This window comes from Narcine bancroftii, chromosome 1 (assembly GCF_036971445.1).
Source record: "Narcine bancroftii isolate sNarBan1 chromosome 1, sNarBan1.hap1, whole genome shotgun sequence".
Taxonomy (NCBI): Eukaryota; Metazoa; Chordata; class Chondrichthyes; order Torpediniformes; family Narcinidae; genus Narcine; species Narcine bancroftii.
Genome location: NC_091469.1, coordinates 478,621,499 through 478,831,376, shown reverse-complemented (window position 1 = coordinate 478,831,376; position 209,878 = coordinate 478,621,499). Strand labels below are relative to the sequence as shown.

General features: G+C 43.8%; 3 protein-coding genes across 7 annotated transcripts; 2 read left to right on the top strand and 1 right to left on the bottom strand.

The window, feature by feature from the left end:
* Positions 1–927: 927 nt before the first annotated feature.
* LOC138751901 (NEDD8 ultimate buster 1-like) lies at positions 928–68,762 on the top strand. Of its 5 annotated transcripts, none has more exons than XM_069914833.1 (16): positions 928–1,117; positions 13,671–13,803; positions 15,135–15,293; positions 18,032–18,096; positions 18,551–18,621; positions 23,070–23,252; positions 24,602–24,681; positions 25,876–25,982; positions 31,849–32,035; positions 35,766–35,873; positions 42,909–43,061; positions 43,838–43,987; positions 51,550–51,639; positions 57,540–57,708; positions 66,991–67,161; positions 67,701–68,762. In XM_069914833.1, the coding sequence occupies exons 1-15, from the start codon at positions 951–953 to the stop codon at positions 67,152–67,154; spliced, it is 1,986 nt and encodes a 661-aa protein (XP_069770934.1). In that variant the 5' UTR covers positions 928–950; the 3' UTR covers positions 67,155–67,161; positions 67,701–68,762. The 5 variants fall into 5 exon arrangements, with proteins under 5 accessions (XP_069770934.1, XP_069770933.1, XP_069770932.1 ...); XM_069914832.1 differs by having other exon boundaries at positions 67,378–68,762; XM_069914831.1 differs by having other exon boundaries at positions 66,991–68,762.
* Positions 68,763–77,579: 8,817 nt separating this feature from the next.
* LOC138751898 (NEDD8 ultimate buster 1-like) lies at positions 77,580–148,598 on the top strand. Its single transcript, XM_069914809.1, has 13 exons — positions 77,580–77,632; positions 82,426–82,524; positions 90,461–90,525; positions 91,349–91,422; positions 99,461–99,592; positions 111,517–111,596; positions 113,845–113,951; positions 116,809–116,995; positions 128,268–128,375; positions 129,971–130,123; positions 135,828–135,941; positions 141,579–141,711; positions 147,681–148,598. The coding sequence occupies exons 1-13, from the start codon at positions 77,612–77,614 to the stop codon at positions 147,896–147,898; spliced, it is 1,491 nt and encodes a 496-aa protein (XP_069770910.1). The 5' UTR covers positions 77,580–77,611; the 3' UTR covers positions 147,899–148,598.
* Positions 148,599–160,651: 12,053 nt separating this feature from the next.
* On the bottom strand, positions 160,652–168,718 carry LOC138761422 (gamma-crystallin N-like). The gene is made up of 5 exons (XM_069933562.1): positions 168,678–168,718; positions 167,549–167,699; positions 167,156–167,404; positions 164,521–164,666; positions 160,652–160,820 (listed from the first exon to the last, which is right to left on the bottom strand). The coding sequence occupies exons 1-5, from the start codon at positions 168,716–168,718 to the stop codon at positions 160,685–160,687; spliced, it is 723 nt and encodes a 240-aa protein (XP_069789663.1). The 3' UTR covers positions 160,652–160,684.
* Positions 168,719–209,878: the final 41,160 nt, after the last annotated feature.

The window sequence follows — 209,878 nt, the reverse complement described above, 5'->3', positions numbered from 1 at the left end:
TCCAATGAATGTTGAGGATGGAGCGGAGACAACTCTGGTGGAAGCGTTCTAGGAGCCATAGGTGATGCTGCTAAAGGACCCATGATTCGGAGCCGAAAAGGAGTATGGGTATGACAACGGCTCTGTATACGCTAATCTTTGTGAGGTTTTTCAGTTGGTTGTTTTTCCAGACTCTTTTGTGTAGTCTTCCAAAGGCACTATTTGCCTTGGCGAGTCTGTTGTCTATCTCGTTGTCGATCCTTGCATCCGATGAAATGATGCAGCCTAGATAGGTAAACTGGTTGACCGTTTTGAGTTTTGTGTGCCCGATGGAGATGTCGAGGGGCTGGTAGTCATGGTGGGGAGCTGGCTGATAGAGGACCTCAGTTTTCTTAACTGTGGTGAGATGTAATTCCACCACCTGGCCACCAGGAGGAACCCCAGTGACCTTGTCCAGAGCTACAGTCTAGCCTTCCAGGTTGGTCTTGAAGAGAGACAAGGCCTCTTAGTGTACATATTAGTTTATTAAAGCTGCTTTTTCTCACACTGCTGGTGTGGTTATTGTCAGTACAGTTACATTGGTGACCAAGACAAACCCTGGGCTCCTCCCATTTGTTGTGCAACATGTGCAGTCAACCTGAGAGTTTGGTTCAGAGCTACATTATGTCATGAAACATGTTAAATTCAATAAAAGTTCATTTAATGTTTCTCCAATTTCCCACGTGATACAGAAAATCTTTGTATTCACTTTCAATTTTGTCCCTCCTGTTTGTTGCCCATTTTATTTTCAGGAAGCAAACCTTTTGAGTGAAGGATGGTGTTGGAACCGGCCGACAGGGGGCGCCCTCGTCCTCCGACCGCGGACTTTCCGAGCTTTCAGCCTTGAAGCGTCCGGACATCTGGCGGGCTCGTGACGCAATGACGTCACTGTCACCCGCCCGACGTTCCGAAGCTGTGGTGGTGGTCACGTCATGACATCATACGACGATTGGTCGGATTACGCTCTTGCGTCAGGTGGACGGTCAAAACAACGGCCAGGGAGCTCGTTACGGCTGCCCCACTGCGCTGGAGGTTGCGTGGGGAGTGTGACAGGGCGTTGTCCGCGCCTAAAGCCCCGAGCTGGCCGAGGAGAAGATGGGTAAGGGGCAGTGGGGGCTTGCCCGAGGGGCAGGTCCCAGGGAGCGGGGGGGTGGAACCAGGGCCCCGGGGGCCGGTCCCGAGTGGGGGGCCGGGGGCCGGTCCCGAGTGGGGGGCCGGTCCCGGGTGGGGGGCCGGTCCCGGGTGGGGGGCCGGTCCCGGGTGGGGGGCCGGTCCCGGGTGGGGGGCCGGTCCCGGGTGGGGGGCCGGTCCCGGGTGGGGGGGCCGGTCCCGGGTGGGGGGGCCGGTCCCGGGTGGGGGGGCCGGTCCCGGGTGGGGGGGCCGGTCCCGAGTGGGGGGCCGGTCCCGAGTGGGGGGCCGGTCCCGAGTGGGGGGCCGGTCCCGAGGGGGGGGCCGGTCCCGAGGGGGGGGCCGGTCCCGAGGGGGGGGCCGGTCCCGAGGGGGGGGCCGGTCCCGAGGGGGGGGCCGGTCCCGAGGGGGGGGGCCGGTCCCGAGGGGGGGGCGGTCCCGAGGGGGGGGCGGTCCCGAGGGGGGGGGCCGGTCCCGAGGGGGGGGGGCCGGTCCCGAGGGGGGGGCCGGTCCCGAGGGGGGGGCCGGTCCCGAGGGGGGGGCCGGTCCCGAGGGGGGGCCGGTCCCGAGGGGGGGGCCGGTCCCGAGGGGGGGGCCGGTCCCGAGGGGGGGGCCGGTCCCGAGGGGGGGGCCGGTCCCGGGTGGGGGGCCGGTCCCGGGTGGGGGGCCGGTCCCGGGTGGGGGGCCGGTCCCGGGTGGGGGGGCCGGTCCCGGGTGGGGGGGCCGGTCCCGGGTGGGGGGGCCGGTCCCGGGTGGGGGGGCCGGTCCCGAGTGGGGGGCCGGTCCCGAGTGGGGGGCCGGTCCCGAGGGGGGGGCCGGTCCCGAGGGGGGGGCCGGTCCCGAGGGGGGGGCCGGTCCCGAGGGGGGGGCCGGTCCCGAGGGGGGGGCCGGTCCCGAGGGGGGGGGCCGGTCCCGAGGGGGGGGCGGTCCCGAGGGGGGGGGCCGGTCCCGAGGGGGGGGGCCGGTCCCGAGGGGGGGGCCGGTCCCGAGGGGGGGGCCGGTCCCGAGGGGGGGGCCGGTCCCGAGGGGGGGCCGGTCCCGAGGGGGGGGCCGGTCCCGAGGGGGGGGCCGGTCCCGAGGGGGGGGGCCGGTCCCGAGGGGGGGGCCGGTCCCGAGGGGGGGGCCGGTCCCGGGGGGGGGGGCCGGTCCCGGGGGGGGGCCGGGGGCCGGTCCCGGGGGGGGGGGGCCGGGGGCCGGTCCCGGGGGGGGGCCGGGGGCCGGTCCCGGGGGGGGGGCCGGGGGCCGGTCCCGGGGGGGGGCCGGGGGCCGGTCCCGGGGGGTGCCGGGGGCCGGTCCCGGGGGGGGGGGCCGGGGGCCGGTCCCGGGGGGGGGGCCGGGGGCCGGTCCCGGGGGGGGGGCCGGGGGCCGGTCCCGGGGGGGGGGGCCGGGGGCCGGTCCCGGGGGGGGGGGCCGGGGGCCGGTCCCGGGGGGGGGGCCGGGGGCCGGTCCCGGGGGGGGGGCCGGGGCCGGTCCCGGGGGGGGGGCGGGGGCCGGTCCCGGGGGGGGGGGCCGGGGGCCGGTCCCGGGGGGGGGGCCGGGGGCCGGTCCCGAGGGGGGGGCCGGGGGCCGGTCCCGAGGGGGGGGCCGGGGGCCGGTCCCGAGGGGGGGGGCCGGGGGCCGGTCCCGAGGGGGGGGCCGGGGGCCGGTCCCGAGGGGGGGGGCCGGGGGCCGGTCCCGAGGGGGGGGCCGGGGGCCGGTCCCGAGGGGGGGGCCGGGGGCCGGTCCCGAGGGGGGGGCCGGGGGCCGGTCCCGAGGGGGGGGCCGGGGGCCGGTCCCGAGGGGGGGGCCGGGGGCCGGTCCCGAGGGGGGGGCCGGGGGCCGGTCCCGAGGGGGGGGCCGGGGGCCGGTCCCGAGGGGGGGGCCGGGGGCCGGTCCCGAGGGGGGGGCCGGGGGCCGGTCCCGAGGGGGGGGCCGGGGGCCGGTCCCGAGGGGGGGGCCGGGGGCCGGTCCCGAGGGGGGGGGCCGGGGGCCGGTCCCGAGGGGGGGGCCGGGGGCCGGTCCCGAGGGGGGGGCCGGGGGCCGGTCCCGAGGGGGGGGCCGGGGGCCGGTCCCGAGGGGGGGGCCGGGGGCCGGTCCCGAGGGGGGGGCCGGGGGCCGGTCCCGAGGGGGGGGCCGGGGGCCGGTCCCGAGGGGGGGGCCGGGGGCCGGTCCCGAGGGGGGGGCCGGGGGCCGGTCCCGAGGGGGGGGGCCGGGGGCCGGTCCCGAGGGGGGGGGCCGGGGGCCGGTCCCGAGGGGGGGGCCGGGGGCCGGTCCCGAGGGGGGGGCCGGGGGCCGGTCCCGAGGGGGGGGCCGGGGGCCGGTCCCGAGGGGGGGGCCGGGGGCCGGTCCCGAGGGGGGGGCCGGGGGCCGGTCCCGAGGGGGGGGCCGGGGGCCGGTCCCGAGGGGGGGGCCGGGGGCCGGTCCCGAGGGGGGGGCCGGGGGCCGGTCCCGAGGGGGGGGCCGGGGGCCGGTCCCGAGGGGGGGGGCCGGGGGCCGGTCCCGAGGGGGGGGCCGGGGGCCGGTCCCGAGGGGGGGGCCGGGGGCCGGTCCCGAGGGGGGGGGCCGGGGGCCAAGGTGGGACCATGACAGTGCCATGTTCTCTTGGTTTCTATTGGAGGGAAAGAGAAATGGAACCTCAATGCTGGTTTATGACCCCTCATCAAGAGTCTACCTGAAGTGATTTGGCGATGAAGTGGATGGATGTCACAGCTCAATAGTATATTTGAAGAACTGATCAGTGTGTCCTGTGTTGGAAAATTCTGTATTCTCTTTGATTATAAATAGTTGCTTTATGACATTTCCTGTCTTGTTTTATCTTGCCTGAGAAACACATGTCAGTTTTATTGCACATTGGGAATAAAACTGATTCGAAGGGGTCTTGAAATTGAGGACTATAATGTATTTGGAGTTGTGATTAATTTAAGATGGTACAGCCTGTCTGGTTTGATTTACCCAAATGCAACATGACGCCCTTCAAGTTGAACTGTATCTGCCATCCCCTAGCCTGGTTTCCCATCTGGTCTAGATCTCATTGCAAACTCGGTAACCGATGTCTGCCGTAGTACTTATTTCCGTCATCTTCAAACTTACAAAGATAGCACCAATAGGATTCAATCTGGATTTTGGGAGTTATGTGCTTCGGTACTTGCTATTTCCCTATGTGGAAGGCACAGGAAACAATTAAGAAGAGTCAAATATCTTTTTTAAAAATTATAACATGATAGAAGGTGATCCCAGCCATTTAAACTCGTACTGCAAAATTACACCCAATTAACCAACGTTTCGGAGGGTGGGAGGAAACCAGAGTACCCAAGGAAAACACACACTGACACGGGAAGCATGTACATCTCCTTACAGACTGCACCAGATTAGAAACCCACCCCTGCACCCTGCCTCACTGACACTGTAATAGCATTGCGCTAACTGTGATGTGATCTTTATTTCCAGGCATTTTGAGTAAAGGAGTAAAGAAATTGCACAGGGACTCTGACCACATGTAGAAAATGGTGTTGCGAGTTTATCTCCTTCTGAACAAATAGATATTTGTGAACAAGAGATACAGTAAAGATTCACTGATTGATTCATAGGATGTGGTGTTTTGGGATGGGTTTTGAAAGGGAAGTTGAAACAAGTTGATTCTATGCCTTGATGAGAATAGAAATATAATGTGATCTTTTAAAACTGAAATTCATGCAGGGCTTGACAGCAGATGTTTCCCATGCCTGGCTATCTAAAACCAGCAATCACATTTGTAAATAAGGTGCCAGCTATTTAGGATGCATGGGTATAAATTCACCAAAGAAAATAGATTTTTAGATATGAATGAAATTGGGAAATATGCTGTGTCTGCAAGGAAATGGTATTGAGATAAAAGATCAGCCATCAACATTGAATGATAGAAAAATGTGAAGGGCCAAAAAATCCTCTGCAGCTATTTCTTTCATGTTCTTAAATTTACAAGCAGAGGCTAGGTTATTATCTCTTCAGTCGAGAACATTGAGTGTTTTTTAATTGTTGTGAAATATTAAGAGAAACCATTTCCACTGATGGGGGGACAGGGAGATTTTTGTTCTGAATCATGGGAAAGGTAGCTACAATAAAACTCAAATAATTCATTGATCATCTATTAGGATGCCCAGTCCAACTGCCAACAGTTCCATACAGACTTTAAATGTCCTGTAAATGGATAAGATGGAGGTTTTATTTCAAAATTCTGCGACTGCATGGTCTGAGCTCAAGATAGTGGCACCTATGGTCAGCACCAGCCACGAAGGGTAACAGGCTCCAGGAAGCAGAGGACTGTCGCAGGGCACCAGAACATGGGAAAACCACCTCCCCTCTCAGAAGGAAAAGCAGAGGAGACGACCCGCAGGGACGGTAACCAAGCCAGTGGACCTATGAGGGGTTCTGCAAGTTCCAAAACACACGGGGTGGGCTATTGATGACTTGAGGTGAGGAACCCACACAATCTGCAGGCTGCTGGCGACTGCAGTCGAGGGACTGCTGGAGACTGGCAGAAGGGGTACCAGGTATCGGAACTGGGATGCAAGAGGGTGACAGGGGTTCCCGATTATGTCAGCGTTTTGGATCTGATGGTTTGGACTGGATTCTGAGTGGCTGCAGGAATTGCAGCAGTGCTGGGGGCGAATCCACAGACGCTTGGTAACTCTGAGGTTGCACTCTTTTTTTCGACTTTTGGAGACACTTCAGGCAATTTCTGCTGACGGCAAATCTGTCGTTCTTATGGCAGACAAAAACAAATTCCTTGTAATATTGCACTGTCTTTATTACATGACAATAAAGGAATCTTGAATTGGAAATCCCAATGATTTGACATCTGGCTCACCAGGTGAAGTTCCCTATTCTCCCTTTTGAAACACTGGCAGCTCTTTTAAAAAAAATACAGTGTAATATCTCAAAGTAATTGCAAGTGTGTGGGGGCGTTGAGAGACACTGCAACCAATAGTCCAGAAGATCTGATAGTCCAACACCATTAACGTCCTGAGCATGCTGGATTATCAAAGTTTTATGGAATGAATTTATGGGTCAATTCTGACCTTATTGAATAGTGGAACAAGCAGTAGGGGTTAAAAAGATCAATTAGAAATTGGGAATTTGGATTTCACTTTTAATTTTAAACTTGCAGATAAGTTTTACTTTTAGTTTCATTTTAACGCTTTAATGGTTGAAAAAGATTTGTTTGTTTTAAAAGCATAAATAAATGATAGCCATAATCCAATTATAGCTTTATGAAATATGTAATAATCCTGTAACAGTAATTACAGGATTTAAATTTACTGTAATCGAACTGTGCCTTTTCTGATTAGAATCAACTTTGTAGCAACAATGATCTAGAAAGTGGAAAGTACCTTGAGTGTTGAAATGTTCTGGAACTTGTCACTTGGGGAAAAAGATAATGCTTTAAGCATTTGGGAAAACCTCAGCCTCCAATTTAGATATGCAGCAAACTAAACTTGATCATTTCCAAAAGTTGTTTGCCCAACTCCTTTGACATGGTCTCACTGATCTATTGGGTTTGCTGTTAAGCTATATTTGAGTTTATTTTAAATTCTCCTGGTTTTCATATAGTTTTACCCCTTCTCACTGTGTAATCTCTTCATTCCTCCAATTCTAGCTTCCTGCTCATCCCAGAATTTAAACTCCCCATCACTGGCAGTTATATCTTGCAGTTTTAAGATATATTAATGCCAAAGTAAAAACACAATGCTGGAGAAAACTCAGCAGGCCAAACAGTCTCCGATGTAGAGAAGACTAGATGCAAACCCTGAGATTACTTTGAAGAGCACCTCCCGGTTGCCAATCATTTCAATTCTGTGTCACTCCCATACTCACATGTCTGTTCATGGCCTGGTGGACTATCCCACCGAGACCCATGTAAATTGGAGGAACAACACCTAATTTTGTTTTTTTCCGTCGGGGCACTTGCCAACCAGATGGCATTAACATCGACTTTTCTGGTTTCTGCTCATCTGCTCTCCTCTCCCCTCCCCAACCCCCTTCTAGCTCTCCTTTCCCCTCCCCTCTATTCATCCAGCCATCCCTCCTCTGCTTGCTTGTTGCTGTCCCCTCTCTCAGAAGATCAGAATATTTAAGTGGTGTATGGAGCACAGAGTTACTGGGGTCTGTGGGGGCTTGCAAGGCTTCTTTTGAAGGAATTGAACTTGTCCAGAAGGGATTTATCACAATTGATGATATTGCCTTGTTTCGCATTGTAGGATGTGGTGGTATCAAGCCCTGCCACAGCTGTGTGAGGCTCTATCTTGGTCTGGAAATCTACTGGCTTTGCAGAGGAGGTTCGCCAGTTGATTCCAGAGATGAGGACATTAGCCTACAAGGAGAGATTGAGTTGCCTGGGACTAAACTTACTGGAATTCGGGAACCTTACAGGAACATACAAAATTATGAAAGGGATAGATAAGAGGAAATTTGTTTCCACTGCTCAATCAGAATTTGATGTCATGAAAATGTCACAAAATTTGTTGTTTTGTGACAGCACTAAAGTGCAAACATTTATATAAACCACCTTATAAAATAAATTTTAAAAATTGTGCAAGAAAAAGTCAAAGTGAGGCAGAGTCTGGTTTATTGTTCATTCTGGGATCTGATGGCAGAGGGGAAGAAGTTGTCCTTGTGCTGCTGAGTGCTCGTCTTCAGGCTCCTGCACCTCCTTCCCGATGATAGAGTGAAGAGGGCACGGCCTGAATGGTGGGTTTCCTTGAGGATAGTGACTGCTTTCTTAAGACACTGCCTCTTGTAGATGTCCTCGATGGAGTGAAGAATGGTGCCCGTGATGTCGGAGGCCAAGTTAACAACCTTCTGGAGTTTTTTTTCTTCCTGGCTGTTGGCCCCTCCATACCAGACCAGTCAGAATGCTTTCCATGGTACACCTGTAGAAGTTTTCAAGAGTCTTTGGTGACATACCGAATTTCTTATGATGCATTGACATGGAGGCTCCCAGAGAGATCATCAGAGATGTTGGCACACAGGAATTTGAGGTCCTCCACGACTGAGCCCTTGATGAGGACTGTTCTCCTGACTTCTTCCTGGTCCATAATCATCTCCTTGGTTTTGTTAGCGTTGAGTTCAGCTGTGGTCTGAGCAGAGCAGGCACGATGACCAACACCTGCTTCTTTTTCTTTCTTATGAAAGTCATTATGTAGGTGTCGCGCGATCAATGACCACTTGCAGATATGAAGCAAGTAGTCAAAGGCTTCATTAATCAGAAAACCAAGGCATACCTCTGCATGCTGCTGGTTCACATCCAAGGCAGATATGAGACAAGGGCTCTCAGCCTTTATTAGGGGATCTTATGGGGAAGGGCTACACGTACAGAAGGCATGCCAGCCTGCCTCGCCCAGTGAGGACATGGCCAGACATGACAGCAGTATCGTGTTCCACCACATTAGGTAAGCATTCTAACTCATTGAACTTCAAAATAAATGAATCAGCAGCATTTATTCATATGTTTCTTTCTTCTTCTCTTTGGCTTGTCTTGCGGACGAAGATTTATGGAGGGGTAATGTCCACATCAGCTGCAGGCTCGTTTGTGGCTGACAAGTCCGAGGCGGGACAGGCAGACGCGGTTGCAGGAGAAAATTGGTGGGTTGGGGTTGGGTGTTGGGTTTTTCCTCCTTTGTCTTTTGTCAGTGAGGCGCCTGCAAGCTCACACCAAGACACGAGAGCAACTATTCATATGTTTACATTATTAGAAACTGTACATTTTCTCCTTTCTGAAAACTGATTAATTGCGCTGGGTAGGTCATGTCTCCAGAATGGAGGACCATCGCCTTCCCAAGATCGTGTTATATGGCAAGCTCTCCACTGGCCACCGTGACAGAGGTGCACCAAAGAAGAGGTACGAGGACTGCCTAAAGAAATCTCTTGGTGCCTGCCACATTGACCACCGCCAGTAGGCTGATATCGCCTCAAACCGTGCATCTTGGCGCCTCACAGTTTGGTGGGCAGCAACCTCCTTTGAAGAAGACTGCAGAGCCCACCTCACTGACAAAAGACAAAGGAGGAAAAACCCAACACCCATCCCAACCAACCAATTTTCCCCTGCAACCGCAGCAATCGTGTCTGTCTGTCCCACATCGGACTTGTCAGCCACAAACGAGCCTGCAGCTGATGTGGACATTTACCCCTCCATAAATCCAAGCCAAATAAAAGACATCCACATGTACTGGTTTCTGAGGAGCTGAGTTTTAACAAAATCAGCAAAAATGTTTGTGTTAAACAAGAAAATCTTCAGATGAAGCTTTCCAAGGCAGTATACAAATGTTAATTGTCTTTTACTTCCTATGGATGTTGCATGACCTGCTGAGTTTCTCCACTATTTTTGTGTGCTGCATATTCATGTATGACAACTGCAGATTTTCACTATTATGGGCCAAGAGGACCCCAAAACCCAGCAGCAATAGAAATTCACCAAGACAATTGGTTACTTAAAAGTTGCTTTTAATCATCTTTAAACATGAAAACAGGATCAAACTCTAACTTATTACAATTAACTTAACCCCCTTCTAATTCTTAAATTCAGAAAAGTTATTTGATTCACAGTCCAATCTCACTTCTCATTCCTCCAAGTTCACCGGTATCAGGCAATTCATGTACTGTGCACAGAATTTAACATTTATGAATCTTCACCAGACTTTGGTGCTTAAATGGTTAATGGTTCTTGTCAATTTCTCAGAGACAAATTTGTTGCTTATTGGACACCTCCAACTGATTCCTTCTGATCAGCCACTTCAGTGTCCTACTGAAGAAACCTGCCCCATCAGGGTTTTCCAGATGATAACCTCTTTCCTCCAGGTCACCACAGAGTTCATTTTTTTATTTCAAGTGAAACATTATACAGCTAGCTATCTCCTCTTGTATAGACCACAAGGGCTTTGACCAGGCTGAACTAAGAACTTACAACCCGTCTTCAAAATGGGGTTTTTCCACAAGCTTGCCAGCTTGTCCTGTTCCAGTCCCAGCTGCTGCTGCCGAACTGTAGAACTCAATTCTCTCTCTCTCTCTCTCTCTTTCTCTCACTCAGACAGACTATGGCACTGGACCTAATCTTCGAGTCCATTCATCTTTTGCGTTCCAAAACAATAATCCATTACTCCACAGTATGCCCAATTAACGCCTACTTGTGAAGTCTCTATAGGCATTCTTCAAAGTTTTTGCAAAGGCACTTGGAGCCTGGACTGTCTGGCTTGAGCAGAGCTCTGGCATTTTAAATGAGATCTCTTGTTAAGTGTTTATTTATGACCTACACTAAAAAACCTACACTCAAAAACCTGCCATGATTTATTTTCTTTAAAACATGTCTCTTTTTTTAAACTTTATTTAAGACTTTATAACATGAATAACATATAGGATTAGATTAAAAAAAATTAAGAATAAAATAATAAAATTACAATACAATATCAGTAATCTAAATAAACTATACCCTCCCCAATAATTATTACACATTAATAACCCAACTCAAATTAGTCCAACCCCCCCTTTCCCCCCCAAAATAAAGAGTGAAGAATTAATAAAGTTAATAATATATGTGAGAAAAAAACCCACTTACAAAAAAAAACAAAAACATAACCGATTAAAATACTAACAAAAAGAAAAGTAATTAATACTAAAATATCAGACTTAAAAAACATATTTAAATCAAACTTAAATGCATATATTTAACAAACGGAGTTAAGATGAAACATATTTAACTCAAACTTAATATTAAAAAAATTAGTAAAGTTAGTAACATTATGTATCAAAAATTCTTAAACAATAATCAATTCTTAAAAAAAAATTGTAGCATGAAAAAAAGATGAAAAAAAAACTTTCTCTATAGAGATAAACCTTCACCAAATATCAACTAACTTCACATCTATCATCATATTAGTCACATAAACCACCATCTTAAAACAAAATTCAAACCTCATTAAGCATTGTACAATTCAATTTTAGTACTCTTCCACCACTTTTCCCTTTTACTCTTAAACAGTTATTCAATAAAAGCTCCAATACCACATTTAAATATCCCCAATCATTACGTTAAAATTCAGATATCCGAATAATAAAAACACATCTACAACGAAATCTATATCTTCAACAAATGGAGCATAAACCACAAACAAAATTCAAGCCTCATTAAAAATTGAACAATTCAGTTTATAACTTTCACCATTATTCCCTTCGTTCTATAACTAAAATAGCAAAATAATATACACCAGAATTACCACTCCTTTCACCTTAAAGTTAAAGAAAAAATATATTAAAAAAAAATTTATCCATCCGGTTCACATTTAAATTTCAGATATTCCTTATCTACTGAATAAACTTTACAAAAAAACCACATCAATTTTTAGTTTTTTAAACAATCAAATACTTTCTTATGCTTTTTTTTTTATTTAAACAAAAAAAAACCCCTTCACTCTTTAATCTAATAATACAAAAAAAAAGGAAAAAAAAACGGGTAGGAGGTTAAAAATACCCCCTCCCGTCTAAACCGCGCAATGCAGTAACTCCCAAAAAAAAATGGGTGTGAGATAACTCACACGTAGCAGATGACTTTCAGGAAATAGTGCCTATCCAGTTCTCTCCCCCAACTCTCACTTCATCTTAAACTAACATCATCATTATTTAATATCCCTTTTTTTAAAAAAAAACATTAGAAAAAAAAAGGACAATTCTTCATTTAATCAGCTCCAACTGCCGAGTCACCATTACAACCATTCCTTCTTGGAGCACAGCTCTTTTCTTCCATCTCTTGTCTCCTTAGAGATCGCGGCGGACTATGTCTCTGTTGAAACTGAGTAATTGGCAGCTCTTGAGCAAATGCTATAGCTTCCTTTGGAGAATCAAAGAACTTTAGTTGGTAACCATCTTGAAAAACCTTCAAAACAGCTGGATATCTAAAGGTTGCCTTATAACCTTTCTTCCACAACAACTCTTTTGCAGGATTGAATTCCCGTCATTGGAACATAACTTCTTGACTCAAATCCGCATAGAAGAAAACTCGATTATTTTGAATCATCAAGGGTGATTTTCTCTGTTGTGCATTTCTAATAGCCACTCGTAAAATTATTTCTCTGTCATAATAATTCAAGCAACGAACCAAAATAGATCTTGGACTTTGACCTGAAATAGGTCTTCTACGCAAGGCTCTGTGAGCACGTTCCAGTATTATACCTTCTGGGAAATGTTCTTGACCCAACACCTGCAGAATCCATTCAGTAAAAAATTTTCTTGAGTCTGGTCCCTCCATACCTTCCGGCAAACCAATAATCTTTATATTGTTCCGTCTGGATTGGTTTTCCAAATAATCAATCTTTTTCACCAAATTTTTATTTTGAGTTTGCAAGTCTTCGACCATTTTGGTCACATCAAAAACTTGATCCCGTATTTCGTCTATATCTTCTTTACACGAATTAAATTTATCTCTCACTTCAAGCTTAAAAGCTCCAAACTCAGCCATCTGTTGAGAATGTATTTTCACCAAAGTATTAAACCTAGTACCAAGTTCAGTCATAATCTTGAATAATACCTGCATTGTATAAGATAATTTAGATTCAAGATTCACAAAAATCTTTTCATTTGGAAGAGATTTTGGCTCAACAGATTCCTGCTTCTTCTCCAAAGGATCTTCTATTCCTTCCTTCATTCTGGTTGCCTTCCTTGTAGTATGACTGCGTGTGGAAACCCCAGCCACAGCCTCTCCAGCAATGACTGGAGGACGCTGGCCGGGGTTTTCCCCACTCCATAATGTATTAAATTCTCCCAATACATCAAGTTGTATAGGTTCTTGTATCTCAAGAGATGCAGTTTGCAGCGCCACCTCTACAGCTGACAAATGCCTTTGAGTAACTCTTTGTTCTAAAGGCTGTTTGGCGCCCTCTTTAGGGGGCTCTACTGATATAACATAGAGCTCTACATCCGAACACTGTACCTCTCTCCTGGGATCCATTTCACGCTGAGTCCCGGTGTCTTTCCTGTAGGTAGGCTCCAAAACTTGAACTTTTGGAAAATGTAGTTTTTTGATGATCTGTTGTCGTTTTTTTTTTGCTCTTTTCCACCAATTGTACCATCATAAGTTAAATTAACAGCACTGAAATTATCTAAACTTTTAAAGAATTTTAACGGGCATTTCTAGACAAAACAATAAGATAGAGTCAGGAGAGGACTGGAAGGCACGTCTGATCCTTACGCCATCTTGCCACGCCCCCCTCTTTAAAACATGTCTATATACAATATAAAATATAACATGTGGTTATATATGGTTATAATCTGTCACATCATTCGAGCTAAATGTTTTCAGGTGTTTAACTGTAATCGTGTCTGGAAGATTTTAATGATCTCAATTGCACTTAATTTGAAGCAACTTAATTTGGTTTTAAAGTTGTAGGATATTCCACCTTTGTTCTCTTTTTCTCTAACCTCTATTTTGGGTCTTTTACAAGCAAGTGTTGGTTAACAAATTGAGTTGCTTTATTTTCTTTTAGTTTGGGTATTTATTTTGAAACTTGCTCGTTCTCCTGCAGGAGCACAATGACTGACAGCCCCCCGGAGAATGTGGTCCACGACCAAGTCAGGTCCCTGCTGGAAACAGAAAAGATCAGGCTCTGGGAGCCCCCTTACACAATCGAAGATAAAGATGCTACACCAGAACTGAAAGTATGGTACAAGATAAATTATTGACATTTGAATTGATTTTTTTTTAAATGTATCCAGATCATGGCATCACTGCCAGCATTTAATGCACACCCCATTTGCCCTTGAAAGGGGTAGTGAGTCACCTTGACCCCCTGCAATCTTTCCTGATAAAGGTACTTCCACAGAGCTGTTGGGCAGGATGATACAGAATTTAGACTGAGCATTGATGCAGAATAGATGCATTTCCATATCAATGTGACTTGTTCCTTGGAAGGGAACCCATAGCTGGTGGCAAATCCATGATCCAGCTACACTCTTTGATGCGAAAGGTTGAAGGTTTGGGAAATACTGTTGGAGTAGGCAAGGTGAGTGACTGAAATATGCTTTATAGTCACTGAAGTATCTCTGCAGTCTCTGTTGTTGTTGGAGGGACTATTACTGTTTGAGGTTGGAATGTTAATCAAGTGATTTGTTCTGGATAGTTTGAACTTACAATGTGGTCATTGCAAGTCTGGGTACTTTTTTTATTGAATTAATAGACTCCATAACATGAATAGGAAAGGTGACCTCTGAGTCTAAGCTGCTGTTCAATATGTCAGGTCTGTGCTTGAAGTCCACTTTCTGCTTACTCTATACATCATCTGATCATCACCTAGTACCATTTTTAAAAAAAAGTTTTAAAATAATGTGTATTAAATAGATGCTATTATTTTATGCAATGAATAAATGGATCAAGAGTGCACTGACTGAAAGGTAGTTCATGAGTCTTCAAGAAGTAGCATTCAGTTTAATAACTTGATGGTGAAAGGGAAAAGGCAAGGTCACAGGATTACTTGGGTCGTTTATCATTCGAAGGATGGACACAGCTGATGGGGAAATCTCGTGCGGTATGATTCTAAAATAGCAGGACATAAAACTTCATTGTTGGGGTCGTGTGCAATATGGAAATTTGATCGGATATCATTTTCATCAAACAGCATTGTATCATTTTTCTCTTGTACTTGTTTTCAGTAGGTTTGTTGAATGACGTGAAGCTGGGAGAATAGATGAAGAATGCTTTAAAAAGATCATTTAATGATGGATTTAATGACATTTTGTAATTTTAAAAGATTTTTAAGCCCATTTGTTATGCAAGTTACATTAATGATTTGTTTTTTAATTTGACAAGAATATAAAAAGCTGTTTTTGATGCATGCTGACCTATCACTTTAGAAATTGCTTCATCCTTAGTTGATATGACTACATCTTGGTATATTTATTAAGTATTGAAGTAAACAATAGAATTGTGCAGAGAGTTTAAAAACTTAGTTTTAAAATTACCCCTACATTTTCTCCCCCCCCCCCCCCACAAGATTTTGGCTGAGAAATATGCATCACATTTGTGCATCGACATGAAGAACGTGGAAAGTGTCCTTGAAAGTTTGAGATGTAATTCACTGCAAGGTCTGAGTGCTAAAAAGACCTTTGAAGACACAGGAATCGCAACAATTCGTATCAATTACACCCATGATGTAAGTTTTCTTTGAGCATTTTGTTAATGAAAATTAACTTGGAAAACATTTGCCTGTTTCGTTCAAACCATGCACTGAAGTCCAAAGTAAGTTTGTTTGACAAATTAGTGCCCTTTATAGTCATGGTCCTGCAGTACAGAAACAAGTCCACATACCCAGCATGTCCATGCTGAATGAACAACATGCCCTCCTGCTTCTGACCCACTTGGCCACCTGGGGCTGATTTCCCTTACTACCCTTATGTGGTATACCAGGTGTTTCTTTGAGGAAGCTAATGTACCTGCCTCCACCACCTTGTCTGGAAGATCATTCCATGTACCTACCTACCTCCAAGTGAAGACTTGTCGTCTTGTGTCCCTTCTAAATTCCACCCCCTCACCTTATTGTCTTGTCTTGGATTCTCTTGTGGAAGGAAACTCTGTCACTGTTCACCTTATCAATGTCCCTCATGATGTTAGACCCCCGTGTTACTCTTGATATGCCATTCTGTATTCCTTGTTGAACCAGGGTTGATCCCCTGTCTTGATTTTTAACAAAGTGAAAGAGATATCGAACCACAAATTTGTAAAGTTTTTTGCTGATAATTTTTTGTGTCTCACGAGTGCCCACTTTAGAACTTCCAAATCCATTCTACCTTATTTAGCAGAATTGCCACATGTGATGGAGGATGTCCTCAGTGTAAAAGTGGAACTTTGTCTCCATAGGAACATCTACTAATGCATCGGTCCACAATTACATTTGTGCCATTGGTAGATTGAGGGTGAGGTTATTTTGGTTTAACTCACCTGTTGTTCACATGTCATCTGCTGTAATTGGAGTAGAATAGACATCTTGACCCAAGTTGCAGAATAGGCTTAAAATGTTCTTGTTTTCTATTGTGAATTAGAGCTATCCAATGCAATATTGTTCACACCTCCACCACCCCCCCTTCCCCCACCTCCTTTCAAACAACTGCTTGTTGGATCATAAACCAAGAACATTAAAGAATAGGAACAGGCCCTTTGGCTTGTGTCTACACTGGATGTGATGTCTAAATTAAACTAAAACTCCAATGCTTGTACCTAATAGATATCCCTCCAACCCTTTCATATTCATCTGGAAGCCTCTTAAATGCTACTATTCTACCTGCTTCCACTGTTAATCCTGGGATCCTGTTCCAGACCCTTACCACTCTGTATAAAATATTTCTTCTGCACTTCTCCCTTAAACTTCCTTCCCTTCACCTTAAATACACTCTTACCCTGGTGGAAAGATTCTGACAGTTTATCCTATCCATTCCTTTCGTGACTTTATACACCCCTTTCAGGACAACTCCTCAACTTCCTACCCTCCTGAGAAAATAACCCAAGTTTGTCTATCTCTCTCCATAATCTCTACCCACCAAGCCAGGCAAAACATCATGATAAATCACTTTTGTACCCTTTCTAAAGCCTCCACATCCTTCCTGTTGCGGAGCAATCCGAGCTGCATGCGGTATTTAAAGTGCGGTTTCACCAAAGTTTTATTTAGCTACGTGCCTTTTTGACCAGACTATCTAATTGCATGGCCACTTTCAATGAGCTATGACACAGTCCCTCTGCACAGCAATACTTTTAAGATCCCTGCCATTTATTGTGTACATTTCCCCTTGCATTCGACTACCCAAGTGCAACACATCATAATTGTTTGGATTAACCTCCATTTGCCATTTCTCTGCTCATGTCTAACTGATCTGTTTTCTGTTTCATTCACAACTGCACCAATATTTGTATCATCTGCAAAATGTGGAGAATGCTCATATATTAGCTAATTTTGAGATCCAGAAAGAGATGATGTGCATCTTTTCAGTCCCCTGGCCTGATGGGCTGTATTACTGTTTATTGAAAGAGGCAAGTGAACAAATTGCTGGGGACTTGATAAATATTGTTGCATCTTCACTAGTGACAAGAGAGGACCCAGAGAACTGGAGAGTGGTTAATGGTGTACTTTCAGTTCAATGAAGGGAAATTATAGGCCAGTAAGCCCTCACGCCTGTTGGAAAGGAAACTTGGGGATAGGAATTGTGCACATTTTGAAAAGACATGATCAGATTAGGGTCAGTCAACATGGCTTTCTGAGGGGTAGGTTATGCCTTACCAATTTGATTTTGGTTTTTTAAAGGAGGTGGCTGATATGGGCAGGGCAGTGCATGTGGTCTACATGGACTTCAGTGAGGCATTTGACAAGGTCCCTCATGATGGGCTAATTCAGAAGGTATAACTGCTCTGGATCCACAAATCCAGCCAAGAAAAAGAAGCCTAGAGGTTGAACTGTCGGAATTGGTTTTTGGATAAGACTTTAGGCTGTTACCTCTAGATCTAAAACTCATGCAACACATTGAAGAAATTATCTATAGTAGCCTGCCATTTTCTGTCAATAAAATGATCTGGTCATTATCAAATTGCTGCAGGAGAAAACTCCTGAATCCAAATTGGTTGTAGATATGTTGGACCCTGCTCTTGATGGACACTATATGTAATCCTTTCACAGAAATATTTCATTTGTAATCCAGGGCAATTGGTAGATGTAATTTTCTTCCTGTCGGTCTCGACTGTCGGTCGGAAAGGTTTTGGAGAGGGGTCGGTGTGATGAGAAGAGATTGTCAGCCAAACTTGTAAATCTCTTTCAAAAATGTTTGAAGGGGCTGGCAGCTTCCTTCAAAATTAATTGTTGCCAAATTCATAGACCGAGAATAGTACTTGTAATTTTTAATATTGCAGGAAAAGAGAAAAAAAACAAAGATGACAACTAAACTGAACATTTCAGCTGGTGATCTCAGAGCTGAGTAAGTTTTGCGCTTTTGTGGAATTGCATTGAGAATGTTCATTTCAACCTTGATCCTAACAATTGAGTAAAATCATCTTGTGGCCATTGCTGACAAGGTTAATAACCTTTGCCGATTAGCTGTTACTGATGCTCCTGTGACATTTCACCATTCAGTAAATCAAGTTTAATCAGGGATTTTTTAAATCAACATTAAAAGGAAGTAACTTTATTTTGAATGAGGGAGATGAAACACACCCCAGAGTGGCATGTGATTGGAGCTTTTCAAATTCCGAGGTTGGCAGTGCAACTCATTATCTGCCCATTTTGCACACATCTGGTAATGCAGCCTATAATACCTCGCTCTGGGATTTGTTGGGGAGGACTATCTAACATTAGAGAAGACTATTATTTTGTAGTACGTCTAATGTTCATCAGAAACATCTTCATGCTTGCATTTTCTTTCCTCTGCACAGGATTGCAAAATTGACAGGCATGAATGAAAAGCATGTAAAGCTTATCATGAACTCTAAAGTTCTTAAAATGGGTAAGTTGATTACAGTAATAAATTACTGTTCTGAGTGAGTAGGAATGCTGGGGAATGGTCTATCCTATTCTGCCCTTGAAGCAACACATGATGACTGTTGTCTCTGTCTTTGGCTTGGCTTCGCGGACGAAGATTTATGGAGGGGGTAAAAGTCCACGTCAGCTGCAGGCTCGTTTGGGGCTGACAAGTCCGATGCGGGACTGTTGTATGGAAATGAGAAATAGCGAAACACTATCTCTCACTGCTGGCACTCATTCAGATTTGCATTCAAATTCATAGGATAATGGCATTGCCAGCAACATTAGTATTTAATGTCTGTACTTGCTTTTGAAAGCTGTGGTCGTGAGTTGCTTCAGTGAAATGTCTCAGCCCAGATAGTGAAGGTGCTCCCACATTCTTGCTGCATTAGGAGTTCCAGGATTTGGCCCAGCAACTGTCCACAAATTATATTTCCAAGTTGGGATGATGTTTTCTATTTAGATGATGGAATTTCCATTCCCCTGCTTTTCTTCTTGAGATGAGTTAGAGTTTGAGGGCATAACTTCATGATAAAAGAGTGTCAATTTAAAACGGAGATGTGGAAAAATATCTTTATTCAGAGGTTTGTGAGTTTGGGGAACCCGTTGACACCGGTGGCTGTGAAAGTGAGGTCACTGCGTGTATTTAAGGCAGAGATTGACAGATATTTGATTAGCCAGGGCATCAAGGATTAAGGAGAGAAAGCCATGGAGTGGGGCTGAGTGATTAGAATGGCGGAACAGACTCGATGAGCCATTGGGCCTCCTTCTGCTCCTTATATCTTGTGATCTGGCAGATTTAGACAAAGGTGTTGGAAGAATTGGTGAAATTCATTTTTAGATAGTACAGTATATACTGCAGCTACTTTATGTTAGGAAATGAATGCTTGGACTAGCAGAAAGGTTTCCTTGTTCTGAATTGTGTTAGGTTTGAATGATACGTGCATGCACGAAATGGTACAAGATGATGTCCCATTTTATCAATGAGTTTTGTTGGTGGTGTTACGAGCCCAGAGGACCCCAAAACCCAGCAGCAATAGATATTCACCAAGACAAATGGTTATTTAAACAAAAGTTGTTTTTAATTATCTTTAAACATGAAAACAGGATCACACTTTAACTTATCACTATTAACTTGAACCCCTTCTAATTCTAAGCACACATGTATGGAATGTGTGTGTAAATTCAGAAAAGTTCTTTGGTTCACAGTCCAATCTCACTTCTCACTCCTCCAAGCACTGGTTGCAGGCAACTCTTGTACTGTGCACAGAGTTTAACATTTATGAAGTTCACCAGGCTTTGGTGTTTGAAAGGTAAATGGTTACCGCTCAAGAAGGTTCTTGTCGGTTTTCAGAGAGAAATTTGTTGTTCGTTGGACACCCACAACTGATTCCTTTTAATCAGCCACTTCAGTGTCTTGCCAAAGAAAACTGCCCCATCAGGGTTTTCCAGCTGATGACCTCTTTCTTTCAAGTCACCACAGAGTTCCTTTTTGTTTCTCTTATTTCAAGTGAAACATCAAACAGCCAGCCATCTCCTCTTGTATGGACCACAAGGGCTTTGGCCAGGCTGAAATAAGAACTCACAACCCATCTTCCAAGTGGGGTTTTTCCACAAGCTTGCCAGCTTGTCCTGTTCCAGTCCCATCTGTTGCTGCTGACTGTAAAACTGCAGAACTTATCTCTCTCTCTCCCTCTCAGAAAAAAGCCTGTTTGACTCTCTCTGCTTGCAAAACCACATGACCCTCTTAGAACAGCAAGCAGCACTCCCAAGACAGCCTGCGGCTCTGAACCTACTCCTCTGAGTTCTTAGATCTGTTGCTTTTCAAAACAACAATCCATTAGTGAAGTCCCTTGGGCACTCTTCAGTTTTTTGCAATGGTTCTCGAAGCCGCCTGTCTGGCTTGAGCAGAGCTCCAGTATTTTAAATGGATCTGTTTTGAAATGTTTGTATGTGACCTACACTAAAAAACCTACCCCCAATTTATCATCTTTAAAACATATCTATAATCTGTCACAGTGGTTTAAAATCTTTGGAGAATTGGGAACTGAGTATTGCTTGCAGAATGTTGTAAGAAGTATTTTTCTTTGTTTTCCATTTTTACAAATCACAATATGGACCTAATGGAAATGGCAGTGGAAGTTTTTGTTAATTAATTCAGCATTGTAATCATAATGTTAAAATGGAATCAATTCCATGGATAAATTACAATTCAACCTCAGGATAGTTTTCATTTATCTAGCCTTGAACAGTTTTAAGTTCATTTGTCAGAAGATGCTTTATACAGTGAGAAGGGTTCTGTGAATAGACTAATAGGTTATCTCTAGCCTTGTATACAGCTATGTATAAAGCACAATATAGAGTATAGGATTGCAATGAAAACAAGGATCAATAAGCACCAAGCAAAGCCAGCATGACACAATGTTATGTGGTTCATTCAGGAGCCTGATGGTTGCAGGGCAGTAGTTGTCTTTAAGCCTGTTGGTACATGCTTTCACACTCTTAAACATGTGTTGGGTGTCTTTCCTAGGCAGAGGAATGTGTAGATGAAGATCATGAATGGGGAGGGAAATTTCCCTTGCACTCTGAGTTGCATTCACCACTTTCTGCAGAGCTGCATTTACCTTGAGCAGAGCAGCTCACTCTCCTCCCATGCTGTGATGCATCCAGCAAGTCCACTTTTGATGGTGTTAAACAAAGTCTGGAGAATAGCAAATGTGGTCCCCTTATTTTTTTCTTTAAAGAAAAGGTAATAGGAAGAATCCTGGGAATCCGTGGTGTGCAAACTATTGGAGAAGATTCTTAAAAGCAGGATTTATGAACATTTGAAGAAGCGCAGTCTTCTTGGGGATAGTCAGCATGACTTTGTGAGTTTTTTGAGGAAATAACAAAAGGAATTGATGAAGGTAGGAGCATAGATGTAGTATTTATGGATTTTAGTAGGGCATTTGACAAGATCCCCCATGATAGACTCATCCAGAAAGTCATGAGGCATAGGATACATGAACCTTGGCTGTGTGGATTAAACAGAGAGTAGTAGTGGGCAGAAAGTAGTCTACCTGGAGGTCAGTGACTAGTGGAGTTCTATAGGGATATGTTCTGGGACCCCTGCTCTTTTGTGATTTTTAATATATGACACAGATGAAGAAGTGGAAGGATTAAGTTTGCAGATGGGGAAAAAAGAGATTGGAGTTGTGGATGGAGCTGAAGGTTGTCATAGGTTACAAAAGGATATAGACCGGATGCAGAGTTGGGCGGATAAGTGGCAGATGGAGTTCAATCTGGATAAGTGGATGAGGCCCAACCTGAAAGCAGAATACAGGGTTATTGGTCAGATTTTTTTTACAGTGTGGAGGAACAAAGGGGCCATGGCAGATCTAATATTTCTCAACCATTTAATTATCTTCTTGGCTGAAAACAAAAAGCCAAAGAGATGGTTGCCAACTTCAAGAGGGTCCGGATGAGACCACGCTCTACTGACCATTGACAGCTCCACTGTTGAGGTTGTCAAGAGTATCAAGAGTACACCTCACATGGTGCCTAAACACAAGCTCCATAACTAAGAAAGCCCAGCAGTGCCTCTACTTCCTGTGAAGGCTGAGGCAAGTTCATCTCCCACCCTCCATCCTCACTACATTCTACAGAGGATGTATCGAGAGCATCCTGTGCAACTGCATCACCGTCTGGTTTGGAAGCTGTACCTCCTCGGACCGCAAGACCCTGCAGAGGAGAGTGAAATTAGCGGAAAAGATCATTGGGGGCCCTTTTCCTACCATGAAGGATGTTTACAACACTTGATGCAGGTGAAAGGCAATAAACATCGTGAAGGACTGCACACACCTCTCAAGTAAACAGTTTTCCCTTCTGCCATTTGGTAGGAGGTACTTTATGTCCAGATTGGGTAACAAGTTTTTTCCCCCAAGCCATCAGACTCCTAAACTCCCAGAACATTTAGGGATAGGGTACCGTTGACTGTTACTGTACAAGTCTTAATATTTTATTGTGTTGAACTTTTAACTTAGATTGATGTAAATATACTCTGGTCTTGGAGAAACATTGTCTTGTCCATACCGTGCGAGCACAGTATGAACGATAAATAAAGGTGACTTAACTTGATTCAAAGGGCAATTAATATTCCACCAGTCTGTCAGTCTGGAGTTTGACAAAGCAGAGCAGTAAGAATGGCAGCTATCGTTCACTGTGTAAACCATCTGTGTTTATGACACTTTAGTCGTTTCACATTTGCACTTTTTCTTGTGGCAGTTTTAATTACTTGAAATGGTGGAATTTAGGCTTTAGTATTCCAATTAGTAATGCAAGTCTTCAGATAATCATACAGCTTCCTGACTTGAAGGCTTATAAAACTGGCATCCCTTCCAGTCTCTGACACCGTTGACATGTAACCCTAAGAGCAAAGCACCTGTTTTTCAGATCGAACCCTTGCAGAACAGAATGTGAAAAATAATTCGCTAATTATGATTATGCAAATAACTGTCACTGAAGAAGAGGCAAAAGAGCAGGAGATGATTTGCCAAGATGAGATAAAGGAACAGGATGAAAGGAAAGCCAAAATATCCAGGACCAGGAAGGGTGCTGAACTTTTGGCACAGCATGGTGAGTTTACATGACAGGTATTGAAATGGTATTTGTGCTGATGGGATTTGCAAGAATATTAACCAGAAATAGAAGTGCCTTTCAACCCTATTTTTTTAATCCACCAACACCACCAATGCTGCCACCAGCCACATTCACCTGCTTTTCACAGGGATCAGTCTCTCTTCCCACTCGCCCTTCCAATCACTTCTTGCTGCAATGGCAGAAAGTGCACAACTTGTTCCTACATTTCCTTCCTCCCCTCCAGCCAGGGCCACAAATAGTTCTCCCAGGTGAGATGGAATTTTACATGCACATCATCTGACCTGATCTACCATATTCAGTGTATTCGATGTGGCTTCCTCTACATCAGTGAGACTAAATACAGACTGCTTCACCCAATACCTATGCTCTCTCGGTCTAAGCTAGAGCTCCTAGTAGCCAATCATTCGAGGTTGGAAGAGCTTGAACCACAATTGCTTAGCTCATAATTTTAAAGAATACCTTTAGTGATTTTTTTTAAATTGAGATACCCAATGGTTACAGGCCCTTCCAGCTCATAGGCCTTTGCTGCCAAATTACACCCACACGACCAATTAACCTAAAAACTCTATATCTTTGGAATGTGCGAGGAAACTGGAGCACGCAGAGGAAACCCACGCAGGTCACGGGAAGAACGTACAAACTCCTTACAGACAGTGGCGGATTTGAACCCATGCATAAACACAGTTGTTGTAGAAAGGTTATTTTCCCCCTGATGAGAGAGCTAAAGACAAGAGGACACAGCTTCTGCTTAGAACAGAGTTGCAGAGGTATTTTTTCCAGCCAGATGTGGGAAATCTGGAATTTGTTTCCACGGGGTTGTGGAGGTCAAGTCGTTGGGTGTATTTAAGGCAGAGATGATAGGTTCTTGATTTGCCAGGGTGTTAAAGATTATGGGGAGAAGGCCAGGCAGTGGAGATGTGGGGAAAATGGATCAGCTAGTGATTAAATTGCAGGGCAGACTCGATCAGCTGACAGCCTATTTCTGCCTGTATGATGAGTTGCTGGCACTGCAATAGTCTGCACTAACCGCTATGCTAACCGTACCACCCTTTAGAACGTTATGGAACATTTTACCGTGATGACCCTGGCTGGGGAAACTGATTACGATTCATTCCTCTCTGTGATCCTAGCTGCGCATTAATTAAGTTTGGTATGTGATCTTAATATCCAACCAGTAACCTCAGCTGGTTGCATTTGGATTCGGCTTTGTAAGGTCACTTTAATAGATTTCCAAGTGTTTGTTGCTTATCCAGACCCTTGCTATTTCTATACTGCTGTGATTAATTTATTTTGGACTAAATCAGCTTTAATGTTTTGTCTCCCAGGTGAGAACACTAATGTTCCGTATCTAGAAATTGCAGATCAGAAAGGACAGCCCATCCCTATTCCAGAAGTGGAGAGAAAGGTACATTGCTTGTACTGCTGGTTAAGTTTATAGCAAACTTACTAGAGCTTAATAGTCCTATATTAACATCTACACTTGAAGTAAATGATTAAATGTAAATATATAATCTATCCATAAACTGTTCAAATTGAGAGCATCGATAAAGAGATTGATCTTCGGTTGCACCTTTCCTGAGACGGGAGAGGTATTAAATACTTTTATTTTTGCTAATTAATGCTTCCCGAATGCGGTTGAGAGCTTGTTACTGTTATCTATTGTGCCTCCATGTGTGGAATAAATTTGGAGAAGAAATTGTGAATTCAGCACTGATCCGAGTTAATGTTTGACATAGTAAATTATAACAGTTTTGATTGTAATAACATAATTTTGTCTGCAAGGAAAAACCGAAATCACCTGAGGCGAAATAGCCCTAAAGAGCAACTCTGTATAATAGGATGAGCTTTCTTCTGGGAAAGCTCAGTTTTAATTAGTTAATTTAGTTAAATGATTAGTTTTCATTTATTTAATTCCACTACTGCTCCAGAAGTACTTGATAGAGTCATACGAGATCCATTATCCTACTATTAGCCCGGGGATTGGTTTCCTGTAGTTTTCTCCTGCGGTGGCGGAGTTAGCTTGGCGGTTAGCACAACACTTTTACAGTGCCACCAACCCGGGTTCACATCAGGCATCGTCTGTAAGGAGTTTGTACATTCTTCCGGTGTCTGTGGGTTTCCTCCCCAGTGCTCTAGTTTCCTCCAACCCTTCAGAAACGTGTGCCGATTGGTGTATTTGGGGGGGGCACAGGCTCATGGGCTGGAAGTACCTGTCACCTTGCTGCATGTCTAAATTTTCAAAATTAAATGAACTTTTCATTTGATAAAGAAAATAGTTGCACTTTGGAATATTTTTTACATTCTCAGAATTTAAAGGTAGTATTCTCCTTTAGAAATAGAGTCACTAATAGGATGCAAGGCAACTGATTTAATGCATAATAAACTCTTACAGAATAATATGATTTGGGCATCAACTTTAGCAATATTGATTTAATTAATTATTGGCGAGGCTTGCTCTTCATAATAATGTAATGGGAGCTTTTATATGGCCTAAAATTTCATTAGAAAGAATTTTGGTGGAAATTGGCTTCCAATTACAAAATGTCCTGAAATGCCACTTTTTACATTAAATATTTTGAAAACCATACTTTCTTGCTAGGCACTTTTGTTAGCGATGACATTGCATGAAAAAGGTCGAGCATTTATGAAGAAGAGAGATTACGCATCGGCGCTGTTATATCTGTTGGATGCCGATGAAGAATTTGGGTAACTATAGAGTTTTGTATTTGATACAAAAGAGCATTGTGGATTCATTAACAATGTTATCCAGAATTTTTGCCTGTATCGATGATTCAATGTTTAACTACTATTAGTTTTCATGCATTACAGGTTTTCCCTCTTTGATTTGTAAAACATGGTTTAAGCTTGTTTTTTTTTAGTTATTGTGACCATATGTACTTGTACGTGGCCCACCTCACTGACAAAAGGCAAAGGAGGAAAAACCCAACACCCAACCCCAACCAACCAATTTTCCCCTGCAACCGCTGCAACCGTGTCTGCCTGTCCCGCATCGGACTTGTCAGCCACAAACAAGCCTGCAGCTGACGTGGACTTTTTACCCCCTCCATAAATCTTCGTCCGTGAAGCCAAGCCAAAGAGAGAGACAACAGTACAAAAGGTTTTTTAGTGTAGGTCATAAACACTTCAAAATAGATCTCATTTAAAAATGCCAGAGCTCTGCTCAAGCAAGACAGTCCAAGCTCCGAGTACATTTGCAAAAACTTTGAAGAACACCTAAAAGGACTTCACAAGTAAGTTTTAATTGGACATGCTGTGGAATAACGGATTATTGTTTTGGAAAGCAACAGATGAACAGACTCGAAAATTAGGTCCTTTAAAACCTATCTATATACAATATACAAATTTATCTCCTTTAAAACCTATACACCAAGACACAAGAGAAACTTGTCCGTGAACTACTCTTTGCAGATGATGCCGCTTTAGTTGCCCATTCAGAGCCAGCTCTTCAGCGCTTGACGTCCTGCTTTGCGGAAACTGCCAAAATGTTTGGCCTGGAAGTCAGCCTGAAGAAAACTGAGGTCCTCCATCAGCCAGCTCCCCACCATGACTACCAGCCCCCCCACATCTCCATCGGGCACACAAAACTCAAAACGGTCAACCAGTTTACCTATCTCGGCTGCACCATTTCATCAGATGCAAGGATCGACAATGAGATAGACAACAGACTCGCCAAGGCAAATAGCGCCTTTGGAAGACTACACAAAAGAGTCTGGAAAAACAACCAACTGAAAAACCTCACAAAGATAAGCGTATACAGAGCCGTTGTCATACCCACACTCCTGTTCGGCTCAGAATCATGGGTCCTCTACCGGCACCACCTACGGCTCCTAGAACGCTTCCACCAGCGTTGTCTCCGCTCCATCCTCAACATCCATTGGAGCGCTCACACCCCTAACGTCGAGGTACTCGAGATGGCAGAGGTCGACAGCATCGAGTCCACGCTGCTGAAGATCCAGCTGCGCTGGATGGGTCACGTCTCCAGAATGGAGGACCATCGCCTTCCCAAGATCGTATTATATGGCGAGCTCTCCACTGGCCACCGTGACAGAGGTGCACCAAAGAAAAGGTACAAGGACTGCCTAAAGAAATCTCTTGGTGCCTGCCACATTGACCACCGCCAGTGGGCTGATAACGCCTCAAACCGTGCATCTTGGCGCCTCACAGTTTGGCGGGCAGCAGCCTCCTTTGAAGAAGACCGCAGAGCCCACCTCACTGACAAAAGGCAAAGGAGGAAAAACCCAACACCCAACCCCAACCAACCAATTTTCCCTTGCAACCGCTGCAATCGTGTCTGCCTGTCCCGCATCGGACTGGTCAGCCACAAACGAGCCTGCAGCTGACGTGGACTTTTTACCCCCTCCATAAATCTTCGTCCGCGAAGCCAAGCCAAAGAAAGAAGAAAGAAAGAAAGAAAGATATACAATATACAAATTTATCTCCTTTAAAACCTATCTATATACAATATAAAATATAACAAAATCTGTCATACTATTCTTAAATTTGGGAATTGGAGCAGTCTCTTTTGGGGAATTGTAGCAGTCCCTCATGGTTGTTCCCAACCTGTGGGCTATGGTGCTTTTCCATGTGGGTCTTTAAAAATGTTAAACAAAATACTTTAAATTCGATAAAGATGTGTTTCTTACAGAGCTACCTTTGACCTGAAAATATTGCCCATTAGTGGGCCATGGCATGTTGGGTCGGAAACCAGGTGGACATTAGACTGAAAAAGATTGAGAACTACTGGAGCTAGAGGTCAAATCCCGGACGAGTCCCCAAAATGTTACGGGCCCAGAGGATCCCAAAACCCAGCAGCAATAGAAATTTACCAAAACAAATGGTTGCTTTTAATTATCTTTAAACATGATAACAGGGTCAAACTTTATTAACTTAACCTAACTTAACCCCCTCCTAATTCTAAGCGCAGTTGTATGTAATGTATGTTTAGGTTCAGAAAAGTTCTTTGGTTCACAGTCCAATCTCACTTCTTATTCCTCCAAGTTCACTGGTTGCAGGCAATTCTTATACTGTGCACAGAATTTAACATTTATGAATCTTCATCAGGCTTTGGTGCTTGAAAGTTAAATGATTACTGCTCAGGAAGGTTCTTGTAGGTTTTCAGAGAGAGATTTCTTGCTCATTGGACACAAACTGATTCCTTCTAATCAGCAAGACCCTGATCAGTGTCTTACGGTAGAAACTTGCCCCATCAGGGTTTTCCAGATGATAACTTCTTTCTTTCAGGTCACCACAAAGTTCCTTTTCTGTTTCCCTTATCTCAGGCAAAACACCATACAGCCCACCATCTCCTCTTGTATGGACCACAGGGGCTTTGACCAGGCTGAACTAAGCACTCACAACCCATCTTCAGAATGGGGTTTTTCCACAAGCTTGCCAACCTGTCATGTTCCAGTCCCAACAGCTGCTGAACTGCTCTCTCACACACAGAGAAAAGCCTGTTTAACTCTCTCGGCTTGCAAAACCGCATGACCTTCCTAGAACAGCAAACTGCGGCACCGGACCTAATTTTCGAGTCTGTTCATCTGTTGCTTTCCAAAACAATAATCCGTTATTCCACAGCATGTCCAATTAAAACTTACTTGTGAAGTCCTTTTAGGTGTTCTTCAAAATTTTTGCAAATGTACTCGGAGCTTGGACTGTCTTGCTTGAGCAGAGCTCTGGCATTTTTAAATGAGATCTATTTTGAAGTGTTTATGACCTACACTAAAAAACCTGCCACAATTTATCTCCTTTAAAACCTATCTATATACAATATAAAATATAACAAAATCTGTCATACTATTCTTAAATCAAGAGGTTCAGTCTTCAGGTTTCTGTGCCTTCTACCCAAAGGTAACAGTGAGAAGAGGTTGTGCCCTGGTGATGGGAGTAATTTATGATTTTGTTGCTTTCTTGAGTAGAGCCTCACATAGGTGTCTTCAATGGATGGAAGGTCGAAGCCTGTGATGGGCCTGGCTATCTTTGTTGACCTCTGCATTCCTGGGAGCTTGAATAATCAAAAGCAGGCTGTGATTCGCCTGGTCAACTTTCCATAGTGAACCTGTAGAAGTTTTATGGATTATTTGATGATGTGCCAACTCCCCTCAGACCTCTAGAAAGTAGAGGCATTGGTGTGGCTTCATGTTTGCCTTGATGGATTTTGGAGAGTGGGGAGCAGAGACACAGTGTTGCTCTGCAGATACCTGTGCTGAGTAGTGTGCCACGGAGGTAGCAGGCTCTGGGAGAGCAGCAGACTGGTGGAGGGCACCAGAAATGGCAAATTGAGAAAGAAAATCAGGGGAGGCTTGTAAAAAAACTAAAATCTTCTCCCAAGGCTCCAAACCCAATCTTTGAAAGATCTTATCAGTACTTCTGAGTTTGAACTTTTTTGCCCATACACAATAGATCAGCCGCCTTCATGGCTTCTGTAAAGGCATCCGGAGCCGGAATGTCTAGCTTCAGCAAAGCTCTTGCATTTTAAATGAGATTTCTTTGTGAAGTGTAAATACCTGTGAAGTGACCTACACTAAACCCCCCCCCCCCCACAATCTATCTCTTTTAAAGACATTTATCCATAAGCGTTCTAATATCCCCCGTAACACATGCAACAATGAAAGGAACCTTTCTTCTAACTCCAGAAAAGATCTTCTGAAATGTGGAATTACAGTAACTTGAGTTCTAATCCTCTCCACCTCTGCCTCATCAATGCAGACAACACATGGTCCCTCTGCATCTCCTTAAAATCAACAATGTTGTTTTTGGTCTGAGTGACATTGAGAGCAAAATTGCTGTTCTGACACCACCCAATCAGATTTATGATCTTCATCCTTGATTCTAAATTTAAATTTAGACATACAACAGGGTAACAGGCCTTTTCAGCCCATGAGCCCGTATTGCAGAATTTACACACAATTAACCTACAACCTCAGCCCATTTCAAATGGTCGGAGGAAACAGGACCAATTGGCGAAATCCCACGCAGACACGGAGAATGTACAACTCTTTACAGACAGCATGGGATTATAACTCCAGTCCCAAATGCTGGTGCGTTAACAGCGGTGCGTTAACCACTACACTAAACGTTCTGCTCCATCATTTCCTTTTGTTCATCCAATAACATTGGTGTCACCAGCAAATTTATAAATTACATTGGAGCTTGCATTACAAGGCCATAGACTACAAGGGTTCCACTGTTGGCATAGCAGTTAGCGCACTGCTATTACAGTGCCAGCGACCTAGGTTCACAAACATTGTTGTCTATAATGTATTTGTACGTTCTCCCCGTGTCTGCATGGATTTCCCCCTGATGCCCTGGTTTCCTTCCACCCTTCGAAATATATGGGCATTGTAGGTTAATTGGGGAGTTTGAGCAGCACAGGTTCATAAACCGGAGGGCCTGTTACTATACTGTATGTCTAAATTTAAAATTTAAGTTTATCTTGGCTTTCCAGTCATCTATGCACAGGGAATAGAGTAGGTGATGAAGCACACAACCTTGTGATGCCCCTGTTGAAAGTCAGCAAGTTGGAAATGATGGCAATCCATGTTGCTTGAGGTCTGCTGCTGAAGAAGTTGAGGTTCCATCCCACTGAAAATCATACTTGGGGAAGGGATTTTAGGAATAGGATTAAAGCACAGTTGAAAAACCATGGTCAGATTAGGGACAGTAAACGTGGCTTTGTAAGGAGCAGGTCATGTATCAATTTGATTGCTATTTTTAAGGAGGTAACAAAGATGGTTGATGAGGGTAGGACAGTGAACGTTGTTTACGTGGACTTCAGTTAAGGATTTTGACAAGGTACCTCAGAAGATGTAGGGGCGTGAGATCTATGGACATGAAATCGGTTGGCTTATAGAAGACTGGCTGTTATTTAGGCTAAAAGCCTATGACTGGTGGAGTTCTGTAGGGATTGGTGTTAAGAACCTTGTTATTCGTGATGAATAGATGGATTGGATAGTAAGTCTGCAGATGATACAAGTTAGAGTTGTGTGCAGTGTAGGAGAGGCTATCAAAGAATACATCTGGATATGGATCAGTTGTAGATCAGTGCAGAGAAATGGCAGATAGGTTGAATCTGGACAAGAGTGAAGTGTTGCACTTTGGGAGATCAAATGCAAGGAGAATGAATACAGTTAATGGCATGGCTCTTCAAACCATTGATGTGCAAGTGAATCAGGATTTCCAAGTCCATAACTCATTGAAAATACACATGCAATTAGATAGGGTGATAAAGAGGTGTGTGGTAGCTTGGTTTCATTGCTACATAAAACTTTGGTTAGATTGCACTTAGACCTGTTTACCCCATAACTGGAAGGATGTGGAGGCTTGGAAAGGGTACAGAGGAGGTTTGCTATTATGTTGCCTGGTTTAGAGGGTACAAGAAAATTTGAGTTATTCTCTTTGGAACATCAGAGGCTGAGGGGTGGCCTGATAGTTTTTAAAATATGAAGTATTGATGGGGTGGACAGTCAGAATCTTTGCCCCAGGGCAAAGCATCATACCCTAGATAACATGCATGGAAAGTGACCATGCCTTGTTCTATGTTCTATCTTAGAAAGTGTGGGTCTAAGTTCCTGGACACCGTAGATAACCGTGCAGTTCTACAGCTGGAAATAGTGTGGTGTTTTCTTCAGCTGGAACAGCTTGATTGCCTTCGTGATGCAGAAGAGAGGCTAAGATGGGCCCAAACCCGGCTGAACAATTGCCATGGAGAAAATCTGGAGCGACTCTATAACTTGAAGGTTTTTGTTCATTTATTTTTATATCTTGTAGATAATTTTACTTTGGCCTAGTTAAATTGTTTATTGTCCTGTTTACCTTGATAGAATGGAACATAGAACAGTGCAGTTGACCCATGATGTTATGCCGACCTATATAAAGCTATTCCACCATCAATCTAATCCTTCCCAATCTCACAGCCTACCTAAGAGTCCTTTAAATTACCCTATTGTACCAGCCTCTGTCACCATTCCACACACCCACCACTCTGGGAGAAAAAATAAATTAACTTTGCACAGATGTCCTTTTATATTTGATATTGTCTATGCCTCTCATGGACTTGAACACCTCTATTGTCACCTCACATCCTCCATCACTTAAAAGAGAAAAGCCCCATATTGATCAGGCTTTCTTTATAAGACTTGTTCTCTAATCCGGGTAACATCCTGGTAAATCTTATCTCCACCCTCTCTAAAACTTCCACATTGCTCCTGCAATAAGGCCACCAGAATTGAACATGATACAAGTGAGTTCTAATCAAAGTTTTAAGGAGCTGCTACATTACCTTGTGGCTCTTGGAACTCACTCCCCTGACTAATGAACCTATACCCCTCTTAACCAGCCTATCAACTTGCAAAGCAACTGTGAGGGATCTGTGGTCTTAAAACCCAAGATCCCTCTGTTCCTCCATACCTTTTCGAACCCTGTCATTAACCACGTATTCTGCCTTCAGGTTCAACTTTCCAAAGTACAACATGTTATCAGATTGAATTTCATCTACTACTTCTCTGCCAAACTCTGCATCCTGTTTATATCCTCTTGTAACTTTCAACAACTTTCCATACTATCCATAATGCCACCAATCTTTGTGTCATATAACCATATAACAATTTACAGTACGGAAAAAGGCCATTTCGGCCCTTCTAGTCCACACCGATTTACGTGAAATTCCACTAGTTCCACCTACCCACTCCCTTGCCCATATCCCTCCAACCCCTCACATCCATGTACTCATCTAACCTCCTCTTAAATAACAGAATTGACCCTGCTGCAACTACCTCTTCCAGAAGATCATTGCACTCAGCCACCACTCTGAGTGAAGAAGCATCCTCTGATATTACTCCTAAAGTTTTGCCCCTTAACCCTTAACTTATGACCCCTTGTTCCAATCTCCTCTACCCTCAAGGGAAAGAGCCTATTCACATCTACTCTATCTATTCCCTTCATAATTTTAAATACCTCTATCAAATCCCCTCTCAACCTTCTATGCTCCAACGAATAAAGTTCCATTCTACTCAATCTTTCTCCGTATTCAAGATACTGCAATCCAGGCAACATTTTCATAAACTTTCTTTGCACCCTCTCAACCTTATTTATATCCTTCCTATAATCTGGAGACCAGAACTGCACACAATACTCCAAACTTGGCCTCACCAATGCCTTAAACAGTTTCAACATCACCCTCCAGCTCCTATATCCTATGCGATGATTTATAGAGGCCAGCATAACAAAAGCCTTCTTCACCACCCTATCTACATGGGAATCCACCTTCAAGGAATGCTGAACCATTATTCGAAAATCCCTCTGTTCCTCTGAATTCCTCAATGCCCTCCTCTTCACTGCATATGTCCTATTTTGGTTATTCCTCCAAAAATGAAGCACCTCACATTTATCTACATTGAACTCCACCTGCCACCTTTCAGCCCACCTTTCCAAACAGTCCAAATCCTCCTCGCTATCCACAACTCCCCCTAACTTTGTATAGTCTGCATATTTACTCACCCAATTTACCACCCCGTCATCGAAATCATTAATATAAATGATGAACAACAAAGGACCCAACACCGATCCCTGAGGCACAACGCTCATCACCTGCTTCCATCCTGACAGATAGTTGTCCACCATGACTCTCTGGTGCCTATCTTTCCAGCCACTGTTGAACCCATCTGACTATCTATATTAATCCCTAGAGACTGAACCTTTCTCACTAAGCTTTCATGTGGAACCTTATTGAAAGCCTTACTAAAATCCAAATAGACCACATCAACTGCTCTACCTTATTCAATCTTTCTGGCCACCTCAAAAAATTCATCAAGATTCATCAAACACTACTTTTCCCTCACAAACTCATGTTGGGTTTTCCTGATCAATCCTTGCCTTTCCAGATATTTATACATATTATTCCTAAGAATTCCTTCCATTAGTTTCCCCACCACCGATGTCAAACTTTGGCCGATAATTGCTTGGCCTACACTTTTCGTCGTTTTTAAACAACGGAACCATGTTTCGCAACCTGCCAATCCTGCAGAACCACACCCTCCTCCAGTGACAGTTGAAAAATCACTGTCAGATCCTCTGCTTTTTCCTCCCTGACCTCCTTTAAGGTCCCTGCAAATCCCTTCTCATTTCTTTGAATCTGGCTTTCCCCCACTCAAAGACCTTCATCTTCGGACCAGACCTATCCCTTTCCATAATTAAGCTGAAACTAATGGTGCTATGGTCACTGGATCTGAAGTGCTCCCCAGCGCACACCTCTGTCACCTGCCCTATTTCATTCCCCAACAGTAGATATAACACTGCCCCCTTTGTAGTGGGCCTCTAACATAGTGATGCAAAAAAACAATCCTGCACACATTTTACAATTTTATCACACCCAAAGCAGCGAAATTCCGGAATATTTAACTGCCAGTCACCACCCTCCTTCAACCACGTCTCACTAATTACCACTACATCATGCTGCCAATTGTCTATCCACACCTTCAGCTCATCCACCTCCCTTACAACACTCCTTGCATTGAAGTAAATGCATCTCAGAGGCTTACCGCATCTTCCCTTCTGCCTATCCCCCTCTCTGCCATCCATACTATTATTTGTCACCATCCTCCCTTCTCCAGCATAGCATCTATCCCTCTCCTCCTCAATCAATTGCTGTTCCACCCCCAAATTTTGTGAATAAGCCTTTCCCCTTTGCCTACAATATCTCTCTTCTGTCCTCCCTTACATGGCAGAATATGTTCCATCCATTGACACCCCTCTGCCAAGTTTCTATGAATCCCATGGCTCATGACTTTCTGGATGAGCCTACCATGGGGAACCTTGCCAAATGCCTTACTAAAATTCAAAACAATCCACTGTCCTACATTTAATAATTTATTCTGTTATCTCTTCAAAAAACTCAATTAGGCTTGTGAGGCAAAACCTGCCCCTCATAAATCCATCCCTAATAAGACTCAAAATGTTCATAAATTCTGTCCCAAAGAATCCTCTCCAACAGTTTGCTCACTACTGATGTAGGAAAAGCTGTTCATGCCATCCAGGCAAGTCAACCTGTCCACATCACCACTGGTAGTGCAAAAGTAAAATAATTGTGACCGTAGCGAAGACAGAAGTGCAGGATTTCGTGTTAAAGAGGGAAGAAGAGTTTATGGTGTCACCTTGTACAAATAGAAAGATCCATTCAAGAGTCTGAAAACAGAAGGAAATAAACTGTCCTTGAATTTCTAAACATGCATCACCTGCTCGTTGGGGGCAGCTGAGAGTATGACTATGGCTCCTTCCCTGAGGAAGATGGAGGTGAATATAGAGTTGATTCAATGGCAAGAAGGTTGGTTTACCCGATGGGTGGCATCTAGTTGCCTCGTTGCCTGCTGCAACATTGTGCTTAAGCAATAAGTCACAGTATAAAAATCATGGCACTGAGCCTGGATGAATCCTTCTCCTAGTTTGCTTACTTGCCCATTTTGCTTTTTGTAGGGCAGCACTGCCAATGAACAGGTGCTGTACTTGCGGCTCAAGGTTCTGCAGGGAGTGGTGTTGTATCACAAAGGAAATCTCTATCGGGCAAGGGAACATCTGAATGAGGTGTGGAATTTCTCTGACTTTGTTTATAATCAGTAACTTTCTGCAAAATTCCTTTGTTACTTGAGCTAAATGTATAATTCTGAAATGGATATCCATTGCCTTCATCCAGAGAAATCTTTCCCATTTCTGCTTGAATCAGAGTTAGTGGTGGGTTTTTTAAAAAAAAATTTAAACTTAGCTGAAATATTACAGTCATCCGCCATCACATTGTGTATTTAGCACAGACCCGTGGGATTGCATTTCTACCCATTGTCTTAAATTCTTACCTACAAATCAAAGACTAATTAATGGTGTGTAAACTGTGAAAGGTAGTGCTAGGATACTGCCTGTCAAAATTGTTCAGGATTTTTCAATGCTTCTGAATGAAGCATTCAGTGTGTTTCAAAAGGGGGTTTTAAGACTGCAGGCATGTAATGGCACAATCAAGGAATTTTGCCACTATATGAGCAGTCTCAAAAGGAACGTGCAGGAATTTTGAGTTGATTCCTGCACCACGATTTATCCTGCAGGACCCCTACCACCTTTTGGAGGAAGTCTGCAGTGTAAATTGTACTGAGAAAAATTCATAGTTGGTCATTCAGTCCACTGCACATCCATCCTCAGGTTGCCCTCAGGTACTTGCTGTCTAAAAAGGCGCCCAGTGTGAATGACCACATGGGCAGTAATTGTTAATTTTTTTCATAAAAAACACTAAAATCAATTATTTTAAACATATTAATATGAAATGCACTTTGAAACTGTAATCTTTTAAAAATATTTTTTTAAATTTTTTAAAAATGTAACTTGCCTTATTCATAGTTATAAAACTTCCATTGGTTAATGGTCTAGTTGTCCTGATGCGGGTGTCAAATACAGGTCTCCCAGTGTTATACATGAGGAATTCCAGCAAGTAGCTATTCCACATTGGATTTCCAGATGTTCTGGCAGACAGCTGCTGGAAAATAGATGGCAGAGCTCATTCTCTTCCAGACTTCCATTCTCGAGTGGAGTCCCTAACTTGCTCTTAATCACCTCAAAATACAAGCTGTTCTCTTTTTCTTTGGCATACAAATAAACTCTGATTATCAGTCATGTTTAGGATTATGGTGGTGGTGTCGGGCCTCCCAATTTGATTTGAGTTGAAATTGATTATTATTGCAGTGTGTACTGAGATGCAGTGTAAAACTATCTGAGCCATCCAGGCAAGCCAATTTATGCCAAAGTACAACAAGATGGTACAAAAGTGGAATGTGACATTGCTGGAAAGTGTAGATTTTAAAAAGTGCATTGCCACAATAAGGTGGATCATCCTTAACCTATGAGAGGATGGTTCAATAGTTTGATAACAACAAGGAGAAAGCTATCCTTGAATTTGGACTACAATTTCAATCTCTTGTACAGTAGAATCCCTGTTATCTGTTATCCAGTACCTTCAGGGATCGCAGATATCGAAAATGTGAATTTCTGATTGACTGAGACTTGTTCTTCCAATACCTAACTAATACACCTGCATTAAGAATATACCATTTAAAAGACAAAAGGCAATGCAAAATGTAAAGTAATTTGGAAAAAAATTTCAGTATACTTGTCTTTAATTATGTAAAGTTGACTTTAATCAAGTAATTCCCTTAACTTACAAAATTTAAATTTGAACTGGTTGCTGGCATTGTAACAGCATTGCACTATCCACTACACTAACTGGGCAGCCGTCACAATTTATGTATCTAATATAGATAAAGACTTACTAGGCAGGGATAGGAAGATACTTGGGGAGAGTCACTCCAGTGGAGAGCGTCATCATCCTGAGCGCTGCTGTTTTATTCAAACTTTATTCAAACAGCTGCTGCAGTTGGGGCACAACTGGTTTGCTTTCCTCTTCACTAAGGGATTGTGTGTTGCTTCAGAGAATAATTACTTTTACATGAGCATCTTCCTTGCGCTGACAAACCAACTTACTGGTCAGGCTCTCGGTGCATTTTTTTTGTGCTGAACCTGACTCGTCACCACATGTGGTGACAGCAAAAAAAAATGTGTGCACAGTGAGGGGCATTTCTCCTTCAGCGGGGTAAACCTGAGCATGTCCAACAAAGTCTGTGCTTCCCCCGCAAGGTCTATCCACCCTGTATTTATTTGAAAACCACTCATTTATTTCCTTGGGTTTTTTTAGTCAGTTCTTTGAGTTTCCGGTTGATTGAATTCTGGATAATGAGAATTTTACCCCTCCAGTGGAGGGGAGAAAAGATTATAACCAGGGAGTGATGGGTCCTTTAATAGGTTGACTGCTTTCCTGAGGCAGTGGGAAGTGTAGATAGTTGATAGAGGAAAGATTGGTCTGCGTGATAGTGTGGGCTCTGTTCACAAATCTTGCAAGTTCCACTTTCAATCTAATTGTTGTTAATACTGTTGAGCCCAGAGGACCCCAAAACCCAGCAGCAACAGATATTCACCAAGACAAATGGTTACTTAAACAAAAGTTGCATTTAATTATCTTTAAACATGAAAACAGAATCACACTTTAACTAACCTAACTTAACCCCCTTCTAATTCTAAGTGTACCTGTATGTAATATGTGTGTAAGTTCAAAAAAGTTATTTGCTTCACAGTCCAATCTCACTTCTCATTCCTCCAAGTTCACTGGTTGCAGGTAATTCTTATACTATGCACAGAATTTAACATTTATGAAATTCACCAGGCTTTGGAGTTTGAAAGGTAAATGGTTCTCACTCAGCAAGGTTCTTGTCGGTTTTCAGAGAGAGATTTGTTGTTCACTGGACACCCACACAACTGTCACTTCAGTGTCTTGCCGAAGAAACCTGCCCCATCGAGGTTCTCCAGATGATAACCTCTTTCTTTCAGGTCACCACAGAGTTCCTTCTTGTTTCACTTATTCCAAGTTAAACATTAGACAGCCAGTCCTCTCCTCTTGCATGAACCACAAGGGCTTTGACCAGGCTGAAATAAGAACCTGTCTTCCAAATGGGGTTTTCCACAAGTTTGTCCTGTTCCAGTCCCAGCTACTGTTACTGCTGGCTGTAACACTGTAGAAGTGATCTCTGTGTGTGTCTCTTTCTCTCTCTGAGAAAAAGCCTGTTTGACACTCTCTACTTGCAAAACCACATGAACCTCTTAGAACATGTGCAGATAATCTGTGGCTCCAACAAGATCTTTCATCTGTTGCCTTTTGTAAACAACAATCCATTAGTGAAGTCTCTTAAACACTCTCCAAAGCTCTTGCAAAAGCTGTGGAGCCAATATGTCTAGTATGGGGCAGAGCTCCAGTATTTAAAATAAGATCTGTTTAAAAGTGTTTGTAGGTGACCTACTCTAACAAACCTTTCCCAATTTATTTCCCAAAAACATATTTATATACTCTGTCACAATTCTCTAACAATTTTTTAATGCACTTTTTAAAATAAATAAATAAATAATGTGATTTTATGATCCAGTTATGAGGTGATTGGAGATGCTGAGGCCTAGATCTGAAGTTTAGGAATGAGGTTGCAGGGGACAAAGATACTGAAGGCAGAGTTGTAATCGACAAACAGGATCCTATTTACTATGCTCCCTTTATTGTAGTCCTGGGCAGAGCTCTTTCTGTACCAAGGTGTGATGCATCCAGATAGGATACTTTCTATGGTGTATCTATAAACATTAGTAAGAGCTATTGGGAACCTGCTGAATTACCTTAGTCTTCTGAGGAAGTAGTGTTAGGTAAAAACATCATGAGCTGGGAATGTAGAAGGAGTCACCCAGTGCTGGGCCGTAACAAGATGCAGTTGTGACCTTGTACTCTCAAGATAAGAGTGGGGATGACAAATTGATGTGCAGGAAACTAGCAGAGAAGGATAGCAACAGTTTATTCATTGGACAATGTCATGGTATGATAATTTACTAAGTACATATCCTAAGGTATATAAAAAACACCACTTGCTGATAACGGCAGAATGCGCCTTCTCCAACTAACACTGTTAGTTGCAAGTGTTACAATCCGGCAATAAAGAACAAAGAACCTTGATTTTGACTCAGTCTGGTGTTTGACTCACTCATTCATGAACAAAGCAGACCTAACAATTGAGGGATTGGTGCACTTTCTTGGCCAAAGCTTCAATGGTTGGACTGAGGAAGTAGAGGGATTAGTGCACTTTCTTGGCCAAAGCTTCAATGGTTGGACCAGAACTGATTATCAGTGATACTTGTGGCTAGGAACTCAAAGCACCCCACCATTTCCACCTTAGTACAGTTTATACAAACAGTGTCTACTTCACTCTGCATCTTGAAACTCCTTTGTTTTGCTGACGTTGAGGGAGAAGTTACTGTTCTGATATCATACCATTAAATTCTATCACCTTTCTGTACTGTGTCTTGTTGTTTGAGTTCAGGCCTACTGCAGTGATGTCACCTGTGATCGTAAATGGTGTAGGAGCAGAATAGGACACACAATCATGGGTGCACATATCTAATAAGGAACTGAGTAGGCACCCTTGTAGGGGCACAATTGTGGGGGATTCTCCGAGATTGTAGGTGAGGAAGTCGAGGATCCAGTTGCAGAGGCGTTGTTGAGACCTAGTGCAGCTCAGAGATGAGGTTGGTGAACAATGGTATCCTATAGTTCTGCCTTCAATATAATTGTTGTTAATACCCCAACAATTTTAATATACTTTGATATAATAAATTTCCTAAGTGAACATAGGAAGCTTAAAGGGAGCACAGAAAATGGGACCTTTTTTATAAAGACTACAACTCTTCTTTCAATACCATTGTCCCCAGCAAACTCATTCCCAAACTTTGGGGTTGAGGCCTCAGTATCCACCCCCACCCCCACCAGCACTTCACCACTGGATCCTTGACTTCCTGCCTAATAGATAGCAATAAGTTTAGATGGCTAACAACCTCTCAGTCCCACTCCAGACCAGCACTTCTCAAGAATGTGCACACAGTCTCCTACTGTTCTGCCTCTGTACAGCTAAATTCTATTCTGATCTTATCTTCATACTTGCTGATGGCCCCACAGTAGTGGGCCAGATATCAAAATGTTGATGAGACTCCATACTGAGGAGAGAAAGTCTGGTGACATGGTGCAAAGGTAGCAACCTCTCAAAGTCGATCAGAGAGGACAGAGTTACAATCATGCTGCTGGAATTGAAAGAGTAGATCACTTCAAGTTCTCAGGAATAAATATCTCCAATGAACTGGCCTGGGACATGCACATTATGATGGTCAAGTGGGGAGGGGGGAAACAAGCTTTTTCAGTTCTGCACCCCATGTCTTTCTTGAAGATCAAGGAAGTCTGGCATGACCCCTTGTCCCCTTTCCTTAGTTTCGACAGGTTACAGGTGCACCATTAAAAACATGCATGCTGGACGCATCACAGTACGGTACAGGAGTTGCTCTGCTCAAGATCAAAAGAAGATAGTGAATGAAGCTCCAAACATAATAAACACCCCTTCCCTCCATGGACTCCATCTCCTGCTGTCAGGAAAAGCAGCCAATGTATCAAAAAAATCCATCACACCCCCTTCCAGTGGGAGTGGCTCGAGAGTGCAAAAGCTTGGAGTGCACTATACTTGACTGTTCATCATTAATCCTTTTAACACGAGATCTGTGAAGAAGTGTTTCTTTGCAGCCATCGGATTCCCGAATGAACCCCACCACAGTGCTCTCATGTTCCCTCTGGTGCTAATTGATCATCAGCCCAGTTAGTGTGGTGGTCAGCACAATGCTGTTATAGCCACCAGCAACCCAGGTTTGAATCTAGCGCTCTCTGTAAGGAGTTTGTATGTTCTCCACGTAAAGTCCTCCCACATTCCAAAGACTTGTGGGGTTAGCAGATTTATTGGAAGAGCCCATTACTGTGCTGAATCATTAAAATTAAAATCTAAATTTTCATTATAATTGTATGCTTTGTAAATTACATCCTTTGCGTGGATCTACATTAGAGATAACTTGTTAGTCTATTTTCAGAAGTGCAGGTTGAACCTCTTTCATCTGGCGATATAGGAACCTGGCCATTGCCGGACCACACAAAATGCCAGAAAACAGAAATTGACCCTTAAGGGAACCCCCCTAATTTAAGCCTATCAAAGGTAGAACAAAGCTTGAAACAGGAAATAATACTGTGGGGCGGCACAGTTTGTATAGTGGTTAGCGCAACGCCTTTACAGCGCCAGGTGATCGGGACTGGGGTTTGAGTCCCGTGCTGTCTGTACAGAGTTTGTACTAACAGTGGCAGATTCAAAACATGCTAGACCACAGAGCACCAGATTAAATAGAGGTTCAACCTGTATTAGGTTTTTGTGACATAACTTAAACCAAAAACTTAGAGCATTGGATAAGGGACCTAGTAAGTTGAATGGAAATGTGGGAACCAGGCGATAGCAAGTTAGAAGGGAGCAGTCCACAATGAAATGAAAGGGAATGCGTGCATACATTATTTGATGAGCTAGAAGCTGAACCACAAGGATTTGAGAGTCAGTCAGCAGGTTTTTGGAGTGCACTATACTTGACTGTTCATCGTTAATCCTTTTAACATGAGATCTGTGAAGAAGTCTGTTCTATCAACCATAGTTCACAAACAGTGAACCAAAAACATGATCGGTTTAAAAGAGTCACCATGTAGACATTCTTGCTATGTGGTTAGTTAAGGATTACAATTGAATGCTTGTAGCACAAGCTACAATGAAGAAACACACCGCCAGCACGTTGGATATCCTCATCGACTGTTTTATTCAAATCCCGCGGCGCCCCTTCAAGGGCAGCATGAGCTCGGCCATTGCATGCACGGTGACATCATAACGGCTGCCCAAGGCACACACTGGGCTGCAAGCACGAGGCAGGGAGAACCCCTGATGGCGCCATCTTCTCATGGCTGTCCCACCACGCGGCAGTACAAGCGGGGCTGGTTTGCCACGAGAGAGTGCGCTGCCACATGCTAATGTTTTTATGATTGATCTGGTCATTTGTAAATTAGAACTGTCAGAGATTTCTATCATGGTATCAATTTCTTCCTGTTTTTAATATTAGTCATTCATAATTCTACTCGTGGTTTTCATTCTTCAGGCAGAAGTATTATTGAGAAACCTTTCTGTGGATGATATAAAGGTCGTGCAACTCATGAGCCTTGGATTCACAGCCCAGGAGGCACGGTTAGGTTTGCGAGCATGTGACAATGATGTTAATCTCGCTGCATCGCATATCTATCAGAGGAGAGAGGTAATTGTATTGAGTCTATTTGGTCTTTCCCAGTTATGTGCTTCATAAATATAACTGAGGTGACTTAAGTAGTCAATGGTTCAGTGGTTTTGATAACAGGATTTAAAATGATAAAGGGTACAGGAAACTACATGAGCAAAACTGTTCTTAAAGACCAGAAGTGACCGAAAGAAAAATCTATTTACATCGAGAGTGTTTATGGTGTGGAATAGCCAAATGAGAATCTTTGACTCTACAGAAGAAACAGCAGATGCTGGAATCTGGGGCAAGAAGCAATCTTCTGGAGGAACTCATCAGGTCAAGTAGCATGGGTGGGGGGGAAATAAATGGTGGACATCTTGTATCAAAACCCTTCATCAAGTTGGAACCTTTTGTTAAACACCATATCTGAAAATGCTGAACAACAGATACAGGAAAGATTAATTCCCTACTATTAATTCACTCAGTTTATCAACTGACATCAATAATATTAATGACTTGTCTGGAAAGTGGGCAACACACTGATAGATTAAAATTTTGCTGCAGGGCTACACCCAACACATTATATTTATTAGATCAGTATCCTTAATCCTTAGGTTGAACACCTCAGGCCAAACCCAACTTTCTAACCATTGTTCATGCCCTCCATGAGCATGTCTTCTTACAAATGCTCTCTTTTTAATATTCATGCTTTATTTTCTCCATTTTATAAAAAAAAGTGAATATTTTTATTCAATTTTTATTAGATTTAAAACTCTGTGGATGTTTGACAGATGAATATGTTGTGCACCTTGTAGAACAAAGCTGAAATAAGGAGAAAGGAGAGAGCAGAAAGGAAAAGGAAAAAGCAAGAATCCATAAATTCCTTGGTGGCTATGGGATTTTCGGAAAAGGCTGCTGCCAAAGCATTACGATCAACCAACAATATCTTGGAACGTGCAGTGGAGGTGAGTGAGTCTCAGAGCTCAGTTGAGTTCATACAGGGAGAGAGGGGGAAGGGGATTTACTCTCAAGTCAAACAGTGCCAAAGCAGGTGTCTCAGCCTATTGTGTCCATGCCATCCCAGTTAGGAGAACGAAGGGGGCTCTCACTGAAACATTTTGAATGTTGAAAGGTCTGGACAGAGTAGATGTAGAAAGGTTGTTTCCCATGCTGGGAGAGTCTAGGACAAGAGGACACAATTTCCGGATTGAAGAGCACCCGTTTAGAACAGAATTTTGTTTGAATTTTTTCAGCCAGAGACTGGTAAATCGGTGGAATTTGTTCCATAGAAAATAGGTGTAGGTGTAGGTCATTTCGCCTTCAAGCCTATTCATTATGATCATGGCTGATCATCTACTCAGTACCCAGTACTTGCCTTCACCCCATACCCCCGATCCCCTTTGCCCCAAGGGCCAAATCCAACTTCCTCTTAAATATGGATAAGGAACCAGCTTCAACTACTTCCTGTGGCAAAGAATTCCACAGATTCACCAATCTGAGATTTAAAAAAAATTCTCATCTGTCCTAAAAGACATCCCCCTTATCCTTAAATTGTGACTCTTGGTTCTGGTTTTCCCCAACATCTGGGACAACCTTCCTGCATCTAGCCCGTCCAATCCCTTAAGAATTTTGTACATTTCTATAAGATTCCCCCCCCCCCAGCTTCTAAATTCCAGCAAGTATAAGCCTAGTTGATCCAGACTATCTTCATATGTAAGTCCTGCCATCTCTGGTATCAATCTAGTGAACCTTCTCTGTACTCCCTCCATGGCAAAGATGTCTTTCCTCAGATAAGGAGACCAAAACTGCACTAAATACTCCAGGTGTGGTCCCACAAAGGTCCTGTACTGCTGCAGTAGAATGTCTCGAATCCTCTTGCTATGAATGCCAACATACCATTGGTTTCCTCACTGCTTACTGCCCACTTCAATGACTGGTGCACAGCGACACCCAAATCTCATTGCATCTCTCCTTTTCCTAAATGGATGCCTGTTCTTGTCTCCAAAGTGGATAACCTCACATTTATCCACATTATATTGCATCTGCTATGTCTTGGCCCACTCACCTAACTTGTCCAAGTCACCCTGCATCTCTATACAGCTAATCCTGCCACCCAGCTTCATGTCATCTATAAATTTGGAGATGTTGCTTTATATTCCCTCATCTAAATCGTTATATATTGTAAATAACTGGGGTCCTGGCATTGAGCCCCACTAGTCACAGCCTGCCATTCTGAAAATAACCTGTTTATTCTTACTCTTTGCTTCCTGTCTTTCAACCAATATCAACCTCAATACTGTCCCTCCTAAGTTTTAAGTTTGCTTTAAGTTTGTACACTAATATCCTGTGCAGGACCTTATCAAATTCCTTCTGAAAGTCTAGATTACCACATCCTCTGGTTCTCCCTTATTCACTCTAAAATCCTCAAAAATTCTATTAGATTTGTCAGGCTTGATTTTCCCTTCCCTTCCCATCTGACTCTATCCGATGATATCACTACTTTCCAAATGTATTGCAATTGCATCTTTAAGAACTCTCTCTCTCTCTCTCTCTCGTGAAGACAGAAGTAGTTATTCAATTGGTTTGCCATGTCCTTGATCCCCATGATCAATTCACCTTTTTTGTTTGTAAGGGACCCACATTTGTCTTAACTAACCTCTTGCTCTTTAAGTAATTATAAAAGCTTTCATAGTGTTTTTTTATGTTCCGTGCCAACTTTCTGTCATAATCCCTTTTACCTTTCCTAATTAATCCTTTTGTCCTCCTCTATTGAATCCTGAATTTCTCCCAGTCCTCAGGAATACTTTTTTTCTGGATAGTTTATATACTCCTTATTTAGATTTGATACTCTCCCTGATTTCCCTTGCACTACCTACCTTCCTTGATTTATTCTTATTCCAAACTGGGATGTACAATTGTTGTATTTCATCCAAGCTATCTATAAATGATTGCCTTTGCATTTCCACCGTTAGTCCTTTAAGTATTATTTCCAAATTTATCTTAGCCAATTCATGTCTCATATCATCAAAGTTACCCTTCTTTATGTTCAAATGTTTGTATTTGAATCAACTCTGTCACTCTCCATCTTAATGAAGAATTCCACCATATTGTGGTCACTGTTACAAGATCAAACCAGCAACCACAAAGAAGGCAGATCACACAAGGGTAAAGATGAACAATTACTTTATTAACAAAAATTCACCTTCAAACTTTAATTCAAAATCCCCCCTTTTATAACAATGCCCACTGGTTACTATGCAAATTTCTATAACAGTGTAAAACTAATAAATTCCCCAGCCTAAATATAACATACGTAATCAAAGTCTAAGTTGTATTTCCAACCAGCCCAAAGAAAAACTTAGACACAAAACAAACACAAAACACACAAGAATCACAAAACTTCAATCTCAACCGAAGCAAAGATCATAAACAAAATTCAGTTTGTTTGATAAACTGAAGCCAATAGATCTTTGAGAAAGGGAGAGAGAGAGCACAAAATTCGAAGTTGTCTTGTGTTGCTTGCAGAGAGAGGAACAACTGGCTTGGTCCGGATCCTTCTGGCTGCTTTTGGAATGTTCATCCCTTTTGAAATCCCAACATTCTAAACTGTCCTCCAGACCATGACTCATGCTCTGGGCCTCCTTCCACTCCATAGCACCACCCAGTGATGGCTTATCATTTAAGTCCTGAAAGTTTTCCATTTTATGCACATGCTCAGTCCATCTCCCACTCTCTCAGCAGTCCACCTTCACCTTGGCTCTCTAAGGCAAACTATCACTTTTTAACATAAAACCACACAACACATAGGCCAATACACAACACAGAACTCTGTAACATCACTCTTACCCAAGAAGTTTCTCACAAGATTACTAATTAACCCCTCCCTATTACTCATTACCCAGCCTAGAATGGCCTGTTCCCTCATTGGTTCCTCGACGTGCTGATTTAGAAAACAATCCCGCATATATTCTAAGAAATCCTCTTCATCATTACCCTTACCAATTTGGTTCACCCAATCTACATGTAGATTAAAGTCGTCCATTATAACTGCTGTATCTTTGTTGCACGCATTTCCAATTTTCTGTTTAATACCATCCCTAACCTCACTGCTACTGTTAGGTGGCCTGTACACAACTCCCACTAGCGTTTTCTGCCCCTTAGTGTTTCGCAGCTCTACCCATATCGATTCCACATCCTCCAAGCTAATGTCCTTCATTTCTATTGCATTCACCTCCTCGATAACCAACAATGCTACCCACCTCCTTTTCCTTCTATCCTTCTTGCATCGAGTATCCTTGAATGTTGAGCTCCCAGTCATGGTCCCCTTGAAACCATGTTTCTGTGATCCCGACTATATCATAGTTATTTCATTCATTTCATCCACCTTATTATGAATGCTCCTTGCATTGAGACACAAAGCCTTCAGGCTTGCTTTTACCGTACTCTAATCCCTTTTACCATTATGTTGAAAAGTGGCTCTTTGATTTTTGTCCCAGGTTTACCTGCCTGCCACTTTTGCTTTTCACCTTGCTACCTTTTGCTTCTACCCTCATATTACACCCTTCTGTCTCTCTGCACTCATTCCTACTCCCCTGCCACATTAATTTAAACCTTCCCCAACAGTGCTAGCAAACAAACTCCCTCGGACATTAGTCCCGGCCCTGATCAGATGTAGACTGTTCTGTTTGTACCGGTCCTATCTGCCCCAGAACTGATTCCAGTGTCCCAAGAATCTGAAACCTTCCCTCCTACACCAATATTCAAGCCACATATTCATTCTAACTCCTGTTATTTCTACTCTGGCTAGCTCGTGGCGCCAGTAACAATCCAGAAATTATTACCCTTGAGGTCCTACTCCTTAATTTATTTCCTACCTCCCTAAATTCATCTTGCAGGACCTCATCCCATTTTTGGGATCAGCTCAGGATTGTATGGTGGGGCAGACTCAATGGACTGAATAGCCTATTTTTGCTTTTGGGTCTTATTTCCAGCACTAGGCCCATAGCCTCTTGTCTTCAGATGTTCCTCTAGATCCTAAAATATTTTAGAGTGCTTGATTGCTTCACCCTCTCAGCCTCTGTCCAGATTCCAAATGCCCTGTGGATGAAATGACCCCTCTATACTTCTACGCCTTCTCCTAAAACCTACACCCTCTGGTTTTAGATTTTTCCAACCGCCTACTCTATCCATGCCCTTAATAATTTTAGTAACCTTGAGCAGGTCACTCCTCACCGATGAAAATGAACCCATCTATCCACCTTCCACAGCCCAGTGAAGCAGTACAAGCAGTCTCGTTAAATGCATTTGAGGAACAGACCTTTGAGAGCAGAGGAACTGGGAGTTAAGGGGAACAAGTGGATAAGTGGAGGTGAGTCTGCGGCCACATCAGCTATGATCTTAATGGTAGGGCAGGGGTGGTCTACTCTTCTGCTCCTATTTCTTGTTTGTTTCACGTTGCTTGAAACGGAATGTCCTGGTGAACCTCCTCTCTGCTCTGCCTACCACAATCATGTTCTGGTGACCAGAGCTGAACAAGTGCTCCAGCTGTGATCCAACCAAAGTTTTATGAAGTTGTTCCATAAGCTCCTTGCTGTTGTATTTAATTTTCTTCACCCCAGTGAAGGCAATATTTTATTTTCTTCTGAAGCACGCTATATCACCTTGTCTTGCTGTGCTGACATCTTGGGTTATTGGACATACAGCAAGTTTACTCAACTTCCCCAATAATCCCTAGGGCCCAACCATTCAATATGCATGTCCTACCTTTGGTCCTCGCACGTCAGTAACGGGCCTTCCTGGCTGTGAGCCCGTGCTACCCAAATACCCTAATTAAACTACAACCCCTGTACATCTTGAAGGGTAGGAGGAAACCAGAGCATCTGGAAGCCCATGCAGACATGGGGAGAACATACAAAGTCCTTACAGCGCCGGATTCAAAACCAGGTTACAGGTGCTATAACAGGGTTGTGATAACTGCTACACTAATCATGGCACCCTAAATGTCATTGCTCTACCTTTAATAATTCATAAATGTCATCCTTCAGCCTGAACTCCTTGTCATCAATGCTACCAACTTTCATGTCGTCTGTGAAATTGCATTCACACCCAAATCATTAATATGTCTGCTCAACAGTAAGGTTTCCCAGGCTTATAATCTCTTCTCCTTGTTCAAATTGGAGGAAAGCTCAAGAGTGTGAAAGGGCACACCAACGTGTTTCAGGGCAGTTTCATTCCCATACCCATCAGGCTCTTGAATGAGTCCCACAACAATGCTGCTTTTGTTTAGTATTAATGAATCTTTCTTTTCATTGTTGCTCTGTGCTCTATATATGGCTGTATGAATGGTAGAGATAATTTGTAACACTACTTTCAGAAGAGCCCTTCTTACTGTGTTAATGATTTTGTGACATCTTGTCATGGGCCTTGCTGATGTCCACAAAACCCCATAAACTGCATTTCTTTCAACAATACACGTTACCACTTCAAAACGGATCATTCTGGTTTGCTGGAATTTAGCTGTGACTATCCTTGATTAATTCCTGCTTTTTCCAAGGATAAATTAAATCACTGCCTCACAGCTGCATATAAGTATATTGGAATTCTTTGTTTTATTTTTGTAGGTAGGTTATAGGTTGGTGATGGCGGGTGAGGTCTGGGCCTGATGCCCCACTCACCAAGGGAAAGTACATGCATGACACATCCCCTCTCCTTTTTTGGTGTAGTGATCGCTGCGTGGCTGCTGTCTGGCTTGCCAGGCAGGAGGTCACTGCAAATGGCCTCTCCTACATTACTGCATCTGTAGCAACCCCTTCTTGTCGGTGTCCCCTGAGTTTACTATGTTATGGTGTGACTGAATGTCCAGTGGTGTAACTGGATGGTTAGACTGGGCTCATTAGCCTTGGTTGGCAGCCAGCCTAAGAGAAGGAAAACTAATTTCAAACCTGGGCAGAAGGGGCTCGTCAGCCTTCTTGAGTCATCCATCTAGGAGAAGGACACTCCTGACGTAACACCTATGACCCAAGGACCTGGCTGTCATCATCCCAGCTTGCTAGGCTTGAGGCTGATAAACGCTGGGTGTAAAGGCTGGGACCAGTACTGCATTCTGCCTTTATAAAAAAATATTTTTAAATCCATTGCACAGGCTTGAAGGACCTGCCCATGTCTATGATCCTAAATCTTCGTTCACCAAGCCATGAGATATAGATCAGCACATTATGGGCCGAAGAGCTTGCTCTTTGTTGTATAATTCTGCTCATAAGGATGTGTTCTAGCTGTCAGAAGAACAGAACGAGATGCACAGAATTTTCATTTACCTGTATCCTGATTTCGATTGTGGACTGAATGTTGCAATCTTAGGATTTCTGGTTGCCAGTTATCAATGAGGCAACAAATAGAATCTCCAGTCCAACCAGGTGACAGGTATGGGTCAACTGCTGTGGAAAGGGTCTTCAATTGCTTCAATGTAGAACACTAGGTGAAATAATCCTAAAATCAGGAGACATTGATGAAAGTAGAGCAGTGGATGTGGAGTAGATGGATTTTAAACAAGGTTCCTTGTATTTCTTACTGAACCTTAATACATTTGAACATATTTTAGACATCACAAATGCTCTTTTCCCCTCCTGATAGGGCAACAATCAGGCATACTGATCCTCCGGGACTCCCTTGTCCATTCATCCTTTCTCACTAATCACCCCCTTGATACCCATACAGTCTTCCAAGTAAAACAACACACGTGAATCTGCAGGGTTCATCCACTCCATCTGGTGCTCCTGTTGTGGCCTCTATATCTGAGACGAAACACAGACTGGAAGATCGCTTCATTGAGCACCTTCTCTCTGTCTGCTGCAATAATAGGGACCTCCCAGTGGCTAACCTTTTTCATTCCCACACCGATGTGTCTATCCATGGCTTCGTGCACTGCTAAACTGAAGCTACCAGCATATTGGAGGAAGAAAACTCAACATTCCATTTGGTTACTCTCCAACTAGATAGGACGAACATACACTTCTCTGGTTTCCGTTTAAACCCCTCATCCGAGTCTGTTTTTCCGATCCCTTTTTCTCCTTTCCTCTGGCACCTGATCACATTCCCTTCGTTCTCCATTCAGAGAGCTGGCCCTTCCTCATCACTTAGCTTTTTTTAAATCTTATACCCTCCCACCCAAGTCTCCCTATGGCCCCTTGCCTGTTAGCTTGTACTCCTCCCCCTTCCTCCCTCTTCTCTTCTCCATTCAGGCACTTGACAGCTTTTTGCTCGTACCTTGATAAAAGGCTCAGGCCCAAAATGTTCGTACCTTGCCTTTTGACATTGCAGGACTTGAGTTTCTCCAGCAGTTTTTATGTATTGCATCAGGAATACAATATAATTTCAATTTGTTGCTAATTACCAGATTTGTGATTATTATTTAGATTTACAGATAGATTTGTAAATAGTTGCATGCATTTTGAAAGTTTTGCCCATTCCTGTGGCGAACTGTGCTGTCAATTTAGTTAATGCCCTCACAATTGCTCTTGTATTTTCTTAGCTACTGAGGTGCAATCCTGAGCCTGTCTACCAAGAGGATGTGGCTGGACCAAGTAACCACGTTGAAATCTCTGATGAAACTATTAATCGGGTGTGTGTTACTGTTCCTCAATCTTGTATAATTTGCACAAACAACTTGAATTTCTGCTTTTTTGGTGAATCCTCGTTGGGTACTCACTGTTTCAACCACACCTTCTATCCTTGGTTCTGCTCTCACTTCCAGGGAACTTTCCCCTTTCTGAGGTTTAGTTGCTTCAGCTGTGAACCACCCTTGGGGGTTTTTCCCCTGGAACCATGTTTACCTTGATCTCAGCAATATGATATTCCAACACCCCTAACCCTTATTTCTGCACCATAATGATACCAAATTAGGGGGGATATGTTCTAATCCTTGGCATTCTGATTAAATGTGGCAAAATTCCAGTGGTTGGTGGACCATTACTCGCTCAAGTGTAGTTTCTCCTGTGAATGGATAAAGGGTTTATTGTGATATGCAGGTACAATGTACAACTACAGTGTAAGTTGTACTTGTTGCTGCTTCCCAGTTATGCAAGACACACTAACACAAATGCAATTAAGATGCCATGATAAGAAGGAAAAGTCACCTTTGACTTGTAGTGCGAGGAATGTGTTGTGTCAACAGTGTCTGGTTTTTTTAAAAGTGTGATGGTGCCATTTTATTGGTGATGAATGACCAACTTGATTATGGCATTTTTAAAAAATGTGATTTGAAGCTTGACTGCTGAAATGCAAATTACTGCTGTTGACATTAACATAACAATTACAGCACGGAAACAGGCCATTAGGCCCTTCTAGTCCGCACCGAACCAAACACCCCTTTCTAGTCCCACCTCCCTGCACAATGCCCATAACCCTCCATCTTCTTCTCATCCATATACCTGTCCAACCTTTTCTTAAATTATACAATTGACTCCGCCGCCACTATTTCTCCCGGAAGCTCATTCCACACGGCTACCACTCTCTGAGTAAAGAAGTTCCCCCTCATGTTACCTCTAAACCTCTGCCCCTTAATTCTTAACTCATGTCCTCTTGTTTTAATCTTTCCTCCTCTTAACGGAAATAGTCTATCCACATCCATTCTGTCTATCCCTTTCATAATCTTAAATACTTCTATCAAATCCCCTCTCAACCTTCTACGCTCCAAAGAATAAAGACCCAATCTGTCCAATCTCTCCCCATACTCCAGATGCTTAAACCCAGGCAACATTCTGGTCAACCTTCTCTGCACTCTCTCCACTCTGTTTATATCCTTCCTATAATTAGGCGACCAGAACTGCACACAGAACTCCAAATTAGGCCGCACCAACGTCTTATACAATCTCAACATCACCTCCCAACTCCTATATTCCATGCAATGATTGATAAAGGCCAGCATACTAAAAGCCTTCTTCACCACCCTATTCACGTGAGTTTCTACCTTCAGGGAACGATGTACCGTTACTCCTAAATCTTTCTGCTCTTCTGTATTCCTCAATGCTCTCCCATTTACCACGTATGTCCTATTCTGATTCTTCTTACCAAAATGAAGCACCTCACACTTATCAGCATTAAATTCCATCTGCCATTTTTCAGCCCACTTTTCTAAGCAGCCCAAATCCCTCTGCAACCCTTGAAAACCTTCTTCATTATCCACTATTCCACCTATCTTAGTATCGTCTGCATATTTACTAATCCAATTCACCACCCCATCATCTAGATCATTAATGTATATAACGAACAACAATGGGCCCAATACAGATCCTTGAGGCACACCACTGGTCACCGGCCTCCAACCTGACAGACAATTATCCACTAGCACTCTCTGGCCTCTCCCTTTCAGCCAATGTTCAATCCATTTGACTATCTTAAAATTTATACCTAAAGACTGCACCTTCCTAACTAACCTTCCATGTGGTACCTTATCGAAGGCCTTACTGAAGTCCATATAGACAACAACCAGTGAATAAGGGGAGGGCTGGAGTTTTTTAAATTTGGATAATGTTGGACAATGTTTTCATTTTAAATGAAAATGACAGTAAAGGTCTGAAATTTTGCAAAGAGGAAAACCATAAATGTAAAGTAGTAGAGGGTATGTGGGAAAACAATACAGACAGAATACTGAGCTACTAAGGCAGGTAACCTGTAAATTGGAGGACCAACCCCTAAAATTCCATCTGGGATCTCACCAATCGACTTCTCCAGTTTTCAGTAAACCCCTCTCCTGAGTGTCTCTCTTTCCCTAGCCATCTATCTCCTTTCCTTCAGCTCCCTACCCCTTCCTTCTCAATTTGGAGAGCTCCCTGTTCCCATTATTTCTCAGATTTTTCTTCTCTTCTACCCTCCCACCCATGTCCACCTATTAGCCTCTTGCTCTCCCCCTGCCCATTCCCCCACCTGCCTAATTTTTGCTCATACCCTGACAGAGGACCCAGGCTCAAAATGTTGGATTCTCTTTATTTCCTATAGATGCTGTGTGGCCTGCTGAGTTACTCCAGCACTTTTAAGTATTGCACTGAAGTGTTGAGGCAACTTTAAGACCTTATGTTCTCACGAAATGAAAAGAACAAATACTGAAGGATATCAAATCGTTATTTGAAGTGACTGCGGAGTATTTTTGGAAATTTTTATTTAATAATCACAATAAATCATACAATAAAGGAACAAACAAGTACTTAACATTTTATCCCTTACAGCCCCTCCCCACCACCCTCTAAACTACCCCGAAAAGAAGAAAGAGGAGATCACATAACATAAAACTCTCAATCAATTATTTGCCATGGTTCAGAGCAACACCATCAATGCGTGGGAAGAAGATTAATAATTCAACCCCATATATTCCAAATATAGTCTCCAAATTTTAACCAAAAAAAATTATAACGTAAATTGTTATCTTATCCAACAGAATACAAGATCTCATTTCCGAATGCCATCATTGAATACTCAAATTAGTCTAATTTTTCCAAGTAATTGCCAAATATTTTCTAGCCACAGCTAGAGCTAGTATCAAAAAAGCAATTTGAAACTTATTAAATTTTAACTCCAAGCTTAATTTCTTAATATAACCCAATAAAAATAATAAAGGATCAAGAGAAATTTTAAATTTAAAAATAGCTTCTAAAAGTTCCTTAATTCTATACCAAAAAGGCCTCACCGTCTCGCATAACCAGGTGGAATGTAAGAAAGAACCAACTTCCTTATGATATCTAAAACAGAAGAAATAAATATATTTCCTTAATTTCTCTGGAGTTGTGTATAACTGATGAAAAAAATTATAATGGACCAATCTATATATTACATTTACAATTTTAGTCACACTATCCTCACATAAAGTCATCCAATCATCTTGAAAAATAGATATGGACGTCTTTTTCCCATTTAAATTTAGATTTATAAACATCCAGCTTAAACACTTTATTCTGCAATAAAGCATACATCTCAGATATAAATCCTTTCTTACCACCATCAGGAAATAGAATTTCAAATTTAGACCGCCCGGGTAATCGTAACGTACGTCCAACATTATCCAATGATAATGTTTTATCTTGATAATAAGAGAAAAGAGGATTCAAAGGTATTTCATATTTCTCTTTCATTCTTTGAAACGAAATAAAATATCCTGCTTCATAACAATCTTCTACCAATTTAATTCCTTTCTGTTCCCACAATTTCAAAAATTGATTATTAAGTGTAAAAGAAAAGAGCTTGTATTGAAACAAAGGAGTTTTAGCTGAAAATTTACCTTGAGTATCTATAATTTCTTTCTTTTTAGTCCATAATTCCATTAAATGTTTAAACCCAGGCAAATTATAATTACTTAATAATTGAGAATTTCATCTATAAATAAACTGATCGATCTTCTTAATCTGAGATAATTCAATATTAGCCCATATCAAAGGTTTATCCACTTCAAACATCTTGTTAATAAATTTCAATTGTGCCAATTCATAATAATTCTGAAAATGAAGTTGCAAACCTCCTAATGCATCCTTCCAAGTTCATTTCTGTTATGACATCCTTACCATTTTAGATTTCTAAAAAAAAACTTTCTCACCAAACCATTCAAATCTTTAAAATTTTTTGAGGAATCTTGCAAGGAATAGATTGAAAAAAATATTGAATTCGGTGAAAGATATCCATTATGACACAATTACCATGTCCTATTTATGTCATGGGTAAATCTTTCCACCGATTCAAATCATATTTCATTTTAGACAATTAAATAGTTCAGTTCATATAAATGATTATTCTTCTTTCTTTGGCTTGGCTTTGCGGACGAAGATTTATGGAGGGGTAAATGATTATAATTACTATATTATGATACCTAAATATTTAATCCTGTCAGACCACTTACATTTCACTGTCTACAAAGTGAATAATCCATTTCAGCTAAAGGCATAATTTCACTCTTTTCCCAATTGATTTTGTATCCCAACACGTCACTGTACTGCTCCAATCTTTCATGCAGATTCCCCAAAGACAACAAAGGTTGTGTTAAATGTATCAAAAACATCTGCAAACAAATTTATTATACTCTTCAGCTTTCACCTCAATACCCTTAATATTACTATCTTGTTTCATCATCTGATACAAGGGTTCAATACCAATGCAAATAGAGCTGGTGACAAAGGATAGCCTTGTCTGGTCGATCGAGATAACATTTGTCCATTTGTCACAATCCTAGCAGTAGGATTTTTATACAAAGCCTTAATCCAACCAATAAAAAGAGGCCCAAAGTTGAACTTCTCTAAAACTTTAAAACAAAAAATTCCATTCCACCCTATCAAAGGCCTTTTCTGCATCATTGGTTGGTCAGACTGCTCCCGAGAAACATTAATTCAAGAAATCAATTTTACAATATCTGCTGAATATCAATTTTTAATAAAACCCGCCTGATCTACACGAATCAAATCTGGTAAGTATTTAGCTAATCTATTAGCCAAAACCTTGGCAACAATTTTATAATCTATATTCAATAAAGAAATAGGTCTATAAGATCCTGCTTTTAGTGGGTCTCTATCCTTCTTAAGAATAACTAATAATTGCTTGAGAAAAAGATTCCGGGAAAGAGCCAGTTTCGTCACGAGTTTCAATAAAGGAATTAATGTCCTGAAATTCTTTATAAAATTCACAAGTAAAACTATCGTCACCTGGAGACTTCCCACCAGGCATAGATCGAAGTGCTTCCATCACTTTAACAGTAAAAGAAGCATCTAGATCCTTAATATCCATATCCTTCAAAGAAGGTAAAATTAAATCAGACAAAAAATTATCATCTTCCAAATCTTCAGAGATATACAATTTCTCATAAAATGTACAAAACTCATCATTAATTTCCTGAGATTTATATGTAATCATTGAATCATGTCTAGAAGCTTGTTCTGTTTCTAACTGCCACACTAAAACTTTACGAGCGCTCTCAGTTCTCTGTAATTTCTCAAACTTATGTTTGTAACGAGTTATACTATAACTTCAAATTAACTAAACCTGCTTTCGTAACTTCGTAGAATTTCATTGCGAATCCTTTTCCAAAATCTCTATCTCCTTCTCCAATTTAAGGTGGTATGTGAGTGGGGGAAAATGGTTCAGAATTAGCGATTTCGTCACTCTGCCTGGACCCTCAGCTGAGCTGATAGCAAAGTGCTTGTGAATGGCACTGGTAGAGATGGATATTGAAGGTCATTGTAGACTGGAGGGCCAGTTTCTGTGTTGTATGACTGGCTCTGTGACTCTATGTGAAAATAAACTGGAGCAACCAGGGAAAAAAGTGCACACATCCCACAGGCATCACCTGAGGTCAGGATCATTTGTCTTTGAAAAGCTTGCAGATTCAGTGGATTGAACTCCGTTTTGACTCTAATGCAGTTTCTCTAAGATGATAACTATATCTGGAGATACAAATGCTAGGCGGGGGGAATATTTAAAGTTGTTTTCATCCCCGATGTTGCTGAAATTTATGATTATGACAAATATGATTTTAAAATATATGTACAGGTGGCCTACTTGGGTTTTGATCACTCTGCTGCAGAGGTTGCCCTGAGGAGGTTTAATGGCAACGTTGAACGTGCTGTTCAAGCATTGATCGATCACGGTGGCTACCTACCTGCAAGTCTACTGAATTCATACCCCTCGTCGTTGTCACCAGAGGAAGCGGAGGTTGAAGGTGATTAGAATGCATTGGTCGATAAAGCCGAACCATGTTTGGTAGAAGATGAATGTGTTTTTTTTTAATTGGAGTAAAGATCAATATCCATGGTGACGTTCATGATTCCAAAACTTTTCATGGCTATGGAATTATTTTTTCATTGTATCACATGCAGTATGGGTAACAAACAAACTACTCGTAACCTAAATGACTTGATGAGCTGCAGACAAAACTGCCATCTCATCATTATGGCGACCTAATCCCAGTTCTAATAATGTCCCACTGTCCTACCGCCTGCTGTTCAAACCCTGATCCATGCACATCCAAGTCTGTGTTCCAGCGTACAGCAATACCTCACATCAGTCCTGTGCTTTCCCATCCTTATTTTCAACCCATCATGACCTCTCCTACAATTGCTTTCCATTCTCTGCAGCTCTCCAGTTTTATCCTTGTAATCTCCTTACCACATCCCCTCCCAAACTTAATCTCAAATGACCACTTCAGTTCGTTGCCAGGGATGGTGGTAGAGTGTGAGACATTTAAGACTCTTAGACAGGTACATGGATAGAAGAAAAATATAGTGAAACCCCATGTATCAGACACCTATGGAGATTGGTCAATGCTGGATAAGTTAATTTTTCAAATGCTTGAGATGGCATGTTGTGTGATTGGCAAACTTATTTTAAACTTCCGTATTTTTTACCTATTTATTTTTTGCATGTTTTTTTGCCAATTGCTTGAATGCTGGATAATGGGTTTTACTCTAGTGGGTTATGGGTAGGGATGGTTTAGTTTGTTGAGCAGGTTTTTATTGGTCAGCACAACATTGTGGGCTGAAAGGCCTCTTCTGTGCTGTTACGTTCTATCAGTATTGGTATGGCAAAATATTGAGAATACGATGGATTTTGATTAAAAGGTAATCAACATGAAACTTCAGATTTTGATTTTTATAATGCCACAGAGTTATAGAAAAATACAACAGGGAAACCTTGACCATTCACATTAATCCTGTGGGTTCCTTTTTTAATGCTCCTTGTGTTCTCATTAACTTACCCCAGATTCAACCACTCAGTTACACACAGGCTCACTTTGCAGTGGGCCCCTTTTCATCCATGAGATAAAATTCAGATTGAACAACCGCTTCGAACACCTGCACTCTATCTATAGGTCCAAGCCAGAACTCCCATTTGTTAGCCATTTAAATTCCCCTCACAATTCCCACAGATATATTCCTGTCCTTGGCCTCATCCATTGCCAGGATTGGGCGAAATATAAACTTGGGAAACAACACATCATATTCTTCATGGACATCTGTATAAACATTAAATTTTCCAATTTTTGTAACTCCACTTTTATCTGGTTGCACTTTACCTACTTCTCTTCACATTATTCTCTCTAACCTTCTCCCTACTGTCTCTTCACCTCTCCCACCCTCTGTTCATACCTGATATCCTTAGCCCAGCCCCCTCTTTATTGCATACCTTGATATTACCGTTCTTGGTACGTCCCCTTCCTGCTTTATTCTCGATAAAGGGATGCAACACAAAATGTTGGCTGACAATTTCCCTCGATGCATGCTGCCTGACCTGCTGAGTCCATCCATCTTCTTTCTTTGCTCAAGAATCCAGCATGATACATAACAAATAGGAACAGGAGTCAGCCATCTGGCCCCGACAGCTCCACCTACCTGTCTTTTCCCTGTAGCCTTTAATGCCCCCCCTACTATGCAAATAAAAATTAATTGTCTTAAATATATTTCATGAGGCATCCTCTGCTGCTTCCTTGGACTGAGAATTCCACAGGTTTGCTACTCTCTGCAAAGCAGTAGCTCTTCACCTCTGTCCCCTAATCAACTCCACCTCTATTGCATCTGCAGTTTTCGTTTGAAATACAAAAGTCTGCAAACGCAGTGATTGTAGTAAAAAAACAAACCAAAATGCTGGAGGAACTCAGCCAGCCTTTCAGTGTCCATAGGAGACAAAGATATATTGTCAGTGTTTGGGGCCTGAGCCCTAAAGGTGTTAATTGGATACAATATGGGGAGATGTGGCGAATTGATTTTGGCTCTGTGAAAGGAGACAGGGAAAAGGGGGGGGAGATAGCTGGGGGAAGGCAACAGATAAAAGAAGGGGTGGGGGGTTAAACAAAAGTCGAAGAAGTCTATTTTAATGCCATCCAGTTGGAGGGTGCCCAATCGGAAGATGAGGTGTTGTTCTTCCAATTTTCAGGTGGTCTCAATCTAGTAGTGCTTGAGACCACGGGCAGTCCGGTCAGCACGGAAATGGGATAGGGAATTGAAATAGGTGGCCACTGGGAGATCCACGCAATTGCAGCGGACAGAGCCAAGGTGTTCAACAAAGTGATTTCCCAGTCTGCATCCAGTCTCTCCAATGTAGAGGAGACCACAACAGAAGCACCGAATGCCGTAGATGATCCCTGCAGATTCACGTGAAATGTTGCTTCACTTGGAAGGACTGTTTAGGGCTCTGAATGGCGGTGACAGAGTTAGCGTGGGCGCAGATGGAGCATCTCCTGTGGTCATGGGGGTAGGTACCCAGGGGACGGTTCGTGAGGAGGGAGGAGTGGATAAGGATAAGTTCAGAAGGCGGAGAGGGTCTAGTGATGGGATCACTTAGTAGATGCCAAAGGTTTGTTGAACAAGTAGGTACACCCTTTCAAGAATTTTTCATTTTTTAAAAATTTAGACATACAGCAAGGTAACAGGCCATTTCGACACAAGTCCGTGCCACCAAATTTACACCCAATTAACCTACAAACCAGTACATTTTGAATGGTTGGAGGAAACTTGAGCCCCTGGGGAAAATCCACACAGACATTGGGAGAGCGAACAAACTCCTTACAGACAGCACAGGATTTGAACCCAAGTCCTGTTCTCTGATGGTAACCATTATGCCAGCCATAGTGAGGTGTTTTTTTTTTAATCCTTTTGGTTTCATTTATCTCTCAGGTTTTCAAATTCTGTTATAGTTTAATTGGTAAAAGGATTTGCAGTGAATTATAGTTATGCAACATGGCAACAGTTATTTCAGCTCAATTTATCCGTGCCAAGTTACTACACGAGTTGGTCACATTTGCCTGCATTTGCCTCATATTCTCAACCTTCCCGATCCATTTACCTGTCTTTATGCCTTTTAACCATTGTAATTGTACCCACCTCCACAGCTTCCTCTACCACCTTACTCCATATATCCACTCTGGTCCTTTTCTCAAATCTGTGTAGAGGAACTGCCAGCCCTGTTGTACAGACAATTTAAAGCTGTATGGGATCTTTCAGGAAGTATGGCTGGGCAGTAGGACCTGACAGAGGAGCTCTGAAAGACTGTATCCCTGCATTCCTGGGTCCACAGCAGTGGTGGGCACTTACAGCAGTCCCAGTCAATATTGGGGAAGTTAAAATCATCCCCCATTACACCTATCTGAGATATCACTGCTTATTATTCTATCTTGTTATTAGGAGGGCCTGTAGTACAATTTCACCTGTGATCATCCTTTTTTTAATTTCTGACCTCATTGGATGATCTACCAGAAATATCCTAAGAACTGCTGTGATTTTCTTCGGAATCAAAATTGCAGTTTCCCTCCTCTCTTAACAACATGTCTGTAATGCCTGTAGAATCAGTATCCTGGATGCTAAGCTGCCAGTCCTGCCTATTAACATAACATAACATAACAATTACAGCACGGAAACAGGCCATTAGGCCCTTCTAGTCCGCACCGAACCAAACACCCCTTTCTAATCCCACCTCCCTGCACAATGCCCATAACCCTCCATCTTCTTCTCATCCATATACCTGTCCAACCTTTTCTTAAATAATACAATTGACTCCGCCGCCACTATCTCTCCCGGAAGCTCATTCCACACGGCTACCACTCTCTGAGTCAAGAAGTTCCCCCTCATGTTACCTCTAAACCTCTGCCCCTTAATTCTTAACTCATGTCCTCTTGTTTTAATCTTTCCTCCTCTTAACGGAAATAGTCTATCCACATCCACTCTGTCTATCCCTTTCATAAGATATCCACTTTGTCTATCCCTTTCATAAGATATAGGAGCAGAAATAGGCTATTCAGCCCAGAGTCTGCCCCACTGTTCAATTATGAGCTGATCCATTTTCCCATTCAGCCCCCTGCCCGGCCCTCATCCCATAACCTTTGATACCTTGACTAATCAAGAATCTTTCCATCTCCCACTATACATTGGCCTCCACAACCACCAGAGGCACAGATTCCACAGATTTATCATCATCTGGCTAAAAACATTCCTCTACTTCTCAGTTCCAAGTGGACGCCCTTCATTCCTGAAGTTGTCATCTTGTCCCAGATTCTCCCACCGTGGGAAATTACATCTACTCTGTCCATGCCTTTCAACTTTGAAAATGTTTCAATGAGATTTCCCCCTTAATGAGTACAGACCAAGAGCTATCTAACGCTCTTCATATGATAACTCTTTCACTCCAAGAATCCTCCTTGTGCACCTATTCTGAACCCTCTCCAATGTTAGCGCATCCTACCTTCATATCAAACTTGGCCACAAAGCCATTCATTCCATGATCAAAATCATGAATATACAACATAAAAGAAGTGCCCCAACACTGACCCCTGTGGAACACCTCTAGCAATCAGCAACCAACCAAAATATGATTCATGTATTCTGATTCTGCTTCCTGCTAACGCTCTACCCATGCTCGTATCTTTCCTGTTATCCTACAGACTCTTGTTAAGTAGCCAATGCTCTACCCATGCTCGTATCTTTCCTGTTATCCTACAGGCCCTTGTTAAGTAGCCAATGCTCTACCCATGCTCGTATCTTTCCTGTTATTCTACAGGCCCTTGTTAAGTAGCCAATGCTCTTCCCATGCTAGTATCTTTCCTGTTATTCTACAGGCCCTTGTTAAGTAGCCAATGCTCTACCCATGCTCGTATCTTTCCTGTTATTCTACAGGCCCTTGTTAAGTAGCCAATGCTCTTCCCATGCTAGTATCTTTCCTGTTATCCTACAGACTCTTGTTAAGTAGCCAATGCTCTACCCATGCTCGTATCTTTCCTGTTATTCTACAGGCCCTTGTTAAGTAGCCAATGCTCTACCCATGCTCGTATCTTTCCTGTTATCCTACAGACTCTTGTTAAGTAGCCAATGCTCTACCCATGCTCGTATCTTTCCTGTTATTCTACAGGCCCTTGTTAAGTAGCCAATGCTCTACCCATGCTCGTATCTTTCCTGTTATTCTACAGGCCCTTGTTAAGTAGCCAACGCTCTACCCATGCTAGTATCTTTCCTGTTATCCTACAGACTCTTGTTAAGTAGCCAATGCTCTACCCATGCTAGTATCTTTCCTGTTATTCTACAGGCCCTTGTTAAGTAGCCAATGCTCTTCCCATGCTAGTATCTTTCCTGTTATCCTACAGGCCCTTGTTAAGTAGCCAATGCTCTACCCATGCTCGTATCTTTCCTGTTATTCTACAGGCCCTTGTTAAGTAGCCAATGCTCTTCCCATGCTAGTATCTTTCCTGTTATCCTACAGGCCCTTGTTAAGTAGCCAATGCTCTACCCATGCTCGTATCTTTCCTGTTATTCTACAGGCCCTTGTTAAGTAGCCAATGCTCTTCCCATGCTAGTATCTTTCCTGTTATTCTACAGGCCCTTGTTAAGTAGCCAATGCTCTACCCATGCTCGTATCTTTCCTGTTATTCTACAGGCCCTTGTTAAGTAGCCAATGCTCTTCCCATGCTAGTATCTTTCCTGTTATCCTACAGACTCTTGTTAAGTAGCCAATGCTCTACCCATGCTCGTATCTTTCCTGTTATTCTACAGGCCCTTGTTAAGTAGCCAATGCTCTACCCATGCTAGTATCTTTCCTGTTATCCTACAGACTCTTGTTAAGTAGCCAATGCTCTACCCATGCTCGTATCTTTCCTGTTATTCTACAGGCCCTTGTTAAGTAGCCAATGCTCTACCCATGCTCGTATCTTTCCTGTTATTCTACAGGCCCTTGTTAAGTAGCCAACGCTCTACCCATGCTAGTATCTTTCCTGTTATCCTACAGACTCTTGTTAAGTAGCCAATGCTCTACCCATGCTAGTATCTTTCCTGTTATACTACAGGCCTTTGTTAAGTAGCCTCATGTGCAGCACCTTGTCAAAGGCCTTCTGAAAATCCAAATGCACAACTTTCACTGCATCTCCTTTCTCTAGCTTGCTTGTTATTTCCTCAAAGAATTCTAATAGGTTGGCCAAGCAACATTTTGACATGTGCCTCCAAAGCTCATCCTTGACAATCGACTCCAAAATCTTCCAAACCACTGAGTTCAGGCTAACGTGTCTATAATTTTCTTTCTGCTACATTCCTCCCTTCTTGAATACTGGGGTGACATTTGCAATTTTCCAGTCCTCCGGAACCATACCTGAATCTAAAGATTCCCAAAAGATCATTATCAATGGCTTCACAATCTCTACCGTTACTTCTCTCAGAACCCTTAGACCAGGGGTGTCAGACTCAAATTCACAGAGGGCCAAAATTAAAAACTTGGACTAAGTCGTGGGCCAAACTAAATATTTATTGAAAATTTTCAACATCTGCATGTTTTCTCTTCTTTCAACATATGTAATGTTAAACTTTTTCTTATTAAAATAAATGTTTAATAATAGTTTTGGTTAAACTCTTTCCAGAAGAAGCATTAACAAATGAGAAATAAAATATTCAATAAATAATATTTCTCTCTAGCCTTTAAGCTCCTTTTAAATGTTTTTTTTTTACAAGCCAACAAGACAAAAAATAACAACTTGCTTCAATGAAAATCCAATCTTTCAACTATGAACTGTCCAAAGTTAACCAAAGAAAATATGAATCCAAGCTTAGCTTGCTCCACTGTGATTTACTCTGATGCACCTGGGTCTAAACCAGATACTTGGCATCTCTTCTTAGATGCAAGTTCATCAAACTCTGGGGTCAGAGTCTGCCTCCCACCTGTCTTGAAAGGTCCTGTTTTCTGTCTTTCGTTTGGCCATTTTTCGTAAGGGGTTTATTACATGTGAGTTAGGCGACAGGTCGCAGATGCTAATGAAAGTAAAGAGAGGAGGTGGGGGCGATTAGCGGGCTGATGGGCCGGCGCCAACGCATTTGTAAAGCATTCTGGGATTTGTAGTATTAGCTGTGCATGCGCTATACTGGCGCAGTAGCCAGCGGGTCAGCTCTAATACATATTTGATATGATCTTGTGGGCCAAATATAATTATATCACGGGCCATATTTGGCCCGCAGGCCTGAGTTTGACATGTGTGCCTTAGACCATTCAGCTTTCTGAGGGCTTCTCTCTCACTTCCCTTCCTTGATACCCTTTGACATCTGGCACACTCCTAATGTGTTCCACAGTGAAGACTGATGTTTTTAAAAAAAATTCATTTAGTTCCTCTGCCATCTCTTTGTCTCCCATTATTATTTTTCCAGCATCATTTTCGAGTGCTCCTATATCTACTCTCACCTCTCTTTTACTTGTTACTATACTTGAAGCTTTTTGTATCCTCTTTGATATTATTAACAAGCTTGCTTTCATACTTTATTTTCCATTTGAGTTTTTTTTTAGTTACCTTCTGCAAGTTTTAAAAAACTTCCTAATCCTCTACCCACTAATTTTTTGCTTCCTTGTATGCCATCTCTCTTTGCTTTCACATTGACTTGGACTTCACTTGTCAGCCACAGTTGTGACATTTTTTCCATTTGAATATCTCCTTTTTCTTGCAGAAACTCCATCCACCCATTGCTGCTCTGCTGACTTGCCAACTAGTGCCTCCTTCCAATCTACTTTGGCCAGTTCTTCTCTCATGCCATTGCAATTCTCTTTACTCCACTGAAATATCACCACATTTGACTTTAGTTTCTTCTTGTTGAATCTCAAATTGAATTCCTTCCTCACCCATGTTAAGTATTAGCTGTAATATCCCAGTCCTGAGTTCATTTAACCTTGTCAGGCTTCTTGCATTAACGTAAATGCATTTAAGCCTATTGGATCTTCCTCACTCCCTGACTTGTTCCCGTCCATCCTGGTCCTGGACTTGCTCCCTAACTTCTGTTTTTTATGTCAGCTTTCTGATGTGCCACACTATTAATTTGGTTTTGCCTCCCTGCAAGTCCAGTTTAAACCCTCCTGAGTCACTTAAGTTCGTCTCTACAAAGATATTGATTTCCACAACAATATGAATGCAGCCCATCCCTCTTGTATAGGTCACCTCTACCCAGGAAGAGATCCCACTGGTCTAAGAATTGAATCCTCCCTCCACACATAGCTCCTCAGCTATGCATTCATCTTTCCTACCCTCCAATCCTAAACCTGACTGGTGCTTTTATATAATTCTATGATACTGAAATTGGAAACTCTAATCTGGAATCTTCATAGGCCACCCTGATCCTTTGCAAATTGTCCAGCTATTCTCAACAAGCAAGCCTTGTTTTCTTTTCACCTCATGGAACAATTATTTTTTCTGCTTTTCAAGTCAGTAAGAGAGAAATATGGAAGAAGCCAAAAGTTAAGTGCTTCACAGGGAGGGGGCCCAAACACTTTGAGCAGGGTCCTGAAAAAGATTGAGAAAGGAAATTGAATTTTAAACAAATTTTGATGAAAATTCCTAATTTTAAACCAGAAAGGATGAACTTTATCACAAAACCAAACAGAATGTACAAATGTTCCAACACATCATCCACACCTAAAACACAGATCTGAATTACTAAATCCATATTTTTTCAGGGGTTAAATATAACTGATGCAAAAAATTGTAATTAATCATACTACATCTTACATTAATTAATTTAGTCAATCCATCATAAAACATATTTTCCCAATCCACCTGACTAATCTCACAACTTAAATCACGCTTCCATTTAATCCTAGATGTATCTAAGAAAATTTAACCATTGTATCTTGTAATAATGCATACATTTCTGATATAAAACCTTTATCTGAAACCATAAATACAAATTTAGTTAACTTAAAAATTTTCATTTCTCTTTCAAAATTATCTTTCACTAATGCCCTAATTTGATAATAAACAAACAGAGAATTCTCTAAAATCCCAAATTTCTCTTTAAGCTGATTAAATGATAAAAATTTACCCTCTTCAAAACAATCCTGCAATCTTTTTATTCCTTTAATCCACCAATCTTCTAAAACTATTATTCAATGAAAAAGGAATCGTTTTCTAGTTAAATTGAGGAATTTTAAGTTTTGGCCTCAGAATGTTACAATGTTCTGTTTTATAATGGCTCTTGCTTTTCACTTGTATCTCTGGTAGAACCGTCGGAGGAAAAACAAAAGGAGCGTGAAATTGTAGAAGAGGTTATGGCTGATATCCCTGAACATGAAGAGGACTACCTTGACATGACCCTGGAGGAGGAAAGGGAGGTTATTATCAAGTACAAGACTTGGCTCCAAGGATCGCAACAATCTACCTCCTAGTTGGCAGGTATCAAACTCACCAATGCGGGAACTTGGTCCCTGAATTGTGCTTCATGCTGTTTATGAAATTAGGCAATATGTCAACTTTAGTTTATAACTTGGTCAGTGATTCGATTGCCAAGATCACTCTTGCATGAAACACTGAATCTTTTTGATTTCCTTTAATCCAATATGTTTGAGTCATGATTAGTTTTTTTTTAAATTGCTGTTTTTTCTTTTGCAGACGGAGCAAATGTGCAAAAACAGATGTTGATTTGGCTGCCTTTTGCAGTGGGTGATTTTTTTTTTTGCCATTCACTTGGTTTCTGGTTGCATGTGCACTGAACTGTAAAGATCAGCGACACAAGAGAAACCAATCGACATGATGCTTTGTCCACTTGGATTTTTTTTTGGTCTAATAGAGAATACTGCCTTTTGATAGCACACATGAATTGCAACCCCTGTCGGTATAAAATAAATGTGGATCAATATTAAAAGTTATTTTTGCTTGGCATGCAATCCTGCTCTGGGTTCATGGAGCAATTAGTGTTAAGCTTGTCTCTGCAGAGCATCATACAAATGGAGGATGATGTTTTCCAAATTGCGTATTCGCAATGAAGGCTATCCAAATTCGACATAATGGAGAAGAGAATCCAAGCGTATGTGCAAAGATGATCCAAACTTCCTACTGGACTTCATCTGTGGAGATTAACATTACTCACTCCCAGACAGCGTATGAATACGTGTATTTGTGAACATAGAGTTTTTCCGTGCACAAGGGCTGAGACCTACATGCACCATGTGCTTCTCCTTAGGAGCATGTGTGTGAAATGGTCTGCTATTGGCCTTGGCCTTCAAGGTGAAACTCCAGTGATTTGCTCCAGAGAGGCGAGTTGCATCTCTTCAAAGAAAACCTGCTATTGGCCTTGGCCTTCAAGGTGAAACTCCAGTGATTTGCTCCAGAGAGGCGAGTAGCATCTCTTCAAAGAAAACCTGCTGAGGACACTGACCACAGGGGTAGTTTGTCTTTGGGTGGCAAAACCGCGATTGATTGAACGTTAGCTTCAGAATCTGGAAGATCCTGCTCTTGGTTGGATGTTGAGACATGTAAAAGTCAAAATTTAAACTTGGGGGAAAAAAAATTTAAATAGAAATTTTATGCACTTATTTTTGAACCAAATGTATTTTGTAATTACTCCAATGCATTTTGTGCATAATGCCAAATTTTCAGCAATAACTAATGATTTTGTAATGCTTTTGGATTGAATAAAACCCAACTGACTTTTTTTAACCTACTTTCAATTCACTCTCTTGAGCTTATAATGCAGGTGGGCATTTTGAGAGTTCTTGGACATGAGAAATCATTTGTAAAATCAGTTACTGTTTTGCAAAAGGTTTGATTTTGCAATTGCCATCTTTTAATGTTTATTTTCTGTTCATTTATGTTTGCACATTTAAATATATGATTTGATCTGCCTCCACTTGCTTTTGCTTCTTTAAGTTTTGTTAGTGACAACAATCTTGTTTCTCAGATATGAAATAGAAACCTGTGGCCTTTTCTTAAAAGTCAAATTTCTTGAGCATTATTTTTGAGCTTAAAATTGTTAAATAAAGTACACTTGAGTGAAATTTTTGTGAATGGATAATTTGGAGTTGATGGGTGTCTGGGAAGGGCGGGGGATGGCACTTCTTTGAGTCCCAGGACATGGGTTTCTAAAATTTACCAGTTCCCCATTTAATTCACCAGTTGCCCATAGAATCCAATTAAGCATATTTTAAACTTTAACCTAATGGTGACGATCATTCCAAATGGTTTCCAAAAACTGTTATGACAGAGTTTCTCTCGCATAGCCATGCTGCATCTTCCTGTACAAACAGCACTATATACAAGCAATCCCTGCATTACGGGGTTGGGGGGGGGCGGGGTCTGTGTTCTCAGGACACCACATGTATCATAAATTTCCAGGTTGTGTTCACATTTACAAGAACTGAGAGTTCAAAAAGAAAATGAACACATTCTTTGAAAGCGAATTTTTGTTTGTATCTCACTTTTTTCTTTAAATTGCATTTTGTGAATTCCACTAATGCAAGGGTTCTGGTCCTCAGAAGTATGGAAAAGCCTGCCCCTAAAAGACCAGTGGAATCCTTTAGCAGTTCCTCATGGTTGTCTTCCACTCCCATGATTGTTTTAGAATGTCTACAATTGACTCATTCCAGCTTCTCTGGAATTTTAGCGTGATGGAATCTACTCCCTGGCATTGCTGCAGAAGCTGAGAATCCAAAATCAAACTGGAAAATGCTAGAAGAAGCAAGTTAAGCAACATCTGTAGAACGAGGGTGAACCTTTCAATCCAAAACGCAGCATCAGACCTGGAAAGTGTTAAAGGAAATGTTAAGGCAGCACAGTTTGTGTAGTGGTTAGCACTTTTTAATATTTTACGTTTGATTATCAACAAATAATACCAAATTATCATCACAGATAAGTAATTAAATGTGAATCATTAATACATGTAACAAATATGACCCCTATCCTCCCTCCCCAAACAAAACCCTAATGAAGAAAAAAGAAAAAGAAGGAAGCAGGAGAAAGAGAAGGTGTTATCTTGGTCTGAAATCCAATTCAACAAAGGAGAGGCCCAGTTATTTTTATCTAAATTTCAATAAAGGGAAGAAAAGTAAACAGAATACATAGCTTATTGATTAACTAATCAACCCTACATTTTGTAAGTAGGGTTCCCACACCTGCAAAAACATGTTATATTGATTCCTTAACTTGTAAGTAATTTTCTCCAGGGTAACGCAACTGTGCATTTCATTATTCCAACGAGCTATTTCCAAGAAAGAATCAGACTTCCAGGTAACTGCAATTCATTTCCTGGCCACTGCCAATGCAATTTTAAGAAACTCTAATTGATATCTGGACAGCCTCATTTTAGGTCTTACATCTGTAATATTTCCTAAAAGAAACAATTCTGGACTTAGAGGCAATTGTTTCCCAATCATTTAATTTAATAAAGTTTCCCCACAAGGGTTTCAATTTGGAACATGACCAGGTGGATGTTAAAAAAAAAATACTCCCCGCATCTAAAACGTATATCAGAAAAATATTTAATTTATGTATTTTTTGCGAGGCGAGATATAGCTGATGCAAAAAATTGTATTGTACCAGCCTACATCTAACATTAATTATGTTTCATTATATTATACCAGCCAATCTCTCCATATAAACCTTTGGTACATAATAAAGAGCTCAAATCCAATTTATGAATTTTTGACCTAGTCCAAATTTCTCCAGTACTTTAAATGCAAAGTCCCATTCCAATCTATCAAAGGTTTTTTCTCCATCTAAGGAAACTGCCACATTATGTTTATGGATTAGGCAAAGAAGTCTTGTTACATTATCTGCTGATTGTCTGTTCTTCACAAATCCTGTTTGGTCTTTGAATACATTTCTGCCTAAGTTGATAAACAATCTGTTTGCCAGAGCCTTAGCTAATATTTTATAATCAGTCTGTATGATGATGGTTTCAATGGATCCCTATTTTTCTTACAAATCACTGTAATTGCTGTTGAGAAAGATTCCAGTAAAGTATGTAATTCCATCGCTTGGTTCAGTCCCTCCACAAAAAGAGGCATTAGCAGATCTTTAAAATTCTGGTGGAAAACCATCTTAGCTGGGAGATCTATTAATAAATTCAGTGCTTCCTCTGTTTCCAATTGTGTAAAGGGTGCATTTAATTCATTCTGCTCAGTTAAATCTAAATTTGGCAAAACCAATCATGATGAATAATCATCTAATTTATTAGCATCTCCTTGTGATTCCAGTTTATATAATTTTGTATAAAATGATTTAAAAGCCTCATTAATTTCTAATAGGATCCCCTATTGATCTCTGTTTCAATTGCATTGATCGTATGAGAAACCGGTTCTATTTTTAATTGCCAAGATAGGCACTTTCCCCCAACTCATAATACCTTTGTTTAGTTTTCATTATTATTTTTTCTATCTTATATGTAAGGTATATTTGAGTTTTTTTTACTAATGAGTGTCCTTCGTTTTTGTTCTGAGCTCCTTAACTGTAATTCTTTCCCCAATAGTGTTATCTCTTTTTCTAATTTATCTACCTCTTTTGTATAATGTCTTTTAATTTTTGAAGTATTTGACCCTTTAAATAAGCGTTTAAAGAGTTCCATATAATAAATTTATTGGCAACAGAATGACAGTTGGTTTCACAGAAAATCCAAATATGTCTTCTAATAAAATCACGGAATTCTGATCTTCTCAACAGCTTTGGATTAAAGCACCACCTGTAGACCGTGTCTTGTTTATCAGCCATAACAATTGAAAACAATAGAGGTGAATGATCTGACAGAATCCTTGACTTATACTCAACACCTATGATTCTATCCTGTAAATGTGCCGAGAGCAAAATTAAATCTTTCCTGGAATATTAATCATGTCTGTTAGAATAAAAGAAATAGACTCTTTGTCTGGGATGCAGTTTCCTCCAAATACCCACTAAATTCAGATTCTTCATTGAAACTAGGGTCGCTTTAGCCATCCTAGTCCTGTCCACCGTTCCAATTGACTTGTCCAAAACCGGGTCCAAACATGAATTAAAATCTCCTGCTACTATAGTTTTATGATGAGCATCAGCCAATTGAAAAAAGGTTTCTTTAAATCTTTCATCGTCTTCGTTTAGGGCATATAAGTTTAACAGAGTCCAATATTCAGAATATATCTGACAGTGTACCTTAACATATCTGCCTGTCAGATCAGTTGTAGCATTTTGAATTGTAACTGGAAGATTCTTCATTATCAATATTACCACTCCTCTTGCTTTAGAATGAAAAGAAGATGCTATGACCTGGCCCGTCCAGTCACTTTTTAATTTCTGATGTTCATTCTCCATTAAATGTTTCCTTTATTTTAAGTTCTGAAATTTATATGTTTGTAATGAATTATACTGTAATTTCAAATAGATGTATTGTCTTCCATGCAGTTTTGTTGTAAATCTTTTACCAAAATCTCTATCTCCTTTTCCAATTTGCTAATCTCAGTCATTTGTCATTTCTTAATTTTAACAGTATAACTAATAATTTGTCCTCGTAAATATTAAGTGAGTTTCCTGAAGGAAGGCCAGGTCAATTCCCATTTGTTTTAATGTAAGAAAATATATTTTTTCCTTTTAATAGGATTATTTAAACCATTTAAATTAATACTAATAAACTTAACTATGTTTGCCATTACCACAGAATTCTGATAAAATCCAATTCTAATATCTCTTATTTCTTTCCAATATTTTTCTCCCTGAAATTCCAATATTATATTCCTCCAGTAATGGACCAAAATGTGTTGATAGCTCCAATAGAAAAAAGTGAGATAAGATTAAAAAGTATAAAGACAAAGAAAATAGATACCATTGTATCTACAGCACAAGATTAAACAAAAATATACACCCTCCCTCCCAATCGATGCTGAGAAAAAGAAACGAAACATCACCCAAAATGCAAAACATTATAATGGGCTGTGACTAATGCACAGAAGTACAATTAATGTAATGCAGATGAGCATCAATTCCACCCCCACCCTCCAGAATTAACTATAAATGCCCATATTTAATATTCCATATTTACAAGAGGAATAAATAATTTTACATCATAGAATTAAATGGACATGTATTATTAGATCATTGCAATCAACTTTTAGGTCCGGTAGCTAATTTACAAAGTCAGTGCACATTTTATATCCAGAAAAATCTGTTTTCAGCACGAGGAACCATAATTTTCAAAATAGCAGGGTGATGTAAAGCAAAGTTGTAGCCTTTTTTTCCACAATTGATTCTTTATGGGGTTAAATTCCCGTCTTCTCCTTTAAAGTGAGGCACTGATATCTGGGTAAAATAAAATATTTTCCCCTTCATATAAAAGTGGTGTTCCTCTTGTCTTTGTACCTTTGGCTACCGCTCTAAGTTTTTCACAATCTTGATATCATAAACATTTAATTAATATTGAGTGGGGCTTTTGACCTTGAGAAGATGGGGGCATAGATGTTCGATGTGCTCTTTCTATTTCTATATTAATTCCCACTTTGTCTTGCCCCAATATTCTTGGAATCCACTCTTGAAATAAGGTTATTGCACCGGAGGAGACAGCGACGTCGCAGTATTAGGCCCAGGAGGAGGTGATTCCAGCTGGGAGGTAAGTTGAACTTCTCCAGGTTCTTGAAGTGTAGCAGGCCTTGTCCCTGTTTAGTTTCTTCTGGTGTGGCCCAGAGGCTGCCAGTCAAATTCTATTTATTTTAGAACCTATCTTCTGGTAAATTTAAATTTCCAGTAACTGATTAAATAGGTTATAAAAATCCTTTTTTTTTAAACAATTCCGGGAGGGCTGAGGTTCCATGTCCTATCTCTCCGCACATCACATGACACCCCAAATCCGCCACTGTTGTAAGGAGTTTGTACATTTTCTCGGAGCCTGCGTGGAGAATGTACAAACTCCTTACAGGCAGACAAAACTTAATTTGTGGGTGTAATTGAACAGCATGGGCTTGTGGGCCGAGAAGGTCTGTTAATGGGCTGTAAGTCTAAATTTTAAAATGACATATTATGATGCAGGAAAGGAGAAGACCAAGGGAGAGATACAACAGAAAAGAGGCTCTTTGGCCCTAATCAGTCCACACTGACTATCAACCACCCATTTACATGAATCCAACATTGATGAATGTTTTTAATTAGAGGAATTCTGGGATGGAACATCTTGTAATAATGGTGAAAGAGTAGTGAAGCAAGCATAGAAAATAGGTCAAGAGGAGATGATAACACAAATAGCAGTATCATGGAGGATGTTGAGCTGCAGAGGGCTGTAATGTGCCTTATTAGGAATGACAGAGCACAAAAGAGGTTGGAGTGGGATGGTAGGCAATTAGAAGAGGTGACTGTGATGAAACCACTATTGTATATATTTGCATGCCATATGTAGATGTCATGACCTTTCCTGGTTGACCCTGCTCTCACTGGCCAGCTCGTGATTCCTCCCCCTTTCTTCCCATAAAGGGTGTCATGCCACAAGCCTGCCCCCAGTTCGAGTCCGGGTCAGTGTGAGCGACCAACACAGACAGGAATGCTGTCCTTTTGATTTTAACCCATCTTCTGCCAGGGGGAGACTGTGGTGAATGTCTGCCAAGCTGCCTGTCTCTTCCCCCCCCCCCACCTCTGCCGAGCCTTGCTGTACTAACATTGGCTGTGCATTATCTCTACTGTTAAGGACACTCCCCTTGGGTATAACTGTATATGCACCTATTGTCTTTCATTATTGTACCCTGAGTTTCTGCTAATAAAAGTCATGATTATTGTTTGACCACATTGTCTTTGTCTACTTCATCAACTGGCAAAAATTTAGTTACACATTATACAAGGTTTCTCCACCCCACACTGTTCCAATATCACTATTTATGTTATACCATATATTAAATGTGTTTTAACAAAGGGATTCCTCTCTCACTAGTTATTAATTTTGTATCCCATTTATATATAAAATCCTCTCCCATTCTCTCTCCTATTTTATCCAATTCTATTTTCACCCATGCAGGTTTTATCTCCTTACTCATAAAAGAAAGTAAGGAATCTCATCTGAGCCTCTTGATAATCAATTTTAAAATTAGAAATATGTAAACCTCCCAGTTAATATTTCCAGGTCAGTTTTTCTATGGAGACCCCCAACATCTTACCTTTCCAAAAATGTTTTCTGACCTATATATTTAACTCCTGAAAAATCCTCTGAGATAATGGTGATTGAAAGAGATATTGTACACTTGGAAATATATTCATCTTAATACAATTGACTCTTCTCACTAGTAAAGTTGATCATCTGCTTAGATCTTCAATCTTTTTTGAGTAATGGTAAGTAATTCAATTTGTATAATTAAGTTGTTATCTGTACATATTCCTAAATGTTTTATCCCATTTGCTGGCCATTTAAATGGGATATCTTTTTGACACCGAGTATAGTCTCCTCCCATAAGAGACATAATTTCACTCTTATCCCAATTTATTTTATAACCTGAAACTTTTCTATATTCTTCCAATTTCGAGTACAATATTTGTAGCGAAATTACTGGCTCTGCCAAATATATCAATATGTCATCAGCAAATAAATAAATTTTGTATACCTCCTGGTTCCAATGTCATACCAAAACCCCATCTACTTCCTCAGGAGTTTGCGGGGATTTGATGTGACATCGGAATCTGGCAAATTTCTACAGAGGTGCGGTGGAAAGTGTGCTGACCGGCTGCTTCACAGTCTGGTATGGGGACATCAATATCCTTGAGTGTGAAGCCCTACAAAAGGTAGTGGACACAGCCCAGGAAATCACTGGTAAAACCCTCCCCACCATCAATACTTGGAATACTACCATTGGTGAGCAGCGCAATTATCAAACATCGACACCACACAGCACACGCTCTGTTCTCGTTGCTGTAATCAGGGAAGAGGTACAGGTGCCACAAGACTCACACCACCAGGTTCAGGAACAGCTGCTTCCCCTCCACCACCAGACTCCTCAACGACAAACTCAATCAGGGACTCATTAAAAAATTCTTACTTTTGTACTTTATTGATTTTTTCTCTCTCTTTAGTTTGGTGCAGTCAGTTTGTTTACATGTCTTTATTTGTTTACATGTGCACATTGAGTACATTTTTTTTGCACTACCAATAAGTGGTGATTCTGCCTCGCCCACAGGAAAAGAAATCTCAGGGTTCTATGTGATGTCATGTATGTCCTCTGACATTGAATCTGGTCTAATGCTGACGACTCTGTACTGGCCTGTTAGAGGAGCCAACAGTGTTTTTAAACTTAAATCCAGAAACCATGAGGTCTGTCCCCAAGATGGCTGAGCCTGTGCTCAGCAGCAACCACAAGGGAGTTACAGACTCTGGGGGAGCAACGGACCAATGAAGGACAACAGAAATGGAGCAAACATCCTGTGACAGAGTACTTTGAGGTGGCTTGGAAGGAATTGCTGGAGGAGCTTGTACAGACACATTTTAAAACACAGACTTTTTACAGGACTTTTACAGAGTGCTTTTTGCAAATGAGCATGTAGATGCCTGGGAGCTTGCCTGGGAGAGCATGTAATTTTTGCAGGCAGGGGCAGAACAGTTTTGCTCTCAGAGGGTGTGAAAACATAAATCAGTTCCAGAAGGACAAAGCTGGCAAACTTTTGGAAGACTGTCTGGTCAAAGGAGAAGGCTGTCTGTCTGAAAGGTGAACTGAAAGAAAGAGAACCCTGAAGGGGGCAAGTTTCATCAGCAAGACCGATTGAGAAGGAATCAGTTGCGGATGTCCTGGAAAAGGAATCTCTCTCTGAAAACCAGCAAGAACCCTCCTGAGTGGTAACCATTTGCCTGTTAAGCACCAAAGTCTGGTGAACTTTGTTCATGCTAACTTCTGTGCACAGTACAAGAATTGCCTGCAACCCATGAGATTGGACTGTGATCCAAAGAACTTTCCTGATCTTAAATAGACATTACACACACACCTGTGCTTAGTATTAGAGGGGGGGGGGGGGGGGGGGGAATTAAGTAGGTTAAGTAATAAGTTAAAGTTCAATTCTGTTTTCTTGTTCAAATATAATTAAAAACTACTTTTGTTAAAGTAACCCCGTGTTGTGGTGCATATCTAATGCTGCTGGTTTTTGGGGTCCTCTGGACTCCATAACAACCCCCCTCCCCACCGCCCTTAAGGAGGAGAAGCAGAGGAGACAACCCTACAGAACAGTGACCATGGTGATGGACCAACGAGGGGCTCAGAATCTGAGGGACTCACACAGGCTGCGAGCAGCTTGCGGACCAAGTGCTGGGGGATGCTGGCTCCAGTTATCAGAACCAGGATTCAAGAGGGTGCTGAGAGCAAGAAAGGCCTGGAGTGCTAATCATGTGGGAGGAAATGAAGCTCGGGTTACTGCGGGATTGAGCAGGATTCTGTGTGGCTGCAGAAGCTACGGGAGCGCTGGAGGTGAATCCAGACACTCAGTGACTCTGAGGGGACTCTCTTGGTTCCCTTTCTCTCATACTATAAGGGGTGACACGAAGAGTGAGTCTTTGTCTGCCTTACGGCAGGTAGAAGGCAATTTCATGTAATATTACATGTTCTGTACTATTGCATGACAATAAAGGGATCTTTAACTGGAAGGTGGTCCATGAAAACATTGGTGAATCTCCCTTCTGGTTTGCCCAAGTTGCCAATAGACTAAGAAGATGCCAGGGAGTGGGTAACCAGCATCTTGCTATTCCTCGGGGTTGTAAACAGAAATAACAAGCGAAATATTAGCTTTTTAAGCAGATAAGTTTGAAACCTGCTTTGCATATCGTTTCAAGTAGTTTTTCATTTCAAAACAAAAAAACCAGTGTGTTAAAGACATTGCAAGTTACTTTCAGTTTCACTTTGACCTTTTACGGGACAAATCTGGCTGAGGAAGGATGGCAGAAAGGGATCAACAGGTACGCTGAAATGTGCTATAAAATACTGGATCTCAGACACCCAGGTAAGGAAGGCTCATTCTTTCCTCGCCAATTCTCACCCCATTTCCAGTCTGGATTCTTAAGTAATGTTGAATGTTATTCATTCATTGGGTTTGTGAATAGGTTTTGTTTTGAAACAGCAAATAGTTGTCTGGAGAGATTAAGAGAATTGTAATAAACAGGGAATTTCACTTTCTGTTGGGAAGAAGCAAAAGCTGCAAGTTTCTCAGTGAATCGACACTTGTTTTGAATGGTAAATTTGGTCAGACAAAACTGGAGCCTGTGGGTCTTAAAGTCCAGCTTTGTTTGCCACACTGCATTTCTTTTCTCTGTATCTCTCACTCTCTCCTCCTCCTCCCTCCTTCCAGGCTTTGTTTGCTGGGGTTTCCTGTTGGCATTCCCCTTGCTACACTGGTGAAAATGAAAGTGCTGCCGAAATGAGGTTTCTGTTTGCATAAACGATTGGACTTTGCTGTGCACGTCTTTCATGACCTGGGTTCCATCCTGACCTCTGGTGGAGTTTGCCCATTCTCCCTTGCAACTTTCCCTGGGTTCTTCAGTTTAGTTGAGGATTAGTTTAAATGAGCAGAGAAGTGGCAGATGGAGTTCCAACTGGTTAGTGTGAGGTGATGCACTTTGGAAAGTTGCCCTTGATGGTGGAATACGTGGTTAATGACAGGGTTCTTAACAGTGTGGAGGAACATAGAGAACTTGGGGTCCAGCTGCAAAGATCCTCTTGGTTGCCATGCAGGTTGACAGGGTGGTTAAGATGGCATATGGTGTATTGACCTTCCTTAGTTGGGGGATTGTGTTCAAGAGCAGTGAGATAATAGTGCACGTCTATAAAAATCTGGTTAGGAACATAGGAAGTAGGAACAGGAGTAGGCCAAAAATGGCCCATCGAGCCTGTTCCGCCATTCAAAACGATCATGGCTGATCTAATTTATGATCTAACTCCATCTACCTGCCTTCTCCCCATATCCCCTAATTCCTCTATCATGTAAAAATTTATCTAACCGAATTTTAAATATGTTTAATGAGGCAGCCTCAACCACTTCCCTGGTTAGAGAATTCCAAACATTCACTACTCTCTGGGAAAAACTATTTTTCCTCATCTCTGTCCTAAATCTACTCCCCCGAATCTTGAGACTGTGTCCTCTCGTTTTAGTTTACCCCGCCAGCTCAAAAAACCTCCCTATCCATACCCTTCATAATCCTATATGTTTCTATAAGATCTCCTGAACTCGAGCGAATACAATCCTAGATGATTTAATCTTTCATCACAAGTCAACCCCTTCATCCCAGGGATCAACCTAGTAAACCTCCTCTGGACCGTCTCCAAAGCCAGTATATCCTTCCTCAAATATGGAGACCAGAACTGGACACAGTACTCCAGGTGCGGTCTCACCAGTACCTTATACAGTTGCAACATTTCCTCCCTACTCCTGAATTCAATTCCTCTAGCGATGAAGGCCAACATTCCATTTGCCTTCTTAATAACCTGCTGCACCTGCAACCTAACTTTTTGCGATTCATGCACAAGCCCTCCCAAGTCCCTCTGCACAACAGCATGCTGTAGTTTTTCACCCTTTAAATAATATTCAGCTCTTTTATTTTTCTTGCCAAAGTGGATAACCTCACACTTACTAACATTGTACTCCATCTGCCAGACCTTTGCCCACTCATCCAGCTTAACTATATCCCTCTGCAGACTCTCCACATCCTCATTACAATTTGCTCTTCCACTCAATTTGGTGTCATCCGCAAACCTGGCTACACCACATTTTGTCCCCTCCTCCAAGTCATCAATGTAAATGATGAACAGTTGTGGGCCTAACATTGACCCCTGCGGCACCCCACTTACCACTCTCTGCCAACTTGAAAAACTCCCATTTATCCTGACTCTCTGCCTCCTGTCAGACAACCAATTTTCAATCCAGGCCAATAGACTTTCCTGGACTCCACTTTCCTGTAACTTACTGAGCAGTCTCTTGTGCGGCACCTTATCAAACGCTTTCTGGAAATCCAAATATACAACATCAACCTGTTCCCCTCTATCCACCGCACCCATTATATCCTCAAAGAATCCTAACAAGTTTGTCAAACAAGATCTTCCCTTTCTAAAACCATGCTGTGTCTGCCTGATTGAACCATTGCGTTCCAAAAGTTTCACTATTTCAACTTTAATGACGGCTTCAAGCATTTTTCCAAACACAGACGTCAAGCTAATTGGCCGATAATTTCCAGTCTTCTGCCTACATCCCTTCTTAAAAAGTGGCGTGACATTTGCTGCCTTCCAGTCTGCCAGGACCTGCCCAGAATCCAAGGAATTTTGGTCTATGACCACCAATGCATCAACTATAACTTCTGCCATTTCCTTCAGCACCCTTGGATGCATATCATCAGGACCAGGTGATTTGTCTGGCTTTAATCCCATTAGTTTCTCCATCACTACTTCCTTTGTAACAACTATTTTATCAAGGCCCTCCCCAACATTTGCATCCTTAACTCCACACTTGGGCATGCTGGACATGTCTTCCACCGTGAAGACTGACACAAAATATTTGTTTAATGCCTTGGCCATTTCCTCATTTTTTGCTACCAGTTTTCCTTTCTCATCCTCCAAGGGTCCTATGTTAACTCTGGCCACCCTCTTCTGTTTTATATATTTATAAATTTTTTTGCTTTCTGTTTTTATATTTTGTGCCAATTTACCTTCATAATCCTTTTTCCCATTTCTTATTACCCACTTTGTAACCCCTTGTTGTCTCTTAAAGTTTTCCCAATCTTCCAGTTTCCCACTGCTCTTTGCAGCTTTGTACACCTGCGCCTTCAATTTTATACTCTCCTTTATTTCCTTTGTTAACCACGGTTGATTTTTCCCTCCCTTGCTGCCCTTTTTCCTGACCGGAATATATTCTTGTTGAGCATTACAAAATATTTCTTTGAAAATCTTCCACTGTTCCTCAACTGAGGAACAGTGAGACTGTGCTCCCAGTCCACTCTGCCCAATTCCTCCCTCATCCTATGGTAGTCACCCCTGTTGAAACATAATATATTAGTTTTAGATCTAACTATTTCCCCTTCCATCTGAATGAAAAATTCAATCATACTATGATCGCTATTTCCCAGATGGTCTCTGACTATTACATAATTTACTCTACCTATCTCATTGCACAACACTAGATCCAGGAGAGCATTTTCTCTTGTGGGTTCCTTAACATGCTGCTCAAGAAAGCTATCGCGGATGCATTCTATGAAGTCCTCTTCCAGACTCCCACGTCCAAGTTGATTTTCCCAATCTATGTGGAAGTTAAAGTCCCCCATGACGACTGCCGTATCATTATTACATGCCTCACTTATTTATTTATTTCCTGTGCCACTAAACTATTGTTATATGGTGGGGGATAGATAACACCCACCAATAATTTTTTCCCTTTGTTATTCTTTATCTCTACCCAAATGGACTCAACATTATGCTCTTTAGATCTTATATCATCCCTCACTACTGCCTGGAGCTCATCTTTGATTAAGAGTGCAACTCCACCTCCCTTACCATCCTGTCTATCTCTTTGCACCACCTGATACCCTTGAAAGTTTAATTCCCATTTAGGGTCACCTTGTAGCCATGTTTCCGTGATGGCTACCAAATCATAGGCATGGGTACCGATTTGCACCTTAAGTTCACTAACCTTATTTCTAATACTGCAGGCATTCAGATAAAGTGCCCTTATGCTCTTTGTCCTTTTAATATCGAGTTAGATCACACCTGGAGTATTGAGTTCAGTTCTGGTCAGCTCATTACAGGAAGGATGTAGATGCTTTGGAGAGGATGCAGAGGAGAATTACCAGATCTTGCATGGAATGGAGAACATGTCATATGAAGCAAGGTTCGCAGGGCTTTACTCCTTGAAGTGATGAAGGATGAGAGGTGATGTAATAAAGATATATATGTTTCTGAGGGGTTGGATAGGGTGGACAGCCACCATCTTTCTCCTGGGTCGACAGTAGCAAATGCCAGAGGACATCAATTTAAGGTGTGTGAAGCAAAGCTTAAGGGAGATGTAATTTTTTTTTACACAGAGAGTGGTGGGTGCCTGGAATTCTTTGCCAGAGGTGGTGGTAGAGGTTGGTACAATAGGGACATTCAAAGATTTTTAGGCACATTGGTGTAAGAAAAATAGAGTTATGGGCATGAGGTCAGGGAAAAATGGATTGTTGTGGAGTAGGGTTATAGCCGAAGGGCCTGTGCTGTGCTGTAAGGCTCTATGGATGCTTGACGGTTGGAGAAGACCGGGCAGACTAAACAGCCAGTATCTAAGGCCGCTTTCAGGTGGCCAAAATACCCCAACGTAAAGCCACCTAAAATACCCGAATGCGGCTGTCGGGAGGCCACCTGAAAGCAGAGAACCCTGACCCGAGAAATACTTACCCAACCCTCCTCGGGTAGGTGTATTCTCCACTTCCGAGCACTCCCCCAAGGTACATTCAAGTGGGTGGGATGACTGCTGCAGTCGACGGGAGCCGGCATTTGCTCCGCGGCGCCTCTCCCTGCTGTGGACCTTTCAGGTGCCAGAACAGCACCTTCAGCGATGCCACCTGAATGCTGCTTTGCACACAGCCGCAGCTGGATCCGGAACCGCATTCTTCCAGCTGTTCCACCTGAAAGTGGCTTAAGCTTGTGTCTATGGCTGGTAATGAAGATTTAATTTGTTAATATTCACAAGAAAAATCAACTTGACAATAATAATGTTTGTGTTCTTCCATCACAGCCAGAGATGGAAGCTAAAAACATGATGAATTATGCGGAGAGTGTGGACACCAGCTCTGGAGATCTACTGCTTAGGATTCACCTACCACAGCAACTGTTGGTAAGACAGGTCCTCATCCTAAAGCTCTTGGCTTCTAGCCCAGGATTGCCAGAGGAATAACCAGGCAGATCACAGCCATGTGATAGAATATAGGTACAGGATTAGGACGCTCACTGCTCTAGCCTGCCCTGCCATACGATATAGCCATGGTAATCTATCCCAGGTGTTAACTCCTCCTGCACCAGTTCCCCAAAGCCCTCACTTTCCCAATCTTTCAAAAAATGATCGCCCTCCTCTTAATAACTCAAGTTATCCAACCTTCACCACCCTGTTGGGTGGTCCAGATTCGCCACCTTCCGTGGGAAGAAATGCCTACATGCCTCAGTTTTAAATGGCCATTTCTTTATCTTGTAACCATGTCTCCTTGTCTATGACTCCCACTTGAGGAAATATCTCAACATCCACGATATCAACTCCCCCTTCCAATCAACATGTTTCACAGGCACCCTCATTCTTCTAAACCCCAAAGAATACAACTTTTTAAGCAGTTTGTGATAGGATAACCCTTTCATCCCAAGAACCAGCCTCATGAATCTCTTCTGGAGGTCTTGGTGCTCATTTTGGAGTTGGGGTGTTATAGTCAAGTTGTATAAGACATTGGTGAGGCCAAATGTGGAGTATTGTGAGCAGTTTTGGTCACCTAACTACAGTAAATATATCAATAAGGTAGAAAGAGTGCGGAGAAGATTTACTAGCATGTTGCCCAGATCTCAAGAATTGAGTTACAGGGAAAGGTAGGATTTTATTCCCTGGAGCATAGAAGAATGAGGGGAGATTTGATAGGGGTATTTAAAATTATAAGGAGGACAGACAGAGTGAGGTGTGCTGTTAAACAGCAGCAAACACACAAAACCGAAGAGACTGTCCAACAGATTTTAATCGGCAAAGACATCCACAGAGCAGGGCTGGGTGTACTGCTGTAAACTCTGAGTGAGTCTTCAAAGGGCCGTCTCAGGCTTATATCCCGGAGGGTGATTAACACCCGACCAGGTGGTGCTTTATCCATTCAGGCCGACTGATTTTCAGCCGGCCAGGTGTTACCCTGTCCCCCATACTCTCCTGCAGGTACAGAGGTTTCCCCCTGCAGTAGGCCAGTGGTGTACCACCACACAGAGTAAATGTAGAGAGGCTTTTTCCACTGAGGGTAGGTGAGATGCAAACCAGAGGACATGGATTAAGGGTGAAAGGGGAAAAACTTTAGGGGGAACATGGGGGGGGGGGGGGAGGAATTTCTTCACACAGAGAGTGATGGGAGTGTGGAATGAGCTGCCAGGTGAAGGGGTGATGTGGTCTCAATTTTAACCTTTAAGAAGAATTTGGGCACCTCTACTTCCTCAGGAGTTGTCGGAGGTTTGGCAGGTTGTTGGGACCATGGCAAACTTCTGCAGACGTGGAGTGGAAAGTGTGCTTACCGGCTGCATCACGGCCTGGTATGCGGGCATCAATACTTCTGAACGAAAGGCCTGCAAAAGATAATGGATATACAGCCCAGTACATCACAGTCAAATCTCTCCCCACCATCGAGAAAATCTATGTGGAACGCTGCCATTGGAGAGCAGCAGCAATCATCAAGGACCCACACCACATAGAACATGTTCTATTCTCATTGCTGCCATCAGGAAAGAGGTGTAGATGCCACAAGACTCGAATCACCAGGTTCAGGAACAGCTACTACCCCTCCACCATCAGACTAACAAACGCAATCAGAGACTCATTTAAGGACTCTCACTTTGCTCATTATTTATTACTATGTGGCCACTAGAATTTCAGTGGACATGACGAAATAACTACACAAGGCGTTTATAGAGTGAATCAAACTGATTTACTCTTCATCACCCGCGCAACCTTTTAAAAGCCAGAATCATGTGCTCGACACACGCTGATGCCATCATGTACTGACATCACGTGGAAGGATCTCTGCCTCCTGAGAGTTGTAGTGCTGCCATAGCACTGCTACATGCCCCCCCACCACCAAAACCAGCAGAAAGGTTTGCTGTCTTTCAGGTTGTTGACCTCTGCGACAGATTGTTAGCTGGTGCAATGGAGAAGACTTGTCTAAATGAGCTAGTTTAAGCTTGTCAATAGTGAAAGACAGTGACTTTCCTTCAATGTCCAAAATACAGGTCGATCTAGTTTGTTTGAGTATCCTATAAGGTCCTTCATGGGGCATCTGGAAAGGGTGACCAACTGTTCTCCTTTGGACGAAGACATATTAGTAGTTTTTGAGGACTTCAGGCACAAGAGTGTTCTCCACGCGACGATGGTGCTAAAGGGATCAATTTTCGTACTGTCTCTCTTAGCCTGCTCAACAATTCCTAAGGATCATCACTGGAGTTGGAATGGTTGGGGACAAACTCCCCTGGGACCACCAATGGTGCCCCGCACATGAACTCCGTAGATGAAGCTTGGAGTTCCTCCTTTGGAGTTGTTCTAATGCCCAGTAATACCCAGGGTAGCTCATCATCCCAATTCGGGCCCTCAAACCAAGCTTTCAAGGCTGACTTAAGATGTCAATGAAACCTTTCCACCATTCCATTGGCCTGGGGTGATAGACATTTGTATAATGAATTGTTGTACCATGTAAGCGAGACAAGGCTGTCTACAGCAAGGAAGTCAATTGTGGTCCTCTATCCAAAGGAGCATGAACCGGTAAACCAAAACGAGACATCCAGGAACTGAGGAACGCCCAAGTACAAGTGTCTGCGGTAGCATCTCCCATAGGCACGGCCTCAGACCACTGTGTAAACCTGTCTATTACTGTAAAAAGATAACGGTATCCTCTTTAAACAGGAAGCAGAGCAACGATGTCCGTGTGGACATGAGCAAAATGCCGAGTAATTGCTGGGAAGGACTGCAGTGGTGCCTTAGTATGGCTGCTGAACTTTTGCTTTCTGGCAGGCAATGTCTAACATCGCCATTTATATAACATCTTTTTTAAGACCGCGCCACACGAACCTGTCTGAACCCATGGTCGATCTAATCGATGGAAGTGAGACACCATGCACAGAGTCGAATACTCAACTGCATTCATCTCGTGGTCATGTTTTTGGGCTGTGACCAAAGCTCCATAGTCAATACTTTGATCTACAGTGACGCAGAGCAGGAAAGTGCATCAACTACTACATTGTCTTTCCGGAAATATATTCTATTTTTGTGCAAAATTCTGAAATGAATGATAATTGCCGTTGTTGTTGAGTTGACCTTGGAAAATGCAAATGTTCAGGGCTTGTGGTCAGTGTACATAGTAAAACCTCTGCTGTCCAAAAAAAATGGAAGAGTTGAACAGACAAGTAAATGGCCAAAAGCACTGGATTTCTTCTCTGCTTCATGAAGATGGCGGCTGAAGAATGCTAACGGTTTCCATTGCCCATTGACATTTCCTACGGCCATACTAGAAGCGTCTGTAGAAAGGGTGGTGGCTACATTTAAAACTGGGGAGCTGAGCCTAGTGGCAGGAGTCAGCAAATCTTTCGTCTTCAAGAAGGCATTATTTTCCTCTTCAGTCCAACGGATGGTTCTGCCGTTTCTGGACAGTAAATCGAAAAGAGGCTTCATGATATGAACTGCTCCTGGTAAAAATGTACCATTCCCAAGAATTTCTGCAGGTTTTTAACCATCGCAGGCTTTGAGTACTTGGTAATGGCCTTAACTTTGGATGGCAGTGGAGTCGTGGCTTCCTGGGCAATCCTATTACCCAAGAAATCAATCATTCCTTGTCCAAAAAAGCATTTATTAGATTGATGGTCAGTCCAAACTTTTGAAGACGAATAAAAAGTTTACGAAAATGTTCCAAATGTTCTTCTTTAGTCCTACTGGCCACTAAAATGTTGTCAAAGTAAATGAAGACATTGGTCATACCACGTCCTAAAGTATCCATCTCCTGTTGAAATGACGGAGTGGCATTCTTTAATCTGAATGGCATTCGTAAAAATTTGAATAAACCAAACAGGGTAATTATTGTTGTTTTTGGAAATGTGCTCTGTCTCTTCTGGTACTTGGTGATAGCTATGCACCAAGTCTATCTTGGAGAAGAACTTCGCTCCATGCAAATTAGCTGAGAAATCCTGAATAACAGGGGTTGGATAACGATCCGGGATGGTGGCACCGTTGAGCTGCCCGTAATCTCCACATGGTCGCCAACCTCCATTGTGTTTCAGGACAATATGTAATGGAGATGCCCAGGGGCTGTCGGACCTATGAATTATGCCTAGTTCCTCCATCTCTTCCTTAGCTAAGCACAGCTTCTCTGGAGACAAGCGACCTGCTTTAGCATGGATAGGAGGGTCCTTTGTACAAATGCGGTGAGTAACACCGTGCTTTGCAGAGGAGGCAGAAAATTGTAGAGCAGTAATCTCTGGGAAATCTTCCAACAACTTGGAGAATTCACCTACTGGTTTACTCAATGTTTGGAGGCACAGAGCAGGGGTATGGTCTGAAAAGGCATCTGCCAGAGGAATGGTCTGAAAAGTAGCTCCATCTATTAGGCGACGCCTTTTTAAGTCGACGAAGAATGAATGAGGTCGAAATAAATCTGCACCAAGCCAAGGTCGGGATACTGCTGCTATAATGAATGGTCAAGTGTGGAGATGATTCTCGAACTTGACATTCATCTTCCTGGTGCAAAAGGTCGGAATGATGGAACTGTTAACTGCTCGTTGTTGCAGGTCTGGGGTAGGATGGCGCATGTCAAAACCAGTGGGTGGAAATACACTAACTTCTGAACCCGTGTCCATCAGAAATTTTCGCTGGGACAACTGGTCCCATTCGTATAGTAGGCTTGCAGTTTCTCGCCAACCGTCTCAGCCCTTACTGGAGATTGGCCTGAACGTTTCTTGCAAACAGGCAGAATGGAAGGCACTTGCGGGCATTTACTCCCCAACGCCTGTGATAATAGCAGAAAGTCGAGGTGTCCACAGGCTCCTGGCTTGTCTTGGGGCGTTGCCTGCTTGTAGGGAGTAATGTGCTAAGAGCACTGGAGTGTGACATGGGGTCAATATCGAAGGGGTGAGTGGTGCAGAATTGTCTTTGCTCACTGTGCTTTTTAGCCAGATATAGAATGCCAGCCTTCGTCAGTAAAGCCCTTGGGTCTTCAGATGAACACTTGGATAACAAGAGACTAATATCATCTGGCATTCACTCTAAAATGAGCTGCTCGAATAGCATATTGGGCCTTTCGCCATCATTTCATCCCAACCCATCGAGATGTAGTCGTTTGGCTGCCCTTTCCCCACAGGACATACCATAAACACATAATAAAAGTGCTTTCAAAGTGTCATACTTGCTGGAATGCGGTGGATCCCGTAGGAAGTCGCCGACCCTCTAGTGACGACCTGGTCCAGGGCACTGATGAGATGGTAATAACGGGTGGTGTCCTGTTCGACTTTGCGAAGGTGAAACTGCGCTTCAACCTGTTGGAACCACAGTTCAGGCTCAACTGTCCAGAAAGGTGGCAGCTTCACTGCAACAGCTGCAGAGTCCATGTTTCTCTAAAAATACATTTTTGGACTCGTCGGAGTCAACAATTATGGCCACTAGAATCACAGTGGATAACAATGAAATAACCACACAAAGGCGTTTCTTCATTGAATCAAACGGATTTTCTGCTCAGAACACGCACAACCTTTTAAAAGCCAGAATCATGCGCTTGACACGCGCTGATGTCATCGTGCACTGACGTCACTTGGCCGGTTCGATGCCTTCTGGGAGTTGAAGGCCGCCATAGCACTGCTACAGCTGAATATATATTTTCTGTATTTGCACAGTCAGTTTTTTGTTTAAACCTTCCTTTCTTTTGTTTACATTTCTTCCTTGCTGAGTGTAGTTTAGTTACCGATAGTTAAAAATTCTGCCTGGCCTGAACAAGAATCTCAGGGTTGTATGTGATGTCATGTATGTACATTGACAATGAACTTTGAACTAGAGCGTGACCACAGATGAACTTCCACCCAGAAAAGTACTCAGATCAACAAGTTTGTCTAAACCTTTAGACATCCAAAGTTCAGGCTCAGCTGAGCGGGAAGGTCTCAGAGCAGACGCGGAAGAGTGTGACTCCTGGAACGCTGAAATTGTGGTTATGCGGACAGGCCAATGCTTCTCCTGCTGAGGCTGGTTTATGTGGAGAAAGTCGGGAGAAGCTGGTTGTGGAGGGGATTAAGGAACAGCAGCCAAAGACAATGTTCTGAGGAACTCAGCAGCTTCAGTGGGAGAAAAAGAAAAGGAGGGATCATCTGCAGCCTCGTGGGAGTCTCCTGTTTAATCATATTAGCACCCAGTTTTGGGCGCAGAAGGGACATTTGCGGAAACCATCGCATAGATGAGTGTCAAGGTTCAAGGTTCATTTTATTGCCACGTAATATAATATCCTGTGTCAATGCTCAGCAAAAAGAAGGGCAAGGTGTAGCGCCTGTTTAGCCTCTTAGTCTGGGTGACGTGAAGCCACGGACTGCAGATAGTGGATGGTTTTTACAAGCAGATTCTGGAATTTATGGTTGTAAGACTAAAAACCCTGGGCAGATGAATCTGCTGATCGATGGCCAGGGTGACACGGCAACTGAAGGCAGCAAAGGGAAAGCACTTCAGTGTTTTTCCCTTATATAATCATGAACTCAGCATGAAATATGGTCTCAGCTCAAAGATGGAGCTTTCACCGAAGGAGAACAGGGAAGGAGGGTCAGAGATCGTGATGGATGGAGAATCATGATCGCCCACACCAAACGGCAAGGTGCCTGAATGAATGAATAATGCATTAAAATGTAACGTACATGATACACTTTAACATTTGTCTGCTGTAAGACAAACAAAGTTGCTGTGAGCATTGCCCAGCGTCCCCAACAATAGGAGAAAGAAAAGTAAAAGAGAATCCCTCCAGAGTCACTGAGTGTCCGTGGATTCACCTCCCGCGGCCTCTGCAGCCGCACGGACTCCTGTTCAATTCATTGGCAACTTGAGCGCCAGGTCCAAACTTCTGATCCGATCAGGAAGCCTTCAGTGCCCGTGGCCCTTTGGGAGCCCGTCTTGCCCATTCGAATCCCAGTTCCGATACCTGGTTTCCATGAGCCAGTCACTAGTGGTCCACAGGCCTTCAGCAGCTGAGCCCCCCGCTGGTCCGCTGCCATGGTCACCTTCCCTGATTCATTCTCTCCCATACTTCTCTTCAGTGGTGGTGGGGGGTTCTTCTCATTTCTGGTGCCCCTGTACCAACCGGTCTGCAGCTCTCCTGGAGTCTGCAACCCCTCATGGCACAGGCGCTACCATCATGGGTACAGACCTCAGTGTCCTCATGTGTCTAAAGATTTCTCTCTATGTCACTTCTGTACCTAAAGAAGACAAAGAAGTTCTAACTAACAACCGAGTCAATGACTTCAGGAAGACTTATCCACCTTCTTGCACTGTTTGAGCTGAGGTGGGGATCATAGACAGGTTTAAGTTCCTCGGCAGTCATGTCTCTAACACTCTGGGACTGAACATGTCAGCATGACAGCCAAGTAGACTTGCCATTGACTCTGCAGTACACATATGTGCTGGGGAAACTCAGCAGGCCATGCAGCATCCATGGGGATGTAAAAGACAGTCAATGTTTCTGGCCTGTGCTCTTAAACCTGGGGGGAGCAGATGGGCAGATGAAAGAGAGTGGGTTACAGAGAATGAGGTTGACCTGAAATTCAACATTGACTTTGTGGGCTCAGCGGCCTCCCATGTTGTCAGGAGATATGAGACTTGTACACAGAGAATGGTGGATGCCTGGAATGGTCAGTCAAGGGAAGCAGATGCAAGAGCAAAGCCTAAAGGTGTTTGCACAGAGGCAGGGAGCAGAGGGCCACATGCAGCCAGGTGGGTTATGTTTAATTGAATGTAATGGACGGCGTGGACATTGTGGGGTGAAGGGCTTGTTCTTGTGCTGTATGTTCTCTGAGCTAACGTCAAATTTACTTTCCAGGGGAAAGAAAAGAAAATGAAAATCACGATCTCTCGAGATGCAACAGTTCAGCTTCTGCGTGAAGAGTAAGTAAAGGGTCATTGCAGAAAACAAGTAGAGAAAATTATCAGCACCTCGACCTTCTCAGAGGTTGTTGGCCCGTGACAACTTCTACAGGTGCACCATTGAAGAAGACTTGCTGGATGCGGGATGGGAGCTGCTCTGCTCGAGATGGGAAGGTGGTGGTGAATGCAGCTCAGTTCGTAAGGAAATCTTCCCTCCCTTCCAAGGGCTACATCTACACCTCCCGCTGCTGAGGAAAGGCAGACGCCGCACTGAAGGACCATCACAACTCGGGCACACACTTTTCTTCCTCCTCCTTTCAGGAGAAGGCTCAAGAATGTGAAAGTGTGCACCAACAGGCGGAAAGACACGTTCTTCCCCATCGTCACCAGGCTCCTGAATGAACCCCACAACAGTCCTCTCCCGCTGCCTTAAATTAGCCCAAATTGATCTTTTTTTTCCATTGTAACTCTTCTACTCTTCTTCTCCTACTTTATACAGCTATATGAATGTTAGAGTTGTCCTGCTGGACTACTTGCAGAAGACCAGGTTAGGGCGCCACGATTAGAGTAGCAGTTAAAGCAACACTGTTACAGATCGGGGTTCAAACCAGACACAGTCTGTAAGGAGTTTGTACGCTCTGCTCATGTCTGTGTAGGCGACCTTCGGGCGCTCCAGTTTCCTCCCACCCTTCAAAACATACCAGGGTTGTAGGTCATTTGGGTTCAATAGGGTGGCACGGGTCCGTGGGCCGAAAGGGCCTGCTACAACGCTGCACGTCTAAATTCTACCAGGTGCAATGTAACAATGTAACAAATAAACTTCAACTTGAATTGCCTTTTACAGAATCGCAAACCGTTTACAGAATATCAAAATGGAGAATTTTGAATTGATATATAAAGGGAACTATCTGCATTTAAGTAAGTACAAATTCTACTCATATTATTAGAAACCTTTGCTTTATAATAGTTGCAAGCCTTCAGCATCACACTTCTGAAGGGATCTTCGTAGAATCTCAATGATGGATCCTTCCAAAGCGCATTCACATTCCACTCATAATGGGAATGTGTTTGGGGTGCAGCTGAAGATCATACTGACATTTGACAAGCAGAGAGTGATGTGTGACAGGTGTCCTTAAACCCTTAGTTTCCAAGCTGATCTCTTGACACATCACACAGAACAGGAAGGTGGCTGGTGTAGAGGTTGGCACAACGCCTTTACAGCGCCAGCCATCAGGACCAGTCAGGGGTTCGAATCCTATGTTGTCTGTAAGGAGCTTGTACGTTGTATGTGGGTTTCCTCCAGTGGCTCTGGTATCCTCCCACTCTTCGAAACATATCAGGAGGTGTAGGTTAATGGCTGTAAAATGGACGGCACAGGCTCATGGGCTGAAATGGGCTATTACCGTGCTGTATGTCTAAATTTAAAGTTAAATGTAAAATAAAGCAGAATCGGGCCACTCACCACCTCAATTCTTCTCCTGTTTAATAAAATCATGGCTAATCCCGCCCATCCACTTTCTCCCCTGACCCCAACATCCCTGGGTCCACAGCTCCATTATCATTGAATTCTAAGACCAATGGGGTGAGAGAAGTTGAATGAAGTATGGTCCAATTTCATAGTTTACAGTGGAGTTGAGTGTAAAGCCTGGGGCTAATGAGAACATGAAGATGATCAGAATGAGCACAAACTCCTGCAACCTACTTGTTACCCTTCGTTCCCCTACCACCACCCTGACTGTTCACTCCCTCGCACAGTGTCTGCACCGTGTACCATCTACTAGAAACATTGTTCCTGCTCCCCTGGATTACTTGGACAGCACTTCCCAAATGCATGCCCCTTTCAACAAAAAGGCTAGGGGTTACAGGAACACCAGCACCTGCAGCTTCTCCTTCAAGTCCCAGGATCTTTCCTGCAGTTATTGGACTCTTGAATGGCCTCACTCTCAATTAAGATGATGTCTTTGCATTGTTTAACTGTTCTCTTTAGCGCACAAGCTGTGCAGGGTGAACCTATCTTATCCAGCACTCTGTGGACTGGCAACTCCTGTGGTACACTCTCCTTTCAGACAGCGCAGGACACGATCCTCAGTCCCGATCGCTGGCGTTGTAAAGGCGTTGCACTAACCGCAATGCCAACCGTGCCACCCCATAGTATTATTTCCTGTTTTAAGCTTTGTACTACCTTTGATATATTTACACGGGGGTCCATTTCTATAGTCCTGCAATGTTTAGGTCCCAAAGTTGCCGGATTAAAGAGGTTCAACTGTACTTCAGTTTCATGTAACATTATTCCCTGAACTTTTGTTTAATTGTAGGCATGATAATTTTTTAAAATTCTGGCACAACCTGCTGTACTATGTAGAAGTTACCTTGCTTGGATGCAGACAAAACAATGTATTTCACTGTATCTCAGTGCACGACTATAAACTATTCAATTCATAATGTGACTTAGAACTACATCAAGAAACAAGCTGTTAATTTTCCCGAAAAGGTGCAGGTGTAAAATTAGATGCGCTCATTTGGATAATCAAACAGATTGTCCAACCTGCAGAATTCTTCATGAACCTTATGAATATTGAAGACAAAAATTCAAGCCATTAATCCAAGCTCTTTAAGATCCACTGCACAAATTATAAATTAAGTAAAATTTACATCTTCTCTGTGGCCGAGGAAGAAGTGTAGCCCATAGAAGTTTGACCATCCCCATCTTTGCTTCATTCTGTCATTTTCTGGCCCTTGTCTTGACAAATGTGGAAGTGAATTCATTAACTATGGGATCGAGTTCAAGACCTGCAATGAAATGTTGCAGCGATATAAGACCTTAATTAGACCCCACTTGGAAAATTGTGTTCAGTTCAAGATTCCTTTATTGTCATGTAATAGAAGAGTGTCATATTTTATGAAATTGCCTTTTGCCTACTGTAAGGCAGACAGATTCGCCATCGGTGGAAATTGCCTGAAGTGCCTCTTATAGTCAGAGAAGCAAAAGAAAAATTCTCCTGCCAGAGTCACTGACAATGGCGGATTACCCATTAGGTTGAATAGGCTAAAGTCTAGGGCCCAGAAGGTAAGGGGGCCCATCTGTGATTTGATTGATCACCCGACAGGCCAATGAAGTGCTGGCAAATGCCCAGAGGGCATGGTGTGTGGCCAATTAAAGTAGACGTTGGGGGGTGCAGGGGTGCTAACATCATGCAACCGATGACATGAATAGACATTGGTAGCAACTGTTGCCTGGCCCTTAAGAATAAACGCCATAGCCACGATAGCCGTAAAGACTGTTACCCATCAACAGCTTGGGCCCAGAGCAAGGTGAGTACCGGCCCGCTGTCTGAATCAAGCTGCAGCCTCATCCTGGAGTGGGCAGGGATAGCAGCAATCTCCGCAGTCCCTCGGGAACCATGGCTGCCCTGCTCTGTGTTTACCACATCCGCTCAGTGAGCGTGTGCAGTAGTAGGCCAAGGGGAGAGTTCGGAGTCGGTGTCGGGAGCTCCAGTATGCGCCTGTAAGCCAACTGCTGAGGGGAGAGTACAGAGTTAGAACCCTCCCCTCGGCCTACATCAGAGCTCCTGATGCCCGACTCCAAACCTTCCTCTCAACCTATACCAGAGCTCCCAACGCCTGACTCCAAATCCTATCCTCAGCCTACATCAGAGCTTCTGATGGCCGACTCTGAACTCTCCTCTCGGTCTACACCAGAGCTTCCGACACCAAAACTAAACCCTCTCCTGTCCTCTGATGGAGCCAGGGGTGAGGAGGGTGTGCACTGAAGGATGAGTTTGAGCATGGGCTTTGGCATCTTCCTGCTTCTCTCCCACAGGGTGCTCGGCACCAAGAGTCACCTTTCCGCCAAAGGTAAGAGACAGTGCCCGCGAGGATCGTGACAGCCACTCAGCACCTTTAACTTTGGCCACTCCGCTCCGAGAAACGCCACCCGCTGCTTTTATTCAGCAAATGCTGGGCTTTGAAGTAGGCAGAGGGTTTTTTTAAGTTGAAATGACTGTCATGTTTTTTAAGGTGTAGATTATTTTCCAGTATCTCGATATATCTAATGCCACGTTGGATATGACTATTTTATGCTTCTACTGCAGTGATGACAGGTTGGGAAGGAGAATTGAGGGCATGACAGTGGTGACAGATGGTTGTGGGGTGAAGGATTGAAGTAAGTTTTACCGGGGGGGGCAATTTCAGTGGATGCCATAGGCGCTATTTTCCCTAGATACGTCACTGCAGAGAGGGCCTTACTAAAGCACAGCCTAGGGCCCGATGGTAATTAATCCGCGACTGGTCACTGAGTGTCTGTGGATTCGCCTCCAGCGCTCCTGCAGCCTCCACAGCCACTTAGAATCCAGTCCAAAACATTGGACTCGAGTTCCAGATCTGAATTTCCAATCCGATTAGGAACCCTTCAGCACCCTCTGCTCCCCCTCGCATCCCGGTTATGAAACCTGGTACCCCTTCAGCTAGCTTCGAGCCAGTTTCTAGCAGTTTGGTGTGAATCCCTTGACTGCAGTCCCCAGCAGTCCTCAGCCTGCAAGGGTTCCTCGCCTCGAGTCACCTGTGTGGATCCTTCAGCCGCGGAACCCCTCACTGGTCCGCCACTGTGGTCATCATCCTGCGGGTTGTCCCCTTCTCAGATGGGGTGGTCTCCCTGTTTTCTGGTGCCCTACACCAGTCCTCTGCTTCCCAGGGGTCTGCAACCCCTCATGCTGATTATTGGTGCTGTCATCTTGAGTGCGGACCCTGCGGTTGTGGGATCTTAAATAAAACCACTGTTGGCTCCTTTAACAGGCCATTCAAAGCCTGTACAGAGCTGACAGCAGTTTGACTGGGCAATTGGACCCCACAGGAGCATTGTGACTCCACTCCCCACTCTCTGCAGCTCCACCAGTACCACCATTTTAGCCACCATTGACCTGATCAATGTAGGGAGATGGCCATTGTTCTGGTCACCTCATTACAGGAAGGATGTGGATGCTATGGAGAGGGTGCAGAGGAGATTTACAAGGATGTTGCCTGAATTGGAGAGCAGGCCTCATGAGAATAGGTTGACCTTGGAACTACGGAGGATGAAGGAGACCTGACTGAGGTGTATAAGATGATGAGAGGCTTTGATCGTGTGAATGGCCGGCGGCTTTACCCAAGGCTGAAATGGCTAATGTGAGTTTTAAGGTGCTTGGGAATAAGTACGGGGGGGGGTGAAAAGAGGTATGTTTTTCCACACAGTGAGTTGTGGGTGCATGGAAGGCGCTGTTGGCATCAATGGTGGTGCAGGTTCAATGGGATCTTCTAAGAGACTATTAGATCGGTACATGGTACTGAAAAGGAGGGTTATGCAGCTGGGAAATTCTAGGCAGGTAATTAGTTTGGCACGACACTGTGGGCTGTACTGTTCTGTAGATTCTATGTTCTAAATTCAACCAAAGGACAATGTGCTGGAAATGAGGCAAGTGGGACAAAGTAGGAAAAGGGAAAACTGTTTTGGGTGGGAGGTGCAAGAGAAATCTATTGGGTAGATCTGATTTTCAAAGTGAAGAAATGGTCGTGTTTTGTAAGGATAAGTCTTCATCCAGCTTTGTATATGCCAAAGTAAGTGATGGGGTCAAATTTGGAACCCATGACTCCCACAGATGGGGAGAGGTTGCTGATGGGACAGGGGGATGGGGTGGTGGGGTGCTCCTCAAGCCACATACGGAGAACACCTCGATTCTCTCGGTGCAGGGGTAGTGGTCTCAATGCTATCCTTCTCCACTTCAAGCAGAAGTCAACAGGGATGCTCAAGATTCATTTGTGCTGGTTCCATTTTTCTCCACGGAGGCTTTGAGCATTTTCTGGAACCGATTAATCTTGCCCCCTCATGGATTTGCTGTTCTGAGAGTCTGGTGGCAGGCATGAGAACAACACACCCCTCCCTTTACTGCTGACCGTGCAGACCTCAGTTTGAAGGACATTGTTGTGGGAGAGGTCGATAACGTTGCTTCACATCCTTCCTGGACAACACAGGGCACTGTCGGGGCTGGAATCTGGAGCAAAGCACCATCTGCTGCAGGAACACCACGGGTCAAGAGGCACCAGTGGGAGAAAAGGTATGGTCAATGTTTCGGGTTGGACCCCTTCATCGAGAATCTTCATCGCAGGGTCTGACACAAAGCGTCGATCACTCATTTTCTCCCACTGAATGCCTCTGTGTGGCTCCCTTCCTTTCAGTTTGGAGGTGTTCAGGGAGATTAGAGGGGAAAGGGACCACAGCTGCCAGCAAACCCCTCTAAGGATAAATGTTCGTGATGAGACCCAAGGAAATGACGGCCATTTCCCATGTGCTGAGCCAAGGCAAGGCTTTCACTTGCTTGAGTTTTCGGGAGAGGGTTGGAGAGGCCTGGTCTTTATTCTCTCATGAGGGGCATGGATAAAGTGAATGCTCACCGTCTTTTTCCCAGAGCAGACAAATCTAGAACGACAGGACATAGGTTTAAGTTGACAGGAGAGTTTTAAATTCAAATTCAAGTTTATTGACATGTACAGGAATACAATAATTTTTAATTTTTTAAATTTCAGTTTAGACATACAGCACAGTTACAGGGCATTTCGGTCCATGAGTCCATGTCACCCAATTTACACCTGTTACTGTTCTGTGTTGTGTATTGGCCTATGTGTTGTGTGGTTTTGTGTTGAAAAGTGACAGTATCTTAGAGAGCCAAGGTGAAGGTGGACTCCTGAGAGAGTGCGAGACGGACTGAGCATATGCAGAAAATGATCTAAAATTTCTGGACTTCGACGATAAACCACCACTGGGGGTGCTGTGAAGTGGAAGGAGCCCCAGAGCATGAGTCATGGTCTGGAGGACAGTTTAGAATGTTGGGATTTCAAAAAGGGATGACCATTCCAAAGGCAGTCAGAAGGATTCGGTCCAAACCAGTGGTTCCTCTCTCTGCAAGCAAGAAGACAACTTGGAATCTTCTTGGAGTACAAGAAGACAACTTTGAATTTTGTGCTCTCTCTCTCTCTCTCTCTCTCTCTCTCTCTCAAAGATCTTTTGGCTTCAGTTTACTGAACAAACTGAATTTTGTTTATGATCTTTGTTTCGGTTGAGATCAGAGTTTTGTGTGTTTTGTGTTTGTTTTATGTCTAAGTTTTTCTGTGGGCTGGTTGGAAATATAACTTAGACTTTAATTACATATGTTACATTTAGGCTGGGGAATTTATTAGTTTTACACTGTTATAGAGATTTGCATAATAACCAGTGGGCATTGTTATAAAAGGGGGGATTTTGAATTAAAGCTTGAAGGTGAATTTTTCTTAATAAAGTAATTATTCATCTTTACCCTTGTGTGATCTGCCTTCTTTGTGGTTGCTGGTTTGATCTTGTAACACACCCAATTGTATGATTTTGAATGCTGGGTTGAAACCGGAGACCCCGAGGAAAACCCACTCAGACAGGGGGAGAACCTACAAACTCCTTACAGACAGCGCGGGATTCGAATCCTGGTCCCAATCGCTGGCCCTGTAAAGGCATTGCTGTAACCACTACGCCAACCATGCTGCCCTTAGAGGGTACTTTGATAAAGGCTGCTTTATGGGCAAACCAGAAGACATCTCATACATCTCGACGTTTTCACTCAGGTGGGTCGTGTCTGCGATGAGCTGCCCAAGGAAACTAGAAGCAGGTGCAATGTTAAACATTCAAAAGACAGATATATGGATCAGAAGGATATGGAGAAAATGCAAATAAATGGGACTAGGCCCTTAATGCCACTTGGTCAGAATGGACAAGATGGGTTGAGGGGCCTGTCTGCCTTGTATGTCAGCCTTTGGTCAGTTGAGTAAAGGGTTCAGACGTCACAAAGCCCATGGCCTTCTTTCAACTTCACCAACCTGCACCAATAGATTATCTTGCCAATGTCATTGAGTAATGCTGCTTTGATAAAAGGACGTACACCAGGAAAATCAGTCCACAGCCATCCCTGACTGGTTTCACATCATCTTTCATGCATTAGTTCATACTTGGAAGGTGACTAAAACTAACAGAAGCTGAGAAACTGAGAGGAATCCAACCAGGTGGCTGGAGACTGGTGTCAGGGGACAGGGGATTAAAAGTGCCAGAGACTGGCAAGTTTGACTGGCCCTGAATCTGGGGGGAAAGGGGAGAAGGGGGAAGAGAGGAAAGGGAGGGGTGGATGGGAGGGCTGGAGGGGAGGATGGAGGGGAACAAGGGGTGGAGTGGAGGGGAGGTGTGGAGGTGAGTGTAACAAAGACCTAAAACATCTGAGAGCAGCTGAATGTAGAGGGTGGCTTAAATTGAGAAAAACAAGCAGATTACAACCGATGATGACACCCATGGGGTGGGTACAACGGGTGATGACATCCATGGGGTGGGTACGACGGGTGTTAACACCCATGGGATCGGTACAACCGGTGATGATACCCACGGGGTGGGTACGACTGGTGATAACACCCATGGAATGGGTACAACCGGTGATGATACCCACAGGGTGGGTACGACTGGTGGTAACACCCATTGGATGGGTACAACCGGTGATGATACCCACGGGGTGGGTACAACTGGTGGTAACACCCATTGGATGGGTACAACCGGTGATGATACCCACGGGGTGGGTACGACTGGTGGTAACACCCATTGGATGGGTACAACCGGTGATGATACCCACGGGGTGGGTACGACTGGTGATAACACCCATGGAATGGGTACAACCGGTGATGATACCCACAGGGTGGGTAGGACTGGTGGTAACACCCATTGGATGGGTACAACCGGTGATGATACCCACGGGGTGGGTACGACTGGTGATGACACCCATGAGGTGGGTATGACCGGTGATGACACCCACGGGGTGGTTACGACTGGTGATAACACCAGTTGGTGGTACATTTTAGTTGTAGCAACCAATGTTTCTATCCTTTGCATCCCTGAAAGAATATTTCCATTGACTCTCTGCAGACAAGACCCTGGGTGAACAAAATGTGATGAACAAGGGGGAAGTTCGTTTCACTCTAATTAATGAGGAAGAAAGAAGGCAGATGGTCTTTATCTCCAGGATCATGAAAGGGGCGGCATTATTGGCGAAGCGAGGTCAGTGTGACTGATTCATTCTCGTTCATCAGTGTCGTCAACTGTCAATAATGTTCCACTATTTGCAAAATACAAGTTTCTTGGTCCATCTCAGCAAGGCCCGACAAGGAATTATATCTTCCACTAATACAGATTGTCTCAAATTCATTTTAGTAGTTAGTATGTTGTTGCTTTTTCGTTGTTAGAACCATAAACACTAAAGCACAGAAATAGGCCTTTCTGAGTACCTAGTCTGGGCTAAATTATTTATTCTGCTGAGTCCCACTCACCTGCACCCGGACCACGGCCCTCATACTCCTCCCTTACATGGACCTATCCAAATTTCTCTTAAATGTTGAAATAGAACCTCACCACCACTTCCACTGCCAACACGTTCCACATTCTCACCACTTCTCTGAGGGAAGAGGTTCCCCTTTATGATCCCTTTATCATGTCACCTTTCACCCTTAACCCATGTCCTCTAGCTCTTGTCTCACCCACCCTCAGTGGAAAAAGCCTGATTGCATTTACCCTATCTATACTCTTCATCATTTTGTATACCTCTATCAAATCCCCCCTCACTCTCTGACACTCTGGGGAATTAAGTCCTAAACTATTCAACCTTGCCCTATACTCTGTTCCTCAAATCCCAGAACAGCTTTGTAGATTTTCTCTGCACTCTTTCAATCTTATTGATATCTTTTCTGTAGTTAGGTGACCAAACCTGCACACAATACTCCACATTTGGCCTCACCAACTCTTATACAACTTTTACCATAACATCCCAACTCTTGTACTCAATTCTTTGATTTAGGAAGGCCAATATACCAAAAGTTCTCTTTGTAACCCTATCTATCTGTGACACCATTTTCAGGGAATTATGTATCTGTATTCCCAGATCCCTCTGTTCTACCGCACTCCACAGTGCCCTACCATTTATTATGTATGCCCTTTCTTGGTTGCCCTTCTAAAATGCAATATCACACACTTGTCTGCATTAAATTCCACCTGCCATTTTTCAGCCCATTTTTCCAGTTGTGCAGATCCTTCTGCAAACTTTGAAAACCTTCTTCATTGTCCACAACCCACCCAATCTTAGTGTCATCTGCAAACTTGCTAATCCAATTTACCACATTATTGTCCAGCTCATTGATATAGATGACAAACAACAATGAACCCAGAACCGATCACTGAGGCACTCCACTAGTCACAGGCTTCCGATCTGAGAAGCATCGTCCACCACTACTCTCTGGCTTCTCCAAAATAACCAATGTCAAATCCTGTTCACTACTTCATGGATACTAAGTGACTGAACCTTTTCACCAGCCTTACTAAATTCCAAGTAGACAACGTCTGCAGCCTTTTCTTCATCAACTTTCCTGGCACCAGGAAATTTCTGCAGACTAAATGCAATTTTGTGTAAATATTACACTTAAAAAAACTTAAAAATTGGTTTGATATGACGTAACATGTTGTCTGTCTCTAATCAGTCCCTATCTATCCAAGTACTTATATCGTATATCCAGTCTCGTAGAATACCTACCACAACTTACCCACTGCTGACATCAGGCTCACCAGCCTATAATTATCTTCATTATTATTAGAGCCTTTCTTAAACAACGGAACAACATTTGCTATACTCCTCTAGCATTTCACCCATGACTAAGGATGTTTTAAGTACCTCTCCCATTTTAAATTGTCCCTTCAAGGTCCAAGGAAATATCTTGTCCTGCCTAATTCCTGCAGATTTATCTACCCTTAACTGCCTCAAAACACCTCCTCCTCTCTGTGGGTCCACGACTTCACTGCTGTGTTACCTCACTTCTGCAAACTCCATCTCCTGATGCAAAACAATATTTAAGATCTCCCCATCTCTTTTGGTTCCTTCCATCAAATCAGATCTTCAAGTGGACGAGTTTCCTCCCTTGCTTCCCTTTTGCTCTTAATATATCTGTTATGTCATGCCTTTTTTCAGCCTTCTTGATTTCTCTCTTGTTAGAAGTTATTTTTTTACAAATTACCTATTCGGTTACAGCAAGTAAGAATTTCAGTGCACAGGGACATTCCCCAATGTATATGACAACGAACCTGTCAATATCACTGTCCACAGCCCCTTTACAGTCAATGTCAGTTTGTACTGACACCCATTTTTACCCAGAGCAGCGTGTTAATCTGTATTTCTGTGGTGTTGAAGGAGGAATAAACATTAGCCTGGACAGTGGACCTGTAACAACACTAATTTGCCACAGCTTACAGACAGATACAGAATACACTCACTCATTTCTTCAGCTCACCATGAAGTCGACGAGACACAACACTGCATTCTTCAACTCTCCAAACACCACCCAGATAAACTCCTCTGACCTTCTCATTGGTTCACTGGGACATGGGGGATCCTGACATTCTAACTCTCCTCCTCCTGCATCTGAGATTCATCACCCATATACAGGTGTTTAACTCACCCGCGCATGCATGCTATTACCCCCGCAAATTACATCACTTACGTCATCAGCGGCAGCTGGCACCGCTCCTGTTTAAGTTAAAAACATGGCCACGACAGCACCCCCCCCCCCCCCCCACATTGCCTCCGAGCCATACAAGGAGGCCACTGATTGGGACAGTCCTGCTACGTAATGGGTCTGCAGGGCTAACAGTTTGGCCCAACCTCATATGATACTGCAAGACAGGTGATGCATGGTCCGACTGGCAAGGGTGCGACTGATGCAGAACATGGACCGTTGATACATGCCAACTTCAACCTGTCAATGGAAACCATGCCAGCTTTTCCATTCCTGTCGATCGCAAAAGTCTTCGGGTAGTGTCGTAAGACTTGAAAAGGACCATCGTAAACGGGCTGAAGTGGTTTGCAAACAGCATCATGCCAGAGTACAGCATTGTAAATCATTCGGCACATACACTGCAGGTGACACCTGCCGTGTAGGAGTAAGTTGGAGTAAGGTCATGTTTTCCTGAAGACGAATGACACAACTTGCAAAATCAAAGAGCGTTGTGTCACAAACTCACCTGGCAAAGTTAACATGGTGCCATATACTAGCTCTGCTGTGGAACATCCAAGATCTGCCTTAACAGCAGGACGCACTCCAAGGAGAACCACGGGCAAACGTTGGCTCCATGTTGATGTATCACCATCTGCTGTTAATACTGCCTTCAACTGTCAATGCAACTGCTCAGCAAGCAGAGCTGGATTAAGATATTGCAGGGCCTGTAGCATTTATTCTAAAGGGGCCCTAAATAGTGCCAGCTGACGCATGCGAGGTGAGGGGAAGTGTGACAGCGGCACCCCGCCCACTGGGAGAATTTCTGATGCTGACCCCGCATGTCTTAATTATTCCTGACAAAATGATACCAGCTTTCTCAAATCACTATATATTCAGCAATTACATCCTTGATGAAAGGTTATAATAATTTTCGCTACCACCCCTTTAAGCTTTCATATTTCCCACCTATTTCTACCCCCCCCCACCAATCCGAACAGCCAATATATAATACTGATGGTATTATCAATTTCAGATGTCAAGAGTATTCGCTCCAGAAGTGTGCCCAATACTTTTGTCCAGTCTCCATTTCTTTCACGTTGGGAATCGACAAATTGTGCAGTTGCCGTGTGACATCACACTCCCATTGTCTGTGTTAATAACCCCGATTAAAGGTGATAATTGGCTAAAATCACTAACCTTAAAGATTAAAATGTTTAAGTTAAACACCCAGTCAGTTGTTCACAATTCATAGAACATAAAGTAACAGAGCAAGTCAGCAAGCATTTAGCCCTTGAAGATGAGGGGCCTGTAACAGTTCCCTAAAAGTGGAATTTCAGATGGAGAGGGCCTTCGGAATGCTGGCCTTTATAAATCAGAGCATAGTGTATAAGAGATGGGAGGTAATGTTAAAATTGTACAAGACATTGGTGAGACCAAATGTGGAATCTTGTGTTCAGTTCTGGTCACCGAATTATAGGAAGAATGTGAACAAACCGAGAGAGAACAGAGAAGATTCACCAGAACGATACCTGGGTTTCAGCACCTAAGTTATTGGGATGCACGGCCGCAGCAGTAAACAGACACGAAACTCAAGAAAGACTGTTCAACAGGCTTTATTCAGTTAAAAGTCTCTGCTACAGTGGTAGCTGAAATGGTGACTCCTGAGTGACTGGCTCGGGAAGGGCTGGCTCAGGATTATATCCCAGATGGTTGATTGACAGCTGGACGGGTGGAGTTTGGTTTATTCAGGTCAGCTGATTGACAGTTGGCCAGGTGTGGTCTGTCCTCCGGTGATCTTCCTGCAGGTGCAGAGATCGCCCCCTGCAGTAGGCTAGTGGTGTATCACCACAGTTATCTTTTCTTTTTCTTTGGCTTGGCTTCGCGGACGAAGATTTATGGAGGGGGTAAAAAGTCCACGTCAGCTGCAGGCTCATTTGTGGCTGACCAGTCCGATGCGGGACAGGCAGACACGATTGCAGCGGTTGCAAGGGAAAATTGGTTGGTTGGGGTTGGGTGTTGGGTTTTTCCTCCTTTGCCTTTTGTCAGTGAGGTGGGCTCTGCGGTCTTCTTCAAAGGAGGCTGCTGCCCGCCAAACTGTGAGGCGCCAAGATGCACGGTTTGAGGCGTTATCAGCCCACTGGCGGTGGTCAATGTGGCAGGCACCAAGAGATTTCTTTAGGCAGTCCTTGTACCTTTTCTTTGGTGCACCTCTGTCACGGTGGCCAGTGGAGAGCTCGCCATATAATACGATCTTGGGAAGGCGATGGTCCTCCATTCTGGAGACGTGACCCATCCAGCGCAGCTGGATCTTCAGCAGCGTGGACCACAGTTATAGAGAAAGGTTAAACAAGTTAGGTCTTCATTCCTTGGAGCGTAGAAGGCTGAGGGAGGATTTGATAGAGCTTTTTAAAATTTTGAAGGGATAAATAGAGTAGATGTGGAGAGACTTTTTCCATTGAGGATAGGGGAGATTCAAACAAGAGGACACGATCTGAGGGTTAGGGGGCAAAAGTTTAGGTGCAACACAAGGGGAAGCTTCTTTACTCAGAGAGTGGTATCTTTGTGGAACGAGATTCCAGTGGAGGTGGTGAAGGCAGGTACAATGTTATATTTTAAGAAAAATTTGGATAGGTATATGGATGTAAAAGGAATGGAGGGTTATGGGTAGAATGCAGGACAGTGGGACTAGGAGAGTATAAGTGTTTCAGCACAGACAAGAGGGGCTGTGATGGCCTGTTTCCGTGCTGTAATTATTATATGGTTATATGCTACTTTTTCTACTACGTTAATCCAGGCCGTTGGCCTGCGGATAGTAAGTCGTAGTGCAAATATGGGTAGTTCCTAAAAGCAGGGAACAACACCGACTCGAACTGAGGCCCTCGATCCATTTTAATAGTGACTGGAACAACGTAAAATGGAATCCAATAATCCATGAAGGCCCTAGTGACCATCTCTGCAGAGATGTCAGTGATAGGAATGGCCTCCTGCCACCTGGTAGTCTGGTCTTCACACGCGAGCAGATAAGTATAACCCTGAGATGGCCTACCAAGTCGAGTGCACATGCTGGAAATGGAAATCCAGAACAACAAAATCCCCCAGCTTGGATTTCATGTGTCTGGAGACTTTAGTGTGTTGACATAGCAAATAGGTCCTTGCCCATAATCCAACATCCTGTTTAACACGAGGCCAGGTAAAACATTCTGTAACGAGTTTGATCGATGCTCTTCCACCAGGATGTGATAGATTGTGAAGTGTCTCAAAAATTTCCTGCCTCATAGCTGCTGGCACAGAAGGCCAAGGCCTTCCTGTAGAAAAATCACAGACCAACTTTTCTCCTGATTCATCCAGGGTCACATCTTGAAGATAGAGACCAGAGTTGATCTGGTGATACCGGATGAGATCAGAATCGGTATGCTGTACACGAGCCATGGCAGTGAAATTGATGGCAGTAGCTGTATTTAAGGCATCAATATCATATCTAGACAGGACATTATTGGCCACGGTGTTCACTTTTCCTCAGATATGACGTATGTCTGATAAAAATTGTAGGATTAGGTCGAAGTGCCGAATCTCTCTGGGGCAGTGGAGATGTGTCCTTTTACTCACAGTATGTGTGAGAGGCTGGAGGTCTCTATAAAGGGTGAAAGGACGACCTTCCAATAAAAAGTGGAAATGTTTCACTGTGAGATAAATGGCCGAGTTCTCGACCAAGCGTTCTATACTTTGCCTGAGCCAGTGACAGCTTGACTGATAAAAATGCCAGAGGTTCCCATTGCCCACAGACTCATTGTTTAATCGTGCTCCCACAGTACTAACAGATGCATCTATGGTAAGAGAGAGCAAGGCGTTGGGCTTTTGATGTACAAGCATCGTAGCATTCACAAGCGCAGTCGACACATCGTTGAAAGCACGCACGGCATCATCTCCCAAGGTTCATGGTCTTTTGGACACAGACTTATTGGATCCTTTTAGTAGTTCAGTAAGGGGGTAATTGAGACACTGCTGCGTTCAGAAGGAATCAGCGATTAAAAACTCATCATGCATAAAAAAACATCACAAACGTAATGGGTGTAGGAAATTCTCAAATCTCTCGCATTTTCGATTAACCGGGCAAACCACATGCTGCCTAACTCTGTCCCAAAACTAAAGATCAGCAACTTCAAAATTGTTCACAATGCGGAAACTCATCAAACCTCTGAAACAATGAGATAGGTGGCACTTGTACTCCTCCTCATCCACACTTGAGACCAGAATATCGTCGATGTAAACAACACAAAACCAAGGCTGGCGAGAACGTGGTCCATAAACCTCTGCATTCCGGACACTGAATGGCATTCACAGAAATACAAACGTGCTGAAGGGGGTAATTATTGCCGTCTTTGTGACATCAAAAGGCTCGACTGAAATCTAATAGTAAGCACGTACTAGATCTATTTTCGCAAATACGTTTCCCACGGAGGTTAGCTGAGAAATCTTGCAGATTGACAATGTTGTATCAGTCAGTCACGGTGAAATTGGTGAAATAATCACCACAAGGTCACCAATCCCCAGGAGATTTGTTTTGCGGACCATATGCAATGGTGAAGCCAAGCAGCTGTCAGATCTGCGGAATATGCCCAACTCTTGCATGTGGGCAAGAGCTCGTGATTTTAAGTCGGTCTAGAGGTAATCTATAAGCACGCGATACTACCAGAGGACCCCGAGTCTCTTTATGGTGGGTTACTGTATGGGATCACTAGGTGAGGGAAACACTTGAGCAAGACTCGGAAAGGGCAGGAACCACGTTGAAGGCTCGTCAGGGGGATGACGCCACTGGGGGGGTACGACAGATGCAACCATGAAATCTTGTTTCTTCCACCTGAATTTCAAGATTCCTTTATTGTCATGTAATGACAAGGGAATTGGGTGACTGTGAGGAAAGGAGGGAGAGTGCCAGTGCAGAGTACCCCCGTGGAAGTGCCCCTCAGCAACATGTATTCAGCATTGGATGCTGCTGGGGGGAACAGACTATCAGGGATGAGTCATGGGGGTCAGGTCTCTAGCACAGGGGCTGCCCCTGAGGCTCAGAAGGGAAGGAGGGATAAGAACAGGGTAATTGTGGTTGGGGAATCACTTGTCAGAGGGACAGATAGAAGGTTTGTGGGACGAGATTGGGGATCCAGGTTGGTCTGTTGCCTCCCTGGTGCTAGGGTCCAGGATGTCTCTGATCAAGTTCACAGAATTCTGCAAGGGGAAGGTGAGCAGCCAGAAGTCGTGGTCTATGTGGGGATCAATGACTTAGTTAGAAGTGGGGATGAAGTCCTGAAACAGAAATACATTGAATTGGGCAGGAAGTTAAAAAACAGGACCACTAAGGTAGTAATCTCTGGATTACTGACGGTGCCACGTGCTAGAGAGGTAGTAATAGGAGGATGTGGAGGATGAATCCGTGGCTAAAGAGCTGGTGCAGGGGGCAGGGGTTAAGATTTTTGGATCATCTCTTCTGGAGAAGGCCAAACCTGTACAAAAGGGATGGACTCCACTTGAACTGGAGGGGGACCAATATCCTGGCAAGCAGATTTACTAGAGCTGTGGGGGAGGGTTTAAACTAGTTTGGCAGGGGGGTGGGGAGCAGAGTTTGCGAGCAGTGTCTAGGGTGCATGGCCACCTATTTAAGAATGATAAAGATATCAAAGGAAGGATGGAGGTTAAGGTAAAAGGTAGAATAGGGAATATATGTGAGGGTCATTCTCTGAAATGTGTGTACTTTAATGCAAGAAGCATAGTGAACAAGATAGATGAGCTTAGAGCATGGATTGGCACTTGGAATCATGATGTTGTGGCAATTAGTGAGACCTGGTTACAGGAGGGACAGGACTGGCAACTAAATATTCCAGAATACAAATGTTTTAGATGTGATAGAACAGGGGGTAATAAAAGGGGGAGGAGTTTCTCTGCTTGTGAAGGAGGACATTACTGCAGTAAGGTGTCAGGATGGTTTGGAGGGATCGTCCAGTGAGGCTGTTTGGGTGGAATTGAGGGGTGGAGGAGGCATGAGGGCACTAATAGGAGTGTATTATAGACCACCAAATGGGCCAAGAAAATTGGAAGAACAAATTTGTAAGGAGATAGCATATATGTGTAATAAACATAAGGTAGTGATCATGGGAGATTTTAACTTCCCTCACATTGATTGGGATACCCATACAGTAAGAGGGCTGGATGGGCTAGAGTTTGTCAAATGTGTGCAAGATAGTTTTCTTAATCAATACGTAGAGGAACCAACTCGGGACGGTGTAATACTGGATCTCCTGTTAGGGAACAAGATAGGTCAGGTGTCTGAGGTTAATGTTGGAGAACAAATTGGGTCTAGTGATCACAACTCTATTAGTTTTAGGGTAGTTTTAGGGAAGAGCAAAGAAGGGCCTAAAGTTGAGGTTCTGGATTGGAGAAGAGCAAATTTCGAAGGAATAAGAATGGATTTGGGGAGTATTGAGTGGGACATGATTTTTTCAGGAAAGGATGTAAATGAAAAATGGAGAATATTCAAAGAAGAAATTTTGAGAGTACAGAGTAGATATGTCCCAGTGAGGATCAAAGGAAAAGCTGGAAGTCATAGGGAGACTTGGTTTTCAAGGAATATTAGAAATTTGGTTAGGAGAAAGAGGGAGGTGTACCAGAGGTATAAACAGCAGGGTGATGAGAAATTGAAAGAGAACTACAAGGAGTGTAGAAAAAATCTTAAGAAAGAAATTAGAAAGGCGAAAAAGAGGCTTGAAGAGGCTTTGGCAGGCAGAGTAAGAATAAATCCAAAGGGTTTCTATGGGTACATTAAAAGTAAAAGATTAGTGAGGGATAGAATTGGACCCCTTGTAGATAGGGAGGGTAGGCTGAGTGAGAAGTCAGAGGAGATGGGGGAAATTTTAAATGATTTCTTTTCCTCGGTATTCACTAGGGAAAAAAATATTGTACCAGTTGAAGTAAAGAAAAATAGTGGGGAGGTCATGAATCATATAAGGATAACTGAGGAGGTAGTGATGGCAGTGTTAAAAAAGATAAAGGTGGACAAATCTCCAGGTCCGGACAAAATATTCCCAAGGACACTCAGGGAGACTAGTGTACAGATAGTGGGGCCATTAACAGAGATATTTAGGATGTCACTGGTCACGGGGGTAGTGCCAGAGGATTGGAGGGTGGCTCATGTTGCTCTGCTGTTTAAGAAAGGGTCCAAATGTAAGCCTGGAAATTATAGACCTGTGATGGAGGGTTATGGGCATTGTGCAGGGAGGTGGGACTAGAAAGGGGTGTTTGGTTCGGTGCGGACTAGAAGGGCCTAATGGCCTGTTTCCGTGCTGTAATTGTTATGTTACGTTAATTCCTTGAAAGCGTCTGATGTCTGTGGTGGATAAGTTGATGGAAAGTGTTCTGAGGGATGGCATTTACAAATATTTGGATGAACAGGGATTGTTAGGTAGTCGTCAGCATGGTTTTGTCAGGGGTAGATCATGCTTAACAAATATTAGAGTTTTTCGAGGGGGTTACAAAAAAGATTGATGAAGGGAAGGCTGTGGATGTTGTCTATTTAGACTTTAGTAAAGCTTTTGACAAAGTTCCCCACAGGAGGTTAGGTAAAAAGGTAGAGGCATTAGGTATATATAAGGAAGTAGTGAAATGGATTCAGCAATGGTTGGATAGGAGGTGTCAGAGAGTAGTGGTAGAAAATTGTTTGTCAAATTGGAGGCCAGTGACTAGTGGAGTTCCTCAGGGATCGGTCCTGGGTCCACTATTGTTTGTTATATTTTTAACGATCTGGAAGAAGGGGTGGTGAATTGGATAAGTAAGTTTGCAGATGATACAAAGATTGGTGGTATTGTGGACAGCGAGGAAGATTACCGTAGCTGAAGAAGAGATATAGGAAAGCTAGAGGAGTGGGCTGAGAAATGGCTGATGGAATTTAATACGGATAAGTGTGAAGTGTTGCATTTTGGAAAGGCAAATCTAAATAGGTCATATACATTGAATGGTAGACAATTGAGGAGTGCAGAGCAACAAAGGGATTTAGGAGTTATGGTAAATAGTACCCCCAAAGTTGATACTCAGGTAGATAGAGTGGTGAAGAAGGCATTTGGAATGTTGGCCTTCATAAATCGGAGTATTGAATTCAAGAGTAGGGAGGTTATGATGAAATTGTACAAGGCATTGGTGAGGCCAAATTTGGAGTACTGTGTACAGTTTTGGTCACCAAATTATAGGAAAGATATAAACAAAATAGAGAGAGTGCAGGGAAGGTTCAGGAGAATGTTGACAGGATTGCAAGGTTTGAGTTACAGAGAAAGGTTGAGCACCCTGGGGCTTTTTTCTCTGGAGCGTAGAAGATTGAGGGGGAATTTGATGGAGGTGTTCAAGATTTTAAAAGGGACAGAGAGAGTCAACGTGGATAGGCTTTTTCAATTAAGAATGGGGGATATTCAAACCAGAGACCATGGTTTGAGATTGAAAGGGGAAAATTATAAGGGGAACATGAGGGGAAATTTCTTCATGCAAAGGGTGGTTGGGGTGTGGAATCAGCTTCCGGCGGAGGTGGTTGAAGCAGGAACGATATTTACATTTAAGGAAAGACTGGATAATCACATGGAGGGGAGAGGATTGGAGGGGTATGGACCAGGTGCTGGTCAGTGGGACTCGGAGGGTGGGGATTTGTTCCAGCATGGACTAGTAGGGCCAAACTGGCCTGTTCTGTGCTGTATATGGTTATATGGTTAATATTACATGAAATTTCCTTTAGTCTTCCATTAGTATTTCTCCAACAGGATCTCTCCTTCCCTCAGTCCCATCTGGTCCCATCTTTCCTCACCTCCCTCCTAGTAGCTGCCATGATATCACCATAATTGTATCAGATTCCAGCACTTGTTTCCATTGATCACCCTCCATCCACTGTCTCCAGTTTCATCCTGGATGGCTCATCTTCTTCCATCTAACCCCCTTTTAATCTTTGTCTCTTTCTCCCTTTGCCTGGTACCTGCCAATCAACTGCCGCCTCCTGCCCATCTGTCCGTCATCCTTCATCCTCCCTGGTTCATCAATCCCCTCTGTCTCCCCTTCAAAACCACGCCCTCCACATCCTCCCCCTGTTTAAAATGACCCGGGGGTTGTGAGTTGTAATAGGGACGGCACGGACTTGTGCCCCAAAAGGGCCTGTTTCCCTGCTGCATGTTTACATTTAAAATTTACATTTAAAACACTTAAAAAGAGGATGGACCAGGAGTGGGAGGGGGATAGATGGGGCGGTGTGGGAAAGGGGACCAAAATTGGAGGGGGAAAACAGTAATAGATTGTGATAATGAGAGCATGGATCAAGGAGAAAACTGGTGTTGTCATTATTGAGAGCACGACGGCAGATTCCTTGGCCACAGAAGTCTTGTGTTTGTGTGTGGCTACTCAGTGATTCATTTTTCATCTCGTTTTCAGATGAAGGTTTTGAAGAGATGTTCTTAAACACAACAAACCACAGAGGAGAAATGATCAATCTTCCTAAAGGTGAAAAAGCGGTGAGTATTTCAATAAACTCTAATTGACTTCTCAGAATCTGTTCGAAGAAAGTTTAGGGGAGTTATTTAGAGTGGTGGGTGGGTGCCTGCAATGCATTTCCAGGATGGTGGTAGAGGCTGGTGCAATAGGGACATTCTAAAGACTATTAGACAGGCACATGGATGAAAGAAAAAAATAGAGGGTTATGGTTGGTAGGTTGAAAAGGTTTATATTGTTGTTTATATTACTGTGTTGTAATGTTCCATGTAGAATATTGCAATGAAATAATCATAATGGGTTTATTGTCATACACATTGTACAATGTACAAATGCACTGAAATTCTTACTTGCTGCACTCAGGGGTAATGGAATGCTAGCGCAGGTTCTGGCGGCACACATTAGGACGCAGGCGAACTGGCTCCACATTGTTACAGTCAGGTGCCACTGGGTGCATCTTCTTCCATGCTCCAGCAGGCTGCGCTTGCGCACTCAGCTGATGCATGGACGGGACTTACAGCTGGTCTTATAAGGCCCAGCACGGGGCTTCTCAAAAATAAGCCATTGGAAGTGCAAGCGACTTACAGTGTGTGGTCTCCTCATTTCACTGCCCATAGTAGCTCCCGCTACAGACTTTCCTTTATTTCTTTAGTTAACCAAGGCTGACTATTCCCTCTCTTACTACCCTTATTTTTAAACAGGAATATATTTTTGTAGAGCACTGTGAAAAATCTCTTTGAAAGTCTTCCACTGTTCCTCAACTGTTCTGCCAACTAGCCTGTGTTCCCAGTCCATGCAGACCAATTCCTCCCTCATCCTGTTGTAGTCTCCCCATTCAAGCGCAATACACTAGTTTTAGATCTAACTATTGCACCCTCCATCTGTATGAGAAGTTCAATCAAACTATGATTGCTTTTTCCAAGAGGGACCCTAACTTCCAGATGGTTAATTTTACCTCTCTCATTGCACAATACTAGATCTAAAATAGCTTTCTCCCTTGTTGGTTCCTTAACATGCTGCTCAAGAAACCGATCACAGATGCATTCTATAAAGTTATCCTCGACCAACTTGATTTTCCCTATCGACGTGGAAGTTAAAGTCCCCCATGACAACTACCGTTTCATTCTTACGTGGCCTCAGCTCTCTCTCGGTTAATTGCCTGTGCTACTGTGCTATTGTTATTTGATGGGCGATAGACAAACCCACCAGTGATTTTTTTTTTCCCATTTACTATTCTTAATACCTACCCATATGAACTCAACATTCTGCTCCTTAGATTTTATATCATCTCTCCCTATTGCCCTGATCTTATCCTTGATTAAAAGCGCCACCCCACTACCTTTACCTTCCTGTCTATCTTTCCTTATTACCTGACACCCTTGAATATTTAATTCCCAATCATGCCCACCTTGCAACCATGTTTCTGTGATGGCCACAAAATCATATGCCTGAGTGTCTCAAATTCACTAACTTGGTTTCTAATATTGCCGGCATTCAGATAATGTGGCCTATGCTCTTTGTCCTTTTAGAATCTAGTGACCTCTGCATCCTTTGCTTTTAACTTTTCTGCCCTCTATTTTTCTTTTTTCTCTTTCCTAACTCTGTCTTTGGTCTCTGTACCACCATCCTCATTCTTTCTTTGTAGGTTCCCACCCCCCTGCGCCATTAGTTTAAACCTTCCCCAACATCACCTCTCACTCTTCTGAACTCCAGCAGATACAGACCTGGCCTGTCCACTCTACCCTCAGAAGACAACCCACCCTTTCTAGGTATCAGTCCAGTAAACCCTCCTCTGACCTGTTTCTAACTGGTGCCTGGATTAGAAAATGTTTCTGATGAAGTAAAGATGACTTTTCTCTTTGTAATGATGAAGGATGAGAGGTGATTTAATCCTGGTACAACCAGCAATGTTTTTCCAGGGGCGACACCAGAGAACATTGGTTTAAGGTGAAGGGAGGAAAGTTTAAGCAACCAACACAAATTTACTCCAACAAAAACAACCACAAATAATCAGCTCCAGAGCGCAGTTCATTATTGCCTTATAAAAATCACCACATTTTTCTGGAGAATTTCACCCTAAGGCCTGTTGAAGTCTTGATTTAAGTTCCCGTCTGTCTGTGCAGCACCAGCTCTGTTCTGGGAGGGAGCGATCAGCCTGTATGTTGTGTTCTGATATCTAGGACGCGACGTTAACCCAACAGAGAATGACTGACACTGCACAGGCTGACTTCCCGTGTCGTTAACTTGTCATCTGCATTTATTTGATGATAGGTTTTTCTGACAGCCTTGATTCTGCATGAGGTTGCTCGATGGAACATGAAGAGAAAGGATTATAAACAAGCCCTGGTGTTTCTAAAGCATGCAGAAAATGAATTCAGGTAACCATTTTTATTTTTAATGCGTTTTATCACACTAATGTACTGAAGTAATGAATTATAAAGGTGATAAATTATGGCATTGAATAGTGTTCTAAGTTATCTTGGTCACATATCTTAGGACTAGGACTAATTCTGATGTTCATCTAAATCAAAGAAAGATGGTTAAAATTATATTTGAATGCACAAAACATCCCTACCAAAGTAGATCAATTAATAGTGCAAATAGCAAAAAAATTGTCCTCATTTAAACTTGTAAAGTTCTCATGGACTTGAGAGAGTAAATGTAAAAAATGTGGTTGAACAGAAGAGTGTGCCCAGTATACTAATCAGTGTTGTTGCCCTGACAGTTCAGTCTGTATCAGTGGTTCCCAACCTTTTCTTTTCCACTCACATCCCGCTTTAAGTAATCCCTATGCCATCGGTGCTCTGTGATTTGTAAGGGATTGCTTCACGTGGGATGTGGGTGGGAAGAAAAAGTTTGAAAACCACTGTCTTCATCGTGCCTCATTAAGGGAAACATAAGGGGGAAATTTCTTCACGCAGAGGGTGATGGGAGTACGGAATGAACTTCCGGCCATGGTGGTAGAACCAAGATAGATGTAAATATTCAAGGAAAGGTTGGATAGGTGTATGGATAGGAGAGTTGTGGAGGGTTATGGGCCAAATGCAGGTCAATGGGACTAGGTGGGAGAAGATGTTCAGCACAGACTAATAGAGCCAAACTGGCCTGTTTCTGTGCTGTAAATGATTCTATGGTTAATTGACTCATTATGTGCACAGTTTCATAACTCCAAAGGAAATGGGCCAATGACATTTTTTTCTCAGGCAAAATATTTCAGTAACAATTGGGTCTGGAGCAGTGATTCTCAACCTTCCCTTCCCTCTCACGTACCACCTGAATCAATCCCTTACTAATCACAGAGCACCCGATGGTGTAGAGATTTCTTAAGGTGGAATGTGAGCTTATGGGGCAGTTTGAAAGCCACTGCTTTAGAACAAACATTCTCAGCCTTTTATTTTGGCTATGGCCCCCTTAAGACTCTGTTCAAACTTTATGGGCCCCCCCTTCCCTGTGAGCAGTCATGTTAAATTGGTTTCTTCCATACTTCTCTCCTACCGACCACATAAAAAACATTTTATGATTTAAGTCTGTGGCCCTAATTATTAGGAAGTTCACTTGAGAGGTGAAGAAATTTCTTTAGCCAAAGGGGGGTGAATCTATGGAATTTGTTGCCACAGGTGGTTGTGGAGGCCAAGTTATTGGGTATATTTATGGCAGAGATTGATAGGTTCCTGGTTCCTAGGCATCAAAGGTTATGGGGTGGGTCTGAGTGGGAAACTGGATCAGCTCATGATTAAATAATGTGTTACGAGCCCAAAGGACCCCAAAACCCAGCAGCAATAGATATTCTCCATGACGAGTAGTTACTTAAACAAAAGTTGCTTTTAATTATCTTTAAACTTGAAAACAGAATCAAACTTTAACTTATCACTATTAACTTAACTAACCCAGCTTAACCCCCTTCTAATTCTAACCCACGTGTATGTAATGTGTGTGTAAATTTAAGAAAAGTTCTTTGGTTCACAGTTCAATCTCACTTGTCCTTCTTACCAGTTCACTGGTTGCAGGCAATTCTTATACTGTGCACAGAATTTAACATGTACAAAGTTCACCAGGCTTTGGTGCTTGAGAGGTAAATGGTTCCTGCTCAGGAAGGTTCTTGTAGGTTTGCAGAGAGAGATTTGTTGTTCCAGGATTTCCACAACTGAGGTACCACCATTAGTCACCTCAATGTCTTGCTGATGAAACTTGCCCCATCAGGGTTCTCCAGATGATAACCTCTTTCTTTCAGGCTAGCACAGAGTTTGTTTCTGTTCCACTTATTCCAAGAAAAACATCAGACAGATAGCACTTCCAGCCATCCGCCGCTCTGGAGCTTCTATTTCAGTTCCAACAAGCTTCTCCTGGTTTGTTACAGCTTTCTGTCACGCAGTCAAAGACTCCCTTCGATCTCTCTCTTTCTATCTGAGATTCAAACTGCCAGCAGCATGTCCTTCTCTCTCTCTCACCTGCAAAAATCCCTGACCTTCTCCAGTAAACAATAGGAGTCATTCTTCTGGTCCATCTGTTATTTTAGGTAAACAAACCTCTCAATGACCTCCGAGTGAGCACTTTGCAGAGAGGTCAAAAGCCTTGCAAAAAGGTTCAAAACAGACAACCTGGCTCTAGTTGTTCTTCCAAGACAACAGTCCATTTATTTCATGACATCATTTCAATTAGCACCTACTTGTGAAATGTGCATAGCATTCTCCATAGTTTCTGTAAAGTCACTGAATATTAATTCTTCAGTATTTCAATTAAGAATTTAAAGTGTGTGTATGTATATAACCCTCTCTAATTTTACCAATTTATCTCCTAAAAACATTCCCAAATATTCCATCATAGGTGGGGCAGACCAGATGGGCTGAATAGCTTATTTCTGCTCCTATGTCTTATGGTCTTAAATGTGCTGCAGCCCCGAGTGGGGAGGGGGCACATGTTGACAATAGTTGCTATAGAACAGCAATGAGGAGGAATTTCTATACCCAAAAGGTGGTGAGTCTTTGGGATTTGTTGCTGTGGAGGCCAAGTCATTGGTCATATTTCAGACAGGTAGACAAGGTGGCTGAAGCATGGCAGCCAGTGCTGGCATATCCACCCAATGGAAGTGATGAGCGACCAGCAGGAAAATCAGCCTTCCATCATGAAAATTGTAGTTCAATGCAACTTAAAAGAACCTTACATGTGCTTCAGGAGATGAGCTTGAGCTGAGGTGCTGGAGTGATTCGAGTGATCCTCCTTGCCTTGATTTCACAGGTTATGTACCAAGGAGCTGATCAACTGTATTGACAATTATGGAGTGTTGCATCTAGATATAACCTGGTGCTACTTTCAGTTACAAGACCCCCAGTGCCTCAAGGAGGCCAAAGAAAGGTTGGAAATCACTGAGAATTGCTTCAGCAATTGCTTTGGAAGGGATGATCTGTGTCCTGAGGAAATGAAGGTGGGTTGTTTATATAGTTTTTTTCATTTTTTTAAAAATTATTTAATTGTTTGCAACATTACAGGAAAAAAAAATGAATAAAACATTAATCAAATATCCATAGCCAATAATACAAAAAAAAACTTTTATATATTTTCTCCCCATTTCCCCCCCTCCCACCCAAAAATAAAAAAAGGAAAGAAAAGAAACACACACCATGTAATATTCAATAATATTAGCATAAACATTCATTAATAGTTATTAAAGATTACTAATTAAGAGGAGTGGACAAGATAGAAGAGGTGGATTGAAAATTGTCCATAAAATCCATATATGGTTTCCAAATACTATAAGGTTGCTTATATTCTTGTAGATGTCTCAGTCTCAGTCTTTCTTTACTCATTGGTGGGAGATTGGCATGTGGTAAGGCAAGCATTTATTTCCAATTCCCAATGAGAACCACAGTCCATTAGAAACAGGCCCTAGATGGTCCTGGTCTATTATTCTTCCCAATCCCATAGACCTACTCCTGGACCATACCTTCTCCCATCCGAATTTTTCCTGAAATGTCGGAATCGAGGCTACATTCACCACTTCAGTTGGCAGCTTGTTCCACACTTGCACCATTCCCTGCCTGAAGAGGATCCTCCAGGTGTACCCCTTTAAATATTTCATCTTTCGCCCTTAACCCATGTCCTCCAGTTCTTGGTTGTTTAGTGGTTAGTTGACTCTCCCGCTCTTCCCCCTTTCTCTCTACTCTTTAATTAAGACACCTTGCCTGCTTTTTCAAGATTGTTGACTTCAGGAAGGGAAAGCCGGAGGTGTACAATCCAGTGATTATTGGGGGATCAGAGGTGGAGAGGGGGAGTAGATTCAAGTTCTTGTGAGTCACTATCTCAGAGGATCGTTCCTGGACCCAACACACCAATGGCATCATGAAGAAAGCACGTCAATGCCTCTACTTCCTCAGGAGTTTTCAGAGGTTTGGTATGACACCAGAAACCCTGGCAAATTTCTATAGAGGTGTGGTGGAAAGTGTGCTGACTTACTGCATCACGGTCTGGTCTGGGGACACCAATATCCCCAAGCATAAAGTCCCCTAAAAGATAGTGGTCACAGCCCAGGACATCACAGGAAAACCCCTCCCCACTAATGAGAACATCTTCAGGGAATGCTTCTGTCAGAGAGCAGCAGCAATCACCAAAGACCCTCACCTCCCAGCACACACTCTGTTCTTGTTGTTACCATCAAGAAAGAGGTGTAGGTGCCACAAGACTCAAACCACCACGTTCAGGAAAGCTGCAACCCTCCACGATCAGACTCCTCAATGACAAACTCAATCAGAGACTCGTTTAAGAACTCTTGCCTGTGCACTTTATTGATTTTTTTAAAAATCCCCCTGTATTGAACATAAGAAATAGGACTGGAGGTGGCCATCCAGCCCATCGAACCTGCTCCACTATTCAATAAGATCATGGCTGATCTGATCATCAACTCCACCTGCCTGCCCCATATCCCTTAATTCCTTTTTTTAATGTAAACATTTATCTAACTGAACCTTAAATATGTTTAATGAAGTCACATCAACCGCTTCCCTGGGCAGAGAATTCCATAGATTCACTATGCTCTTGGGAAAAACCATTTTTCCTCATCTCCGCCTTAAATCTACTCCCCTAATTCCTGAAGCTGTGTCCCCTAGTTCTGGTCTCATCTTTCAGTGAAAATAATTTTCCTGCCTCTACCTTATCTATCCCTTTCACAATTTTATGTTTCTATAAGATCTCCTCTCATTCTTTGGAATTGGAGTGAGTATGATCCAAGGTAATTTAGTCTCTTCTCATTGGTTAACTCTCTCATCTCTGGGATCAACCTGGTGAACCTCCTCTGGACTGCCTCCAAGGCCAGTATATCCTTCCTCAAGTATGGAGACTTACACAGTCAGTTTGTTTACATTCATTATCTGTTTACATTTCTTTATTTGTTTACATGTATACCCTGTGTACATTTTTTTTGCACTGCCAAATAGTGGTAATTCTGCCCACATGAAAAAGAATCTCAGGGTTGTATGTGATTTCACTGATTCTGACAATAAATCTGAAATCTGAAGAAGGGAGCAGGTCCGAAACTTCTTTGTGATATATCTTTACCTCCTATGGATGCTGCGGAACCAGCTGAGATCTTCCAACAATTCTCTGTTTTTGCTACAATCTCAGCATCCACAGACTTTTATGTTTCACTCCTCTGGTTCTTGTCTCACCCAACCTCCGTGGAAAAGGTCTGCCTTTGCATAGCTAGTGTGAACTGCCTTCTTCAACCAAGACAGTCCCTCCAGTGAAGGTACTCCCACTGTGTGGCTGGGTTGGGAACTTCAGGATGTGAACCTAATATACTTGTGTTATGACTTGGGGTTTGGGATGAACATGCTGCCTAGGTCCTTGGTGATACGAGGGGCTGAACTGGGAGGTGTTGAGGGCACCAGTTGGTGGAGGATTTGTAGGTTAAGGGGGTAGAGTCGTTGCTTCCTCCTGAATTGATCGTAAAACAGCATGACTTCCTATTTCTGACGAGAAGTTGGGCAGGGACCAGTCAGAACAGTCGTGGTGGAAACCTTTTGGAATTTGCGGTTCCTTTTTTTTTTCAGACTGTCGGGAGGTCCCAAACCAATAGGATATATATAAGAAATATGATCCAGCCCGTCGAACCAACTCCGCCATTCAATGTGATCATGGCTGATCTGAAGATAGGCTCACCTCCACCTATATCCACATATCCCATAATTCCCCTACTATGTAAAATTCTATCCAACATTATCTTAAATATATTTACTGAGGTCACCTCCACTGCTTTAATCGGCAGCAAATTCTACAGATTCACCACCCTCTGGGAAATGCAGTTGCTACTCATAGAACCATATAACTATGGACGATTACAGGACACAAACATGCCCTTCGGCCCTTCTAGTCTGTGGCGAACTATTTTCTGCATAGTCCCACTGACCTGCACCCAGTTCATGGCCGTCCATACCCTTATCATTCATGCACCTGTCCAAATTCTTCTTAAATGAGCCCCCATTCACCACCTCAGTTGACAGCTCGTTCCACACTCCCACCACTCTCCATGTGAAGAAGTTCCCCCTAAACTTTTCTCCTTCCACTCTTAACCCATGACCTCTGGTTTGTATCTCACTTCCACTCAGTGGAAAAAGCTTATTTACGTTTACTCTGTCCACACCACTCATAACATTTTGAATGTTGAAAGAGTAGATGTGAATAAGATGTTTCCCTTGGTGGGTGAATCCAGGACAAAAGGCCACAGTCTTAGAATTAGAAGGTACCCATTTAAAACAGAGATGAGGAGAAATTTCTTTAGCCAGAGGGTCATGGATTTGTGGAATTCGTTGGCAAATACAGCTTTGGAGGCCCAATCACTGGGGGAGTTTAAGGGGGTGATTGATCAGTATCTAATTAGTCAGGGTATCAAGGGATATGGGGAAAAGATTGGAATTTGGAACTAGATGTGAGAACAGTTTAGCTCAGGGTGGATTTACAGAGTAGACTCAATGGGCCAAATAGCCGACATCTATTGCTTTATCTTGTGAACTTGTGAATTTTAAATACCTCGATCAAATCTCCCCTCATTCTTCTAGCTCCAGGAAATAAAGTCCTAACCTGTTTAACCTTTGCCTGTAACTTAGTTCCTGAAGTCCAGGCAACATCCTAGTAAATCTTCTCTGCACTCTTTCTATCTTATTGATATTTTTCTGTAGTTCGGTGACCAAAACTACACACAATACTCCAAATTTATCCTCACCAATGTCTTCTACAACATGACCATAAAATCCCAACTCCTATACTCAATATTTTGATTTATTAAAGCCAATATGTCCAAAGGTCTTTTTACAACCCTTGTCATAGTTGTGTACTCCTCTGCGTTGGCAACATTGCCAATTACTGCTGATAATGTATCTGGGGTGGTGCGCAGGTGTAGTAGAATGCACGCGCAGGTTGGAATGAGAATGGGGTGCTGCGTATGCTGTGATGGATCTTGGACGCAGGAAAATGAGATTGAAAGCGGGGAGCCAATGAAAAGATCGGGGTGGGGGGGGGGGTTTGGCTGGGTGGTGTTTCATGCGCTGAGAAGTTATCGTTGTGCCTGAGAAGAATAAAGAAAGTCGACTCCATTTTGTACTGAAAAATGAGAGTATGCTCTTGATTGTGTGTGTATTGGGTAGATTACAACTGCTACAAGTGGTGTCCCCAAGGGTTCTCAGCATCTTTGAGGAAAAAATGGAAAGGGATGAGGATGAACTCCTGACAGGAGCAGTTGCGGAAGTCCAGCTGGAGGTTCCCCCTCCCCGCCTTTTTAGTAAAAATGTGCCACCGTAGTTCACAATCCTCGAGGCGCGTTTCTCCACGCTCATTGTGACAAGTCAGGAGACGAAATTCAGTTATCCTCCAGAGCGATTGTCTGTGAAGTGGAAGATATTCTAATTAATCCTGATGATCCCCCCCCCCGCCCCACCCGATACGACATCCTTAAGGCTGGTATTCTGGAATGTACTTGGGCATCTCGTACTGCCAAATTGCTAGCTGACGACAGCATAGGGGAAAGGAAGCCATCACAGATGTCGAGAAGGTGGCGCAAGACAGCTGGGACCCTATTGAAGGGGGTGTATGGAAGGAGAGATCCCTCCAATGTTTACCTCGTCAAGTTCCGGGGAACCTGGTGAGTGTCTTTCACACATCCACCCTCGATGAGATGTGCCGACTCCATGTGTCCATGACCTCTGCAGTAAAACTAGAAGCTTTGATCACTGCCTCCCAATCAGCAGGGGCAAACAGAGCTGGAGCAACTGTTTGCTGCACCTTGTCAACTGAAGATAACTGAACTGGATCAGCAAATGGCAGCACTGACTATGCAAGTCCAGGCTTTAACCACCCAGTGGAAATCCTTCTGTTGGCCTGGATAGAATCGTGCTGGCTGAGGCCATGGTACAGGTGGTGGGTGGCATATTTGTTCAAAGCACCAGAAATTGGGTGCTGCCGCCTGGTCCTGTCAGCCACCTTGTGACTTCTGCAGATGTTCCTCAAACACCATCTCTCGGGTGTTCAATTTCTCGTCTATTCCAGTGCAGAGATTTCAAGTGGTCCCTCCAACCCCTGAAGAGCGCAGACACCCCAATTTGGCCTGTGTTCTGTCGGCCGTGAATAATTCTCATATTCAAACATACGGCTGTACTGATGCTGGGTTTCAGTCACAGCAAACTGTTATGGCGGATTTTCATGGTTGCAAATGTGGCAAATTCTGTTTTGGGGGCAGATTTTCTTTCACAGTTTTCGCTGCTGGTGGATTTAAAGAATCACTGTGTTGTGGACCACATTTGTCACCCCTCCAGTGTCATCACCCACCTGACGGGTCTCCATCCTGGTTCCTATTCTGTTCCAAGCATTTCTCAAGCATTTCCCTTGTCCAGTGACCCCCATCGTATCGCTATGGAGACATTACCCACCATGTAGAGATCTGGGGTCCTCCGGTTGCAGCATGGGCTCGTGGATTACCCCCGTTTAGTCTCAATATCAAAAAAGTTGAATTTGACCACATGCAGGAGCTGGGTATAGTCCGCAGATCTGCCAGCTGCTGGGCTTTACCATCGCATATGGTGCCAAAAGAATCTCCTGGGGATTGGTGACCTTGTGGTTATTATTGTGCCTGGCCAGTTCAACATTCCCTATTTACCAGATTTCTCAGCAAACCTGGACAGCAAATGTGTATTTGTAAAAATAGACCTGGTGTGTGTTTACTATCAGATTCTGGAGGTGTCTTCTGATGTTTCCAAGACGGCAGTAATTACTCTTTTCGGCACGTTAGAGTCTCTGCGAATGCCATTCGGTTTGCTGAATGCAGCTCAGGTATTCCAGCAGCTTATGGACCACATGCTCTTCAGTCTCGATTTTGTATTTGCCTATATCGATGATGTATTCTTGTCGCAAGAATGGATGAAGAGGAACATTGGCACCATCTTCTATCACTGTTCCAGAGACCTGATGAATTTTTTGGCACTGCTGATCTCATATTTTAGGACATGGTACCTTTCCCATTGAAACTAAAGAGCAAGAAATTCAGGAATTTCCTACACCGATTACATTTGCCCTATTATGATGCTTTTAAGGGATGATGAATTTCTACAGCCATTTCCCGCCGAATACAGCAGTGTCGCTAGGCCACACACGTAGTGAACACCAAGGCTTCGACAACCAATGGAAAGGCAAGAGGACTCCCCCATCAACCAGTACTGTTTCTGTCATCAACGATGGGATACAGAGGCCAGTCGACGCCACCCCACCCCCCCCATTGCGGGTCTCAGGGAAATGCCATGGCCAACCACCGCTAATGACTTAGACGGTTGGGCAACGAGACAGCCTCCTCCACATCTGGGGCTCTCTCTCAGGATGGCATTTCCCAGTTGACACAGGTGCTGAAATCAGCGTCCTGCCCCCACCCGCACCCTCCCCCCCACCCCAGCCTATGACACCCAGAACAGGAAGCCAGGCCTGACCCTGAGGGCAGCAAACATTAACAGGACCTTTGGCACCCACACCAGCTCACTCTGCTTCACGTGGACTTTCACAATGGCGGCAGCAGTACAACCACTCCTGGGTGCAAACTTCCTCCAGGCCCACTGGCTGCTAGAGGGCCTCAAAGGCATTTGATGCATGCCAAGACTTTCCAGACTTTCTTCTTGGGAGAAGCTAAGTTACCGGCTGCCCCACCCCCCCCCCACCCCACCTCGACTCTGTCATGGTGTCTGACAATGAATTCACGCGCATCCTGGAGGAATTCCCTTCCATCGTGGTGCCACAGTTTACCTCAGCCAAGCCCAAGCACGGGGTACAGTGCCACATCCTGGCAACGGGACCTCCACTCCATGCCGGGGCGCGCTGCCTTCCTCTCAAAAAACTCAACCTCATGAAGGAGGAGTTTAAAAAGATGGAGGAGCAGGGGATCATGGGCGTTCCAATAGTCTCCCTGCACACAGTACTGAAGGCAGCAGGAGGGTGGAGGCCACGCGGAGACAACCGCTGCCTCAACAAAGCCACCACACCAGAAAGGTATCCTGTACCACATATACAAGATTTCATTGTGAACCTACAGGGGGTACAGATATTCTCGAAGGTGAATCCCATCTGGGCTATTATCAGATCCCAGTACACCCCGATGACATCCCTAAAACTGCTATCATCACTCCCTTTGGGCTGTTTGAGTTTCTAAGAGTGCCTTACATGCCTAAAAGTGCAGCCCAGACCTTCCAGAGGTTGATGGGTGTGGTGAGCTGGGACCTCGGGGTTGCATTCATTTACCTGGACAACATCCCGATAGCCAGCCACAATCGCAAGGAACACACGGCCCATCTAAGGGCACCCACCTGAGCAACTTTGGCCGAACAATCAATCCAGCCGATGCCAGTTTGGGCAAGAGACAATAGATTTCCTGGGCCACAGAATCAACGAGGTGACACCCTGCCCGAAAAAGTAGAGGTCATCAGGCACTTCCCCAAACTCCACATAGTGAAGGGCTTCCAGGAATTCATCGGTATGATCTATTTTTACCATCGCTTCGTACCAGCGCCAGCCCACATCATACACTTCCTGTTCGCACTAATGGCAGGGAAGAAAAAAGAGCTCACCTGGGACAGGGCAGCATTGGAGGCATTTCAAAAGGCAAAAGACACACAGGCTAATGCTATACCTCTGGTCCATCCCAGAACAGATGCCCTGACTGCCCAACACAGTGGTCAGGGGCATACTCAAGCAGTTGAAAAAGGGGCAGTGGCAGCCTCTGGTGTTCTTTAGCAGACACCTCCAGCCACCTGAACTTAAATACACCGCTTTCGACCGTGAGCTCTTGGCCCTGTAGCTTGCGGTCCAACACTTCACGTACTTTTTGGAGGGGAGGCAGTTTAAGGTTTTCAGACCACAAGCCATTAACTTTCCCCTTCAATAAAGATTCGGACCTGTAGTTAGCCAGACAGCAAAAATGTGTCTGAATTCACCACGTACATTGAACATATTGCTGGGAAGGCCAATGTAGTGGCCAACGCACTGTCACGACCAGCGATCCAATCCATCCAAACCTTGTCCCAGGAGATATTATGTGGCCCTGGCCAAGGTGCAGTAGACAGACCCTGGAATGCCTTTGACTCTCTTCCGCCGGCAACAGCGGAACTGGGCCTATATAAGCAAAGGCAGGGAGATCAATAATGTAGTCTTCCCTATAACTGTGTAGAGTGTGTCGTTCTCCCACTCTCTGCTGTAGTGCGTGCTACAGTAGATTGTTTAAATTACGTCCAATACTTCACAATGGGAATTGGAACTTGCAAGACCCTTATTGTGGGATCTATGGGACAAGATTCTTAAACTGGTGAATACATCTTCAATATGTGCCCAACATTCATTAATTCAATTCAAACTGTGTTCACATGTCCAAAGATAAATTGGCTACATTGACGCTTGATATGGGCAGGGGCAGGGAGGGTCTGATGGTGAGCAATGGCCGCGAGTGTATGGGGGGGGTACAGCACCACCCCTCCCTTGGCTCTGACACTGTGCCACTGGTTGTTTGGCCTCAGGCTCCTGGACCTCCTTCCTGATGGTAGCAGAATGAAGAGGGCATGGCCTGGGTGGTGGGGGATCCTTGAGGATTGAGGATGCTTTCTTAAGACACTACTTCTTGTAGATGTCCTCAATGGAGTGATATCTGCCTGCTTTTTGCATAGACCTTGATGAAGAGCTCAGGCCTGAGGCATTGGTTATGTACTGTAATCTTTGCTTTTTATGGACACCATGGGCCCTGCTGAGCTCCTTCAGCATTTTAGTCCATTAACCTGATGAACCATGGAATCAGCAGGGAAATAGACCCTTCGTCCCTTCTAGTCTGTGCCACACTATTATTCTGCCTTGTCCCACTGGGGCACCCCACAAGAACCGCACATTCGGGTTTGAAGAGGGTCTCCTTCCTTTGAGTAGCAGCGTGTATAACAAAACCCCTCTGAAACAGAGCATGGTAGAGAAGACAGCATTGGTGAAACGAGAACAGAACAGGTAATAAAGGTGGGAGACCCACCATCAACCTCAGCAAGACATTGATCACTAAATTTCCTCTCTCTATCCTCTCCATCTTATTGAAATAGCGAAGGAGGCTTAATGGGCCAGATAGCCTACTCCTGCTCCTATTTCCTATAGAACATAGAACATTACAGCATAGAACAGGTCCTTTGGCCCACAATGTTGAGCCAGCTCCTATATACCTAGCAAAAAAAAAACCCTCCCTACCTCATGACACTCTATTTTTCTTTCATCCATGTGCCTGTCTTACTTTATTTTACTTTGGCTTGGCTTCGCGGACGAAGATTTATGGAAGGGGTAAAAGTCCACGTCAGCTGCAGGCTCGTTTGTGGCTGACAAGTCCGATGCGGGACAAGCAGACACGGTTGCAGCGGCTGCAGGGGAAAATTGGTTGGTTGGGGTTGGGGTTGGGTGTTGGGTTTTTCCTCCTTTGCCTTTTGTCAGTGAGGTGGGCTCTGCGGTCTTCTTCAAAGGAGGTTGCTGCCCGCCAAACTGTGAGGCGCCAAGATGCACGGTTTGAGGCAATATCAGCCCACTGGCGGTGGTCAATGTGGCAGGCACCAAGAGATTTCTTTAGGCAGTCCTTGTACCTTTTCTTCGGTGCAACTCTGTCACGGTGGCCAGTGGCGAGCTCGCCATATAACACGATCTTGGGAAGGCGATGGTCCTCCATTCTGGAGACGTGACCCACCCAGCGCAGCTGGATCTTCAGCAACGTGGACTCGATGCTGTCGACCTCTGCCATCTCGAGTACTTCGACGTTAGGGATGAAAGCGCTCCAATGGATGTTGAGGATGGAGCGGAGACAACGCTTGTGGAAGCGTTCTAGGAGCCGTAGGTGATGCCGGTAGAGGACCCATGATTCGGAGCCGAAAAGGAGTGTGGGTATGACAACGGCTCTGTATACGCTTATCTTTGTGAGGTTTTTCATTTGGTTGTTTTTCCAGACTCTTTTGTGTAGTCTTCCAAAGGCGCTATTTGCCTTGGCGAGTCTGTTGTCTATCTCATTGTCGATCCTTGCATCTGATGAAATGGTGCAGCCGAGATAGGTAAACTGGTTGACCGTTTTGAGTTTTGTGTGCCCGATGGAGATGTGGTGGGGCTGGTAGTCATGGTGGGGAGCTGGCTGATGGAGGACCTCAGTTTTCTTCAGGCTGACTTCCAGGCCAAACATTTTGGCAGTTTCCGCAAAGCAGGACGTCAAGCGCTGAAGAGCTGGCTCTGAATGGGCAACTAAATCGGCATCGTCTGCAAAGAGTAGTTCACGGACAAGTTTCTCTTGTGTCTTGGTGTGAGCTTGCAGGCGCCTCAGATTGAAGAGACTGCCATCCGTGCGGTACCGGATGTAAACAGCGTCTTCATTGTTGGGTTCTTTCATGGCTTGGTTCAGCATCATGCTGAAGAAGATTGAAAAGAGGGTTGGTGCGAGAACACAGCCTTGCTTCACGCCATTATTAATGGAGAAGGGTTCAGAGAGCTCATTGCTGTATCTGACCCGACCTTGTTGGTTTTCGTGCAGCTGGATAATCATGTTGAGAAACTTTGGGTGACATCCGATGCACCTGTCTAAGAGGCTCTTAAATGTCCCCTAATGTTCCAGCCTCCGCTACTCCCCCTGGCAAGGCATTCCAGGCACCCACCTATGTTAAAAATAAATAAAACTTACCCCTGATGTCTCCCCTAAACCTCTCTCCCTTCACTTTGTACATATGTCCTCTGGTGTTTGCTGATCCTGCCCAGGGAAACGGGTGCTGGCTGCCTACCTTATCTATGCCTCTCATAATCTTGTAGACCTCTATCAAGTCTCCTCTCATCCTTGTTCGTTCCAAAGAGAAAAGTCCCAGTTCCTCTAACCTTGCCTCATAAGACACATTTTCCAATCCAGGCAACATCCTGGTAAATCTCCTCTGCACCCTCCCCATAGCCATAGCTTCCACATCCTTGCTGTAATGAGACAACCAGAACTGAACACAATACTTTAAGTGCAGTCTCACCAGAGATTTATATATGGAGGTATACAACATTATGAGGGTTGTTAATGGAGGAGAGGGTAAGAAATGTTTTCTTTGACAGTTTCTGCGCTATATGTCTATGGCTTTTCCTGACAAATTCCTTGATGATGAAGCGTCTAAAAACTGAATGGAAAAATATTCTTTGCTTTCTGTCCGCAGGATAAGAGCGGGAGACACAAGATATTGTACCTACGGCTTCAGATGCTTTGGGGGGTGTGGTTTTTTCATTGCCAAATGTTGGACCAATCGTGGGACAACTTTCTCAAGGTAAAGTTTTTAGTTTTAAAAGCTTCTCTTTCAACCATTTCCATTCCTGAAACCCCAGAGACAAGGAATGGTGAGGATGGTGCTTAAGAGGGCTGGTGCTGTTTGGGTTAGGTGGAGGGATGAAGAGGGTTAGGGTAAGATGAGGGTGGATTCTGTGAGTGTTTTCAATGGCCTTTCTCCCCAGAGTTATCAGTTATTCAAGCTTATTGTCGACTGACTGTGCATGTATCGATATGCATTTGCATCTTATAACTAGAGCATTTTTTTCAGGGCAGCACAGTTAGCCTAGTGTTAGTGCCACACAACCTAATGGGGGTACTCTGTGTTCCTCGAGCGGTTTGGTTTTTTTGACCCTAGGTTCCAACATCTATAGATTCCAGCTTCTGCAGGGTCATGCATCTCGTTATCCACCTCCATCATGTTTGCTTCAAGGACAACAACATGTTCTCAGTTGTGACCTTCCAAGTGAAAGCCCTCATTCTCAAGCCATTTTGGGCATCACAGCATTCGCTGGAATTTGAGGGGATGTCCTGAGCTTGAGAAATGCTCCGGATATGTCCTTCCTGTTCAAACTCTTCCTGTTACAATAATCAAACCTGTGGACTCGGTGTTTAGAAAAAGAAGTTGCAACCTGTGCACGCAATCCTTCCAGACAGAGCCCAGCTGAGCTTTGTGCTTTGCTGACATTAATATTGAAGAATTGGCCTCCGTCTGGTTCTACTGTTTCCACCTCTTCTGCAGCAGCTTTTCTCTCTTGCCTCCCCTGCCCCCATTCCTCGTGGTCTCTTCCTCTTCCTGTCTGTCCCATTGCCCTCCCCGCCCCTCCTCAGCTTCTTTCCCCCTTTGCATATGTAATATCCCCCACTGTTTAGAACCATGGAATCAGCACAGAAATAGGCCCTTCTAGTCTGTGCTGCATTATTATTCTACCTTGTCCCACGGACCTGCACCTGGATGACACTCCTCCACCCCTCCCATCCATGTACCTATCCAAACCTTTCTTACAAATTCAAACTAATTTCAGCCGACAGCACACTTCACCTTCCTACCACATTCTGTGAATAAGTTTCCCCTAATGTCCCCTTTAAACTTTTTCCCTTTTACCCTTAACCCACGTCCTCTGGTTTTTAGGGGTCAGACACAGGATTCTGTTGACACCGTGGTTAAGTGTAAAAACACACAAATGCTGGAGAAACTCAGCAGGTCAAACAGTGCCTCCACCTACCATCTCCCTCCCTTCCCCCTTTTGTTCAGACATCTCTCATGTTCCCCTACACCTTGATGAAGGGCTCGAGCCCGAAACGTAGGTGATGTACCTTCACCTTTGCTACTGTTTGACCTGCTGAGTTTCTCCAGCATTTGTGTGTTTTCCCTCTGGTTTTTATCTCTCCAAACCACTGTGGGGAAAAAGCCTGCTCGCATTTATTCTATCTATACGCATTTTTCACTTAAATCTGAATGAAGGGACCTGACCCAACGCATGGACTGTTGATTTCTATCCATGGATGATGCCTAACGTGCTGAGACCCTCTAACAGTTCAAGATTCCAGCAGTATTTGTGTAAAATAAACTGTTCTGTGTCTTTCTACGCTCAGGCAGAAGAGCTGTTGGGGAAGCTGCAGGTGGATGATCTCCTGGTCACCGTTCTTGTGCATAAAGGATACACCACCAGGGAAGCCCGCCTCGCATTGAGGGCCACTGAAGGTGATGTTGAGGAGGCCGAGGCATACATTGAAGAGAAGAGACAGGTCAGGACTTCTAACAGGGCTGATCTGTCTTACCTTTGGGGAAAGACTTCCAGTTTTGAAATTATAGATATCAGCCTGAATCTGATGTTAATGGGCAGGCCATAAGGCACCAGAGTCGAATTAGGCCATTCAGCCCATTGTGTCTGTCCAGTCATTTTGTCATTGTCTGATTTGGAACACAAAACTGAGAAAAATGGAGGGTTATGCAGTAGAGAAATTCGAGGCAGTCTGTAGAATAGGTTATTAGGTCAGCACAACACTGGGATGAAGGGCCTGTACTGTGCTGCAGATCTCTATGTTCTTGACTGATTTACTCTCCTTTTCAACCTCTTCCTCCTGCCTTCTCCCCTTAACCCTTGATTCCCTTTCTGATCATGAATGTATCTACCTCCATCTTAAACTTCGATCGTGGCAATGAATTCTATAGATTCTGTCATGAAGTCTTAATTTTTGTCCCATTAATTCTACAAATCTATTATCCATTTAGCCCCCTCCTCCTTATTCTGTCCCATTTCTCAGCACAAAGTTACCGGCGAGAAGAGGTTGTGATCAGGGTGATGGGGGAGCTTCATGGTGTCAGCTGCCTTCTTGAGGCAGTCCCTCACAAGGATATCGGGAATGGCTGGGAGTCTTGAGGTGCCGCTGTGTTGACGGTCAGCAAGGAGGAGGTGATGTTGCCGATCCGCACTGTCGGTGAGGATATCGAGGATCCAGATGCAGTGGGATGGACAGAGTCCCAGATCAGATCCCTTAGTCTGATCATGAGTGTGGCTGCAGTCAATGGACTACAGTCTGATGTGGGTATGCTTATGACCTAGCTGATCTTGCGCAGAGTGGAGGACGAGCAAGATGTCATCTGCTTTACCCTGTTCTGTGCTGGCCAGCTTAAAGGTATTCACAAAGAGCTTCAGAATCTCACTCGGGTGTGGTTCCTACCTATTTCAAACAGGCATCAATCGTACCAGTGCCCAAGAAGAGTGCAGTAACCTGCCTTAATGACTTTCAACCAGTAGCACTTACATCAACAGGGATGAAGTGTTTTGAAAGGCTGGTGTTGAAGCTTATCAGCTCCTGTCTGAGCGGTGACATGGGTCCATTCCAGTTTGCCCATCTTAGCATCAGGTCTACAGTGGATGCCATCTCACTGGCTCTACACAAAGCCCTGGAACACCTGGACATAAAGATTCATTCATCAGGATGCTCTTTATTGACTACAGTTTGGCATTTAACACCATCATCCTCTCAACACTGATCGGCAAACTCCAAGTCCTGGGAATTAACAACCCACTGTGTAATTGGATCCTGGATTTCCTCACCTCCAGACCATAATCAGTGAAGATCGGTAAGAGCTTCTCCTCCACGATCTCCATCAGTACCAGAGCACCACAGGGCTACGATCTTAGCCCCCTGCTCTACTCACTTTAGACCTTTGACAGTGTGGCTCGGTACAACAATAACACCATCTACAAATTTGCTGACAATACCATGGGTAGTGGGTTGTATAAAGGAAGGGGATGAGTCAGCGTACAGAAGAGAGATTGAAAACTTGGGTGAATGGTGCACCAACAACAACCTTGCACTCAATGTCACCAAGATTAAGGAACTGATTGTTGACTTCAGGAAGGGAAAACCAAAGGTATAAAACCAGTTGATCTGTTCCTTAACCCAACTTCTCAAACCACTTCATCATGTCAGACGTTAAGTGCCACTAACTTAGTTGTTCAGGAAGGTCACTTTGCTCTTGAAGTTTGCAGATGGCACAAAGATTGCTGCAAATGAGGGCTATCAAAGAATATAGATATAGACAGGGAAATAGCAGAGGGAGTTGAATCTGGAAAAATGTGAGGTGTGCACTTCGGGAGGTCGAAATCAAGGCAACGAGATGGGGATCCTTAGATCCTTAAAAGTGGTCACACAAACAGATGGGGTAGTAAAGAAGGTTTACATTAAAGGCCTGCGTTCTTTGGGTTGGACATTGAGTTTAAAAGTGGGCAATGTTGCAGCTATACAAACTTTGGTCAGGTTGAACTTGGAATACAGTGTGCAATTCTGGTCATCCCATTACAGGAAGGATGCAGAGGGTTTGTAAAGGGCACAGAAGAAATTTACCAGGATGTGGTGTGGATTAGAGGGGATTAGCGAAGAAGAGAGGTTGGAGAAATCTGGGTTGTATCCTCTGGAGGGAAGGAGACTGAGAGAAGATCTGATGGGAGTTTATAAAATTATGAGAGGTATGGATCATAAGGGAAGCAGAGGCAGTGATGGATGGGAGTTATGGGGAGGTGGTCACACCCAACAATTAGGAATCCAGGAACTGGGTGACTGAGGAAAGGGAAAGGGGGGAGACAGGCAGTGCAGAGACCCCTGCAGCCATTCCCCTCAACAACAAGTATACTGTTGGGGGAGGGGGGAGGACAATCTACAGGGGATAAGTCATGGAGGTCGGTGCTCTGGCACAGAGGCTGGACCCTTGACTCGGAAGGGAAGGGGGGAAAAGAGAAGGGCTCTTCTATTTGGGGACTCGCTGATGAGGGGAGCAGCTAGGAGGTTTGATAGACAAGATCAGGGTTCCCAGTTGGTCTGTTGCCTCCCAGGTGCCAGGGTCAGGGATGTCTCCGATTGAGTCCACAGCATTTGGGAGGGGGAAGGTGAGCAGCCAGAAGTCATGGTCCCTGTGAGGACCAATGACAGTTAGAAGAGGGGATGAGGCCCTGAAGAAGGATTACATAGAGTTAGGGAAGAAGTTGAAAAACAGGGCTTCAAGGGGGGCAATCTCAGGATTGCTGCCTGTGCCAGGCACGAGTGAGGGTAGAAATAGGAAATTGTGGAGAGTGAATGTGTGGCTCAGGAGCTGGTGCAGGGAGCAGGGTTTAGATTTCTGGATCATTAGGATCTCTTCTGGGGCAAGTCTGACCTGTACAAAAGGGACGGGCTGCATTTAAACTGGAGGGAATCAATATCCTGGCGGGCAGGTTTGCTGGAGCTGTTGGGGGAGGGTTTAAACTAGTTTGGCAAGGAGGCGGGAATCAGAATGAGAGTACAGAGAGTAGGGAGGAGGAACATCTAGACTGGAAGGAATGGAGGGAACAGAATGTAAAAATAAATGAAGGAGGGAAGGAGGTAAAGGTAGATGGTAACGAAAGGAATATATGTGGAGGACAATGGAAACAAAACGAGTATATGTGGAGGACATTCTCTCAAGTGCATATATTTTAGTGCAAGGAGCATTGTAAATAAGGAGGATGAGCTTAAGTCATGGATAGACACATGGAAATACGATATTGTGGCCATCAGTGAAACTTGGTTGCAGGAAGGGCATGTTGTTTAAGGTGTGATAGAACAGGGGGGGATGAAAGGTGGAGGAGTCGCATTGTTTATTAGAGAGAACATTTGGTGGGATTGTCCAGTGAGGCTATTTGGGTAGAATTGAGGAACGGCAGAGGTATGAATACATTAATGGGAGTGTATTATAGACCACCAAGTGGGCTGAGGGAATTAGAGGAGCAAATTTGTAAGGAGATTCCATATATGTGCAATAAACATAAGGTGGTAGACATGGGAGATTTCAACTTTCCGAACATTAACAGGGATGCCCATACAGTAAGAGGGCTGGATGGGGTAGAGTTCATTAAGTGTGTTCAAGAAAGTTTTCTGAATCAATACATTGAAGAACTGACTAGAGAGGGAGCAGTACTGGATCTCCTATTAGGGAATAAGATGGGTCAGGCGACAGAGGTTTGTGTTGGGGAAGATTTGGGTCTAGTGATCACAATACTATTAGTTTTAGGCTAGTAGTGGAAAAGAATAGAGGTGGGGGAAAGGTTGAGATTCTTGATTGGAAGAAAGCAAATATCAAGGGGATGAGAAAAGATTTGGAGGGTGTGGATTGGGATACGTTATTCTCAGGGAAGAGTGTAGCTGATAAATGGGAGATATTCAAAGGAGAAGTTCTTGAGAGTGCAGAGTTGGTATGTCCCCATGAGGATTAAAGGAACGGTTAGAAACTGTAGGGAGCCTTGGTTTCCAAAAGATATTGAGAACGGTTCGGAGGAAGAGGAGGTGTACAACAGGTATAAACAGCAAGGAAAGGAGGAATATAGGGATGGGTTAAAAAATTCTTAAGAAGGACATTAAAACAGCTAAAAGGAGACATGAAGCTGCTTTGGCAGGAAAAGTCAAAATAAATCCAAAGGGTTTCTATAGGTACATTAAAGGTAAAAAATAGTGACGGATGATGATGGGGGTAGGCTCTGTGAGAAGCCAGAGGAGATAGGTGAAATTTTAAATGATCTTTTTTTTCTTCAGTATTCACTAAGGAAAAGAATATTGAGCCAGATGAAGTGAGCGAGCTCATGGATAATAGAATTAATGAGGAGGTAGTATTGGCTATATTGAAAACAATCAAGGTAGATAAATCTCCAGGTCCTGACAAAATATTCCCTAGGACCCCGAGGGAGGTTAGTGAACAAATAGTGGGAGTGTTGTCTCCATGTCTCCATCTAATGTTTTCACCAATCAGTTCACCACATCTCTCCATCTAATGTACTCACCGTTCCATTCCCACCATCTCTCCACCTAATGGTCTCATCGATCTGTTCCAACCATCGCTCCATCTAATGTACTCAGCGGTCTGTTCACCACCATCTCTCCATCTAATGTACTCACTGATCTGTTCTCACCATCTCTCCACCTAATGTACTCACCGTTCTGTTCCCACCATCACTCTATCTAATCTACTCATCGATCTGTTCTCATCATCTCTCCATCTAATGTTCTCACTATTCTGTTCCCACCATCACTCCATCTAATGTACTCATCGATCAGTTCACCAACATCTCTACATCTAATGTACTCACTGATCAGTTCTCTACCATCTCTATATCTAATTTTCTCACTGATCTGTTCCCACCAGCTCTCCATCTAATGTACTCACTGATCAGTTCACCACCATCTCTACATCTAATGTAGTCACGGTTCTGTTCCAACCATCTCTCCATCTAATGTACTCATTGATCTGTTCACCACCATCTCGCCATCTAATGTTCTCACCATCTGTTCCCACCATCACTCCATCTAATGTTCTCACTGATCAGTTCGTCACCATCTCTAATTCTAATGTACTCACCATTCTGTTCCCACCATCACTCCATCTAATGTACTCACCGATCTGTTAAAGATACATAACCAACATTTTGTGCTTGAGCACCGCATCAAGGTATGAGCGTAGAATTCAGCAAGAGAAATGAAGGAAGCAGCAGTCAATGCTGTGCAGGTACCTGAGATCCCTTTAAGGACCAATCTGAGGAACCTGAATCTGTAGCTGGAAGCCATGATGGCAGATACAAGTAGTGACGTAGGCAATGTAGCTGTGGAAGTAGTGTGGGGCGTTCATGGTCATAAAGCTTGAGAGCAGCAGGGAATACAGGTGGGGAGCAGTGAGAGAGTGTCCACAGAACTCCCTTCGGAGAGCAGAGGAGAACATTTTCAAGGTAGGCATCCCTCAAAATGAATTTGCAGAGTTTTGCAGTAGACAAGAGTAAAACATGAAAGTCTGCAAACTCCCTAATTGAAGTTAAAACACAAAGCAGCATACGTTATATAGCAGAGATAAAGTTAAATAACCAACACTTCAGGCTTGAGCCCTTCTTCATGGTATGAGGGACCTTTGTTTTTAATATAATTATTGCTCCCTTATGTTCAACAGGAAAGGAAGGCAGCAGAGAAAAGGAGAAAGGAGAGAATCCACAAGCCAACCAGTGTGGCCCATTCAGGAGGTGCTTCGGCTGAGAGGAATTGGACCCCTTATCAGAAAAACCAGGTGAAATTAAAAACGCTCTGATATGCGTCACAGAACAGAGCTGACAGGTGCTGGCTAATCAATGATGCTTGCTAACCTAACGCCAGCCCTTAGACAAGAGCTGGAAGACTGGAAATCTGCCCCAATACAAAGCAAGTGGGAGGCAAAAAGTGGGGAAATATCCATCAGTTGTGGAAAAAAATCTATTGTTGGAAAAATGCTGGGATCAATTATTCATGAGTAAAAACACAAATGCTGGAAGAAACTCATCAGATCTTGTAGCATCCATAGGAGGTAAAGATACATAACCTGAGCCCTTCTTCAAGGAATGAGCAAAATTAAAAGGCTGGGAGAGGAGAGAATAGTGGCAGGGAATTGAAATGTGTTACCACTGGAAGATCCCTGCTATTACGGCGGACGGAGCCGAGGTGGTCAACGAAGCGATCTTGCAGCCTGTGTCCAATCTCTCCAAAGTAGAGGAGACCACAGCGAGAGCGCTAGACGCAGAAGATGACTCCCTGCAGATACACAAGTGAAGTATTGCTTCACTTGGATGAGCTGGTTGGGGGCCCGCTGGTGGTAAAGGAGGAGTTGTGGGCACAAATGTAGCACTTCCTGTGGTCACAAGGATAGGTGTCAATAGGGCGATTAATGGGAAAGGATGAATGTATGAGGGAGTCATGGAGGGAGTAGTCTCTGCAAAAGGTAGTGAGGGGAGGAGAGGGGATATGTGTCTGGTGGTGGGATCACATTGTCGGTAGACATGGATGCTGGTGGGGTGGTGGGTGAGGACAAGGGGAAATCCTGTCCTTGTTGCACATGGGGGCGGAGGGTGCCAGGGTAATGGAGGATATGTGGGTGAGGGCTGAGTTGATGGTAATGGTTATTAAGGAAGTTTTATAAGCACATTTGGAATGTCATAATCAAATCAAGCAAAGTTTGCAAAGAGGAAATTGTTCCAGACAAATTTCTTTTGAGGAAGTCTCAAACCATGTGGATAAAGGTGAACCAGATATAAACACATGTAACACTGGACAACAAGTTTTTTCAAAAGGTTTGCTTCCTAAAACAAAAGGTCTATGATAGGCAACTTCAAGCTGAACACAAGGATAATTTCGGATTGCTGTAGGAAGCCGGAGAAACATATTAAATGAACTTTTATTGAATTTAACACGTTTAGTTGCATCGTGATGCCGACATATCGCGTTAGTTCAACTGACCTAAATATGTTTTGCCTGTGGCGCTCTGAGGAGCTGAGTAAATCACTGCTACCACACTGATGGTTGTTAAAGACTGTTTTTATTCGTGTCCCTTTAAGGGCAGCATGAGCTCAGTCACCTGTTGTATTGTGACGTCATAATCGCTGCTCAGGGTGCGCGCTGGAAGGGATGCTGGAGTCAAGAAGAAACTCCTAACAACGCCATCTTCTTAGTGGCTGCCCCGCCACGTGGTGATACAACCTGGGCCGGTTTGCCACTAGGCTCTGTGCCACCACACCTTCACTGTGCGTGGCCTCCGCTTGCGGGCTGAAGAATTCCCCTGGCAGGGAGAGCAGTGCGCTGAAGACCATTTCAGCTGACGAGGCTTGCAGGTCCTCCTTGGGCACCATTCTGATTCCGAGGAGAACCTAGGGCAACTCGTCCACCCAGTCAGGGCTGGAAAGCCTGGCCATCAGGGCGGACTAAGTGCTGATGGAACCTCTCTACCAACCCATTAAACTGCGGATGGTAGGCCGTGGTGTGGTGCAGTGTTACCCCCCTAAAAGTCTCACCAGCTGCGACCATAGGGCGAAGGTAAATTGAGCGCCCCTGTCACTCATATGTGCCGGCACAATGAAACGAGCGATCCATTGGCCGACCAGGGCTCTAGCACGTCTCTGCTGATGCTTCACGGACCGGGATGGCTTACGGCCACCTGGTGGCTCTGTCCATCTCTGGTGAATAGGTACCGCAACTCCCTGGACACCAGCAAGAGGCCCACAACATCTACGTGGATATGTTGGAACCTTCGCGGTGCTAGGTAAAAATGTTGGACAGGGGCCTGTGTGTGCCTGTGGACTTTGGAGGTCTGGCATTGGACGCAATTGTGAGCTAGTGCTGCGACATCCTTCTTGAGGCCGTGCCAGATGAATCGCTGAGTCACCGTGCGGACGGTAGTCCTTATTGAGGGGTAGGCAAGATCGTGAATGGAACTGACAACCCTTGCCCTCCAGTCCTGTGGAACTACCAGGAGCGGTGAGCCAGTGGAGCTATTGCAGAGCAGCGGCTGAGCGGAATCGGGGAGGCGGATATCCTCAAGCTGGACCCCTGCTACTGCAGTGCGGAGAGCCTGGGTTTCAGCGTCGCGCTGTTGGGCTTGTGCGAGCTATGCGTAGTCAAGACCGGGAGCTAGCATGCCGATGACCGGGCAGGAGAGCGTGTCAGTGACTACGTTGTCCTTACCTGCCCTGTGCCGGATCTCCATTGTGAATTCCAAGATGTAGGACAGGTGGCGCTCTTGCCTGGCTGACCACAGGTCCTTGGCCATCGATATTGCTTGGCTGAGGGGCTTGTGGTCGGTAAAGACGGTAAAAGTCCTGCCCTCTAGGAAATATTGAAAATGTCGGATAGCCAGGTATAGCGCCAGGAACTCCCGGTGAAATGCACTGTATTTGAGTTCAGGAGGCCGCAAATGCCTGCTGAAAAAGGCTAGCGGGTGCCACTGTCCGTCCAGCCACTGTTCGAGCACCCCTCCGACCGCCATGGCAAAAGCATCGACCGATAGTGCCATGTGTGCTTCCGGGCGTGGGTGCACTAACAAAGTCGCCTCAGCGATGGCCCACTTCGTCACTCTGAAAGCCTCGTCTGCCTCCCCCGACCAGGCCAAGGTCTTCTCCTTCGTCTCCATCAGCGCAAACAGAGGGCGCATGATGCGGGCAGCTTTGGGGGTGAATCGATGGTAAAAATTCCTCATCCCCACAAATTCCTGTAGCCCTTTGAGGGAAGAGAGCTTGGGAAACGTTGGATGGCTGCCACCTTCTCCGGTGCCGGAGCTGCCCCAAACACTATGATGGTGTGCCCCAGGAACTTCAAAGTTTGTTTCCTGAACTGGCATTTGGCCTTATTGACCATGAGGCCGAACTCTGCCAGCCAGGCGAACAGGGTATGGAGATGGGCCTTGTGCTCTTCGCGAGTGCGACTAACTACCAGGATGTTGTCTAGGTAGATAAAGACAAGGTCCAAATCCCTACCCACTGCATCCATGAAGCACTGGAATGTTTGGGTGGTGTTCTTCAGGCTGAATGGCATGCAGAGAAACTCGAACAGGCCGAAGGGGGTTATAATGGAGGTCTTTCCAACATCGTCGGGGTGGACCAGGATCTGGTGGTATCCGTGCACCAGATCGGCCTTTGGAAAGAACTGTGCACCGTAGAGGTTGGTTGCGAAGTCTTGGATATTGGGTACTGTGTACCTGTCTGGAGTCATGGCGTCATTCAGCCATCTGTAGTCTCCGCAGGGCTTCCAACCTTCCGATGACTTTGGGACCATGTGTAGCGGCGCTGACCAAGCGCTGTTCGATCGCCAAACGATGCCCAACTCCTGAAATCTGGAGAATTCCTCCTCGGCTTGCTTCAGTTTCTCCAGCGGCAGCCGTCTAGTCCTGGTGTGAATCGGGGGACCTTGTGTGGAGACGTGATGGTATACTCCGTGTTGGGGAAGGCGATATTGAAGCGAGGCTCCAGGGTGGCAGGGAACTCACTGAGGATCCCAGCGAATTCATCTTCGGCGGCGACGACTGTGGCGATCTCTGACCTGGCATCTTCTGCCATGCCCAGGTGCACCGAGCGGAAGGTATGGGGGTTGAACAGCCTCCTGCCCCTCTCATCCACCAGCAGGCCGTGAGCCCTTAGGAAGTCAGCCCCCAACAGCGCCGTGCTCACCGAGGCCAGGACGAATCTCCAAGTGAATTTCTCTTCTCTGATCTGTATCTGTGGCCTATGAGTGCCAAAGGTTTTGTTTGCAGAGCTATTGGCAGCCTGCAGGGTTGGACTGGGGGTTTGAGTCTGTGTTTCCAGCGCTGTGGGGGGAAGGATGCTCAGCTAAGCCCTATGTTGACTAGGAACCAGCGGCCTGTGGATTTGTCTTGGATGTAGAGGAGGCTGTTCACGTGGCCAACTGTGGCAGCCATCAACAGCAGTAGGCCTGACCGTTTCCCTGGTAATCGCAGGCTTGCGGTACTTGCGGGCTTTAGCCCCCCCAGTGCTGATGGTAGAAACACCACAATGACTGGGCTTCTTCGGTCTTGCCCTTGGGGGAATCTTGCTGACGATGGGGCACTGGCTTGGAGACCTGGCTGAGTGCTGCCTTGTTCTTCTGTTTAGCTCGCCAGAGGGCATCCGCCTGGGTTGCTGCCTTGTGGGGGTCGGAGAAGTCCTCTTCAGACAGATGGAGCCGAATGTCCTCTGGCATCTATTCTAGAAAGATCTGCCTGAAGAGCAAGCACGGCTCATGATCCTCTGCAAGGGCCAACATCTCGTCCATGAGGGCTGAGGGACTGCGGTCCCCCAACCCGTCTAGATGTTAGAGTCTGGTTGCACGATGCTGGGGTGAGAGCCCAAACTTCCCCAGGAGCAGATTCTTGCGGGCTATGTACTTTTCGATTCCTGGTGGCCGATGGATGATATCATCCACCCTCGCCGCCGTGTCCTGATTGAAGGCACCCACAACATGGTAAAGCTTGGTGGTATCAGCCATGATGTTGCAGAGGTGGAATTGTGCCTCCGCTTGGTCGAACCATGTCTGTGGGCGATGTGGCCAGAAAGGGGGAAGTTTGAGGGCTACCTCATTAACCTCTGCCATGTCCATCATTGGTTGTGCCTAGAAGATCGTCTGGGCCAGTCGGGGTCACCAATTTGGTGCTCTGAAGAGCTGAAGTAAATCACTGCCACCACACCGATGGTCATTAACGACTGTTTTTATTCAAATTCTGCACGCCTTTTTAAGGGCAGCATGAGCTCAGTCACCTGGTGCATTGTGACATCGTAATCGCTGCCCAGAGCGCACGCTGGAAGGGATGGTGGAGTCAAGAAGAAACCCCTGACGACACAATCTCCTAATGTCTGCCCCGCCACGTGGCGATACAAGCAGGGCCGGTTCACCATTAGGCCATGCGCTGCCCCATGCTACTGATTTTTGATTGTACTCAGCATCTGATGCCTCTCATGTCAGTGTCCAACAATAGCTCGCCAGTATTGATAGATTCCGATTGTCATGGTACCACTTTTCCACGGTTGCAATGTCCTGGTGAAACCTTTCACCATGTTTGTCACTGACTTCCCCAAGATCAGCAGGGAAGGAGTCCAAGTGCGAAGGCAGAAAATGAATTTTTTCAGCGACATGTTGCACTTCATCGTTTTCTTGGCTTGAAGTTGACTTCCATTATGACAGGAAATCACAAAAATAGGTTATATCTAAAAAACGGTATGTGATAGGAAAATTTTAAGGTGATTTTCATGGTCAGCACCTCAAAATCCATAAAATACACCCTAAAGTTTTAATCTCAGTAATAAAAGGGGACAGACATTGTAAAGTCAGGAGCCGTCTCCCATCTAATAGGCAAGACGAACAGATTTTAAAAAAAACATAGCATTGACAATTCATTGAAATAAACCCACTGCAGGACCACGGAATGTTTCGTGGTGATGTTCAAGAGTCACCTTTGGACACGAATTCTTCGCTATTTGCCGGATCGAGACCTCCTGCTGGTGAAACCTCGTCTGCAATCTCAACACCAGCTGCCTCTGCACCAACAGGTAAGGAAACCAAGTAAACATTTAAAATGATTTGGAATCACACAGAAAGAGAGCACACAAATGGGGCCTTTCACCCACGCTGACCTATTTGACTATATATCCGAATCCGATTTCCGGCATTAAATCCTTCTGTGACTTGCCGATTTAGGTGTCTGTCTAAATTCCTCTTAAATATCTTGACTGCATCTGACTCTACCTCCTCCTTGACCACTCAGATCTCCTTTAAACAACAGAGGCTGAAGTATGAGCCCTTCAGCCCCTGTTCTTCCTCTTGCCTTAAACCAATGTCCTCCAGCATCGATGGAATTGGGTGCCACAGGGAAAAAAATATTTAACTTGCTGTCCTTCTTAAATTACTTCGAGTAATGCCCATGGAGGGAATAAACAATAAATGTTAAGATGGAACATTACACCACAGTGTAGGCCCTTCAGCCCACAATCTATGCAAGCCTACTCTACAACAATCTAATTCTTCCCTGCCTCACACCCATAACCTTCCACTATTCTTTCCAAGGAGACTAGAGACCTCTTGGGTTACAGATCAGCTAGTTCAGGTGTTTAAAAGGGCTTGCAGAATTCTTTCAGTCATTAACCAAAGCAGACATAATAAGAGCTTGTTCTGGATCAACGCAAAACACTGGTTGATCTACAACTAAAGTTGCGGTCCACGCCTCTGATCACTAGACCATGTGTGTACCCACACCGGGCAGTTCCAAGGAGTTTTATGAAGATCTGGCTCTGTAATAAGCTGAGATTATTTTTGTTTTGTACCAGGAAGTGGAAAGAGAGATTTATTTGATGTAACCATAGATCTCTCAAGGCCGCCACACAGGCTGATAGGGTAGTTAAGAAGGCTTATGGTATGCTGGCCTTCATTAATGGGGGAATTGAGTTCAAGAATCGAGAGGTAATGTTACAATTCTATAAAACTCTGGTTGGACCACACTTGGAATATTGTGTTCAGTTCTGGTCACCTCATTATTGAAAAGCTGTGAAAGCTTTGGAGCGGGTGGAAAGGAGATTTACCAGGACGTTGCCTGAATTGGAGAATGTGTCTTATGAGGCAAGGTTAACAGAGCTAGGACTTTTATCTTTGGAGCGTAGAAGAATGAGAGGTGACTTAATAGAAGTCTACAAGATTATGAAAGGCATCAATAGATGGATCAACCGATGCCTTTTTCCCCAAGGTGACAGTAGCAAATACCAGAGGACCTCTGAATCAGAAGAGGGGAGGAAAGTTTAAGGGAGATGTTAGCGGTAATATTTTTACACAGAGAGTGGTGGGTGCCTGGAATGCATTGTCAGGGGTGGAGCTGGAGACTGGTGCAAAAGGGACATTTAAAATACTCTTACGCCCCTTTCACTAAATTACCTGGGATAGGTATGGAGGTTTGGCTTTTCACACTTGACCACTCCTAACTGGGACACTGAATGCTTTCACACTTGCAAGGAGCCATGCCCAGGGTTAGGAATATTCTACCTTCTACCAGTGATGTCATGACACATTGAACAATGGTGGACCTGCCCTAAATCTTGATCAATGTATTATGATCTTATATTTGAACTAAATTAACCATGCCTAATTATAACATAATTAAGCTTTATGTACAGCACAGTATGAGCCCTTCAGCCCCTGTTGTTGTTGTGCCGACCTGTATAAACCTTTATAAGGGACCATGGGAAAGTGCTAATAATAAATAGCAATAGCAGACAATTGTTAAACAAGGTGGGAAAGCTGGTAGCACAATCGCATACAATCTATAAATACCGTGGGGAAAAAGCGATGGCGAACCTGCCCTCCCAGAATTCCATGTGGCAGAGAAAGGATTGTATGCCCAGCTGCAGTAACGGAACATTTATGGAGGGGTTTCTCTGTCACATGGCATTCTGAGAAGTGAGGTCTGCCGTTGCTTTTTCTCACAGTCTTTCTAAATTGTCCACAGTAGCGTTACCAACTTTCCCATGCTATTTAAAAATTGTCCACTATTGCTATTTATTGCTATTTTTTCCTCTCTCTCTCTCCCGCTGCAGCTTTCCACAGCAAAATTTATACCTTCATTTTAATCTTTTCTTCCTTCACATTCCTGCATTCATACAAAATCTTGGGTCATTTCAATCCCACAATGCAATTGCCCATTTCACACTTGTCTGATTGCAACGCCGGCATCTGTAGATGTTGTGGGGATTGTACTAGGGGTCAAGGCTGTCAATCCCCGGTGTGAGATGACGTCATCTGACACCAGCGTTGAGCTGATTTTGCTTTCACACTTGGCACTTTAAAGGCCAATTGGTGGTTAATTCCTGGGATCACTTGCAAGTGTGAAAGGGGCTTTAAACAGGCACATGGACGCAAGAAAAATAGAGGGTTATGAGTTTAAGGTGAGGTGGGGAAGGTTTGGATTGTTGAGTAGGTTTATATAGGTCAGCATAACATTGTGGGCCGAAGAGCCTGTACTATGCTGTAATGTTCTAGGTATATATGAGATGTCTAAATAGAACAACAATGGTGCCTTTACAGAGAAGGTTCTAACCCAGAAACATGGAGTCGTACAGTGTGGAAACAGGCCCTTCAGTTCAACTTTCCTGTGCCAACTAAAGCTCTTTAGCAGAAGGGCTCAGGGGAACTGAGAACATGGGCCATTTGGTTTCTTCAACTTGCTCTTCCATCCTTCAAGATAAAGGCCATATTCCCACTCTCACAGATCCTTTGACCCACAATATCCGTGCTGACATTCCCCCCCCCCCCACCCCATCCACACTTGTCCCCATGTGCCCTCATGACATCTGGATTCTTCCATGCCTTGCTCATTTAAATTCCTTTTAAATGGAGTGATTGTATTTGATGCCACCATCCCCTCTGTCAGCGCGCTCCAGATAGCAACCACTCTCTGTGTAAAATACTTACTGTACCTTGGGTTTATAACGCACTCAACCTTTTGCACAAGTCATTTCTCATTTTTCACCCACAGAGCAGTTAGAATTTGGAACAGTTTCTGAAAGGGTGGGAGACACCTGGATCACATCCAGAATGTATCTGAATGAACACTAAATGAGCACTTTATTGTCCTTCTGGGCACTCTCCAACTAGACGGCATTCTCCACTTTTCTTAGAACTCCTCCCTTGAGACTCTCTCTCTCTCTCTCTATCTCTCTATCTCCTATCCTTCAGCTCCCCACCCCCTTTCCTTTCCTCAGAGAACTACCCCCTCCCCAATCACCTCAGCATTTTTCCCTTCTCCCCTCCCACCTGTATCCACCGATACTTTTTAAACCGTCAGCCTGTGCTCCTCCCCTTGCCCAATCCTCCTCCCTCTCCTCTCCACCTTCCATCACCCCACCTTGGTTACCCTTCCTTTCACACTGCATGACCTGACCCTTCAGCTCATCTTGTCCGTGCCGATCAACCTCATCCTCCATGCCCCTGTTCAGCCCATATCCCTCTGAACCTTCCCTGGCCCTGTGCCTGCCTAAATGTCTGTTGAAAGTAGCAATTGTTCCTGCTTCCACCACTTCCTCTGGCAGCTCATTCCACACAACCACCACCCTCTGTGTGAAGAAGGTGTTCCTCAGGTCCCTAGGAAATCTCTTTGCCCTCCCCCATGTAGAGCTCGTCGAAAGAATCAAAGACTTGTTGATCCAAACCAAGGCTTTTATTAGCAAAAGACAGGAGCTCTTCACAGGTGGCCGACCAGTCCGGAATGATCTGACCTGGCTAGGGACACAACCCTTTAAGGCCCAGACAGTAGGCGTGGCTTAGCTCTCACCCAATCGCTGTAAGCACAGTCTAGATACTGTAACTATATACACTATATACATTGGTGATAGATCTGTACTATCACACCCCAACTCCCTCCTTCAGGTGTGGCCTCTAGTTTTAGATTTACCTCACCTGCATTAACCTACACCCCGATACGTTTTTCAGGGTGGGAGGAAACCAGAGCCCCTGGGGAAAACCCACACAGACACGGCGAGAATGTACAAACTCCTTACAAACAGGGCGGGATTCGAACCCAAATCCGGTCCCAATCGCTGGCGCAGTAAATGCATTGCACTAACCGCTACGCGAACCATCCTATACCCAGTGGCCTGACCCCTCAAGGCAAGTGTGCTAAATGCCTTCTTCACCCCTCTGTCTCCCTGTGTTGACTCTTCCATGGAAATGTCTGTCTGTACTCTCAAGTCCCAGGGCCCTAACGTTTTCACCATACCCTAACATTTTATATTATATTTTCTGAACTTCTGTTGCATTTGTGCTGTGGATCATGTCGAAGAGATGAATTATTCATTACAAATGCTGTCTTCTTTCATTGCCACCTCAGAGAATCGGACAGTCCAGCTCACCTTGAAGGTGTTCGCTGAGCACCTTCGCTCTGTCTGCATCAATGACAGGGACCTCTCAGTGGCCAACCCCACTCCCATGCTCACGTGTCTGTCCATGGCCTCACGCACTATCCCACTGAGACCACTCATAAATTGGAGGAACAACACCTGACTTTCCGTCTGGGCACTCTCCAGCCAGATGGCATTAACGTAGACTTCTCCGGTTTCTGCTAACCTGCTCTCCTTCCTTCCTCCCCTCCCTTCCCCCTTGTCTACTTTCCCTTAGCTCTCCACCCCCTTCACTCTCCATTTATAGAACCATCCCTTCTCCTGCTGGCTTGTGTGCCAGCCCTCCCTTTTCCATCTATTACCTCCTGTTTGTGGTCCTGTGCTCTCTCATATCCCCTCACCCCTAATATTTTGTTTTGGTACCTGCTGACAATTTCACATACCCTGATGAAGGGCTCAAGCCTGAAACATTGGTTATAAACTCCACTGTTTGTCGTGTTGAATTTCTCAAACATTGTGTTTTTTCCAGCTCACCTCATACACGCTGATCCTGATGTTAATCTACATTGATCCCACTTGCTTTTATTAGACCACATCCTATCACAGTACCTTTTAAACATAATTGTATCTAACTCTACCACCACCAAAATAAAAATCCTCCTAACTGGCCCCTGCCTTTCCAAGGGAACATAAACCCTGCCTCTCAGAATCTTCACCAACAACTTCCTCAGTCACTGACCTGAGCTTTCCAGTACTTACCATCCCTTTTGGACAAAGAGCCAACATTAGATGTCATCCAGTGGCAAATGCAGTACGTTTCCACATATCCAAAGTTCTGAATACCGAAAAGATCCAAACATCGAACTATTTTTAGTGACGCGTGACTTCACAAGTTGAAAAAAATATATCACCCGACCTGCCCATGTGGGGCTCTGACGCTCTGTTAGTTTGGTAACAACAGAAATTAGAACTAGCCAGGAAGACAGATGCTGAACAGCTAGGTGTCACCTCAAAGAAGTAGGCTGGAGTCAGTGAGCAACTGGAGGAAGTTGGTAGGTCATGGGGAGATATTAGGTGCAAGGGTCACCCCTTAAGCCAAAGGGCATGAATACCGATTGCTCTCATTTCAGGTAACTCCCTTCCCTCTCTTTCCATTTCTTCATTACCCTCCATTGTACTTGGTTTACAAATGTGCTGCTGCCTCCCAGCCGCAAGTGGTCGAAAGAATCCTTGGTCCTGGCATCATCAAGGAGAGTAGCCTCCTGGGCAGGAGCGAGGACCTCGGGCTCTCAGACAGGAGACTTTTGGTTCCCGGGCAGGAGCAGGGACCATAATCGGGGCTGGCAGTGGTGGGGAGGTGTCAGGGACCGGTGACTTCAGTGAGGAGGTGTCAGGGACCAGCGAGGGCTGATGCTACTGTGCTTTTCTGAGTTTTGTTCCGATTACTGAGAAAACACAAAAACCAAACAATGTCTGGTCCCAAGTGTTTGGGATAGAGGGAAATATACAGTACAAACATCTCACTTAGGGTCCCGGCAAACTCCTCCCTTGCTTCACTCAGCATCTCAGAATAGATCTTGGGGGATTTGCTTTGATTTATTTCCTAATTATGAATTTCCTTTTCATTTCCCAATGATCAGGTGCCCAAAGCAACCCTGAGGAAGATGAGATACTGCGAGATATCTTGACGTACCTCCCCAAAGATGTCGATGACTACATTGATCTGTTCCTGGAGGAAGAGGAAGCCATAGTCCATGAATACAAGGCCAAGTTCAAGAAGGCGACGGCGTCCGTGACACTGCCCGATTCAGAGAGTGATAAACGTTCACAAAATGCTGAACAAAATCACTGCAAGTGACCCCAGCAGCTGCACGATGACATGCAGAAGTCCGCAACGGCTGCATCCCTGCATGCAGTCAAGCACAACAGCACCTGGACAGACCAGACTGGCCATTGGCAAAACAATGTGGTATCTCATGAGCTGGACAATTCAATAGATGTGATTGGGAAATAATTAAGGAAACATAAATAATATACATAAAAAGAACAGGCAGCATCTGTGTAAAGAGAAACAGAGCTTAGAGCTGAAACTTCAGCTCCACAGACACTGCCTGACTTGTTGAGTGTTCTTAGCTTCTTCTGTCTTTATGTTAGATTTCCACCAATATCAACTTCTATTTTGGTTTTGGAAAATAGAAATGTGTTGCATAGAACAGTAGCTTAATATGTGGCTCAGCTTAGTAAATTCAAACATCTTGGCCTAGTGATCCAGGAATTTAGGATTCACCACAATTTGAATTTAAATTCTGTAAATTAAAATATCTTCAATTTTAAAACAATATAATACACATATCATGCAACTATGGGATTATCATAAATACCTATTTGGTTCATGTGGTGAATGTCTGCCAAGCTGCCTGTCTCCCCTCTGGCGAGCCTTGCTGTACTAACATTGGCTGTGCATTATCTCTACTGTTAAGGACACTCCCCTTGGATATAACTGTATGTGCACCTATTGTCTTTCATTATTGCAAATAAAAGCCATGATTATTGTTTGACCACATCGTCTTTGTCTACTTCATCAACTGGCACTTCAATTTTATGAGCAGAAATGGATGTAGCCCTCAAGCCAGAGCGGCTGATAATCGACCAGTCTGCCCCGAGGGCCAGAGAAATTTTCAACCACTGGATTGCTTGTTTCGATTACTACAGGGCTCGAAACAACGTGGTTGATGAGGCGATACAGTGGTGCCACCTGAACTCTCTGCTGGGTGAGGTCCCTTTTGCCGTAACGCAAGGAGCTACCACTCTGGCTATAGCCCAGGAACGTCTGACTACTTACTATGCAGCGCCATGGAATGTGGTGCTCGCTCAACACCAGTTACTGACTAGATGCCAGAAACCCGGGGAAAGTGATCCTACCTATGCACTGGCTCTCAACTCACTGGCAAATGAATGTGATGTCAGGGCAGTCGATGTGCAACAACACTGCAATGCCTTAAAGCTGGATGCTTTAGTCAATGGGATTGACTCCATTAAAATCCGACAGAGGCTGATGGAGACAGAGCCCTTAACCTACGACCGGGCAGTCACTCTAGCCAAAACACTGAAAAGTGCCATGCGGTCCAGTGAAATGCTAGAAACCGAAAAGGAAACATCCAGGAACCCCGAAGGAAAGAAAAGGGGGAACTCCTGAAAAATGCTACTTCTGTGATAAGAGCTGGCACCCCAGACAGAAGTGCCCGGCTCGATTTGCTACCTGAAGCTATTGTGGGGAAACTCGGCCATTTTGCTAAAGCGTGTAAGACGAAAAGTACTCCCACTGATAAGAAGAAGAGAAGCACCAAGAAAATGCGTCCTGGAGCTGCAGGAATGGAAGACAACTGTGAAAAGGGGGAATCTTCAGACGAGCAGGCTGAATCGACTTCAAGTGATGGCGAGATGAGATCCCCTGTGATAGCTCAATTGACTGTAAAGCTTGGGGGATGTTACAGACTGGAACGGTCGACTATGAAGGGGGAGGTGAATGGTGAGACTCTTGATTGTCTAATAGACTCAGGGAGTGCTGACAGCTACATCCACGAGAAAGTTGCCAGAGCCTTAAATTTGCGGAGATATCCAGCAAACCAAAAGATATCGATGGCTGTATGGGACAAGTGTAAAGTTACTTTGAATTTGCAGGGACATTGCCTGGCTGATGTGTGGCTCTTTATTATGCCGGAGCTCTGCACCCCTGTGGTACTGGGGTTAGATATTCAATCTCAGATGAACAGTGTAGTGTTAAATTTTGGTGGGCCACTACCCACACTTACCATCCCCTGTGCTAGTTACTGCAGTCTGTCCACATTAAAGATCAAAGCTCCCTCCCTTTTCAGTGATTTATCCCCCGAGTGTTGGCTGATTGCCACTAAGAGCCGTTCTTACAGCAAAGAGGATCGTGAGTTTATCAAAGCTGAGACCCGGAGATTGCTTAAAGAGGGAGTAATTGAACCTAGTAATAGTCCGTGGAGAGCTCAGGTGTTAGTTGTGAAAAATCACACTAAGAAATGACTGGCTATTGACTACAGCCAGACAATGAATCTGGATGCCTACTCCCTGCCACGCATCAATGAAATGATTAATCAGATAGCGCAATACAAAGTGTACTCCACTATTGACCTCAAAGCAGCTTATCAACAAATCCCTATTATAAAAGGAATGACCTTTGAGGCTGATGGGGTGGGTTATACCAGTTTAAAAGGGTACCTTTTGGGGTCACTAATGGTGTGTCAGTGTTTCAGAGGGAAATGGATAAGATTGTTAGGACGTATGAGTTACAGGGTACGTTTCCCTATCTGGATAATGTCACAATCTGTGGGAAAACACAAGCTGAGCACGAAAACAACTTAAAGAAATTTTTAGCAACGGCTAAAGAACTCAACCTTACATTTAATGAGGGCAAATGTGTGTTCAACGCAACAGAGCTACCCATTCTGGGCTCATTGTCCACAAGGGCAATATCCACCCCGACCCAGAAAGAATGGCCCCCCTTAAGAAGTTACCACCCCCAAACTCAGCAAAAGCCCTTAAAAGGTGTATGGGATTCTTTTCCTACTACTGCAAATGGGTTCAGGACTACGCCATGAAGGTATGCCCTCTGTTTGACACTAAATCTTTTCCTCTCTCTCCAATGGCCTTGAAGGCTTTCAATAGAATTAAAGCTGATATTGCCAAAGCTGCACTCTCGTCCATTGACGAGGATGTCCCATTCCAAGTGGAAACTGATGCCTCAGATTGTGCCTTGGCAGGAACCCTTAATCAAAAGGGCAGACCTGTGGCATTCTTCTCCCGCACGTTACGTGGACCTGAACTTAAACATCCTGCCATTGAAAAAGAAGCCCAAGCTATTTTTGAAGCTGTTCGCTACTGGAGACACTTTCTAGCCAACAGAAAATTTACTCTTGTCACTGATCAGATATCTGTAGCCTACATTCAGTACTAAACACAAAAGTAAAATCAAGAACGATAAGATGGCACGCTGGCGAATAGAGCTCTTAACTTATAATTATGAGACCCAGTACAGACCAGGCAGGTTAAATGATCCCTCTGACGCGTTGTCACGATCTGCTGCTGGTGCTCAGCTGGAGGGGCTAAAAGAGATCCATAGCAGACTCTGCCACCCAGGAGTCACGAGATTCTTCCACTACATAAGGGCTAACAACCTTCCTTACTCTCTGGAAGAAGTCAAGAAACTGACTAAAAGCTGTCCTGTTTGCACAGAATGCAAACCTCAATACTTCAAAACTCCGGAGGCCACTCGTCAAGGCAACCCGACCTTTTGAGAGGATTAGCTTAGATTTTAAAGGGCTGTTACCTTCTAGCACAAAAATGTATATTTCCTTACTGTAATTGACGAACATTCCAGGTTTCCCTTTGCAATACCCTGCCCTGACGTCTCGTCAGTGTCTGTTATTAAGTCACTTGACAGAATTTTCAGCATTTTTGGTTTTCCCAATTACATTCATACCGATAGAGGCTCAGCATTCATGAGCGCTGAACTGCGGCGAGCCCTGCTACGAAAGGGGATTGCCACCAGCCATATGATGAGCTACAACCCGCAGGGAAATGGGCAGGTTGAAAGGGCTAATGCTACAGTCTGGAAGACTGTTAATCTTGCTTTAAAAATACATGGTTACCCTGTTACCCAGTGGCAGGAGGTGCCGCCTGAGTGAGGCACTACATTCTATTTGGTCTTTATTGTGTACTGCAATAAATCAAACACCTCATGAATGTATGTTTGCCTTTCCTAGGAAATCAGGAACTGTGATGGACTGGCCAGCCTGTTTACCTGAACCTGGAACCGTGCTGCTGAAGAGCCATGCTCCGGGTACGTAAAACAGACCCCCAAGTTCAACCATTTCAGCTACTGCATACTAACCCCAACTACGCTCATGTTAAATTCCCAGATGGGAGTACTGACACTGTACCCCTAAGAGATCTGGCCTCGCCTGGTTCGCCCCTTCCTCGCACCCCTACCTCAGAGTGAGCCTGAGAGGTTGGACTCACCCCCCCACCCCCCCCAGCCTGTGACCCCTAGTAAGCTTTCAGATGGCCATGCTGAGGCTCCACTACCTCACGCTGGCGATTCTGGAGCGGGTCCAGAAATCAGTCCTTCCCACACTACTGACCCAGGACCTGTTCCAGTTCCCAAGGTTGCAAAGGAACCAACTGTTTTGAGACAAAGCACCAGAATTCGTAAACAACCTGATAGGCCGACATCTTCATAAAGCATCTCATTATATTTAGATTGCTTGATAGATACTGTCGTATTTTGGCTGTTAGAGTATCTCAAGGCCAAACATAGTATCCATGTATCGCTTGGTTCAGTCTTTCCTCACAGCTGTCCTTTTGATTTTAACCCTTCTTCTGCCGGGGGGAGACTGTGGTGAATGTCTGCCAAGCTGCCCGTCTCCCCTCTGGCGAGCCTTGCTGTACTAACATTGGCTGTGCATTATCTCTACCGTTAAGGGCACTCCCCTTGGATATAACTGTATATGCACCTATTGTCTTTCATTATTGTACCATGAGTTTCTGCTATTAAAAGCCACGATTATTGTTTGACCACATCGTCTTTGTCTACTTCATCACTTCAATTCGTTTAAGGGTAGAAAATCTGCCCTCATTATCCACATATGTGACTCAAAGTCCCCGCAACAGGTATGGTTGATTTCACTGGACAACGAAGAATTTGCTTCCTGAATACTTCTGGGTGTATTTTATGGATTTTGATCACAAATATCCCCTTAAAATGTTCCTATCTCTTTTCATTTTTTAGATATAACCTATTTTTGTGATTTCCTGTCATATTTTAATTCTACTAGTCCATTGCCCACAAAGCAAGCTGTTTCGGCCAGTCTAAGCATGGCTGACCATGCACTCAGTACAGGTGCTATGCAAATGTCATCTTAGCCTGGACATGCTTATTCAGGATAGATGCAGACAGGCTATAAAACCACATCACATATACAGATGCTGTGCATTACATTGATATAGATTGAACCATATAACAATTATAACACAGAAACAAGCCTGTTCGGCCCTTCTAGTCCATATTGAACACCTTCTCCCACCTAGTCCTATTGACTCGCACCCGGCCCATAACCCTCCACACCTCCCTCGTTCATATACCTATCCAACTTTTCCTTAAATATTAAAATCGAGCCCGCATCTACCTCATTGGCTGGAAGCTCATTCCACACTCCCACCACTCTCTAAGTGAAGAAATTCCCCTTCATCCTTCCTCTAAACTGTTCCCCCTTCAATCTCAATCCATCTCCTCTTGTTTGAATCTCCCCCACTCTCAATGGAAAATGCCTGTCCACATTGACTCTATCTGTCCCTCTCATAATTTTAAATACCTCCATCAAATCACCTCTCAATCTTCTACGCTCCAGGGAATAAAGTCCCAGCCTGCTCAACCTTTCCCTGTAACTCAAACCCTGAAACCCAGGCAACATTCTTGTAAATCTCCTCTGCACTCTCTCTAATCTGTTTATATCCTTCCTGTAATTTGGCGACCAAAACTGCTCACAATATTCCAAATTTGGCCTCACCAAATCCTTATACAACTTTAACATGACATCCCAACTCCTGTACTCAATATTCTGATTTATGAAGGCCAACATACCAAATGCTTTTTTCACCACCTGATCTACATGTGACTCAACTTTCAGGGAATTATGTTCCAGAATTCCTAAATCCCTTTGTTCTACTGCACCCCTCAATTGTCTACCATTTATCGTGTATGAACATCGCTGGACATGCAATGTCCTACCAAGACTTAGTGTTACAAATTTTGTGTGTTTTATATTATATAGAGACATGTTTTAAAGGAGATAATTTGAGGCAGGGCTTTAGTGCAGGTCACATACAAATATTTTAGAACAGATCTCATTTAAAATACTGGAGCTCTGCGCAAGCCAGACAGCCCAGCTCCAGGTGCCTTTGCAAAAGCTTTGGGGAGAGTCCAAAGAACTTCACTAATGGATTGTTGTTTTGAAAATCAACAGATAAAAGAACCTGGAGGATTAGGTTCAGAGCTGCAAGCTATATGAGTGCAATTTTCTGTTTTAAGAGTGTCATGTGCCTTTGCAAGCAGCGGAGTCTAGCAGACTTTTCTCTGAGAGAGAGAGAGAGAGAGAGAGAGAGAGAGAGGAAGAGAGAGAGAGAGAATTCAATTTTATAGTTCAGCAGCAGCTGGGACTGGAACAGAACAAGCTGGCAAGCTTGTGGAAAACCCCATTTTGAAAATGGGTTGTGAGTTCTTAGTTCAGCCTGTTCAAAGCCCTTTTGGTCCATACAAGAGGAGAGGACTGGCTGCATAATGTTTCACTTGAAATAAGTGAAACAAAAATGAACTCTGTGGTGACCTGAAAGAAAGAGGTTATCATCTGGAAAACCCTGAGGGGGGGGGCATTTCTTCGGTGTAGCTGATTAAAAGGAATCAGTTGTGGGTGTCCAGCAAATAACAAATCTCTCTCTGAAAACTGACAAGAACCTTCCTGAGCGGTAACCATTTACCTTTCAAGAACCAAGGCCTGGTAAACTTTATAAATGTTAAATCCTGTGCACAGTATAAGAATTGCCTGCAACCAGTGAACTTAGAGGAGTGAGAAATGAGATTGGACTTTGAATTAAAGAACTTTTCTAAACTTACATACACGTGCTCTTAGAATTGGAATGGGGTTAAGTTAATAGTAATAAGTTAGAGTTTGATCCTGTTTTCATGTTTAATGATAATTAAAAGCAACTTTTGTTTAAGTAACCATTTATCTTGGTGAATATCTATTGCTGCTGGGTTTTGGGGTCCTCTGGGCTCATAACAGTAGCTCTTCACATTTATCAGTATTAAACTCCATCTGCCATCTTTCAGCCCATTCTGTCCTATATCCCACTGCAAGCTCTGAGAACCTTCTTCACTGTCCACAACACCACTAGTCTTCGTATCATCTGCATACTTACTAATCTAATTTACCACCCTATCATCTAGATTATTAATTATATAAGACAAACGACGATGGATCCCTGAGATACTCAACTAGTCACCGGCCTCCAATTGGACAAACAATTTTCCACCACTATTCTCTGGGATTTCCCATCCAACCATTGTTGAATCCATTTCACTACTTCAACATTAATACCTAATGCTTGAACCTTCCTAACTAACCTCTTATGTGGAACCTTGTCAAAGGCCTCACTAAAGTTCATACAGACAGCATTCAACGCACATGTTCTTTAGGCAACAACATGGTGAGTGTGTTAAACAATAGTATATATTGTCTTCAGGAAGATTCAATGCAGCAGAAATCTCTCATCATTGTCAAAACAGCCACGTGGCATTTGTGGTGACTATACACTTAAGGCTCAAAACCCGCAACATGTCTGCACTTATTAAGAAAGCCTATGAACTTTACTTCGGTTGTAAAATTAGTGACCAAGACAAACCTTGGGTTCCTCACATTTGTTGTGCAACTTGTGCAGTCAAACCCGAGGCTTCAACAAATGCAATTTGTCAACAGCTTTGTATAATTAAACATGCTAAATTCAATTAAAGTTAATTTAATGTTTCTCCAACTTCCTACTTGATACAGCAAATCTGAAATTATCTTTGTGTTCAGCTTGAAGTTGTCTCTCATAATCCCCAATTTCTTTTCTGGAAGCAAATCTTTTGAAAAATATTGTTGTTACCATCTGAAATATTAACTGACCACTCAGTTTTAGAGTATCCATTCTCAACGGAGCTCCATGCGTTTCCTCCCCCCCTCTCCCCATCCACCCTGCACAAGGACCACAACAAATAACTAAAAGCCTGTTTTCTTTTCACATGAATTGGCAATGTTTTGGGTTTTTTTTGGTGTAGTCAGTAGGAGAGAAGTATGAAAGAAACCAAAATTTGACCTCTTCACAGGGAAGTGAGCCCATAAGCTTTGAGCTGTGTGCTGGACATAGCTGAAGAAAGGTTGAGAATGGCTGGTTTAAAGGATATAGTTCCAATTGAGAACTAAACACACACTTTGTCTCTTATCCCATCAACAAGAAGTGCACCACGTAACATTTCATCTGGGCACTCTTCCAAACAGACGGCATTAACATCATTCACCATTTTGTTCGGGCACCTGCTGACATTTTTCCATCCCTCGATGAAAAGCTCAATCCTGAAACGTCGGTTATGTTCTTTTATCTTTGCTATATAAAGGACACTGTTTGACCTGCTGAGTTTCTCCAACTTTGTGTTCTTACTTCAACCAGCATCAGGAGACATGATTTACTTTTGGCATTAACAGTGACATCCGGTTTCTGCTAGCCCACTCCCCATACTCCCTCTCTTCCCCATCCCTCTTTCTTCTTGCTCTCATCCCCTTTCCTCTCTTTTCACAGAGCCAAACTCCCTCCCTTTTTTTTGCCTGCGAGTTCTCCCTCCCTTATCCACCCACCTATTACCTCCTGCCTGTGGGACCGCGCTCTTCCTTCTGCCCCTCCCCCATAATTTTGTCCAGGCACCTGCCTACCTTTTGCTCGTACCTTGTTGAAGGGCTCAAGCTTGAAATATTGGCTATGGATCTTTGTCTTTGCTACATTGTTTGACCTGCTGAGTTTCTCCAGCATTTGTGTTTTGACTTCAACCACGGTGTCTGCAGACTTTCGTGCTTTACTCATTTTTAACTAACATCCCCCTTGGTGTGTGACTATATGAAGTTTGGGCTGGCCACAGGGAAAGAGAGAAGAATTTTTAAAAATCAGACGAGTGCAGTGGGTGTTGTGGTTACTGTGTTGTGAGACTATAATTTTGTTTGTTATTTTATTCTCAAAATTTAATGTGACTCAATGTAAAGTGAAAGGAGAGTGAAATGATGCTTAAAGGAGCTGTCAATGTTAGCAAAAATTATCTGTGAGCAATTATTGCAGTGGTATCTGGTGTCAGATTTGTTTCCCACCATTTGAAATCCTTTCATCTTTTTCCACATGACAGTTCACCTGGATCACTGACAAAAATAGAGTTGACCCTTTGGTGAGTAGATTTACTGGAATGGTACCAGGAATGAAAAGGTTAGCATAAGTCGGCTCTTGGATGGTACTTCTTGGAGTACAGAAGGGCGGGGGGAGGGGGAGGTATTTCGAATGCTGAAAGGCCTTGTCAGAGTAGACATGGCAAGGATATTTCTCGTGGTGGGGCAGTCTAAGACAAAAGGACACAAGTTCAGGATAAAAAAGGCATCAATTTAAAACAGAGATGTGGAAAATTTTCTTTAGTCAGAGGGTCGTGAGTCTGTTACCACAGGCGACTGTGGAAGTGAGCTCGTTGGGTGTACTTAAGGCAGAGATTGATTAGTCGGGACATCAAGAGTTATGGGGAGCAAGCTGGGGAGTGAGGCTGAATGCGAGGATGGATCAGGTTATGATAGAATGGCGGAGAAGGGGCTCGGTGAGCTAATGGGCCTACCTCTGCTCCTGTATCTCATGATTTTTTTCATAAATATACATAATAAATATATATTAGACTTTTTTCTTACAAAAAAATACAAACAAAACTACCCCCCCCCCCCCCCAGAATATAAATCCACACAGCGTCAGGGCTCACACTTATATTGACCATAAAAATCGATAAGGTGAAGTCACATACTGTATCCTTTTTATTATTATAGGTTATAATTGGGCCCAACTACGGCTGTCATATCTTAACAAACATGTCTTATTTGTTCTTTAAATTATATGTATTGTTTTTCCCATAGGTATACAACTGTTCCTCTCCACAGTCCATCGTGCTATATGTAGAGGGGAGTTGGATTTCCAAGTAGTTGCAATACACTTCTTAGACATTGCTAGGGCTACTTTGACAAATGAAATTTAGTTAATTTATCACTTATTTCAATAATTTATCTAAAATATAAAGCTCCAGTTCACCCATGAAGGCCACCCCTGTTATCCTTGGTATAATATTTCAGTAATATCCTGGCAAAAATGTCTCACCTTCACTCACGTAGCATGTAAAAACGTTTCTATTTCAATCCCACATCTAAAACACATCTCTGATATTTCAGATTTTGATCTATGCAACTTCTGTGGTGTAAGACATAGTTGGTTTAGGAAGTTATACTAAACCAATCCATGTCCATCATTTACAATTGATGTCATACTATCCAAACACCAATCAGACCAACATCTTTCTGATATTGCCACACCTATGTCCGACTCCCATCTCTCTCTCTCTCCTGACCTTTGTAAACCTGGTTTTGCATTTTCACTCTGGAGAGCATAATACATCTTTGTTATAAATTTAGGTGTGTTCCCCAGCCAAATCAATTGTTCCATTTCCCTAATTTCAGGTGGGACCAAAGTCTCTCGGAAATGATCTTAGCTGGAGGAAGCACCTTATGTTTAAACAAGCATATTTATGTCTTAATTGTTCAAAAGACATAAGAAGTTCCTCCACAAAACAATCATCAATATATCTTATTAATTTGTCATACCAGGAGTTTAGTATCCTGTTGCCCAGATTCATGGGCTGCAATACATTTTTACATAATGGTGTTCTTAGCGATATCCCTGCTTTTTTTCCCAATACACTTGCCAAATTCTAATCATGTGTATTAATATAAGATTGTCCATCTTTTTTGTAATTAACTTAAAATTCCCCTTATGAATCAAGTCCTTCACTGTCCCCTCTCTTATTGAATACAATCCCTTTCAGATCCAAGAGGGAGAACTATCTTCTTCAAAGAAGGGTGAATGAAATCTAGCTTGTGCTGATAAATAATACTTCCTAAAATCCGGCCCTCCCAGTTTATAGTCCCGTGTTAGTTTTTACAGTGAAATTCTTGGCACCTTATTATTCCATAAGAATTGCCCTATATGATTAGTTAATAATTAAAAAAATATTTTAGGTAGTGCAATAGGGAGCAACTTAAAAGATATAGTGATCTTGGGATGAGAAACAGGATGGCAGGGGATTCCTGTTGGCTGAATGAAAACAAGCCCACAGCTGCCCAGAATGTGTTGGCTTTCACTCAAGACTTCGAATGCTGACAGCAGGGTATAAGGACAGGTTGACTAAGGCAGGAGATCGATGGTCGTTGTGTTTATTTTAAAGATACGACACATTTGCTTTCTCTATTGGTGAATGTTCTGGACTCCAGTCAGTTTGGTGAGAATAACAGAGAGAACAATTAAAAACAAGCCCCATTTTGTCTTTTGAGACACTGTCTGTCCTGTCATGAGCCAAAGGCATTGGTTTCCATGAGACGACCACATGGCCCTTCCAGAACCACCATCTCGCCCACTGAATATAGTCCAAGTGTATGGGGGAGTGGTGGAATTTGGGTGGGGGGGGAGTCCTCGAGGGTGGGAGAGTGGAATTGATAGTATGTGGGGAGAATGGGATTAATGCAAGACCAGAACATTGGTTGATGGCTGGTGGGGACTCAGTGGAGCCAAGGAACCTGTAGCCACACTGTTTCTATCGACAACCACCCCTGTAGCTTCCCCCTCTAGTTGTGCACCATCTTTATTTGGAAATATATCAGATCCATGGTCACATTTTCAGCTTCCCCACCCCCTGCCATTGGATGGGATTCAGGAGCTTACAAACAATGACCTCAAATTTGAAGGGCAGATTCTTTCCTGCTGTTATCAGACTCTTGAATGGACCTCTCAGTTCTAAAACATGATACCCCTGCACTGTTTAACTGTACGTTTCTGTATATCCTGCCCTTTGATGGTTTCTCTCCCATCATTATAAGAATCCCGAAAGGGCCTCTCTGTCTCTCTCTGTACTGTTTTACTATGTATGGGATGTCTTGATAGACTGCTTGTAAAACAAACTTTCGCACTGCACCTTGGTATCTCTTCTCTTTGGCTTGGCTTCGCGGACGAAGATTTATGGAGGGGTAAATGTCCACGTCAGCTGCAGGCTCGTTGGTGGCTGACAAGTCCGATGTGGGACAGGCAGACACGGTTGCAGCGGTTGCAGGGGAAAATTGGTGGATTGGGGTTGGGTGTTGGGTTTTTCCTCCTTTGTCTTTTGTCAGTGAGGAGGGCTCTGCGGTCTTCTTCAAAGGAGGTTGCTGCCCGCCGAACTGTGAGGCGCCAAGATACACAGTTGGAGGCGATATCAGCCCACTGGCGGTGCTCAATGTGGCAGGCACCAAGAGATTTCTTTAGGCAGTCCTTGTATATGGCAACAAACTAACTATATCCTGCCTTTTAACTGTACCCTGCACTTTTCTTATATTATTGTTCAATCTATACTATAGCACATTAAAGTATAGGTTGACTTGTCTGGACTGATCTAGGATTTTTACTGATCTAGGTGCGACAATAAGCAATTCAGCTCAAACAAACGGTCAATCACTGCTGGTTCTGGATCCTGGAATTGCCTCCCTGTTATTCCTAAGGGAGCACCGTCGCCAGGAGCTCGACGTCACCTTCTCATCAGCGCCGGAAACCTTGCCTCAGATCACAGGAGAAAGAAAACACACAAGAACCCAATCATGGAAGTGGGAAAGAATGCACACTGGCACAAAGTATGATTTTCAAGATATAATTTATTTTTCAGTTCGCCGTGTCGATGGTTCCGGCTCGTTAGGGATGGGGGGAAGGAAGGGCCTCACTAGTAGTAGTTGACCACTCTTCGCATGGACTGGATGTTGCCATTCTGAGCTTGCCACTCTGTGTGGGAATGGTAGTTGCCTCGCTCCACCACGTACATTCTCCCCCGGTAGTTGGGCTCTTCATATAAAACCCAGCTGAGCACCAGAGAAATGGAAAGGGCAGATAATTAAACAGCAGCAAAAACACCAAGAGGGGCAGGCGCACAACAAACAGCGCTGCCGTTGATGTAGACCCAGGGAGAGCAGGGAACAGAAACACAGCGCTTCCCCTTGGATCCTACCGCCCAGTCCGACTCCCGATGGTTCCGGTGATTTATTTAAAATCCTGCGACCACACCGTCTGGGCCCAAGATGACAGCACCCTTGTTCGGCAGCAGCCAGGAGAGGATACAGACTCCGGGGGAGCAGTGGGCTGGGGCAGGGCCCCAGTTACGGGGAGGTCACCACCTGTTGAGAAGGAGAAGCAGAGAAGACAACCCCAAGGTCGGTGACCACAGTGGAGGACCAGCGAGGAGATCTGCGGCTGAAGGACCCACGCAGGCAGCAGGCAGTTGGTGACCTGCGGTCAAAGGACACACACCAGGCTGTGGGATTAGCTCATGGGAACCAGCTATCAGAACCAGGCTTTGAGAGGGTGCTGAGGACAAGAAGAGCCCCCGAAGGGGCATGGGCACTGAAAGCTTCCATTCGGGAGAGAGTTGGATCTGGGCTCGGGTTGCCTATGGTTTTGAACAGAATTGGAGTCTTGTGTGGTTGCAGAGGCTGGAGGTAAATCCAGGGACACTCAGTGATTCTTGGGGGAGGAGAACTCTCTTTCTCTGACCGAAGGGCCACCGGGTAATTCAAATGAGAATGGTGAATCTTTGCATTAACGTAATTTCATGTAATATTATATTTCTGTTCAGATAAATAATATCTGATATCTGATCTGATCAGCTTTTCCCCTTAGAATGTCAGCCGATCACTTTCTAACAGATTTTCTTAAGCTGCCCTGTCCTTGTCAAACGCCCATACCCCTTGAATACTCCAGTTACTTACGTCACTTAACCTTTGCTCTTTGCTGACAGTTATCCTTTCCAACAGCTACCAGACTCTTGAACCTCCCCGTCCTATCTTAAACTTAAACTGCTCTGGGACCACTAAATGATCTCTCTGCACCATCAAAATGTCACTTTTCTTTTGCACTCCCTCCAACTGTGATTTTTTTTAATATATATCTATCTAACCTGTCACTCTGCACTTCTGTACTGTGTTTAAAATGTCGAGCAAAACAAACTTTCTCACTGTACCTTGGTACAATACAATAAACTTGAACTTGATCTGAACCAGAGAAAAAGAGGAGGAGAACCTTTCTCCTGGGTGGCAGGATGTCCAAAGTTCAAAGTTCAATTTCAAATTTGCATGCATTACATTACATACAACCCTGAGATCCTACAGAAGAAGGGGTGGGGGGGGGGGTGTTCTTACTGGTGGAAAGAGAACAGGAGAGGGATAAATGCGTGATGTTAGAATGCCCTCCTATACACAGTACACGTCCCTCTGCAACTGGACTTCCTCATCGGAAGACCACGGTCAGTGCAGATCTGTAACATCTGCTCCTCACTGACAAACAACACAGGTGCACCTCCAGGATATGTGCTCAGCCCACTACTCTACTCTCTCTACACCCATGACTGTGTGACCAGGCACAATTCAAATGCCATCTACAAATTTGTCGATGACCCCGCGGTTGTCAGCAGAATCACAGACGACAATGAGGAAGTGTACAGGAGGGAAATAGATCAGCTAGCTGAGTGATCTCGCAACAACCTTGAACTCAACGCTAGCAAAATTAAGGAACTGATTGTGGAGTACAGGAAGAGGGAACTAGGAGAACACGTCCTGTCCTCATCGAGGGGTTAATAGAGGAGAAGGTGAGGAACTTCAAATTCCTGGGTGTCAGCATCTCTGAAGATCTATCCTGGGGCCTCCATGTCGATGCAATCATGAAGAAAACTTCCCAGTGGCTATATTTTGTTTGGAGTTTGAGGAGATTTGGTACGTCACCAAAGGCTCTTGCAAATTTCTACAGATGGACGTTCTGACTGATTGCATCACTGTGTGGAATGGAGGTGCCAATGCACAGGACAGGATAAGGCTACAGAGAGTTGTAAACTCGGCCAGCGACATCATGGGCATCAGTCTCCAATCCATCTTTAAGAGATGGTGCCTCAAGAAAGCAGCCTCTATCATCAAGGACCCTCACCACCCAGGCCATGCTACCATCAGGAAGGAGGTACAGGAACACGCAACAGCACAGAAACAGCTTCTTAACTTCTGCCTGAACTGATGGACACCATGGACACTACCTCACCTTTCTTTCCTTTTTGGCACTACTTATTTATTTTTAAATACTGTATTTACGGGACTGTAATTTACAGCAATTTTGCATCTGTGATGGACAATACTGCTATCGGAAAACAACACATTTTGTGACACGTGTTCAGGACAATAAACCTGATTCTGATTCTGACAATGGAAACCTGGAGCGCTCAGCTCCCATCTCTCTAGCAAGCTGGGGTGGGGGGGAGGAGGCAGTGGGATGGTTAAACCTGAGGTTGATCATACAGAAGCAAAATGAATTGGAGGAGTGCAGATTACCTCTGATACGGCTTTGATGGACTGAAAGGCCTCCTGTTCTGATGTGTCAGCCGAATGACAGTCGATCCAACTCAGTCATTAAATCATGATCTGCTCTTCAAGTTCTGAGATACTGGCAAAATACCAGTCTATAAGACCACAAGATATCGGAGCAGAAGTAGGCCATTCAGTCCATCAAGTCTTCTCTGTCAATCCATCATGAGCTGATCCATTTTCTCAGCACCACTCTCCTGCCCTCTCCCCTATGATACCATAACTATTCAGATACCTATTATTCTCTGTTTTAAATACACCCAAAGAGTGGTAACAAATTCCAGAGGTTCACCACCTTCTGGCTAAAGAAATCCCTCTGTTTTAAATGGATGCCCTTCAGTTCTGAAGTTGTTCCTTCTGATCCTTGATTCCTGCACCATGAGAAACATAAAAGCAAACTGCGGGAGGAACTCAGTGGTTCGTGCACCATCAATGGGAGAGAAAGAACGGTCAATGTTTCAGGCTGGAGCCCTTCATTCAAACTGAGGGGGCAGAGGGCAGATAACCATGATCATGAAGGCAGGACAGGAGGGATTGGATGGGGAATTGGTGAACCAGGGAGAGGTGAAGGATGGCAGACAGATGGATAAACCAATAGAAGGTAAATGGGTGAGATGAGATTAAATGAGGAAGGGGGTTAATGATAAAGAGCTGGACAGAACAATGGGATGGTGACTTCCTGTGCTTAATTATTCCAAATGGCAGAGTTTCCCTAGCCGCTTTCAGGGGCGTTCTCCACCAAGAATGCGCCTGCAGAAGCGGATGAAGTGCTTTGGAATCGTCGTTCAGGTGGCAGCCCTGAAAGCGCTGCTCTGTTCACCTGAAAGGGTCAACTGCTCGGAGCGCACTCCAGCTCCTGTCCACTGTAGCGTTCAGGCAGCTGCATTCAGGTGTCTAGGGGGACTTCAGTGCTCCGGCGATGAACCCTCCCGGAGGAGGGTTAGAAAGTGCGCCACGGAGGTTTCCTACTCTTTCAAATGGGTACCCAAGAGCCGCATAGGAGTAGAATATGCCGCTTTACATCAGGGTATTCTGGTCACCTTTGGCCTCTGCCTTCTGGCTAATAAGCAGGTGGAAGACCTACGTAATAACCAGATTATGCTTTCAAACAAATTCTGTTGACTGACAGAATACACTGGCCAGAGTAACAATGTTTACTCACGCCCCATCGCCGTACACCTTGATTGAGTTGACACAGGTCTTGTTCCAGCCGTGCCCTTGCAGAAAAGGACAATCTTTGCAAAACTCCAGACACTGCCCATTGAAATTATAGTTTTCAAACAGCTCTATCCTATAATGTTCTCCATGCTGCAGGCCAGATATGGAAAGACAAGGTGAGCAGGAGATTAATTTTTCATTTTTAATGTCAACATACAGTGCAGTAGCAGGACCAGCCAACTCATGAGCCTATACTACCCAGTTACTCCTATACACCTCAAGCCACTGGCAAACAAAATGAAGAAAATAATTAGGTAAAAAATACAGAAATTTAAAATTGGTGTGCTTCACCGTTTATTCGCCAATCAGTCAACATGCAATCTCAAGCAACCGGAAAAGTCCCTTATCCAGCATCCACTGTGATGGAGTGCCGAATACCAGGTGTTTTACTATATATATATATATTGCCAGGACTTGAAAACTGAGTTATAGGGAAAGGTTTCAGCAGGTTAAGACTTTATTTCCTAAAGCATAAGAGAAAGTGGGGAGATTTTATAGAGGGATACAAAGTTGTGCGGGGTATAAAAAAAAGAGTAAATGCGAGCAGGCTCTTCCACCGAGATTATGAGAGGTAAAATACTGAAGGGCATGGGTTAAGGGTGAAAGGGGAAAGTTTAGGGGAACATGAGAGGTAACCTCACACACAGAGTGGTGGGAGTGTGGAATGAGCTGCCAGCTGAAGTGGTGAACGCGGGCTGTTTTCACATTTAAGAAGAATTTGAACAGGTACATGGATGGGAGAGGGATGGAGGGCTATGGACTGGGAATGGGGCAGTGGGACTAGGCAGAAAATTAGTTTGCCACAGATTAGAAGGGCCAAAGGGCCTGTTTCTCTGCTGTCATAGCTAGAGAACATAGAAATCTACAGCACAATGAAGCCGCTTCTGCCAACAGCGTTGTGCCAACTGAATAATCGAATCGAACAACTGCCTGGATAACCTTCCATTTTTCTCAGTTCTGTGTAACTATCAAATAGTCCCTGAAAAGTCCTATAGTACCTGTCTCCACCACAGTTGCCAGCAGCACATTCCATTCCATATTTTCTGTCTTGTGGTGTAGTAACAGCCAATAAACCTACTAACCCAATATGTTTTTGAAATGGTGGGGGGGGGTAACTGGAGCACCCAGAGGAAACCCACGCGGACACGGGGAAAATGTACAAACACCTTACAGACGGTGCCGGATTTGAATCCAAGTTGCTGGCGCTCTGATAGCATTGAGCTAACCACTCCTCTAACTGCGACTGCCCTTGCCAGCAACACCAGATGAGAGAAGTGACTCAGGGCTTGAGTGCCCCAGTCGGTGTGACTGGTAGAGTTGATTCCTCACAGTGCCTGGTACCCAGGTTCGATCCTGACCTCAGGTGCTACCTGTGTGGAGTTTTCTCATTCTCCCCGAGACAACATGGGCTTCCCCTGGGAAGGGGGGGGGTGGTGCATTGAAGATATGCAAATTACCCCTATTATGTAGATCTGTGGGGGGGGAAGTGGATGCAACATGGGAGAATTAAAATGGGTTGAGGTTGGAGTTGGTGTAGATCAATGGTTCTCATCCTTGTTTTCCTTCACCCACCACCTTTACTAACCTCTTACTAACCACAGAGCACCTACAGCATCCTATGCCATAAGGGATTAGTTAAGGTGGCATGTGAATGGAAAGAAAAAGGATGAGTAAAAGAGTGCAGGGAAGATTTACTAGGATGTTGCTGGGTCTTCAGGAGTTCAGTTCCAGGGAAAGATTAAACAGGTTAGGACTTTATTCCTTAGAACATGGAAGAATGAGGGGAGATCTGATAGAGGTTTACAAAATTATAAGGGAATAGACAGAGTAAATGCTCTTTCCACTGGGAGAGATAAATATAAGAGGACATGGCTATAGGGTGAAAGGTTCAGGGCAGTGGCTCTCAACCTTTTTATTTCCACTCATGTACCACCTTAAGTTATCCTGTGCCGTCGGTGCTTCTGTGATTAGTAAGGGATTGCTTAAGGTGGGATGTGAGTGGGAAGAAAAAGTTTGAAAACCACTGTTTTAATTGTCCCTCATTGACTCGTTATGTGCAGGGTTTCAGAACTCCAAAGGAAATGGGCCGATGACAATTTTTCTCAAGTAAAATATTTCAGTAACAATTGGGTCTAGAGCAGTGATTCTCAACCATCCCTTTCCACTCACATGCCACCTTAAGCAATCCCTTTCTAATCACAGAGCACCGATGGCATAGGATAACTTAAGGTGGGACGTGAGTGGAAAGAAAAAGGTTGAGAACCACTGGTTTAGGGGAAATATTAGAGGGAATATTTTCACTCAGAGAGTGGTGGAAGTTTTAAGAATAAACTGTATAGATACATGGATGGGAGAGGTCTAAATGGTTATGGAATGGGTCAGTGGGACGAGCTGGGCTGAATGACCTGTTTTCTGTGCTGTAGTTTTCTATGTTTCTATGAAGAAACTCTGGTGTGGATGATGGTCAGCATGAAGATGTTGGGCCAAATAGCCTGTTCTCTCAGTCAATTCAAGCAAGGTGAGGAGGATTAGATGCAGAGTGGAGTGGAGGAAGAGGGGGTGGTAGGAATTGAACCTACCATCCTCACAGGTCGGCAGGACCCCATATGGTCATTGTGGGCATTCCATCGGTGAAAGTCAGGATACTCCCCATGCTCCAGGATGTACTGGTGCCCTTTGAAGTCAGGGTGATCGTAGCATATCCAGGCACTGGTCTCCACACGGATGGAGTTCACTCTGTTCATGAATCCCCGGTCCTGGAAGTTGTCACAATCTCCGAACACCTCCAACTTCCTGCCAGTGAAACATTTCCCCTCATAGAAAATAATCTGAGGAAAGAAAGACCACAATCGTTAGAAAAGGGAGCAGGGCAAGACTATTCAGCCCTCTGTGATGTTTCTATCTTACATTTAGACAACATCTGACCTTTCACCTCAGAGCCACTTCCCTGCATTAATCAAAGTCTATCAGACCTTGTCATGGGCCGATGAGAGGGCGGCACGGATGGTGTAGCAGTTATCACCAACGATCGGGACCGGTGTTCGAATCCTGCTCTGTCTATAAGGAGTATCTCTCCGTGTCTGCTTGGGATTTCCCCAGGGGGTCCGGTTTCCTATCACCATTCTAAAAGTACCAGGATGTAGGTTAATTGGGTGTAAATTGGGCAGCACAGACTTGTAGGCCAAAATGGCCTGTTACCGTGCTGTAATCAGAATCAGAATTTATTGTCATGATGTTCAGTGTTCTACGGCAGTGTCATAGTGTAAACAATTCATATTATAACCATCTTATGACATTACTATAAAAAAAATAACAAGAATAATGCAGGAAATATAAGGCAGTGTCTTTGGTTCATTGTTCATTCAGGAATCTGATGGCAGCGGGGAAGAAGCTGTCCCTGTGCCGCTGAGTGTTCGTCTTTATGCTCCTGTACCTTTTACCCAATAGTAGCAGAGTGAAGAGGGCATGGCCTGGGTGGTGGGAGTCTTTGAGGAGAGAGGCTGCTTTTTGTAAGACACTGCCTTATGTAGATGACCCCGAAGAGATGAAGTTTGGTGCCTGCGATGTTGCAATGCTCTGGAAATTTATTCTTGTCCTAAGAGTTGGCGCCTCCATACCAGGCAGTGATGCAACCAGCCAGAATGCTCTCCACGGTACACCTTGTAGCGCGACTGATTACACTCAGAGTGAGGAATTTGAAGTTCTTGACCCTCTCCACTACAAACACGCTTTTAATAGCTTACAATCAAATGGCCGGTAGATACAATAGTCCTCAGATGAATCTGAGGTAAGGCAGGAAAACCAGGCTTTATATTGGGGTAGGTGAGGGTAGAGCCAGGGGAGGAGCCAGCCATCTGAACAATACACAGATAGTGAATTCCAATTCACTGCACACCTGTAGAGGTTTACGAGACTCTTCGGAGACATACCAAACCACATCAGACACCTCACAAAGTATAGGCGCTGGCAAGCCTTCTTCGTGCTTGCATCAACATGGAGGCTCCAGGATGGATGCTCAGAGATGTTGACACCCAGGAAATTGAAATTCTTGACCCTCTCCACTACTGAGCCCTTGATGGGACTGAGTCTTGTTCCTCTGACCTCCTCCTGAAGCCCACAATCATCTCCTTGGTTTTGCTCATGTTAAGTGCAAGGTTGTTATTGTTACACCGTTCAACAAGCTGATCCATCTCCCTCTTGTCCACTTCCTCATTGCCGTTTGTGATTCTGCCGACAACTGTGGTGTCATTGGTAAACTTGTAGATGGCATTGGAATTATGCCTAGCCACACAGTCATGGGTGTATAATGAGTAGAGCAGTGGGCTGAGCACACATCCTTGGGATGCACCTGTGTTGATAATCAGAGAGGAGGAGACGCTGTTTCCAATTCATACTGACTGTGGTCTTCCAATGAGGAAGTCAAGGATCCAGTAGCAGAGAGGGGTACAGGGGCCTCGCGTTTGTAACTTCTTGACCAGTACTGAGGGAATGATGGTATTGAAGGCCGAGCTGTAGTCGATGAAGAGCAGCTGTATGAATCGCTGTTTTCAAAGTGATCCAGAGCTAAGTGAAGAGATAGTGACGATTAGCAAATTGCAGTGGGTTAACAGCAATAAGGAAGCATACAGGAGGGAGATAGCTCAGCTCTTTGAGTTGTGTTACACCAACAACTTTGTGTTCAATGTTAGCAAAAACAAGGAGATGATTGTGGACTTCAGAAGGAAGTCAGGCGAACACGTCCCAGTCCTCAACGAGAGCTCAGTAGTGGAGAGGGTCAAGAACTTCAAATTTTTGGGTGTCACCATCTCCAAGGATCTGCCCTAGAACCTCCATGTTGATGCAATCATGAAGAAGGCTCACCAGTGGCTATACTTTGTGAGGCGTTTGAGGAGATTTGTTATGAAGATGCTTGAAAACTTCTAGAGGTGTACCATGGAGAACATTCTGGCTCCAAATCTCAGGACAAGAAAAAACTTCAGATGCCTGTGGCATCATAGGCTCTAGGCTTCACTCCATCAAGGACATCTACATGAGGCGTTGTCTTACAAAAGCAGCCTCTCTCCTCAGTGACCCCCACCAGCCAGGCCATGCCCTCTTCACTCTGCTACCATCAGGGAAAAGGTACAGGAGCCTAAAGACGAGCACTCAGAGGCACAAGGACAACTTCTTCCCCACTACCATCAGATTCCTGAATAATCAATGAACCAAAGACACTGCCTTACTTTTCGTGCCCTATTATTTTAATTTTTTTATATTTATTGTCATAAGATGGTTTATAATATGAGTGGTTGTTGCTGCAAAACACTAAATATTGTGACTTGTTCATGACAATAAATTCTGATTCTGATATTCAATACTTTGATTTATGAAGTGTCAGAAATAAAACTTCTCACACATGAGTCTCTTTAAAACTGATGACACGACAAGCTTTATTTACAAGTCTGCAGAGTTGGACTCAACTGGTTTCTCACCAGTTAAGCCCCGATACATACAGTGCATTGATTTTTATACCCTTATTGTTTGCCCTTCCCCTTCTTATTAATACTGTTTTAATTGGTTAGTATTGCAAAAGCATTCTAAGTATAACTGCATTTTTAATTATCACGTTCGTTACGTACGCTGTGAACTCTACATACACTAAATTCTGTTTCTCACCCTTCTTATCAATCTTTTGTCTCCTGCATGTCTCTCACTATGACCATGAAAAGATAGGTTTAAAAAAAACATATCCAGCTGAACTTTTTGTCCTTGGCTGCTAGTAAGCTCCCTGTCCGTTCTGGCTTCCCTGTTTATGATTAATCATCACATTTTAACTTAAGTCATTTTAACCTAAATTTTCTATATAACATGAAGGCCAATATGCCAAAAACTCTCTTTACAACCCTATCCACCTGTGATGTCACTTTCAGAGAATTATGTATCTCTATTCCCAGATCTTTCTGTGCTACTGCACTCCTCAGTGTCCTACCATTTACCATTTATGTCCTTTCTTGGTTTGCCCTCCCAAAACGCAACACCTCACACTTGTCTGCATTAAACGCCATCTGCCATTTTCCAGCCCATTTCTCCAGCTGGACCAAATCCCTCTGCAAGCTTTGAACACCTTTTTCGCTGTCCATAACACCTCCAATCATAGTGTCATCTGCAAACTTGCTGATCCAATTTACCACATTATCATCCAAATCATTTCTATAGATGATAAACAATGGTCCCAGCACTGATCCCTGAGGCACTCCACTAGTCACAGGCCTCCAGTCTGAGAAGCAGGCGTCCTCCACTACTTTCATTGAAGTACGGCAGCTTACCTGAGGCACATAGGTGCACAGATATGACCTATTAACCCCCCCCCCCTTAAGAAACTAAAATCAAGATACAAACCATCCTGGCAGATAAATAGAGACTGAATTAAGGTTGTGGTTCAAACTATGTGTGTTTTAATTTTTAGTTTTATTATTTATTCATTTATTTGTTTCTTCCTTTTATGGTTTATTTAATATCTGGGGAAGGGATTATATATATATATATATATATCTATGCGCGCGTGTGCGTGTGTGTGTGTGCATGCGTGTGTCGGAGTGGGTGGGTGTGTGTGTGTGTGTGAACATATATGTATGGATATTATATTATGTGATAAGAAATGTCATATAGTTTCTATATATTTGCTTAAGTCTTTTAAAATAAAATATTAAAAAAAAAGAAAATCTGTCAGAAAGTGTTCTGCTGTTATAATAAGGGGACTGAAGTGTGGCTGATCAGGTCAGATATCAGATACTTTTAATGTTACTGTAGACAGCTGCAGCCATCGGCTACTCTGCGCCCGCTGCAATCGCATTGCAGCCACCGTATTCACCACAGCGCATCGCGCATGCACGAGTACTGCTAATTGAATCGTACTTGCAGGGAGCAGACGCTAGTCTGTGGGCTCGCTCTCTCCCTACCCTGTTTATCATGTTTGGTTGTGTTCACTAAAGTCTTTTCTTTGGCTTACCTCACCCACCGACTCGACTCGTTGTTAAGCACGCAATAACAAACAGTTATGTAATAGGACAGAAATGTATTAGTACATGAAATTGCTATTAGTCTGACATAAAGCAAAGATTTGCTAATTATGAACCTGGGAACCCTCTATTTTTCTTACATCCATGTACCTGACCAAGAGTCTTTTGAATGTCCCCATTGTACCAGCCTCCACCACCACTCCCCGGCAAATGCTTTCCATGTACCCACCACTCTCTGAGTAAAGAAGTTTCCTCTGACATCTCCCCTAATCTTTCCTCCACTCACTTTAAACTGATGTCCTCTGGCATTTGCTATTATCAGAGACCATCCCCGCTGATTCCAGGCTCTTCCACTTTTACACACTAGTCCAGTAAGAATATTATTTTTTAATAAGCTCACCTCTTATCTAAGCTCCAATGTGTACAGCCCAGTTTACTTAACTTTATCTCGTAGGACAATTCCTCCAGTATTCAGGTCATCCCTAGTGAACTTTCTCTGAGCACCTTCTGTTAAATGATATCTTTCTTTCTGAGGGAATCAGAGCTGTTCACAGAGTTGTAGATATTGTTTCACTGGTTACAGAGTCAAAGAGCATCAAATAGTCCCTCTCCCTCTCTGTCTTTCTCTTTCTCTCTCTCTCTCTCTCTCTCTCATTCTTTCCTTTCTCTTTCTCCCTTTCTCTCTCATTATCTCATTTTCTTTCTCCCAATCCCTTTCTCTTTCTTTCTCTCTTTCTCTCTATCTCCTTTTCTCTCTATCTCCTTTTCTCTCTCTCTCTCTCTCTATCTCTCTCTCCTTTTCTCTCTCTCTTCTTTCTTTCTGTCCCTCTTTTCACTGGAGTACATCTTACTAGTAATTAACATCCACGTCCTCTAAAAGGAGAAGTTAAAAGGTTATCCACTCACCTTGCCAGAGTACTGAGACATGCTGCTATTGGATCCTCTCCAACCAATTTAAATGCCACTATCCTTTGGACATTGGGGAAAAGTTGGACACCCCAATATATATCTCAGAGGGAGAGAGGGCCCCATCTCTCGCGAGGATTCCACAGTAATGGAACTGCAAAGCAGGGCTGAAAAGATTTTGCTTTTCTTTCAAAACCATTTGGAGACGTTTCTGATGACTCAGTACTATGGAGCGAATGCAAACTTACCAACAAAAGATTGCTGGGGAGTTGGGATTTCACAGGATTAGTGGCCGGCATTCAATTCTTTTAATCTGCTGGCAAGAGCTGGTGTCAGCCTGGTTCAGGAGGGCATTGGAACGTGCCAGAATTTGATGGGATGAGTGTAATTCTGTGTGTTAAAAAGATATGTGAGAGGATGATGCTCTCGGGGTCAAGTTTGTGCATCAAGAATCAGTTTGTTAAACTAGATTAAATTAGCCCAGGGGTAAATGACGGAGGTGCAGAACTGCAAACTGTCTGAGGCCCATTTCGTGTAGCGAAGCGGTTAGCGCAACCCGGGTTCGAATCCAGTGTGGCCTGTAAGGAGTTTATACGTTTTCCCTGTGTCTGCGTGGGTTTCCTCCGGGTACTCCAGTTTTCTCGCACATACCAAAACCATACAGGGTTATAGATTGATTGGGCGTAACCGGGCTGCGTGGGTTTCAATGGTTGGAATCAGCTTCTACATGGTTGTAAATAAAATTTTGAATTTAAAAAAAATTTGGATACAAATGGTGAAAGGATTCTTGGAGTGAGAGAGATACTGCACAGAAACAGGTCCTTCATCTCAGCATTCAAACCAACCACCCACTTCAAGTTCAAATTCATTATTTGTAAGTTGAGTAAGTGTGTTTTGCAAGCTGTCCAGCTAGTCAACCCATACATAGTACAGCAATTAAATACTCGGTACAAAGTGAAGAGTTGCAGAGAGATCAGGGAGAACAGGGTTTAGTGTAACCCTATCACAGTACCAGTGAAGTGACTGGTACAGGGTTCGAGTCCCACATAAGGAGTTTGTATGTTCTCCCTGTGTCTCTGTGGGTTTCCCCGGCATCTCCAGTTTCATTCTACCCTCCAAAACATACTGGGGGTCGTAGGTCAATTGGGCGTCATTAAATAGAATGGACTCGTGGGCTGAAAGGGTCTGTTACCATGCTGTATATCTAACTACAAGAGCAAAGGCAACCTTAGATCATCCGTTTGACGTTCATTCAGCAACCTCCAAGACTAATCCTGCTTTTTCTTCTCTCTGTCTTCTCATCAGCCTGCCCAGATTCCACCACTCACCTATACACCAGGGGCAATTTACATTGACTGATTTATCAGTCTCTTTGTGTTGGAGGAGGAAACCTCCGGTGGTGTGGTAGTCTCCATCGGTTGTGGCTGTTCCTTCTCGATCGGTCCTGCCGGGGTTCTTGGCTAAGCCGGGGGGTGGGGGGGTCCAGTGCATGGGTTCTGTTGGCGGGTTGGCCAAGGAAGTAGGAGTAGGGATCTGAGGACCTTGAGAGCTGGAAGAAGGGTACCCAACTGTTGGCTGAGTTTGGGGGGAGGGGGGTCCAGATGCTCCCGCACATGCCAGGTCCCAGATGGATACTGTGTCCTCGCATCCATCCAGGAATACCACGTAGGCGTATTGTGGGTTGGCGTGCAGCAGCTGGACCCTCTCAGCTAGTAGGTTGGACATGGGTCCTTAAAGTGTTTCCACAGTAGATCTGATCCAGGGGACATCAACCAGGTGAGTAAGGTTGTTCCTGACACCAATCTCCTGGGGAATGTAAAGACTCTCATGAGGTGTCTCGTTGGTGGCTGTACACAGGAGAGCCTGGATAGCATGGAGGGCCTCTGGGAGGACTTCTTGCCAGTGTGGGATGGGGAGGTCCTTGGACTTCAAGGCCAGTAGAACTGCCTTCCAGACTGTGCTGTTCTCCTGTTCCATCTGGCTGTTGGCTTTGGGGTTATAGCTGGTGGTACAGATGGAGACGATGCCCTTGGAGAGTAGGAATTGGTGAGCTCCTCAGTAATGAAGGATGAACCCCTATTGCTGTGGATGTAGCAGGTGAACAGGTTGTTCAGAGCCTTTATGACAGTGGCTGCAGTCATGTCCGGGCAGGGGATGGCGAATGGGAACCGTGAGTACTCATCACTGATAATGATGAAGTACACGTTGCAGTTTGTGGAGGGCAGGCGGCCCTTGAAGTCCATACTTAGGTGTACGAAGAGGTGGGTGGCCTTGATCAGGTGTGACTTGTTGGGCTGGTAGAAACACTGTGCACAGACCCGGCAATTTTTGGTCAGCGTCCTTACATTGTCGATGGAATAGGGGAGGTTGAGGGCTTTGATGTAATGAAAAAAACGGGTGATCCCAGGGTGGCAGAGGTCATCGTGCAGTGACTACAGTCAATCCATCTGCACACTGGCACATTTCCCCGAGACAGGGCATTAGGAAGCTGGTTGAGTTTTCGGGGCCAGTACAAAATGTCATTATTTTGGGTGGAGAGCTCGATTCTCCACCTCAGGATTTTATCGTTTTTGATTTTACCCCACTGCTGATTTTTAAACATGAAGGCAACTGCCCGTTGGTCAGTCAGTGGGGTAAAATGTTTACCGGTGAAGTAATGCCTCCAGTACCATACTGCCTCAATGATGGCCTGAGCCACTTTCTTGATGGAGAAGTGCCGGATCTCGGGGCCCTGGAGGGTCCATAAAACAATGCTATGGGTCTGCCCACCTGGTAAAGTGTGGCGGCCAGGGCAAAGTCCGATGCATCGCTCACCACTTGGAACGGGGTGGATTCATCCACTGCATGCATCGTGGCCTTTGCAATGTTGGCTTTGATTCAGTTGAATGCCTCGCAGGCTTCTGTCGACTGGGGGAAAATGGTGGCCCTGATGAGGGGATGGGCCTTCTCCACATAGTTGGGAACCCACTGGGAATAGTAAGAGAAAAAGCCCAGGCGCCTTTCCAGGGCCTTGAGGCACTGTGGGAGGGGGAGTTCTAGCAGTGGGCGTATGCAGTCTAGTATAGCCAGGCGATATGTTCTGAAGACACACTTCCCTGTGTTATACGTCAGGTTAAGGTGCTTCGCAGTGTGGAGACATTTCTGGAGATTCCTGTCGTGATCCTGCTGGTCATGGCTGCAGATAGTCACGTTATCAAGGTGGCCCACAACCCGTGTTCATCCACCATCCGATCCATCTCCCTTTGGAAGACAGCCACTCTATTTGTGACCCCAAAAGGGACTCTAAGGAAGTGGTATAGCTGGCCATGTGCCTCGAAAGAGGTGAACTGGTGGTCCTCAGGGAGAATGGGGAGCTGGTGGTATGCTGACTCAAGGTGCCTTGTACTTTGCGATCTGGTTCACCATGTTAGTGATGCAGGGTCAGGGGTAGGCGTCTAGCCGGGTGAACCTGTTGATGATCTGGGAGTAATCTGTGACCATCCGGTGTTTCTCCCCGCTCTTTACTACTACTACCTGGGCTCACCAGGGACTCATACTCTGTTCCATCACTCCCTCAGTGAGAAGGCATCTCACTTCTGATCTGATGAACACCCTCTCCTCGGCGCTGTATCGCTGACTTTTATTTATTTATTTTTAAATTTTATTTTATTGAAAAGAAAGGAATACAAACATACAAGAAAAAAAAAACAATATTACAGAATTTTTTCCCCCTTTTTAAACCCCCCACCTCCCCTTCCCTTCCGCCCTCCCTTCCCCTCCCCCCAAAGCAACAACAAAAATACATGAATAAAATATATTTTATATTTAAAAAAAACAATGGGAGCAGTAACAATGAATATTTTGGTCTATTTTTAATTCACCACCTTAAGAATAGCCATCCACACCTATACTAATTTACTTAATTTCCAGTCCCACACATTCCAAATATGGACTCCACTTTTTAATGAAAAAGGAGTGATTGTCAAGTAAATTATGTTATTTTTTCCAAAGGAGCACAGTTTCTCGTTTCAGCGTGCCACCTCTGAATATTCAGCTCAATATCATCTTTCCAGGTCACTGCTATACATTTCCTCGCAACTGCCAAAGCTAAATGAACAAATGCCAACTGAAATTTATCTAACTTAAATCCCTGTACTAATGTATTAATGCATCTCACTAAAAACAATGGGAGATCAAAAACCAATTTAATTTTAAATAAGCCTTCCAAGAATTCCATAATCCTTTGCCAAAAAAATTTCACTCTATCTCACAACCAAACCGAATGGTGAAAAGTACCTTTTTCTTTTCCACATCTAAAACAAGTATCTGAAAAACTAAAACCATATCTCTTTAGTTGCTCCAGAGTTAAATACAATTGATGTAAGAAATGATAATGAACTAAACTAGCCTTTGCATTAATTAATTTAGTCATACTTTCCTCACATACTGTCTCCCACTCTTGTTGAGAAATTGAGATATCTAAATCAGTTTCCCATTTAAGATTTGTTTTATACAAATCAGGTATAGCCATCTTTTATTGCAACAACCCAGACATTTCAGAAATAGTTTTTTTTCCTTCCTTCCATCAAATAACCCTCAAAGTTAAAACATTTGGGTAAAACCAAATCACGCCCTGATTTTTCCAATAACCAAGCCCGCACCTGATAATATGCAAAGTATTAAAAGTAATCCCAAATTTTTCCCTCAGTCTATCAAACGACAATAACAATCCCTCTTCAAAACAATCCCCTACCTTCTGAATACCTTCCATTAAAAAAATTCTTTGGAAGCTTACAAGGGATAGATTAAAAAAGGTACTGTATTCGAGGTAATATATTCATTTTAATGCAATTAACACATACCGCTAAAATCAACGGTAAATCTTTCCATCTATGCAGGTCAATTTTAATTTTATTTAACAGCAGAATTTAATTCATCTTATATAAATGATGATAATCACCATCAATAAAAATACCTAAATATTTAATCTTATTAGTCCACCTAAACTGAGTCATCTGTTACAATCAGAATAATCTCCTGTTGCTATAGGCAACACTTTTCTCCAAAATTACTTTTATAACCTGAAATATCTCCATATTGCTCCAATCGCTTCTGTAAATATCTCAAAGATTCCCTAGGATGAGTCAAATATATTAAAACATCATCAGCAAATAAATTCATTTTATACTCATCTAGACCCACTTTGATACCTTTAATGTTAACATCTTGCCTAATCAATTAGCCAAAGGTACTATTACCAACGCAAATAGGGCTGACGACAAAGGGCATCCTTGTCTGGGATATCTAGTCAAATTAAAGGAAGATGATATATGTCCATTTGTCATCACTCTAGCAGATGAACCCAACCAATAAAGAGCGGTCCCAAATGAAATTTTTCCAGTACTTTAAATTTTTAAAAACTCTATTCCACTCTATCAAATGCCTTCTCAGCATCCAATGCTACAATCATTGGTTGGTTGAGTTGCTTCTTAAATATATTAATTAAAGAAATCAATTTAACAATATTATCTGCAGAATATCTGTCCTGTATAAAACCAGCTTGATCTACATGAACCAACTGTATTTTGCCGACCTATTAACTAGAACCTTACCAACTATCTTATAGTCAACATTCAGTAACAAAATCAGTCTATATGAACCAACTTTAAGTGTATCTCTGTCTTTTTTTGGAATAACTGTAATTAACGCTTTAGAAAACAATTCTGGAAATCAACCTGTATCCGTGGCCTGTTTCAATACACCCATAAACAGGGGAAGCAACAAATCAGTGGGGTAATGCCTCCAGTGCTGTTCCACCTCATCGATAGCCTGAGCCTCTTTCTCAATGGAGGAGCACTGGATCTCGGGGCCCTGGAGGGTTTGTGAAAATATTGCTATGCGCCTGCCCGCCTGGTTGAGTGTGGCGGCCAGGGCAAAGTCCGATGGATTCATCCACTGCGTACATCGTGGCCTTTGCAATGTTGGCTTTGATTCAGTCGAATGCCTCATGGGCTTCTGCCGACAGGGGGAAAACAGTGGCCTTGATGAAGGGATGGGCCTTCTCCGCATAGTTGGGGACCCACTGGGCATAATAAGAGAAAAAGCCTAGACACTTTTCCAGGGCCTTGAGGCACTGCGAGAGGGGGAGTTCTAGCAGTGGACGCATGTAGTCAGGGTCGGGGCTGATTCTCCACCACGCAGCCTAGTATGCCAGGCGATGTGTGCTGAAGACACACTTCCCTGTGTTATACGTCAGGTTAAGGTGCTTCGACAGGAGATTCCTGTCGTGATCCTGCTGGTCATGGCTGCAGACAGTCATGTTGTCAAGGTATGGGAAGGTGACCCACAACCCGTGTTCATCCACCATCTGATCCATCTCCCTTTGGAAGACAGCCACTCCATTTGTGACCCCAAAAGGGACTTTAAGGAAATGGTTCAGCTGGCCATCTGCCTCGAAAGGTGGTCCTCAGGGAGAATGTGGAGCTGGTGGTATGCCGGCTTGAGGTCAGTAGTGGAAAAGACCCTGAATTGTGCGATCTGATTTACCATGTCAGCAATGCGGCGTCAAGGGTAAGCGTCTAGCCGGGTGAACCTGGGAGTAATCTATGACCATCAGTGTTTCTCCCTAATCTTTACTACTACTATACTACCTGGGCTCACCAGGGGCTTGTACCCTGCTCTATCACCCCCTCATTGAGGAAGCATCTCACTTCTGACCTAATGAACACCGTGTCCTCAATGCTGTATCGCTGACTTTTAGTGGCGACAAGCTTACAGCGTGGGGTGAAATTAGTGAACAGGAGCTGGGGAGGGTATCTGGAGCATGGAGAGGCCACGGTGATCTGGCTTGGGGCTGCTAGTTGACTACGTGCGAAGGGGGCAGCGGGCGGTTCACAAATTGCTCATCATGGACCATGGGAGGGGTTGGGGCCCATCATACTCCAATAGTGACGTTCTTTCAGTTTCATTGAAAGCCCAACCCCGAAGAGGAGTCACGTGATGGAGTAGTGGCCGGACGGTGAACTCCAGCCCTCTCCAGAAAAGTCGGGAAAAACAAGAGAAAATACAAAGGCACAGAAATACAAGTTAAAGAAAAGTGAGTATAAAGGTGGAAAGAAGATGGAGACAAAAGGAGAAAAATCAAAATCAACGGAAAGAAGAGAGGAAGAGAAGACAACGGAGGAAAAAGGTGAAGGCCTTACCTGTCCGAAGAGGCCCGCTGTGGAGAGAAGACCCCACTACCTCAGGTCGGTAGAAAAAGAACTACAACAATGGCTCACAGAGCCGAGTAAAAGTGCGCAACCGCGCATGCGCGACTCCTCGCGCATGCGCGATGCGCATACAAAAAAACACACCGACGGGAGGGGGGACCAGCTGGGGAGTCGATCTCCACAGCCGGCAACGACAGCTGCAGAACACCTGCAGCAAGAAGAGACCACAGAAGACAAGAGAAACAAGATAGAAGAGGAGGAAAGGGCAGCAAAGAAACAACAGATGGTCAACCCAGAGGAAGAAGAAGAGGAAGAGTATGGTGAAATAGAAGAAGAAAAGAGAGGCAAGGTAAAGGAGGTACTTGCTCTTGTTAGAGGATACATGGAGTCATTTAAAGAATGGCAAACACAGGAATTCAATGATTTAAGAAGAAGAATAAACAACACAGAAAAGAAAATAAATAAAATGGATATGACCTTAACAGAAATGGGGAAAAAAATGGACAAGATGGAAGAACGGGCAATAGCAGCAGAAATGGAGGTAGAAGACTTAAAAAAGAAATTGGAGGAATCTAATAAAAAAACTAAAGAGACACAAGAATTACTAGCCCAAAAAATAGATATAATGGAAAATTATAACAGAAGAAATAACATAAAGATAGTGGGCCTTAAGGAAGATGTAGAAGGCAAGAATATGAGGGAGTTTATAAAAGAATGGATCCCTAAGGCCCTAGGATGTCCAGAACTACAGCAAGAAATGGAAATAGAAAGGGCACATAGAGCATTGGCCCCTAAACCACAACCACAACAAAAACCAAGATCTATTGTAGTAAAATTCCTAAGATATACTACAAGAGAAAAGGTACTGGAGAAGACAATGGAAAAAGTAAGAGAGGGCAACAAACCACTGGAGTATAAAGGGCAAAAAATCTTCATTTATCCAGATATAAGCTTTGAACTCCTAAAGAAGAGAAAAGAGTTCAATGCAGCAAAAGCGATTTTATGGAAGAAAGGATATAAATTTACACTGAAGCATCCTGCGGTATTGAAAATATTTATTCCAGGACAACAAAACAGACTATTCTCGGATCCAGAAGAAGCACGAAAATTTGCAGAACAATTACAAAAATAGACTGAGGGATGAAGACGGGTAATGAGAGCAAAAATTATCACGATTGATATGTATGTGGGTAAAGACAAAAATAGACTGAGGGATGAAGACGGGTAAGGAGGGTAAAAATGACCACGATTGATATGTATGCGGGTAAAGAGGTATAAGAGTGAATAGAGACAATGGGCATATGTGAAAGTATCTGTAATTAGAGGAAAACATAGAAAGTATAGACAAGAATTAATAAGGGAAGGTAATGGAATAGAGAGAATAAGGAGGGAACTAAAAGAGTGACCTTTGTGACATATAAAAAACGAAATCTTTTCTGGGGGGGGCTGGGTGGGGGGAAAAGAGCGGTCACTGCAAAATCAGTTGACGCTTGCGAGTGGATTCGCAAATCCAAATGGAGAGGGGAGATGTGGTTGTCCGACAAGGGATAAAGGGCAACTCAGGAGGGGAAGGGGAGATTGGGGATAAAGAAGATAGAAATAGGAGAATAAGGAAAATGTTGGATGTTGTAGGAATGTTGTCTGGTAAAGAGTTGAAAATAAGAAAACAGAAATGGAAAAGGAGGAAAGGTAATGATGGAAAAACGGAAAGAGAAGATAAACAAAATATAAAATGGCTACGCTGAACTATATGACTCTAAATATTAATGGAATACATAACCAAATTAAAAGGAAGAAACTACTAAATTTACTGAAAAAGGAAAAAATAGATATAGCATTTGTCCAAGAAACACATTTAACTGAATTGGAGCACAAGAAATTAAAGAGAGATTGGGTAGGACATGTAACAGCAGCATCGTATAATTCAAAAGCAAGAGGAGTGGCTATATTAATTAGCAAAAATGTGCCATTTAAAATAGAAGAGGAAATAATAGATCCAGCAGGGAGATATGTTATGATAAAATGTCAGATATATTCAGAGCTTTGGAATCTACTTAATATATACTCACCTAACGAAGAAGATCAAAAGTTTATGCAAGATATCTTTTTGAAGGTAGCTAATACGCAAGGGAACATACTAATAGGAGGGGATTTCAATCTGAATTTGGATCCAAATATGGATAAAACGGGGAAAAAAATTAACAGGAAGAACAAAGTAACCAAATTTATAATTAAATCAATGCAAGAAATGAAACTTGTGGACATATGGAGGAAACAAAACCCAAAAGAAAAGGAATACTCATACTACTCGACTAGACATAAAACATACTCAAGGATAGACCTATTCCTGTTATCAGCCCACATACAAGGGAGAGTTAGGAAAACGGAATATAAAGCTAGACTATTATCGGACCACTCACCCCTGTTATTGGCAATAGAGCTAGAAGACATCCCTCCAAGAATGTATAGATGGAGATTAAACCCCATGCTACTTAAAAGACAGGATTTTAGAGAATTTATTGAAAAACAATTAAAAATGTACTTTGAAGTAAATACGGAATCAGTGGAAGATAAGTTTATACTATGGGACGCAATGAAAGCATTCATTAGAGGGCAAATAATAAGTTATGCAACCAAGATGAAGAAGGACTATAACCAGGAAACAGAGCAGTTGGAAAGGGAAATAATAAACATAGAAAAAAAATTAGCAATAAAGGAAGATACAACCAAAAGAAGAGAATTGGCTGATAAAAAAATAAAATATGAAACATTACAAACATATAAGGTGGAGAAGAATATAATGAAGACAAAACAGAAATATTATGAACTAGGGGAAAAAACACACAAAATCCTAGCATGGCAGCTTAAGACAGAGCAAACTAAGAAAATGGTATTGGCAACAAGGAAAAAAGACAAACAAATTACATATAATCCAAAAGAAATTAAGGAAAACTTCAGAGAATTCTATGAACAATTATACCGAACCGAAAACGAAGGGAAAGAAGGGAAAATAGATGAATTTTTGACTAAAATTGAACTACCAAAACTACAAATAGAGGAACAAAATAAATTAACAGAACCATTTGGAACAGTAGAAATACAAGAGATAATAAAAAATTTACCAAATAATAAGACACCAGGAGAGGATGGACTCCCAATAGAATTCTACAAAACATTTAAAGACCTAATAATACCGCCCCTCCTGGATGTAATCAACCAAATTGATGAGACACAAAACTTACCAGATTCATGTAAAACAGCAATAATTACAGTGATACTAAAACAAGGGAAAGATCCACTCTCACCAGCGTCATATAGACCAATATCTTTGCTAAACACAGATTATAAGATAATAGCTAAACTATTAGCGAACAGATTAGCAGAACAGGTACCGAAAATGGTAAATTTAGACCAAACTGGATTTATCAAAAAAAGACGCACAACAGACAATATTTGTAAATTTATTAACTTAATTCATGCAGTAGAAGGAAATAAAGCACCGGCAGTAGCAGTTGCTTTAGACGCAGAGAAGGCCTTCGACAGAGTAGAATGGAATTACTTGTTCAAAGTATTGCAAAAATTCAGTTTACCGGAGAAATATATTAATTGGATTAAAGCATTATATAAGGGACCGTTAGCGAAAGTGACAGTAAATGGACATGTATCAAAGCAATTTAACTTAAGCAGGTCAACGCGGCAGGGATGCCCACTATCACCATTATTGTTTGCGCTAGCTATAGAACCACTAGCAGAATCGATAAGAAGAGATAATAATATAAAAGGAATAAAAATAAAAGACAGGGAATATAAAATCAGTCTGTTTGCGGATGATGTGATAGTGTACTTAACAGAACCAGAACTATCAATAAAAGAAAGCCCAACCCCAAAATGACAGTTAAATGGTGGCCCCCATGGCTCGCAGACGGCCCCACCATCACTCACCGGAAGAGAAGAAGGAGAAAGCGGAGGTGATGTCATCGCTGGAAGTGACGAGGGAGAAGGCGGAAGTGACATCATGGTGGTTGATGGCCTTTGTCGTGTGCGTCTGCAGGAATCCCCGTTTCCCAGAAGTGGCGGTCCCTGTTTCGCCCACGCCACTGCTGGGCTTGGGGCTTTGCTTTGATTTACAGACTTTCACAGTGTCCCCTCTCCCTGCATTTGGTGCAGGTGGGGTCCTTGGCCAGGAAGTGTTTCCGCGGATGCTTGCCTTGCCCGCAGAAAGAGCATGTTGGTAGGGCGCTGATGGCGGCAGAAGTCAGGTCGGAGCGGGAGGTATGCAATCCCACTTCCCAAGATGACGGCACCTGCATAACCCACGAGGTGGCCGCATGCTCGCTGGAGAACAATTCAGTGTTGTGGATGGCCCCTTCTAGGGTATTCGCTAGCCCAATGGTTCTGTTCGAGTAGCCTCACATCGTCGGGGCAGGCACCCACAACACAGGTGTCTCTCGTCAGTAGCTGCGCAGCACTCACAACTTGGCAGTTACAGTCCCTTTCAAGCTCTGGCAGGGCCCTGGCAAAGTTGTTGAATGTCTCCCTGGGTCGCTGCCTGAGTGAGTGGAGCACGTGCCACACATAGACCTCGTTCACCTGCACCTTGTACTGGTCTTTTAGAATGTCCATGGCTTCTCTGTAGGTTTGGCAGTTCTGGACCATCCAGTAGACCCAGTGTCCAATATACAAGAGCAGTAGATAATACTTATCCTCATAGACCTGGATCATGTCTGCAGAGGCTGCAAGGAATTTTTCAAAACACCGATGCCACGGAGCGAATTTGTTGGCTGCTTCGGGTTCTCTCAGGTCAATTTCCAGGTGATCAAATTTCAGAAATTTGTCCATGTTCTGAGGAAGCAAAAATCCAGCTAATAAAATGGATGTACAATCAATTAACTAAAAGACTGAAGTACCGGAAATGAAGGCTTTTATTAGCTGGAGATGGACAGTATCCCTTGAGTTGCTGGCTCACACGGACCCGGACTTGAACTGTGGGCAGGGTTGTGACATGACAGCCTTTATGGGGGAGAAAGGGGAGGAGTCACGAGCCGGCCAGTGAGAGCAGGGTCCAGGGTATTTATATATACAAGAGGCTTCACCTCAATGATGTTTATAATATATGTTTGCACTGTGATTCTGCCACAAAACAGCGAATGTTGTAACTTGTTCATGACAATAAATCCTGATTCTGATTGTGAACTGGGTGAGGTATACCCCAGATTACTACAGGAAGCGAGAGAAGAGATAGCTGGGGCATTGGCAATGGTCTTTGCATCCTCTCTGGCTACAGGGGAGATGCTGGAGGATTGGAGAATGGCAAATGTGGTCTCCTTGTTTAAAATAGTTTATAGGGAGAATCTTGGGAATTCTAGATGGGCGAGTCTTACGTCAGTAGGGGGCAAACTATTGGAGAGGATTATTAGGACTGGATTTATGATCATTTAGAGAAGTTTAGTCTTCTCAGGGATTGTCAGAATGACTTTATGAAGGTGCATGACCCTAATTGAGTTTTTTGAGGAAGTTACAAAAGAAATTGATGAAGGAAGAGCAGTAGATGTGGCGCATCTGGATTTAAGTGAGGCATTTGACAACATCTCCCATTCTGAAAGTCTTTGGCTGGGTGGATTCAAAATTGGCCTGCTTGCAGAAAGCAAAGGGTAGTAGTAGATGGAACATATGCTGCCTGGAGGTCAGTTACAAGTGGAGTTCCGCAGAGATCTGTTTTAGGTACCCTGGTCTTCGCGATTTTTATTAATGACCTGAAGAAAAAAGAAGCCGGGTGAGTCAGTATGTTTGCAGATGACACGAAGGTTGGAGATGTTGTGGATCAGTGTCAGAATCATGAACATGTGGCATGAAATTTGTTGTTTTGCAGCAAATATTGCTAGAAATTCCATTTTTTTAATTAAAAAAATTAGTGCAACAGAAGAGAAAGAGTGAGGTTGTGTCTGTGTTCATTGTCCATTCAGAAATCTGATGGCAAAGGGAAAGAAGCCGTTTTTGTACTGTGATGGAATATCTGGGAATGCTTTTGGGAGATAAATTGGTAACATTAGAGTAATTACAAATATACAATTTAAAACAGATCTTATTTGAAATACTTGAAGAATTCATATTCTGTGACTTTACAGAAACTATGGCGAATGCTATGCACATTTCACAAGTAGGTGCTAGTTGAAATGGTGTCATGAAATGAATAGACTATTGTCTTCGAAGAGCCAGATTGTCTGTTTTGGACCTTTTTTTGCAAGGCTTTCTGCAAAGTGCTCACTCAAAGGTCATTGAGAGGTTCTTGTTTACCTAAAACAGCAGATGGGAGCAGAAGACTGACACCTATTGTTTGCTGGAGAAGGAGGGGTTTTGCAAGTGAGAAAGAGAGGGACATGCTGCTGGCAGTTTGAATCTCAGACGGAGAGAGAGAAAGCTGTAACAAGCAGGAGAAGCTTGTCGGAACTGAAACAGAAGCTCCAGAGTGGCGGTTGGCTGGAAGTGCTATCTGTCTGACGTTTCTCTTGGAATAAGTGGAACAGAAAGGAACTCTGTGGTAGCCTGAAAGAAAGAGGTTATCATCTGGAGAACCCTGATGGGGCAAGTTTCATCAGCAAGACATTGAGGTGACTAATGGTGGTACCTCATTTGTGGAAATCCTGGAACAACACATCTCTCTCTGCAAACCCTACAAGAACCTTCCTGAGCGGTAAACCAATGACCATTCGAGCACCAAGGCCTGGTGAACTTTATACATGTTAAATTCTGTGCACAGTATAAGAATTGCCTGCAACCAGTGAATTTGGAAGAATCAGAAGTGAGATTGAACTGTGAACCAAAGAACTTTTCTTAAATTTACACACACATTACATACACGTAAGCTTAGAATTATAAGGGGGTTAAGTTGGATTAGTTAAGTTGATAGTGATAAGTTAAAGTTTGATTCTGTTTTCATGTTTAAAGATAATTAAAAACAACTTTTGTTTAAGTAACCATTTGTCGTGGTGAATATCTATTGCTGTTGGGTTTTGGGCTCCTTTGGGCTTGTAACAGTACCACTGGGTGTTCGTCTTCAGGCTCCTGTACCTCCTTCCTGGTGGTAGGAGTGTGAAGAGGGCATGGCCTGGGTGGTGGGTGTCCTTGATGATATAGCCTGCTTTATTAAGACACCGTCTCATATAGATGACCTTAATGCGCTGGCTGAGTTTTATAATTCAGCAACTTCTTCCTGTCCTGTGCATGAGCACCTCAATACCAGACTGTGATGCAACCAGTCAGAATGCTCTCCATGGTACACCAGTTGAAATTTTCAAGAGTCTTTGGTGACTTGCCAAATCTCCACAAACTCCTAATAAGGTATAGCCGCTGGTGAGCCTTCTTCATGATTACATCGCCATGGAGAGAACTTCAGAGATGTTTACACCCAGGAGTTGGAAGTTCTTTACTATTTCCACTGCTGACCTCTTTACGAGGACTGGTTTTTGTTTTCCTAGTTTCCCCTTCCTGAAGTTCATAGTCAGTTCTTTAGTTTTGCTTATGTTGAGTGCAGGGTTTTGTAGAAGGTTGTCGAAAGGTGCAACATGATAGAGACAGGATGCAGAGTTGGGGGGAAAAGTGGCAGGTGGAGTTCAGCTGGGGTAAGTGTGGTGATACATTTTGGAAGGTCAAACTTGAAGGCAGAGTGCATGGTAATGACAGGAATCTTAACAGTGAAGAAGAACAGAAGGACCTTGAAATTCAAATACATAGCTCTCTCAAGATTTCTGTGGAGGTTGACAGGGTTGTTCAAAAGGCTTATGGTATACCGGCCTTCATTAATCAAGAGATTAAGTTCAAGAGTCACGAGGTAATGTTGCAGCTCTATAAAACATTTTTATAAAGCTGCAACACTTGGAATATTTGTGTTCAGTTGTGGTCGCCTCATTATAGGAAGGATGTGAAAGCTAAGGATGTGAAAGCTAAGGAGAGAGTGCAGAAGAGATTTACCAGGATGTTGTCTGGATTGGAGAATGTTGTGAATATATGCCTGTGAGCGTATGACGTCATCATGTTGTGTGCTGCCGGGAACCATTTTAGTTTAGTAATGAAGAATGAATAAAGCCCCACCTCTCCATGTGCTAGTGTATTTCCGTGCCTAGAATACACCACACATTGGCAACAAGGATCGAAACAAACTTACTCTATGCTCCAAACATCAGAGGGTGCTTCCGTTGCGAAAAAACCAACCACAGTCCAGATAATTGTTATTTCAAAAAACAAAGATGTCATCTATGTGACAAAGAGGGGAAATCAGGAGAAAAAGCGAAGACCAAGTTATGGAAAACAGCCCTCCAGAGTGAAAACCGTGGAGGAGAAGGATGATACCCCAGCAGGTATCAACTCGGAGGAAGACAAGACACTGGAAGAAATGCATATTCACGGATTAAGGGATAAGAAATTGGAAATCTATGTCCATGTGAATATCTACAACAGAGCTCTTCGAATGGAGTTGGATATGGGGACAGCAGTGTCATTAATGCCACTAAAGTTACCTCACCTCGCTACAGGGGTGTGGGGGGTGATGGAGCAACAGGAGGAGCAGCTACGGAGGCAGAAGAAGCAGCTGGAGCTAAAGCCACTTTCAGGTGGCCACAATACCCGACTGTATAGCCGCCTATTGTACCCCAATGCAGCTGTCGGGTGGCCACCTGAAAGTGGAGAACCCGGCCAGGAGGAGCACTTACCTGACCCTCTGAGAATCCCCCTTTGCACCTAAAAGCAGCAGTAGGACTACAGCCACAGTCCACGGGAGCTGGCGTTCGCTTAGACGTGGCTCTCCTTCAGCCAGCACGTTCAGGTGACAGAAAGGCGTATTCTCCGTGGCCAGCTGAACGTCCCAGCTGTACTCCCCCATCCGCGTCTGCCGGCACTTACTCTACATCCGAGCACCTGAAAGCGGCTAAACATTGCTACTGATAAGGGCAAGGCAAGGGTATGAGGAGGCTCAGAGGCATCTGCTATTCAGAGTAACTTAGCTGAAGTGTTCGATGGTTTGGAGTCATGTCTTGAGAAAGGACAACTGGAACATAAAACATTTTATGTTAATGCAGTTCTTTTTATAGCACAGTCACCAGACACGCATACACACGGACAGGTCCTCCCAAGGCACGATGTTACCAATCCACAACCACCAGTGGTAACCACCGCAAACAGAGCTGCGGCTCAGGTCTGGTCTATCGCCGCAGCTCCCTTGACACTCCAGTCAAGCATCAGAATTCCAGGAGTACACGCACATGTGACATCTCCAGCTACATTCCCTGCCACGAGCAATGCATTCTCAGTCATGGAAAGGCAAAATGAAATCACTGCATTATTAATCCAGCCAGTGTCTCTCTTCTACGCCCAAGAAATAAATTCTTTGATGGTGACCCACTTCAGTACCAAGTGTTCATTAAATCCTTTGAACGCAGTATTGAAAGCATGAACAAAAACCCCAGAGACTGTCTCTATTATCTGGAAGAGTGCACAAAGGGGCAGCCAAGGGAACTTGTAAGAAGGTGCCTACATATGGCCTTGGGCAGACGATTTGATAAGGCTTTACTACAGAATTGCTACAGCTTATATTGAAAAGGCTCTTTCATGGTCGTCAATAAAGCTGGATGACACAAAGGCTCTTCAAGCATACATCCTCTTTTTAAGACATCAACTACATGCATGAGCTTGACATGCTGGTCATCATAAGGAAGTTGCCCTACCGGCTGAGGGATATGTGGAGGAAGGTGGCCTGTGAGTTCCAGGCAAAACACAATTAAAGAGTTACCTTGAATGGCAAGTGCAGATTGTAGCAGATCCAGTATTTGGAGATATCAAAGACACTCCAACAATGAGCAAAGATGTAAGGAGGTCCAAGTCACAGCCTCATCCAAGAGTAAAAGAAAGTATCTTTGCTACCATGGTGACAGTTGCAGATCAGGAAAATGACAAAGGAACTAAGGAAAAGGAGACTTTGCCTGCTGTGGAGAGCTGTTTGTTCTGCGGAGGTGGACATGTTTTGGAAATGTGTCCAGGGTTGAAAAAGAAGGCACAAACTGAGAAAAAGACACGTCTGTGTAAACGGCACATCGGCAAAAACTGCAGGAAACTACCTCACTGCAACATGTCCCAGAATATTGCACATCCTCCGAGGAAAGAAGGAAATGGAAAATGAGCAAACAGAAAGAAAGGAAGCAGCTGAAAACAGGGCTGTAGCCTCATTCAGACAAGTGGCCTCACTGGGGCCGGTGAGGATAACTGCAAGCTCTCAATAGTGTCTGTACAAGTCAAGGCCAGGAAGGGGACTGCAATAGTACACACTTACACATTTCCATACCCAGGTAGCACTGCGTCATTTTGCACAGTGGGGCTAATGAACAAGCTTAATCTTCAGGGAAGAAGGTCAGATATTCTATTAAGAATTATGGGTCAAGAGAAGGCCATTGAAACTAGCATTGTTTTAGCCTTAGAGGTCACTGGACTGGACAGCAGTGATTTTTGTGATCTCCCAGGCTTACACACTCAGAAGACCATGCCGGTGCACAAAGGAAACCCACCGCATCGATATGATATCAAATGGAGGTCTCATCTGAGGTGAAATTGGCCCTGAGATAGTGATATTGATTGGCTCAGATGTACCAAAGGCTCTGGAACCACTAGAGTGTGGGAAGTGGACCTTTCGCTGTCAAAACCATGCTTGGCTGGACAATTAATGGACCTTTAGGAGGAAGTAACGATGTTGGTCAGGAGGAGTCAACAACAAGTGTCAACAGGAGTTTGGTTGTGACACTTGATGAGCTGTGAAATCACCAGTAGAAGACTGTAAATAAGAAAGGCACTTCTGAAAAAAAAAACAGATCAATGTGAAAATAATGAATATCATACTGAGGAAAACATATCAAAGGCCTCTAAACCAGCACTAAAGGGACTATTTTCATCAGAAGTGGATGAAAATGAAGTAATAAAGGAAGTATTAGAGGCTGTAAAATCGATGAACCCAGAAGGTCGCACTGATGGAAGAAAGGAGCATTTGGCTACGAAACTGTGCTACAGCCTTCTGAGAACAAAATGTTGAAAAGGGACTTCGAAACATTGGATAGATATGAAAAATAGTGACTAGAAAGATCTCATCTTTGTACTTGGAATCAAAACTGATTTTCAGAAAATTGGGAATGAATCCTAATGATTCTTCAGTTTTGAAAGTGACCAAGAGACAAGGCCAAAGAGCAGTTGACAAGAATGGAGATTTAATTGTAGATAGAATTTGCAAAGCCAGAGCGCGGAAGAAAAGAATAACTGATGCAGCTATTGAGGAAAGGCATTCAGCCTTGTCAAGATGCAGATAGTTGGAGGAGGAGATTAATCTTTTGAAAGAGCAGAACAAGTCATTGGTTAATGACACACACGACAGCTGACTACAGAAAACAATCAAGGGTGTACCATGAAGGCCCAATTAATAACAATTCTGCAAATATAAGCAGCAAGATGAAGAGATTCAAACACCAAGTTGACGACAGCAGGGCTGACCGCAGAAGTACCAATGCATCACGTGACCTTTTCTTTTTTTTTAAATTTTATTAATAAATCACATAATCAAGATACAAACCAATACATAATATTTTATCTCCTAAACCCCCCCCACCCCCCAACCTTGTCCCATCCACACCTCCCAACCCCCCTCTAAACTACCCCAAAAGAAAGAAGAAAAAGAAGAGATCAACTAACATAATGCTCTTCAATTATTTGCCCTGGTTTGGGGAAACATCACCAATGTATAGGAAAGAAAGTATTAATAATTAAATCGCATATATTCCATATACAGGCTCCAGGTTTTAACAAAAAAGGGATAATTATTTTGTAAATTGTATGTTATTTTTTCGAACGGAATACAAGATCTTTTCCACATGCCATCTCTGAATACTCAAATCAGTCTCATTTTTCCAAGTGATTGCCAGACATTTCCTAGCTACAGCTAAAGCCAATCTCAAAAAGGCAATTTGAGATTTATTTAATATTAACTCCAAACTCAATTTTTTAATATAACCCAATAGAAAATACCATAGGATCAGGTGAAACTTTAAATTTAAACATAACTTCTAAAAATTCCTTAATTTTGCTCCAAAAAGGTCTAACCGTTCCACATAACCAAACTGAATGTAAAAAAGAACCCACTTCTTTATGGCATCTAAAGCATAAACACATGACCTTTTCACTCGAGGTCAAGTTACCAACTTCTCAGAAGATAATGGGAGAATTACTTTCCTATCGAAAGAAGTGAATGCAGAGAGAGAATCTAATGAAAGGCTTCAAAATAAACGGTCAGAAAATGATACTGAATTGGAAGTTGCAAAATTGGATCTGGAATCGCAGGAAAAGGCAATGGAAGCCAGAGTGGTTGAAAAGGCTGAAGAGATCTGGAGGAGCCATAAGTGGAGTCAGCCTGCTTCTTTACAGAAGGATTCTACAAATCCTGTGGCTGTTGATGAGTTTGAAGAACCAATGTCATTTGAATCTTACCTTATCTATGACCAACTGCAGAAAAGAAAGAAAAAGATGACCAAACCTGTTGCCGGGAAGGTGAAAGAGAATCATCCATTAAAATCAAGAGGATCAGATAAACCTCCTTCAAAATCTGGTTCTAAGAGCTCAAACTCTTCATATGAGGAAACAAGAAAGCCAAACGACATGCTGAAGATTTACCTCATTTTGAACCCAAAGGGAAAGCTGTGCCTATTCTGTTTGAAAAAGATATGATGTTTACTGGCCTCCATTTTAATTCGAAGATGTAAGCGTACTCTGGATCAAAGATTGTTCATCTTCTAAAGATGACACCATTATTTGAACAGTACATTCGAGTTCTTCAAAATGTTACGAGCCCAGAGAACTCTAAAACCCAGCAGCAATAGATATTCACCAAGAGAAATGATTATTTAAACAAAAGTTGCTTTTAAACATGAAAACAGGATCACACTTTAACTTATCACTATTGACTTAACTAACCTAACTTAACCCCCTTCTAATTCTAAGTGCATGTGTATGTAATGTGTGTGTAAGTTCAGAAAAGTTCTTTGGTTCACAGTCCAATCTCACCTCATTCCTCCAAGTTCACTGGTATCAGGCAATTCTTATACTGTGCACAGAATTTAACATTTATGAAGTTCACCATGCTTGAAGGGTAAATGGTTACTGCTCAGGATGATTCTTATCGGTTTTCAGAGAGAGATTTGTTGTTCGCTGGACACCCACAACTGATTCCTTTTAATCAGCCGCTTCAGTGTCTTGACGAAGAAACTTGCCCCATCAGGGTTTTCCAAATGATAACCTCTTTCTTTCAGGTCACTTATTTCAATTGAAACATTAGGCAGCCAGCCCTCTCCTCTCGTATGAACCAAAAGGGCTTTGACCAGGCTGAACTAAACTCTCACAACCCATCTTCCAAATGGGGTTTTCCACAAGCTTGTCAGCTTGTTCTGTTACAGTCCCAGTTGCTGCTGCTGATCGTAAAACTGTAGAACTGAATTCTCTCTCTCTCTCTCTCTCTCTCTCTCTCTCTCTCTCTCTCACTCTCTCTCTCTCTGAGAAAAAGCCTATTTTACTCTCTCTGCTTGCAAAACCACATGACCCTCCTAGAACAGCAAGTTTCACTCCAGACAGCCTGCGGCTCCGATGAGTTCTTTCATCTGTTGCCTTTTTGTAAACAACAATCCACTAGTGAAGTCTCTTGGGCACTCTCCAAAGCTTTTGCAAAGGCTCTTGGCACCAGACTGCCTAGCATGAGCAGAGCTCCAGTGTTTTAAATGAGACCTTTTTTAAAGTGTTTGTATGTGACCTACACTAAAAAAACCTGCCCCAATTTATCTCCCAAAAACATACATAATCCGTCACAAAAATAATGTGGACTCTATTCCCAAAGTCGGAAGAGTGCCATTTGAAATCTTGGAGTCTGTATTGGAGCAGTGTACCCCTTATCAGTTTGTGATTAAAACACTGTTAGAAAGACTTTAAAACCCAGATCAGAAATAGTCTAACATCAGACGGAGCTAAGCCTGCCTTTTACAGGAGACTGAAGAACTTTGAAAAGTTCAAACTGACTTTATTTTATTTTATGTTTTTTGCCCCTTTCCCACTACACAGGCTACAAACTTTATTGGTCCAGCGTGATGGTAAAGATTATTCTTTTTTGAGGCTGTATGCTGGAAACCTCTGGCCTTATGATGAATGAAGAAAGAAGATCTGCGTAATGTTGAATGTTATGTTGTTGATTGTTATTTATAATGGATTGTATAATTGTATAATTAATATTTGAGACATTATGTCTCATTATAATGTTACAAGCCCAGAGGACCCCAAAACCCAGCAGCAATAGAAATTCACCAAGACAAATGGTTACTTAAACAAAAGTTGCTTTTAATTTTCTTTAAACATAAAAACAGAATCAAACTTTAACTGATTATTATTAACTTAACTTAGCCTCTTAACCCCCTTCAAATTCTAAGTGCAAGTGTATGTAATGTGTATATGTTCAGGAAAGTTCTTTGATTTAATAGTCCAGTCATTCACTTCTCACTTCTCCAAGTTCACCGGTATCAGACAATTCTTCTACTGTGCACAGAATTTGACATTTATGAATTTTCACCAGGCTTTGGTGCTTAAAGGTAAATGGTTACCGCTCAGGAAGGTTCTTGTTGGTTTCAGAGAGATATTTGTTGTTCATTGGGCACACACAAACTGACTTCCTCTAATCAGTCACTTCAGTGTCTTACCAAAGAAACTTGCCCCATCATGGGTTTTCCAAATGATACCCTTTTCTTCCAGGTCACCACAGAAAATTCCTCTTTTTTTCCCCCTTATTTCAGGTGAAGCACTCTAGCCAGCCATTTCCTTTTGTAAGGACCACAAGGGTTTTGAACAGGCTGAACTCAGAATTCACAGCCCATCTTCAAAATGGGGTTTTCAACAAGTCTGCCAGCTTGCTATTTTACAGCCTCAATTGAAAACTGACTTCTCTCTCTCTCTCTCTCTCTCTCTCTCTCTCTCTCTCTCTCTCTGCTTTTTTTCCTCTCTCTCTGCTTGTAAAAACCAGAACCCCTTCCCAAGGCTCCAAATCCAATCCTTGAAAGATCTTTATCAGAACTTGATTCTAGACTTCTTTCCAAAGCAGTTCCATTGTCTTTGCAAAAGTCACTGAGCCTGACTGTCTAGCTTCAGATAAACACCTACATTTTAATGAGATGTGAAGTGTATGTATCTGTTTGTAAACTGACCTACATTGAACCCCCATAAATCTATCTCTTTTAAAGACATATTTATATATAACCATATAAAAATTACAGTACGTAAACAGGCCATCTCGGCCCCTCTAGTCCGTACCAATTTAAGTGATCTATTCTAGTCCCACTTACCTGCACCCTGTCCATAACCCACCAATCCCCTCACATCAATGCACCTATCCAACTTTTTCTTAAATGGCAAAATTGACCTCGCTGCAACCATCTCTTCTGGAAAGTCATTCCTCTCAGCCACCACTCTCTGAGTGAAGAAGCTCCCTCTCATGTTACTTCTAAATTTTTGCCCCCAAACCCTTAACTCATGACCCCTCAATCCAATCTCACCTACCCTCAAGAGGAAGAGCCTATTCACATCTACTCTATCAAATCCGCCCTCAACCTTCTATGCCCTAATGAATAAAGACCCAGTTTAATCAATCTTTCTTTGTATTCTAGATTCAGCAATCCAGGCAATATTTTAGTAAATCTTCTCTGCATTCTCTTTACCTTATTGATATCCTTCCTATAATTTGGGGACCAGAACTGCATACAGTATTCCAAATTTGGCCTCACCAATGCCTTAATTAGTCTTAAGATCACTTCCCATATAAAGATATAAGCATATTAACCACTTACAGCACAGAACAGGCCAGTTTGGCCTTACTAGTCCATGCCGTAACAAATCCCCACCCTCCTAGTCCCACTGACCAGCACCCGGTCCATACCCCTCCAGTCCTCTCCTCTCCATGTAACTATCCAGTCTTTCCTTAAATGTAACCAATGATCCCGCCTCGACCACGTCTGTCGGAAGCTCATTCCACACCCCCACCACCCTCTGCGTAAAGAAATTTCCCCTCATGTTCCCCTTATAATTTTCCCCCTTCAATCTTAAACCATGCCCTCTAGTTTGAATCTCCCCCTTTTTTAATTGAAAAAGCCTATCCACATTTACTCTGTCCCTTTTAAAATCTTAAACACCTCTATCAAGTCCCCCCTCAATCTTCTACGCTCCAGAGAAAAAAGCCCCAGTCTGCACAACCTTTCCCTGTAACTCAAACCTTGAAATCCTGTCAACATTCTCCTGAACCTTCTCTGCACTCTCTCTATTTTGTTTATATCTTTCCTATAATTTGGTGACCAAAACTGTACACAATACTCCAAATTTGGCCTCACCAATGCCTTGTACAATTTCATCATAACCTCCCTACTCTTGAATTCAAAACTCCGATTTATGAAGGCCAACATTCCAAATGCCTTCTTCACCACACCATCTACCTGAGTATCAGCCTTGAGGGTACTATTTACCACAACTCCTATATCCCTTTGTCGCTCTGCACATCTCAATAGCCTACCATTTAATGCATATGACCTATTTAGATTTGCCTTTCCAAAATGTAACACCTCACACTTATCTGTATTAAATTCCATCAGCCAATTCTCAGCCCACACCTCCAGCCTTCCTAAATCACCTTTTAATCTACAGTAATCTTCCTCACTGTCCACAACACCACCAATCTTTGTATCATCCGCAAACTTGCTTACCCAACTCTCCACCCCTACTTCCAGATCGTTAATATATATAACAAACAATAGTGGACCCAGGACCGATCCCTGAGGAACTCCACTAATCACCGGCCTCCAATTGGACAAACAATTTTCTACCACTACTCTCTGACACCTCCCATCCAACCATTGCTGAATCCATTTCACTCCCTCCTTATTTATACCTAATGCCTCCACCTTTTTTCCTAACCTCTTGTGGGGAACTTTGTCAAAAGCTTTACTAAAGTCTAAATAGACAACATCCACAGCTTTCCCTTCATCAACCTTTTTTGTAACCCCCTCGAAAAACTCAATCAGGTTTGTCAAGCATGCTCTACCCCTGACAAAACCATGCTGATTACTCCCTATCAATCCCTGTACCTCCAAATATTTGTAAATACCATCCCTCAGAACACTTTCCATCAACTTGCCCACCACAGACATCAGACTCACGGGCCTATAATTCCCAGGTTTACATTTGGACCCTTTCTTAAACAGCGGAACCACATGCGCAACCCTCCGATCCTTTGGCACTACCCCCGTGTCCAGTGACATCCTAAATATCTCTGTTAATGGCCCCACTATCTGTCCACAAGCCTCCCTGAGTGTCCTTGGGAATATTTTGTCCGGTCCCGGAGATTTATCCACCTTTATCTTTTTCAACACAGCCATCACTACCGCCTCAGTTATCCTTATATGCTTCATGACCTCCCCACTATTTTTCTATGTTCTATGCTTTGATTTATAAAGGCCAGCATACCAAAAGCCTTCTTCATCACTCTATCCACATGAGATTCCACTTTCAAAGAACAATGAACTGTTCTCTTTGTTCCACTAAATACCTCAACGTCCTCCCCTTCACCACATATGTCCTATTTGGATTATTCTTCCCAAAATGAAGCACTCCACACTTCTCAGTATTAAACTCCATCTGCCATCTTTCAGCCCACTCTTCTAAGTAGTCCATATCCTTCTGCAGTCTCTGTAAACCATCTTCAACTATCCACAACTCCCCCTAATTTTGTATGGTCTGCACACTTACTAACCCAATTTACCACTCCATCATCCAAATCATTAATGTAAATGACAAAACAACAAGGGACCCAACACCGATCCCTGATGCACACCGCTCATCACCGGTCTCCATCCTGACAGACAGTTATCCACCATGACTCTCTGGCATCTACCTTCTAGCCACTGTTGAACCAATTTGACTATCTGAACATTAATACCTAGCACCTGAACCTTACCAACCTTCCATGTGGAACCTTATCGGAGGCCTCACTGAAATCCATATAGACAACATCTACTGCTCTAACCTCATTGACCTTCCTAGTCACCTCCTCAAAAAATTCAACAAGATTTGTCAAACATAACCTTCCCCGCACAAACCCATGTTGGGTGTCCCTGATCAGTCCCTGCCTCTCGAGATACTTAATTACTTTCCATTAATTTACTTTCCATTACTTTACCGACCACTGACATCAAACTTACCGGCCTATAATTGCTGGGCCTACACCCTTTTTAAACAGAGGAACCATGTTTGCAACACACCAATCCTGCGGAATCATGTCCCCACTCTGGTGACTTTTGAAAAATCACTGTCAGTGCCTCTGCTATTTCCTCCCTGACTTCCCTCTCAAGGTCCTGGGGAAGATCACATCGGGACCTGGAGACTTATCCACCTTTATATGCCTCAAAAGTTCCAACACCCCTTTTTCCTATTACCCTTTTTGCCTCTCTTATCCTACACGATTTTCCATAATTACCCCTTTTGCCTCTCTTATCCTACACGATTCCATATCCTTTTCCCTCGTGAATACTGAAGAGAAGAACTCATTCAATATTTCCCCCATCTCATTCGACTCCACACAGTTGTCAGCTCTGATTCTCTAGTGGACCAATTTTATCCTTCACTCCCTTTTGCTATTTACATACTTGTAAAAACCCTTCGGATTTACTTTCACCCTGTTCACTATAGACACCTCGTACCTTCTTTTCGCTTTCCTAATTTCTTTCTTAAGCTTCTTTTTACAGTCCCATGTATTTTCCAAGCATCTCGTTCATGCCTTGCCTCTTGTATTTAACGAAGGCCTCCCTTTTATCTCGAACCAACTTTTTAATCTCCCTTGAAAACCACGACTCTCTCAAACCTTTGGCGCTGCCTTTTATCCTAACAAGAACATAAAGATTCTGCACCCTCAAAATCTCATCGTTAAAAGACCTCCAATTCTCCTCTACCTCCTTCCCATAAAACAAATCAGCCCAAGCCACTCCTTGTAAATCCCTTCTCATTTCAACAAATCTGGCTTTCTCCCTCTCAAAAACCTTCATCTTTGGATCTTTCCATAATTATATTGAAATTAATGGTACCATGATCACTGGATCCGAAGTGCTCCCCAACACACACCTCAGTCACCTGCCCCATCTCATTCCCCAACAGGAGATCCAATACTGCCCCTTCTCTAGTGGGTACCTAACTGTATTGCTGCAAAGAACTATCCTGCACACATTTTACAAATTCTAATCCACCCAGCCCCTTCACAGATCATGTTTCCCAATCTATATTAGGAAAATTAAAATACTAACATAATCCTGTGCTTATTACAAATCGCAGCTATTTCCTTACACATTTGCTCCTCTATTTCTCGTTCCCCACTAGGTGGTCTATAATACACCCCTATAATTGCAACCTCTCCTTTTCCATTTTTTAATTCCACCCATACCGCCTCCCTTGACAAGCCCTCCCATCTCTTGCATGAGCACCACTGTAATATTTTCCCTGACAACCAATGCCACACCACCCCCTTACCCCTCCAATTCTATCACACCTAAAGCAGTGAAATCTCGGAATATCTAGCTGCCAGTCACAACCTGTATAACCCATAACAAATAATATTGATGGCGCCAAAGGTGCATACTTACCTTTGATAGGCAGCGTCCCGGGGTCCCTAGATTGTGCGTGCGGCCAGGTTGATTCCTGTGCACAGGGGCAAGTCTTCAGTTAGTGCATGCACTGTGGGTTTGCTTATTGGAGAACGGTTTGCGCATGCGTGGGAGTTTGGAGCACGAATGTTTGATCGTCAGTGCACATTGAACAATATGGTGGAAGAGACGAAGAGGACGAGTGAGGCTCACATCCTTTTTGTTGACTGTTATATAGAATGTCATCACAGACATTTTGTTACTACAGATGTTGTTATTTATAGATCGTTTCCACATAGAACGTTAAAGAAGATCTCATTACAACAGTCGGTATTACCGTTGTTATTGGAACGTATCATTATTGTAGATTGCTACAAGTCTTTTTATGTGTTAAAAAATAAACCATTTAAATTCATCTGGACTTTAATCAAAACGCATCACAAACAAGACTCCCACCCAGCCTCCAAGTGGATTTTATGGAGACCAATCACTACAACTGCAGAGAATTGTAAAGGCTACCACACAAACCAACCTCCCTTCCATCGACTCCAAAGCTGTCAACAATGTTAAAGTTATCAGACTACTGGACAGATAGGCCGCTCGTTATTAAACCGACACTGCCCTGGCACTGTTTTTAACCAAACATTTTCTGTGTAACACTATACCCTGCACTTAGGTTTCATTTTTAAAATTTAAATGTAAACCTACTGCACAGTAACAGGCCTTTTCAGCCCACAAGCCCGTACTGCCCAATTACACCAAATTAACCTACAGCCCTGTACAGTTTGAAAGGTGGGAGGAAATCGGAGACATGGGGAAATGTACAAACTCCTTACAGAACCTTTTGTATTTGTGTGAGTAGCAAAGTTAATCACTCTATCTTGGGTGCATATGGGAAGAATACACAATTTAAATCAAGTGTTTAAAAGCACAACTTGATGGGTCCCCTCAGTCACAAGATCACAAGAAAAAGGAATAGAAGTAGGCCATTTGGCCCATTGAGTCTGCTCCGTGAAACCTTCCTGAGCTAAATCATTCTCACATCTAGTTCCAAGTTCCGGCCTTGTCCCCATATCCCTCGATACCCTGACTAATTAGACACCTATCAATCTCCCCCTTAAACTCCCCCAATGATCGGGGCTCCACAGCTGTATGTGGCAATGAATTCCACAAATCCTCGACCCTCTGGCTAAAGAAATTTCTCTTCATCTCTGTTTTAAATGGGTACTTTCTAATCCTAAGACTGTGCTCCTTTGTCCCCACCAAGTGAAACATCTTATTCACATCTACTCTGTCCAATCCTTTCAGCATTCAAAATGTTTCTGAGATCCCTTCTCATTCTTCTATACTCCAATGAATAGAGTCCAAGAGCCACTAAATGTTCCTCATATGTTAGCCCTTCCATTCCAGGAATCATCCTGGTAAATTTCTGTACTCTCTCCAACATTATTACATCCCTTCTAAGATAAGGGGCCCAAAACTGCACATAGTCCTCCAAATGAGGTCCCACCAGTGTCCCGTAGAGCCTCACCAACACCTCTTTACTCTGATACATTTTTCCCTTTGAAATGAACGCCAACATAGCATTTGCTTTCCAACCTGGTGGTTAACCTTTAGATTATCCAGCTCAAGGACCCCTAATTTCCTTAGCACTTCTGAATTTTGAATTTTCTCCCCTTCCAAATAACAATCTGCTTGTTTATTTCCTCTTCCAAAATGTACAACCGTACATTTCTCAACATCTTATCTCATCTGCCATTTCTTTTCCCCCTCTCCTAAGCTGTCCAAGTCTCTCTTCAACCTTTCAGTTTCTTCAACACTTCCTACTCCACCACCAATCTTGGTGTCATCTGCAAACTTGGCCACTGAACCATTCACTCCATAATCTAAATCATCAATATACATTGTAAAAAGAAGTGACCACCAACACCGACCCCTGCGGACCCCCACTAGTAACCGGCAACCAACCAGAACAGGATCCCTTTATTCCTACCCTTTGCTTCCTGCCTATCAGTCAATGCTCCATCCAATCTAATATCCTTCTTGTAATTCTGTGGGCTCTCATCTTATTAAGCAGCCTCTTATGCGGCACCTTATTGAAGGCCGTTTGAAAATCCAAATACACAACATCCACAGCCTCTGCCTTGTCCATCCTATATGAGATTCTCTCAAAAAAAATTCCATTAGATTCGTCAAGCAGGATCTTCCCTTCATGAAACCATGCTGGCTTGGACTTAGAGGTATTTCATAACCTCATCCTTGAGGCTCGACTCCAAATACTTTTCAATTGCCGATGTCAGATTAATAGGCCTACAATTTCCTTTTTTCTGCCTCCCTCCTTTCTTAAACAGCAGAACTACATTTGCAGCCTTCCAATCCTCTGGAACCTTGCCAGAGTCTATTTCTGGAAAATCAATTCTAATGCCTCTACAATCTCCAAAGTCACCTCCTTCAGAACCCATGGGTGCATCTCATCTAGTCTGGGAGACTTCCCCTTCTATTTCCATTCACATAGCCTTAACCCCTCCCCCTGTTTGCTGGTGTGCCCTCCCTCCCTTATTCACCAATTACCTCCTGCCCGTGGGACTGTACCCCTCCCCCTTTTTGTTCGGGCACCGGCCGACAATTTGCTCATTCCTTGATTATGTATCTTTATCTTTGCTGATCTGTTTGACCTGCTGAGTTTCTCCAGCATTATGTTTATACATCACTGCAGACTTTCATGTTTAACTTTTTTTTTCGAAACTTTATTTATTAATTTTAACATATGAAGAAAGTAAGTAATTCACGTACAGAAAAAATACCAAATAAAGTAATACAAGTACAAAGTAACATAGTTAATACAATACCAATCTCAGCATCTCCCCTTAACAACTAAAAACTAAGACTAAAAAAAAACTATTTTTCATGTTTAACTTTGATGAACTTTTGGTTTCAGAAAAATGAAAGGGGGAAGGGGATTGCTAGAAGTACTCTATGTGCCAGCAGAAGTTCAATGGTCTTCTTTATTCATGTTATAAATATCAAAACTTGTCACACTGGGGGAAATGAACATCGAGTCATAGAATCTTTGTGTCATATAGCACAGAATCTGTCCATTACATCCACACCAACCATTTTGCCATTAATTCTCTTGCATCCTTCGATGTCATGCCGATTTCAATGTCTGTCTAGATGCCTTCCAAATATATCTGGCTCCCCTGGCAGCGAGTTCCAAATATCAACCACCCTCTGATAAAAAAAATGGGTTTCCTTCAGACCCCCTTTAAAACTCCTTCCTCTCAATGTAAAACAAGGCCCAGGATCGAAGAGGGGGCTGAAGAATCCTGACGAGCTTCGGGCTCACAAGGCTTCCTGATCGTAACAGAGATTTGGATCTGGAGCTCGGGAAGCCGATGGTTTGAACAGGGGTCTGTGCAGCTGCAGAGGCTGCGGGAGCACTGGAGGCAAATCCACGGGCACCCAGTGTCTCTGTTTTGCTTCTCTTTCTCCTACTGTTAGGGACACCGGGCAATGCTCAAGGTGACTCTTTGTCTTACAGCAGAGAGTATGTCATTCATATTACATTTGTAATCTATTATTATCTGATAATAAAATGAAACCTCTAGTTTTTTGATATCCCTTCATGTACAGTGGTTCCCCAGGGATCAGTAATAGAACCATTGCTTTTTCTAAATGAAACGATCACGGTTACATGGACCACAACCTCCAGCATGTCAGATGGAACTGAAGTTGGACAAGTTTGAGGTGTTGCATTTCAGTAGGTTCAACAGTGAACGTGTTTGGGGAGTGTGGTAGAGATAAGAGACTATGGCGCATTCTCGAAGTGCCTAGTCCCATGAAAACAGCAACTCACACAGACAGGGTGGTGAAGAAGGTGTCTGTATGTTTGCCTTTATCCGTCCAGGCAATAAGTAGAGGAGCAGGGACATCATGTTACAACTGTACAGGGAGTTGATGAGACTGCACTGGAGTATTATGCACCATTCTGGTCATCCAGTGATAGGAAAGATACTGGAGAGGGCACAGAAAAGAAAGTTGCCAGAACTAGTAGGCTTGATTTTTTTTTTAACGACACCACACAGTAGAACATCCTTCTGGCCCATGTAACCCATGCAGCCTAATTAACCTACCACTCCTGTGCGTTTTGAAGGAAGGGAGGATACCGGAGCCCCCAGGGAAAACGCAGGTCACAGGGAGAACGTACAAACTCCTTATGGACAGCACCCAATTTGAATCTGAGTCGCAGGCGGTGTAATATTGTTGTGCTAACCGCTAGGGAGAGGCTGGATTACCTGAAGCAATCCCTTACTAACCACAGAGCACCTATGGCATAGGATGCTCAAAATGCTGGCGCCTGTGTTTGGCAGTGGCCACGAGGGGAACAGGCATCAGAAACGGGGAGAACACTCACCGATGATCTTCCAGAAATTCCAACACTTACAAGAAGATCCCACTACCAGACACATCTTCCCCTCTCTACCTTCTGTAGGAATCGCTCCCTCCGTGACTCCATCCCCACCAATCATCCCCGGCACCTTCCCCTGTGGCCACATTAGATGCCACATGTGCCCAAACCTCCTATCTCACCACAGACTGGGGCCCCAAACAGGCCCTTCAAGGGAAGCAACACTTCACTTGAGTATCCACAGGACTGATTTATGCCATCCGGTACTCCCTCTGTGGCCTTCTCTACATTGGAGAGACTGGGCACCTTCACTGAGCACCTTCACTCTGTCCGCACCAGTGACAGAGACCTCCCAGTGGCCAACCGTTTCAGTTCTGTGTCACACTCCCATACTCACAATATCCATACGTGGTCTCATGAATTATCCCACCAAGACCACCCGTAAATTGGAGGAACAACACCTGATTTTCCATCTGGGCACTCTCCAATCTTATGTCATTAACATCGACTTTTCCGGTTTCTGCTCATCTGCTCTCCTTTCCCCCTCCCTTCCCTTCCCCATCAGCTCTCCACCCCCTTCCCTCTCTATTCACCATCCCCCCTCCTCTTGATCACTGCGGTCCCCTCCCTCCCTTCTCCACCTATCACCTCCTGCCTTTGCGACCAACCTTTCCTCCCAACTCTTTTGTTCGGACGCCTGCCGACATTTTCCCATACCTTGAGGAAGGGCTCAGGCCTGAAACGTCAGTTATGTATCTTTATCTTTGCTACATAAAGGACACTTTTTGACCTGTTGAGTTTCTCCAGCGCTGTGCTTTTACTTCAACCACTGTCTATAGATTTTCCTGCTTTACCTTAGTCTGGAGGTGCTGGCTCTGATCCTCCTGTATCTCTTTCCTGCCGAGAGCAGCTGAAAGGTGCCGTGTGCGGGGTGGATGGGGTCCTCAATGATTTTATGCACCCTCTTCAGCAGATTGGGAAGGGTAATTCCAGTCATTAAACATGGTTTGAGTCGCCGTGAAGTGAGATCAGTTGCAATAACAACAAGATGCCTCAGTGCTGCTAAATAGAAAATGAACGTAACAATGTACCATGATGGAAATGTATGGATACGACACTAAAGGTGTGAAGAAACTTTGAACACTTTTCTTCTTGTAAATAATTTATCGTGAATAAAATCTATTTTTGGAAGAAACAAAAGCAGTGGTCAGCACTACACGTTGATCCAGAAAAACACCGTCAGCTTTTAATCCTGAAGCAAGAAAACGCCAGCTCAGATATTCTGTTGTGACAGACTTTGTGCTTGTTCCCTGCACTGAAATAAGGCAGTAACTTGATCGCTCTGCACATTAACACATTAACACCACTGTGCTAAAATACACAACCATTCCAGTCTGGCATCAGAAACAGAACTGCCTGAAAGTTCGGCAAGGTCAATCCAAGAACTTCCCACGTGTGGGCCCCAGTTCCTGTTCTTTTGTAGGGTCTTGGAACAGCCCCAATTGTTCTGATATGCCACTTGCCAACCCTTTCCCCGCTACATCGACAACTGCACTGCTGTTGCCTTCAGTACCCGTGCAGAACGTGACGATGTTATTAAATTCACTGTCAGCTTCCACCCGCCCCATAAATTTATCAGGACTCTTTCTGAGTCTCTCCCCTTCCTTGACCTCTCTGCTTCCATCTCAGGGGACATTATCGTCACAAGCTCACTGACTCTCACACCTACCTGGATTAGCCACAGTTTGTGTAGCAGTTAGCGCAACGCTGTTACAGCGTCAGTGACCATGATTCAAATCTGGCACTGTCTGTAATGAGTTTGTACGTTTTCCCCCCGGCTGTGTTGTTTTCCTCTGGGTGCTCTGGTTTCCTCCCACCAGTCAAAACGTATCAGGGTTGTTGGTCAATTGAGTGCCACGGGCTCATGGGCCAGAAGGACCTGTTACCTTCATCCTGTCCTGTGTAGAGATGCAATCTCTCATTCCTAATTCCACTCCCTCTGGCACATGTTCTCAGGGTGAGGCCTTCCACTTCAGGATATCCAAAAGTCCTCTTTTTTTCACAAACACTGATCCCCCCCCCCCCCCACACTCTCATTAATAAAGTCCGCACCTATATCTCCCCCCCTTCTTGAATATCCTCCCACACCTCACCTCCCCCCACGCAAAGCATGTAATCCTTACATTCCACCCCATCAGCCTCCGTATCTGACATGTTATCTCTGACCTTTCCACTGCTGTGTACACCCAGTGGCAGGCCACATCTACCCATCTCCACCCCATCTGCTTTACACAGAGAGGTATCTCCAGGACACCCCAGTCCGCTCTTTCCTCTCCACCCATCCTTCCACCCCTTTGTTCCTCTGTAATTGCAGCAAGTGCAAAATCTGTCCCCATCACCTCCATCCAGCACCGCAATTCCAGGTGGGGCAGAGCTTTACCTGCACGTCTTCCAACGTGACCTACCGCAGTAAAGCATGAAAGCCTGTAAACACCGCGATTGAAGTAAAAAACACGATGCTGGAGAAACTCAGCAGGTCAAACAGTGTGCTTTTTATAGCAAAGATGACCAATGCTTCCAGCTTGAGCCCTTTGTCAAAAGTACCTTGATGTAAGTCTCAAGCCTGAAGCATTGGTTATGTTGGTTATCTTTGCTGTAATCTACTGCATTCAGGGTGACCTCCTCTGCATCAGTGAGACCAAATGCAGACGAGGTGATCTCTTCACTGGACACCCACAGTCTGTGTGTAGGTCAAAACTTTAGCTAACCAGTTTCACTTCTCCAAACCATTCTCACGCATACATGCCTGTTCTCAGCCTCATTCATTGTCAGGGTGAGGCCAAATGTCAACTTGAGGAACAACACATTATATTCCCCCTGGACAACCTTAACTCTGGGAGCATGCACATCAATTTTCCTTCATTTTAGGTAACCCCCACCCCTCTCTGATACCAGTTTTTGTCCCAACTCCTGCACTTTCCCCTGCTTTTTTCCTCTTCCTCTTTCCATATACCTCTGTCCATATACCTCGCTCCCCCTCCCACACCTTTTGCTTTATCACCTCTGGGCAACCCCCCAAATTCTTTCCCACTTTACAGATGCAATTTTACCTTTTTATATTCGCCTTGACAAAGGGTTCAAACCCAAATTATTGACTGACCATTTCTCCCTAGGGATACCTTGAAGATGGGCTCAAGTCCAAAACAATGGTTAGGTATCTTTAACTCTATAATAAAGTTCACGGCGTCCATAGCAAAACCTTCTCGTCGGTGTCCTCCGTTTTAACTGAGTTTGCTACTTCATGGTGCGATCGGGTGTCCCATGTTATGGCATGACTGAATGTCCGGCTGGGTAACTGGATGGGTGGGCTGGGCTCATTAGCCTTAGTTGGCAGCCAGCCTCAGAGAAGGAAAACTCTGATTTCAAACCTGGGGGCAGATGGGGCTCACTCACCTCATCAGGCCATCCATCTAGGACACTCTTACATCACACCTACAACCTGAAGACCTGGCTGACACCATCCCAGTGTGCTAAACTGTGGCAGATAAACCCTAGGGGTAAAGGGTGGAGTCAGTTCTGCGCACACTGCATTCCACCTAAACAATCCATTGGGCAGGCTTGAAGGGCATGCCCCATGTCTTCGATCCTTCCTAAATCTTCGTTCGCGAAGCCAAGCCATGATGATGACATTGTCTGACTTGCTGAGTTTTTCCAGCATTGTTTTTACTTCAACCACGGGGTCTACAGCCTTTCATGCTTTACTTAATGCTGAAAACCTGCTGAGTTTCTCCAGCAATTCTTTGCTCAAGATGCCACCAACTCCAACTTTTGTTTCTCAATTCAGCAAGTGTTAAGTGAAGCACATAGGTTCTCTCACACCCCAGATCCTTGAGCTGGGACATGGAGCAGAAGGTCTTGGGAAAACTTTACAAAATGTCAGAGAGGGCACAGCTGAAGTACTGAACATTGTAGAAGGCAGAAGAGGGTGCAGAGGAGATCCACCAGGATGTTGCCTGGGATGGAAAGTTTTAGTTAATGAAGAAAGACTGGGTTTATTTTCCTTGGAGCTGAGAGGGGAATCAGATTGAACTTCACAATATTAAGAGGGCCACAGACAAGTAGAGGGTAGAAAATCTTAGCGCAATGTCGCTGCCCATGAGGAGTTTGTACGTTCTCCCAGTGCTCATGTGGGCTTTCTCTTGGGTGGTCCAGTTTGCTTCCACCTTCCAAAGACGTACAAGGTTAGTAGGTTAATTGGACACATGGGTGTAATTGGGTGGCATGGGCTCATGGGCCAGAAGGACCCATTACTGTGATATATTGGGCCCATGGAGATCAGGGAGCAGAACCACTGCATTCCTGCAGGGTCCAATTGCCCAGTCTGACTGCCGTCAGTTCTGTACAGCTTTAAATATCCTGTTAATGGAGCCAAAGGTAGTTTTACTTAAAGATTCTGTGACCACAGTCTGCGCCCATGATCGAGTGGTTGTAGACTCGAGTGGTAGCAGAAGGCAGGGAGACCACCCCTCTTTTGAGATGGAGAAGCAAAGGAGACAGCCCATGGGATAGTGACCACTGCAGCAGTCAAGTAGGAAGGGAAGGTTGAGAACCACTGCTCTTGACACAATTGTTAGCAAAGTATTTCGCATGAGAAAAATTCTCATTGGCCCATTTCCTTTGGAGTTCTGAAACCGTGCATATAACGAGTCAATTAGGGACAATTAAAACAGTGGTTTTGAAACACCCACCTATCACCTGAAGCAATCCCTTACTAATCACGGAGCACCGATGGCTCAGAGATTACTTAAAGTGGTATGTGAGTGGAAAGAAAAAGGTTGAGAGCCACTGCCTTAGGTGCAAAGACAGATTTTACTTAAATGTGCTGTTCCCCCTCTCCCCCCCCACCCCCTTCCCTGGTTGAGAATGGCTGGTTTAGAGGGATATAGGTGAAACACAAGCAAAAGGGATTAACTCAGAAAGTGTGTTTGGATGGACAGAGGGCCAAAGGGACTGTTTCAAAGACCCTGCGTGCAGTAAACTTCAACACTGATCACGCAGAGTTCAATCGTTGGTGATCAACCAATGTACGTGCACAGATGCGAGCCCGAGTCTGCTTACGTAATCCCCTATGCCACATAGATACTTTCCTGACTTTGCCACAACTTTTGAGTTGTTCCATGCTGAAACTAGTTCCTTGGGAAATCTTGTGTGGTTAAATCATTGGTGAAGCAATCCAATTTTTCCCAAAGGGAACTGTTTCCTTTTCTTTCTTCTCTATTGCTTCTGAAATAAACATCCAAATGAATTCAGACAATTTGGCTTTTTTGCCCCATAACCAAAGCATATTTATCAGTTGGACACAAAAACCTGTAAATCCAATAAGAGAATAAATCGACCATCTGACACCTAATTAGATTGAGTTGCAGATCCATACAATAAATGCACCTTTTACTCCCTGTACAAACTGTTACTGTCCCAAATTTAGTTTCGTCACCTATTAAGAGCTATTCAGCACTTTATAAAGATCTCACAATCCCGATATACCAATTAGAAATTTGCTGCATCGTACTCCAGTTTTGCTAACTCACACCTGCAGACGCACACTTCAACCACCGGATGGCAACCCAGCGGCTGCTGCGACATTTGGTTGAACCGTCACTTGCTTCATCTCGGGCTACCTTGTTTGTACCCGAGACCCGATTTGGAAATTCCAGAACTTTCAACTCAAAGGAGAATCTTCACCAAAAGTACTAAAGCATCACAAAGTTTAAAAAAAAAATTAAATCACACCAATGTTTAGATTTTGCAACAACAAATATCAAAGTGTATTTGCAAAGCTTTCAGTGCCAGGACAGGTGCACATTTGAAGGGACTTTTCTTTTTTTAAAATTTTTCACGATCTGCACTGCTGGCAAAGGCGTCCATCCTAAAACTGCAAGAGGTGGTTCGTGGTGGCTTTCTCAAATCGCTGGGGACCTTCCAGTGAAGTAACTTCCTATTTCCATCAGATAAGGGAGCTCCAAGATTCCAACACAGCAATAATGAAGGGACATGACAATATCCAATGTGGAAG

What these genes read in the sequence shown, in the direction of transcription:
- LOC138751901 (XM_069914833.1), top strand. Translation starts at nt 951, where the DNA reads ATGACATCATACGACGATTGGTCGGATTACGCTCTTGCGTCAGGTGGA. An exon ending in GCTGGCCGAGGAGAAGATGG is followed by an intron (nt 1,118 to 13,670) that starts GTAAGGGGCAGT and finishes GTTCTCCTGCAG; the next exon opens with GAGCACAATGACTGACAGCC. An exon ending in GATGCCGATGAAGAATTTGG is followed by an intron (nt 25,983 to 31,848) that starts GTAACTATAGAG and finishes GTTCTATCTTAG; the next exon opens with AAAGTGTGGGTCTAAGTTCC.
- LOC138751898 (XM_069914809.1), top strand. Translation starts at nt 77,612, where the DNA reads ATGGCAGAAAGGGATCAACAG. An exon ending in CATGCAGAAAATGAATTCAG is followed by an intron (nt 113,952 to 116,808) that starts GTAACCATTTTT and finishes TTGATTTCACAG; the next exon opens with GTTATGTACCAAGGAGCTGA. An exon ending in CCCCTTATCAGAAAAACCAG is followed by an intron (nt 135,942 to 141,578) that starts GTGAAATTAAAA and finishes AACCCACTGCAG; the next exon opens with GACCACGGAATGTTTCGTGG.
- LOC138761422 (XM_069933562.1), bottom strand. Translation starts at nt 168,718, where the DNA reads ATGAGCAAAACCAAGGAGATGATTGTGGGCTTCAGGAGGAG. An exon ending in ATTGTGGGCTTCAGGAGGAG is followed by an intron (nt 167,700 to 168,677) that starts GTCAGAGGAACA and finishes TGGTACTTTTAG; the next exon opens with AATGGTGATAGGAAACCGGA. An exon ending in AAGGTGTACGGCGATGGGGC is followed by an intron (nt 160,821 to 164,520) that starts GTGAGTAAACAT and finishes TCTGGTGCTCAG; the next exon opens with CTGGGTTTTATATGAAGAGC.